The 280,982-nt window shown below is 35.6% G+C and overlaps 27 protein-coding genes and 1 long non-coding RNA gene across 37 annotated transcripts; 14 read left to right on the forward strand and 14 right to left on the reverse strand.

Moving 5' to 3' along the window:
* The first annotated feature begins 25,671 nt into the window (after positions 1-25,671).
* Positions 25,672-28,352, forward strand: LOC132196254 (lysM and putative peptidoglycan-binding domain-containing protein 1). Its single transcript, XM_059618772.1, has 4 exons — positions 25,672-25,897; positions 26,106-26,331; positions 26,829-27,163; positions 27,283-28,352. The coding sequence occupies exons 2-4, from the start codon at positions 26,155-26,157 to the stop codon at positions 27,422-27,424; spliced, it is 654 nt and encodes a 217-aa protein (XP_059474755.1). The 5' UTR covers positions 25,672-25,897; positions 26,106-26,154; the 3' UTR covers positions 27,425-28,352.
* A 30-nt stretch (positions 28,353-28,382) lies between these two features.
* LOC132196169 (TRAF3-interacting protein 1-like) lies at positions 28,383-34,148 on the reverse strand. Its single transcript, XM_059618635.1, has 7 exons — positions 29,552-34,148; positions 29,376-29,497; positions 29,158-29,319; positions 29,020-29,107; positions 28,845-28,970; positions 28,581-28,783; positions 28,383-28,527 (listed from the first exon to the last, which is right to left on the reverse strand). Exons 1-7 carry the CDS (start codon positions 29,687-29,689, stop codon positions 28,383-28,385), a joined length of 984 nt encoding a protein of 327 aa, XP_059474618.1. The 5' UTR covers positions 29,690-34,148.
* Positions 30,125-31,447, forward strand: LOC132196170 (uncharacterized). Its single transcript, XM_059618636.1, has one exon. The coding sequence runs from the start codon at positions 30,125-30,127 to the stop codon at positions 31,445-31,447; it is 1,323 nt and encodes a 440-aa protein (XP_059474619.1).
* On the forward strand, positions 32,987-33,810 carry LOC132196171 (uncharacterized). The gene is made up of 2 exons (XM_059618637.1): positions 32,987-33,025; positions 33,076-33,810. The coding sequence occupies exons 1-2, from the start codon at positions 32,987-32,989 to the stop codon at positions 33,808-33,810; spliced, it is 774 nt and encodes a 257-aa protein (XP_059474620.1).
* Positions 34,149-39,715: 5,567 nt separating the features above from the next.
* Positions 39,716-40,822, reverse strand: LOC132196255 (TRAF3-interacting protein 1). The gene is made up of 6 exons (XM_059618773.1): positions 40,683-40,822; positions 40,435-40,588; positions 40,256-40,373; positions 40,080-40,192; positions 39,923-40,006; positions 39,716-39,861 (listed from the first exon to the last, which is right to left on the reverse strand). Exons 2-6 carry the CDS (start codon positions 40,570-40,572, stop codon positions 39,736-39,738), a joined length of 579 nt encoding a protein of 192 aa, XP_059474756.1. The 5' UTR covers positions 40,573-40,588; positions 40,683-40,822; the 3' UTR covers positions 39,716-39,735.
* Positions 40,823-41,077: 255 nt separating this feature from the next.
* LOC132196193 (nuclear pore complex protein Nup154) lies at positions 41,078-46,294 on the forward strand. The gene is made up of 13 exons (XM_059618675.1): positions 41,078-41,268; positions 41,375-41,635; positions 41,690-41,839; positions 41,896-42,165; positions 42,219-42,488; positions 42,546-43,061; positions 43,245-43,555; positions 43,643-43,967; positions 44,022-44,504; positions 44,567-44,858; positions 44,990-45,249; positions 45,304-45,501; positions 45,553-46,294. The coding sequence occupies exons 2-13, from the start codon at positions 41,408-41,410 to the stop codon at positions 45,997-45,999; spliced, it is 3,750 nt and encodes a 1,249-aa protein (XP_059474658.1). The 5' UTR covers positions 41,078-41,268; positions 41,375-41,407; the 3' UTR covers positions 46,000-46,294.
* A 275-nt stretch (positions 46,295-46,569) lies between these two features.
* On the forward strand, positions 46,570-52,149 carry LOC132196198 (zinc finger protein 436). 3 transcript variants are annotated; one of them, XM_059618684.1, is made up of 10 exons: positions 46,570-46,708; positions 48,948-48,986; positions 49,046-49,209; positions 49,267-49,354; positions 49,413-50,020; positions 50,117-50,383; positions 50,459-50,780; positions 50,832-50,970; positions 51,031-51,274; positions 51,333-52,149. In XM_059618684.1, the coding sequence occupies exons 2-10, from the start codon at positions 48,980-48,982 to the stop codon at positions 51,579-51,581; spliced, it is 2,088 nt and encodes a 695-aa protein (XP_059474667.1). In that variant the 5' UTR covers positions 46,570-46,708; positions 48,948-48,979; the 3' UTR covers positions 51,582-52,149. The 3 variants fall into 3 exon arrangements, with proteins under 3 accessions (XP_059474667.1, XP_059474668.1, XP_059474666.1); XM_059618685.1 differs by having other exon boundaries at positions 49,046-49,203; XM_059618683.1 differs by having other exon boundaries at positions 49,046-49,354.
* LOC132196199 (uncharacterized) lies at positions 48,287-61,486 on the reverse strand. The gene is made up of 6 exons (XM_059618686.1): positions 61,329-61,486; positions 56,709-56,804; positions 53,117-53,267; positions 52,906-53,060; positions 52,704-52,856; positions 48,287-52,646 (listed from the first exon to the last, which is right to left on the reverse strand). The coding sequence occupies exons 1-6, from the start codon at positions 61,396-61,398 to the stop codon at positions 52,474-52,476; spliced, it is 798 nt and encodes a 265-aa protein (XP_059474669.1). The 5' UTR covers positions 61,399-61,486; the 3' UTR covers positions 48,287-52,473.
* A 944-nt stretch (positions 61,487-62,430) lies between these two features.
* Positions 62,431-67,064, forward strand: LOC132196211 (interferon-related developmental regulator 2). Of its 2 annotated transcripts, none has more exons than XM_059618710.1 (7): positions 62,431-62,740; positions 65,244-65,339; positions 65,394-65,562; positions 65,641-65,842; positions 65,960-66,295; positions 66,528-66,851; positions 66,905-67,064. In XM_059618710.1, exons 1-7 carry the CDS (start codon positions 62,692-62,694, stop codon positions 66,989-66,991), a joined length of 1,263 nt encoding a protein of 420 aa, XP_059474693.1. In that variant the 5' UTR covers positions 62,431-62,691; the 3' UTR covers positions 66,992-67,064. The 2 variants fall into 2 exon arrangements, with proteins under 2 accessions (XP_059474693.1, XP_059474694.1); XM_059618711.1 differs by lacking the exon at positions 62,431-62,740 and adding an exon at positions 63,999-64,147.
* A 70-nt stretch (positions 67,065-67,134) lies between these two features.
* On the reverse strand, positions 67,135-116,317 carry LOC132196209 (piwi-like protein Siwi). The gene is made up of 15 exons (XM_059618708.1): positions 116,202-116,317; positions 115,130-115,380; positions 114,902-115,076; positions 71,312-71,614; positions 70,892-71,106; positions 70,650-70,826; positions 70,232-70,561; positions 69,924-70,172; positions 69,564-69,726; positions 69,210-69,506; positions 68,711-69,135; positions 68,476-68,624; positions 68,253-68,403; positions 68,002-68,197; positions 67,135-67,167 (listed from the first exon to the last, which is right to left on the reverse strand). The coding sequence occupies exons 2-14, from the start codon at positions 115,352-115,354 to the stop codon at positions 68,081-68,083; spliced, it is 2,976 nt and encodes a 991-aa protein (XP_059474691.1). The 5' UTR covers positions 115,355-115,380; positions 116,202-116,317; the 3' UTR covers positions 67,135-67,167; positions 68,002-68,080.
* LOC132196210 (uncharacterized) lies at positions 79,853-82,302 on the reverse strand. The gene is made up of 10 exons (XM_059618709.1): positions 82,106-82,302; positions 81,868-82,042; positions 81,573-81,775; positions 81,264-81,450; positions 81,115-81,207; positions 80,863-81,061; positions 80,714-80,801; positions 80,432-80,651; positions 80,113-80,377; positions 79,853-80,063 (listed from the first exon to the last, which is right to left on the reverse strand). The coding sequence occupies exons 2-10, from the start codon at positions 82,031-82,033 to the stop codon at positions 80,039-80,041; spliced, it is 1,446 nt and encodes a 481-aa protein (XP_059474692.1). The 5' UTR covers positions 82,034-82,042; positions 82,106-82,302; the 3' UTR covers positions 79,853-80,038.
* On the forward strand, positions 82,815-87,559 carry LOC132196059 (uncharacterized). The gene is made up of 3 exons (XM_059618448.1): positions 82,815-82,828; positions 84,806-84,879; positions 84,993-87,559. The coding sequence occupies exon 3, from the start codon at positions 85,073-85,075 to the stop codon at positions 87,377-87,379; it is 2,307 nt and encodes a 768-aa protein (XP_059474431.1). The 5' UTR covers positions 82,815-82,828; positions 84,806-84,879; positions 84,993-85,072; the 3' UTR covers positions 87,380-87,559.
* On the forward strand, positions 91,611-94,765 carry LOC132195889 (uncharacterized). Its single transcript, XM_059618174.1, has 2 exons — positions 91,611-92,317; positions 92,431-94,765. The coding sequence occupies exon 2, from the start codon at positions 92,511-92,513 to the stop codon at positions 94,536-94,538; it is 2,028 nt and encodes a 675-aa protein (XP_059474157.1). The 5' UTR covers positions 91,611-92,317; positions 92,431-92,510; the 3' UTR covers positions 94,539-94,765.
* Positions 99,994-103,380, forward strand: LOC132196119 (uncharacterized). The gene is made up of 2 exons (XM_059618542.1): positions 99,994-100,700; positions 100,814-103,380. Exon 2 carries the CDS (start codon positions 100,894-100,896, stop codon positions 103,198-103,200), a length of 2,307 nt encoding a protein of 768 aa, XP_059474525.1. The 5' UTR covers positions 99,994-100,700; positions 100,814-100,893; the 3' UTR covers positions 103,201-103,380.
* On the forward strand, positions 106,981-110,367 carry LOC132196120 (uncharacterized). The gene is made up of 2 exons (XM_059618543.1): positions 106,981-107,687; positions 107,801-110,367. Exon 2 carries the CDS (start codon positions 107,881-107,883, stop codon positions 110,185-110,187), a length of 2,307 nt encoding a protein of 768 aa, XP_059474526.1. The 5' UTR covers positions 106,981-107,687; positions 107,801-107,880; the 3' UTR covers positions 110,188-110,367.
* A 2,254-nt stretch (positions 116,318-118,571) lies between the features above and the next one.
* LOC132195847 (sentrin-specific protease 2-like) lies at positions 118,572-121,299 on the forward strand. 2 transcript variants are annotated; one of them, XM_059618097.1, is made up of 10 exons: positions 118,572-118,778; positions 118,934-119,131; positions 119,178-119,267; positions 119,328-119,490; positions 119,550-120,119; positions 120,171-120,364; positions 120,416-120,601; positions 120,652-120,714; positions 120,765-120,996; positions 121,053-121,299. In XM_059618097.1, the coding sequence occupies exons 1-10, from the start codon at positions 118,744-118,746 to the stop codon at positions 121,212-121,214; spliced, it is 1,893 nt and encodes a 630-aa protein (XP_059474080.1). In that variant the 5' UTR covers positions 118,572-118,743; the 3' UTR covers positions 121,215-121,299. The 2 variants fall into 2 exon arrangements, with proteins under 2 accessions (XP_059474080.1, XP_059474081.1); XM_059618098.1 differs by having other exon boundaries at positions 120,768-120,996.
* A 104-nt stretch (positions 121,300-121,403) lies between these two features.
* On the reverse strand, positions 121,404-127,010 carry LOC132195845 (sentrin-specific protease 6-like). Of its 2 annotated transcripts, none has more exons than XM_059618094.1 (18): positions 126,862-127,010; positions 126,283-126,484; positions 125,994-126,231; positions 125,610-125,911; positions 125,447-125,560; positions 125,042-125,303; positions 124,665-124,994; positions 124,441-124,525; positions 124,193-124,384; positions 123,928-124,095; positions 123,538-123,878; positions 123,418-123,479; positions 123,248-123,364; positions 122,964-123,185; positions 122,672-122,912; positions 122,442-122,620; positions 122,171-122,390; positions 121,404-122,112 (listed from the first exon to the last, which is right to left on the reverse strand). In XM_059618094.1, exons 2-18 carry the CDS (start codon positions 126,477-126,479, stop codon positions 121,528-121,530), a joined length of 3,855 nt encoding a protein of 1,284 aa, XP_059474077.1. In that variant the 5' UTR covers positions 126,480-126,484; positions 126,862-127,010; the 3' UTR covers positions 121,404-121,527. The 2 variants fall into 2 exon arrangements, with proteins under 2 accessions (XP_059474077.1, XP_059474078.1); XM_059618095.1 differs by having other exon boundaries at positions 126,283-126,503; positions 126,862-126,969.
* Positions 127,011-127,083: 73 nt separating this feature from the next.
* On the forward strand, positions 127,084-144,966 carry LOC132195849 (G-protein-signaling modulator 2). The gene is made up of 13 exons (XM_059618099.1): positions 127,084-127,300; positions 141,695-141,741; positions 141,812-142,177; positions 142,366-142,508; positions 142,570-142,693; positions 142,825-142,940; positions 142,991-143,157; positions 143,210-143,307; positions 143,365-143,508; positions 143,563-143,628; positions 143,678-143,879; positions 143,936-144,117; positions 144,176-144,966. Exons 2-13 carry the CDS (start codon positions 141,715-141,717, stop codon positions 144,383-144,385), a joined length of 1,845 nt encoding a protein of 614 aa, XP_059474082.1. The 5' UTR covers positions 127,084-127,300; positions 141,695-141,714; the 3' UTR covers positions 144,386-144,966.
* Positions 144,967-145,403: 437 nt separating this feature from the next.
* LOC132195854 (surfeit locus protein 1) lies at positions 145,404-168,834 on the reverse strand. Of its 2 annotated transcripts, none has more exons than XM_059618105.1 (7): positions 146,877-147,263; positions 146,664-146,793; positions 146,463-146,600; positions 146,280-146,401; positions 146,043-146,222; positions 145,813-145,986; positions 145,404-145,759 (listed from the first exon to the last, which is right to left on the reverse strand). In XM_059618105.1, the coding sequence occupies exons 2-7, from the start codon at positions 146,718-146,720 to the stop codon at positions 145,546-145,548; spliced, it is 885 nt and encodes a 294-aa protein (XP_059474088.1). In that variant the 5' UTR covers positions 146,721-146,793; positions 146,877-147,263; the 3' UTR covers positions 145,404-145,545. The 2 variants fall into 2 exon arrangements, with proteins under 2 accessions (XP_059474088.1, XP_059474087.1); XM_059618104.1 differs by lacking the exon at positions 146,877-147,263 and adding an exon at positions 168,673-168,834 and having other exon boundaries at positions 145,405-145,759.
* LOC132195851 (uncharacterized) lies at positions 158,422-161,625 on the reverse strand. Its single transcript, XM_059618102.1, has 2 exons — positions 161,253-161,625; positions 158,422-161,120 (listed from the first exon to the last, which is right to left on the reverse strand). Exon 2 carries the CDS (start codon positions 160,222-160,224, stop codon positions 158,422-158,424), a length of 1,803 nt encoding a protein of 600 aa, XP_059474085.1. The 5' UTR covers positions 160,225-161,120; positions 161,253-161,625.
* Positions 168,835-169,640: 806 nt separating the features above from the next.
* On the reverse strand, positions 169,641-171,707 carry LOC132195857 (uncharacterized). 2 transcript variants are annotated; one of them, XR_009441697.1, is made up of 3 exons: positions 171,551-171,707; positions 170,992-171,481; positions 169,641-170,205 (listed from the first exon to the last, which is right to left on the reverse strand). It is a non-coding gene; the product is annotated as an uncharacterized LOC132195857 (long non-coding RNA). The 2 variants fall into 2 exon arrangements; XR_009441696.1 differs by having other exon boundaries at positions 170,992-171,468; positions 171,551-171,706.
* A 222-nt stretch (positions 171,708-171,929) lies between these two features.
* Positions 171,930-174,628, forward strand: LOC132195850 (RNA polymerase II subunit A C-terminal domain phosphatase). Its single transcript, XM_059618100.1, has 8 exons — positions 171,930-172,252; positions 172,306-172,453; positions 172,525-172,650; positions 172,722-172,966; positions 173,031-173,212; positions 173,283-173,797; positions 173,848-174,028; positions 174,101-174,628. The coding sequence occupies exons 2-8, from the start codon at positions 172,316-172,318 to the stop codon at positions 174,544-174,546; spliced, it is 1,833 nt and encodes a 610-aa protein (XP_059474083.1). The 5' UTR covers positions 171,930-172,252; positions 172,306-172,315; the 3' UTR covers positions 174,547-174,628.
* LOC132195846 (translation factor GUF1 homolog, mitochondrial) lies at positions 174,154-177,497 on the reverse strand. Its single transcript, XM_059618096.1, has 12 exons — positions 177,338-177,497; positions 176,874-177,108; positions 176,568-176,804; positions 176,347-176,507; positions 176,023-176,291; positions 175,861-175,967; positions 175,539-175,799; positions 175,349-175,486; positions 175,080-175,294; positions 174,897-175,025; positions 174,755-174,838; positions 174,154-174,693 (listed from the first exon to the last, which is right to left on the reverse strand). Exons 2-12 carry the CDS (start codon positions 177,070-177,072, stop codon positions 174,568-174,570), a joined length of 1,926 nt encoding a protein of 641 aa, XP_059474079.1. The 5' UTR covers positions 177,073-177,108; positions 177,338-177,497; the 3' UTR covers positions 174,154-174,567.
* A 217-nt stretch (positions 177,498-177,714) lies between these two features.
* On the forward strand, positions 177,715-178,432 carry LOC132195856 (uncharacterized). The gene is made up of 3 exons (XM_059618107.1): positions 177,715-177,894; positions 178,043-178,200; positions 178,262-178,432. The coding sequence occupies exons 1-3, from the start codon at positions 177,852-177,854 to the stop codon at positions 178,316-178,318; spliced, it is 258 nt and encodes an 85-aa protein (XP_059474090.1). The 5' UTR covers positions 177,715-177,851; the 3' UTR covers positions 178,319-178,432.
* Positions 178,433-178,659: 227 nt separating this feature from the next.
* LOC132195853 (actin-binding protein IPP) lies at positions 178,660-182,144 on the reverse strand. The gene is made up of 8 exons (XM_059618103.1): positions 181,651-182,144; positions 181,455-181,599; positions 181,089-181,393; positions 180,757-181,032; positions 180,012-180,233; positions 179,696-179,888; positions 179,424-179,644; positions 178,660-179,236 (listed from the first exon to the last, which is right to left on the reverse strand). The coding sequence occupies exons 1-8, from the start codon at positions 181,825-181,827 to the stop codon at positions 179,006-179,008; spliced, it is 1,770 nt and encodes a 589-aa protein (XP_059474086.1). The 5' UTR covers positions 181,828-182,144; the 3' UTR covers positions 178,660-179,005.
* A 150-nt stretch (positions 182,145-182,294) lies between these two features.
* On the reverse strand, positions 182,295-183,733 carry LOC132195855 (NADH-quinone oxidoreductase subunit B 2-like). The gene is made up of 6 exons (XM_059618106.1): positions 183,593-183,733; positions 183,240-183,344; positions 183,074-183,183; positions 182,801-182,992; positions 182,512-182,635; positions 182,295-182,452 (listed from the first exon to the last, which is right to left on the reverse strand). The coding sequence occupies exons 1-6, from the start codon at positions 183,603-183,605 to the stop codon at positions 182,355-182,357; spliced, it is 642 nt and encodes a 213-aa protein (XP_059474089.1). The 5' UTR covers positions 183,606-183,733; the 3' UTR covers positions 182,295-182,354.
* Positions 183,734-184,140: 407 nt separating this feature from the next.
* On the reverse strand, positions 184,141-226,972 carry LOC132195869 (insulin gene enhancer protein isl-1). Of its 3 annotated transcripts, none has more exons than XM_059618139.1 (8): positions 226,545-226,972; positions 202,412-202,601; positions 202,071-202,124; positions 198,921-199,216; positions 192,437-192,759; positions 189,351-189,557; positions 186,028-186,313; positions 184,141-185,534 (listed from the first exon to the last, which is right to left on the reverse strand). In XM_059618139.1, exons 1-7 carry the CDS (start codon positions 226,618-226,620, stop codon positions 186,155-186,157), a joined length of 1,305 nt encoding a protein of 434 aa, XP_059474122.1. In that variant the 5' UTR covers positions 226,621-226,972; the 3' UTR covers positions 184,141-185,534; positions 186,028-186,154. The 3 variants fall into 3 exon arrangements, with proteins under 3 accessions (XP_059474122.1, XP_059474123.1, XP_059474124.1); XM_059618140.1 differs by having other exon boundaries at positions 189,351-189,545; positions 226,545-226,970; XM_059618141.1 differs by lacking the exon at positions 202,071-202,124 and having other exon boundaries at positions 226,545-226,960.
* Positions 226,973-248,358: 21,386 nt separating this feature from the next.
* Positions 248,359-250,197, reverse strand: LOC132196172 (uncharacterized protein F54H12.2-like). Its single transcript, XM_059618638.1, has 2 exons — positions 248,953-250,197; positions 248,359-248,799 (listed from the first exon to the last, which is right to left on the reverse strand). Exons 1-2 carry the CDS (start codon positions 250,195-250,197, stop codon positions 248,359-248,361), a joined length of 1,686 nt encoding a protein of 561 aa, XP_059474621.1.
* Positions 250,198-280,982: the final 30,785 nt, after the last annotated feature.

The following is a 280,982-nucleotide window of genomic DNA, read 5'->3' on the forward strand; positions in this document are numbered from 1 at the left end:
CTTTAACGTAAAAATGTGCCAGCCATTGATGGCCGCGACTTTGTTTTTTTATTTGAAAAATAATAAGTTGAAAAAATTTTCAAAGATAATGCTAAAAGTGGAATTGCTCGAATACTGTGCATTGGAAGTTAATGAAATTTTAATCAGAGGTAACCTTAATCATCTTAAACATAAAAAAGGGCCAGCCATTGATGGCCGCGACTTTGTTTTTTTATTTGAAAAATAATAAGTTGGGAAAAATTAAAAAAAAATTAAAAAATAATACTAAAAGTGGAATTGCTCGAATACTATGCATTGGAAGTTAATGAAATTTTAATCAAAGGTAACTTGAATCATCTTGAACGTAAAAATGTGCCAGCCATTGATGGCCGCGACTTAGTTTTTTTATTTGAAAAATATTAAGTTGAAAAAATTTTAAAAAATAATGCTAAAAGTGGAATTGCTCGAATACTATGCATTGGAAGTTAATGAAATTTTAATCAGAGGTAACTTTAATCATCTTAAACGTAAAAAAGTGCCAGCCATTGATGGCCGCGACTTAGTTTTTTTATTTGAAAAATAATAAGTTGTAACAAATTAAAAAATTTTCAAAAATAATGCTAAAAGTGGAATTGCTCGAATACTATGCATTGGAAGTTGATGAAATTTTAATCAGAGGTAACTTGAATCATCGTAAACGTAAAAAAGTGCCAGCCATTGATGGCCGCGACTTTGTTTTTTTATTTGAAAAATAATAAGTTGAAAAAATTTTCAAAAATAATGCTAAAAGTGGAATTATTCGAATACTATGCATTGGAAGTTAATGAAATTTTAATCTGAGGTAACTTGAATCATCTTAAACGTAAAAATGTGCCAGCCATTGATGGCCGCGACTTTGTTTTTTTATTTGAAAAATAATAAGTTGGGAAAAATTAAAAAAAAATTCAAAAATAATACTAAAAGTGGAATTGCTCGAATACTATGCATTGGAAGTTAATGAAATTTTAATCAGAGGTAACTTGAATCATCTTAAACGTAAAAATGTGCCAGCCATTGATGGCCGCGACTTGGTTTTTTTTTTATTTGAAAAATAATAAGTTGGGAAAAATTAAAAAAAAAAATCAAAAATAATACTAAAAGTGGAATTGCTCGAATACTATGCATTGGAAGTTAATGAAATTTTAATCAGAGGTAACTTGAATCATCTTGAACGTAAAAATGTGTCAGCCATTGATGGCCGCGACTTTGTTTTTTTATTTGAAAAATAATAAGTTGGGAAAAATTAAAAAAAAATTCAAAAATAATACTAAAAGTGGAATTGCTCGAATACTATGCGTTGGAAGTTAATGAAATTTTAATCAGAGGTAACTTGAATCATCTTGAACGTAAAAATGTGTCAGCCATTGATGGCCGCGACTTTGTTTTTTTATTTGAAAAATAATAAGTTGGGAAAAATTAAAAAAAAATTCAAAAATAATACTAAAAGTGGAATTGCTCGAATACTATGCATTGGAAGTTAATGAAATTTTAATCAGAGGTAACTTTAATCATCTTGAACGTAAAAATGTGTCAGCCATTGATGGCCGCGACTTTGTTTTTTAATTTGAAAAATAATAAGTTGGGAAAAATTAAAAAAAAATTCAAAAATAATACTAAAAGTGGAATTGCTCGAATACTATGCATTGGAAGTTAATGAAATTTTAATCAGAGGTAACTTGAATCATTTTGAACGTAAAAATGTGCCAGCCATTGATGGCCGCGACTTAGTTTTTTTATTTGAAAAATAATAAGTTGAAAAAATTGTCAAAAATAATGCTAAAAGTGGAATTGCTCGAATACTATGCATTGGAAGTTAATGAAATTTTAATCAGAGGTAACTTGAATCATTTTAAACGTAAAAATGTGCCAGCCATTGATGGCCGCGACTTAGTTTTTTTATTTGAAAAATAATAAGTTGAAAAAATTGTCAAAAATAATGCTAAAAGTGGAATTGCTCGAATACTATGCATTGGAAGTTAATGAAATTTTAATCAGAGGTAACTTGAATCATCTTGAACGTAAAAAAGTGCCAGTAATTGATGGCCGCGACTTTGTTTTTTTTATTTGAAAAAAAAATAAGTTGAAAAAAATTTTCAAAAATAATGCTAAAAGTGGAATTACTCGAATAGTATGCATTGGAAGTTAATGAAATTTTAATCAGAGGTAACTTGAATCATCTTGAACGTAAAAAATGGCCAGTCATAGTTGGCCGCATTACAGAGTAGGAATAAATTAAAAAAAATTTATTATAACAAATTTTTATTTAAATTGCATTAATTTCTGTTTGTGTAACCACACGAGTTAATAAGCAAATTCCATCTGAGCGCATCAGAGTTAGCTTTAATCTGAAACTAATCTGAGATTATTCAGGCTTTCATTTAAGATCTTAATTTCACTACGTGGGGACACGTGTTGACCAAAGTTTATCTAATTTTATCTATAATCTCTCTTAATTAAGTCAAGTTAATTCTCTTATTTTAATTTACTTTATTTCTTAATTCAAGGTTGGTTATCTTCAATTACTACACAAGGGTTTAAATTTAATAATAAGTGATAAGGTTTTATTTTCTTAAATCTTACAATTAAAAGTTTATAATTAATTATATTTAAATATCTTCTAATAAATAGGCGAGGATAATTAAAATTACATATTAAGTGAGAGAATCTTCAAAAGGATGATTTGAAGCTGCACGAGAATTAACCGGAGTTGTGATGCTAGTGTGGTAAAACGTTTATTTTTTTCAATTTCATTTGAGCGTAAAAGTGATGATTTGTCAATTTTAAACGTCTGAACGGTTTGAGGCGCCACGAGTAAAATTTATTGCTTTCTTTTAAATTTTATTCACACTTTTAATTTTTTTATAAAAAAACTGATGCGGCCATCGATGGTTGTTTTTTACAATCAGGATGATAAGGGCTAACTTTGATTAAAATGTCATTATCTTCCAATAAATAGTTTTTGTGCAATGGCACCCCGAGTAAAAAATATTGCCTTTTTTTCAATTTTTTCACACCTTATAATTTTTTTATTAAAAAAACAATGATGCGGCCATCGATGGCTGGCAGTTTTTTACATTCAGGATGATAAGGGCTAACTTTGATTAACATTTCATTAACTTCCAATGCATAGTAATCGAGCAATTCCACTTCTAGCATAAGTTTTGAAAATTTTTTAATATTTTTCAACTTATTATTTTTCAAATAAAAAAACAAAGTCGCAGCCATCAATTACTGGCACTTTTTTACGTTCAAAATGATTTAAGTTACCTCTGATTAAAATTTCATTAACTTCCAATGCATAGTATTCGAGCAATTCCACTTTTAGTATTATTTTTGAATTTTTTTTTAATTTTTCCCAACTTATTATTTTTCAAATAAAAAAACAATGTCGCGACCATCAATGGCTGAAAAATTTTTACGTTCAAGATGATTCAAGTTACCTCTGATTAAAATTTCATTAACTTCCAATGCATAGTATTCGAGCAATTCCACTTTTAGCATTATTTTTGAACTTTTTTTAATTTTTTACAACTTATTATTTTTCAAATAAAAAAACTAAGTCGCGGCCATCAATTACTGGCACTTTTTTACGTTCAAGATGATTCAAGTTACCTCTGATTAAAATTTCATTAACTTCCAATGCATAGTATTCGAGCAATTCCACTTTTATTATTATTTTTGAATTTTTTTTTTAATTTTTCCCAACTTATTATTTTTCAAATTAAAAAACAAAGTCGCGGCCATCAATGGCTGACACATTTTTACGTTCAAGATGATTCAAGTTACCTCTGATTAAAATTTCATTATTTTCCAATGCATAGTATTCGAGCAATTCCACTTTTAGTATTATTTTTGAATTTTTTTTTAATTTTTCCCAACTTATTATTTTTCAAATAAAAAAACAAAGTCGCGGCCATCAATGGCTGACACATTTTTACGTTCAAGATGATTCAAGTTACCTCTGATTAAAATTTCATTAACTTCCAACGCATAGTATTCGAGCAATTCCACTTTTAGTATTATTTTTGAATTTTTTTTTAATTTTTCCCAACTTATTATTTTTCAAATAAAAAAACAAAGTCGCGGCCATCAATGGCTGACACATTTTTACGTTCAAGATGATTCAAGTTACCTCTGATTAAAATTTCATTAACTTCCAATGCATAGTATTCGAGCAATTCCACTTTTAGCATTATTTTTGAAAATTTTTTAATTTTTTACAATTTATTATTTTTCAAATAAAAAAACTAAGTCGCGGCCATCAATGGCTGGCACTTTTTTACGTTTAAGATGATTCAAGTTACCACAGATTAAAATTTCATTAACTTCCAATGCATAGTATTCGAGCAATTCCACTTTTAGTATTATTTTTGAATTTTTTTTTAATTTTTCCCAACTTATTATTTTTCAAATAAAAAAACAAAGTCGCGGCCATCAATGGCTGACACATTTTTACGTTCAAGATGATTCAAGTTACCTCTGATTAAAATTTCATTAACTTCCAATGCATAGTATTCGAGCAATTCCACTTTTATTATTATTTTTGAATTTTTTTTTTAATTTTTCCCAACTTATTATTTTTCAAATTAAAAAACAAAGTCGCGGCCATCAATGGCTGACACATTTTTACGTTCAAGATGATTCAAGTTACCTCTGATTAAAATTTCATTAACTTCCAATGCATAGTATTCGAGCAATTCCACTTTTAGTATTATTTTTGAATTTTTTTTTAATTTTTCCCAACTTATTATTTTTCAAATAAAAAAACAAAGTCGCGGCCATCAATGGCTGACACATTTTTACGTTCAAGATGATTCAAGTTACCTCTGATTAAAATTTCATTAACTTCCAATGCATAGTATTCGAGCAATTCCACTTTTAGCATTATTTTTGAAAATTTTTTAATTTTTTACAATTTATTATTTTTCAAATTAAAAAACAAAGTCGCGGCCATCAATGGCTGACACATTTTTACGTTCAAGATGATTCAAGTTACCTCTGATTAAAATTTCATTAACTTCCAATGCATAGTATTCGAGCAATTCCACTTTTAGTATTATTTTTGAATTTTTTTTTAATTTTTCCCAACTTATTATTTTTCAAATAAAAAAACAAAGTCGCGGCCATCAATGGCTGGCACATTTTTACGTTCAAAATGATTCAAGTTACCTCTGATTAAAATTTCATTAACTTCCAATGCATAGTATTCGAGCAATTCCACTTTTAGTATTATTTTTGAATTTTTTTTTAATTTTTCCCAACTTATTATTTTTCAAATTAAAAAACAAAGTCGCGGCCATCAATGGCTGACACATTTTTATGTTCAAGATGATTCAAGTTACCTCTGATTAAAATTTCATTAACTTCCAATGCATAGTATTCGAGCAATTCCACTTTTAGTATTATTTTTGATTTTTTTTTTTTAATTTTTCCCAACTTATTATTTTTCAAATAAAAAAAAAACCAAGTCGCGGCCATCAATTACTGGCACTTTTTTATGTTTAAGATGATTCAAGTTACCTCTGATTAAAATTTCATTAACTTCCAATGCATAGTATTCGAGCAATTCCACTTTTAGTATTATTTTTGATTTTTTTTTTTTAATTTTTCCCAACTTATTATTTTTCAAATAAAAAAAAAACCAAGTCGCGGCCATCAATTACTGGCACTTTTTTATGTTTAAGATGATTCAAGTTACCTCTGATTAAAATTTCATTAACTTCCAATGCATAGTATTCGAGCAATTCCACTTTTAGTATTATTTTTGAATTTTTTTTTAATTTTTCCCAACTTATTATTTTTCAAATAAAAAAACAAAGTCGCGGCCATCAATGGCTGACACATTTTTACGTTCAAGATGATTCAAGTTACCTCTGATTAAAATTTCATTAACTTCCAATGCATAGTATTCGAGCAATTCCACTTTTAGCATTATTTTTGACAATTTTTTCAACTTATTATTTTTCAAATAAAAAACCTAAGTCGCGGCCATCAATGGCTGGCACATTTTTACGTTCAAAATGATTCAAGTTACCTCTGATTAAAATTTCATTAACTTCCAATGCATAGTATTCGAGCAATTCCACTTTTAGTATTATTTTTGAATTTTTTTTTAATTTTTCCCAACTTATTATTTTTCAAATTAAAAAACAAAGTCGCGGCCATCAATGGCTGACACATTTTTACGTTCAAGATGATTCAAGTTACCTCTGATTAAAATTTCATTAACTTCCAATGCATAGTATTCGAGCAATTCCACTTTTAGTATTATTTTTGAATTTTTTTTTAATTTTTCCCAACTTATTATTTTTCAAATAAAAAAACAAAGTCGCGGCCATCAATGGCTGACACATTTTTACGTTCAAGATGATTCAAGTTACCTCTGATTAAAATTTCATTAACTTCCAACGCATAGTATTCGAGCAATTCCACTTTTAGTATTATTTTTGAATTTTTTTTTAATTTTTCCCAACTTATTATTTTTCAAATAAAAAAACAAAGTCGCGGCCATCAATGGCTGACACATTTTTACGTTCAAGATGATTCAAGTTACCTCTGATTAAAATTTCATTAACTTCCAATGCATAGTATTCGAGCAATTCCACTTTTAGTATTATTTTTGATTTTTTTTTTTTAATTTTTCCCAACTTATTATTTTTCAAATAAAAAAAAAACCAAGTCGCGGCCATCAATTACTGGCACTTTTTTACGTTTAAGATGATTCAAGTTACCTCTGATTAAAATTTCATTAACTTCCAATGCATAGTATTCGAGCAATTCCACTTTTAGCATTATTTTTGAAAATTTTTTAATTTGTTACAACTTATTATTTTTCAAATAAAAAAACTAAGTCGCGGCCATCAATGGCTGGCACTTTTTTACGTTTAAGATGATTAAAGTTACCTCAGATTAAAATTTCATTAACTTCCAATGCATAGTATTCGAATAATTCCACTTTTAGCATTATTTTTGAAAATTTTTTCAACTTATTATTTTTCAAATAAAAAAACAAAGTCGCGGCCATCAATGGCTGACACATTTTTACGTTCAAGATGATTCAAGTTACCTCTGATTAAAATTTCATTAACTTCCAATGCATAGTATTCGAGCAATTCCACTTTTAGCATTATTTTTGAAAATTTTTTAATTTTTTACAATTTATTATTTTTCAAATAAAAAAACTAAGTCGCGGCCATCAATGGCTGACACATTTTTACGTTCAAGATGATTCAAGTTACCTCTGATTAAAATTTCATTAACTTCCAATGCATAGTATTCGAGCAATTCCACTTTTAGTATTATTTTTGATTTTTTTTTTTTAATTTTTCCCAACTTATTATTTTTCAAATAAAAAAAAAACCAAGTCGCGGCCATCAATTACTGGCACTTTTTTATGTTTAAGATGATTCAAGTTACCTCTGATTAAAATTTCATTAACTTCCAATGCATAGTATTCGAGCAATTCCACTTTTAGTATTATTTTTGAATTTTTTTTTAATTTTTCCCAACTTATTATTTTTCAAATAAAAAAACAAAGTCGCGGCCATCAATGGCTGACACATTTTTACGTTCAAGATGATTCAAGTTACCTCTGATTAAAATTTCATTAACTTCCAATGCATAGTATTCGAGCAATTCCACTTTTAGCATTATTTTTGACAATTTTTTCAACTTATTATTTTTCAAATAAAAAACCTAAGTCGCGGCCATCAATGGCTGGCACATTTTTACGTTCAAAATGATTCAAGTTACCTCTGATTAAAATTTCATTAACTTCCAATGCATAGTATTCGAGCAATTCCACTTTTAGTATTATTTTTGAATTTTTTTTTAATTTTTCCCAACTTTTTATTTTTCAAATTAAAAAACAAAGTCGCGGCCATCAATGGCTGACACATTTTTACGTTCAAGATGATTCAAGTTACCTCTGATTAAAATTTCATTAACTTCCAATGCATAGTATTCGAGCAATTCCACTTTTAGTATTATTTTTGAATTTTTTTTTAATTTTTCCCAACTTATTATTTTTCAAATAAAAAAACAAAGTCGCGGCCATCAATGGCTGACACATTTTTACGTTCAAGATGATTCAAGTTACCTCTGATTAAAATTTCATTAACTTCCAACGCATAGTATTCGAGCAATTCCACTTTTAGTATTATTTTTGAATTTTTTTTTAATTTTTCCCAACTTATTATTTTTCAAATAAAAAAACAAAGTCGCGGCCATCAATGGCTGACACATTTTTACGTTCAAGATGATTCAAGTTACCTCTGATTAAAATTTCATTAACTTCCAATGCATAGTATTCGAGCAATTCCACTTTTAGTATTATTTTTGATTTTTTTTTTTTAATTTTTCCCAACTTATTATTTTTCAAATAAAAAAACAAAGTCGCGGCCATCAATGGCTGACACATTTTTACGTTCAAGATGATTCAAGTTACCTCTGATTAAAATTTCATTAACTTCCAACGCATAGTATTCGAGCAATTCCACTTTTAGTATTATTTTTGAATTTTTTTTTAATTTTTCCCAACTTATTATTTTTCAAATAAAAAAACAAAGTCGCGGCCATCAATTACTGGGACTTTTTTACGTTTAAGATGATTCAAGTTACCTCTGATTAAAATTTCATTAACTTCCAATGCATAGTATTCGAGCAATTCCACTTTTAGCATTATTTTTGAAAATTTTTTAATTTGTTACAACTTATTATTTTTCAAATAAAAAAACTAAGTCGCGGCCATCAATGGCTGGCACTTTTTTACGTTTAAGATGATTAAAGTTACCTCAGATTAAAATTTCATTAACTTCCAATGCATAGTATTCGAATAATTCCACTTTTAGCATTATTTTTGAAAATTTTTTCAACTTATTATTTTTCAAATAAAAAAACAAAGTCGCGGCCATCAATGGCTGACACATTTTTACGTTCAAGATGATTCAAGTTACCTCTGATTAAAATTTCATTAACTTCCAATGCATAGTATTCGAGCAATTCCACTTTTAGCATTATTTTTGAAAATTTTTTAATTTTTTACAATTTATTATTTTTCAAATAAAAAAACTAAGTCGCGGCCATCAATGGCTGGCACTTTTTTACGTTTAAGATGATTCAAGTTACCACAGATTAAAATTTCATTAACTTCCAATGCATAGTATTCGAATAATTCCACTTTTAGCATTATTTTTGAAAATTTTTTCAACTTATTATTTTTCAAATAAAAAAACTAAGTCGCGGCCATCAATGGCTGGCACATTTTTACGTTCAAAATGATTTAAGTTACCTCTGATTAAAATTTCATTAACTTCCAATGCATAGTATTCGAGCAATTCCACTTTTAGTATTATTTTTGAAATTTTTTTTAATTTTTCCCAACTTATTATTTTTCAAATTAAAAAACAAAGTCGCGGCCATCAATGGCTGACACATTTTTACGTTCAAGATGATTCAAGTTACCTCTGATTAAAATTTCATTAACTTCCAATGCATAGTATTCGAGCAATTCCACTTTTAGTATTATTTTTGAATTTTTTTTTAATTTTTCCCAACTTATTATTTTTCAAATAAAAAAACAAAGTCGCGGCCATCAATGGCTGACACATTTTTAGGTTCAAGATGATTCAAGTTACCTCTGATTAAAATTTCATTATCTTCCAACGCATAGTATTCGAGCAATTCCACTTTTAGTATTATTTTTGAATTTTTTTTTAATTTTTCCCAACTTATTATTTTTCAATTAAAAAAACAAAGTCGCGGCCATCAATGGCTGACACATTTTTACGTTCAAGATGATTCAAGTTACCTCTGATTAAAATTTCATTATCTTCCAACGCATAGTATTCGAGCAATTCCACTTTTAGTATTATTTTTGAATTTTTTTTTAATTTTTCCCAACTTATTATTTTTCAAATAAAAAAACAAAGTCGCGGCCATCAATGGCTGACACATTTTTACGTTCAAGATGATTCAAGTTACCTCTGATTAAAATTTCATTAACTTCCAATGCATAGTATTCGAGCAATTCCACTTTTAGCATTATTTTTGAAAATTTTTTAATTTTTTACAATTTATTATATTTCAAATAAAAAAACTAAGTCGCGGCCATCAATGGCTGGCACTTTTTTACGTTTAAGATGATTCAAGTTACCACAGATTAAAATTTCATTAACTTCCAATGCATAGTATTCGAATGATTCCACTTTTAGCATTATTTTTGAAAATTTTTTCAACTTATTATTTTTCAAATAAAAAAACTAAGTCGCGGCCATCAATGGCTGGCACATTTTTACGTTCAAAATGATTTAAGTTACCTCTGATTAAAATTTCATTAACTTCCAATGCATAGTATTCGAGCAATTCCACTTTTAGTATTATTTTTGAATTTTTTTTTAATTTTTCCCAACTTATTATTTTTCAAATAAAAAAACAAAGTCGCGGCCATCAATGGCTGGCACTTTTTTATGTTTAAGATGATTAAGGTTACCTCTGTTTAAAATGTCATTAACTTCCAATGCACAGTATTCGAGCAATTCCACTTTTAGCATTATTTTTGAAAATTTTTTCAATTTATTATTTTTCAAATAAAAAAACAAAGTCGCGGCCATCAATGGCTGGCACATTTTTACGTTTAAGATGATTCAAGTTACCTCTGATTAAAATTTCATTAACTTCCAATGCATAGTATTCGAGCAATTCCACTTTTAGTATTATTTTTGAATTTTTTTTTAATTTTTCCCAACTTATTATTTTTCAAATAAAAAAACAAAGTCGCGGCCATCAATGGCTGACACATTTTTACGTTCAAGATGATATAAGTTACCTCTGATTAAAATTTCATTAACTTCCAATGCATAGTATTCGAGCAATTCCACTTTTATTATTATTTTTGAATTTTTTTTTTAATTTTTCCCAACTTATTATTTTTCAAATTAAAAAACAAAGTCGCGGCCATCAATGGCTGACACATTTTTACGTTCAAGATGATTCAAGTTACCTCTGATTAAAATTTCATTAACTTCCAATGCATAGTATTCGAGCAATTCCACTTTTAGTATTATTTTTGAATTTTTTTTTAATTTTTCCCAACTTATTATTTTTCAAATAAAAAAACAAAGTCGCGGCCATCAATGGCTGACACATTTTTACGTTCAAGATGATTCAAGTTACCTCTGATTAAAATTTCATTATCTTCCAACGCATAGTATTCGAGCAATTCCACTTTTAGTATTATTTTTGAATTTTTTTTTAATTTTTCCCAACTTATTATTTTTCAAATAAAAAAACAAAGTCGCGGCCATCAATGGCTGACACATTTTTACGTTCAAGATGATTCAAGTTACCTCTGATTAAAATTTCATTAACTTCCAATGCATAGTATTCGAGCAATTCCACTTTTAGTATTATTTTTGATTTTTTTTTTTTAATTTTTCCCAACTTATTATTTTTCAAATAAAAAAAAACCAAGTCGCGGCCATCAATTACTGGCACTTTTTTATGTTTAAGATGATTCAAGTTACCTCTGATTAAAATTTCATTAACTTCCAATGCATAGTATTCGAGCAATTCCACTTTTAGTATTATTTTTGAATTTTTTTTTAATTTTTCCCAACTTATTATTTTTCAAATAAAAAAACAAAGTCGCGGCCATCAATGGCTGACACATTTTTACGTTCAAGATGATTCAAGTTACCTCTGATTAAAATTTCATTAACTTCCAATGCATAGTATTCGAGCAATTCCACTTTTAGCATTATTTTTGACAATTTTTTCAACTTATTATTTTTCAAATAAAAAACCTAAGTCGCGGCCATCAATGGCTGGCACATTTTTACGTTCAAAATGATTCAAGTTACCTCTGATTAAAATTTCATTAACTTCCAATGCATAGTATTCGAGCAATTCCACTTTTAGTATTATTTTTGAATTTTTTTTTTAATTTTTCCCAACTTATTATTTTTCAAATTAAAAAACAAAGTCGCGGCCATCAATGGCTGACACATTTTTACGTTCAAGATGATTCAAGTTACCTCTGATTAAAATTTCATTAACTTCCAATGCATAGTATTCGAGCAATTCCACTTTTAGTATTATTTTTGAATTTTTTTTTAATTTTTCCCAACTTATTATTTTTCAAATAAAAAAACAAAGTCGCGGCCATCAATGGCTGACACATTTTTACGTTCAAGATGATTCAAGTTACCTCTGATTAAAATTTCATTAACTTCCAATGCATAGTATTCGAGCAATTCCACTTTTAGTATTATTTTTGATTTTTTTTTTTAATTTTTCCCAACTTATTATTTTTCAAAAAAAAAAAAAACCAAGTCGCGGCCATCAATTACTGGCACTTTTTTATGTTTAAGATGATTCAAGTTACCTCTGATTAAAATTTCATTAACTTCCAATGCATAGTATTCGAGCAATTCCACTTTTAGCATTATTTTTGAAAATTTTTTAATTTGTTACAACTTATTATTTTTCAAATAAAAAAACTAAGTCGCGGCCATCAATGGCTGGCACTTTTTTACGTTTAAGATGATTGAAGTTACCTCAGATTAAAATTTCATTAACTTCCAATGCATAGTATTCGAATAATTCCACTTTTAGCATTATTTTTGAAAATTTTTTCAATTTATTATTTTTCAAATAAAAAAACAAAGTCGCGGCCATCAATGGCTGACACATTTTTACGTTCAAGATGATTCAAGTTACCTCTGATTAAAATTTCATTAACTTCCAATGCATAGTATTCGAGCAATTCCACTTTTAGCATTATTTTTGAAAATTTTTTAATTTTTTACAATTTATTATTTTTCAAATAAAAAAACTAAGTCGCGGCCATCAATGGCTGGCACTTTTTTACGTTTAAGATGATTCAAGTTACCACAGATTAAAATTTCATTAACTTCCAATGCATAGTATTCGAATAATTCCACTTTTAGCATTATTTTTGAAAATTTTTTCAACTTATTATTTTTCAAATAAAAAAACTAAGTCGCGGCCATCAATGGCTGGCACATTTTTACGTTCAAAATGATTTAAGTTACCTCTGATTAAAATTTCATTAACTTCCAATGCATAGTATTCGAGCAATTCCACTTTTAGTATTATTTTTGAAATTTTTTTTAATTTTTCCCAACTTATTATTTTTCAAATAAAAAAACAAAGTCGCGGCCATCAATGGCTGGCACTTTTTTATGTTTAAGATGATTAAGGTTACCTCTGTTTAAAATGTCATTAACTTCCAATGCACAGTATTCGAGCAATTCCACTTTTAGCATTATTTTTGAAAATTTTTTCAATTTATTATTTTTCAAATAAAAAAACAAAGTCGCGGCCATCAATGGCTGGCTCATTTTTACGTTTAAGATGATTCAAGTTACCTCTGATTAAAATTTCATTAACTTCCAATGCATAGTATTCGAGCAATTCCACTTTTAGTATTATTTTTGAATTTTTTTTTAATTTTTCCCAACTTATTATTTTTCAAATAAAAAAACAAAGTCGCGGCCATCAATGGCTGACACATTTTTACGTTCAAGATGATTCAAGTTACCTCTGATTAAAATTTCATTAACTTCCAATGCATAGTATTCGAGCAATTCCACTTTTATTATTATTTTTGAATTTTTTTTTTAATTTTTCCCAACTTATTATTTTTCAAATTAAAAAACAAAGTCGCGGCCATCAATGGCTGACACATTTTTACGTTCAAGATGATTCAAGTTACCTCTGATTAAAATTTCATTAACTTCCAATGCATAGTATTCGAGCAATTCCACTTTTAGTATTATTTTTGAATTTTTTTTTAATTTTTCCCAACTTATTATTTTTCAAATAAAAAAACAAAGTCGCGGCCATCAATGGCTGACACATTTTTACGTTCAAGATGATTCAAGTTACCTCTGATTAAAATTTCATTATCTTCCAACGCATAGTATTCGAGCAATTCCACTTTTAGTATTATTTTTGAATTTTTTTTTAATTTTTCCCAACTTATTATTTTTCAAATAAAAAAACAAAGTCGCGGCCATCAATGGCTGACACAATTTTATGTTTAAGATGATTCAAGTTACCTCTGATTAAAATTTCATTAACTTCCAATGCATAGTATTCGAGCAATTCCACTTTTAGTATTATTTTTGAATTTTTTTTTAATTTTTCCCAACTTATTATTTTTCAAATAAAAAAACAAAGTCGCGGCCATCAATGGCTGACACATTTTTACGTTCAAGATGATTCAAGTTACCTCTGATTAAAATTTCATTAACTTCCAATGCATAGTATTCGAGCAATTCCACTTTTAGCATTATTTTTGACAATTTTTTCAACTTATTATTTTTCAAATAAAAAAACTAAGTCGCGGCCATCAATGGCTGGCACATTTTTACGTTCAAAATGATTCAAGTTACCTCTGATTAAAATTTCATTAACTTCCAATGCATAGTATTCGAGCAATTCCACTTTTAGTATTATTTTTGAATTTTTTTTTAATTTTTTCCAACTTATTATTTTTCAAATTAAAAAACAAAGTCGCGGCCATCAATGGCTGACACATTTTTACGTTCAAGATGATTCAAGTTACCTTTGATTAAAATTTCATTAACTTCCAATGCATAGTATTCGAGCAATTCCACTTTTAGTATTATTTTTGAATTTTTTTTTAATTTTTCCCAACTTATTATTTTTCAAATTAAAAAACAAAGTCGCGGCCATCAATGGCTGACACATTTTTACGTTCAAGATGATTCAAGTTACCTCTGATTAAAATTTCATTAACTTCCAATGCATAGTATTCGAGCAATTCCACTTTTAGTATTATTTTTGAATTTTTTTTTAATTTTTCCCAACTTATTATTTTTCAAATAAAAAAACAAAGTCGCGGCCATCAATGGCTGACACATTTTTACGTTCAAGATGATTCAAGTTACCTCTGATTAAAATTTCATTAACTTCCAACGCATAGTATTCGAGCAATTCCACTTTTAGTATTATTTTTGAATTTTTTTTTAATTTTTCCCAACTTATTATTTTTCAAATAAAAAAACAAAGTCGCGGCCATCAATGGCTGACACATTTTTACGTTCAAGATGATTCAAGTTACCTCTGATTAAAATTTCATTAACTTCCAATGCATAGTATTCGAGCAATTCCACTTTTAGTATTATTTTTGATTTTTTTTTTTCATTTTTCCCAACTTATTATTTTTCAAATAAAAAAAAAACCAAGTCGCGGCCATCAATTACTGGCACTTTTTTATGTTTAAGATGATTCAAGATACCTCTGATTAAAATTTCATTAACTTCCAATGCATAGTATTCGAGCAATTCCACTTTTAGCATTATTTTTGAAAATTTTTTAATTTGTTACAACTTATTATTTTTCAAATAAAAAAACTAAGTCGCGGCCATCAATGGCTGGCACTTTTTTACGTTTAAGATGATTAAAGTTACCTCAGATTAAAATTTCATTAACTTCCAATGCATAGTATTCGAATAATTCCACTTTTAGCATTATTTTTGAAAATTTTTTCAACTTATTATTTTTCAAATAAAAAAACAAAGTCGCGGCCATCAATGGCTGACACATTTTTACGTTCAAGATGATTCAAGTTACCTCTGATTAAAATTTCATTAACTTCCAATGCATAGTATTCGAGCAATTCCACTTTTAGTATTATTTTTGAATTTTTTTTTAATTTTTCCCAACTTATTATTTTTCAAATAAAAAAACAAAGTCGCGGCCATCAATGGCTGACACATTTTTACGTTCAAGATGATTCAAGTTACCTCTGATTAAAATTTCATTAACTTCCAATGCATAGTATTCGAGCAATTCCACTTTTAGTATTATTTTTGAATTTTTTTTTAATTTTTCCCAACTTATTATTTTTCAAATAAAAAAACAAAGTCGCGGCCATCAATGGCTGACACATTTTTACGTTCAAGATGATTCAAGTTACCTCTGATTAAAATTTCATTAACTTCCAATGCATAGTATTCGAGCAATTCCACTTTTAGTATTATTTTTGATTTTTTTTTTTAATTTTTCCCAACTTATTATTTTTCAAATAAAAAAAAAACCAAGTCGCGGCCATCAATTACTGGCACTTTTTTATGTTTAAGATGATTCAAGTTACCTCTGATTAAAATTTCATTAACTTCCAATGCATAGTATTCGAGCAATTCCACTTTTAGCATTATTTTTGAAAATTTTTTAATTTGTTACAACTTATTATTTTTCAAATAAAAAAACTAAGTCGCGGCCATCAATGGCTGGCACTTTTTTACGTTTAAGATGATTGAAGTTACCTCAGATTAAAATTTCATTAACTTCCAATGCATAGTATTCGAATAATTCCACTTTTAGCATTATTTTTGAAAATTTTTTCAACTTATTATTTTTCAAATAAAAAAACAAAGTCGCGGCCATCAATGGCTGACACATTTTTACGTTCAAGATGATTCAAGTTACCTCTGATTAAAATTTCATTAACTTCCAATGCATAGTATTCGAGCAATTCCACTTTTAGCATTATTTTTGAAAATTTTTTAATTTTTTACAATTTATTATTTTTCAAATAAAAAAACTAAGTCGCGGCCATCAATGGCTGGCACTTTTTTACGTTTAAGATGATTCAAGTTACCACAGATTAAAATTTCATTAACTTCCAATGCATAGTATTCGAATAATTCCACTTTTAGCATTATTTTTGAAAATTTTTTCAACTTATTATTTTTCAAATAAAAAAACTAAGTCGCGGCCATCAATGGCTGGCACATTTTTACGTTCAAAATGATTTAAGTTACCTCTGATTAAAATTTCATTAACTTCCAATGCATAGTATTCGAGCAATTCCACTTTTAGTATTATTTTTGAAATTTTTTTTAATTTTTCCCAACTTATTATTTTTCAAATAAAAAAACAAAGTCGCGGCCATCAATGGCTGGCACTTTTTTATGTTTAAGATGATTAAGGTTACCTCTGTTTAAAATGTCATTAACTTCCAATGCACAGTATTCGAGCAATTCCACTTTTAGCATTATTTTTGAAAATTTTTTCAATTTATTATTTTTCAAATAAAAAAACAAAGTCGCGGCCATCAATGGCTGGCTCATTTTTACGTTTAAGATGATTCAAGTTACCTCTGATTAAAATTTCATTAACTTCCAATGCATAGTATTCGAGCAATTCCACTTTTAGTATTATTTTTGAATTTTTTTTTAATTTTTCCCAACTTATTATTTTTCAAATAAAAAAACAAAGTCGCGGCCATCAATGGCTGACACATTTTTACGTTCAAGATGATTCAAGTTACCTCTGATTAAAATTTCATTAACTTCCAATGCATAGTATTCGAGCAATTCCACTTTTATTATTATTTTTGAATTTTTTTTTTAATTTTTCCCAACTTATTATTTTTCAAATTAAAAAACAAAGTCGCGGCCATCAATGGCTGACACATTTTTACGTTCAAGATGATTCAAGTTACCTCTGATTAAAATTTCATTAACTTCCAATGCATAGTATTCGAGCAATTCCACTTTTAGTATTATTTTTGAATTTTTTTTTAATTTTTCCCAACTTATTATTTTTCAAATAAAAAAACAAAGTCGCGGCCATCAATGGCTGACACATTTTTACGTTCAAGATGATTCAAGTTACCTCTGATTAAAATTTCATTATCTTCCAACGCATAGTATTCGAGCAATTCCACTTTTAGTATTATTTTTGAATTTTTTTTTAATTTTTCCCAACTTATTATTTTTCAAATAAAAAAACAAAGTCGCGGCCATCAATGGCTGACACAATTTTATGTTTAAGATGATTCAAGTTACCTCTGATTAAAATTTCATTAACTTCCAATGCATAGTATTTGAGCAATTCCACTTTTAGTATTATTTTTGAATTTTTTTTTAATTTTTCCCAACTTATTATTTTTCAAATAAAAAAACAAAGTCGCGGCCATCAATGGCTGACACATTTTTACGTTCAAGATGATTCAAGTTACCTCTGATTAAAATTTCATTAACTTCCAATGCATAGTATTCGAGCAATTCCACTTTTAGCATTATTTTTGACAATTTTTTCAACTTATTATTTTTCAAATAAAAAAACTAAGTCGCGGCCATCAATGGCTGGCACATTTTTACGTTCAAAATGATTCAAGTTACCTCTGATTAAAATTTCATTAACTTCCAATGCATAGTATTCGAGCAATTCCACTTTTAGTATTATTTTTGAATTTTTTTTTAATTTTTCCCAACTTATTATTTTTCAAATTAAAAAACAAAGTCGCGGCCATCAATGGCTGACACATTTTTACGTTCAAGATGATTCAAGTTACCTTTGATTAAAATTTCATTAACTTCCAATGCATAGTATTCGAGCAATTCCACTTTTAGTATTATTTTTGAATTTTTTTTTAATTTTTCCCAACTTATTATTTTTCAAATTAAAAAACAAAGTCGCGGCCATCAATGGCTGACACATTTTTACGTTCAAGATGATTCAAGTTACCTCTGATTAAAATTTCATTAACTTCCAATGCATAGTATTCGAGCAATTCCACTTTTAGTATTATTTTTGAATTTTTTTTTAATTTTTCCCAACTTATTATTTTTCAAATAAAAAAACAAAGTCGCGGCCATCAATGGCTGACACATTTTTACGTTCAAGATGATTCAAGTTACCTCTGATTAAAATTTCATTAACTTCCAACTTATAGTATTCGAGCAATTCCACTTTTAGTATTATTTTTGAATTTTTTTTTAATTTTTCCCAACTTATTATTTTTCAAATAAAAAAACAAAGTCGCGGCCATCAATGGCTGACACATTTTTACGTTCAAGATGATTCAAGTTACCTCTGATTAAAATTTCATTAACTTCCAATGCATAGTATTCGAGCAATTCCACTTTTAGTATTATTTTTGATTTTTTTTTTTAATTTTTCCCAACTTATTATTTTTCAAATAAAAAAAAAACCAAGTCGCGGCCATCAATTACTGGCACTTTTTTATGTTTAAGATGATTCAAGTTACCTCTGATTAAAATTTCATTAACTTCCAATGCATAGTATTCGAGCAATTCCACTTTTAGCATTATTTTTGAAAATTTTTTAATTTGTTACAACTTATTATTTTTCAAATAAAAAAACTAAGTCGCGGCCATCAATGGCTGGCACTTTTTTACGTTTAAGATGATTAAAGTTACCTCAGATTAAAATTTCATTAACTTCCAATGCATAGTATTCGAATAATTCCACTTTTAGCATTATTTTTGAAAATTTTTTCAACTTATTATTTTTCAAATAAAAAAACAAAGTCGCGGCCATCAATGGCTGACACATTTTTACGTTCAAGATGATTCAAGTTACCTCTGATTAAAATTTCATTAACTTCCAATGCATAGTATTCGAGCAACTCCACTTTTAGCATTATTTTTGAAAATTTTTTAATTTTTTACAATTTATTATTTTTCAAATAAAAAAACTAAGTCGCGGCCATCAATGGCTGGCACTTTTTTACGTTTAAGATGATTCAAGTTACCACAGATTAAAATTTCATTAACTTCCAATGCATAGTATTCGAATAATTCCACTTTTAGCATTATTTTTGAAAATTTTTTCAACTTATTATTTTTCAAATAAAAAAACTAAGTCGCGGCCATCAATGGCTGGCACATTTTTACGTTCAAAATGATTTAAGTTACCTCTGATTTAAATTTCATTAACTTCCAATGCATAGTATTCGAGCAATTCCACTTTTAGTATTATTTTTGAAATTTTTTTTAATTTTTCCCAACTTATTATTTTTCAAATTAAAAAACAAAGTCGCGGCCATCAATGGCTGACACATTTTTACGTTCAAGATGATTCAAGTTACCTCTGATTAAAATTTCATTAACTTCCAATGCATAGTATTCGAGCAATTCCACTTTTAGTATTATTTTTGAATTTTTTTTTAATTTTTCCCAACTTATTATTTTTCAAATAAAAAAACAAAGTCGCGGCCATCAATGGCTGACACATTTTTACGTTCAAGATGATTCAAGTTACCTCTGATTAAAATTTCATTAACTTCCAACTTATAGTATTCGAGCAATTCCACTTTTAGTATTATTTTTGAATTTTTTTTTAATTTTTCCCAACTTATTATTTTTCAAATAAAAAAACAAAGTCGCGGCCATCAATGGCTGACACATTTTTACGTTCAAGATGATTCAAGTTACCTCTGATTAAAATTTCATTAACTTCCAATGCATAGTATTCGAGCAATTCCACTTTTAGTATTATTTTTGATTTTTTTTTTTAATTTTTCCCAACTTATTATTTTTCAAATAAAAAAAAAACCAAGTCGCGGCCATCAATTACTGGCACTTTTTTATGTTTAAGATGATTCAAGTTACCTCTGATTAAAATTTCATTAACTTCCAATGCATAGTATTCGAGCAATTCCACTTTTAGCATTATTTTTGAAAATTTTTTAATTTGTTACAACTTATTATTTTTCAAATAAAAAAACTAAGTCGCGGCCATCAATGGCTGGCACTTTTTTACGTTTAAGATGATTAAAGTTACCTCAGATTAAAATTTCATTAACTTCCAATGCATAGTATTCGAATAATTCCACTTTTAGCATTATTTTTGAAAATTTTTTCAACTTATTATTTTTCAAATAAAAAAACAAAGTCGCGGCCATCAATGGCTGACACATTTTTACGTTCAAGATGATTCAAGTTACCTCTGATTAAAATTTCATTAACTTCCAATGCATAGTATTCGAGCAACTCCACTTTTAGCATTATTTTTGAAAATTTTTTAATTTTTTACAATTTATTATTTTTCAAATAAAAAAACTAAGTCGCGGCCATCAATGGCTGGCACTTTTTTACGTTTAAGATGATTCAAGTTACCACAGATTAAAATTTCATTAACTTCCAATGCATAGTATTCGAATAATTCCACTTTTAGCATTATTTTTGAAAATTTTTTCAACTTATTATTTTTCAAATAAAAAAACTAAGTCGCGGCCATCAATGGCTGGCACATTTTTACGTTCAAAATGATTTAAGTTACCTCTGATTTAAATTTCATTAACTTCCAATGCATAGTATTCGAGCAATTCCACTTTTAGTATTATTTTTGAAATTTTTTTTAATTTTTCCCAATTTATTATTTTTCAAATAAAAAAACAAAGTCGCGGCCATCAATGGCTGGCACATTTTTACGTTTAAGATGATTCAAGTTACCTCTGATTAAAATTTCATTAACTTCCAATGCATAGTATTCGAGCAATTCCACTTTTAGTATTATTTTTGAATTTTTTTTTAATTTTTCCCAACTTATTATTTTTCAAATAAAAAAACAAAGTCGCGGCCATCAATGGCTGACACATTTTTACGTTCAAGATGATTCAAGTTACCTCTGATTAAAATTTCATTAACTTCCAATGCATAGTATTCGAGCAATTCCACTTTTATTATTATTTTTGAATTTTTTTTTTAATTTTTCCCAACTTATTATTTTTCAAATTAAAAAACAAAGTCGCGGCCATCAATGGCTGACACATTTTTACGTTCAAGATGATTCAAGTTACCTCTGATTAAAATTTCATTAACTTCCAATGCATAGTATTCGAGCAATTCCACTTTTAGTATTATTTTTGAATTTTTTTTTAATTTTTCCCAACTTATTATTTTTCAAATAAAAAAACAAAGTCGCGGCCATCAATGGCTGACACATTTTTACGTTCAAGATGATTCAAGTTACCTCTGATTAAAATTTCATTATCTTCCAACGCATAGTATTCGAGCAATTCCACTTTTAGTATTATTTTTGAATTTTTTTTTAATTTTTCCCAACTTATTATTTTTCAAATAAAAAAACAAAGTCGCGGCCATCAATGGCTGACACATTTTTACGTTCAAGATGATTCAAGTTACCTCTGATTAAAATTTCATTAACTTCCAATGCATAGTATTCGAGCAATTCCACTTTTAGTATTATTTTTGATTTTTTTTTTTAATTTTTCCCAACTTATTATTTTTCAAATAAAAAAAAAACCAAGTCGCGGCCATCAATTACTGGCACTTTTTTATGTTTAAGATGATTCAAGTTACCTCTGATTAAAATTTCATTAACTTCCAATGCATAGTATTCGAGCAATTCCACTTTTAGCATTATTTTTGAAAATTTTTTAATTTGTTACAACTTATTATTTTTCAAATAAAAAAACTAAGTCGCGGCCATCAATGGCTGGCACTTTTTTACGTTTAAGATGATTAAAGTTACCTCAGATTAAAATTTCATTAACTTCCAATGCATAGTATTCGAATAATTCCACTTTTAGCATTATTTTTGAAAATTTTTTCAACTTATTATTTTTCAAATAAAAAAACAAAGTCGCGGCCATCAATGGCTGACACATTTTTACGTTCAAGATGATTCAAGTTACCTCTGATTAAAATTTCATTAACTTCCAATGCATAGTATTCGAGCAATTCCACTTTTAGCATTATTTTTGAAAATTTTTTAATTTTTTACAATTTATTATTTTTCAAATAAAAAAACTAAGTCGCGGCCATCAATGGCTGGCACTTTTTTACGTTTAAGATGATTCAAGTTACCACAGATTAAAATTTCATTAACTTCCAATGCATAGTATTCGAATAATTCCACTTTTAGCATTATTTTTGAAAATTTTTTCAACTTATTATTTTTCAAATAAAAAAACTAAGTCGCGGCCATCAATGGCTGGCACATTTTTACGTTCAAAATGATTTAAGTTACCTCTGATTTAAATTTCATTAACTTCCAATGCATAGTATTCGAGCAATTCCACTTTTAGTATTATTTTTGAAATTTTTTTTAATTTTTCCCAACTTATTATTTTTCAAATAAAAAAACAAAGTCGCGGCCATCAATGGCTGGCACTTTTTTATGTTTAAGATGATTAAGGTTACCTCTGTTTTAAATGTCATTAACTTCCAATGCACAGTATTCGAGCAATTCCACTTTTAGCATTATTTTTGAAAATTTTTTCAATTTATTATTTTTCAAATAAAAAAACAAAGTCGCGGCCATCAATGGCTGGCACATTTTTACGTTTAAGATGATTTAAGTTACCTCTGATTAAAATTTCATTAACTTCCAATGCATAGTATTCGAGCAATTCCACTTTTAGTATTATTTTTGAATTTTTTTTAATTTTTCCCAACTTATTATTTTTCAAATTAAAAAACAAAGTCGCGGCCATCAATGGCTGACACATTTTTACGTTCAAGATGATTCAAGTTACCTCTGATTAAAATTTCATTAACTTCCAATGCATAGTATTCGAGCAATTCCACTTTTATTATTATTTTTGAATTTTTTTTTTAATTTTTCCCAACTTATTATTTTTCAAATTAAAAAACAAAGTCGCGGCCATCAATGGCTGACACATTTTTACGTTCAAGATGATTCAAGTTACCTCTGATTAAAATTTCATTAACTTCCAATGCATAGTATTCGAGCAATTCCACTTTTAGTATTATTTTTGAATTTTTTTTTAATTTTTCCCAACTTATTATTTTTCAAATAAAAAAACAAAGTCGCGGCCATCAATGGCTGACACATTTTTACGTTCAAGATGATTCAAGTTACCTCTGATTAAAATTTCATTATCTTCCAACGCATAGTATTCGAGCAATTCCACTTTTAGTATTATTTTTGAATTTTTTTTTAATTTTTCCCAACTTATTATTTTTCAAATAAAAAAACAAAGTCGCGGCCATCAATGGCTGACACATTTTTATGTTTAAGATGATTCAAGTTACCTCTGATTAAAATTTCATTAACTTCCAATGCATAGTATTCGAGCAATTCCACTTTTAGTATTATTTTTGAATTTTTTTTTAATTTTTCCCAACTTATTATTTTTCAAATAAAAAAACAAAGTCGCGGCCATCAATGGCTGACACATTTTTACGTTCAAGATGATTCAAGTTACCTCTGATTAAAATTTCATTAACTTCCAATGCATAGTATTCGAGCAATTCCACTTTTAGCATTATTTTTGACAATTTTTTCAACTTATTATTTTTCAAATAAAAAAACTAAGTCGCGGCCATCAATGGCTGGCACATTTTTACGTTCAAAATGATTCAAGTTACCTCTGATTAAAATTTCATTAACTTCCAATGCATAGTATTCGAGCAATTCCACTTTTAGTATTATTTTTGAATTTTTTTTTAATTTTTCCCAACTTATTATTTTTCAAATAAAAAAACAAAGTCGCGGCCATCAATGGCTGGCACATTTTTACGTTTAAGATGATTCAAGTTACCTCTGATTAAAATTTCATTAACTTCCAATGCATACTATTCGAGCAATTCCACTTTTAGTATTATTTTTGATTTTTTTTTTTTAATTTTTCCCAACTTATTATTTTTCAAATAAAAAAACAAAGTCGCGGCCATCAATGGCTGACACATTTTTACGTTCAAGATGATTCAAGTTACCTCTGATTAAAATTTCATTAACTTCCAATGCATAGTATTCGAGCAATTCCACTTTTAGCATTATTTTTGAAAATTTTTTAATTTTTTTTTAACTTATTATTTTGCAAATAAAAAAACTAAGTCGCGGCCATCAATGGCTGGCCTTTTTTTATGTTCAGGGTGATGAAGGTTAACTTTGATTAAAATTACATTTGCTGCCAATCCTTTGTTTTTGTGCAACGCCACCCTGAGTAAAATTTATTGCCTTTTTACCATTTTTTCAAACTTTTAATTATTTTTTTCTTAAAAAACTGTGATGCGGCCATCGATGGCGGGCAGATTTTTACATTCAGGCATTCAGGATGATAAGGGCTAACTTTTATTAAAATTACATTAACAGCATTAACTTCCAATGCATAGTTTTTGTGCAATGCCGCTCCGAGTAAAATTTATTGCCTTTTTTCCAAATTTTCAAACTTTCAATTATTTTTTCGTTATAAACTATGATGCGGCCATCGATGGCTGGCAGTTTTTCTTGTTCAGGGTGATGAAGGTTAACTTTGATTAAAATTTCTCTAAGTTCCAATGCATGGTTTTAGCGCATTTGTTTTTAAGTTTTATTGTTTTAATTTTCAATATTTTTAATTTCGTGTAAATAAAGTTGCAGCCATCGATTGTTGCCTATTTTACATATTTAAAATTTCCATTAATTTTTAATTGATATTTTTTCAAAATTCGCAAAACAAAAATTTGCAATTGTTGATTAGGCTTAGGGATTTTGCATTATTTTTAGTTTTACCCATGCGTCCCTCGGCTTGATTAATTTTCGTTGTATTTTCTTTTAAATATAATTTTCGTTGTATTTACTTTTAAATATAATTTTTTTAAGACCATTGGAACTGTTTTTCAAATTAGCTTCTGAAATTCCTTCCTCCGTGCACTTTTAGAACACTGCGATTTATTGCTGCGACTTGGTGTATGAGAAGAATATTAGAAGGTCAACTGTAAAAAGTTGCGATAAATACTCACCTCCCCTATGATCCCCACTTTAAAAAATCGGGAATCGATATTCGATACATCCGCCCAAATGACGCGAGTGGCCAATTTCCAGCCAACTGGCTAACTTCCGGCGACTGGCTAGGATTTCTGGCTAACTTCACGATGCTGACCGCGCCCACGCCCACCTCATTTATCATCAGCAGAGGCAGAATTTTGATGATCTGAATTTAGAATGCAAATCGTTGTCGCGTTACAAATTTCGCAATCTTGTCCAAAATAGTATATTATTTGGCCATATGTTTCAACGATTAGTATGATGGCTTTGTGAGAAAATCGCCTTGGGTCGTCGTGAGAGAGCTGGGATCTGATCAGGACTGCAAAATCTTAAAAACGTGAGGCTTGCGCATTACCACAAACAACAACAAAATCTTGGAATTTCCTTCTGTTCATCCGCAATAAACTTTCATCGTTGTTTTCTGTATCTTATTACGCAACACTCTTATCTTCCCGTCAAATAAATCAAAATCTATTTTTCCCCAACTCGGGCATTCTCTATTTCCGTCAATGAAATTGTTATTATGAGTATTTTCTGCCCTCCAGGTTTGTCTCGATTTGAGTGACAGAGCCCTAGGATGCAGTAGGCGCAGAAATGGCAGAGGGAGGCCTAGACGAACGCCAGAGTAATGGCAGCATTAACAGGGCCCTGAAGCGCTACGGCAGTACCAGCAACCATGTGATGCGCTCTCCTGAAAATATGAACACAATTCAGCATGAAATTGAGGAAGGGGACACCCTGCAGGGCCTGGCCCTCAAGTATGGCACAACGGTTGGTACCTCGGTGGTGAAACTTTAATTTTATCCCCACATAAAATGATTTTTAAAATTAACAATTTGTCTGCAGTAATAAGAGAAGCAAAAAAAACTATGTATAATTTTCAAATTTCTCTTACCACTCCCCTCACACATGGGACACTTTTTCCATTGTTCTACTTTTAACAGCATTGTTCACTCGACTGATATTCACTTAAAGCAACTCGCAGGTGGGCAAAGAACCCCACTGGTTTTTATCTACCTTTCCCAACCAATGTAGTTAAGTGCGTCTTATCTCATTTGACCAGGAGGCTTAGCTTCTCACTTCTTTCCAGTTGCAAATCCAATTGACATTAACATGCAGGTTTTTAGTCCTTTTTTGAAATTAATACAAAAAAAGAAAATTTTTTCAAAGAGGACTAAAATTATTATTTTAAGGGTCTAATTTTAAATTTGCCGTAGATGAATTTTCTCCCGACCTATTTCATTGAAAACTTATTTTGTTTTCCACAGATGGAGCAGATCAGACGAGCCAACCGTCTGTGGACGGGGGACAGTCTGTTTGTCCGTGAAACGTTGCTCATTCCTGTGCCATGTGAAGAAGCGGCCAAGGGCTCCACCCCAGGAAGCACTGGAGCTTTCTCGTCGGCCGACAGTGGAAATTCGAGCGACAGCAGCAGTCCCGAGGAAAACTCTAGCGCCATCCTGAGGGAAAGTCGGCCGCACACCACTAGTGTCCCGACGCCCTGTGATCGGTCAGAGACAAGTCCGTCAGAGTTTTTGTGCAAAATTGATACAGCCATTGCTCACACTAAGCATCAAGTGAACAAGTTCCAGTCCAAGAGCCAGTAAGTTTCAAATTTTCGAAAATTAGAAGAAAAAAAATACTAAATAAAATTTTATAAACATTTTTATTCAGGGAAAATGTAAAGGCTAGGGAGTAAAAATTCCACATTCTCAATTGCAGATTTTCCTTCGAAGAGGAGGACTCGCAACCTCGGCGCCGCGCTTGTGTCTCTCGGCTCAGATTGCAGCCTACTGCCGAGGCCACTGATTCGCGACTAAAGCAAAAGCTGGAGCAAAGCCAGGATGCCATCTTCGAATTGTGATTTCCTCGTCAGACTGAAGAAAGTAATCTAAATTTTCAATAATACTTGTAGCCGTCAAACCTCAATTCAAGTAAGGTCTTGCCTATCAGTTGCTCCTTGCGTCTCATGATTTTAGTCTGTCGAACACCCAAGTGCCCCTACTTCATTGTCCTAAATGCATTTGTGTACTTAAAATCCTGTTGAAGAAATCATTGGCAGCTTATAATATTATTTATTTGCTTTTCTCTGAAATTGGACGGAAGTACGGTACAATATAACGAAGGGCTAGGGCAAGACCGTAATTTTAAATTGCACTAAACATATCGCCGTACGTTTGAGTGATCAAATCATCGATAAACGAACATTATCAATTAAATTTATAATATTTGTTGAAAAAGATGGTGGTCGTTAAATGAACGTCCACTCTTACCTGCAAGTTGGCCAGATATAAAATTGCATGGGTCAATTTGCATGCTGTGTAAGTCTGCATGTCATTTATGGGGTATGTGTGAAATCAGTAGGGAAATGATTGAAAAATCTCAAGGTTTTGTTGGGGCAAACAAAGTTTTTAGCCCTTGTAAGAGGCTATAATACTTTGCAGAGCTATTTTCTAATAATATAAATAATAATAGGGCCTATTGAGACTAGATTTTAAGTAAATAGGAACTTGCCTAAGATTTTTCCCGAGTTAAAAAAAAAATTTATTTTGGTTCATATCAAAATTAAAAAAGGTTCCTGTCTACTTAATGCCAAAAACTGCACCACCAACATCGGCCTGCTTTTTTCCATCTCTAGTCTGGTACAGTCATGCAAGCCCTGTTGAGGGAGCAAAAAATTGCACCATACGCCTTTAATTTAGATTCTGAGAGTATAGATGAATCATATATTTAACAAATAATAATACAAATTAATCTCTGTTGGCCGACAATAAAAGTGATATTCTGTGTAATTCTTGAATTTATTTCACCTTAAATATTAATCAATTACTGTTGTGATAATATTGTTTGTTGTTGTTCATCAAAATATTGGTCCTGATTGCTGTGTTCAGGTGCTCTTGTCTCTCCAATGCTTTATCTAGCTCGGACAACTGTGCCCTCATTGACGTCAAGGTTTCTTCCGTTACGCTGAAGGAGAATTTTTTAAGTTGCACTTTTTGTTTAAATTAAAAATTACTCACTTTCTCTCTGCCCTAAGGTTGGCTTTGGTGCGTACTAGACTCGCGCGCCATTGCTCCAACTCCGACTGCATTGATTCAATGTCTTCCTGCAGAAAGTCCAAAAGCCGAGCCAGTGGATTCACAGCGCGTACCGTCGTTTGGAGTCCATCTCTCAATCGATTCGTTTCCTGCCTCACTGCCTCGTTGCCTTTCCATTGAACCTCCTTTGATTAGAGTGAGTTTTGTTTTGATTGATCCAATTTTTATTTTATTAATATAAATCACTTGATCTGCATCTTGCGTTGGTTCAAGTTCCCTCTTGGTGCCAAGTATTTTTGAAACTAGAATTCCGTGGTCGCTTTTTGACGCTTCCTCTTCTAAAGCGCCTGCAGCATCTACAGTCTTATCCAACTTTTCAAAATTTGATTTTTATTTTTTTTTATCATGTATTAAAAAATACTTTTGCCTCTGCTACAGCCTCTTCAACAACAAATTCACTATCATCTTCATCTTTGTTGCTAAACACAGCCTCAGGACTTTTTGTCGGCCTTTAAAAATATATTTTTTTAAATATCTAATTTCGTTGGAAAAATCTTACTCTTTATTCTGGATAACTTCCTCTGCAGCAGGCTGCACTAATCTTTCTTTGAGCCGAGGAGCCGCAGGTCGAGCTGTCAAAGGTCGAGGCTTGGCAGAACCAGGCCTAGTTGACGCTGGCCTCGGAGGCATTGCCACTTTTCCCACACTTGTTTCAGGAATACTAAAATTTATGAAAATGTATTTAATGCGTTACAGCAAAACTATTAAAAATATTACTTAGATGCTTTTTGTGGACCATCATTTTCTCCTAAAACTAACGCAGCTTCCTCGGCAATTTCAACATTATTATTTAAACTATTTAGTGTCGCGCTGCCATTATCAAGTTTTGGATCGTTGGTCTAATAAATTTCATTGAATATTTTAACTGACAAATATAAAACATAAAAAAATACCTCTTCAGCTTTGCTTTTGACTGGAGTCGTAACTGGACTCAAAACAGGCGCTGAGGGTTTAAAGTCTGGTGCCAGTTCCACTTTTTCTTCAACTTCGTTTTGAACTACAGGTTCTTCCTCTTTCACCTGACTTTGCATTTGTTCACTTCTTGGTTTTTTGTGCTTTCTGTAGATATTGGTTGAAAAATGTCATGTTGGTAATGAATTTTGTGCGGTTGGCACTTTGGGTTTGGACGCAATAAATTTCAATTTGGTATCAGCACTCAAATCGAGCGTGTGTACTTTTTCAAGTCCCAAAATAAAAGGGCCAAAGTGGGACCCTGAGGTGTCGGCAGTCGAAGGGCGACCTTGCCGAACGTGACAAAGTGAAAACTGCTGACTCGGGGAGTCGCAGACGTGACAAAGTGGCGACGAGAACTGTGGAAAACAGAGTGAAGTGAACCTCGTGTGCGCGGCTGACGCAACAAAACGCGGAGACCAGAGACGAGTGCTTTTTATCCGGATTTATCAGAGTCATCCGGCCTTTGTGTTAAGAAAGTGGATGTTCTAAGGTGTGATAAGTAACTATTAATAATGAAGAAAGCAATTGAACCGTTTCAAGTGAATGGACCATTGACATATGATGCATATTTGCGCAGGTGGGACATCCACTTTGCGGTGAAAGAACTGACAGATGACAGCGACGATACCAAGAGGAGGAACATGTTTCTTGACAACCAAGACCCTGAATCGTTCGCAGTGGCCGAAAAGGTCTGCCCTGAAGGTGTCCTTTCGATGACCTACGGAGACCTGACGAAGCGGCTGCGTGAGTACTACCAGGGTGAGGCGCCCAAGAAAATTGTGTACAAGCATGAGTTCAACACAAGAAGTCAGAAAACTGAGGAGTCTGCGGCTGTTTACATCGCGGAATTGACAAATTTGGCTACAAAGAGTGGATACCGTGATAAGGATGAAGTCTTAGTGGCCAGATTAATTTCAGGTTTGAAAAATGATAAGCTGAGAGAGAAACTGTTGGCTGAAGATGATGAAACACTAACTTTGAAATTTGTGAAAGCTAAAATTATGGCTCATGAGTCGGCAGAGAGAACTGCCCAGTCACTTGCATCTAGAGGAAATGCTGACGTAAATCAAGTGTCGCAGCAGAGAAGTTTCAAGCCAAAATTCGGGGGAGGAAGAGTGTCTGCAAATCAAAGTCAGCAGCAGCAAGTTTTCCAGTCTCCGAAGAGTGGCAAGTGTTTTGCTTGTGGCCAGGTGGGCCACATGAAAAAGGACTGTAGATTCAAAAACTCAAAATGTTTGACCTGTCAAAAAGTGGGTCATCTTTCTAAAGTGTGTAACAACAAGAAGAGCAAGACCAATTTAGTTGAAGGTCAAGGAGAGGAGGACGATGAAGATGATCAAGAAAGGGGGCAGTATGAGGCTGTCACTAATTACCTCCTCCAGGTGGAAGCATCTTCTCCAGTGATCTCGTCAACTAACAAGGTGTTGATGTGTGTCCCTGTGAATGGGAAAAGTCTCCAGATGGAGGTCGACACAGGGGCCACTTTCAGTCTGATTGGTCGGTCGACATTCAACGAGTACTTCAAGGACAAATCAGTGGTGCAGCCATCCAAAGTAAAGATGAAAGCGTGGGGCCAAGAAGGAGAAATCTTGGCTCTTGGAAAAGTTCCAGTGGTGCTGCAACCTAAGGGGAGGCCAGAGGTGAAACTTGACCTGCTGGTCATGGAGAGAAATGGGCCGTCGCTCTTGGGCAGAAATTGGTTTGAGCCATTGGGCATCACTGTGGGCCTTCCTGTGTTGAAAGGACTTGGACCAGATATGCACCTAGTGCAGCCAGAGTTGCCAAGTATCTACAAGATGATGTCGGTGCCGGCGGAGTTTGAAGCAAGTGTTTGAGCCGACTCTGGGCAAGTGGAAAGGAGGAAAAATTCATATTCCACTTAAACCAGGAGTGAAACCAGTACAGCTGCCGTCAAGACAAGTGCCATTTGGATTACGAGAAAAAGCAGACAAAGTGTTGGAAGAACTTGAGAAGAAAAAGGTGATTGAGAAAGTGTTATTTAGTGAGTGGGCCACGCCAGTGGTGTACGTTGAGAAGGGAGAGGGAGTCAGGCTGTGTGCCGACTACAGTGCTACAGTGAATCCTGCCTGTTCGTCGGCTGAATTTCCGATTCCTTCTATTGACAAGCTGCTAGGGTCCGTCAAGACAGGAAGTTATTTCACAAAAATCGACCTGGCGGACGCATACTTGCAGTTCGAGGTGGACGAGGAGTCGTCCATGGTGTTGGTGATTACAACTCACAAGGGTAGGTTTCGATTTCTTCGCCTACCTCCGGGCCTTTCTATTTGCCCGCCAGTATTTCAAGAAAAAGTGTATATCATGGTGGCACACCTGCCAGGTGTATTTGTGTATTTTGATGACCTGTTAGTGTTTGCTGAAACTAGAGTTGAGCTAACAAGCCGCACACGAAATGTGCTGGAAACCCTTTTGAAGAATGGATTGAGAGTCAAAATCTCAAAATGTGCATTTAATGTTCCAGAGTTGACCTACCTCGGATACAAATTTACGCAGGATGGAGTTCTGCCAACTGAAGAAAAGTTGCAGGCATTGAAGGAGATGCCTTCACCCACCAACGTCGAGGAACTGCGTTCGTGGCTGGGGTATGAGCGGTTTGTGAGTGGAAAAGCTGCAATTCTGGCTCCTGTTTACAGATTGCTGAGAAAAGGAGTCAAGTTCGAGTGGACTGCGGAATGTGAGAGCGCCATTCGAAGCGTGAACAAGAAGCTACAGGAGTGCATTGCCTTAACCTATTTTGACCCAAGAAGGCCTATTAGGCTTGCATGTGACGCCAGTCGTCGAGGCTTAGGGGCTGTGCTGAGTCACCTGGATGAAAAGGGTCAAGAGGTACCTGTAATATTTATTTCAAGGTCATTGAAGAGCAGTGAAAATAATTATTCACAGATTGAGTTGGAAGCCCTGGCTATTGTTTGGAGTGTAAAGAAGCTGAAACAGTACTTGTGGGGATACAAGTTTGAGCTGTTGACTGATCATAAGCCCCTCGTAGGAATTTTTGGAAAAGGAAAGCCAATTAGAGAAGACTTGCCCTCAAAACTGAAAAGGTATTGTCTGATCCTGAGGGATTATAATTTTGAAATTCGACACTGCCCTGGAAAGAAAAATGCCAATGCTGACTGTTTATCTAGAATGCCACTGCCCAACTTGGAGAACGAGGAGGAGGAGGAGGAAGAAGAGGAAGGGAAGATTGCATTTTTGCAAGTCTTGGAACAAACCTCCTGTAATCAGTTGCCAAAGTTGACTGAGCTGACGAGAGAAACACAGTCTGATGTCACCCTGTCAACAGTGAAGAACAAATTACTCCAAGGTAGCCCTCCGAATTGTTTGTCAAGGAGTGTGTGACGTCATTGCATGTGACAATGGACCTGGACTCAGAGCCAAGAAGTTTGAGGATTTTTGTGAGCGCAATGGAGTTGAGTTAGTTTTCTCTCCACCATATAGTCCTCAGACAAATGGCCAAGCAGAGAAAGCGGTCCAGACAATCAAGAACTTCCTGAAGAAAGTCCCTGAGCCAGAATGGGAAGATAGACTGGATAGTTTCCTGCTCGGTCACAACTCCACGCCCAGTGAGAAGTATGGAGTGTCCCCTGCTGAGTTCAATCTGGGCCGAAAACCTCTCACTCTCCTGGACAAACTCCGTCCTGATGCTGCTGCCCTGAAACGAGAGTCCAACAGAGATAGAAAGATGATCGAGGCTTTGCAGGCAAAACCTCTCAAACCACTCCAGCAGGAGCAACCAGTTGTAATTAGGAGCTACAGAAACCCAAAACAGAAATGGGAGCCTGGCATTGTCCGTCAAGAGTTAGGGCCAAGACGAGTTTTGGTTGACACGCCCATGGGCTTGGCTGAAAGACATACTGATCAGGTGAAAAGGATTGTCAACAACAACCCTCCTGGCTCACTTGTTCTAAACCCAGGACCAGATCCACCTGATGAGATCCCAGAGGACCAGCCACCAGCAGAGGAACCTCCTGTGGTGCTTGAACCAGAACCACCGCAGCCCTTGCCTCCGGAGTCACCTCTGAAGCCGCCTCCGAGCCCTTTGAGGTCGCCTCTGAGGCCCCTGCCAGTCTTGAAGGCAAAGTCTCCAGATCCACCAGTGTCGGTGACACCAAGTCGTCCAAGACGAGAACAAAAATTGCCAGCTTATCTGAAGGACTTTGTCATGACCAAGAAGAAGTGAATTTTCAGTTTAGATTTGTCTAAAGATTAATTTGTTTAAGGATAGGAACAATTTTTAATTGAATTGAGAAATATTTAATTTCAAAAATCATTTTTTTTTTAGTGGTGAGTTAATTACTTGAGGCGGAGGTGTCATGTTGGTAATGAATTTTGTGCGGTTGGCACTTTGGGTTTGGACGCAATAAATTTCAATTTGGTATCAGCACTCAAATCGAGCGTGTGTACTTTTTCAAGTCCCAAAATAAAAGGGCCAAAGTGGGACCCTGAGGTGTCGGCAGTCGAAGGGCGACCTTGCCGAACGTGACAAAGTGAAAACTGCTGACTCGGGGAGTCGCAGACGTGACAAAAAAATTTAGCGTTAAGTTCTTAGGCAGCACTGCTTCGGTAAGGAAAACACTGGTTTAGGAGGGTCGTGTGTCTAATTTCGCCTTTTTTCCCTGAGTTGAAGGCCATGGCATCTGCACATGTGCCGTGGAGGTCACCACAAGGGTACGCTGCCCAGCCACCCATAAATTGTGGCCCTTCTTACGGACATACAGAAAATAGAGCAAAATTCCATCATCCAGCATGGCCCGAAGGAACTCCACCCACCCCCGGACAGGAGATGGCGCCAAACCCTCTGCAAAATGGAAACAATGGACCAGTTCTCAACTCAGGAGGTTTTGGACAGACTTACGCAGGAGGTCCGGCTCCTCCGGGAGCTGTAGTAACGTTGGAGGAAATCATTCAGCGTGTTTTCCAGCATGTCACGCTGCAATTCTCAAATCAGCTCAAAATTCAGAATGACCAACTTGGCGAAATGTTCAGTAAAACAGTATCTTTGATGCAGGAGGAATTCGAAAAGGAACGTTTGTCCTGGAAGGAGAGAGATGAGAAGCACGAGGCTAAGCTGAGGGAGCTTGAGCGGAAGGTCCTTTTCTACGAGAAGAATGCAGAAAATGAGTCGAGCGGTACAGATAACAGACGGAGGCAATTTCACGGCAGGTATCAGAGAGGTTATTATCCACCAATTGCTCCTCTGACAAAGGCTGATGACACACCCTGCGTGAACCAATACATCGATCGCTCTGCCCAACTCGATGAGGCCCTGAAGAATGATGAGTCGCTCGCAGTGGAGGGAGCCAAGGTCAAGTTTGTTGAACATCAAGGGGTCAGTCTACTGGATGCCAAGCAAGAGATAAAGGCACACGCCATAGCCTCTGATCTCTGGACCAGCATGGGGGCTGCACAAGAGGTTACGGCGGCGGTGGGCAAACCGAAAGCTGAGCCGGGAAAGACTGAAATAGGCGGAATCATCAGAGAGAAGACTGAAAAGTACGGTACTGTGTTTCACGTGGTAACTAAAATGAGGTCCCCCCACAAGTTGCACAAAGCACCTGAGCCTTTCCTAAAGGGAGTGAAGACTGCATTTGCTAAGCTGGCCCAAGTCATTCGAGAGGAAGAGATTGATGAGATTGCAATGACCTACATGTGCAGTGGCATGGACAGGCTGCATCGCCTCTGGGTCTTGGACACTCTGTACGAAGAACTTCGAGATGTCCCTGTCACTGTTCATCTGTACAACAAGTATGTCTCCAAACGCTGGGGAAACTGTGGGAATTTGTTCAACCCAAAGGAGGCCGGAGAGGAAGAAGAAGAGACTGGAGGGAAGCCGGATGACGGAGAGCAGCTAAATGATGCCCCTAATTCAGCTCACAACTTAGACTTAAATTTCTTGAGAATAGTAGATGGAGTAACAGTATCAAAACTTATTACACAATCAAATGGGGTAAGACAGGGGGGATGCACGTCCCCATTTCTGTTCAATTACTCTTTAGCTGATATAAATAATATTCTACGAGATTTGCCAAACGTGAAAGCCATTTATTATGCAGATGATATTGTTTTAACCTCAGAAAAATTAAGTGACTTGAAAATTGCTTTAGCCAGAATGAAAGAATTTTTGTTAAAACGCAGTTTGAAACTTAACTTGGAAAAGTGCAAATTCATGAAATTCAGAAATAAGGGTCTAGGAAAATATGCATTAAGTGACCGCCTAGATTTAGGTGGAATTGAAATAGAGAGAGTTGCTGAGTTTACATATTTAGGAGTTACTTTTCAACCATCAGGAATCTCTTTTGGAAAGCACATTGAAAAAAGAACAAGAGCTGCATTGCTGGCCACTTATAATATACGAGAACTAAAACAATTATCCATTGAAACAGCACACAAGCTATTTGATCTAAAAATTTCCCCAATTGCGTCATACGGCATTGAAGAAATATGGCCTTTCCTAACAAAGACTGATTTTGAAAATCTTGAAAAAGTCAAAACAAGATATTTAAAAAGAGTTTTAGGACTGTCCAAGTATATTAGATCTAGATTTGTGTATGAATTAGTTGACACTGATCTCTTTGTATCGGACTTACAGGTAAAATATTCTCTAACTGAAACTGAAGCATTCCAGAAATTTTGTATGTCTAAATATTTAAACAAACTTGAGATATGTGATGAGTTCTACGAGACAGAAACTATGAAGAATAAAAATTGGCAATGTGCAATGTTCAGTGATCGCCAAGTGTTTACGAGATTTGCCTGTCACGGGTACCACTATTTATTTTGTAAGAATAAAAATTTTCATTCTCAAGCGACAATAGATTGTGAATGCAAGCACTGCGGTAAGAAATGTTCACAATATCATATTCTTGAATGTAATGAACGTAAACTAAGCCTAAGAGAGGCTGCAAAAATCAAAATTAACTAATTTTGTACTTTGTTATAATTATCGAAACAAGCTTAATTGTAAAATTAATTTTAGGAAGACAAATTAGCTTTAGACACCTGTTGTACACCTAGTTGTGTTCAATAAATACTCTATCTAATTCGCAGACTGTTGCACCCAGGGAGAGAAGCAAGCGCAACTGTGGTGCTCGTGAGAAACTTTCTTTATAGATTTCCCTTGTCGAAACAGCGACGTGAGTAACTTAAAATTAGGGCTTTGGAATTGTGAAGGTCTTACGAAAGCATATGAATCTCCGATTGCAACAGAACTGCAAAATTATGATATTCTTCTTTTCACGGAAACATTTTTAAAGAAACCACTTCACATTCCTGGTTTTTATTCAAGGCAAGTTTTAGCTTCACAAAAGGAGGCAGGGCGACCGATGAGGGGAATTTCCGTGTATTTTAATTCTAGGTTAGGAAATTTACTAAATGTGAAATATTTGGAAAACTTCATAATTCTAAATTTTGATGACATTACAGTAGTAACATGCTATTTAAATCCGAAGATACGTTCTACAACAGTGACTAATGAACTTCTCTCAATCCTTAAATATGTTGAAAATTTTGAAAATTTCATTTTGGCTGGAGACTTTAATTGCCGACTGGATACTAAAAACAGAAAAATTGACTCGCTGCTTGATTTTGCTGAGGAAAACAGTCTGACAATAGTAAATGAATATCCATATAAAAGTACCTACGACTGTAGTAATGGTCATAGTGTGGTTGATTTAATCTTCAAAGGGTCAAAAATTTACACCGAAAATTTTAAAATTTGCCCAACCATAAGAAAACATAATTTTATTTCAATAGAATTTAATTTCACAAAACAAAAGAACAGAAATGGGGACATGTCTTTGAATAAGAAAAATTTTAAATTAGATGAAAACATACTTAAAGAGCTTATTGAGACTAAATATAAAAATATTCTAAAAACAAATCTGGAAAAGGGGGACGTTGAAGAGTTTTATAAAAATATGATAAATATTATGAAAGAGGCCGACATTCCTCGTAGGCAAACTGAACGGATTAGTCAACCGTGGTTTGATTCTGAATGCTACGAATTAAAACAGAAATTGAACGAATGGAGAGAGTGCTTGGAAGTGGCTGAAAGTTTAAATGTAACTAGTATAATCAAGATTCTATTACCGCACTATACCGCAATAAAAAGAAATTACAAAAATATGTGTGAAATGAAGAAGAACGCTTTTGTGCAAATGAAGGAGTTGGACATTTTAAAAGAGGCGGAGCAGAACAAGTGCTATAAAATTCTCAAGTTGAGCAAAAGTTTTTACAATACAAACAATATAATGATGGATGAATGGGAGTGCAATTTTGAAAAAATTTTCAACGAGAAAAAATTGAGTGAAAATGAATCGTTAAATCTGAAAGAGATGATAGTAGATTACAGAAATGATATAAATTTTTCACCTATTATGGAAGAAGAAGTTTTGTTAGCATTAAAGAAAATGAAAAACGGGAAATCCCCTGGACCTGACAAAGTGAAGAATGAAAATATTAAACTACTTGTTGAATCCTTACTCCCCGAAATAACGCAATTTTTCACCAAATGCTTGGAGCTAGGAACATGTCCAGAGGAATGGAGGCAGTCAAATCTAAAACTCTTGTATAAGGGAAAAGGGGACGCGGAAAATACAAATTCATATAGAGGAATGTGTATTAGTTCGGCTTTTTACAATCTGTTAGATCGTGTACTGCATGCACGTATCTACTCATCTTTGATTCACGAGATTCCAGGCAATCAATATGGTTTTGTGAAAGGAAAATCCACTTTACAGGCAATTAAGTCCTTAGTTAATAACATTCAAGAGACAGTTTATAAGAAGAAATCACCCTTATATGCCTTATTTTTGGATGTAAGTAAAGCTTTTGACTCAATAGATAGGGCGTTTATTTTTAAGAAGTTAATAGAAAGCAAGAAGCTAACGTTCACGGAGTTAAATTATTTAGCTCACAACTTAGACTTAAATTTCTTGAGAATAGTAGATGGAGTAACAGTATCAAAACTTATTACACAATCAAATGGGGTAAGACAGGGGGGATGCACGTCCCCATTTCTGTTCAATTACTCTTTAGCTGATATAAATAATATTCTACGAGATTTGCCAAACGTGAAAGCCATTTATTATGCAGATGATATTGTTTTAACCTCAGAAAAATTAAGTGACTTGAAAATTGCTTTAGCCAGAATGAAAGAATTTTTGTTAAAACGCAGTTTGAAACTTAACTTGGAAAAGTGCAAATTCATGAAATTTAGAAATAAGGGTCTAGGAAAATATGCATTAAGTGACCGCCTAGATTTAGGTGGAATTGAAATAGAGAGAGTTGCTGAGTTTACATATTTAGGAGTTACTTTTCAACCATCAGGAATCTCTTTTGGAAAGCACATTGAAAAAAGAACAAGAGCTGCATTGCTGGCCACTTATAATATACGAGAACTAAAACAATTATCCATTGAAACAGCACACAAGCTATTTGATCTAAAAATTTCCCCAATTGCGTCCTACGGCATTGAAGAAATATGGCCTTTCCTAACAAAGACTGATTTTGAAAATCTTGAAAAAGTCAAAACAAGATATTTAAAAAGAGTTTTAGGACTGTCCAAGTATATTAGATCTAGATTTGTGTATGAATTAGTTGACACTGATCTCTTTGTATCGGACTTACAGGTAAAATATTCTCTAACTGAAACTGAAGCATTCCAGAAATTTTGTGTGTCTAAATATTTAAACAAACTTGAGATATGTGATGAGTTCTACGAGACAGAAACTATGAAGAATAAAAATTGGCAATGTGCAATGTTCAGTGATCGCCAAGTGTTTACGAGATTTGCCTGTCACGGGTACCACTATTTATTTTGTAAGAATAAAAATTTTCATTCTCAAGCGACAATAGATTGTGAATGCAAGCACTGCGGTATGAAATGTTCACAATATCATATTCTTGAATGTAATGAACGAAAACTAAGCCTAAGAGAGGCTGCAAAAATCAAAATTAACTAATTTTGTACTTTGTAATAATTATCGAAACAAGCTTAATTGTAAAATTAATTTTAGGAAGACAAATTAGCTTTAGACACCTGTTGTACACCTAGTTGTGTTCAATAAATACTCTATCTCTATCTATCTGTTAAGTTCTTTCAAAATTATACATTTTCATACTCTTTTGGTCTGTCTGGGCTATCTTGTGAATCTTTTGAGTCGCTTCTTCTAGGTCTTGTTCTGGTTAGTTTTTCATCTTTTTTACTCGAGTGTCCATTTACAGCTTGCATCTAAAATTTATTGATGATATTTTACTAAATTTTGGTGGAATTTATAACAAATAGAACTTACAGTAGCTTTGCTCTTTTTTCCATTAGAACCTCGATCATGAGTATTGTTTCCAAGAACTTCTTGAACCGCAGACGTACTGTCAAGCTGTAAGCAGAATAATATTAAATATTTCATTCTCCGTTAGGCAAAAAAGTTTGCCGAGTTTTCAAGATGATACCTTTCTCTCCAAGGCCTTGGCAATAGCTTGCAAAAGTTCATTCGTCTTTTCGGGTTCCTGTCCGGCAACAATTTTTGACGGCTTGACAGATAAATTTTCTTTACTGATCAAAACTGAAATTAAATGTTATTAATTTATTTCCATAAAAAAATTATTCTTAGTGTTTTCGACATTACTCATTGTGTCAACGACTTTCTGCAGAAATATGATTTTGGCGTCTTTCTCCTTAACATTGTCAGAAACCATTTCGGCGGGGGTGAACAAACCCTGCATCAGTCCATATTGCTTTATCACCTGTCAAATTTTTTTAGGTGAAATTGGAAATTCTCAAATTTGCTTCAAAATATAAACCTACAGAAGTTATAATATCATGAAGAAATCTAAATGGAGGCTTCTTGAGAAGCTTTTCTGTCAAGGGTGGCTTTTTCAAATACTTCCCTAGAGCATCTTGGGTTTTTTTAACACAGGCGTCAAGTTTTTTATCCTCTCCCATTTCTTTCTAGCGTAATCTGCAAAGTGGGTAGTTATTTAATATAATTATTTAATACTCTTCAACCGATTTTTATGAATGCTTTTTTAATTTCTGCACAGCTGAAAACTCACCAAATGCGATAAAATATTTCCACGGTGCATTAAAAAGGATTCAAGATCTATATCATTAAGGAGAGTGGCTGTTGCAACTTCGGCGCATGCAGCTTTCAAATTCGCGGGCTAATTTTCGCAGTGGAATTCAGGCCAGCGAGGACCAACCAAAGATCACCATGGCAACGGGAGAGCTATGATACCAACAAAATAACAAGAGTGGCAACTGGCAAATTGGAATCTTCGCAGTTTTTATATAAATATATTTTTTTAATTTCTCCATGCCTTTTAAGGAATACTTGATTTATCTAAAAATAATTAAATGTTATTGAAAATCAGAGACATTTCTTTAATAGAATAAATTATGTTGGTACCCCCTGATGTCGCGCGCAAACGGAAAACACTGCAAGAAAAGCTCTTTGGAATTTTAGTCTCCTTCACGCCTGTTGTTGATTTTTTGTGTATTGCGGCGTGCGTTTTTGGATTTAACCGGTCGGCGGAAGACCCCGTCGAACCGGAAAAGTTAAGTGAATTTACAAAAGTGCAGGATACAAGATATATTTTCATTGGAAATCCTCAAAGGTTCGCACACAGCTTAACAAGAACCGTACGTTAAAAGTTCCGTGGGTGTTGTGTTAATTTTCAATCTCAACAAATCAAACACACTCGACCCCAACAATGTGTTTAGTGTTAATAAATTTCCCTTATTATAGATCCTCTGGACTAAATAACGCGTCTGGACAGTCATGTTCACCCCGAGGAACCAAACGACTGTGATGTCTGCACCGCTGGTGGTCGACTTGCTGTCCTCCGCCGGCAATGGCGTGGAGAGAGCCCTAGCCGCAGACAGCTCTTTTCCAACTTTGCTGGAGACCACAAAGGTGTCCCAGCACTGTCTTCACACGGCCAGTGGCCTCGGTGATATGGACTATGTGGCTCTAGACTCAATTCTTCACGGAGTCAATGTTAAACAGGTTATTTTGAAAATCCACAAGAAAAAATATTTTAATACGTAATAAAATTTGTAGATTCAAAACGTCGGCCAAGTTCCTCTGCCTAGAGAAATTAGCCAGCACATTAGGGCTTCTCACTACCACAGCAAGCAAGGCCTCTTCCCAGACATCCACAGAGCTTGGATGACAATTGACAGTGACCTCTACCTTTGGTCATATGACCAGGTAAAAAATTGATATTTTATCGAAGAATGTTATAAATTTATAAAAATTTTCTACAGGGCGTAGACACGGCTTATTACGATCGTCTGGCTGAAACCATTGTCGGAGTTGCTCTGGTGAAGCCTCGCCAGGGTGTCTTTCAACCTTTTGTGCGACGTTTGCTAGTTGTGGTCACTTGTGTTGAAGTTGTCATCCTCGGAGTCACCTTTAGCCCTGGTCCTGCAGGCACAGACCTGCTCAACCTCATTCCAGATGCTGTTTACCATCTCTCCTTGGACAACAGTGGTGTCACAACAACTGTTGGAACTGACGATGGACGTATCTTCCAAGTAAACAATACATAAAATTTAATCCTACATTTATTAACAGAAAGTTTCTTTAGGGTGGTGACGACGGTTGTCTGTTTGAGATTTTGTACAAAGGCAACGATGGCTGGTTCGGCAAAAGCTGCAAAAGGATAAACCACTCTCAGGGAATGCTGTCCCTGCTGGTTCCTGCATTCCTAACCTTCTCTGAAAAAGACAGTATTGTTCAACTTGTGGTTGATAACTCAAGAGGCCTCCTATACGCTTTGTCTTCTAAAGGCACAATCAGTGCCTATCTCCTTGGACAGGACCCGGGCACAGTAACACAGCTTGCATCAATATCAGAGGTGTTTAATAAAAACACTGCAATTATTTATATATTACTAACAAATTTTGCTTTTTAGTCGCAAATTGTTCAGCAGGCAGTGAGCGTTGTTCGCACTCTAGATGGTAGCACCTTCAAGCCGATAGTGCACATCCAGGCCTTGGAGACATCCGAGTCGTCATCTCTTCACCTGGTCGCAGTAACCTCATCAGGAGCTCGTCTCTACATGACCACACACTCTCTGGCCTCACTGGTCATCAACAATGCTCAGTGGGTTGGTGGAAATCGACCCCAGGGTCTGCACCTGGTGCATGTGCGGATGCCGCCAGGGTACACAGCAGGAGCTAGCCAAGCCTCTCCTCAGCATGTCTACCAAGCGCTGCACCACAGAGGCACTCTGTTGATGGTCCAGCAGAGAGGTGAGCAGTCGACCATTGCTTGCCTCAGCAGAGACTTGCTCCCCTCGGCCACCCACCTTGCCGAGACCGAGTCTCGACTCCAACTAGATGACCGCGTTATGCAAATTGCTGAAGAGCCTAACCTTGCTTCCAACTCTAAAGAACCGCTGCTTGTCACTCAACACATGGAGACGCAGGTATGGAAAATTCAGGGACCAATTGAAACAAATTAGAGAAATAGATTTGCTTCAATTTAACATGTTGCTATATTTTCAGTTGCAAATTGCGTTATTTTCACTTAAAGCTTACTTTTCACATGATCTAGCCTGTTTATTAAAATGTTTCAAATATTTAACCTTATTTTCATTATTTATTTACAGGCTAAATACGCAGTTTTGAGCTCCAATGGAGTAAATCTGCTTGCTAAACAACGACCATCAGATATCATGAAGGCAACTCTTCTTGCCAGTGGACCAGAGGGCCAAGCAACCAGAGCTCTCTTTTCTTTCCTTGGCGAAGACCAGGCTTGCGCCACTGCTTTGATTCTGGCCTGTTTTGAATCAAGTCCTAATGTTGTTGACGCTGCCACCAGAGCTTTCCTCTTGCTTGGTTCTGAGCGCAGACAACTGGCTCCCAGTGCACAGAATACTCCTGTAATGTTCAACCCCAGCAGCGTTTCAACTCCAATCAGGTTAATTTTATAATTTTAATTAAAGTTTTTTAACCAGTTCCACAAAGCAACATAAAATGATGAATTTAAACAAAATCCTAAACTCAGGGTGCCAAATCAACTTTCCAATGCGGTCAGTGGTGTTTCCGGCAGACACGAGGGCATGTACCTTTTGGTCTCAAGAATCCTCCGCCCTCTGTGGAGTGTGACCACCTGTCGTCAGATGCCCACGGACAACAAGAAAGTGGTGCTGACCAGCAATTGCGATGCCGATCTTCTCGCCGCTGCCTGCACCTATTTGGAAGCAGTCTCAGCATTCCTGAAACGTAATTTGCATTTGCTGGTTCGTAGCAACCAAAATGACACCATCACGGACGCCGAGGAGAAAAAGTCTCTAGAGGCTTTGAAACACTTTGTCTGCCATGCTCTTGAGGTCATATTTCAATGGTTTTGTCCAACAAAAAAATAATATCATTTTAAAATTTAGGTTTTGGGTTTGTGGCACATTGTGTGTGAGCACCAGCTGCATGTTTTGGCTCCGCAGCTGCCCGCCGATCTCCAGCTGGCGCTAACCAACACCACTTTCAAAGAGCTGCTCCTCTCTGGCCAGGAGATATGTGGCGCCCTCTTGGGTGCCCTGATTGGACTCTACCTTTCTGACAATGCGTCCATAGATGCCATCAGTGCAAAGCTGCGCAGCACCTGTCCTTCCCTGTTTAGGTCAGAGGACGCTGCCTCGGCCAAGGCTAAGCAGCTGCTTCAACAAGCCCAGCACGAGAACAACAGCCCTGAGAAGAATTTGCTCCTGACCAACGCCCTTAAGTTGCTGCAAGAAGCTGCTCCGCATGTTGACCTACCCTCGGTCTGCCAGCAGCTTTTGAACCTCCAGTGCTATGACGGCATTGTGCGAGTTTGCACCGCCTGTGCCAAAGCAGAAGACCCTTATGACATGGGCCTGAAGCACTACTTGGTACAAATTTCAATCAAAACTTTCTGCCTGGAAAACTAAATTCATTTTTTTTTTAAATACAGAATGAGCTGCCAGCTGAGGAGACGGTTGGAGCAGATTGTCTCAGAAGAAGAATGGACACTTATAAAGAGGCAGTGAACAGCCTAGACAAACTGTACAACCAACCTGAAGGCCACTTGGGAGGACGAATGCTTTTGCAAAGTTGTTTGAAGCAGTCCGACGCTTTGTTGAGAGAATCTGTGTTTGAGTGGCTGCTGCGGAAAGGACTGATGCAGTCGGAACTGTTGCAGAGAGCAGAACCCACGCCGGAAGGACTTGAGGCCTTCCTGCAGCGACTTCAATTGAAATCCAGAAGTAAGACATTTTATCCTTTTCCAAAAACAAAAAACAAAATTTTCCAACGAATTTTTCAATTAATTTTCTTATCTTTAAAAGAATAAATGTTATGTTATCTAACCACTTCTTATTTTACGTTCATTCAATAGCTGATGGTCGGGATGATCGAAATGTCTCGGAGCTTCTTTGGACATTGTATGAAAAAACTGGCCGGCATGCTATGGCAGCCAGTGTGCTTCACAAAGCTGCTACCGCACCAGAGCCACACATGCAACTTCAGGAGCGCATCTACTGCCTGTCGAGGGCTCTCCTTTGCCTTCGATCGTCAAGCGCTGGCTACAGTCAATCAACTGGCCTCTTCAGCAAAGAACTCGAAGACCAGCTTGACGTTGCTAAGCTTCAAATCAAAGTGAGATTTTGCAGAAATAGAAGGAATTTTAAACTGATCCAATTTTAATAAAAGGTTTTGGAAGAAGTGCAGAAGCTGGACCACGACCTCAGCCCTGCCCAGCTTGAGAGACTGGAACAAACTTTATTGACGATAACAGACTTATTCCAGCACTATGCAGTTCCTCTCCAGCTCTGGGAATGCCAACTAGCCATATTGCAGTGTTCCAACCATGAGGACCCCAATTTAGTTAATGATATTTGGCATCAAATGGTACATTAATTGTATTACCTTGCTCATTTTTTTCTAAATATTCTTTTCCAGATTGCTTCAACGCGCCCTTTGAACTCTTTGCTCTCCAGAGTTGAGGCAGTCGGCAAACATCTGCAGAGCCACTTGTTCCCCATTGAAGTTCTGGCCAAGGAAATTGAAGCTGTCGCTTGCCGGGACGGTACTGCCCCTGGCACTGTTGCCCTGTCTTTGGTGAAGGTTTCAGGACTAGAAAGTGTGATGGCTGCTTATGAAAAGCTCCTGCGGCAACCGGACTGGTCGTGGGGGGCTGCCGGAGATGAGCACTACTTGATGAAGTCAGCTGCCTTCCTCTTGGGTCAGCTGGCCGAGGTGCAGGCTGCGCAGAGACGGAATGACGTGGTTGTTCTGGCGCTGGACATGGCCACCTCATGTCTGAACCAACTGTACACCAAAACGTGTGTCGAAGAACTCATTGGACAATTCCGTCGTCTCCAATCTCTTTTTAAGACCATGCTTTGAAATGATTTTTTTAAGTGTCGCGCTCAGTTTAAAAATTTTTGTCATCAAATTTTAACTTCATCGTCTCAGTTACTAAGTTTATTCTGTAGCAGTTTCTTATGATAAGGTTTCTTATGCATTCATTAATTATTACTCCCTTTACTGCCGAAAACAAGCAATTGAGTACAAGCACAGCAGACATGTGGTTCAATGTTTTCAAATTGATACAAAAAAGCATCAAATGTTCTGTTGGAAATATTTTTGTTTTATTATACTTGATTGCTTCAAAGAACTAAATTAAACAACAATTTTATGGAAAGAAGTGTGCTGTTTTATTTCAGTTTAAACTATTTTAAAATTTAAAACGTAATCAATTTACTACTTGATAATTTAGAAGAACAATAAAATGAGTAAAATATAGCACCTGCTGAAGCAGAAAAAATAGAAGTACGATTGCATAAAAAGTATTATTTTACCTTCACTTTAATTCGCGCTAATATTCTGCGCTTCACGGAGAACCAGATTCGCATTTCAGCGCCACAAGCTGAGTCTCCAGTTCTAAACCAATGAGAAGGCAGGACCGTAGTTGTGACGCATGCGCAGTGGGCGTCGCCTTCCATGGTTGGGACGCTGCACGAAGCCGACTTCCAGGGGCGTCGCTTTTCGCTTCTGCAGGACGAATTTCGGCGAATTCGGCGTGCCGCCGCGGCCCACTGGGCCCTAATTGTAGGTAAGAGACTGCGTTGGCCGACCCAAACGTCTGGCGGCCGAATGTGGTCCCGTTCGAGCGCTAGACGCCGCAAAAGGTTGGCGTGTGTTGCGTGGGGCCTACATTTCTTCGTAATGGTGGTTGCATATGCATACGCTGGCACTTCCGGGCCAGACTTTGTACGATCCCGTCGCGGGGACTCGGGCTCCGGACGGGGGCTTTCAAAAAAACGTTCGCTGGTCAGGTTTTGGCGGGAATTCGCGAATGAGCACCATTTTTGGCACCCGGCGAATCTTAAATATGCAAAGTGTAAAGTAGGCCAGCGGCCGAGCAACAGGTCACGCACGGCCCTCTAACTTACAGGATGTGTTGGCTACATCGTAACGGGCTGCATAGCGTCTAGGCGTCGCTCGATCTAATCCACTCGCGATTTATTTTCGATGCGACTATAAAAAACAAAATTGAATTCAAATTCTTTTTGATCCTCATTTTGACGGAAATATATGGAAAATATTTCAGGGTTCATCTCCGATTTTAACCACATCATCTCAAACTTGATTTTTAAAAATATTTAGTTTTACCCCCACATAAAAAAAATTATGGATTTTTATCAGCACATTCAAAACTGGCTTTCCGTGATAGAGAATAAAAAAATTGGTTACGACTGAATTTGTCTCGTTGCCCTCCATAAATCCGCTATTAAATTAAAATTTGTTGGGCTCTACTGTAATAAAAAATTTCTTCAATTAAAAATATAATTTTTTGAGAATTTAAAACCCAAAGAAACCACTCAAAACGGGTCTCAGAACGTAATTCCACGTCAAGGCGATTAGTCGCAGTACTAATTAAAAATATTATTGTTTTTGTTTTTTAAATTTAAATTGTTAAATTCTATATTTGACTAATTTACAAAATTAGACGTCATATTTTTAATTGTTGTCCTCTAGCTTATCAATTTTGGCCCCATAAATTTGGCGGTTCAATGAGACAAGTGGCACTTTTCTCCAAAAAAAAATGAGTACTTCATTTTATCCCTAAACTAAATGTGCAATTAATGGGCTTCTTTGTAAAAATTTCCTAAGAAATGATTGATGATTGTGAAAATTTTAAATTTGTATCATCTGCACACATCATTTGTTCAGAATTATCTTTATAGCCCCTCCAATATACCTGATTCGAATAGTGTATGTCCTCACGCGTTGATTTCTTTGTTGTATCAGAAAAAATATGAAAAATATAAAAAACATTCTAAGCTTGGCCAAAATTTCATAATATTTAAAAGATCAATGATATTAACTTTGCTCATAGTTAACAAATTCTTATTTATTACAACTTTAATTCAAAACAAACATAGCTGAAAATTTTAGTCTCGAAAAATGACGAAAGCTGTAAATGTGTTGAAGAATTGGGTAGCTTGGATATAGCGGCGCTTGTGGGGGAGAAGAGGCTGATGCTGCTCCTTATAGCTTTTGGAAATTTGGAAGAAATTATTATTTGCTTTCAAAATTAAATTATACATTAGAGAAAACTTACTTATCCAGGTGATAGAATTGGCCAGGATCACCAAAAGCCCAGACAAGTGAATCATGTTTTGTTTAAAAAAAAAACGGACTGAAAAAGTAGTTTCAATTAAGTTTCAAATTGCCTCGACTGTTCAAGTCAAGAAAGAAAATTCCTTACCAAGCTCATGCTTTCACCATTGTAATATTTCCCCAGCAGGCCCAAGCACACAATGCTGGCAATCATGATCAGAGGGGGTTGATGGGCACCGTTGAGGAGGCGTTCATGTAGAATAGAACCGTACCCCACGGAAGCAAAATCCTATTATCTACTATTATGTAAAATCTTGTCCATTTGACACTTCCTTTGGCATTAATTTTTTTTATTTTTTATTACTTTGCTTTTTATATGAAAACTTAAAAGGACAAATTAAATTTCGGCTCCCCAGGTTTTCTGTTCTTCAATGAGATGGAAAGCCAAGATGGAGTCTTTTGAAATTTTCCAAAACCTTGTGTCGCATGTCCTGTAAAACTTGTGAATTTTGAGAAATTTTGGTAAAATTATATGTTTGAAAACTCTTGGCATGGATTGGATGACCCCTTCCTACAAATTGTACAGTTGAAATATTTTTTCTTCATTATTTATTAGAAATGGTTTCTAATTAAAATATATTTAAAATTTTATTATATTCAATTTTGAAAATTATTGCTAGTGCCTGATTTTTATTTCTTTGTTTTAATTTTAATTTTCGTTGTTTCAGTTTTTTATTAGTTCTGAATTACAAGGTGCGATATGGCAGGTACAATTGATAATGTAAAATTTTCCTCAGCAGCATCTGAAGTTTTCTTCAAATTGCAGACACTGCAGTTGCCCCTCGGCAAACAAGGCGTTCGACCCGCAATAAAGAGGAACTGACCAATGGAGTTGCAGGCAGTCCAGAGGCGCCCGCTGCCAAGAAAGGCAAAAAGAATGCAGCTAAAAAAGAGACAAAGGCTGCGAAACAACCCAAGTCACCGGTAAAAGTAGACAAGACCAAACAAAATCTTATGTGGAAATATCTTTCTCCAACAAATTCACAGAAAAAGAAAGGAAAAGAAGTCAACAATGAAAATGCAAGTGAGAAGACCGGAGGCCAGAACAAGTCCCCGAAGACTCCAGGCCTTTCAAGTAAGCATTTCATTCTAACTGTGGTAAGCGTTTTAAATTAATTTGCATTTTATTCCAGCTTTTGGAAAGAAGCTCAAAGAGCTGATGGATAATGAGCCTCAGCCGGGATCCTCGACTGAGCAGAATCACTCACCTGTGGATGTTTACGAGTTCAACCAGCTCCCAGGAGAGGAGCCACCCTCGAAGAAAACCAAAAAGAAAATCAACCAGCGCGCTCGGAACAACTTCGTCGAGCTGGAGGACGGCGAAATCACCCTGAGCGAGCAGATGAAGGGTGTCATGTTGGCCAAGGTCAACAACCTGATTGACGAAACGGCCGCTCCGGCCGCACTTGGCAAGTGCCACTGCTGCTTCGAAGACCTCGAGACCGCCCACTCAGGAGGGGACTACGAGTGTGTCGACTGCCAGAAAAAGTTCAAGCTCAAGTCGAGTCTGGAGAGACACAGGCGGGTCATCCACTTTGAGGGCGAGACCTACAGTTGTCCCGAGTGCGATGCTCGGTGTCCAGACAAGGGCACTCTGGCGCGCCACATGTACACTCACACGGGCCTCAAGCCCTACACATGCAACCGCTGCGACAAGATGTTCAGCAGAAAGTACCACTTGGAGCGGCATGTCATCCAGACAGGGTGCGATGGAAAACCAAAACCCTCCCACCCTTGTCAGGTATTTTTTTTTCATATAAATAATATTATTAAACATTTTCTGGAAAAAATCTATCAATAATTGGAACGAATGTGATTTTTTCCCTTAATATATCAGGTGTGTGGTCGGATGTTCAGCCGAAAGGACAACTTGCGTGAGCACCTTCGGGCCCATGCCGGTCAGGTGAAGCGCAAGAAGAAGTACAACTGTGAATTCTGCAACAAGGAGTTCCACGGCACCAGTCTGCTGCAGATACACACCCGCATCCACACTGGCGAGCGGCCCTACCCTTGCGATTTCTGCGAGAAGACATTCCCGTCGAGCGGCGCCATGAAAAAACATCGCCGTATGCACACTGGTGAAAGGCCTTACGAGTGCAAAGAGGTAAGTGCAATTTTTTAAATAAAACAAAAATTATTTGTTAGAAATTTGTTTATTAATTGATAAATTTGATTCCAGTGCTTTGCCAAATTCGCTGCCAAAGAGACACTGAACCGGCACGTGAAGACGCACACGGGGGTCAAGCCTCACACTTGTGGCTACTGCGGAAAGAGCTTCATCCAGGCTAGCCAGCTGCGAAGCCACATCTTCCACCACACAGGCGAATATGGATTCACATGCGACATTTGCAACAAATCGTTCAACCGCCGCGTCCGCCTCTCCATGCACATAAAGTATGTGCACGAAGGCGCCAAGCCTTACGAGTGTGACCAGTGCACCAAGACCTTTGTCCGCAAGGAGGACCTCGCCAGGCACACCATCCTCCACTCTGGCGTCAAATGTAAGACATTTAAAACAACCTCAACTATGACTAAATTTTGAATATTTTTAGCTCACAAGTGCCCAATCTGCGAGAAGCAGTTTGCTATGAAGTCTTCCTTGAAAATCCACTTGCTCACACACACCAAGGAGCCACCGAGGTCCTGCGACGAATGCGGAAGAGCTTTCATCCGACAGGACTGTCTGCTTAGGTAGGATAAGTTTTGTTTATTATTATTTAATGCAATTTAATTCTTAAAATTGTATTTCAGACACATGAGATCCAAGCATAGGGACATGCTTGAGGAAATTCTGGCTGAGGCTGAGAAGAAGAAACTGCAGCAACAGTTGCTGGCCACCCAGGCAGCCCAAGCGGCCGCTTCCACCGGTCTCTCAATGGGTGCCGCCCTGGCCACCACAACTCAGCTGGCAGGTCTCATGGGCGCCCCACAGTCAGGTGGATCGATGTCCGAAAAAGCTCTCTCGGACTCTATTCGAGAACTCCTCTCTCTTCTGGTAAACAATCTATAATTCAAAACCCATTTCTGTGATTAAATTTGAATAATTTCAATAGGTGGATGAAGCCACTCTGGCTGCTTTTGGATGGCCTGACGAAACTGTGGACAAACTGCTGGAGGCGGTGATCCGGCGGTGCGGCCACGCTCCAGCCCTTGCCGAGGACTACTCTCCGATTGACAGACTCCGTGAAAATGCAAAACTGCTCTTCACGGTGGTCATAGACGACTCGGCAGTCAAGACGCTGCTGAACAACCAGACGGTCGATGAGGTCATCCTGCACGTCCTGCGTCTGGCCAAGGGCTAAGTACATTTTTTGTTTGCAAATGAAGCAAAAGCATCAGTAGGTTTAAGTTCGATAGCAGACAAATCAGTTTTATAAAATGTGACAGAAAAAGATTCTGTCTCTCGAATCATGAGAAATTTATGAAAAATTGTGGAATGCTGGGAATCGGTATTTTATCATTTTTATTTTAATCATGTCAATAACAGCACCAATGGTCAGCAATAAATGTTATATCAAGCGCTGTTTAATAGCAAGGAAAATGATTTACCTCTTTTTGAAGACTTTGATAGTTTGAAAGCAAACAGCGCCAAGAAATGAAATTCCCCCAAAACGAGCCAGCGGCTCAATTTTGATTTCACGACAGGGGTACTTTCAGACTAATGGAAATCCCAGCAAAAGGGGTGGTTATAATTTTAGTCGTTGATTTAACCTGGGACAACCATACTGGTGCCCCATCTCTATTTTCTCCTTGTTTAATTTTAAATTTGGATGAATCTGAATTAATCGAAGCACGTTGGATAATTTTAAGTTGCAAATGGCAAAATACGACTATAGCATTTTCAGTTGGATGTGGGATAAGGAAAAGTGTTCACCATGTATGTGCCTTTATTGTTGTCAAATCTGCAGAGCTAGCAATAATTGGACTATTGTGAATGCAATTTTTTGCTACAATAACCTTGTAAACCTAGGTTAATTCAGTAACAAGACTCCGCAACATAGCAGATGAAATTTGTACGCTCCACAGCATGAACTTTTGGGCAATGTGGTCGAAAATGACGAAATATTTTTCCACCAAAAACCAAGAAGTGTTAACACTTTATGTACTCTCGAGTTAAATAAAACGCATTTTAGATACAGGAAATTAAAATATATTTCTTGAAAAAAAAAATCTTAAAATAAACAAAAACTGGGTTTAGTTGCTAGAGGGGGGCTCCTGCCAGGGCTTGAAGACCTTGGACAAGGGCAGGTTGGCAGTGGACTGTTGGGCGACGTCCAAGAAGAGCTTGGAGAACTCTTGGTTCAAGAATGCGAAGATCAACTGGAAAATCTGGTCGCTGCTTGCCGACAGAATGGCGTTGAACATTTCTAGCAAATTAAAAAAAAAAAAATAAATACTCAATTAAAAATGTTGCAAAATTTTACCTTTGGCGACTTCGTTGTCATTGCCGAGGCTGTCGACGTTGATGTTTGACTTGCCGGCGCCAACCTGGACGCGTGACGAGTGCACCTGAGCAAAGCGCTCACCGTCCCTTTCAATCACGCCGTACTTGACGCGAATTTTCATCAACACGTCGGCTGAAAAAAAATTTGATTATTTTTTATTTTACAAATTATTTAAATTTACTGAAGGTGAAGGTCAGGTGACCTTGTCCAGTGGCCCTGTAGAGGATGAAGCGGCCCTCATTGGAATAGGGAGTCTTGATTCTCAGCTTGGACAAACCAAGGGTCAGTTCGAGAGGACTGAATTCGTCGGGGCGCTCGTCGTCGTACTTTCCAATCCTGAAATTTTATAAAAGATATTTTTATTCCATTTAAATTTTTTTCCAACTGCGCACTTGAGCGAGGAAACTTTGCTGTTGCTGAGGCCGGTGAAGGTCATTCTGTGCAGACTCATGGTGAAGCTTTGGTCATCGGTGACCTTGACGGTGACGTTCAAAGGGCCGGCGACAAAAGGCTCCAATCGAGGAATGCCCAAAGCGGGAACACCTGAAAGAGCAGCAAAAGATAACATTTTTTTTCAAGTCATTAATTGTTACGTCTGGAGGTGGCCTGTTTTTGAGGTGTTACAAGGGCGGCCACTTGCCGGCCCTGGCGGCCTCTGGCCGCTTGTAGAGTGCGGAGAACGGAATAACACGTCCGGTCGGTTCGGGTTCCAAGATAATTCTAACCTTTATTACAGTGTTACCAACGGTACAATATATACAGTAGTCACCAACATAACATCTCCCGCCTAAGATAAAAACTCAATTATTTTATTTTAAGACAATTAAGAAGATGTCATGCCATCAATCAATCAATCAATAATTCAATTTTGTGAAAATTAATGCACAAGATTTTGGTTTCAAAAATGCAAATTGTGAACCACTTTAAATTCACTCTTGAATTGGAACTACAAATTTTACACTTTTGAAATTTACTTGAAATTTTGAATTTACTTTCAACTTTTGAATTTTCAAATTTGCTCTAAACTTTCTCAACTCTGAACTCTTAAAATCCTTCTCAATCTCAAATATTCACTGAACTTAATTTCACCGAAAAATGTTCACGCAATCTGGATACGGCCTGAAATTCCAGTTGCTGCTTTTCTTCTTTTTCTCTCCTCCTCGTCTCAGGAATTTTCACCTCAGGCTCTTGTTCGCCTGGCACTTCTTAAACGACCCCTGAGGAGATCCCCTCAACTCAGGTCGAAGGCTCGAGGATGCGGTTGCACCCTCCGAGTCACTCACACGTTGGCCAGAGAAGGCGGCTGCCTCCTCCTGGCGTCTCTCGTACGAACAACAGCGCCACACGTCCTCTGTCTGGTGGCCGCTGGTTTTCCCTGGACTCAATCTCGCCCTTCTCTTTCCTCTTTCTTGCTTTCTTTGCGCTCAGCAGACTCTGCACTTGAAGACAAGACTTGGCTCGTGGTCTCTCTCCACTCGAACTCACGATGACGAGCCCAAGTCCTCCTCCTTCCTCTTTTCCCTTCTGGCCCTTTTTCTTGAAGGTGACGAACACGGTGAGCTTCCCACCCTGGGAGAGCTCTTCACTGGGTCGCACTCCGACCCTTTTCGGCGACGCCCTTCCCTGACGCCCCGACACACACCGTCCTCTTCCCTTGTCCGAGGAACGGCTGTCACGCTTCGTACTCTGCGGCAGGTGACTCTGCTCACCCTTCTCTTGCCGCTGCGACTTTGCTCGCAAAAACACTCTGGGCCGCGGGTCTCTTGATCTCTGGCCAAACCGACTTTCACACTTGGCCGGCTGGCCGCCTCGACTTGAAAATGTCTGCTGACGCTCACCTCGTTTTTGGCTGATGTAACGCCCGGCTTTTCGCAGCCTCACGCGGAGAATTTCTTCTTGCCCGACTTTCCTCCCGCCGGAAACTCTTCGTTGGCTCCTTCGAGGTCTCTTTTGGTGCCGGACAGGTCCGCCTCCGGACACCAACCCAAGCCAAATTTTGGGGAATCACCACACGCTGCACGTGGTCGCCGTTCTCGCACTTTTCTCGCTCCGCTCACCTCTTCCTCCTTCACCGAAATTAGTTTTTCCTCGTCGCCATTTGTTACGTCTGGAGGTGGCCTGTTTTTGAGGTGTTACAAGGGCGGCCACTTGCCGGCCCTGGCGGCCTCTGGCCGCTCGTAGAGTGCGGAGAACGGAATAACACGTCCGGTCGGTTCGGGTTCCAAGATAATTCTAACCTTTATTACAGTGTTACCAACGGTACAATCTATACAGTAGTCGCCAACATAACATCTCCCGCCTAAGATAAAAACTCAATTATTTTATTTTAAGACAATTAAGAAGATGCCATGCTATCAATCAATCAATCAATAATTCAATTTTGTGAAAATTAATGCACAAGATTTTGGTTTCAAAAATGCAAATTGTGAACCACTTTAAATTCACTCTTGAATTGGAACTACAAATTTTACACTTTTGAAATATACTTGAAATTTTGAATTTACTTTCAACTTTTGAATTTTCAAATTTGCTCTAAACTTTCTCAACTCTGAACTCTTAAAATCCTTCTCAATCTCAAATATTCACTGAACTTAATTTCACCGAAAAATGTTCACGCAATCTGGATACGGCCTGAAATTCCAGTTGCTGATTTTCTTCTTTTCTCTCCTCCTCGTCTCAGGAATTTTCACCTCAGGCTCTTGTTCGCCTGGCACTTCTCAAACGACCCCTGAGGAGATCCCCTCAACTCAGGTCGAAGGCTCGAGGATACGGTTGCACCCTCAGAGTCACTCACACGTTGGCCAGAGAAGGCGGCTGCCTCCTCCTGGCGTCTCTCTCGTACGAACGACAGCGCCACACGTCCTCTGTCTGGTGGCCGCTGGTTTTCCCTGGACTCAATCTCGCCCTTCTCTTTCCTCTTTCTTGCTTTCTTTGCGCTCAGCAGACTCTGCACTTGAAGACAAGACTTGGCTCGTGGTCTCTCTCCACTCGAACTCACGATGACGAGCCCAAGTCCTCCTCCTTCCTCCTTTCCCTTCTGGCCCCTTTTCTTGAAGGTGACGAACACGGTGAGCTTCCCACCCTGGGAGAGCTCTTCACTGGGTCGCACTCTGACCCTTTTCGGCGACGCCCTTCTCTGACGCCCCGACACACACCGTCCTCTTCCCTTGTCCGAGGAACGGCTGTCACGCTTCGTACTTTGCGGCAGGTGACTCTGCTCACCCTTCTCTTGCCGCTGCGACTTTGCTCGCAAAAACACTCTGGGCCGCGGGTCTCTTGATCTCTGGCCAAACCGACTTTCACACTTGGCCGGCTGGCCGCCTCGACTTGAAAATGTCTGCTGACTCTCACCTCGTTTTTGGCTGATGTAACGCCCGGCTTTTCGCAGCCTCACGCGGAGAATTTCTTCTTGCCCGACTTTCCTCCCGCCGGAAACTCTTCGTTGGCTCCTTCGAGGTCTCTTTTGGTGCCGGACAGGTCCGCCTCCGGACACCAACCCAAGCCAATTTTGGGGAATCACCACACGCTGCACGTGGTCGCCGTTCTCGCACTTTTCTCGCTCCACTCACCTCTTCCTCCTTCACCGAAGTTAGTTTTTCCTCGTCGCCATTTGTTACGTCTGGAGGTGGCCTGTTTTTGAGGTGTTACAAGGGCGGCCACTTGCCGGCCCTGGCGGCCTCTGGCCGCTTGTAGAGTGCGGAGAACGGAATAACACGTCCGGTCGGTTCGGGTTCCAAGATAATTCTAACCTTTATTACAGTGTTACCAACGGTACAATATATACAGTAGTCACCAACATAACATTAATATTCAATTACCTTCCTCAGCGAGAACCAAAAAAAGTGTTATGCAATAAAATAATTAACGAAAATTGCTAACGGGATTAAGAAATGAGCATTTTGGTTTTGACCGCCGAGATTTTTCTAAGCATTATTATTTTATGGAGTGGAAAAATGAAAGCTGGTGGGAATCGAGCTAATTTACCTTGAGCGACTCCTCCGATGATGTCATTCAGCTGGTTTTTGTAGCACTCGGCAGAGATTTGGCCCCATTCAGGGCATTGACTGTGAAGTAGGGAACCTGCCAGCAGAATTTCAATAATTACACAAAACTAGATTCGGCTCGGCTCCTTAATTGGAGCGCAATGTATTTCATTAAATTAATTTCAATTGTGACAAAATTAACTGAAATTTTAAACAACACGTTTCGCAAATTTGGCAGCACTGCTTCGGTAAGGAAAACACTGGTTTAGGAGGGTCGTGTGTCTAATTTCGCCTTTTTTCCCTGAGTTGAAGGCCATGGCATCTGCACATGTGCCGTGGAGGTCACCACAAGGGTACGCTGCCCAGCCACCCATAAATTGTGGCCCTTCTTACGGACATACAGAAAATAGAGCAAAATTCCATCATCCAGCATGGCCCGAAGGAACTCCACCCACCCCCGGACAGGAGATGGCGCCAAACCCTCTGCAAAATGGAAGCAATGGACCAGTTCTCAACTCAGGAGGTTTTGGACAGACTTACGCAGGAGGTCCGGCTCCTCCGGGAGCTGTAGTAACGTTGGAGGAAATCATTCAGCGTGTTTTCCAGCATGTCACGCTGCAATTCTCAAATCAGCTCAAAATTCAGAATGACCAACTTGGCGAAATGTTCAGTAAAACAGTATCTTTGATGCAGGAGGAATTCGAAAAGGAACGTTTGTCCTGGAAGGAGAGAGATGAGAAGCACGAGGCTAAGCTGAGGGAGCTTGAGCGGAAGGTCCTTTTCTACGAGAAGAATGCAGAAAATGAGTCGAGCGGTACAGATAACAGACGGAGGCAATTTCACGGCAGGTATCAGAGAGGTTATTATCCACCAATTGCTCCTCTGACAAAGGCTGATGACACACCCTGCGTGAACCAATACATCGATCGCTCTGCCCAACTCGATGAGGCCCTGAAGAATGATGAGTCGCTCGCAGTGGAGGGAGCCAAGGTCAAGTTTGTTGAACATCAAGGGGTCAGTCTACTGGATGCCAAGCAAGAGATAAAGGCACACGCCATAGCCTCTGATCTCTGGACCAGCATGGGGGCTGCACAAGAGGTTACGGCGGCGGTGGGCAAACCGAAAGCTGAGCCGGGAAAGACTGAAATAGGCGGAATCATCAGAGAGAAGACTGAAAAGTACGGTACTGTGTTTCACGTGGTAACTAAAATGAGGTCCCCCCACAAGTTGCACAAAGCACCTGAGCCTTTCCTAAAGGGAGTGAAGACTGCATTTGCTAAGCTGGCCCAAGTCATTCGAGAGGAAGAGATTGATGAGATTGCAATGACCTACATGTGCAGTGGCATGGACAGGCTGCATCGCCTCTGGGTCTTGGACACTCTGTACGAAGAACTTCGAGATGTCCCAGTCACTGTTCATCTGTACAACAAGTATATCTCCAAACGCTGGGGAAACTGTGGGAATTTGTTCAACCCAAAGGAGGCCGGGGAGGAAGAAGAAGAGACTGGAGGGAAGCCGGATGACGAAGAGCAGCTAAATGATGCCCCTAATTCGCAGACTGTTGCACCCAGGGAGAGAAGCAAGCGCAACTGTGGTGCTCGTGAGAAACTTTCTTTATAGATTTCCCTTGTCGAAACAGCGACGTGAGTAACTTAAAATTAGGGCTTTGGAATTGTGAAGGGCTTACGAAAGCATATGAATCTCCGATTGCAACAGAACTGCAAAATTATGATATTCTTCTTTTCACGGAAACATTTTTAAAGAAACCACTTCACATTCCTGGTTTTTATTCAAGGCAAGTTTTAGCTTCACAAAAGGAGGCAGGGCGACCGATGAGGGGAATTTCCGTGTATTTTAATTCTAGGTTAGGAAATTTACTAAATGTGAAATATTTGGAAAACTTCATAATTCTAAATAAATATTATGAAAGAGGCCGACATTCCTCGTAGGCAAACTGAACGGATTAGTCAACCGTGGTTTGATTCTGAATGCTACGAATTAAAACAGAAATTGAACGAATGGAGAGAGTGCTTGGAAGTGGCTGAAAGTTTAAATGTAACTAGTATAATCAAGATTCTATTACCGCACTATACCGCAATAAAAAGAAATTACAAAAATATGTGTGAAATGAAGAAGAACGCTTTTGTGCAAATGAAGGAGTTGGACATTTTAAAAGAGGCGGAGCAGAACAAGTGCTATAAAATTCTCAAGTTGAGCAAAAGTTTTTACAATACAAACAATATAATGATGGATGAATGGGAGTGCAATTTTGAAAAAATTTTCAACGAGAAAAAATTGAGTGAAAATGAATCGTTAAATCTGAAAGAGATGATAGTAGATTACAGAAATGATATAAATTTTTCACCTATTATGGAAGAAGAAGTTTTGTTAGCATTAAAGAAAATGAAAAACGGGAAATCCCCTGGACCTGACAAAGTGAAGAATGAAAATATTAAACTACTTGTTGAATCCTTTCTCCCCGAAATAACGCAATTTTTCACCAAATGCTTGGAGCTAGGAACATGTCCAGAGGAATGGAGGCAGTCAAATCTAAAACTCTTGTATAAGGGAAAAGGGGACGCGGAAAATACAAATTCATATAGAGGAATATGTATTAGTTCGGCTTTTTACAATCTGTTAGATCGTGTACTGCATGCACGTATCTACTCATCTTTGATTCACGAGATTCCAGGCAATCAATATGGTTTTGTGAAAGGAAAATCTACTTTACAGGCAATTAAGTCCTTAGTTAATAACATTCAAGAGACAGTTTATAAGAAGAAATCACCCTTATATGCCTTATTTTTGGATGTAAGTAAAGCTTTTGACTCAATAGATAGGGCGTTTATTTTTAAGAAGTTAATAGAAAGCAAGAAGCTAACGTTCACGGAGTTAAATTATTTAGCTCACAACTTAGACTTAAATTTCTTGAGAATAGTAGATGGAGTAACAGTATCAAAACTTATTACACAATCAAATGGGGTAAGACAGGGGGGATGCACGTCCCCATTTCTGTTCAATTACTCTTTAGCTGATATAAATAATATTCTACGAGATTTGCCAAACGTGAAAGCCATTTATTATGCAGATGATATTGTTTTAACCTCAGTAAAATTAAGTGACTTGAAAATTGCTTTAGCCAGAATGAAAGAATTTTTGTTAAAACGCAGTTTGAAACTTAACTTGGAAAAGTGCAAATTCATGAAATTTAGAAATAAGGGTCTAGGAAAATATGCATTAAGTGACCGCCTAGATTTAGGTGGAATTGAAATAGAGAGAGTTGCTGAGTTTACATATTTAGGAGTTACTTTTCAACCATCAGGAATCTCTTTTGGAAAGCACATTGAAAAAAGAACAAGAGCTGCATTGCTGGCCACTTATAATATACGAGAACTAAAACAATTATCCATTGAAACAGCACACAAGCTATTTGATCTAAAAATTTCCCCAATTGCGTCCTACGGCATTGAAGAAATATGGCCTTTCCTAACAAAGACTGATTTTGAAAATCTTGAAAAAGTCAAAACAAGATATTTAAAAAGAGTTTTAGGACTGTCCAAGTATATTAGATCTAGATTTGTGTATGAATTAGTTGACACTGATCTCTTTGTATCGGACTTACAGGTAAAATATTCTCTAACTGAAACTGAAGCATTCCAGAAATTTTGTGTGTCTAAATATTTAAACAAACTTGAGATATGTGTTGAGTTCTACGAGACAGAAACGATGAAGAATAAAAATTGGCAATGTGCAATGTTCAGTGATCGCCAAGTGTTTACGAGATTTGCCTGTCACGGGTACCACTATTTATTTTGTAAGAATAAAAATTTTCATTCTCAAGCGACAATAGATTGTGAATGCAAGCACTGCGGTAAGAAATGTTCACAATATCATATTCTTGAATGTAATGAACGAAAACTAAGCCTAAGAGAGGCTGCAAAAATCAAAATTAACTAATTTTGTACTTTGTAATAATTATCGAAACAAGCTTAATTGTAAAATTAATTTTAGGAAGACAAATTAGCTTTAGACACCCGTTGTACACCTAGTTGTGTTCAATAAATACTCTATTCTATTCTATTCGCAAATTTCACGCTTTCTCCATTTATGATTATTGGTATTTTTGCTACTTTTTCTTTGAGACGCATTGTTATTGTAAGTACAGTGTACGTCTCTAATATTATTATTCTAGTTCATTGTTTGGAGCATTTCTTACGCACGTGATTTAAATTCTTATATGTGCTCATTCTTGAGTGAGTGCAAAGTAAACAAGGCTGGGCGATTAGTATGGAGTTCTCCACTCAAGCATAGCGGTATTTTTTCGTGCCAATTATAGATCCAGCCTGGCCAAGTAAAGAGAGGCCTTCTTAGTGATTTTTGCGGTCCTTTTTTTATTCACCTTAAAATAACCTTGAAATTGAGAAAATCACTCTTATATAATCAAAGTAAATGACCGGTTTAATTGTTCAATTTTTCAAGAAAAATTACGAATAAAAATATTAGAGAGCATCGCACAATTAATACAAAAAACTGTTTCAAATATTTGTGCCAATTTGTAGTAAAATTGCATGCTTTAGATATAAAAAAAGTTCTAAATTTGTAATTAAAAATTGCAAATTACCCAAGTCCTTGGCGGCCAGGGTTTGCTGGGCGGCCAGCAGGAGCAAAGCCACAGAGAGTGCTGTTGTCATGTCGAGTTCGCTGCGCGTCTTCTCACCGACAACCTGAGTTTTTTAGGTCGCATATATCTGCTCTAGAGGTTTCTCTCTCTCCGGGGCAGGTTTCTCAGGTCTCTCTCGATCCCCACCTTCGAGATCGGCGGCGGCGCTCAGTCTTTTTCGCAAACCTAGCACCATAGCAACAGACTCTGTGTGAGGAAACCAAAAAATGAAAGCAAAATATGCATAATCATGAGAAGCATCCAGCAAAGCGGAGAAAACAACTTCATCTTCCTACCGAAATTTGACCTCCGGCCACAATTTTACTTTGTAGCATTTCAAAAGTTTTAAAATTTAAACAGCAACTTTTTCAGAAACATCGCTTTTTTTATGACATAAATATTATTTTCCTCATTTTCCTGATAACTGATTGCGTGGCTTATTCAAAGACAATTGGATACAACAAATTAATGTATATCAATTTTAGATATATCCGATTATAACCAAATTAAATTATTTTGAAAATACAAAAAACCGTTGTTTACCTAGTTTTTCTAAATAGCAAAAGAATGAAATTAAATAAATTTTTCTTGTATACACTTTGAATAAAAAAAAACTACAATTACTGCGTATGTGATTATGATTACTTGAGTTTTTTTGGTTATTATTTCCATTAATAAATCTAAGTTTAGTAAATTAAGTGGTGTGAAGTAAACCATTATGAACTAGCATATCCATCTATTTATTATATTTTTTATTTTGCTATTTTTTTGGAATTTTTGTCCGTGTCCGTGCAAATAAGCCCAGGACCGGATGATGGATAATTCATTACGTTTAATAAAATTTCTTTTAAATTAAAGAGTTGTCAAATAAGACCCTGACCGATAATCCTGACGGAGAGGCAAAAAAATCCGTGCTTAATTTTATAATTTTTGCCTCGGGCTCGTCAGACGTAAATTTCCCCGCCACAACTTTCGCGGTTGTTCCAAGCCTAGTGGCGTGGTCGTCAGGTGGCTCTGCCGAACGTGCTGGTTTGTCGAAGGACACATGGCCAGCACATGGCCGCCCCCTCCGCCGTGTGAGAAGAAAATACTCGAAGTGTCGTGGACGTCTCTTCAGACCTCTGCTCTTCAGATTCAGACCTGCTGGAAATCCCGACCGCACTTGAACCAAAACATGTGCTGTTTCACGAGTTTGAACAGGAAATCAGCGAGAAATAATCTAGTGGAAAAGAACATTTCGACGTGTCGCGACGAGCTGACCAAGTGTTCGTCTTGATCGTTGGCCGAACTCGCCCTAGCAGCTGCAGCCGTTCGTCGCACCACCATGCCCAAGGGCGGACGGAAGAAGGCCAACGGCCACCAACGCACTTCAGGTAACCACCCTAGCACGTCGATCTCCTCCCCCGCCAATTTCAAATTTTCCTTTGAAGGTCAAATTGGGGTTGAAATGATTGGTTTTTGAGGGAGATTTGCCAAGAATTTTTGGCAGTCACGTGGGTGCCTCTCTCGCAAAAAAAAATTGAGCAACGAGCGCAAAGTTGCAGAAAGTCGCTCAATGTCGCACCTCGTCATCTCTTCGGTGCCCTTTTCGAACAGATAAGATTATTCCTTGAATTATAGATAGAGTATTTATTGAACACAACTAGGTGTACAACGGGTGTCTAAAGCTAATTTGTCTTCCTAAAATTAATTTTACAATTAAGCTTGTTTCGATAATTATTACAAAGTACAAAATTAGTTAATTTTGATTTTTGCAGCCTCTCTTAGGCTTAGTTTTCGTTCATTACATTCAAGAATATGATATTGTGAACATTTCTTACCGCAGTGCTTGCATTCACAATCTATTGTCGCTTGAGAATGAAAATTTTTATTCTTACAAAATAAATAGTGGTACCCGTGACAGGCAAATCTCGTAAACACTTGGCGATCACTGAACATTGCACATTGCCAATTTTTATTCTTCATAGTTTCTGTCTCGTAGAACTCATCACATATCTCAAGTTTGTTTAAATATTTAGACACACAAAATTTCTGGAATGCTTCAGTTTCAGTTAGAGAATATTTTACCTGTAAGTCCGATACAAAGAGATCAGTGTCAACTAATTCATACACAAATCTAGATCTAATATACTTGGACAGTCCTAAAACTCTTTTTAAATATCTTGTTTTGACTTTTTCAAGATTTTCAAAATCAGTCTTTGTTAGGAAAGGCCATATTTCTTCAATGCCGTAGGACGCAATTGGGGAAATTTTTAGATCAAATAGCTTGTGTGCTGTTTCAATGGATAATTGTTTTAGTTCTCGTATATTATAAGTGGCCAGCAATGCAGCTCTTGTTCTTTTTTCAATGTGCTTTCCAAAAGAGAATATTCCTTGAATTCAATTCATTTTATTTTTCTCCAAACAAGTCAAACAATCAATTGTGAAAAATTGGTTGGGAGAAAAATAGGCACACAGTGCTAGTGAACAACTCACTGAAACTCGTAGCCGAGTATTTACCAAGAGGCGATAAATACCCGACTACTCGCCGCACTGCAGCCTAAACTACGGGGAAAAAAAATTAAATTTGTTTTACATGCTCTTTGCACAATTTAGGGAAATTATTTGACGCACACGATTTTAACACAGAAGGGAGGGAGTTCCAATTCTCCATATAACTCCGGTTGAAAAGTGAAACATAATCAATCGAACAGTTGGCGTTGACACGGCCAGACACAAAACCGCGAAAGCAAGCTGTCAATTATATATTTGGAAAGTTATTTTACCCATGGAGCCTGCAGGTGAGAATGGTTAATTGTCTCATGGGAGGGGCCATTTCACGCTTATTTATTATTATTTTAGTAATTTTAGGCAAGCGTGAACAGTTTCATAATTTATTCCAAATAATCTGAAATAGTAGAAATTATTTTTAATTTATTTTCCAACCAAGCATAAATTAATGCCAGAGCATGAATCATGAATCCATAGTGACATCACTGTTTATTTTGAACTGCCGCGTATTTATGTGGAAATATCAGTAACGTAATTATAATAATAAAATAAATCAATATTATTCCTGCCTAAAAGTTAGCCCATTTTCTGTTTTAAATATTAAAAAGATAAAAAAAATTGAAATGCAACAAAAATTGAAATATATTATTATGCTTATTTTTTTTTTTTAGAATTATTTTTCGGATAATAGCTGCTATACAAATTTTGAAATTCATTTTAATTTCATTTTAACTATTGGTTTTAATTCATTTTGTAAGAGGAGCCAATTTTTTTTTATTCCATCAAAATTTAGTATTCATCTTTATTAAAATAAAATGTTGTTTTTAACATTTTTTACCTACCTCAAAGGCTAGAAGAAACAGGGAAGCTCTTGTTTAGATAGACGACTCGTTTATCATTCATTTCCTGTCGGTTTGCTTTTTACGAAGGACACTAAACCGAGAAGAAAACATTGCTTTGTCCCCAGAGAATTTTGAGAGGAAATCGTCAGATTAGAAATAAATTCTTCTTCAGTTAAATATATTAATTTTATTGATTTTGATTTCGTCGAGAGGCTTAAAAAATTGACCTATTTTCTGCAGCGAAAGGCGTAGTGCGGAACTGAAGCGAGTTAAGTCACCTGCGTTGAACTTGTTTGTCATCACTGAAACGTGTTTCGCGCTCCGAGCCATCAAATTGGCAGCGAAGGTCGCTGGAAAACCAACAGGAATGGCTCGCTGACGTTTTTCCTTACGTTTTTATAAATTTTCCTGCGTCAGAGAATTGCCGGAATATTAATAAAAAAAAATAACAATAATAATTATAATAATATTAAAGCAAAATTTAAAAAAGTTTTATCAAGAAAATCGTATAAATCTAAATTTTGGTTTAACTTTCTGATTACAGGAAGAAGTCGCGTAGAAAATTATTCCGACGAGGAGTCGGTGCTTAACGACAATGCCAGCGTAGTGAGCATAGCCTCGTCCTCGATTCCCGATGAAGGTTTGAAATTCTTTGGTTGATAAAGGGCGGTTTTATTAATTTTAGATTTTGTAGGGGTAGAAGGTGAAATCGACGAGCAGTCTCAGGAAGAAGTGTTTGAGGAAAAGCTTCTGGAGTGTGTGGAAAGGTTGAGCGAAAAGTCAGCGCAGGTGCGCACACAGGCCCTGCAGGCCATGGCCGCCGCTCTCTCCAAGAAGTACCTCCCCGATTTCATTTTTGACAGGTCAGATCACCGTCTTTTTCTGCTCGATTTTTATATTTTCTTTTTTCACTTGTCATTTAATCAAAATATTATTTGCAGATATGTTACATTAATTGAAGCAATACGGTCCAGTCTAAGGAGAGGCCGTGGGCCGGAACAGGCGGCCGCAGCGCTGCTGGCCCCTCTTTTGTGTGTCAGCCTTGGACCTTGTGAGCAGTCAGAAGAAGTGGCCGCAACCCTTTCCACCGTTCTTCACCAAGTGGCCGGCGACAACTCTGCTAGCCCTCAAGCCAGAGCAAAGGTTAGGCTCGATTCTAAAATATCTTTTTTTTAACCAACGGTTTAAATAAAATTATTATATATTTAATTAATTATGAATATAAACTTTTTTCCATTTTTCATTCTTTTGTATTTCCAGTGCTGTTGGGCGCTTGCGGTGTTGTCGTTTTTGACGGAAATGGAGCCAGCAGCAGCATATGCCAGTGAGCGCCTTCTGATCGACATATTCAGTGGCTCGTACCTCAAGGGCGACGGCCACACGCCCAACATAGCTCCGGAGGTGGCCGCTCTTCATGCTGCCGCCCTTTCCGGCTGGACCCTGCTGGCCACAGTTGACGGTTGCCAAGGACTGGAAATGGTTGGACAGGACCATCTTGCCGACATGCTAGGCTCCGGACACTTGGATGTCCGAGTTGCTGCAGGCGAAGCTCTTGCTGTCCTCCATGAAATCAAGCCATTGGAATCACCAGAGCAGGTTCGTTTGCAGAGATGACTTATTTATTTAAAAAGTTAAAAGTGAATGCATTGAATCTAGTTTCCATTTTTTCTTTTCTTTGTTTATTGTTAAGAAAAGTACTTCATTCCTTTTTTTTTTAAATTGTCAAACTTAATTGAAATTTATGCTCCAAGATAGAGAATTAGTATAAAATGAATTATTTTCTTCAAAGTTTGTTATTGATTATTCCATTATTTTTATATTTTTTCAGGTGTGTGAACTTTTGGCTGCTTTGGCGACTGACTCGAGTCATTTCCGCGCAAAGAAGGAGCGCAAGGCCCAACGCAGCTCCTTCCGAGAGATACTGGCATTCATTGAAGAAGGACGGGCGCCCGAGTTGAAGATTCGTTTTGGCACAGAAGCGCTCGAGTTGGACACGTGGGCATCCAGGAAGCACTACGAGGCCTTCTGCCAAGTTCTCGGCTCTGGCCTGAACCTCCACCTTGCTCAAAACGAACTACTGAGACAAGTTTTTGCACTGGGTGCTCCTCTGACTGCAGCTGATCCCACACAGAAGGCTACTAAACTTGAAAGGGTATGTTTTTAAAGAAACAAAAAGTTAAAAGAATCATTAAAAATTGTTTCCAGCACTTGGTGAATGCTGCCGCCTTCAAAGCAAGGACCATTTCAAGGGCTAAACACCGCGACAAGAGGTCCGTTGCCATTGCTTGTTGAAGTTACTCTGTCTGCTGTTCTCACAATGCAAATGTACATTTTAACCATTGAACTAAAAATCTGTTTAAGACAACTAATGCTTATTTTATTTACTTAGAACACATCTTTTTCTCTAAGTGAGATATAAATAATTATGTCACAAGTTGTAGATCAATTTGTAAAACTTTATTTGAGAGGTTATTAAATTTGTAATGCATTTCAATGTAAATTTACCTCTTGTGTGACACTTGTGATGCTTCAGGGAAAACTTCAAATTCCCCCCTCCCCCCCTTGCTATTAATAACCCGTAAATACACCACCACCTTAAAAATTAGTTTTTAAATCCAGGTTTTACTTACTCACCGTATTTAAATTAAATTTAAGTTTAATTTAAAGTAAAATAAACAATTATTTTTATTTATGTTTCATTTAAAATACTGGTTGAATTTATTACTGAGCTAATCTAAAAAAAGTAAAAATTCAGGTAGGCAAGACTCCCCCCTTTCGAAAAAAAAATAATTTTTTTGAATCAAAATTACACATGAATAAAGCGCTTAAAAAATTAATACAAATTAATAGTTTGTATAGTTTTTTTATTTTAAAATTTTATTTTACCTCCAAAAATTAATTTTTTTTTACAAAAACCGCAAATTAAATTAGTTTAGTATTTAATTATATTTATAAAAGACTCTTACTTAATTAATAATTAAATAATATACTAATTTTTAAAAGTGTTTTAATAAGTTTTTACACACGACAATTGATTACCTTTAAGTAATCGTTTTTCACGAAAAAAATTTTTTTTAAAAAAAATTAATTTTTTTTAAATTAAAATTTCCCAGACGTTAAAAATAGTTTAAATTATGTAAATTTATACTAGTTATCTATAATTTTTAAAAAAGCATAGAAAATTTTAACTAATTTTAAAGGTTAAAAACGCGGTAATTAGGCTGTACAAAATAAATAAAATTTTTACAGGTATATAATTTGTGTGTAATAATTTATAAACATGTTATTTTGAATCAACTGAGGTTATTAAATTTGTAATGCATTTCAATGTAAATTTACCTCTTGTGTGACACTTGTGATGCTTCAGGGAAAACTTCAAATTCAAAGGAAGTGTAGCAGATGTCCAAGTCGGGGGTGCGGCGTCTGGTGAAGTGTGTTGCTCACAATGTACACAAGACGAGTGGCGTACCTTAGTGGGGCAGGCACACGAACGGTTCCCTGATTTGATATATTAAGATAATCATTTTTTCCTTTCACATATTCTTAAAATTACTTTGATGTTAAAATAGAGATGGGTCATCTTGTAGGTGAGTCTCTGCAGGCGGTCGGGTGAGAGGCACGTGTTGTCGAAGAGTACATTGTAGTAAGTGAACGAAGAAACTTTGCGAGTGTGGTTTAGTCCACTTAGGAGGAAAAAGTCGTACCTATTGGTAAAAAGATGAAAACAAAAATCAAAACGTAGAGCGAAGTTCATTAAAAAAGATCGATTTTCCTACCTTTCAGGTTGAGTAATGCATGAATCGACTACAGTGCCCGTCTGCAAATGAGTGTTCTTCTTGCCAAAGACTTTGGCGTTGCAGTGTTTGTTGACCACAATGTAACTCAGGTGCCATTGATCATTTTTGTAGATTTCATTAAGCCACTTCTAAAATAAAATTAAAATTAAATTGGAAAAAGAAAAAGGAACAAAGAAAAAGAATTAGATGAATTACTATAAATAATAAAAATTACCTTCATCAACGGAACTTCTCTTGTGAAGACGTGGGGCAGCAATTTGTTTGGAACACCATCTCGGTAGACAATGACAACAGACGGCAGTTTTTTATGGTGCATCTTAAAGTAATGGACGGCTTTGGCGATGTGCTCACAGACAAGGCGGCTCAGTTCCTCCCAATCTTTGCTGGCAACTGTGAAAGTGCTTGAGAAGTATTTTGAGAAGTCGCAGTTGTAAGAGGCAACGACGCTCCCAAAAGTCACATTTTTATTGTGACAATCAACACCAATGTCGATTCCAACAATCATGGCCATCCGCAGTGGCACCTGCACACTCCAAGGGGTGCCTCCCACCTTGCAGTTCATCTGCACGACCAGACGTTTAGTGATGGGCAAGTCATACTTCACGTCCATACTTTTCTTGGTCACAATTTGACTCGGCACTTAAAATAAAAGTTAAAATAAATTTTAATTCAGATTTAAAATATTAAAAAAATAATGAGAATAAAATATGTACCCCCATGATCAACAGAGCAGAGTTTCTTGATGGCCCGGTACTTGTCCTCTCGGTTTTTAATAAGAATACAAAGGACAAGTTGTGGTTTTTCTTTAGCAAAGAGTTTCTTCAGCTCCCGCAAGAAGCAATTGGATTCATCAGATTCAATTTGAATCACAAACGGCTTGGCCACTTCTATGCCCAGGTTGGTGCTTGTGGACTGCAAAAGGCTGATAAACCGTTCAAGCGGCTTCACCACAGAAGACGGCACCACCACAACCCACTTCTTGATGGGCACACAGCTCAGCATCTTGTAGGCTTTAAAAAAAAATTGAAATAATATACATTGATTCGACTATTTTTTGTAATACTCACTGCGCCAATCCTCGGTCCAATCGAACAAGTTTTTCACAGTATTCAAATTTTTATTGACGCTGCTGTGACCCACCCTGGCAACTTCTAGTGGCAGGTGGCGTCCCTCGAGGCTGGCCATTTCGCTGCTTAAATTTAGTTTCCACTCGGACATGATGTGCTTTGCCTGAAAAAAATGTATGCAAAAATGCATTAATAAATATTAGTATTAGATTATACAAAATGCTATAAAAGTTTTAAATCTTTTCACTAGAATTTAACATTTTTTTAAAGTAAAAACAGCATAATATATTTTTAAATGCAACTATTAATATTCGGTTTGGCGCCATGATAAAAATATTTTGTTTTAAATTAATTATGTACCTTTTCATTTTTGGTTTCAATGAGAGACTTGATGAAGTCATCGATTTTGTGCTTGAGCACTTGAGGATAGCTAGTGACTTCATCCTGAAGTCCTCTGACCAAGAAGAAATCTCGCCTTTGCTCAGTGGTGATGCCAGTCAGACGGCACAGCTCTGGTACTAGATATACTTCGGATGTGGGGAAATCTGCTGATCGGATGTTTGAAACCAACAGAGGCTGCTTTGTATTCTTGATTTGAATTCCAAATTCCTATAGTATAAATTGTAACAAAAATGAAAAAAAAATCAATATTAAGATAAGATATAAACCATTTCATAATATCTGATGAAAGTTATTTTGCTGTCCTTGTAGAGAAACTCCGTCAGCGGACTGTATTTTGAGTTGACGCCAGTAATTTTATAAACGCGTCCGTTGTATGCGGTGACCACATGCTGTCCAACAATGACATCCTTAAAAACAGCATTCCAATTTTTGCGATTGGTTTGAAAGTGCTGCAGCAAGTCGAGAGCAGTATCTGGTTTGATGGCCATGTGCACCAAATCCACATTGAAAAAGGTGCCGCCGTCACAGGAAAGCACCTTCGGCAGGTAACCGGGCTTGGTCGACCAACCATCAAGACGGTCAGACTTTTGTTTCAGCTGCAAAATAGAAGACCACACAGGGCATTTAAAAACAAAATACATTTTTTGAGATGTTTGATTAGTGCAAAAATTTCAGGATAATAACCGAGTTTATATCCTTTTTAAAAAAGGCCCTGCCAGCTTGGAAGAAGCCAAACGCACGTAGGATCTTCTTCATCAAATGGTTCAACAAGTCAACTCGTTCCTGTTCACCAACTTCGTCGACGCGCACCAGGTTCACAAAGTAAGATTTGTCTTTGTGCACACTGAACATTTTACAAGCCTGGAATTGAAAATAGAAAAACAAATTAAAGAGCATATTTTGTATTCTAAATAAATCAAACTAACATTTCCAGAGAGCTTTTTAGTGCAGTAAAGGACGTTGCCCTCTAAAACAAAATTTCCAAGAACATCGGCACATCCCTGAAGCACAGCTTTGAATGTGTTGTCTCCTGCATCAAAGTGAGGAGTGGTTTTGGCAACGTACTTGAAGATTGGCAAGGAAGCCACTTCCAGCAACAGGTAGAAATTGGCGTGCAGCTTCAAAATCTCACCTATGTTTCCTAAATTTTAAGTAAATTTTTTGAAATTTTACAATTTCAAATTAAATAATAAATTTAATCATAGTTTCAAATAAAGTTACTGGTGTACCACAAGAGGCAATCTCTGCCTATAATAGATACATCATCCAAATTCTTAATAATCATAAATGAAAACTAAAAAATTTAAGAAATATTAATGTATGTAATTTTACATAATAAAAATTACCTCTCTTATCAGTGATTCTAGCAGGTCGAGTAATATGAAATTTCGGAAGAGCAGAAACTTCATCAGAAACAATTTCAGCTGTTGCAGGCTGCACAACAGGCTCTGGAGCAATCTTACTTTCGTCCTCTTCCTCTTTCAGAATTGGTTCCAAGCAGCACCTGGCTATCAGGGTGCAATCCTCATCGATTGGATACGTGAACACACTTTTGGACAAATCATTTTTCCAATTTGCACCGGTGACGCTGTTGCTGCCGCTGGAGTTTTCTGGAGACAAGGACAAATCCTGCTGTTCATCCACTACCCCTAGAATTAAATACATAAAATTCAAAATTTAATTAATTTTAGCTTATTCTCTTGTAAAAATTGCAAAAATTGATTTAATTAATAGTTAAAAAGATCAGTGATCGCCAAGTGTTTACGAGATTTGCCTGTCACGGGTACCACTATTTATTTTGTAAGAATAACAATGAACAACAATGAAAAAAGGCAGCACTGCTTCGGTAAGGAAAACACTGGTTTAGGAGGGTCGTGTGTCTAATTTCGCCTTTTTTCCCTGAGTTGAAGGCCATGGCATCTGCACATGTGCCGTGGAGGTCACCACAAGGGTACGCTGCCCAGCCACCCATAAATTGTGGCCCTTCTTACGGACATACAGAAAATAGAGCAAAATTCCATCATCCAGCATGGCCCGAAGGAACTCCACCCACCCCCGGACAGGAGATGGCGCCAAACCCTCTGCAAAATGGAAACAATGGACCAGTTCTCAACTCAGGAGGTTTTGGACAGACTTACGCAGGAGGTCCGGCTCCTCCGGGAGCTGTAGTAACGTTGGAGGAAATCATTCAGCGTGTTTTCCAGCATGTCACGCTGCAATTCTCAAATCAGCTCAAAATTCAGAATGACCAACTTGGCGAAATGTTCAGTAAAACAGTATCTTTGATGCAGGAGGAATTCGAAAAGGAACGTTTGTCCTGGAAGGAGAGAGATGAGAAGCACGAGGCTAAGCTGAGGGAGCTTGAGCAGAAGGTCCTTTTCTACGAGAAGAATGCAGAAAATGAGTCGAGCGGTACAGATAACAGACGGAGGCAATTTCACGGCAGGTATCAGAGAGGTTATTATCCACCAATTGCTCCTCTGACAAAGGCTGATGACACACCCTGCGTGAACCAATACATCGATCGCTCTGCCCAACTCGATGAGGCCCTGAAGAATGATGAGTCGCTCGCAGTGGAGGGAGCCAAGGTCAAGTTTGTTGAACATCAAGGGGTCAGTCTACTGGATGCCAAGCAAGAGATAAAGGCACACGCCATAGCCTCTGATCTCTGGACCAGCATGGGGGCTGCACAAGAGGTTACGGCGGCGGTGGGCAAACCGAAAGCTGAGCCGGGAAAGACTGAAATAGGCGGAATCATCAGAGAGAAGACTGAAAAGTACGGTACTGTGTTTCACGTGGTAACTAAAATGAGGTCCCCCCACAAGTTGCACAAAGCACCTGAGCCTTTCCTAAAGGGAGTGAAGACTGCATTTGCTAAGCTGGCCCAAGTCATTCGAGAGGAAGAGATTGATGAGATTGCAATGACCTACATGTGCAGTGGCATGGACAGGCTGCATCGCCTCTGGGTCTTGGACACTCTGTACGAAGAACTTCGAGATGTCCCAGTCACTGTTCATCTGTACAACAAGTATATCTCCAAACGCTGGGGAAACTGTGGAAATTTGTTCAACCCAAAGGAGGCCGGAGAGGAAGAAGAAGAGACTGGAGGGAAGCCGGATGACGAAGAGCAGCTAAATGATGCCCCTAATTCGCAGACTGTTGCACCCAGGGAGAGAAGCAAGCGCAACTGTGGTGCTCGTGAGAAACTTTCTTTATAGATTTCCCTTGTCGAAACAGCGACGTGAGTAACTTAAAATTAGGGCTTTGGAATTGTGAAGGGCTTACGAAAGCATATGAATCTCCGATTGCAACAGAACTGCAAAATTATGATATTCTTCTTTTCACGGAAACATTTTTAAAGAAACCACTTCACATTCCTGGTTTTTATTCAAGGCAAGTTTTAGCTTCACAAAAGGAGGCAGGGCGACCGATGAGGGGAATTTCCGTGTATTTTAATTCCAGGTTAGGAAATTTACTAAATGTGAAATATTTGGAAAACTTCATAATTCTAAATTTTGATGACATTACAGTAACATGCTATTTAAATCCGAAGATACGTTCTCAGGTGAAAAATCTTATATTTTACAAGGACTTTTAAGTCCTTTTCCCTTAGTCCTTAAAAGTCGTCAAAAATGACTAACAGGATAAGGACTTCTTAGTCATTATTCTTGGTAAAAGTACTACTAAATAAGGGCTAATATTAGGCATTTCCTGTACATTATTTAAGGACTTTTATGTCATTATCTTTTATGATTATTTATAGTTAAAAATTTTGATCATAAAAATATAGAATAGAGTATTTATTGAACACAACTAGGTGTACAACGGGTGTCTAAAGCTAATTTGTCTTCCTAAAATTAATTTTACAATTAAGCTTGTTTCGATAATTATTACAAAGTACAAAATTAGTTAATTTTGATTTTTGCAGCCTCTCTTAGGCTTAGTTTTCGTTCATTACATTCAAGAATATGATATTGTGAACATTTCTTACCGCAGTGCTTGCATTCACAATCTATTGTCGCTTGAGAATGAAAATTTTTATTCTTACAAAATAAATAGTGGTACCCGTGACAGGCAAATCTCGTAAACACTTGGCGATCACTGAACATTGCACATTGCCAATTTTTATTCTTCAAAGTTTCTGTCTCGTAGAACTCATCACATATCTCAAGTTTTTGTTTAAATATTTAGACACACAAAATTTCTGGAATGCTTCAGTTTCAGTTAGAGAATATTTTACCTGTAAGTCCGATACAAAGAGATCAGTGTCAACTAATTCATACACAAATCTAGATCTAATATACTTGGACAGTCCTAAAACTCTTTTTAAATATCTTGTTTTGACTTTTTCAAGATTTTCAAAATCAGTCTTTGTTAGGAAAGGCCATATTTCTTCAATGCCGTAGGACGCAATTGGGGAAATTTTTAGATCAAATAGCTTGTGTGCTGTTTCAATGGATAATTGTTTTAGTTCTCGTATATTATAAGTGGCCAGCAATGCAGCTCTTGTTCTTTTTTCAATGTGCTTTCCAAAAGAGATTCCTGATGGTTGAAAAGTAACTCCTAAATATGTAAACTCAGCAACTCTCTCTATTTCAATTCCACCTAAATCTAGGCGGTCACTTAATGCATATTTTCCTAGACCCTTATTTCTAAATTTCATGAATTTGCACTTTTCCAAGTTAAGTTTCAAACTGCGTTTTAACAAAAATTCTTTCATTCTGGCTAAAGCAATTTTCAAGTCACTTAATTTTTCTGAGGTTAAAACAATATCATCTGCATAATAAATGGCTTTCACGTTTGGCAAATCTCGTTGAATATTATTTATATCAGCTAAAGAGTAATTGAACAGAAATGGGGACGTGCATCCCCCCTGTCTTACCCCATTTGATTGTGTAATAAGTTTTGATACTGTTACTCCATCTACTATTCTCAAGAAATTTAAGTCTAAGTTGTGAGCTAAATAATTTAACTCCGTGAACGTTAGCTTCTTGCTTTCTATTAACTTCTTAAAAATAAACGCCCTATCTATTGAGTCGAAAGCTTTACTTACATCCAAAAATAAGGCATATAAGGGTGATTTCTTCTTATAAACTGTCTCTTTAATGTTATTAACTAAGGACTTAATTGCCTGTAAAGTGGATTTTCCTTTCACAAAACCATATTGATTGCCTGGAATCTCGTGAATCAAAGATGAGTAGATACGTGCATGCAGTACACGATCTAACAGATTGTAAAAAGCCGAACTAATACATATTCCTCTATATGAATTTGTATTTTCCGCGTCCCCTTTTCCCTTATACAAGAGTTTTAGATTTGACTGCCTCCATTCCTCTGGACATGTTCCTAGCTCCAAGCATTTGGTGAAAAATTGCGTTATTTCGGGGAGTAAGGATTCAACAAGTAGTTTAATATTTTCATTCTTCACTTTGTCAGGTCCAGGGGATTTCCCGTTTTTCATTTTCTTTAATGCTAACAAAACTTCTTCTTCCATAATAGGTGAAAAATTTATATCATTTCTGTAATCTACTATCATCTCTTTCAGATTTAACGATTCATTTTCACTCAATTTTTTCTCGTTGAAAATTTTTTCAAAATTGCACTCCCATTCATCCATCATTATATTGTTTGTATTGTAAAAACTTTTGCTCAACTTGAGAATTTTATAGCACTTGTTCTGCTCCGCCTCTTTTAAAATGTCCAACTCCTTCATTTGCACAAAAGCGTTCTTCTTCATTTCACACATATTTTTGTAATTTCTTTTTATTGCGGTATAGTGCGGTAATAGAATCTTGATTATACTAGTTACATTTAAACTTTCAGCCACTTCCAAGCACTCTCTCCATTCGTTCAATTTCTGTTTTAATTCGTAGCATTCAGAATCAAACCACGGTTGACTAATCCGTTCAGTTTGCCTACGAGGAATGTCGGCCTCTTTCATAATATTTATCATATTTTTATAAAACTCTTCAACGTCCCCCTTTTCCAGATTTGTTTTTAGAATATTTTTATATTTAGTCTCAATAAGCTCTTTATATATTCTTTTATTTGAAACTCATTTGAGTACAACTTCAACTTAACTTAAAAAATTTTACAAAACAATTTTCAATGTGGTGCGCGACAAAATAAATTCAAAGTCTTTCACTTCATTTTTGAATAGTCATTAATACTAAGGATGCGATTTTTGCACTCGGCCAAGTGGTACTGGGTGCATTTCTCACCGCATAGCAAACACACGCAGGAATCACTTTCATCGAAGCACTGCTGTCGCTCGGAACTATTGCTACAGATTTGGTTGTGAAAACCGTGCATGGCATATCGACAAAAAACATGGCGTTTATCAAATAAGGGTTGTTTCCATACATCATTTCTCATTGCCGGTGTGACATTAAAGTTAACATTAAATCTAATGTCATGTTCAGAATTATAACTCTCAAGGAACTTTAAATAATTTTCAGTCTCCGGGAGATCGTATTTTTCTTTTAAGTCATTTACAAATAATTTCTCGTCAACTAGTTTGTACACATAGGTGTTCTTGTTATATTTCGAAACTCCCATAACTTTCTTAAAATAGCGAGATTTCACTTTTTCTAATTTTTCAAAATCACTCTCACTTAAATATTGCCAGATCACTTCAATGCCGTAAGAGGCCATCGGAGCAAATTTCAAATCAAACAATTTTTTCGCACAATCAATAGACAATTTTCGCAAATCTCCGTACATATTCATTGCAGTAAGTGCTTTTTCATTTCTCTGTTCTATATGTTCAGTGAAATCTCTACCTGACCTCTGGAAATAAATTCCTAAATATGGGAAACTTTTAACATATTCAATTTCATGGCCATCGATAACAATTTTGTCGTTTTCCGCATATTTTCCCTTGCCTCCTGTTGTGAATTTCATTATTTTAGTTTTAGAATAGTTAGGTTTTAAGCTATTTTCTGTGGCGTACTCAACAAATTTTTGCATAACTTTCTTAATTTTATTTACATCTTTACTTATAAAAACCATATCATCTGCATAAAAATAGAAATCAACTCCTTCGATGGATTCAAAGATCCTCACAATGTCGGAAATATAAATATTAAACAAGAGGGGACTGGAATTCATGCCCTGTTTAAATCCATTAGACTCAACAAATGGCTCAGACTGAGAAATGCCATCATTAATACTTATAAAATCTAAATCTAAAAATTCAGCCAATAAATTTAATTCTAGTTTTGACATTTTATTTTTCCCAATTATTTTTTGGAGCAAAATTTTTCTGTTTGAAAGGTCAAAAGCCTTGGTCAGATCAATAAAAATAGCATACATTTTAGTGCCTTTTTCATTCACAGTTTCAATAATTTTTGATTGCAATTTTTGAGCAGCCTCGAGAGTTGACCGACCTGGCATAAAGCCGTATTGCTCCTCTGGAATTATGGTTTTGAAATTTTCCATTATTCTTCTACCTAAAATTTTATCTAGCAATTTACACAATGTGTTACTAAGGCAAATGCCTCTGTATGAGTTGCAATCATTTGTTTTGCCTTTATTTTTGTACAACAATTTCATTGTTGAGAATTTCCATTGTTTCGGAATTTTGCCCAAATTCAAACATTTGTTAAAAAATTTATTGAAAAGTGGAAGCATGAATTGAGTTAGAGATTTAATATTCTCATTTGTTACCAGGTCGGGGCCTGGGGCTTTTTTATTTTTCAAGTTTTTAACAGCCCAGATAATTTCGGCATCAGATATTGGCTCGCAAATTATATTGTCATTGTAATTATTTAAAAGTGATTTTAACTCTAAGCTATCTTCTGCTTCAAAATTTTCACAGTTTAATATTTTATTCATATGTTTTATCCAATCTTCAAGGTCAATGGGGTTTTGAACTTTTTCAATCATTTCAATTGGCTGTTTTAAAAACTTGTGCGCTTCTTGCTCTGCCTCGAGAATTATTTTCTCCTCAATAAGCTCTTTAAGTATGTTTTCATCTAATTTAAAATTTTTCTTATTCAAAGACATGTCCCCATTTCTGTTCTTTTGTTTTGTGAAATTAAATTCTATTGAAATAAAATTATGTTTTCTTATGGTTGGGCAAATTTTAAAATTTTCGGTGTAAATTTTTGGCCCTTTGAAGATTAAATCAACCACACCATGACCATTACTACAGTCGTAGGTACTTTTATATGGATATTCATTTACTATTGTCAGACTGTTTTCCTCAGCAAAATCAAGCAGCGAGTCAATTTTTCTGTTTTTAGTATCCAGTCGGCAATTAAAGTCTCCAGCCAAAATGAAATTTTCAAAATTTTCAACATATTTAAGGATTGAGAGAAGTTCATTAGTCACTGTTGTAGAACGTATCTTCGGATTTAAATAGCATGTTACTACTGTAATGTCATCAAAATTTAGAATTATGAAGTTTTCCAAATATTTCACATTTAGTAAATTTCCTAACCTGGAATTAAAATACACGGAAATTCCCCTCATCGGTCGCCCTGCCTCCTTTTGTGAAGCTAAAACTTGCCTTGAATAAAAACCAGGAATGTGAAGTGGTTTCTTTAAAAATGTTTCCGTGAAAAGAAGAATATCATAATTTTGCAGTTCTGTTGCAATCGGAGATTCATATGCTTTCGTAAGCCCTTCACAATTCCAAAGCCCTAATTTTAAGTTACTCACGTCGCTGTTTCGACAAGGGAAATCTATAAAGAAAGTTTCTCACGAGCACCACAGTTGCGCTTGCTTCTCTCCCTGGGTGCAACAGTCTGCGAATTAGGGGCATCATTTAGCTGCTCTTCGTCATCCGGCTTCCCTCCAGTCTCTTCTTCTTCCTCTCCGGCCTCCTTTGGGTTGAACAAATTTCCACAGTTTCCCCAGCGTTTGGAGATATACTTGTTGTACAGATGAACAGTGACTGGGACATCTCGAAGTTCTTCGTACAGAGTGTCCAAGACCCAGAGGCGATGCAGCCTGTCCATGCCACTGCACATGTAGGTCATTGCAATCTCATCAATCTCTTCCTCTCGAATGACTTGGGCCAGCTTAGCAAATGCAGTCTTCACTCCCTTTAGGAAAGGCTCAGGTGCTTTGTGCAACTTGTGGGGGGACCTCATTTTAGTTACCACGTGAAACACAGTACCGTACTTTTCAGTCTTCTCTCTGATGATTCCGCCTATTTCAGTCTTTCCCGGCTCAGCTTTCGGTTTGCCCACCGCCGCCGTAACCTCTTGTGCAGCCCCCATGCTGGTCCAGAGATCAGAGGCTATGGCGTGTGCCTTTATCTCTTGCTTGGCATCCAGTAGACTGACCCCTTGATGTTCAACAAACTTGACCTTGGCTCCCTCCACTGCGAGCGACTCATCATTCTTCAGGGCCTCATCGAGTTGGGCAGAGCGATCGATGTATTGGTTCACGCAGGGTGTGTCATCAGCCTTTGTCAGAGGAGCAATTGGTGGATAATAACCTCTCTGATACCTGCCGTGAAATTGCCTCCGTCTGTTATCTGTACCGCTCGACTCATTTTCTGCATTCTTCTCGTAGAAAAGGACCTTCCGCTCAAGCTCCCTCAGCTTAGCCTCGTGCTTCTCATCTCTCTCCTTCCAGGACAAACGTTCCTTTTCGAATTCCTCCTGCATCAAAGATACTGTTTTACTGAACATTTCGCCAAGTTGGTCATTCTGAATTTTGAGCTGATTTGAGAATTGCAGCGTGACATGCTGGAAAACACGCTGAATGATTTCCTCCAACGTTACTACAGCTCCCGGAGGAGCCGGACCTCCTGCGTAAGTCTGTCCAAAACCTCCTGAGTTGAGAACTGGTCCATTGTTTCCATTTTGCAGAGGGTTTGGCGCCATCTCCTGTCCGGGGGTGGGTGGAGTTCCTTCGGGCCATGCTGGATGATGGAATTTTGCTCTATTTTCTGTATGTCCGTAAGAAGGGCCACAATTTATGGGTGGCTGGGCAGCGTACCCTTGTGGTGACCTCCACGGCACATGTGCAGATGCCATGGCCTTCAACTCAGGGAAAAAAGGCGAAATTAGACACACGACCCTCCTAAACCAGTGTTTTCCTTACCGAAGCAGTGCTGATTATAAAAGAAACACAATTTTCTTTCTGGAAATAATGAAGTTTGTTTATTTCCAAATGGTAACATTTACGTTACAATGGGTTGCTGCTTGTCTTCCTTTTTGGAGTGTTTCTGATGTTGCTCAGGATCTTCACAACCATTTTGCGAAGATTTTTCTCTTCGATGAACTCATCCTTCCAGACATCAGCATACTTCAGAACAACAACCAAGTCCATCATCTTGCTCCAGGACTTTTTCTTCCGTCCTCTTGGTGACTTGGCAGTGGCAGATTGATCCTCTTCTTTCCGGTAAATCTTTTTCTTGGATTCCTGAACATCAGTTGCAACTGATCGAACAATTTCTGTGACACATTTCAGTTATTTATTTACATTTTGCATTGAAGAATTTAGCTTACTAAATATTGCATTTAAAGCTGGCTTGTGAAGGCATGGCCTTCTTCCTTTTCCGCCCCTTGCTGAACCATCAAGTGTGCATTTCCGCAATGCATCTCGCTTGTAACCGAGCTTCACGAGGCTAGAGAGCAGCTCAAAAGGCGTTCCACTTGATTTCTTTGCTTTCCTGACGCCATTTTTTTGGAGCCACACCTCTTTTGATCCTTCCTTATAAACGTAAAACTGAAATATAAATTTTAAAATTATTTTTTGTTCAAATATTTTATGATTAATAATATACTTACATCTTTTTTTTGATCTTCAGGGAGAAGGGTCCACTTCAATTGGAATTCACTGTTGTCTCGATATGCTTTTAAAATCTCGTCCTCGTCTCTAAATTATTTCAGATGAAAAAAATTAAACTTTATCAATTCCCTACAATAAAATAACATACCTTGAGCGTATTGGACGAATTTCTTCCTCCTCCTCTTCCCCCTGTTGATCGTGGGTAGACTTTTCTTCATCGTGGTGAGATTCTTCCTGCTCTTGTTCATCATCGCAATTTTCCAGCATCATGTTCTGTTCAGGAGCACTTTGCTTAACTGGTGATATAGTTGGGGCACCAGATTCACTTTCTGAATCAGATACGACTCCTTGAAAAAGAATTCAATACATAAATATCCTTTAACAGACAAAATATTTATACCTTCTGACTCAGTTTCATACACTATATCAGTGTTTGTAGGCTTGGCAGTCTTAACGGGCATCCCCTGTGAAGAATCCTTTGCAGGCGTTTTTTCTAAAATAACGAGTTATAAATCTGAAGAAATTAAAAAATCACATTATTTAACTTACCGCCTAGTTGTCCAGCAGCATGAAACTTCTCATAAAAGCTCTTGTATTTCTCAAATTCGGTCATCATGGAAGAAGCTGATTCTCTTTGCTTGCTGCATTCAGTTGGTCTTTCATTGGCCGAGTTAGTGACGAATGTTTGAAGGTGCAAATTATCATGATCAATTTGATTCACCACGTGTTTCTTCACCTAAGTATAATTAAATAAATTTCTAGTTAATATTACAGATATTCACATTTCAAACCAGTAATATAATACTCTTTAAATTACAGATCTCCAAAATTTTAATTCTCTCTTGTCATAAAAAATACCTGTTTTTTATTTTGTAATTGGATGCTTTTGTTTTTCCTCTTTTGTTGGCTGGTCCTCTTTGCATTTTTCTCAGACGCTGGAGAAAGGAATTCTTCCAAGAGAAGATTCTTTTTTGGCTGCCTTTTAGGGTTTTTTGGAGGAAAATAAAGCAATTTTTTGGGGCCAAGGCTGCCAAAATCTCGTACAAGTTGTTCTTGTGACTCTAAAATTAAGAAAAATAAACTTCACTTATTTTAACTAAGAAGTTAAATAAAACAAAGGAATTACAAGCCACTGAAAACAAAAGATAAGTACCTGCAAAAGCAATGATGTGGCCTTGGTAGTTGTCGACACGCACAGCCATGCCTTTGAGCGAAAATCCAATTTTCTTTCCTGAGAGTTCCTTCAAATCATCAGAAGAGTAGTCCTCTTCGTAACCTTTAAACTTCACTCTAACCCAATAAGCCTTTGGATTTTCCATCGTTTTGGGCTGCTCAATTGAATAAAAGATGAAATACACGGATTTCAATGTGATCTGCGGTGTGGAACTTGCCCAAACTAAAGCGCTTCACTTTTAGGCGATCACGCTGCTTTTTCCGCGTCCTTGAGCTGCCCAAATATTTGGGCTCTTGACTACCGATTTTCAGACACATCGAACTCTTCAGGGTGACCCTTTTCACCACAAAATAATCGATTTCAGGTGGAAAATTATTGTTTTGACGATTGTGACAAATTGGTTTGCACCGGAAGAGGAGGTGCACAACAAATTTTTTGTTGAGCATGGTCATGGCGTCGATAGTTGCCAACATAACAAAATTACCAGCTTAATTTGCGATTCAGCATAAAGCAACATGGTTGATGTTAAATAACTTAATTTTTTTTCAAAATTTAAACTTGTTTATTTTATACTAAGCAGCATTTTAAATTATATTTGAAAACATATTTTATTGTTGTTATCATTTAATGCATCACGTTGGTATTTTTTTCCCTTGGAGGAAGTAACAAATCGGTATAAAAATGAACCGTAACCGCGATTTTTTACAGTTTTTGAAGTGTTATTTTGTGCCGTTTAAAACCCTAGATAACATTTAAGATGAATATAAACGTTGTTCTTTCATTTTTATCACAATTGGCTCACATTATTTTGAAGTTATTAGTAAGATTTACCAAAATTTCAAGGCCCCTGCTGGAAAACCGGTTATCAAAAGCCAACAACGTCAAACCGCAAAAGGGGGCGTGGTATGTTATTTTGTTATGGAAAAACGAAAAAAAGCACGTAAATCTCGATCTCTACTGATATTTTTAAATTAAGTATATTAATTTTGTCTACTTTGCGTGTGAATATCGGTATTGACCACACATTCTTTATTTACAATGCCACCTCCAGAGAAAAGACCGCGTTCGAGTGGTCTCTGCATAGCAAAGGTACATATGTAAAAAATTGAAGCACAATTCAATATGAATTTGTTTCCCCACGCCCTTAACTTTGAATACTATATATTTACAAATGTCTTTAATTGATTTCAGAATATACGAACAAACATCAGATTATTGGATTTGCAAATAAATTCCCCTGGACCTGACAAAGTGAAGAATGAAAATATTAAACTACTTGTTGAATCCTTACTCCCCGAAATAACGCAATTTTTCACCAAATGCTTGGAGCTAGGAACATGTCCAGAGGAATGGAGGCAGTCAAATCTAAAACTCTTGTATAAGGGAAAAGGGGACGCGGAAAATACAAATTCATATAGAGGAATATGTATTAGTTCGGCTTTTTACAATCTGTTAGATCGTGTACTGCATGCACGTATCTACTCATCTTTGATTCACGAGATTCCAGGCAATCAATATGGTTTTGTGAAAGGAAAATCCACTTTACAGGCAATTAAGTCCTTAGTTAATAACATTCAAGAGACAGTTTATAAGAAGAAATCACCCTTATATGCCTTATTTTTGGATGTAATTAGTAAAGCTTTTGACTCAATAGATAGGGCGTTTATTTTTAAGAAGTTAATAGAAAGCAAGAAGCTAACGTTCACGGAGTTAAATTATTTAGCTCACAACTTAGACTTAAATTTCTTGAGAATAGTAGATGGAGTAACAGTATCAAAACTTATTACACAATCAAATGGGGTAAGACAGGGGGGATGCACGTCCCCATTTCTGTTCAATTACTCTTTAGCTGATATAAATAATATTCTACGAGATTTGCCAAACGTGAAAGCCATTTATTATGCAGATGATATTGTTTTAACCTCAGAAAAATTAAGTGACTTGAAAATTGCTTTAGCCAGAATGAAAGAATTTTTGTTAAAACGCAGTTTGAAACTTAACTTGGAAAAGGGCAAATTCATGAAATTCAGAAATAAGGGTCTAGGAAAATATGCATTAAGTGACCGCCTAGATTTAGGTGGAATTGAAATAGAGAGAGTTGCTGAGTTTACATATTTAGGAGTTACTTTTCAACCATCAGGAATCTCTTTTGGAAAGCACATTGAAAAAAGAACAAGAGCTGCATTGCTGGCCACTTATAATATACGAGAACTAAAACAATTATCCATTGAAACAGCACACAAGCTATTTGATCTAAAAATTTCCCCAATTGCGTCCTACGGCATTGAAGAAATATGGCCTTTCCTAACAAAGACTGATTTTGAAAATCTTGAAAAAGTCAAAACAAGATATTTAAAAAGAGTTTTAGGACTGTCCAAGTATATTAGATCTAGATTTGTGTATGAATTAGTTGACACTGATCTCTTTGTATCGGACTTACAGGTAAAATATTCTCTAACTGAAACTGAAGCATTCCAGAAATTTTGTATGTCTAAATATTTAAACAAACTTGAGATATGTGATGAGTTCTACGAGACAGAAACTATGAAGAATAAAAATTGGCAATGTGCAATGTTCAGTGATCGCCAAGTGTTTACGAGATTTGCCTGTCACGGGTACCACTATTTATTTTGTAAGAATAAAAATTTTCATTCTCAAGCGACAATAGATTGTGAATGCAAGCACTGCGGTAAGAAATGTTCACAATATCATATTCTTGAATGTAATGAACGTAAACTAAGCCTAAGAGAGGCTGCAAAAATCAAAATTAACTAATTTTGTACTTTGTAATAATTATCGAAACAAGCTTAATTGTAAAATTAATTTTAGGAAGACAAATTAGCTTTAGACACCCGTTGTACACCTAGTTGTGTTCAATAAATACTCTATCTATCTAAATAAATTCCGACGATTCTAGCTCAGACAGTTTCTGCGGGACTTCTGCTAGTGACACAAGATTGGAAGTGGAAGACCATGAAGCATCTCATATTTGTAAGTTTATTTATTCCAATTTAAAACCTAGTACTGTTTTTTGTTTGTTAATTATTTGAATTAGAATTTGGAGCTCATGAAAATTTATTGATTATTTTTATTTTGATATCTAGCTGCAGAGCCATTTGACGTCGACGTCGACACCTCATTGGCATCAAATTTGGAATGTGAAGAAGATTTCTTGGACTACATCATGAGTGAGGATGAACCCCTTGAGAGCGACGATGAAGAGGCTAACTACGCGAATCGTGAGAATATTAGTGGGCAGAATACTTTACATGATTTTGATGAGTTGCAAAGGTTAGCAGAGGAATTGCTATTGAAAGATCCCTTATATGCTGGCTGTGACTTGACTTTAATCGAAACTTTGATACGGCTTGTGACTATATACAAAAAGCATTCGCTTCCAAAATCCGCCTTGGGGGAGATTATTTCACTTTTCTTTGATGCATTGCCTAAACCGTGTATATTTCCCTCTTCAAAGCACAATTTTTTCAAAATAATTAATCAACTAACTCCGGGAAATGAGACTCCTGTAGTTTCATATTCCTGTTCAAGGTGCTATGAACCTTTTACAAGCAAGCAAACTACAATATGTCCAAAATGTGAATCTTCACAATCACCTGCAGTTTGTGTCACAAATGACATTAAAACTATAATCAGACATATGTTTGAATGTAGAGGTCTGGCCACATTATTTGAAAAAAATGACAATAATTTAAACTCGAATTTAAATTCTTCAATCACTGACGTGATGGATGGTATTGTAAGCAAGAGGATAGAGAAATCAAGCAAATATGATCTCTATTTAATTCACAACACAGATGGTTTTCCATTTGCAAAAAGCAACAAAAAACAATTTTGGCCAAATTTTTTAGCTATTGGAAATATCCCACCCAAATTAAGATCAAAATTTATTGTTCTTGTCAGCATTTGTTTCACTCCAAATAAGCCAAATCTACTAAGATACATGATTCCGTTCGCAGAAAATATGCTTACATTAGGTACCGAAGGGTTCACCTGGAGACACCCTCTTACTAAGACTGATATAAAATCAAGGCTCTTCATTGTATCTAGCACTGTTGATGCTCAAGCAAGAGCACCTTTAATGAACATGAATTTTTATAATGCAGAATATGGGTGCTCATTTTGTGAAATTGAATGTACAAGTCGAGGAGAGGGACAAGGCCCAGGTAAACTCTATCCTTATGAAAAGTATGGCGGACTGCGAAAACCACTGACACGATCAAGGGAAAGATCTATTCAGCAAGCAAATTTACTATTTGGTGCTGCTCGAGAGGAAAGGGTTAAACAAGGAAAAGCGCATCCTGAACATGAAAAAGGTGTGAAAGGGCATTGCCCGTTTGTAATGCTACCACACTTTGATGTTATAAATAGCTTCTCTCCAGATTATTTACATTCTTGCCTCATTGGAGTGACAAAGAGATGGACAAAGCATATTTTGAACTCTCAAAATCACTCAAAACCCTTTTACATTGGCCTTATGTCTCATCTTGTAGATGAAAGAATAAAAAAAATTAGAGTTCCATCGTTTGTAACTCGGCTGCCAAGAGGATTGGATGATATATCATTTTGGAAAGCAAGTGAATATAGAAATTGGCTTCTCTTTTATTCGTTGCCGTGTTTAAAAGGAATTTTAAATGACAAATTTTTGTTACACCACGCCTTGCTAGTGGAAGCTATTTATACATTGGACAAATCAGTTGTATCACAAGCTGATTTACAATTGTCAAATAAACTATTAAATGACTATTGCTCTCAGTATGGTTCACTTTATGGCAGATTAGAAGAGACATTCAATTTACACATGCTTCTGCATTACACAAATTCTGTGGAGCATATTGGACCTTTATGGGCGTCTAGCACTTTTATTTTTGAAAATGCAAATGGCACAATGAGAACCTCAGTGCAGGGGAAAAATAATATTGCTTTGGAATTAGTGAATACAAGCCAAATCCATTCAGCTTTATATACGCTTAATCATATATATGCATTAGAAGATTTACAGCCAGAAAAGTATTCATTTTTAGGAGCGAAAATCCCCTTTGAGGTAATAGCCAAAGAAGACCAAGTCTGCTTGCAAATTATAAAACTGTGTAATGCCTTGCAAACAGATGTCTTTAATATTGAGCTATATTTGCGAGCCAAAATTAAAGGCATTATGTATACCTCGGAATCATATTTGCGGGCAACAAAAACGTGCTCATACTATGTTTGTTACTTAGAGAATGATGTAAAAAAATTCTCAAAAGTGTTGTATTATGTAAAACTTTTTAACCAAAAATATTTCATCGGAAAGGAAGTTAAATTAGTTGATGAATGCTTTAAATTACCATCAGGTGGTGCAGTGAGGCACTTAAAAAATTGTGTCACCACTAGCAAATTTGTCACTGCAAACTTGTCCTCATTGCAGTATCCTCTTTATAAAATTTTCAACCTTATTGCTGAGCCACCAAATTTGCACGAATTTAATTTATAGTAGTATAATATTAGACTACTATAGCATATATGCTCTATAATAATTTTCTGTATGATAAAAATTGTAATTATTTAAGGAATGGTCTTCTTAATTTATTAAATAATCCAAATGTATATTTTTGAAATGTATTTTGTGAAATTAAAAAGAAAAATAAAGAAAATTTTGAGTATTTCATATGGAACTAAATTAAATAATTTAATTTTTTCATCACCTTTGCGAAAAACAAGCCAAACGAAAATATTTCTTTTACCCAGGAAATGGAAAATTATACCATAAAAATTTGCAGAGTTCTGAAAAAGGACTAATGATTTTTTTGAAGTTGTGGAAAAGGACTAAAAGAGTTTATCAGAATCCTTTTAAATTACTTTTTAGTCCTTAAACCGAGAATAAGGACAAAAGTAAGTCCTTAAAATTATTAAAAGGACTTCTAAGTTTTATACGATTGTCCTTACTTTTTGAAAAAAGGACTATTATAGTACTTTTTCTTTGGAAAAAGACTAAAAAGTCCTTATATAAGTCCTTAAACATAGGGAAAAGGACATATTAGTCATTAACGTTTTCACCTGACAACAGTGACTAATGAACTTCTCTCAATCCTTAAATATGTTGAAAATTTTGAAAATTTCATTTTGGCTGGAGACTTTAATTGCCGACTGGATACTAAAAACAGAAAAATTGACTCGCTGCTTGATTTTGCTGAGGAAAACAGTCTGACAATAGTAAATGAATATCCATATAAAAGTACCTACGACTGTAGTAATGGTCATAGTGTGTTTGATTTAATCTTCAAAGGGCCAAAAATTTACACCGAAAATTTTAAAATTTGCCCAACCATAAGAAAACATAATTTTATTTCAATAGAATTTAATTTCACAAAACAAAAGAACAGAAATGGGGACATGTCTTTGAATAAGAAAAATTTTAAATTAGATGAAAACATACTTAAAGAGCTTATTGAGACTAAATATAAAAATATTCTAAGAACAAATCTGGAAAAGGGGGACGTTGAAGAGTTTTATAAAAATATGATAAATATTATGAAAGAGGCCGACATTCCTCGTAGGCAAACTGAACGGATTAGTCAACCGTGGTTTGATTCTGAATGCTACGAATTAAAACAGAAATTGAACGAATGGAGAGAGTGCTTGGAAGTGGCTGAAAGTTTAAATGTAACTAGTATAATCAAGATTCTATTACCGCACTATACCGCATTAAAAAGAAATTACAAAAATGTGTGTGAAATGAAGAAGAACGCTTTTGTGCAAATGAAGGAGTTGGACATTTTAAAAGAGGCGGAGCAGAATAAGTGCTATAAAATTCTCAAGTTGAGCAAAAGTTTTTACAATACAAACAATATATAATGATGGATGAATGGGAGTGCAATTTTGAAAAAATTTTCAACGAGAAAAAATTGAGTGAAAATGAATCGTTAAATCTGAAAGAGATGATAGTAGATTACAGAAATGATATAAATTTTTCACCTATTATGGAAGAAGAAGTTTTGTTAGCATTAAAGAAAATGAAAAACGGGAAATCCCCTGGACCTGACAAAGTGAAGAATGAAAATATTAAACTACTTGTTGAATCCTTACTCCCCGAAATAACGCAATTTTTCACCAAATGCTTGGAGCTAGGAACATGTCCAGAGGAATGGAGGCAGTCAAATCTAAAACTCTTGTATAAGGGAAAAGGGGACGCGGAAAATACAAATTCATATAGAGGAATATGTATTAGTTCGGCTTTTTACAATCTGTTAGATCGTGTACTGCATGCACGTATCTACTCATCTTTGATTCACGAGATTCCAGGCAATCAATATGGTTTTGTGAAAGGAAAATCCACTTTACAGGCAATTAAGTCCTTAGTTAATAACATTCAAGAGACAGTTTATAAGAAGAAATCACCCTTATATGCCTTATTTTTGGATGTAAGTAAAGCTTTTGACTCAATAGATAGGGCGTTTATTTTTAAGAAGTTAATAGAAAACGATCTCCCGGAGACTGAAAATTATTTAAAGTTCCTTGAGAGTTATAATTCTGAACATGACATTAGATTTAATGTTAACTTTAATGTCACACCGGCAATGAGAAATGATGTATGGAAACAACCCTTATTTGATAAACGCCATGTTTTTTGTCGATATGCCATGCACGGTTTTCACAACCAAATCTGTAGCAATAGTTCCGAGCGACAGCAGTGCTTCGATGAAAGTGATTCCTGCGTGTGTTTGCTATGCGGTGAGAAATGCACCCAGTACCACCTGGCCGAGTGCAAAAATCGCATCCTTAGTATTAATGACTATTCAAAAATGAAGTGAAAGACTTTGAATTTATTTTGTCGCGCACCACATTGAAAATTGTTTTGTAAAATTTTTTAAGTTAAGTTGAAGTTGTACTCAAATGAGTTTCAAATAAAAGAATATATATATAATAGAAAGCAAGAAGCTAACGTTCACGGAGTTAAATTATTTAGCTCACAACTTAGACTTAAATTTCTTGAGAATAGTAGATGGAGTAACAGTATCAAAACTTATTACACAATCAAATGGGGTAAGACAGGGGGGATGCACGTCCCCATTTCTGTTCAATTACTCTTTAGCTGATATAAATAATATTCTACGAGATTTGCCAAACGTGAAAGCCATTTATTATGCAGATGATATTGTTTTAACCTCAGAAAAATTAAGTGACTTGAAAATTGCTTTAGCCAGAATGAAAGAATTTTTGTTAAAACGCAGTTTGAAACTTAACTTGGAAAAGTGCAAATTCATGAAATTTAGAAATAAGGGTCTAGGAAAATATGCATTAAGTGACCGCCTAGATTTAGGTGGAATTGAAATAAAGAGAGTTGCTGAGTTTACATATTTAGGAGTTACTTTTCAACCATCAGGAATCTCTTTTGGAAAGCACATTGAAAAAAGAACAAGAGCTGCATTGCTGGCCACTTATAATATCGTTCATACAGCGGCTAAATGGACAAAATGAAATTTACAATTGAGACGTTTGGTTAGTTTGAAATTTTCAATATCAACGATTGGTCATTTCACGATTTACAGGCACGGGTGTTCTAATCGAGAAAAACAGCGTTATTTGTGTGTCAACGGGAAAGTGATTTTTGAGAGCGTCTAAAAAATGGAAATTTTGAGATTTCAAGGGTGGTCAGTCATGAAATCAGTTGATTTAATTATATTTATGCGCTAAAAGTGTAGGAAAAATCCGGATTTCCCGGAAAAGTGAGTTATAAGGAGGTTTGACAAAAAATTCATATCTCAGCTTCTAATTGAGATAAATTCAAAAACTTAAAGCGAAAATGCAGCTCAAGACATGCCCTTTCTCGGGGATGGGTAGGGATAATTTTCAAGGCCGTGTTTCTTAATGAGGGTGGGGTGATAAAAATTGAGGGGTTGTAAAACAAATGTTATGCAACTTGCAGAACGTTGGAAAAAATTACAAAGAAACCTCATCATATGAGACAACAACCCCTCATAGGGCGAATATTTCCTGCAACCCCTTAGTATTGTAATTAATTCTTGAATATGTGTCTCATATGGCCAAAATGGACCTATTTTGGGGATTTATTTTCAATACCAGGAGGTTGCAGGAAATATTCGCCCTATGAGGGGTTGTTGTCTCATATGATGAGGTTTCTTTGTAATTTTTTCCAACGTTCTGCAAGTTGCATAACATTTGTTTTACAACCCCTCAATTTTTATCACCCCACCCTCATTAAGAAACACGGCCTTGAAAATTATCCCTACCCATCCCCGAGAAAGGGCATGTCTTGAGCTGCATTTTCGCTTTAAATTTTTGAATTTATCTCAATTAGAAGCTGAGATATGAATTTTTTGTCAAACCTCCTTATAACTCACTTTTCCGGGAAATCCGGATTTTTCCTACACTTTTAGCGCATAAATATAATTAAATCAACTGATTTCATGACTGACCACCCTTGAAATCTCAAAATTTCCATTTTTTAGACGCTCTCAAAAATCACTTTCCCGTTGACACACAAATAACGCTGTTTTTCTCGATTAGAACACCCGTGCCTGTAAATCGTGAAATGACCAATCGTTGATATTGAAAATTTCAAACTAACCAAACGTCTCAATTGTAAATTTCATTTTGTCCATTTAGCCGCTGTATGAGCGATATACGAGAACTAAAACAATTATCCATTGAAACAGCACACAAGCTATTTGATCTAAAAATTTCCCCAATTGCGTTCTACGGCATTGAAGAAATATGGCCTTTCCTAACAAAGACTGATTTTGAAAATCTTGAAAAAGTCAAAACAAGATATTTAAAAAGAGTTTTAGGACTGTCCAAGTATATTAGATCTAGATTTGTGTATGAATTAGTTGACACTGATCTCTTTGTATCGGACTTACAGGTAAAATATTCTCTAACTGAAACTGAAGCATTCCAGAAATTTTGTGTGTCTAAATATTTAAACAAACTTGAGATATGTGATGAGTTCTACGAGACAGAAACTATGAAGAATAAAAATTGGCAATGTGCAATGTTCAGTGATCGCCAAGTGTTTACGAGATTTGCCTGTCACGGGTACCACTATTTATTTTGTAAGAATAAAAATTTTCATTCTCAAGCGACAATAGATTGTGAATGCAAGCACTGCGGTAAGAAATGTTCACAATATCATATTCTTGAATGTAATGAACGAAAACTAAGCCTAAGAGAGGCTGCAAAAATCAAAATTAACTAATTTTGTACTTTGTAATAATTATCGAAACAAGCTTAATTGTAAAATTAATTTTAGGAAGACAAATTAGCTTTAGACACCCGTTGTACACCTAGTTGTGTTCAATAAATACTCTATCTATCTAAATAAATTCCGACGATTCTAGCTCAGACAGTTTCTGCGGGACTTCTGCTAGTGACACAAGATTGGAAGTGGAAGACCATGAAGCATCTCATATTTGTAAGTTTATTTATTCCAATTTAAAACCTAGTACTGTTTTTTGTTTGTTAATTATTTGAATTAGAATTTGGAGCTCATGAAAATTTATTGATTATTTTTATTTTGATATCTAGCTGCAGAGCCATTTGACGTCGACGTCGACACCTCATTGGCATCAAATTTGGAATGTGAAGAAGATTTCTTGGACTACATCATGAGTGAGGATGAACCCCTTGAGAGCGACGATGAAGAGGCTAACTACGCGAATCGTGAGAATATTAGTGGGCAGAATACTTTACATGATTTTGATGAGTTGCAAAGGTTAGCAGAGGAATTGCTATTGAAAGATCCCTTATATGCTGGCTGTGACTTGACTTTAATCGAAACTTTGATACGGCTTGTGACTATATACAAAAAGCATTCGCTTCCAAAATCCGCCTTGGGGGAGATTATTTCACTTTTCTTTGATGCATTGCCTAAACCGTGTATATTTCCCTCTTCAAAGCACAATTTTTTCAAAATAATTAATCAACTAACTCCGGGAAATGAGACTCCTGTAGTTTCATATTCCTGTTCAAGGTGCTATGAACCTTTTACAAGCAAGCAAACTACAATATGTCCAAAATGTGAATCTTCACAATCACCTGCAGTTTGTGTCACAAATGACATTAAAACTATAATCAGACATATGTTTGAATGTAGAGGTCTGGCCACATTATTTGAAAAAAATGACAATAATTTAAACTCGAATTTAAATTCTTCAATCACTGACGTGATGGATGGTATTGTAAGCAAGAGGATAGAGAAATCAAGCAAATATGATCTCTATTTAATTCACAACACAGATGGTTTTCCATTTGCAAAAAGCAACAAAAAACAATTTTGGCCAAATTTTTTAGCTATTGGAAATATCCCACCCAAATTAAGATCAAAATTTATTGTTCTTGTCAGCATTTGTTTCACTCCAAATAAGCCAAATCTACTAAGATACATGATTCCGTTCGCAGAAAATATGCTTACATTAGGTACCGAAGGGTTCACCTGGAGACACCCTCTTACTAAGACTGATATAAAATCAAGGCTCTTCATTGTATCTAGCACTGTTGATGCTCAAGCAAGAGCACCTTTAATGAACATGAATTTTTATAATGCAGAATATGGGTGCTCATTTTGTGAAATTGAATGTACAAGTCGAGGAGAGGGACAAGGCCCAGGTAAACTCTATCCTTATGAAAAGTATGGCGGACTGCGAAAACCACTGACACGATCAAGGGAAAGATCTATTCAGCAAGCAAATTTACTATTTGGTGCTGCTCGAGAGGAAAGGGTTAAACAAGGAAAAGCGCATCCTGAACATGAAAAAGGTGTGAAAGGGCATTGCCCGTTTGTAATGCTACCACACTTTGATGTTATAAATAGCTTCTCTCCAGATTATTTACATTCTTGCCTCATTGGAGTGACAAAGAGATGGACAAAGCATATTTTGAACTCTCAAAATCACTCAAAACCCTTTTACATTGGCCTTATGTCTCATCTTGTAGATGAAAGAATAAAAAAAATTAGAGTTCCATCGTTTGTAACTCGGCTGCCAAGAGGATTGGATGATATATCATTTTGGAAAGCAAGTGAATATAGAAATTGGCTTCTCTTTTATTCGTTGCCGTGTTTAAAAGGAATTTTAAATGACAAATTTTTGTTACACCACGCCTTGCTAGTGGAAGCTATTTATACATTGGACAAATCAGTTGTATCACAAGCTGATTTACAATTGTCAAATAAACTATTAAATGACTATTGCTCTCAGTATGGTTCACTTTATGGCAGATTAGAAGAGACATTCAATTTACACATGCTTCTGCATTACACAAATTCTGTGGAGCATATTGGACCTTTATGGGCGTCTAGCACTTTTATTTTTGAAAATGCAAATGGCACAATGAGAACCTCAGTGCAGGGGAAAAATAATATTGCTTTGGAATTAGTGAATACAAGCCAAATCCATTCAGCTTTATATACGCTTAATCATATATATGCATTAGAAGATTTACAGCCAGAAAAGTATTCATTTTTAGGAGCGAAAATCCCCTTTGAGGTAATAGCCAAAGAAGACCAAGTCTGCTTGCAAATTATAAAACTGTGTAATGCCTTGCAAACAGATGTCTTTAATATTGAGCTGGCATTATTTTTTTTAACGGGACCCACTTTTGGCATGGGGTCGGCGGATCTTGTTGAAAATTGGTAGTTTGGTTGCCCTTAGGGTGCAGACAAATAGTTTAGAAGGATTTTTGAAAATTCTCAAAATTGCCTATTTTACAGGGGCTCAAAGTTGGGGATTTTTAAAAAAGGTGTTTTCGAAAATCAAAAATATCTCAGCTCCTGCTGCAGATAGCGCATGTGTGTATATAAACAAAGTTGTAGGAAATTAGACGCCCTACAACTTTGCCATAGTGACCAAGGTCATAGGTCAAAGTTCAGGGTCAAATTTTTAAGCTTGAATTTTTTGATGCGCCACCAAAGTACCTAGTACATAAAAATTTTTGATTCCATTATAGCCAAAAGTTGCTCTAGTTGGTAGTCAACAACATATTAAAATTTGGCGAGACTTTTTTTTTCCGTTTTCGAGATATTTTAGGTCAAAAGCAGAAAAACGTGGTTTTCCGAGCATTTTCCTACACAAATCAACATTTAACCGCCCGTAACTTTTTTCCTGCTAAAGTTACGCAAAAATGTGTAATGACAAAAAATGATTGCCTTGACCTTTTCTTTTAAACCATGTATCGCACATAGTGACCAGGTCACAAAAGGTCATTGACCTCGGTGACCTGTGACCTTTCCAAAAATATTTGCTGGAAATGTTTCACCTCAATGAAAAGAAACATTAGAGTATCTGAAATTCAGTTTTGCACTTGCAAGGTCACAGGTCACCGAGGTCAATGAACTTTTGTGACCTGGTCACTATGTGCGATACATGGTTAGAAAGAACAGGTCAAGGCAATCATTTTTTGTCATTATACATTTTTGCGTAACTTTAGCAGGAAAAAAGTTACGGGCGGTTAAATGTTGATTTGTGTAGGAAAATGCTCGGAAAACCACGTTTTTCTGCTTTTGACCTAAAATATCTTGAAAACGGAAAAAAACAGTCTCGCCAAATTTTAATATGTTGTTGACTACCAACTAGAGCAACTTTTGGCTATAATGGAATCAAAAATTTTTATGTACTAGGTACTTTGGTGGCGCATCAAAAAACTCAAGCTTAAAAAGTTGACCCTGAACTTTGACCTATGACCTTGGTTACTATGGCAAAGTTGTAGGGCGTCTAATTTCCTACAACTTTTTTTTTATACACACATGCGCTATCTGCAGCAGGAGCTGAGATATTTTTGATTTTCGAAAACACCTTTTTTAAAAATCCCCAACTTTGAGCCCCTGTAAAATAGGCAATTTTGAGAATTTTCAAAAATCCTTCTAAGCTATTTGTCTACACCCTAAGGGCAACCAAACTACCAATTTTCAACAAGATCCGCCGACCCCATGCCAAAAGTGGGTCCCGTTAAAAAAAATAATGCCAGCTATATTTGCGAGCCAAAATTAAAGGCATTATGTATACCTCGGAATCATATTTGCGGGCAACAAAAACGTGCTCATACTATGTTTGTTACTTAGAGAATGATGTAAAAAAATTCTCAAAAGTGTTGTATTATGTAAAACTTTTTAACCAAAAATATTTCATCGGAAAGGAAGTTAAATTAGTTGATGAATGCTTTAAATTACCATCAGGTGGTGCAGTGAGGCACTTAAAAAATTGTGTCACCACTAGCAAATTTGTCACTGCAAACTTGTCCTCATTGCAGTATCCTCTTTATAAAATTTTCAACCTTATTGCTGAGCCACCAAATTTGCACGAATTTAATTTATAGTAGTATAATATTAGACTACTATAGCATATATGCTCTATAATAATTTTCTGTATGATAAAAATTGTAATTATTTAAGGAATGGTCTTCTTAATTTATTAAATAATCCAAATGTATATTTTTGAAATGTATTTTGTGAAATTAAAAAGAAAAATAAAGAAAATTTTGAGTATTTCATATGGAACTAAATTAAATAATTTAATTTTTTCATCACCTTTGCGAAAAACAAGCCAAACGAAAATATTTCTTTTACCCAGGAAATGGAAAATTATACCATAAAAATTTGCAGAGTTCTGAAAAAGGACTAATGATTTTTTTGAAGTTGTGGAAAAGGACTAAAAGAGTTTATCAGAATCCTTTTAAATTACTTTTTAGTCCTTAAACCGAGAATAAGGACAAAAGTAAGTCCTTAAAATTATTAAAAGGACTTCTAAGTTTTATACGATTGTCCTTACTTTTTGAAAAAAGGACTATTATAGTACTTTTTCTTTGGAAAAAGACTAAAAAGTCCTTATATAAGTCCTTAAACATAGGGAAAAGGACATATTAGTCATTAACGTTTTCACCTGACAACAGTGACTAATGAACTTCTCTCAATCCTTAAATATGTTGAAAATTTTGAAAATTTCATTTTGGCTGGAGACTTTAATTGCCGACTGGATACTAAAAACAGAAAAATTGACTCGCTGCTTGATTTTGCTGAGGAAAACAGTCTGACAATAGTAAATGAATATCCATATAAAAGTACCTACGACTGTAGTAATGGTCATAGTGTGTTTGATTTAATCTTCAAAGGGCCAAAAATTTACACCGAAAATTTTAAAATTTGCCCAACCATAAGAAAACATAATTTTATTTCAATAGAATTTAATTTCACAAAACAAAAGAACAGAAATGGGGACATGTCTTTGAATAAGAAAAATTTTAAATTAGATGAAAACATACTTAAAGAGCTTATTGAGACTAAATATAAAAATATTCTAAGAACAAATCTGGAAAAGGGGGACGTTGAAGAGTTTTATAAAAATATGATAAATATTATGAAAGAGGCCGACATTCCTCGTAGGCAAACTGAACGGATTAGTCAACCGTGGTTTGATTCTGAATGCTACGAATTAAAACAGAAATTGAACGAATGGAGAGAGTGCTTGGAAGTGGCTGAAAGTTTAAATGTAACTAGTATAATCAAGATTCTATTACCGCACTATACCGCATTAAAAAGAAATTACAAAAATGTGTGTGAAATGAAGAAGAACGCTTTTGTGCAAATGAAGGAGTTGGACATTTTAAAAGAGGCGGAGCAGAATAAGTGCTATAAAATTCTCAAGTTGAGCAAAAGTTTTTACAATACAAACAATATATAATGATGGATGAATGGGAGTGCAATTTTGAAAAAATTTTCAACGAGAAAAAATTGAGTGAAAATGAATCGTTAAATCTGAAAGAGATGATAGTAGATTACAGAAATGATATAAATTTTTCACCTATTATGGAAGAAGAAGTTTTGTTAGCATTAAAGAAAATGAAAAACGGGAAATCCCCTGGACCTGACAAAGTGAAGAATGAAAATATTAAACTACTTGTTGAATCCTTACTCCCCGAAATAACGCAATTTTTCACCAAATGCTTGGAGCTAGGAACATGTCCAGAGGAATGGAGGCAGTCAAATCTAAAACTCTTGTATAAGGGAAAAGGGGACGCGGAAAATACAAATTCATATAGAGGAATATGTATTAGTTCGGCTTTTTACAATCTGTTAGATCGTGTACTGCATGCACGTATCTACTCATCTTTGATTCACGAGATTCCAGGCAATCAATATGGTTTTGTGAAAGGAAAATCCACTTTACAGGCAATTAAGTCCTTAGTTAATAACATTCAAGAGACAGTTTATAAGAAGAAATCACCCTTATATGCCTTATTTTTGGATGTAAGTAAAGCTTTTGACTCAATAGATAGGGCGTTTATTTTTAAGAAGTTAATAGAAAGCAAGAAGCTAACGTTCACGGAGTTAAATTATTTAGCTCACAACTTAGACTTAAATTTCTTGAGAATAGTAGATGGAGTAACAGTATCAAAACTTATTACACAATCAAATGGGGTAAGACAGGGGGGATGCACGTCCCCATTTCTGTTCAATTACTCTTTAGCTGATATAAATAATATTCTACGAGATTTGCCAAACGTGAAAGCCATTTATTATGCAGATGATATTGTTTTAACCTCAGAAAAATTAAGTGACTTGAAAATTGCTTTAGCCAGAATGAAAGAATTTTTGTTAAAACGCAGTTTGAAACTTAACTTGGAAAAGTGCAAATTCATGAAATTTAGAAATAAGGGTCTAGGAAAATATGCATTAAGTGACCGCCTAGATTTAGGTGGAATTGAAATAAAGAGAGTTGCTGAGTTTACATATTTAGGAGTTACTTTTCAACCATCAGGAATCTCTTTTGGAAAGCACATTGAAAAAAGAACAAGAGCTGCATTGCTGGCCACTTATAATATCGTTCATACAGCGGCTAAATGGACAAAATGAAATTTACAATTGAGACGTTTGGTTAGTTTGAAATTTTCAATATCAACGATTGGTCATTTCACGATTTACAGGCACGGGTGTTCTAATCGAGAAAAACAGCGTTATTTGTGTGTCAACGGGAAAGTGATTTTTGAGAGCGTCTAAAAAATGGAAATTTTGAGATTTCAAGGGTGGTCAGTCATGAAATCAGTTGATTTAATTATATTTATGCGCTAAAAGTGTAGGAAAAATCCGGATTTCCCGGAAAAGTGAGTTATAAGGAGGTTTGACAAAAAATTCATATCTCAGCTTCTAATTGAGATAAATTCAAAAACTTAAAGCGAAAATGCAGCTCAAGACATGCCCTTTCTCGGGGATGGGTAGGGATAATTTTCAAGGCCGTGTTTCTTAATGAGGGTGGGGTGATAAAAATTGAGGGGTTGTAAAACAAATGTTATGCAACTTGCAGAACGTTGGAAAAAATTACAAAGAAACCTCATCATATGAGACAACAACCCCTCATAGGGCGAATATTTCCTGCAACCCCTTAGTATTGTAATTAATTCTTGAATATGTGTCTCATATGGCCAAAATGGACCTATTTTGGGGATTTATTTTCAATACCAGGAGGTTGCAGGAAATATTCGCCCTATGAGGGGTTGTTGTCTCATATGATGAGGTTTCTTTGTAATTTTTTCCAACGTTCTGCAAGTTGCATAACATTTGTTTTACAACCCCTCAATTTTTATCACCCCACCCTCATTAAGAAACACGGCCTTGAAAATTATCCCTACCCATCCCCGAGAAAGGGCATGTCTTGAGCTGCATTTTCGCTTTAAATTTTTGAATTTATCTCAATTAGAAGCTGAGATATGAATTTTTTGTCAAACCTCCTTATAACTCACTTTTCCGGGAAATCCGGATTTTTCCTACACTTTTAGCGCATAAATATAATTAAATCAACTGATTTCATGACTGACCACCCTTGAAATCTCAAAATTTCCATTTTTTAGACGCTCTCAAAAATCACTTTCCCGTTGACACACAAATAACGCTGTTTTTCTCGATTAGAACACCCGTGCCTGTAAATCGTGAAATGACCAATCGTTGATATTGAAAATTTCAAACTAACCAAACGTCTCAATTGTAAATTTCATTTTGTCCATTTAGCCGCTGTATGAGCGATATACGAGAACTAAAACAATTATCCATTGAAACAGCACACAAGCTATTTGATCTAAAAATTTCCCCAATTGCGTTCTACGGCATTGAAGAAATATGGCCTTTCCTAACAAAGACTGATTTTGAAAATCTTGAAAAAGTCAAAACAAGATATTTAAAAAGAGTTTTAGGACTGTCCAAGTATATTAGATCTAGATTTGTGTATGAATTAGTTGACACTGATCTCTTTGTATCGGACTTACAGGTAAAATATTCTCTAACTGAAACTGAAGCATTCCAGAAATTTTGTGTGTCTAAATATTTAAACAAACTTGAGATATGTGATGAGTTCTACGAGACAGAAACTATGAAGAATAAAAATTGGCAATGTGCAATGTTCAGTGATCGCCAAGTGTTTACGAGATTTGCCTGTCACGGGTACCACTATTTATTTTGTAAGAATAAAAATTTTCATTCTCAAGCGACAATAGATTGTGAATGCAAGCACTGCGGTAAGAAATGTTCACAATATCATATTCTTGAATGTAATGAACGAAAACTAAGCCTAAGAGAGGCTGCAAAAATCAAAATTAACTAATTTTGTACTTTGTAATAATTATCGAAACAAGCTTAATTGTAAAATTAATTTTAGGAAGACAAATTAGCTTTAGACACCCGTTGTACACCTAGTTGTGTTCAATAAATACTCTATCTATCTAAATAAATTCCGACGATTCTAGCTCAGACAGTTTCTGCGGGACTTCTGCTAGTGACACAAGATTGGAAGTGGAAGACCATGAAGCATCTCATATTTGTAAGTTTATTTATTCCAATTTAAAACCTAGTACTGTTTTTTGTTTGTTAATTATTTGAATTAGAATTTGGAGCTCATGAAAATTTATTGATTATTTTTATTTTGATATCTAGCTGCAGAGCCATTTGACGTCGACGTCGACACCTCATTGGCATCAAATTTGGAATGTGAAGAAGATTTCTTGGACTACATCATGAGTGAGGATGAACCCCTTGAGAGCGACGATGAAGAGGCTAACTACGCGAATCGTGAGAATATTAGTGGGCAGAATACTTTACATGATTTTGATGAGTTGCAAAGGTTAGCAGAGGAATTGCTATTGAAAGATCCCTTATATGCTGGCTGTGACTTGACTTTAATCGAAACTTTGATACGGCTTGTGACTATATACAAAAAGCATTCGCTTCCAAAATCCGCCTTGGGGGAGATTATTTCACTTTTCTTTGATGCATTGCCTAAACCGTGTATATTTCCCTCTTCAAAGCACAATTTTTTCAAAATAATTAATCAACTAACTCCGGGAAATGAGACTCCTGTAGTTTCATATTCCTGTTCAAGGTGCTATGAACCTTTTACAAGCAAGCAAACTACAATATGTCCAAAATGTGAATCTTCACAATCACCTGCAGTTTGTGTCACAAATGACATTAAAACTATAATCAGACATATGTTTGAATGTAGAGGTCTGGCCACATTATTTGAAAAAAATGACAATAATTTAAACTCGAATTTAAATTCTTCAATCACTGACGTGATGGATGGTATTGTAAGCAAGAGGATAGAGAAATCAAGCAAATATGATCTCTATTTAATTCACAACACAGATGGTTTTCCATTTGCAAAAAGCAACAAAAAACAATTTTGGCCAAATTTTTTAGCTATTGGAAATATCCCACCCAAATTAAGATCAAAATTTATTGTTCTTGTCAGCATTTGTTTCACTCCAAATAAGCCAAATCTACTAAGATACATGATTCCGTTCGCAGAAAATATGCTTACATTAGGTACCGAAGGGTTCACCTGGAGACACCCTCTTACTAAGACTGATATAAAATCAAGGCTCTTCATTGTATCTAGCACTGTTGATGCTCAAGCAAGAGCACCTTTAATGAACATGAATTTTTATAATGCAGAATATGGGTGCTCATTTTGTGAAATTGAATGTACAAGTCGAGGAGAGGGACAAGGCCCAGGTAAACTCTATCCTTATGAAAAGTATGGCGGACTGCGAAAACCACTGACACGATCAAGGGAAAGATCTATTCAGCAAGCAAATTTACTATTTGGTGCTGCTCGAGAGGAAAGGGTTAAACAAGGAAAAGCGCATCCTGAACATGAAAAAGGTGTGAAAGGGCATTGCCCGTTTGTAATGCTACCACACTTTGATGTTATAAATAGCTTCTCTCCAGATTATTTACATTCTTGCCTCATTGGAGTGACAAAGAGATGGACAAAGCATATTTTGAACTCTCAAAATCACTCAAAACCCTTTTACATTGGCCTTATGTCTCATCTTGTAGATGAAAGAATAAAAAAAATTAGAGTTCCATCGTTTGTAACTCGGCTGCCAAGAGGATTGGATGATATATCATTTTGGAAAGCAAGTGAATATAGAAATTGGCTTCTCTTTTATTCGTTGCCGTGTTTAAAAGGAATTTTAAATGACAAATTTTTGTTACACCACGCCTTGCTAGTGGAAGCTATTTATACATTGGACAAATCAGTTGTATCACAAGCTGATTTACAATTGTCAAATAAACTATTAAATGACTATTGCTCTCAGTATGGTTCACTTTATGGCAGATTAGAAGAGACATTCAATTTACACATGCTTCTGCATTACACAAATTCTGTGGAGCATATTGGACCTTTATGGGCGTCTAGCACTTTTATTTTTGAAAATGCAAATGGCACAATGAGAACCTCAGTGCAGGGGAAAAATAATATTGCTTTGGAATTAGTGAATACAAGCCAAATCCATTCAGCTTTATATACGCTTAATCATATATATGCATTAGAAGATTTACAGCCAGAAAAGTATTCATTTTTAGGAGCGAAAATCCCCTTTGAGGTAATAGCCAAAGAAGACCAAGTCTGCTTGCAAATTATAAAACTGTGTAATGCCTTGCAAACAGATGTCTTTAATATTGAGCTATATTTGCGAGCCAAAATTAAAGGCATTATGTATACCTCGGAATCATATTTGCGGGCAACAAAAACGTGCTCATACTATGTTTGTTACTTAGAGAATGATGTAAAAAAATTCTCAAAAGTGTTGTATTATGTAAAACTTTTTAACCAAAAATATTTCATCGGAAAGGAAGTTAAATTAGTTGATGAATGCTTTAAATTACCATCAGGTGGTGCAGTGAGGCACTTAAAAAATTGTGTCACCACTAGCAAATTTGTCACTGCAAACTTGTCCTCATTGCAGTATCCTCTTTATAAAATTTTCAACCTTATTGCTGAGCCACCAAATTTGCACGAATTTAATTTATAGTAGTATAATATTAGACTACTATAGCATATATGCTCTATAATAATTTTCTGTATGATAAAAATTGTAATTATTTAAGGAATGGTCTTCTTAATTTATTAAATAATCCAAATGTATATTTTTGAAATGTATTTTGTGAAATTAAAAAGAAAAATAAAGAAAATTTTGAGTATTTCATATGGAACTAAATTAAATAATTTAATTTTTTCATCACCTTTGCGAAAAACAAGCCAAACGAAAATATTTCTTTTACCCAGGAAATGGAAAATTATACCATAAAAATTTGCAGAGTTCTGAAAAAGGACTAATGATTTTTTTGAAGTTGTGGAAAAGGACTAAAAGAGTTTATCAGAATCCTTTTAAATTACTTTTTAGTCCTTAAACCGAGAATAAGGACAAAAGTAAGTCCTTAAAATTATTAAAAGGACTTCTAAGTTTTATACGATTGTCCTTACTTTTTGAAAAAAGGACTATTATAGTACTTTTTCTTTGGAAAAAGACTAAAAAGTCCTTATATAAGTCCTTAAACATAGGGAAAAGGACATATTAGTCATTAACGTTTTCACCTGACAACAGTGACTAATGAACTTCTCTCAATCCTTAAATATGTTGAAAATTTTGAAAATTTCATTTTGGCTGGAGACTTTAATTGCCGACTGGATACTAAAAACAGAAAAATTGACTCGCTGCTTGATTTTGCTGAGGAAAACAGTCTGACAATAGTAAATGAATATCCATATAAAAGTACCTACGACTGTAGTAATGGTCATAGTGTGTTTGATTTAATCTTCAAAGGGCCAAAAATTTACACCGAAAATTTTAAAATTTGCCCAACCATAAGAAAACATAATTTTATTTCAATAGAATTTAATTTCACAAAACAAAAGAACAGAAATGGGGACATGTCTTTGAATAAGAAAAATTTTAAATTAGATGAAAACATACTTAAAGAGCTTATTGAGACTAAATATAAAAATATTCTAAGAACAAATCTGGAAAAGGGGGACGTTGAAGAGTTTTATAAAAATATGATAAATATTATGAAAGAGGCCGACATTCCTCGTAGGCAAACTGAACGGATTAGTCAACCGTGGTTTGATTCTGAATGCTACGAATTAAAACAGAAATTGAACGAATGGAGAGAGTGCTTGGAAGTGGCTGAAAGTTTAAATGTAACTAGTATAATCAAGATTCTATTACCGCACTATACCGCATTAAAAAGAAATTACAAAAATGTGTGTGAAATGAAGAAGAACGCTTTTGTGCAAATGAAGGAGTTGGACATTTTAAAAGAGGCGGAGCAGAATAAGTGCTATAAAATTCTCAAGTTGAGCAAAAGTTTTTACAATACAAACAATATATAATGATGGATGAATGGGAGTGCAATTTTGAAAAAATTTTCAACGAGAAAAAATTGAGTGAAAATGAATCGTTAAATCTGAAAGAGATGATAGTAGATTACAGAAATGATATAAATTTTTCACCTATTATGGAAGAAGAAGTTTTGTTAGCATTAAAGAAAATGAAAAACGGGAAATCCCCTGGACCTGACAAAGTGAAGAATGAAAATATTAAACTACTTGTTGAATCCTTACTCCCCGAAATAACGCAATTTTTCACCAAATGCTTGGAGCTAGGAACATGTCCAGAGGAATGGAGGCAGTCAAATCTAAAACTCTTGTATAAGGGAAAAGGGGACGCGGAAAATACAAATTCATATAGAGGAATATGTATTAGTTCGGCTTTTTACAATCTGTTAGATCGTGTACTGCATGCACGTATCTACTCATCTTTGATTCACGAGATTCCAGGCAATCAATATGGTTTTGTGAAAGGAAAATCCACTTTACAGGCAATTAAGTCCTTAGTTAATAACATTCAAGAGACAGTTTATAAGAAGAAATCACCCTTATATGCCTTATTTTTGGATGTAAGTAAAGCTTTTGACTCAATAGATAGGGCGTTTATTTTTAAGAAGTTAATAGAAAGCAAGAAGCTAACGTTCACGGAGTTAAATTATTTAGCTCACAACGTAGACTTAAATTTCTTGAGAATAGTAGATGGAGTAACAGTATCAAAACTTATTACACAATCAAATGGGGTAAGACAGGGGGGATGCACGTCCCCATTTCTGTTCAATTACTCTTTAGCTGATATAAATAATATTCTACGAGATTTGCCAAACGTGAAAGCCATTTATTATGCAGATGATATTGTTTTAACCTCAGAAAAATTAAGTGACTTGAAAATTGCTTTAGCCAGAATGAAAGAATTTTTGTTAAAACGCAGTTTGAAACTTAACTTGGAAAAGTGCAAATTCATGAAATTTAGAAATAAGGGTCTAGGAAAATATGCATTAAGTGACCGCCTAGATTTAGGTGGAATTGAAATAAAGAGAGTTGCTGAGTTTACATATTTAGGAGTTACTTTTCAACCATCAGGAATCTCTTTTGGAAAGCACATTGAAAAAAGAACAAGAGCTGCATTGCTGGCCACTTATAATATCGTTCATACAGCGGCTAAATGGACAAAATGAAATTTACAATTGAGACGTTTGGTTAGTTTGAAATTTTCAATATCAACGATTGGTCATTTCACGATTTACAGGCACGGGTGTTCTAATCGAGAAAAACAGCGTTATTTGTGTGTCAACGGGAAAGTGATTTTTGAGAGCGTCTAAAAAATGGAAATTTTGAGATTTCAAGGGTGGTCAGTCATGAAATCAGTTGATTTAATTATATTTATGCGCTAAAAGTGTAGGAAAAATCCGGATTTCCCGGAAAAGTGAGTTATAAGGAGGTTTGACAAAAAATTCATATCTCAGCTTCTAATTGAGATAAATTCAAAAACTTAAAGCGAAAATGCAGCTCAAGACATGCCCTTTCTCGGGGATGGGTAGGGATAATTTTCAAGGCCGTGTTTCTTAATGAGGGTGGGGTGATAAAAATTGAGGGGTTGTAAAACAAATGTTATGCAACTTGCAGAACGTTGGAAAAAATTACAAAGAAACCTCATCATATGAGACAACAACCCCTCATAGGGCGAATATTTCCTGCAACCCCTTAGTATTGTAATTAATTCTTGAATATGTGTCTCATATGGCCAAAATGGACCTATTTTGGGGATTTATTTTCAATACCAGGAGGTTGCAGGAAATATTCGCCCTATGAGGGGTTGTTGTCTCATATGATGAGGTTTCTTTGTAATTTTTTCCAACGTTCTGCAAGTTGCATAACATTTGTTTTACAACCCCTCAATTTTTATCACCCCACCCTCATTAAGAAACACGGCCTTGAAAATTATCCCTACCCATCCCCGAGAAAGGGCATGTCTTGAGCTGCATTTTCGCTTTAAATTTTTGAATTTATCTCAATTAGAAGCTGAGATATGAATTTTTTGTCAAACCTCCTTATAACTCACTTTTCCGGGAAATCCGGATTTTTCCTACACTTTTAGCGCATAAATATAATTAAATCAACTGATTTCATGACTGACCACCCTTGAAATCTCAAAATTTCCATTTTTTAGACGCTCTCAAAAATCACTTTCCCGTTGACACACAAATAACGCTGTTTTTCTCGATTAGAACACCCGTGCCTGTAAATCGTGAAATGACCAATCGTTGATATTGAAAATTTCAAACTAACCAAACGTCTCAATTGTAAATTTCATTTTGTCCATTTAGCCGCTGTATGAGCGATATACGAGAACTAAAACAATTATCCATTGAAACAGCACACAAGCTATTTGATCTAAAAATTTCCCCAATTGCGTTCTACGGCATTGAAGAAATATGGCCTTTCCTAACAAAGACTGATTTTGAAAATCTTGAAAAAGTCAAAACAAGATATTTAAAAAGAGTTTTAGGACTGTCCAAGTATATTAGATCTAGATTTGTGTATGAATTAGTTGACACTGATCTCTTTGTATCGGACTTACAGGTAAAATATTCTCTAACTGAAACTGAAGCATTCCAGAAATTTTGTGTGTCTAAATATTTAAACAAACTTGAGATATGTGATGAGTTCTACGAGACAGAAACTATGAAGAATAAAAATTGGCAATGTGCAATGTTCAGTGATCGCCAAGTGTTTACGAGATTTGCCTGTCACGGGTACCACTATTTATTTTGTAAGAATAAAAATTTTCATTCTCAAGCGACAATAGATTGTGAATGCAAGCACTGCGGTAAGAAATGTTCACAATATCATATTCTTGAATGTAATGAACGAAAACTAAGCCTAAGAGAGGCTGCAAAAATCAAAATTAACTAATTTTGTACTTTGTAATAATTATCGAAACAAGCTTAATTGTAAAATTAATTTTAGGAAGACAAATTAGCTTTAGACACCCGTTGTACACCTAGTTGTGTTCAATAAATACTCTATCTATCTAAATAAATTCCGACGATTCTAGCTCAGACAGTTTCTGCGGGACTTCTGCTAGTGACACAAGATTGGAAGTGGAAGACCATGAAGCATCTCATATTTGTAAGTTTATTTATTCCAATTTAAAACCTAGTACTGTTTTTTGTTTGTTAATTATTTGAATTAGAATTTGGAGCTCATGAAAATTTATTGATTATTTTTATTTTGATATCTAGCTGCAGAGCCATTTGACGTCGACGTCGACACCTCATTGGCATCAAATTTGGAATGTGAAGAAGATTTCTTGGACTACATCATGAGTGAGGATGAACCCCTTGAGAGCGACGATGAAGAGGCTAACTACGCGAATCGTGAGAATATTAGTGGGCAGAATACTTTACATGATTTTGATGAGTTGCAAAGGTTAGCAGAGGAATTGCTATTGAAAGATCCCTTATATGCTGGCTGTGACTTGACTTTAATCGAAACTTTGATACGGCTTGTGACTATATACAAAAAGCATTCGCTTCCAAAATCCGCCTTGGGGGAGATTATTTCACTTTTCTTTGATGCATTGCCTAAACCGTGTATATTTCCCTCTTCAAAGCACAATTTTTTCAAAATAATTAATCAACTAACTCCGGGAAATGAGACTCCTGTAGTTTCATATTCCTGTTCAAGGTGCTATGAACCTTTTACAAGCAAGCAAACTACAATATGTCCAAAATGTGAATCTTCACAATCACCTGCAGTTTGTGTCACAAATGACATTAAAACTATAATCAGACATATGTTTGAATGTAGAGGTCTGGCCACATTATTTGAAAAAAATGACAATAATTTAAACTCGAATTTAAATTCTTCAATCACTGACGTGATGGATGGTATTGTAAGCAAGAGGATAGAGAAATCAAGCAAATATGATCTCTATTTAATTCACAACACAGATGGTTTTCCATTTGCAAAAAGCAACAAAAAACAATTTTGGCCAAATTTTTTAGCTATTGGAAATATCCCACCCAAATTAAGATCAAAATTTATTGTTCTTGTCAGCATTTGTTTCACTCCAAATAAGCCAAATCTACTAAGATACATGATTCCGTTCGCAGAAAATATGCTTACATTAGGTACCGAAGGGTTCACCTGGAGACACCCTCTTACTAAGACTGATATAAAATCAAGGCTCTTCATTGTATCTAGCACTGTTGATGCTCAAGCAAGAGCACCTTTAATGAACATGAATTTTTATAATGCAGAATATGGGTGCTCATTTTGTGAAATTGAATGTACAAGTCGAGGAGAGGGACAAGGCCCAGGTAAACTCTATCCTTATGAAAAGTATGGCGGACTGCGAAAACCACTGACACGATCAAGGGAAAGATCTATTCAGCAAGCAAATTTACTATTTGGTGCTGCTCGAGAGGAAAGGGTTAAACAAGGAAAAGCGCATCCTGAACATGAAAAAGGTGTGAAAGGGCATTGCCCGTTTGTAATGCTACCACACTTTGATGTTATAAATAGCTTCTCTCCAGATTATTTACATTCTTGCCTCATTGGAGTGACAAAGAGATGGACAAAGCATATTTTGAACTCTCAAAATCACTCAAAACCCTTTTACATTGGCCTTATGTCTCATCTTGTAGATGAAAGAATAAAAAAAATTAGAGTTCCATCGTTTGTAACTCGGCTGCCAAGAGGATTGGATGATATATCATTTTGGAAAGCAAGTGAATATAGAAATTGGCTTCTCTTTTATTCGTTGCCGTGTTTAAAAGGAATTTTAAATGACAAATTTTTGTTACACCACGCCTTGCTAGTGGAAGCTATTTATACATTGGACAAATCAGTTGTATCACAAGCTGATTTACAATTGTCAAATAAACTATTAAATGACTATTGCTCTCAGTATGGTTCACTTTATGGCAGATTAGAAGAGACATTCAATTTACACATGCTTCTGCATTACACAAATTCTGTGGAGCATATTGGACCTTTATGGGCGTCTAGCACTTTTATTTTTGAAAATGCAAATGGCACAATGAGAACCTCAGTGCAGGGGAAAAATAATATTGCTTTGGAATTAGTGAATACAAGCCAAATCCATTCAGCTTTATATACGCTTAATCATATATATGCATTAGAAGATTTACAGCCAGAAAAGTATTCATTTTTAGGAGCGAAAATCCCCTTTGAGGTAATAGCCAAAGAAGACCAAGTCTGCTTGCAAATTATAAAACTGTGTAATGCCTTGCAAACAGATGTCTTTAATATTGAGCTATATTTGCGAGCCAAAATTAAAGGCATTATGTATACCTCGGAATCATATTTGCGGGCAACAAAAACGTGCTCATACTATGTTTGTTACTTAGAGAATGATGTAAAAAAATTCTCAAAAGTGTTGTATTATGTAAAACTTTTTAACCAAAAATATTTCATCGGAAAGGAAGTTAAATTAGTTGATGAATGCTTTAAATTACCATCAGGTGGTGCAGTGAGGCACTTAAAAAATTGTGTCACCACTAGCAAATTTGTCACTGCAAACTTGTCCTCATTGCAGTATCCTCTTTATAAAATTTTCAACCTTATTGCTGAGCCACCAAATTTGCACGAATTTAATTTATAGTAGTATAATATTAGACTACTATAGCATATATGCTCTATAATAATTTTCTGTATGATAAAAATTGTAATTATTTAAGGAATGGTCTTCTTAATTTATTAAATAATCCAAATGTATATTTTTGAAATGTATTTTGTGAAATTAAAAAGAAAAATAAAGAAAATTTTGAGTATTTCATATGGAACTAAATTAAATAATTTAATTTTTTCATCACCTTTGCGAAAAACAAGCCAAACGAAAATATTTCTTTTACCCAGGAAATGGAAAATTATACCATAAAAATTTGCAGAGTTCTGAAAAAGGACTAATGATTTTTTTGAAGTTGTGGAAAAGGACTAAAAGAGTTTATCAGAATCCTTTTAAATTACTTTTTAGTCCTTAAACCGAGAATAAGGACAAAAGTAAGTCCTTAAAATTATTAAAAGGACTTCTAAGTTTTATACGATTGTCCTTACTTTTTGAAAAAAGGACTATTATAGTACTTTTTCTTTGGAAAAAGACTAAAAAGTCCTTATATAAGTCCTTAAACATAGGGAAAAGGACATATTAGTCATTAACGTTTTCACCTGACAACAGTGACTAATGAACTTCTCTCAATCCTTAAATATGTTGAAAATTTTGAAAATTTCATTTTGGCTGGAGACTTTAATTGCCGACTGGATACTAAAAACAGAAAAATTGACTCGCTGCTTGATTTTGCTGAGGAAAACAGTCTGACAATAGTAAATGAATATCCATATAAAAGTACCTACGACTGTAGTAATGGTCATAGTGTGTTTGATTTAATCTTCAAAGGGCCAAAAATTTACACCGAAAATTTTAAAATTTGCCCAACCATAAGAAAACATAATTTTATTTCAATAGAATTTAATTTCACAAAACAAAAGAACAGAAATGGGGACATGTCTTTGAATAAGAAAAATTTTAAATTAGATGAAAACATACTTAAAGAGCTTATTGAGACTAAATATAAAAATATTCTAAGAACAAATCTGGAAAAGGGGGACGTTGAAGAGTTTTATAAAAATATGATAAATATTATGAAAGAGGCCGACATTCCTCGTAGGCAAACTGAACGGATTAGTCAACCGTGGTTTGATTCTGAATGCTACGAATTAAAACAGAAATTGAACGAATGGAGAGAGTGCTTGGAAGTGGCTGAAAGTTTAAATGTAACTAGTATAATCAAGATTCTATTACCGCACTATACCGCATTAAAAAGAAATTACAAAAATGTGTGTGAAATGAAGAAGAACGCTTTTGTGCAAATGAAGGAGTTGGACATTTTAAAAGAGGCGGAGCAGAATAAGTGCTATAAAATTCTCAAGTTGAGCAAAAGTTTTTACAATACAAACAATATATAATGATGGATGAATGGGAGTGCAATTTTGAAAAAATTTTCAACGAGAAAAAATTGAGTGAAAATGAATCGTTAAATCTGAAAGAGATGATAGTAGATTACAGAAATGATATAAATTTTTCACCTATTATGGAAGAAGAAGTTTTGTTAGCATTAAAGAAAATGAAAAACGGGAAATCCCCTGGACCTGACAAAGTGAAGAATGAAAATATTAAACTACTTGTTGAATCCTTACTCCCCGAAATAACGCAATTTTTCACCAAATGCTTGGAGCTAGGAACATGTCCAGAGGAATGGAGGCAGTCAAATCTAAAACTCTTGTATAAGGGAAAAGGGGACGCGGAAAATACAAATTCATATAGAGGAATATGTATTAGTTCGGCTTTTTACAATCTGTTAGATCGTGTACTGCATGCACGTATCTACTCATCTTTGATTCACGAGATTCCAGGCAATCAATATGGTTTTGTGAAAGGAAAATCCACTTTACAGGCAATTAAGTCCTTAGTTAATAACATTCAAGAGACAGTTTATAAGAAGAAATCACCCTTATATGCCTTATTTTTGGATGTAAGTAAAGCTTTTGACTCAATAGATAGGGCGTTTATTTTTAAGAAGTTAATAGAAAGCAAGAAGCTAACGTTCACGGAGTTAAATTATTTAGCTCACAACGTAGACTTAAATTTCTTGAGAATAGTAGATGGAGTAACAGTATCAAAACTTATTACACAATCAAATGGGGTAAGACAGGGGGGATGCACGTCCCCATTTCTGTTCAATTACTCTTTAGCTGATATAAATAATATTCTACGAGATTTGCCAAACGTGAAAGCCATTTATTATGCAGATGATATTGTTTTAACCTCAGAAAAATTAAGTGACTTGAAAATTGCTTTAGCCAGAATGAAAGAATTTTTGTTAAAACGCAGTTTGAAACTTAACTTGGAAAAGTGCAAATTCATGAAATTTAGAAATAAGGGTCTAGGAAAATATGCATTAAGTGACCGCCTAGATTTAGGTGGAATTGAAATAAAGAGAGTTGCTGAGTTTACATATTTAGGAGTTACTTTTCAACCATCAGGAATCTCTTTTGGAAAGCACATTGAAAAAAGAACAAGAGCTGCATTGCTGGCCACTTATAATATCGTTCATACAGCGGCTAAATGGACAAAATGAAATTTACAATTGAGACGTTTGGTTAGTTTGAAATTTTCAATATCAACGATTGGTCATTTCACGATTTACAGGCACGGGTGTTCTAATCGAGAAAAACAGCGTTATTTGTGTGTCAACGGGAAAGTGATTTTTGAGAGCGTCTAAAAAATGGAAATTTTGAGATTTCAAGGGTGGTCAGTCATGAAATCAGTTGATTTAATTATATTTATGCGCTAAAAGTGTAGGAAAAATCCGGATTTCCCGGAAAAGTGAGTTATAAGGAGGTTTGACAAAAAATTCATATCTCAGCTTCTAATTGAGATAAATTCAAAAACTTAAAGCGAAAATGCAGCTCAAGACATGCCCTTTCTCGGGGATGGGTAGGGATAATTTTCAAGGCCGTGTTTCTTAATGAGGGTGGGGTGATAAAAATTGAGGGGTTGTAAAACAAATGTTATGCAACTTGCAGAACGTTGGAAAAAATTACAAAGAAACCTCATCATATGAGACAACAACCCCTCATAGGGCGAATATTTCCTGCAACCCCTTAGTATTGTAATTAATTCTTGAATATGTGTCTCATATGGCCAAAATGGACCTATTTTGGGGATTTATTTTCAATACCAGGAGGTTGCAGGAAATATTCGCCCTATGAGGGGTTGTTGTCTCATATGATGAGGTTTCTTTGTAATTTTTTCCAACGTTCTGCAAGTTGCATAACATTTGTTTTACAACCCCTCAATTTTTATCACCCCACCCTCATTAAGAAACACGGCCTTGAAAATTATCCCTACCCATCCCCGAGAAAGGGCATGTCTTGAGCTGCATTTTCGCTTTAAATTTTTGAATTTATCTCAATTAGAAGCTGAGATATGAATTTTTTGTCAAACCTCCTTATAACTCACTTTTCCGGGAAATCCGGATTTTTCCTACACTTTTAGCGCATAAATATAATTAAATCAACTGATTTCATGACTGACCACCCTTGAAATCTCAAAATTTCCATTTTTTAGACGCTCTCAAAAATCACTTTCCCGTTGACACACAAATAACGCTGTTTTTCTCGATTAGAACACCCGTGCCTGTAAATCGTGAAATGACCAATCGTTGATATTGAAAATTTCAAACTAACCAAACGTCTCAATTGTAAATTTCATTTTGTCCATTTAGCCGCTGTATGAGCGATATACGAGAACTAAAACAATTATCCATTGAAACAGCACACAAGCTATTTGATCTAAAAATTTCCCCAATTGCGTTCTACGGCATTGAAGAAATATGGCCTTTCCTAACAAAGACTGATTTTGAAAATCTTGAAAAAGTCAAAACAAGATATTTAAAAAGAGTTTTAGGACTGTCCAAGTATATTAGATCTAGATTTGTGTATGAATTAGTTGACACTGATCTCTTTGTATCGGACTTACAGGTAAAATATTCTCTAACTGAAACTGAAGCATTCCAGAAATTTTGTGTGTCTAAATATTTAAACAAACTTGAGATATGTGATGAGTTCTACGAGACAGAAACTATGAAGAATAAAAATTGGCAATGTGCAATGTTCAGTGATCGCCAAGTGTTTACGAGATTTGCCTGTCACGGGTACCACTATTTATTTTGTAAGAATAAAAATTTTCATTCTCAAGCGACAATAGATTGTGAATGCAAGCACTGCGGTAAGAAATGTTCACAATATCATATTCTTGAATGTAATGAACGAAAACTAAGCCTAAGAGAGGCTGCAAAAATCAAAATTAACTAATTTTGTACTTTGTAATAATTATCGAAACAAGCTTAATTGTAAAATTAATTTTAGGAAGACAAATTAGCTTTAGACACCCGTTGCACACCTAGTTGTGTTCAATAAATACTCTATCTATCTATAACAATTTCCATTCTCAAGCGACAATAGATTGTGAATGCAAGCACTGCGGTAATAAATGCTCACAATATCATTTTCTTGAATGTAATGAACGAAAACTAAGCCTAAGAGAGGCTGCAAAAATCAGAATTAACTAACTTTGTACTTTGAAATGATTATCGAAACAAACTTAATTGTAAAACTAATTTTAGAGGAAGACAAATTAGCTTTAGACACCCGTTGTACACCTAGTTGTGTTCAATAAATACTCTATCTATCTATCTATAAAAAGAAAATACTTTCAACGCATTCAACGTGTCAAAAAATAAAAAGATGGATTATACCATTGGAAACTAGCGCTTCATGGACCAAAGGAGGTCTGATCATTGGTGGCGGATTGTTTGGTTGCTGAGGCATGCAGATCATTGTGTTGTTGCCCCATCCAATAGAGATCGAGGCTGGCGGCAAGACATTTGATGTTCGGATGTGCTGAACGCTCATCAGGGGTGGAATCCCATTCTGTAACAAATTAATATCAAATAAATTTGTCGCTTCCTAGTTTGTAAACAAACATGCGGTTGCTGATGGAAGTAAGGGTGCGTTTGGTGATGGAATCCGATGCCTGGTGCCCCTGGCAGCCAGGGCAGGTAGGCTGTTGTTTGCAGAAGGTTGTTGGTCACGACAGGTGCTGGGCGAGCAGGAATTTGATCGCAGGTGCTGCTTATTGTGTTGGCGATTCCCCATGTGGCGTTGGTCGTCCGACAGTCGTACGGGAAACGTCCTTGCCCGTGCAACATTTTTTTTAACCATAAAATTATATCTTCTGAAATTAGAAAAACGACACCGATTTTGTTAACTTTGTAAGATTTGGATCGAAAAGTATGTGGCCACATAGGCTCGATCCGCTGTGTTGTTATATTCGCCGCGAAGGTGGGCGTCGTAGCCGAGTGGGCTAGGCGGGGAGCCGCTGGTTGATTGAATGAGTTGGGTTGTTATTCTGAGTTTGTATGTTGCGTCATCGGCAGAGTCGCTACATCAAGTCCCCCCCAAGAAGCGGAGCGCAGAGGGCGTCGTCGGCAACTTCTTGCGTGGGTGAGCGTGTCGTGGCGGAGGCACCCCCAAACCTGCTGCGCCGTGGTTGACAGAGGCCGAGGAGTTGATGCGGTGTTGCCGGTAGATGTCGTGTTGATTGTTAGATGAACGGTCGCCGGTTCCTGCAGGAGGCGTGTCTTGGACTGCAGTGCACGGGTTCTGGGCACCAATGTAAGATTTGGATCGAAAAGTATGTGGCCACATAGGCTCGATCCGCTGTGTTGTTATATTCGCCGCGAAGGTGGGCGTCGTAGCCGAGTGGGCTAGGCGGGGAGCCGCTGGTTGATTGAATGAGTTGGGTTGTTATTCTGAGTTTGTATGTTGCGTCATCGGCAGAGTCGCTACAACTTGTTAAAAAATTATTGGCAAAATAAAAATTAACTCAACAAATATATGTTTGTATGTATTTCAATCAAATTTTTTAAAAACACATAGCCGAAAGGAAAACGGCTGCATCTTTTAAAATCTAATTTCCATCTTTTTTCGTGCTTTTATTTTCATAATTATAATTGATAAAAAGATATTAAATCTCACTGTAACAGTACCATATACCATAATTAATGAGTAGAAATCACCGCTCTTTTCTCTGATCAAATGCAGAATTTCCCCAGTTTAAATTCAAGCACGTTTTCTGTCGTCCGCCTCACTCCTGCATTTCGCTCAAAATGATGCAAGATGCAAGTCGAATCGAAATGGAGCCTCGTGTGTGCTACTGTGCTTCAGCCTCCCACCTTTTTATCGCTCAGATTGCAAAAATATGCCGAAAAAGAAAAATATGTTAGTGTCGCTTCGCTTGATTTGCAGAGAGATGCGGAGAGCGGAGACGAAGGAGCGACGAGCGAAAAGGATGGAATAGGAACGAACACGGAACACCGGACTATATACATTCGTTTCATTCCGCAGCCAACGCCAGCAAAGCCGGCCCTCCTTCAGTTGTCTCAAGTCTCAACTTGTTTGCACTCGTTCTCTTACTCATTTTACTGTTCTTGCGCCGTTTCTTGCTGCAACGAGCAACACGCAGCCCACGAAAGGAGAGGATAATGCCTGGTCTACACTGCACGGACTTGAGCTTCAAAAATCCAAAAAATATCGATTAATCGAAAAATATCGAGTCCGCCAGCTCCAGCTCAAAGTCCATTTAAAGAGTTTTCTTTGATTTTCTCGATTTTCTTTTCTTGAAGTCTATAAATGCACTATTTATCTAATGTAAAATTACTAAAATTTACCACCGAAAGGCCTGGTGACATTTATTATTCGTTTTGGTCGGCCGCCGACTCGAAATTGGCCGAAACGTCATTCGCCGCTGCGCAAGTTTCATTTGGTGGCACCCCCGGCGGCGACACCGTCGGGCGAGAGACACTCGTTTTAATAGACTTTTGCGCCAATGTAATATTTTATTAGAAATTAGAACGCTTCAATTTAAAGTATTCAAGATTTCAGCGTTGATAGATAATTAAATCAAGTAATTTTTTATATGCTAGTTTTTGATTAATTTTGACTAGGAGCGAAGTTATTAACGTTTCCGCGAGAATTTTGTTTTTTGAATTTTAAAAATAGAAAGCATTTTTTAATAATAAAAACCCAAATTTAAAAATGTAGCCAATTAAATTTCCTACAAATTCTTTCATAGGCCTGATGACGTCAAAATTTTATTTATTTATGTACGGAAGGCTGAAAGTAAAAATATAATTTTTTTACATAGAATTAAATTTTTTAGAATTTTTCGGAGATAGCCAATCGACAGTAAATTTAATTTTGATCTCATGATTCAAATTTCATCAGAAAATATTCAGCCGTTTTTAAGCTGCAGCTTGCTTTCTCATGAGCGCTCTGATGCCGCCCTCGTCTTCAAAAGCAATTTTAGGTGGCATCACATATAACTTTCTCATTATTAAACGGCTGAATATTTTTTTATGAAATTTAAATCAAAATATCAAAACTAAATTTCTAATCGACTGGCTATCTAAAATAAATTCTAAAAAATTTGATTCTATGTTAAAAAATTATATTTTGACTTTGAGCCTTCCAAACATAAGTAAATAAAATTTTGACGTCAACAGGCCTATGAAAGAATTTGTAGAAAATTTAATTGGCAACATTATTCAATTAGGGTTTTTAATGTTAAAAAATGCTTTCTATCTTTAAAATTAAAAAAACAAAATTCTCGCGGAAACGTTAATAACTTCGCTCCTAGACAAAATTAATTGAAAACTAGAATATAGAAAAATACATGATTTAATTATCTATCAACGCTGAAATTTTAAATACTTTAAATTAACGCGTTATAAAAAAATATTGCATTCGTGCAAAAGAATATCAAAAACGAAATAAATTTAAAAAATATTTAAACGAACCCCATCTGCTCTTGAAAATTTTCAAAACAATCCTCTATTGTGTCTTTGCTAAAATTAAAAACTTTAATTCAAAATCAGCAGTCCCAAAAAGAAACCGCGTGAAAACAACAATCTCAAGTCCAAAAACCATCTCAGGTGCTCCCCCGGCAGGGTACTTGGGACGCAAGAACAGACTTGAGAAAAAAATCGGGCGATATTTTAACTTGCAAAACTCAAGCCAGGTTGCGCCCACTTTGGCCCAACTCAAGTTCAAGTCCGTGCAGTGTAGACCAGGCATAATGCGCCAAATGCAATGCAGTGCTAAGAAAGGAGCAGCAACAAGAGAGCGCACTATTTAATATTGATCAAATTTCTTTTGCTAATGCAAAAATTTAATGCAATTAATGCAAGACTTAAATTTGGAAGCATCAAGATCAAGCATCCTATTACTATTAACCAGTTTCTATACAATTTCAAAATATTACACTGTATTACGCAAGATTAACTCAAGTTTAAATTTCGCGGAGTTCTTTTATGATTGGTTCTTGGATTTCAATCGGACGAATTGGACCTGTTGTTTTGAATTTGCATCAACCACGCCCATTTTCAACCATGCTTCGCTTCTCGCTCGATGCGAAAGTAATTTAGCAACTCGTAGACATATAATTTCTTGTTGCAGAATTCTAATTTTAATCGCAAACATGCATTTCGCATAGTTAGCGTCGTAGGGCACTTGCGATAAATTCTGACGTGGGATCAACATGAAATTTGATGCTGAGGTTATGTTGAAAACCAAGTATGTACATAGTGTTTAGCATTAATTTTCTGCTTTCTCTTTATCTCTGTAATCAAATCGATTGAATTAATGGTTTTTTTTTGCAATGACTGAAGTATATGGAGATATGTATTTATTGGTATTTATTGTGTACATAATAATTGATCATTTTTCAGTGGTTTTATTGAGTCAAACCTTACGCAACTGGCCAGACAGAAGATATGCTTCTTAGAACCTGCTTTTTGGAACATAATCAAACAGCACGAGAGACTCATGACTGTTGACGCTCTTCTAAAAAAACTAACTAAATTCATCAGAACCAAGCAGATTGCAAACAAGGACTTTTTATTCATCTTTATTGTGGACAATGAAGGGTAAGCTTGTTAACTTAAATATTTGTTTATCTAAATAGTTTTGCAGGAAATGCTGGTCATTTTTGGTTATTTGCTTGATGACAAAATTGAGACTGGGACTGAAACTGAAAAATGATGACGTTGTTAGAAGCTCCAGGTAAAAAGCCTTTAGATTTTGGTATTTTTGCACTGATGTTAAAATATGTAATACATCTAGCCTCGTCTCGGAAGTCGTGCCACTGGAATTAAAAAATAAAGTAGACTTGCTGGGCACATTGTTGAAGAAGAATTTGGTTCTAAACAGCAACTTTCTTTTGTTTGAAAACCTCACATCTAAAGTTTTGAGAAGTGTATTCGAACAAGTAAACAAAATTTTCCAGGTTCGTTCTTCACAGGAAAAAAAATCATCAACAGCTCACATTTTTTTTTACGATGGCAGGTGTACTACAAATTGCTAAGACAGCCAGAAGAACCGCGAGTGAAACACCAGCTGATGGAAAAGAATAACAAGCCACTGGAAGAGATGAAGAAAATTGGTGAAAATGAAACAACCAAGGAACAACAAAGGACACTCGTCTACAAAAGACCTCCTATTTTCAAACATCGAATTTCTCTCCTAAACAACAATTCCAAAGAGAAGCAAGAACAGAAAGTTTTGGAGGAAATGGAAACTGTCCCAGTGCAAGAAGAAGGGTCCAAAAAAGACGACAAAGATTCACAAGTGGAAGAGAAAACTGCAGTGAATGAAAAAAGTTCTGCGCCCAAAATAGATGCTGAGAGTTCACAAGTCCAAGAGGAAACTGCAATGGATGAAGAATGTTCTGCAAACAAAGAGCTGGCCATAGATCAACCTGTTGAAAAAGGAGAGATGGACCAAAATGACTCTGGCAATGCGTCAGATGACTTAAATACAGAAACACAGAGCAGCGTTTCGTGTGGAAAAATTGGAGAAACCGAAAATCAAGTGCTAGCAGCTCCTGCGCCAACACAAGAGTGTCAAAGATACAATGTAATAATTCAAATGTTTTGTGTGTTTTTTTATAATAATTTTTTATTCCAGTTGAGAAGAAAGAGGAATGACTTTGATAAATCAACCCCGCTGGAATTACCTTCAGACGACGATGATGAAACTGATGAAAACGAGATCTTCTATCAAAGCAAGAAAGGAGAGAAATTTCCTTTTACCAAAATGGATCTTGACTGCCTTGATCCTCATGCATGGCTCAATGACAGCATCATCAACTTTTACCTCCAGTAAGATTGATTAAAGGGGTACTTTTAATTTGATGATTAATTTTCATCTAGATACCTCCTTGATCAATGTCCGAAAACAATCTGTGACCAAGTTTACCTCTTCAGCACTTATTTTTATGCGCGACTAAACACTGACATTGAAAAAAGTAAGTCCCTTAAAGGCAACTTCATTCGCCCTTGGAAACCAGAAGACAGAATTTTCGACTTCAAATATCTGATCTTCCCTGTTCATGACTGGTAAAAGGTAATTTATTTTCTATCTTAAAATTATTCAATTTTAATTTTAGTGATCACTGGATCTTGGTTATTGTGGACACAGAGCTATCTGAGGAGGAAAAGAAGGATGCTGAGTATGATTAGTCTGACAATTTTTTTCTATTGAATAATTATTATGTGTTAGTAGGTTCATTTTCCTGATTTTGAATTCGATGATAGATGATGACAGTGAGGCTGAAATGGAGCTGGTGGCCAAAAAACTAAACCACTACTTAGACTGTGAAAGTCGCAGAGTTTTGGGTCGCAAAATCAGAGGCCCTAACTGTCGCAAGTTGATTGTGCCATTAGTTCCTCAGCAAAAGAACGGTTCAGATTGCGGCCTTTTTGTCCTTGAATACTTTGAACAGTTCCTGAAGGTTGCTGATAAACAAAATATTTATATCTTTAATTAAAAAATCTCTTCTTACAATAGTTGCTGAAAGCTGGTCAATCGATTCGAGAAATAGATTTTGAAAACTGGTTTGATTCAAAGGATGTTCGAAAGAAGAGGAAATTCTTGGCAAATTTGATCAGATCATTTGCTGAAAAGTCTGCAGTTCCTTCAAAGCAAAGGAAGAGAAGTGTGCCAAATTGAAGAAATTCTTAAAAGTGATGAAAAATTGTCACATTTTATTTTTACAATCAAATTAAAAAGTGAAGAGGAGTAAATTTTAATTTTATTACTAGGCTTGTTCCATTTATAGAAAAGTCAAAGAAAAGAAAATCAGGCCCGCAACATATTCAACCCCCCACAGGGTCTCTTTTGAAATAAAAATTGTTTTTATAAAGTGGTAATCAATTAAGCATACAAATTTATTCAACATAAGTCAAAAAGTTTGCATGGCATACTTAATATAATTGATCCTGTGGAAAATAGATCTTCAGAAACAATTAAGGTTCGGTGTCAATCAGCAAACCCGCTTAGGACTGATAGTCTCCGAATCACACTCGGCTTTCCGCTTAGCACTACTGCTGTCTGCACAGTCCTCAGTGGCAAAGTCTGTTGGATCATCGTTTGGGAAATGTTGATCCACCAACTGAATGCAATGTTCCATGTCCTCAGGGTCATTGCTGCCTCCTGTGTCATTTAACTCACACTTGCTGAAGTCCTCACTGACCAAAATTTCACTCTCAATGTTTGCCTCGACTGGCGGCAGCACATGTTCTTCTGGAACAATCACCGACAGGGACACAACTCTTGGAGTCTCAACTTCACCCGGTACTTCTTCGGCTGGACAAATTGACTGCAGCTCTGGTTTTAACTCGTTTGGTTCAGGTGGTATGACTACTTTGATAGATTTCCCAACAACTTCAAGCGTCCCTGAGGTCAGGGGTTTGGCGAAGGTCAGTTCCGGCAACTTGACCTTAACACCCTGTTCAGCCATCATCTTCTGTATCAGTTTGGCGATGTATTCTCGCTTTGTCCGGATTGTGTTCTCTTCGAACCATTGTAGCAAACTCTTTAAAGGTAGGCAAAAATCTCTGATAGGGTGCTGTAAGAGACAGGCTGTTGTTTAAATATGCAAAAGCGTTGAAATAGTATCAGCTGACCTCAAAAAAGCTCTCGGCATACTGCAACATAAACAATCCACAGTCTGTGAAGTTGTTTTGATGAGGAATTTTGGGCAACGAGCCACGAATGTTGTCCTTGTTGAAGTCGCGCTCCTTTCCCTTTTTTACTTTGTACTCAATACGCAGGTATTCCCTAAGAGTAGCCACCACCCTGCCCCTTCGATTTGTTGGAAGCGAATCAAAGATCAAAATGCAGGGCCTAAACAAACTCATGAAAGAAAATTAACAATAACTAAATACGGAAACTAACTGCTTGACAGCATCTGGTGGGTAAATATAGTCACATTCGATTTTGACAGGAGCTTCTTTTTCCACAGCACTTTGCTCCTGATTCTGTTCAGCCTCAGTTTCTTCTTCCGTCTCAAACTCGTCCTCATCCCCTTCAGCCTCATCCCTCTCAGAGCCTTCACTATCCTCAAGTGCAATGATCTGTAGCAGATAATTAGTTTGGCTGGGAAAAAAAGCAAAGAAGTCCCTTACTGTTTCAGAGTTCTTTGCTTGGAGAATTTTGAGGCTGTTGGGCGACACGTTTGAGGCAAGAGTGACAGTTGTGGCTCCGATGGTGAATTGTTTGAGGACACCGGATCCACCCTCGATGGTCACTTTTGCTGTGGCCTGTTTTGGTTTATTCAACAATTCGGCTGGCACTGGCTGGCCATCACAGAAACGCACAGGACCTTCTAGTCCAGGGAAGCAGATAACCGCCAAGAACCAATGGGCGCTGCAAGCAATTAGTTTAAGAAAAAATTTCAAGAAATAAAATAGATCTTACTGTTCATTAATGGGAATAAAAATAAAATCCTTCTCAAAGATGTCTATGTTTTTTGTCCAGCTCTTGACTCTAGCATGACGTTGCTCAGAAGCACTCAACTTTTCAGTATTTGCATCGGACTTTCTTGTAAGTTGCTTTGTTGTAAGTCGCCTGTAGAAGAAGCTGCTGAAGATGTGTGTCCGAGCCTGGTCAAACTCTGTGAGTTTTGTCAGTGTCAAGTACCTGCAAATTATTGTTGCACATAGAAACAAGATAGTTAATTTTATTTGGATTTGATTGCTCACTTTAAGTAGAAGTCGACAATGGCATCATTTAAAAACTGCTCCTCACCAAGACAAAGGTAATCAAATGTGGTAATAGGAATACCTCCTTTGAGAGGTGGTTTTGGGTAGACAAAGAGTCTGAAGAATAAAAAATGTATATAAAAAGACATGAAAGCAAATAAATCACTCACTCTTTGCTCTCTTCTACAATTGGCTTTACTTCCTTTGCTCTTGACTTTGTGCCAGAAACACTCTAAAAAAATTAGCATTTTAGAGTAAGTTTATTAAGTTAATTAATAAGGTAATTGTACCTCGTTGCTCATGGGAGAGGCCTTGACCAAAAGAGCATTGGCTTCTTTATATTCCAACATTGTCATGATGTCCCTGCCATATGCTTTACCGAAAATATTCTTGAGAAGAATTTTAGTTTCGTCACTTAACTTTTCCGGGAGAATAGTAATCCTTTTCCTTGTTTCGTTCTTGGATAAAGGGTCAAAATAAGGTTCTTTGCTAGCATCAGTCATGCTGAGCATAACTCTTATTTTATCAGCAGTGGAGCACCTGACGTAAAAGAATAAGACTGGAACTGATCTTCCCATATGAGCCAGCACCGTCACAATCGATGACCGAGGGACCTCAATAACTAGTGGAACTACCAAAGAAACATTAAATTAATTTCAATTTGAAAATTAGCAAGGCACCTTTGGTTTCTGGGTGTGGCAAACTGATCCGCACACCTTCAGGACAGATCAGTACATTCTCCAATGGGGCAACTTTGTAAGATCCAACACGCACTGTCCGACATTTCATTGTGACTCCCCCTCCAACATGGCCCTTTTGATAGTTTTCAATCAAATTGTTCCCTATGCCTGCAGAAAGTTGCAAATATTAAATTGCTGACATTAAATTAAACATCATGCAATTCAGAAATACTACAAAATAAATTAAAAACGTATGCATTCTTACCTAATGATAATTTCATATCATGTTCTGTGATTTGCAGTTCCTCAATAGAAGGTTCCTTATCTGTGATCGTGGAACTAAGTTCAGCTTCTTTGCTAATTACAATGCACTTCTCCACACTGAGCACTGGGGTTGGTGCAGGTTTCAGTCTACTTGCTGCACTATCATCCTCATCATCAGAAATGGTAAGACAGACTAATAACAATTTTATATTTTAGACTAAAAATACAAATTATGTAAAAAAAAAATACCAGGTTCTTCTGCTACAGTGGGCTTCTTCACAGGCACTGCTCTTTTGTTCTTAATTATTATAGGTGGTTGGCGCGCAGGGCTTTGCTATTAAACAAGGAAGTGGTTTCATATTAATTGGAAAAAAAATAAGTAACCGACATCTAATATCATTCAGTGAATACTTTCTTATTTTTAAATCTCCGTTTACTATAAAGTTAAAATTTAAAAAAATTCAAAGCATTACCTGTAAAGCTGGCTTCAGTTTTGAAGTTAATCCAACAGGTTTAGCTGCCGTAGTTGAAACAGCAGTTTTCAGCTTTGAAGTTGAAGGAATTGGAGGTGCAGGAGAATGCTTGTTAAGTGGTGCAACATTTTTAAGATATGATTTGCCAGTGCTATTATTTGGTTGTTTCCGAGCCTTCACCAGGCTTGGATCATCAACTATCCTCACATCGGGAGGGAAAACTCTGTTACACCTCTGACACCTGCTCAAATCTATGCTGCATAAGCCACAGTTTTTGCAAATGGCCACCTTCCCTGGCATCATCTTCATAATGGTATCTTTTTCTTCGGCCTAACCACAATTTTAAGTATTGCCCTCTGAAATTCATAAAAAATTACCTTGGCTTGAGTTAGTTGCGTTGTGGGTGAACTTTGAGGAGGTATGTTGCTCTTCATTGGAGACGTTGGAAATTTTGGAGAGCTTGAGCTCAACAACACGCTGTTTTTCACCAGGCTTGATGACACTTTAGGTGTACTACAATTTGTGTTCAGTGGCAAACGAGCTTCGTTGACTTGAGGTAAGGGTGGTGGCGGTGGCGGAGGTGGTGTCTTGGGAAGTTCGGTAGGTAGTGGAGGCGGAGGTTGCTCTGTCTCCATTTCTCTAAAATTTTGGACAAAGGAAACAAAATTAATAATCTCTTAAATATTTATTAAAACTTGAAAAATGGCGCTTTTCTTTTTTTAATAAGCTTATCTATCATAACATTATCAAAAAAGCAACTAAAACGAGGAAGAAAAACTTACTCATTTTCATTGCTATTGTCAAAACTTGAGATAGGAACAGCCTTGCATGATGTGGATGAGATGATGTTGTAGTTCTGGTTTCCATGTTTAAGGATTTGAGGAGGTTTCTTTATTCTAAACACACATGTAAGTATTAAAATTTTAAATGAAAATATTTATTTACATGGGAGGAGTGGTTTGAGTGCGCTGTGGGCTCATCACAGGTTGGTGCTTGTTGCCAAATGGGATGAGTTGGGGGACTGCAGGAGTGACAGGGCGCAGGGGTGTCAACAGAAGTTGGCAGGGACGAGGAGCAGGAGGCGTAGATTGATTAGGTTGAGGAGGCCGAGGAGGAGACAATTGGTTGGGTTGTGGAGGTCGAGGAGGCGATGCTTGAATTTTCATGGGGGTAGGCTGCTTCGCAAATTCAATTCCCAATTTTTCCTGAAACTGCTGCACATTTCTAACAGCGTATTGTTGAGCATTCTGTGGAAAGACAATTAAAATTAATTAGAAGAAAGCCAATTGAAATTCATAATCTGAGAAATTTATAATTTTGCAGTTTTACCGGAGACACCATGATGATGTTGCTGGCACTAGGCATGACTTTAAAGACTTGAGGGTGGTAGACAGTATACTTTTGGGAAGAGCCGTCTAATACAATCCTTTGCTGAGACTGACTACCTTGTTGATTTGGATTTTGTAAGATGAAATTGGGATTCATCTGTAAATGCTGATTTTGAAAGTTTCCTGCCATCTGTTGGATGATCTGCCCTGATGTTTTAGCAGGTGTTGTTTGTAGTTGCCTAGTTTAATTTACAAATGATAAGACGAATTTAAATCAAATCAAGTCTTACTGCCCGCAAACACCATAGGGAATGCCATTAGTTGTTACGATCCTGTAGATACCCTCGCTGGCATCTACGAGTTCAACGTTAGCCGCGGTCGGAGTGTCCTGTATGGAAATTGCAGTGGGCACGCCAGGCAAGTGCTGACCCTCGTCCATAATTCCGGAATAACCAAATAAACGCAAATCCTGATGGCCTTGATACATTCAATCTGTTTGGAAAAACACAAACTTACAAAAATAAATTATCTAAAAATCTATTTGATGGTCCTATTTAAAGGTACATAATGGATTTTATAAATGCAACATGGGTGGAAGATTTTAAAACCTTATGCCAAAATATCACCTTTCAGTGCTTGAGAGGCTCAATGTACATAAATCAACCAAAGTGTCGGTTAGATGATGAATTGGCCCCTGATACTGAATGTTTAGGAAAAAAAGGGATAGATTTTAAATACATAAAAATATTTCAGTGTTGGTTGCCTCCCGAGCACAAACCTTGCCAATAATTTAGCGTTCACGCCAAAACAGTATATTCCCTACTTATAAATAGCATTTTAAAAACAAGATGGATTAGTTAAAACCTTACCTAGGGGCCGAATCGGCAAAAATAATGCATGTTTTCGTTAAAAATTGGCGAATTCAAAACACATCACAAATCTCAGCAAAACGAGAAAGAACAACAACTTGTGTACTTCCCCTCTCCTCCCTCTCGTTGCCCTCGCTTCTTTTTCCCCCCGTTTCCCGTTGCTTCAAGGAGGTTATTTCGGTAGTGCCAATTTTTGCAATTTTGTTGGTTGGCAGCTCCGAGTGTCTCCGTCTCCCCCACAAAACGTTGTCGAGCTCAACTGAGGCTGCGGTCCGAAAAGCCCGAAAACAAAACAAATCCACCCAACTTTTCAACCTGTTAACTTTTTATCAACCAAGAATCAAGAAGTTGTGGATGATTGACAGGAAGATTTCTCAAAATTGAGAGACTGACCGAATTTACAAACCTTTGCCTCAGAAAAAAACTGCATATCAACAAGGTTTGAACATTTGCATTGTTTTTATGTATTGTCTCGATCATACGTTAAAGGCCAACGGGAAATGTCAGTTTGCTAAGGATAATGTGCTGTTGACAGAGTTTGTGAAAAGATTTGAATGTATTTAAATCTCTGCTCAAAATTATTCTTTGTGCAGAATTTATTGAGGTGTTCTCAATTTTTAAAACTATGTATGAATGCTTGCCGTATACTTAAACTCGAAAAAGTTTGTGAAGTTCCTATTTTATCAAAACTAACTTTTTCATGTGTGTGAAGTTAGCCTAGAAAAAGGCTGGCCTAGAAAATCGCCAAGGAAGTTGGCCTCGGTGAGCCAACCAACAGCGAACGAAGATGGTCGCGCTACGCGCACAAAAAAGTGGTGGGGGAATGAAGTGTATACAAAGGAGCAGAGGAGAATATATTCAGAACAATTGCTGTGTTCAGATAGAAGGATGGAAGGTTGTTAAAATTATTGCTGTTTTTGACTAATTTGAACATGCCGAATCGAATGGTGAAGGTCCCATTGACCGACCTATCATAGTTTTCGAGATAGAAAATAAAAAAGTGCAAAAATTTCAATTTTTATTTTTTTGCTCAAAAAGTAAGACGGAATGTTGTTTATATTATTGCTGTTTTTGACTAATTTGAGCATGCCGAATCAAATGGTGAAGGTCCCATTGACCGACCTATCATAGTTTTCGAGATAAAAAAATTAAAAGTGTTAAAAAAGTGCAAAAATTTCAATTTTTATTTTTTTGCTCAAAACGTAAAACGGAATGTTGTTTATATTATTGCTATTTTTGACTAATTTGAGCATGCCGAATCGAATGGTGAAGGTCCCATTGACCGACCTATCATAGTTTTCGAGATAAAAAAATTAAAAGTGTTAAAAAAGTGCAAAAAAATAAGTTTTTATTTTTTTGCTCAAAAAGTAAGACGGAATGTTATTAATATTATTGCTTTTTTTGACTAATTTGAGCATGCTGAATCGAATGGTGAAGGTCCCATTGACCGACATATTATAGTTTTTGAGATATAAAATTAAAAGTGTTAAAAAAGTGCAAAAATTTCAAGTTTTATTTTTTTGCTCAAAAAGTAAGACGGAATGTCGTTTATATTATTGCTGTTTTTGACTAATTTGAGCATGCCGAATCAAATGGTGAAGGTCGCATTGACCGACCTATCATAGTTTTCGAGATAAAAAAATTAAAAGTGTTAAAAAAGTGCAAAAATATCAATTTTTATTTTTTTGCTCAAAAAGTAAGACGGAATGTTGTTTATATTATTGCTGTTTTTGACTAATTTGAGCATGCCGAATCAAATGGTGAAGGTCCCATTGACCGACCTATCATAGTTTTCGAGATAAAAAAATTAAAAGTGTTAAAAAAGTGCAAAAAAATAAGTTTTTATTTTTTTGCTCAAAAAGTAAGACGGAATGTTATTAATATTATTGCTTTTTTTGACTAATTTGAGAATGCTGAATCGAATGGTGAAGGTCCCATTGACCGACCTATCATAGTTTTTGAGATAAAAAAATTAAAAGTGTTAAAAAAGTGCAAAAATTTCAATTTTTATTTTTTTGCTCAAAACGTAAGACGGAATGTTGTTTATATTATTGCTGTTTTTGACTAATTTGAGCATGCCGAATCAAATGGTGAAGGTCCCATTGACCGACCTATCATAGTTTTCGAGATAAAAAAATTAAAAGTGTTAAAAAAGTGCAAAAATTTCAATTTTTATTTTTTTGCTCAAAAAGTAAGACGGAATGTTGTTTATATTATTGCTGTTTTTGACTAATTTGAGCATGCCGAATCAAATGGTGAAGGTCCCATTGACCGACCTATCATAGTTTTCGAGATAAAAAAATTAAAAGTGTTAAAAAAGTGCAAAAAAATAAGTTTTTATTTTTTTGCTCAAAAAGTAAGACGGAATGTTGTTTATATTATTGCTGTTTTTGACTAATTTGAGCATGCCGAATCAAATGGTGAAGGTCCCATTGACCGACCTATCAAAGTTTTCGAGATAAAAAAATTAAAATGTTAAAAAAGTGCAAAAAAATAAGTTTTTATTTTTTTGCTCAAAAAGTAAGACGGAATGTTATTAATATTATTGCTTTTTTTGACTAATTTGAGCATGCTGAATCGAATGGTGAAGGTCCCATTGACCGACCTATCATAGTTTTTGAGATAAAAAAATTAAAAGTGTTAAAAAAGTGCAAAAATTTCAATTTTTATTTTTTTACTCAAAAAGTAAGACGGAATAATGTTTATATTATTGCTGTTTTTGACTAATTTGAGCATGCCGAATCGAATGGTGAAGGTCCCATTGACCGACCTATCATAGTTTTTGAGATATAAAATTAAAAGTGTTAAAAAAGTGCAAATAAATAAGTTTTTATTTTTTTGCTCAAAAAGTAAGACGGAATGTTGTTTATATTATTGCTGTTTTTGACTAATTTGAGCATGCCGAATCAAATGGTGAGGGTCCCATTGACCGACCTATCATAGTTTTCGAGATAAAAAAATTAAAAGTGTTAAAAAAGTGCAAAAATTTCAATTTTTATTTTTTTTTTCAAAAAGTAAGACGGAATGTTGTTTATATTATTGCTGTTTTTGACTAATTTGAGCATGCCGAATCGAATGGTGAAGGTCCCATTGACCGACCTATCATAGTTTTTGAGATATAAAATTAAAAGTGTTAAAAAAGTGCAAATAAATAAGTTTTTATTTTTTTGCTCAAAAAGTAAGACAGAATGTTGTTTATATTATTGCTGTTTTTGACTAATTTGAGCATGCCGAATCAAATGGTGAAGGTCCCATTGACCGACCTATCATAGTTTTCGAGATAAAAAAATTAAAAGTGTTAAAAAAGTGCAAAAAAATAAGTTTTTATTTTTTTGCTCAAAAAGTAAGACGGAATGTTATTAATATTATTGCTTTTTTTTTACTAATTTGAGCATGCTGAATCGAATGGTGAAGGTCCCATTGACCGACCTATCATAGTTTTCGAGATAAAAAAATTAAAAGTGTTAAAAAAGTGCAAAAATATCAATTTTTATTTTTTTGCTCAAAAAGTAAGACGGAATGTTGTTTATATTATTGCTGTTTTTGACTAATTTGAGCATGCCGAATCAAATGGTGAAGGTCCCATTGACCGACCTATCATAGTTTTCGAGATAAAAAAATTAAAAGTGTTAAAAAAGTGCAAAAAAATAAGTTTTTATTTTTTTGCTCAAAAAGTAAGACGGAATGTTATTAATATTATTGCTTTTTTTGACTAATTTGAGAATGCTGAATCGAATGGTGAAGGTCCCATTGACCGACCTATCATAGTTTTTGAGATAAAAAAATTAAAAGTGTTAAAAAAGTGCAAAAATTTCAATTTTTATTTTTTTGCTCAAAACGTAAGACGGAATGTTGTTTATATTATTGCTGTTTTTGACTAATTTGAGCATGCCGAATCAAATGGTGAAGGTCCCATTGACCGACCTATCATAGTTTTCGAGATAAAAAAATTAAAAGTGTTAAAAAAGTGCAAAAATTTCAATTTTTATTTTTTTGCTCAAAAAGTAAGACGGAATGTTGTTTATATTATTGCTGTTTTTGACTAATTTGAGCATGCCGAATCAAATGGTGAAGGTCCCATTGACCGACCTATCATAGTTTTCGAGATAAAAAAATTAAAAGTGTTAAAAAAGTGCAAAAAAATAAGTTTTTATTTTTTTGCTCAAAAAGTAAGACGGAATGTTGTTTATATTATTGCTGTTTTTGACTAATTTGAGCATGCCGAATCAAATGGTGAAGGTCCCATTGACCGACCTATCAAAGTTTTCGAGATAAAAAAATTAAAATGTTAAAAAAGTGCAAAAAAATAAGTTTTTATTTTTTTGCTCAAAAAGTAAGACGGAATGTTATTAATATTATTGCTTTTTTTGACTAATTTGAGCATGCTGAATCGAATGGTGAAGGTCCCATTGACCGACCTATCATAGTTTTTGAGATAAAAAAATTAAAAGTGTTAAAAAAGTGCAAAAATTTCAATTTTTATTTTTTTACTCAAAAAGTAAGACGGAATAATGTTTATATTATTGCTGTTTTTGACTAATTTGAGCATGCCGAATCGAATGGTGAAGGTCCCATTGACCGACCTATCATAGTTTTTGAGATATAAAATTAAAAGTGTTAAAAAAGTGCAAATAAATAAGTTTTTATTTTTTTGCTCAAAAAGTAAGACGGAATGTTGTTTATATTATTGCTGTTTTTGACTAATTTGAGCATGCCGAATCAAATGGTGAGGGTCCCATTGACCGACCTATCATAGTTTTCGAGATAAAAAAATTAAAAGTGTTAAAAAAGTGCAAAAATTTCAATTTTTATTTTTTTTTTCAAAAAGTAAGACGGAATGTTGTTTATATTATTGCTGTTTTTGACTAATTTGAGCATGCCGAATCGAATGGTGAAGGTCCCATTGACCGACCTATCATAGTTTTTGAGATATAAAATTAAAAGTGTTAAAAAAGTGCAAATAAATAAGTTTTTATTTTTTTGCTCAAAAAGTAAGACAGAATGTTGTTTATATTATTGCTGTTTTTGACTAATTTGAGCATGCCGAATCAAATGGTGAAGGTCCCATTGACCGACCTATCATAGTTTTCGAGATAAAAAAATTAAAAGTGTTAAAAAAGTGCAAAAAAATAAGTTTTTATTTTTTTGCTCAAAAAGTAAGACGGAATGTTATTAATATTATTGCTTTTTTTTTACTAATTTGAGCATGCCGAATCAAATGGTGAAGGTCCCATTGACCGACCTATCATAGTTTTCGAGATAAAAAAATTAAAAGTGTTAAAAAAGTGCAAAAAAATAAGTTTTTATTTTTTTGCTCAAAAAGTAAGACGGAATGTTATTAATATTATTGCTTTTTTTTTACTAATTTGAGCATGCTGAATCGAATGGTGAAGGTCCCATTGACCGACCTATCATAGTTTTCGAGATAAAAAAATTAAAAGTGTTAAAAAAGTGCAAAAATATCAATTTTTATTTTTTTGCTCAAAAAGTAAGACGGAATGTTGTTTATATTATTGCTGTTTTTGACTAATTTGAGCATGCCGAATCAAATGGTGAAGGTCCCATTGACCGACCTATCATAGTTTTCGAGATAAAAAAATTAAAAGTGTTAAAAAAGTGCAAAAAAATAAGTTTTTATTTTTTTGCTCAAAAAGTAAGACGGAATGTTATTAATATTATTGCTTTTTTTGACTAATTTGAGAATGCTGAATCGAATGGTGAAGGTCCCATTGACCGACCTATCATAGTTTTTGAGATAAAAAAATTAAAAGTGTTAAAAAAGTGCAAAAATTTCAATTTTTATTTTTTTGCTCAAAACGTAAGACGGAATGTTGTTTATATTATTGCTGTTTTTGACTAATTTGAGCATGCCGAATCAAATGGTGAAGGTCCCATTGACCGACCTATCATAGTTTTCGAGATAAAAAAATTAAAAGTGTTAAAAAAGTGCAAAAATTTCAATTTTTATTTTTTTGCTCAAAAAGTAAGACGGAATGTTGTTTATATTATTGCTGTTTTTGACTAATTTGAGCATGCCGAATCAAATGGTGAAGGTCCCATTGACCGACCTATCATAGTTTTCGAGATAAAAAAATTAAAAGTGTTAAAAAAGTGCAAAAAAATAAGTTTTTATTTTTTTGCTCAAAAAGTAAGACGGAATGTTGTTTATATTATTGCTGTTTTTGACTAATTTGAGCATGCCGAATCAAATGGTGAAGGTCCCATTGACCGACCTATCAAAGTTTTCGAGATAAAAAAATTAAAATGTTAAAAAAGTGCAAAAAAATAAGTTTTTATTTTTTTGCTCAAAAAGTAAGACGGAATGTTATTAATATTATTGCTTTTTTTGACTAATTTGAGCATGCTGAATCGAATGGTGAAGGTCCCATTGACCGACCTATCATAGTTTTTGAGATAAAAAAATTAAAAGTGTTAAAAAAGTGCAAAAATTTCAATTTTTATTTTTTTACTCAAAAAGTAAGACGGAATAATGTTTATATTATTGCTGTTTTTGACTAATTTGAGCATGCCGAATCGAATGGTGAAGGTCCCATTGACCGACCTATCATAGTTTTTGAGATATAAAATTAAAAGTGTTAAAAAAGTGCAAATAAATAAGTTTTTATTTTTTTGCTCAAAAAGTAAGACGGAATGTTGTTTATATTATTGCTGTTTTTGACTAATTTGAGCATGCCGAATCAAATGGTGAGGGTCCCATTGACCGACCTATCATAGTTTTCGAGATAAAAAAATTAAAAGTGTTAAAAAAGTGCAAAAATTTCAATTTTTATTTTTTTTTTCAAAAAGTAAGACGGAATGTTGTTTATATTATTGCTGTTTTTGACTAATTTGAGCATGCCGAATCGAATGGTGAAGGTCCCATTGACCGACCTATCATAGTTTTTGAGATATAAAATTAAAAGTGTTAAAAAAGTGCAAATAAATAAGTTTTTATTTTTTTGCTCAAAAAGTAAGACAGAATGTTGTTTATATTATTGCTGTTTTTGACTAATTTGAGCATGCCGAATCAAATGGTGAAGGTCCCATTGACCGACCTATCATAGTTTTCGAGATAAAAAAATTAAAAGTGTTAAAAAAGTGCAAAAAAATAAGTTTTTATTTTTTTGCTCAAAAAGTAAGACGGAATGTTATTAATATTATTGCTTTTTTTTTACTAATTTGAGCATGCTGAATCGAATGGTGAAGGTCCCATTGACCGACCTATCATAGTTTTCGAGATAAAAAAATTAAAAGTGTTAAAAAAGTGCAAAAATATCAATTTTTATTTTTTTGCTCAAAAAGTAAGACGGAATGTTGTTTATATTATTGCTGTTTTTGACTAATTTGAGCATGCCGAATCAAATGGTGAAGGTCCCATTGACCGACCTATCATAGTTTTCGAGATAAAAAAATTAAAAGTGTTAAAAAAGTGCAAAAAAATAAGTTTTTATTTTTTTGCTCAAAAAGTAAGACGGAATGTTATTAATATTATTGCTTTTTTTGACTAATTTGAGAATGCTGAATCGAATGGTGAAGGTCCCATTGACCGACCTATCATAGTTTTTGAGATAAAAAAATTAAAAGTGTTAAAAAAGTGCAAAAATTTCAATTTTTATTTTTTTGCTCAAAACGTAAGACGGAATGTTGTTTATATTATTGCTGTTTTTGACTAATTTGAGCATGCCGAATCAAATGGTGAAGGTCCCATTGACCGACCTATCATAGTTTTCGAGATAAAAAAATTAAAAGTGTTAAAAAAGTGCAAAAATTTCAATTTTTATTTTTTTGCTCAAAAAGTAAGACGGAATGTTGTTTATATTATTGCTGTTTTTGACTAATTTGAGCATGCCGAATCAAATGGTGAAGGTCCCATTGACCGACCTATCATAGTTTTCGAGATAAAAAAATTAAAAGTGTTAAAAAAGTGCAAAAAAATAAGTTTTTATTTTTTTGCTCAAAAAGTAAGACGGAATGTTGTTTATATTATTGCTGTTTTTGACTAATTTGAGCATGCCGAATCAAATGGTGAAGGTCCCATTGACCGACCTATCAAAGTTTTCGAGATAAAAAAATTAAAATGTTAAAAAAGTGCAAAAAAATAAGTTTTTATTTTTTTGCTCAAAAAGTAAGACGGAATGTTATTAATATTATTGCTTTTTTTGACTAATTTGAGCATGCTGAATCGAATGGTGAAGGTCCCATTGACCGACCTATCATAGTTTTTGAGATAAAAAAATTAAAAGTGTTAAAAAAGTGCAAAAATTTCAATTTTTATTTTTTTACTCAAAAAGTAAGACGGAATAATGTTTATATTATTGCTGTTTTTGACTAATTTGAGCATGCCGAATCGAATGGTGAAGGTCCCATTGACCGACCTATCATAGTTTTTGAGATATAAAATTAAAAGTGTTAAAAAAGTGCAAATAAATAAGTTTTTATTTTTTTGCTCAAAAAGTAAGACGGAATGTTGTTTATATTATTGCTGTTTTTGACTAATTTGAGCATGCCGAATCAAATGGTGAGGGTCCCATTGACCGACCTATCATAGTTTTCGAGATAAAAAAATTAAAAGTGTTAAAAAAGTGCAAAAATTTCAATTTTTATTTTTTTTTTCAAAAAGTAAGACGGAATGTTGTTTATATTATTGCTGTTTTTGACTAATTTGAGCATGCCGAATCGAATGGTGAAGGTCCCATTGACCGACCTATCATAGTTTTTGAGATATAAAATTAAAAGTGTTAAAAAAGTGCAAATAAATAAGTTTTTATTTTTTTGCTCAAAAAGTAAGACAGAATGTTGTTTATATTATTGCTGTTTTTGACTAATTTGAGCATGCCGAATCAAATGGTGAAGGTCCCATTGACCGACCTATCATAGTTTTCGAGATAAAAAAATTAAAAGTGTTAAAAAAGTGCAAAAAAATAAGTTTTTATTTTTTTGCTCAAAAAGTAAGACGGAATGTTATTAATATTATTGCTTTTTTTTTACTAATTTGAGCATGCTGAATCGAATGGTGAAGGTCCCATTGACCGACCTATCATAGTTTTTGAGATAAAAAAATTAAAAGTGTTAAAAAAGTGCAAAAAAATAAGTTTTTATTTTTTTGCTCAAAAAGTAAGACGGAATGTTATTAATATTATTGCTTTTTTTGACTAATTTGAGCATGCTGAATCGAATGGTGAAGGTCCCATTGACCGACCTATCATAGTTTTTGAGATAAAAAAATTAAAAGTGTTAAAAAAGTGCAAAAATTTCAATTTTTATTTTTTTGCTCAAAACGTAAGACGGAATGTTGTTTATATTATTGCTATTTTTGACTAATTTGAGCATGCCGAATCGAATGGTGAAGGTCCCATTGACCGACCTATCATAGTTTTTGAGATATAAAATTAAAAGTGTTAAAAAAGTGCAAATAAATAAGTTTTTATTTTTTTGCTCAAAAAGTAAGACGGAATGTTATTAATATTATTGCTGTTCTTGACTAATTTGAGCATGCTGAATCAAATGGTGAAGGTCCCATTGACCGACCTATCATAGTTTTTGAGATAAAAAAATTAAAAGTGTTAAAAAAGTGCAAAAATTTCAATTTTTATTTTTTTGCTCAAAAAGTAAGACGGAATGTTGTTTATATTATTGCTTTTTTTGACTAATTTGAGCATGCCGAATCAAATGGTGAAGGTCCCATTGACCGACCTATCATAGTTTTTGAGATATAAAATTAAAAATGTTAAAAAAGTCCAAAACATTCAATTGGGTCTCACAAGGCTGCTGGCCGTTCTGGCTGGCGCCTGACGGCGCTGCTCATTTGCCGCTAATGGGTAGATTTATTAATTTGGACGTTTTATTTCCATATTTTTCTATTGTGAGACCCACCAACTGATATAAAGGTGCCAGGAGTGAACATAAAATATAAAGTGCAATCCAAAGTGTAATGTATTGTGCTATGGGGTTATGATATCGACTTAATAAAGTACATTATGATTAAGCACAGTTTTGTTTTAAGCAAAGAACACCTAAAAAGAAATTAAAAAAAGCTATAAATAGATATATATATATATTTAAAAAAAATTGTTGTTTCAAAATGAGGAAGTTGAATTTGTTAACGAGTTTACTTATAAGGAGTAATTTTTCAGCCCTCAGGGTTGACTTTTAAAAAACATATCGAAAAGCGAGTGAGAGCGGCTTTACTCTCAATGTATAGTGTAAAAGAATTGCTTTTGATTGACTCCGCATTGAAATTATTTGAGCTGAAATTGGCTCCTATAACCTCGTATGGTATTGAAGCGATTTGGAAGTATTTAAAAAAGGAAGATTTTGTGAAACTGGAATGTGAAAAGAGTAGGTACTTGAAAAAAAGTACTAGGTTTGTGAAAATACACGAGATCTCGCTATGTGAGCTTGTCGATACTGATTTATTTATTTCTGATTTAAAAGTAAAATTTGACCTTCCAGTGAACAATGCATTTGAAACTTTTTGTTATGAACCATTGCTGAAGAAATTCAATATCTGTGATGAATTTTATAAAACGGAGACGATGATTAAAGAAAACTAGCTGGAAGGCGGAGCAATTTAAGGATAGACATGTTTTCACCAGATACGCGTATCGTGGTTTTCACTTTTTGTTTTGTACAAACAGTACATATCACTGTAAAGCACTGAAAAATTGTATCTGCAAATTTTGTGGTGGATTTTGAACACAGTATCATATAATATAATTAATATATTTTTAAAAAAGAAAATGAGTCTGCGCGAAGCAGCAAACTGTAGGTGTGAAGCCAAGTGAATTGGGAGGTTATATTGTTAGAGTAAATTTGTGGCACGCCTACGGCGTTCATTTAATTAATTACATATTTAAAAAAGTAATGCAAAAATAAATATCAAAGAAAAAGCGATCGAAACGGCCAGTGAGCAAAAACTTAACGTCTTGTCAAATAACAAATGACTAAAAATTAGATTTTTTACACTTTTTTGACACTTTTAATTTCATATCTCAAAAACTATGATATGTCGGTAAATGGGCCCTTCACCATTCGATTCGGCATGCTAAAATTAGTCAAAAACAGCAATAAAATAAACAACATTCCGTCTTACTTTTTGAGCAAAAAAATAAAAATTGAAATTTTTGCACTTTTTTAACACTTTAAATTTTTTTATCTCGAAAACTATGATAGGTCGGTCAATGGGACCTTCACCATTTGATTCGGCATGCTCAAATTAGTCAAAAACAGCAATAAAATAAACAACATTCCGTCTTACTTTTTGAGCAAAAAAATAAAAATTGAAATTTTTGCACTTTTTTAACACTTTAAATTTTTTTATCTCGAAAACTATGATAGGTCGGTCAATGGGACCTTCACCATTTGATTCGGCATGCTCAAATTAGTCAAAAACAGCAATAATATAAACAACATTCCGTCTTACTTTTTGAGCAAAAAAATAAAAATTGAAATTTTTGCACTTTTTTATCACTTTTAATTTTATATCTCAAAAACTATGATATGTCGGTCAATGGGACCTTCACCATTCGATTGAGCATGCTCAAATTAGTCAAAAAAAGCAATAATATTAATAACATTCCGTCTTACTTTTAGAGCAAAAAAATAAAAACTTATTTTTTTGCACTTTTTTAACACTTTTAATTTTTTTATCTCGAAAACTATGATAGGTCGGTCAATGGGACCTTCACCATTTGATTCGGCATGCTCAAATTAGTCAAAAACAGCAATAATATAAACAACATTCCGTCTTACGTTTTGAGCAAAAAAATAAAAATTGAAATTTTTGCACTTTTTTAACACTTTTAATTTTTTTATCTCAAAAACTATGATAGGTCGGTCAATGGGACCTTCACCATTCGATTCAGCATGCTCAAATTAGTCAAAAAAAGCAATAATATTAATAACATTCCGTCTTACTTTTTGAGCAAAAAAATAAAAACTTATTTTTTTGCACTTTTTTAACACTTTTAATTTTTTTATCTCAAAAACTATGATAGGTCGGTCAATGGGACCTTCACCATTTGATTCGGCATGCTCAAATTAGTCAAAAACAGCAATAATATAAACAACATTCCGTCTTACGTTTTGAGCAAAAAAATAAAAATTGAAATTTTTGCACTTTTTTAACACTTTTAATTTTTTTATCTCAAAAACTATGATAGGTCGGTCAATGGGACCTTCACCATTCGATTCAGCATGCTCAAATTAGTCAAAAAAAGCAATAATATTAATAACATTCCGTCTTACTTTTTGAGCAAAAAAATAAAAACTTATTTTTTTGCACTTTTTTAACACTTTTAATTTTTTTATCTCGAAAACTATGATAGGTCGGTCAATGGGACCTTCACCATTTGATTCGGCATGCTCAAATTAGTCAAAAACAGCAATAATATAAACAACATTCCGTCTTACTTTTTGAGCAAAAAAATAAAAACTTATTTTTTTGCACTTTTTTAACACTTTTAATTTTTTTATCTCGAAAACTATGATAGGTCGGTCAATGGGACCTTCACCATTTGATTCGGCATGCTCAAATTAGTCAAAAACAGCAATAATATAAACAACATTCCGTCTTACTTTTTGAGCAAAAAAATAAAAATTGATATTTTTGCACTTTTTTAACACTTTTAATTTTTTTATCTCGAAAACTATGATAGGTCGGTCAATGCGACCTTCACCATTTGATTCGGCATGCTCAAATTAGTCAAAAACAGCAATAATATAAACAACATTCCGTCTTACTTTTTGAGCAAAAAAATAAAAATTGAAATTTTTGCACTTTTTTAACACTTTTAATTTTATATCGCAAAAACTATGATATGTCGGTCAATGGGACCTTCACCATTCGATTCAGCATGCTCAAATTAGTCAAAAAAAGCAATAATATTAATAACATTCCGTCTTACTTTTTGAGCAAAAAAATAAAAACTTATTTTTTTGCACTTTTTTAACATTTTTTGAGAATTAAAAACCCAAAGAAACCACTCAGAACGGGAAATAATTTAAATTAGTACTTTTGACTAAACACCTTTTACGTGGAATTACGTTCCGAGACGCGAGATACTGAGACAAAAACCAGTGTAAAAAAGTTAGAAAATTCCTGTTGTGATAATAAACAATTTTAATTGAGGGCGAAAATTTCCCAAAATTAAAACTCTTTAAAACCACCCCAATCTGTCCGTATTGTTTTGTGCTGGACAGCTGTTTCGGCTATTGAAGCCTCATCAGCAGCACTTTGCCTAGCAAATCAAATTCCACCCGCAGCGAGCTGCGAGAAGATGTTGCTTTGCTCGGCGCACAAATACGACTGCTGGCTGCTTCTTAGCAACCTGCAGAGAACGAAAAAGAGAGAGCTCGCGGCCTTCACCAGCGAACCACCCCCTCGTCCGACTCTTTCTTCCTTTTTTTTCACAAAGTAAATGTCTCATCTCAGGGAAGAGCGGCGGTCGCCACCCGAGCCACGCAAAACCGGAGTGATATTTTGCGCCCCAATTGCTGATCGCGGTCTGCGATTTTATACAGCACGGGCAAAGCGACAGCGCAATGAAGGGGCTGCCACTTTGTTGTCCACCACGAATGGAAATAGTTTTTTGAGAATTAAAAACCCAAAGAAACCACTCAGAACGGGAAATAATTTAAATTAACGTAATTCCACGTAAAAGGTGTTTAGTCAAAAGTACTAATTTAAACTTTTTTAACACTTTTAATTTTTTTATCTCGAAAACTATGATAGGTCGGTCAATGGGACCTTCACCATTTGATTCGGCATGCTCAAATTAGTCAAAAACAGCAATAATATAAACAACATTCCGTCTTACTTTTTGAGCAAAAAAATAAAAATTGAAATTTTTGCACTTTTTTAACACTTTCAATTTTTTTATCTCAAAAACTATGATAGGTCGGTCAATGGGACCTTCACCATTCGATTCAGCATGCTCAAATTAGTCAAAAAAAGCAATAATATTAATGACATTCCGTCTTACTTTTTGAGCAAAAAAATAAAAACTAATTTTTTTGCACTTTTTTAACACTTTTAATTTTTTTATCTCGAAAACTATGATAGGTCGGTCAATGGGACCTTCACCATTTGATTCGGCATGCTCAAATTAGTCAAAAACAGTAATAATATAAACAACATTCCGTCTTACTTTTTGAGCAAAAAAATAAAAATTGAAATTTTTGCACTTTTTTAACACTTTTAATTTTTTTATCTCAAAAACTATGATAGGTCGGTCAATGGGACCTTCACCATTCGATTCAGCATGCTCAAATTAGTCAAAAAAAGCAATAATATTAATAACATTCCGTCTTACTTTTTGAGCAAAAAAATAAAAACTAATTTTTTTGCACTTTTTTAACACTTTTAATTTTTTTATCTCGAAAACTATGATAGGTCGGTCAATGGGACCTTCACCATTTGATTCGGCATGCTCAAATTAGTCAAAAACAGCAATAATATAAACAACATTCCGTCTTACTTTTTGAGCAAAAAAATAAAAATTGAAATTTTTGCACTTTTTTATTTTCTATCTCGAAAACTATGATAGGTCGGTCAATGGGACCTTCACCATTCGATTCGGCATGTTCAAATTAGTCAAAAACAGCAATAATTTTAACAACCTTCCATCCTTCTATCTGAACACAGCAATTGTTCTGAATATATTCTCCTCTGCTCCTTTGTATACACTTCATTCCCCCACCACTTTTTTGTGCGCGTAGCGCGACCATCTTCGTTCGCTGTTGGTTGGCTCACCGAGGCCAACTTCCTTGGCGATTTTCTAGGCCAGCCTTTTTCTAGGCTAACTTCACACACATAACTTTTTCCTGTTATCAGGTGCACTTCTTCAGCACAAGATGGAACACCAAAATTCCAACCCTGAGGTAATGAACCTGCATAATCATAAATAGGATTTTCAAATTGGTAGGAAATATTAATTTATTTGTCTGATAGAGTGCGGCAGACTCAAACACCTGCTTGGAGTTGGCACTGGAAGGCGAGCGTCTCTGCAAGGCAGGTGACTGCAGAGCCGGGGTAACGTTTTTCGAAGCGGCCATCCAGGCCGGCACAGATGATCTTCGCACCCTGAGCGCCATTTATAGTCAACTGGGCAACGCTTACTTCTACCTGGGCGATTATGTCAAGGCCATGACTTACCACAAGCACGACCTGACCCTTGCCAGGACAATGGGTGACAAGTTAGGGGAGGCCAAAGCTAGTGGCAACCTGGGCAACACCCTGAAGGTCATGGGCAAATTCGACGAGGCCACAATTTGTTGCAAACGCCACTTGGAAATATCAAGAGAACTCAATGACAAGGTACAAGGTCTTACGTCAGTAAATCTAAATCTCCCGAGAAAATATGAAAAAAAAATTATTTGTCAGGAGCAGAAAATATATATAAAATTGTTGTCTAACAGACGCATTTTTTTTTTAATTTTGGTAGCTTCATAATTTTCCCGATGAAAGTATAAAATTGTGATGATCAAAAGTACGGTCTTGTTTAGGTCGGTGAGGGTCGAGCTCTGTACAATTTGGGCAACGTCTTCCATGCCAAGGGCAAGCACATTGGCCGTCTTGGTCAGCAAGACCCCGGGGAGTTTCCTGAAGAAGTCAAGCATTGTTTACTAGAGGCTGTGTCTTACTACGAGTAGGTTTTCATAATGAAAAGTTAAGAATACAAAAAAAAAATGTGAATTTATAATTTTTAGGGGTAATTTGCAGCTGATGAAAGAGTTGAACGACACTGCAGCACAAGGTCGTGCGTGTGGTAACCTTGGAAACACCCACTACCTGCTGGGAAATTTCCACCAGTCGATAAGCTATCATGAAGAGGTACAATAAAATTAATTTAAAATTCTAGCAGATCTTATGCAAATTTTCATATGTTAATGCAAACATTAATTGTTGTAAACTTGAATTTTGGAGAGCTGAATGAAAAAATCTAAATGCTCATTTCTTTGCAGAGGCTGAAAATTGCAAAAGAATTTGGAGACAAAGCTGCAGAACGAAGAGCACACAGTAACCTGGGGAATGCTCGCATTTTCCTGTCCGAGTTCATCGTTGCTGCAGAACATTACAAGTAATTATTAACTTCATTTGGAACTTCTTGTATTAATTTTAATTTCTCAGGCAAACTTTAGCGTTGGCTCATGACTTGGGAGACAGGGCCATAGAGGCACAAGCATGCTACAGTTTGGGGAACACTTACACTTTGCTGAGAGACTACCCTACCGCCATTGATTATCACCAACGACATCTGAGCATAGCGCAAGAACTGATGGACAAAATGGGAGAGGGTATTCTTTACTTTTTTTTATTCAAAGGCAATTTCAACTTGATGCTTTCTAGGCCGTGCATACTGGAGTTTGGGAAATGCTCACTCAGCCCTCGGAAACCATGAGAAGGCGCTTCATTATGCCAGCAAGCACTTGGAAATATCAAGACAGGTGCAGTTATAAATTTGTATTGCACTCCTTTACTTATTATTATTATTTTTTCATTAGACTGGAGATGAAATGGGCCAGGCTACTGCTCAGATGAACGTCTCTGATCTGAGAAAGGTGCTAGGCTTGCCAAATGTGCAGGACGAAGCTCAGAATAGCCAGCGTGTCAGACGACAGAGCATGGAACAGTTGGATCTTATCAAGGTTTTTAATTGCAGTCCAAGATTATTGCAGTTCTGATTGTAAAAAAAATTGCAGATGACTCCAGATGCACGACAGCTTCAAAGGGGTCTGAGTTTACCAACAGCTATCGAGGATGCACAGGTTTGCAAAACTTACGTTTTTATTGTTAAATTTAAACACATATTTATAGGGCCCCTCTAAGGGACAAGGTGCTGAGGAGGATGATAGCTTCTTTGACCTGCTGTCTCAATTCCAATCCAAGAGAATGGACGACCAACGGTGCACTCTGGGTGGCGCTGAAAACAAGGAAAATATCAAAAGAACCAAAATTCCAAGCAGTACAAATTTTGCCTCGAAAACTCCTGCACCAAACACTCCAAATCCCAAGTCTAGTAAAATTATAATTCATTCCGCGTTAGTTATATTTTCTAATAAATTTTAATTGCAGAAGAAAAGGGCACAGATGAGCTTATTGACTTGATTGCCGGGATGCAGAGCAAACGAATGGATGAACAACGGGTAGAGCTTCCTCATTTACCTGGTCTTGTTCCTCCCCCGGGTCAATCACTACCAGTTGCTGTCAGTTCCGAAGGTTCTGAAGATTTCTTTGAGATGTTGATGAGATGCCAGGTAAAATAAAAGAAAACAATTCATATGAAGGTTTATTGAAAAATATATAAATTTTTAGGGAGCAAGACTGGAAGATCAGCGTAGTATTCTCCCGAAGGAGAACATTTCGACTTCCAACTTGACCGGGGACGAGGAACAGGAGCCTCAGCCGAGCCGTCAGCGTACAACGACTACTGTTCCTGATGAAGACTTCTTCTCATTAATCATGCGTCTGCAGTCCTCTGGCCGCATGGATGATCAGCGGGCGTCAGTGCCAAAGAAAAAATAGCATTCTTCCGCGTTGTAACACAAATCAATACCACACTGGACGAATTTTTTTGGCCTACACTCACTTCCAGGTTGATGAAGTACACCTGTGCCAAATTATGTGCATTGTTGTCTTGATGTTATAGAAAAATCATAATAATCTAAATTTATCTTATACCTATCAATGAATGTGATGTGAAAGTGGTGCTTTTGTCAAAACTTGAAAGAAGATACTTATGATAAGCATCAATCAGCCGTACTGTCCCTTTGCTGTAAAATTAAGAAACTATATCTCACTTCAGGGAAAATTTTTCATTCCTAATCTGGCTATTTGAAGATCTGAATTGTCTATTAATATAAAACGATGAAAGACATAAAAGGCACTGATAAATTTTAAAGATCTTTGTGTATGATTAAATTTACAAGGCAACATGAGCAAATTAATTTCTTTTGAACAGTATTTTTTTTTTAGCCAAGGTATGAGGCAATAACGACTTTTATGTGAAATACAAAAAATATTTCCCGTCTATTTGGTGCATTGCAGATCATTGCAGATGTCATCCATTTTTCAAAAAAAGTTTTACTTTTATAAAAAAAACCTAATCATTCCATTTTTATCAAACATTAACATTGAACAGCCTCGCGCTGTTAATGTAAATTTTGTAATTAGTTAATTTTTATATATCCAGCAGTGTTTCTCGATAAACTGTACATAGAAAAGTTGTATTTTGTTTAATTTTCACCGCTCACAAATTTTACTATAATCAAATGCAAACATTCTGTCCATGCTGCACAGCAATTGAAATTGTACAACTCATTCTTCTAAGGTGGCATTAATTGAGTTTGTGCTACCAATAGATTTTTATTAGCATTATAAGACATGGTTGATTAAATTGAGGCATTTTTAATAATCTCTTTCTTGCCATGTTGATAGATACCTGGATTGCAATTTTTTATGTGCAGTGGAAACCACAATTTCTTTGTAATAGGGAATTCTGCCATCAACCTCAGTATGAATCATTTGCTTTATCACAAATTTTCTGTTTTACTCATTTATATAAAATAAATAGGTCTGCCAAATTTAATTGTAGAAGATAGCAAAATAAAACATGCTGTATAGTTCTTTTACATAAATTTGCTTTTTTTTTTAATTCAAACAATAAACTTTATTAAAATTAATATTTATAATAATGGTACTTTTTTCAACACATTCCTGTACCACATGTAGCCTGTGAAAGCACTCAGGGAGTACCAAGTCAAAATATAGGAAAAGTGCTCGTTTCGCAGGGACACCCTAGTCTGGCCACCAATCGGCCCTCCTGGCACTGTGCTGCTAGCCAGGGCATCAAGGAAAATAGGGTCTGTTCCTAATTCTCTAGCCATTGTTTCCATATCCCTAATGCAATTATAATATTTCAAAGGCTTCTTAAAATATATAACAAAAATCACCTGAAGTAGAACATTTTGGCAGTAGGTTGGCTCTTCGGAATAAAAGCACCCCTCTGTTCATTCAATCTGACAACTCCGGTGAGGGTCACTTCACCCTCAACTTGACCTTGCAAACGCTTGGTGGAATTCTTCAAGTTTGACGGAATCCATCCTCTTTGAACTAATATTGTTTCGCTGTGAAAAAAATTAAGCATTAATTTTCAAGAGCAATTAAAAATAAGATCATTTACTCTCGGTCGGCTAATTTAAAGGGTGTCACAACCAAAACTCCTGATTTGCCAGGCATTAGGGCACTACTTGTTTCCTCCGTGGTCAGGAGTGACCGTGGCCCAATAAATACTTCTTTCGAGTGGTCAAAAGTTCCTCTTACCGTCACAGGACAGTATTCCAATTCCTCGATTTTGTCCATACTGTTATTATTTAATTTTAACAAATTATCTCATTATTGTTTAAAAGATTCAGTTTACCTTTGAGGCAATTCTACTGGCTTGCTCATTGTCCGTTTAGACAAGTCTTCGATTAGCTGAAGCTTCCACGCCCTTCTCTTCACCTGCCATGACCCAAGTCCAAAGGCTGTGACTGGCATGAGCTATACGCAGTGGCAATTTCAATTATTTAATATTATCAATAAAGCATAAAATTATTTTTACCAGCAAAAACCAACCGAGTGGAGTGACCTTTTCACCTTCTTTGTTTGCGGGAATGGTCCTTGTGGATACAAATCTTTTTAATGTCACGTTGGAGCATCGACATGCCAAGCTGAGGGTGAGGACTGTTTGCCTGGCAGACTGAAAATTAATAAAAAAAAAATTTTTGTTTAATATCAATATGATATTATTGAATAAAAAAACCTGAGTCTTTGCGTTATTTTTTATTATTGCTTCACTGAATAAGCGTAATGAGTTCATCCTTGCGACTTCTTGTGTCAAGTCAAGTAGTCCCTAGAGCTGCAGGTCTGGTTTCTGGCTCTCTGATCAAAGCCTACAAAAATAATTAATATGTATCTTTAAGAAACAAAGAAACTTAAAAAAAAAAATCATAAAGTAGTTGGAAAACTATCAAACCAAATTCATGTGTACGATCTGGCGTATTTAGGTTAAGAAAAAGTTTAAAATATGATTTTATTCAATTCAAATGTGAATTTTAACACGACCGTGAAGTTGGCCACTTTTTTCAGCCACTCGCCTGAACTTGGCCACTTTTCCGAGCCACTCGTAAACCTTCGAAAGAACAATGTTGCCAACATAACACCGGCATAAACGTAGAGTCAAAACAAAAAACACGGGCTTTTAAGATTTGAAAACGATTTCATCCGTCAGAAAGGTAATAAAATAATCAAATAATATACATTGAACATTGAACGCATTGAAGTTTGGTTTTACTAATCTATAATGTGAAACTCCTCAATGTTATACACATAAATATTTTATTAAACCCTTGTTGATCGACTACACTATGCTTTTAATTTTTTTTAAATTAATTTCAATGGTTGAATTTTGCTCACTTTTTGCAAAAAGGTGTCCCAAGTACTTGTTTACAAAGGGACAATAGCCTCATTGATGATCGCAGATCAGGAGCCGCCCCCGGGGGCAGCCACTTTTTTAAAACGACGATTTTCACTCAAAAAAAAGTTTTTTTTAATTTAAATTATTTTCTATGGTTGAATTTTTCTAATTTTTTGCACAAAGGTGGCCCAAGTACTTTTCTACAAAGTGACAATAGCCTCATTGATGATCGCAGAACAGGAGCCGCCCCCGGGGGCAGCCACTTTTTTAAAACGACGATTTTCACTCAAAAAAATAGTTTTTTTTAATTTAAATTATTTTCTATGGTTGAATTTTTCTAAATTTTTGCACAAAGGTGGCCCAAGTACTTTTCTACAAAGTGACAATAGCCTCATTGATGATCGCAGATCAGGAGCCGCCCCCGGGGGCAGCCACTTTTTTAAAACGACGATTTTCACTCAAAAAAATAGTTTTTTTTAATTTAAATTATTTTCTATGGTTGAATTTTTCTAAATTTTTGCACAAAGGTGGCCCAAGTACTTGTCTACAAAGTGGCAATAGCCTCATTGATGATCGCAGCACAGGAGCCGCCCCCGGGGGCAGCCACTTTTTTAAAACGACTATTTTCACTTAAAAATTTAGTTTTTTTTAATTTAAATTAATTTCTATGGTTGAATTTTGCTGATTCTGTGCACAAAGGTGGCCCAAGTACTTGATTGCAAAGGGACAATAGCCTCATTGATGATCGCAGAACAGGAGCCGCCCCCGGGGGCAGCCACTTTTTTAAAACGACGATTTTCACTCCAAAAAATATTTTTTTTTTATTTAAATTATTTTCTATGGTTGAATTTTTCTAATTTTTTGCACAAAGGTGGCTCAAGTACTCGTCTACAAAGTGGCAATAGCCTCTTTGATGATCGCAGCTCAGGAGCCGCCCCCGGGGGCAGCCACTTTTTTAAAACGACTATTTTCACTTAAAAATTTAGTTTTTTTTAATTTAAATTAATTTCTATGGTTGAATTTTTCAAAATTTTTGCACAAAGGTGGCCCAAGTACTTTTCTACAAAGTGACAAAAGCCTCATTGATGATCGCAGATCAGGAGCCGCCCCCGGGGGCAGCCACTTTTTTAAAACGACGATTTTCACTCAAAAAAATAGTTTTTTTTAATTTAAATTATTTTCTATGGTTGAATTTTTCTAAATTTTTGCACAAAGGTGGCCCAAGTACTTGTCTACAAAGTGGCAATAGCCTCATTGATGATCGCAGCACAGGAGCCGCCCCCGGGGGCAGCCACTTTTTTAAAACGACTATTTTCACTTAAAAATTTAGTTTTTTTTAATTTAAATTATTTTCTATGGTTGAATTTTTCTAAATTTTTGCACAAAGGTGGCCCAAGTACTTGTCTACAAAGTGGCAATAGCCTCATTGATGATCGCAGCACAGGAGCCGCCCCCGGGGGCAGCCACTTTTTTAAAACGACTATTTTCACTTAAAAATTTAGTTTTTTTTAATTTAAATTATTTTCTATGGTTGAATTTTTCTAAATTTTTGCACAAAGGTGGCCCAAGTACTTTTCTACAAAGTGACAATAGCCTCATTGATGATCGCAGCTCAGGAGCCGCCCCCGGGGGCAGCCACTTTTTTAAAACGACTATTTTCACTTAAAAATTTAGTTTTTTTTAATTTAAATTAATTTCTATGGTTGAATTTTTCAAAATTTTTGCACAAAGGTGGCCCAAGTACTTTTCTACAAAGTGACAAAAGCCTCATTGATGATCGCAGATCAGGAGCCGCCCCCGGGGGCAGCCACTTTTTTAAAACGACGATTTTCACTCAAAAAAATAGTTTTTTTTAATTTAAATTATTTTCTATGGTTGAATTTTTCAAAATTTTTGCACAAAGGTGGCCCAAGTACTTTTCTACAAAGTGACAAAAGCCTCATTGATGATCGCAGATCAGGAGCCGCCCCCGGGGGCAGCCACTTTTTTAAAACGACTATTTTCACTTAAAAATTTAGTTTTTTTTAATTTAAATTAATTTCTATGGTTGAATTTTGCTGATTCTGTGCACAAAGGTGGCCCAAGTACTTGATTGCAAAGGGACAATAGCCTCATTGATGATCGCAGCTCAGGAGCCGCCCCCGGGGGCAGCCACTTTTTTAAAACGACTATTTTCACTTAAAAATTTAGTTTTTTTTAATTTAAATTAATTTCTATGGTTGAATTTTTCAAAATTTTTGCACAAAGGTGGCCCAAGTACTTTTCTACAAAGTGACAAAAGCCTCATTGATGATCGCAGATCAGGAGCCGCCCCCGGGGGCAGCCACTTTTTTAAAACGACGATTTTCACTCAAAAAAATAGTTTTTTTTAATTTAAATTATTTTCTATGGTTGAATTTTTCAAAATTTTTGCACAAAGGTGGCCCAAGTACTTTTCTACAAAGTGACAAAAGCCTCATTGATGATCGCAGATCAGGAGCCGCCCCCGGGGGCAGCCACTTTTTTAAAACGACTATTTTCACTTAAAAATTTAGTTTTTTTTAATTTAAATTAATTTCTATGGTTGAATTTTGCTGATTCTGTGCACAAAGGTGGCCCAAGTACTTGATTGCAAAGGGACAATAGCCTCATTGATGATCGCAGAACAGGAGCCGCCCCCGGGGGCAGCCACTTTTTTAAAACGACGATTTTCACTCCAAAAAATATTTTTTTTTTATTTAAATTATTTTCTATGGTTGAATTTTTCTAATTTTTTGCACAAAGGTGGCTCAAGTACTCGTCTACAAAGTGGCAATAGCCTCATTGATGATCGCAGCTCAGGAGCCGCCCCCGGGGGCAGCCACTTTTTTAAAACGAATATTTTCACTTAAAAATTTAGTTTTTTTTAATTTAAATTAATTTCTATGGTTGAATTTTGCTGATTCTGTGCACAAAGGTGGCCCAAGTACTTGATTACAAAGGGACAATAGCCTCATTGATGATCGCAGAACAGGAGCCGCCCCCGGGGGCAGCCACTTTTTTACAACGACGATTTTCACTCAAAAAAATAGTTTTTTTTATTTAAATTATTTTCTATGGTTGAATTTTTCTAAATTTTTGCACAAAGGTGGCCCAAGTACTTGTTTACAAAGGGACAATAGCCTCATTGATGATCGCAGATCAGGAGCCGCCCCCGGGGGCAGCCACTTTTTTAAAACGACGATTTTCACTCAAAAAAAAGTTTTTTTTTAATTTAAATTATTTTCTATGGTTGAATTTTTCTAATTTTTTGCACAAAGGTGGCCCAAGTACTTTTCTACAAAGTGACAATAGCCTCATTGATGATCGCAGAACAGGAGCCGCCCCCGGGGGCAGCCACTTTTTTACAACGACGATTTTCACTTAAAAATTTAGTTTTTTTTTAATTTAAATTAATTTCTATGGTTGAATTTTGCTGATTCTGTGCACAAAGGTTGCCCAAGTACTTGATTACAAAGGGACAATAGCCTCATTGATGATCGCAGATCAGGAGCCGCCCCCGGGGGCAGCCACTTTTTTACAACGACGATTTTCACTCAAAAAAATAGTTTTTTTTTATTTAAATTATTTTCTATGGTTGAATTTTTGTAAATTTTTGAACAAAGGTGGCCCAAGTACTTGTTTACAAAGGGACAATAGCCTCATTGATGATCGCAGATCAGGAGCCGCCCCCGGGGGCAGCCACTTTTTTAAAAAGACGATTTTCACTCAAAAAAATAGTTTTTTTTTTTAATTTAAATTATTTTCTATGGTTGAATTTTGCTGATTCTGTGCACAAAGGTGGCCCAAGTACTTGATTACAAAGGGACAATAGCCTCATTGATGATCGCAGATCAGGAGCCGCCCCCGGGGGCAGCCACTTTTTTAAAACGAATATTTTCACTTAAAAATTTAGTTTTTTTTAATTTAAATTAATTTCTATGGTTGAATTTTGCTGATTCTGTGCACAAAGGTGGCCCAAGTACTTGATTACAAAGGGACAATAGCCTCATTGATGATCGCAGAACAGGAGCCGCCCCCGGGGGCAGCCACTTTTTTACAACGACGATTTTCACTCAAAAAAATAGTTTTTTTTATTTAAATTATTTTCTATGGTTGAATTTTTCTAAATTTTTGCACAAAGGTGGCCCAAGTACTTGTTTACAAAGGGACAATAGCCTCATTGATGATCGCAGATCAGGAGCCGCCCCCGGGGGCAGCCACTTTTTTAAAACGACGATTTTCACTCAAAAAAAAGTTTTTTTTTAATTTAAATTATTTTCTATGGTTGAATTTTTCTAATTTTTTGCACAAAGGTGGCCCAAGTACTTTTCTACAAAGTGACAATAGCCTCATTGATGATCGCAGAACAGGAGCCGCCCCCGGGGGCAGCCACTTTTTTACAACGACGATTTTCACTTAAAAATTTAGTTTTTTTTTAATTTAAATTAATTTCTATGGTTGAATTTTGCTGATTCTGTGCACAAAGGTGGCCCAAGTACTTGATTACAAAGGGACAATAGCCTCATTGATGATCGCAGATCAGGAGCCGCCCCCGGGGGCAGCCACTTTTTTACAACGACGATTTTCACTCAAAAAAATAGTTTTTTTTTATTTAAATTATTTTCTATGGTTGAATTTTTGTAAATTTTTGAACAAAGGTGGCCCAAGTACTTGTTTACAAAGGGACAATAGCCTCATTGATGATCGCAGATCAGGAGCCGCCCCCGGGGGCAGCCACTTTTTTAAAAAGACGATTTTCACTCAAAAAAATAGTTTTTTTTTTAATTTAAATTATTTTCTATGGTTGAATTTTGCTGATTCTGTGCACAAAGGTGGCCCAAGTACTTGATTACAAAGGGACAATAGCCTCATTGATGATCGCAGATCAGGAGCCGCCCCCGGGGGCAGCCACTTTTTTACAACGACGATTTTCACTCAAAAAAATAGTTTTTTTTTATTTAAATTATTTTCTATGGTTGAATTTTTCTAAATTTTTGCACAAAGGTGGCCCAAGTACTTGTTTACAAAGGGACAATAGCCTCATTGATGATCGCAGATCAGGAGCCGCCCCCGGGGGCAGCCACTTTTTTAAAAAGACGATTTTCACTCAAAAAAATAGTTTTTTTTTTTTAATTTAAATTATTTTCTATGGTTGAATTTTTCTAAATTTTTGCACAAAGGTGGCCCAAATACTTGATTGCAAAGGGACAATAGCCTCATTGATGATCGCAGAACAGGAGCCGCCCCCGGGGGCAGCCACTTTTTTAAAACGACGATTTTCACTCCAAAAAATATTTTTTTTTATTTTAATTATTTTCTATGGTTGAATTTTTCTAATTTTTTGCACAAAGGTGGCTCAAGTACTTGTTTACAAAGTGGCAATAGCCTCATTGATGATCGCAGCTCAGGAGCCGCCCCCGGGGGCAGCCACTTTTTTAAAACGACGATTTTCACTCAAAAAAATAGTTTTTTTTTAATTTAAATTTTTTTCTATGGTTGAATTTTTCTAAATTTTTGCACAAAGGTGGCCCAAGTACTTGTCTACAAAGTGGCAATAGCCTCATTGATGATCGCAGCACAGGAGCCGCCCCCGGGGGCAGCCACTTTTTTAAAACGACTATTTTCACTTAAAAATTTAGTTTTTTTTAATTTAAATTATTTTCTATGGTTGAATTTTTCTAAATTTTTGCACAAAGGTGGCCCAAGTACTTGTTTACAAAGTGGCTATAGCCTCATCGATGATCGCAGCTCAGGAGCCGCCCCCGAGGGCAGCCACTTTTTGAAAACGGCGACTTTCACTTAAAAAAATAGTTTTTTTTTAAATTTAAATTAATTTCTATGGTTCAATATTGCTGATTTTTTGCACAAAGGTGGCCCAAGAACTTGTTTACAAAGTGGCAATAGCCTCATTGATAATCGCAGTAAAATTTGAGATGATTTTTTACCAAGTGGAAAAATAACAGAATTATTTGATTTAAAAATCATTAAAATTTTTTTGATACTCTCCGATACTCTATAAAAATTTCTAAAATACATAGTTAAATATCTTATTTTTTTTTTAATTTTCTTTTTTTAATATATGTAGCAGATTTTTAGATATAATTTTTGACAGATTTCTAACTTTAACAGTTTAAATTAAATTTTATAGTTTTAAATCAATTTATTTATCAGGTTCATTCGACGTGATATTATCGTAAGTTTGCGCAAAAATTATAATTCAATCGTCGAAGCTTCAAGCGAACACAAAAATGTTTGCGCGACAGTTTCTTGTTTGCTCAGCGAATTTCGTTTGCCCGAATTTCAATCGTGTACTATACCTATAAAGATTGCGCTAATTTTTTTTAGTTGTGGCGGCTTGCGGCTGGCTAATTAATCGGCTGGGCAATTTTTGCATGAATAAAAATTCAAAAAGGTGACGCAACAATTTTTAATAACAAAATTATAAATAAAAAAGGGTAAATATGGTAGCGAAATGATGCTATTATTTTTCGCTTGCATTAAAAAATATTAAGTAACTGAAGAAAAATTAAATATTGTAACAATATTTCATTTTTCTTCATTTGGTTTTCAGCTTCTCCTCATTGAGTTGGCTTGGCCCGACCGGTTCGAAAATTTGAAAACATAGGTGAAGGCCGCAAAATGCCGGCTTGCTCAGAACCTCTATATTGAAACTAAAATATTTCTTATATATAAGTTATAAAAGTTCGCAAGTATTGTCAAATTTTGACACACAAAATACATACGGAATATAAAAAATTAAAAAAAAAACTTTCATGCTTTCATAATATACATACCCTGAAAAGGGTATAACGATTAAAAAAGTTAACTTTAATCCGTTATTTATTTTAACCTCGGCTTCTTATCTCAAGGTGCAGGTAGACCTTTTTTAAACTTGTGAGAGGGTTGAAAGCACACAAAATAAAATGCAGATAATTTAATTCAGGAAAACTCAAATTGAAACTTATTATTTTTTGATTAAATTTTAATGAAAGTTTTGGTTATTTTGAAAATAGAAAAAATGTGATATTCAAATGAGGTAATATGGATTAGGTAAGGAAAATGTGTTTCACATGATTAATATACAAATATTTTGAAATAGGCCTTTTACGCGTTTCGTATTTTATCACTGAAGTTGCACTCGCAAATTGTACTTATCGAGTTCGTTGTCTTGATGGTGCAGTGATCGGAGGTGATGGTCGCGGCGAGTCGTTGCTCGAGTCGATCGAATTGGCACGATTGCTGCCGGTCTGGGTGGCTGGATGGTGAAGCCACGCGGTCAGGTCGAAGGTGACGTGGGACCTGTCCGCCTGTCCCTTACGACGCCAGGGACACGGCTCTGGTGGCGGCCATGGACTCAGGAAGCAAGTCCGTCCAGGGGTGACCGCCCACCAGGGCAAACCTAGGGTGCGCAATCAAACCAGTCTTTAATTTAAGAATAAAACCCTGCCCGAAGAAATTTGATTTGAGCAATCAGAAGGTTGCTCTTGATTATTAATCGCCCGATTAAACCAAGAATTTTAGAGTAACTTACTCTGTCGGTCCAAAGACCAGATGCAAATTAAATCCACCCCCAAAAGGGTGAAAGTTTGAGCTCTCGCCTCGCCGGTACCACGGCGCGAGGCGGCCCCGTTGAATTTGGCTGGGCGACTGATTTGATTCGCATAAGAGCGCCGTGCTCTTCCCCGGTTTACCTGTATGGTGGCAAGCGTTGCACTTTGACCGGCTGCAGCGAAGGAGGGAGTCAATGACCTTCATTGTTCTTATCACTCGCTGCCTGCTGCTCGCTCGCTCTCTCTCTTCTTTAACTTGCTCGCCGCACACGCGTTAATTATTATTTGTGTAAAAGGAAAAGGAAGGGATTATTGGAAATAATATCACATGAGAATTTAATATTAATTTTGGAAATTAATTAAAATTCGTTATACTCCCCGCCCCAAAAGAATAATTTTTACGGAGGAAAAATTATTATGGCGGCTTAACTTTTTTCAAATCTTTGACATGAAATTCTCCAATAATCTTTGAATGATCTGAGGGATCAACTAACAAAAAAATATTATCTGCGACTTCTCTTTGAAGCAGAAATGGACCAACAAAAAATGGTAATAATTTGGCGGAGATTCCAGCGCCTTTGTTTGACAAAGCGAAATTGCGCTTCATTGCCATATCTCCTATTTTCAACTCATTAGGTCTCCTGCGCAAATCATAGTAAGATTTATTCTTTTTGGCTGACTCAAGCATTTTTATTTTTACGAGCTCGTAAATTTTTTTCAATTTTGGAAAACGCGCAACGTATTTTTCTACTTGATCTGGCGTTGAAAAATCATTTTCTTTAATTGAATCAGAGCCATCAAATGTGGGTTGTCTGCCCAAGAAAAGAAAAAATGGAGAATAGCGTGTTGTCTCGTGGACTGCGGAGTTCATTGCAAAAGCGATTTGAGGCAAATTACAACTCCACTCTTTTTGATTGTCCGTAATAAAACATCGCATTACTGTTTCAAAAACTCTATTAACTCTTTCTGTTGGATTAGCTTGGGCATGATAACGAGGTGTGTATTGCAACCCTACATTGTATTTTCTTGCCATATTTTTGAATAAATTACTGTGGTAGATTTTTGCATTATCTTGAACTAAAAGTTCAGGAGCACCGTATTGCTGAATTGCTGACTCAATTGATTTGCAAACTGATTTTGCGTCAGCGTCTTTTAATGGAAACAGCATTACAAACTTTGAAAAAAAATCAACAAGAGCTAAAACATATTTAAAACCTTGAGTACTCCTGGGAAACTCACCAACAATGTCCGTACAAACGACTTGCCAAGGATGATCTACGACTCGCGAATTCATCAATCCTGCCGTAGCAGCTTGACTAGGCTTTTGCTCTAAACATTGCCGGCAATTTCCTACAAACTTTGATATGTCAGCCCGCATTTTCGGCCAATAATATTGCTCTGAAATGCGATTAAATGTCTTAAAAAATCCAACGTGTCCGGCTTCGGGTGTGCTGTGCATTTTATGCATAATCATTTGGCGTGAATCTTTTGGCACTACCAGTATATAACATGAGTCTTCAAGTGGATTCCAAGACTTAACAATTTTGTACAATTTATTTTGAACCACTTTAAATAAAGGAAATTTATCTGGACTCTGCTTAACTTTTGCCATCAAATTAATATACCATGTGTCTCGAATTGGTGCTTTTATATTAATTTGCGCCACTTTTACATTTTCTGCAAATGATCTAGACAAAACGTCCGGAACTACATTTAATCGACCTGGTTTATGCACGATGTCAAAATCGTATTGCTGCAGTTTAAACTTCCAATTGGCCAGTCGACCTTTAGGTTTTTTGAGATCTTGAATAAATTTTAAGGGTTTGTTATCTGTTACGAGCACAAATTTACTATACGACAAATACCCTTCCAACTTTTCAATGGACCAAATAACTGCTAGAGCTTCTTTCTGCATAGTTGGATAATTCTTTTCTGGCTCAGTTAATAAGCGGCTGACGTAAAATATTGGTCGCTCGCCATCTTCAAATATTTGGGACAAAACTCCTGAAATCCCATAATCAGATGCGTCTGTTGACAAAATAAATGTTTTTGAGAAATCTGGGAGCCGCACAACGAGATCAGAGGCAAGAATATTTTTAGATTTAATCCACGCGTCTTCTTGCTCCTCACTCCAAATGAATTTGTTTTTCTTTCTGGTTAATTTTATTATGGGCTCCAAAATTGTGCTCAAGTTTGGGAAAAGTCTGCGGTAATATGAAAGAACTCCGACGTAACTTTTGACGTCCTTTTCATTCTGAGGTCGTGCTAAATTCAGAATGGCAGACACTTTTTCTGGGTCTGTGCGCAGTCCGTTCTCATCCAAAACATAGCCGAGAATTTTAATCGACTGTCGCAAAAATTTACATTTTTCCCAATTTGGGGTTAAATTGGCCTCTTTTAAAAGTCGAAAAAATTCGGTGAGAACTCTAATATGCAATTCAAGTGTAGGCGTGCCAATGAAACAATCATCAATGTAGACATGAACATATTTTCTTATCCAAGAGTTAAAAATAATTCGGTCGATGACTCGTATAAAACCTGGACCTGAATTTTTCGCGCCGAAAGGAATAACTTTAAATTGCAATTGACCCCTTCCTGGTACAAAAAATGCAGTCTTTGGCTTACTTTCGTCGTCTAAACCAACTTGCCAATAACTCTTTTTCAAATCTATTGTGGAGATAAATTTAACATCGCCTAAACTGTCAATAATATTTGCCATCAACGGAACTGCGTAGGCGTCACTTTCGGTCACTTTATTTACTTCTCTCATATCAATTACAAAACGCGGATCTTTCTTTCCATTAGGATCACGCACTAAAAATACTGGAGAAGACCAAGGGCTTATGCACGGTTCAATAACGCCAAGCGCTAACATTTTGTCTACCTCTTTATGCATAATTTCTAATTGTTTTGGGGGAATGTAATACTGTTTGGTTTTGACAGGCTGTGCATTTCCCGTCGCTATGTGGTGGCATAAAAAATTGCACCTACCAAGTTCATCAGGGAAATCATTTTTCACCCCTTTTATGAACTGGTCGAACGACGCTCGCTGCGTGTCCGTCACTAACACTTTAATCTCGCTCACCACGGGATTTTTCGAAAATGAATTAGAGGTCTTCGTGCCAAAATAATATTCGCCCTTTGACACATCAGGTATGAATTTTGTATCATGCCAAAAATTTAGACCGAGAATTAGACTTGTTTTAATAGCTGGCACTACGAGAGTTTTTACAACAAAATTTTCTTTTCCTATAGTAATTGTCAAATCTAACTCTCCAAGAACGGGTTGGGAAGAATGATCTGCGAGCTCGACGTTTTTCACTTTGCAAGGCTGAATTTTTAAATTTAAGTCTTTAATCAGATCATTTCGCCTAAAACACAAACAGATGCGCCTGAGTCCAGCAAAGCAATGATTGGAACATCCAAAATTTTAACTTTCAAAAACAAACGATCGTCATCGCTAATTTGTTCGCAATCATCATTTCGCTCCTCATTCTGCTCCTGTTTACATTTTAGTAAAATGCCGCCAAGTCTTTTCCGCACGATATCAAGTCTTAATTTGTTGACGTGCCGCTTCCAGCACTTTGCGGAACGGTTTGATTTGTTTTGGGCGTGCCACGCGACGCTCCAGACGCAGCGGCCCCGCGCGAGTTTTTTGCTCGCCGGCATGATTCTTTGCTGCAATTGGCGCGCGCCACCCCATCTTTGCCGCAACCCCAACAGAACAAACCCCTCTTAGGCTGCGAACATTGCCTGAAACTGTGCCCTTGTTGGAAACAATTCCAGCACATTTTCGCCGCCGATGCGTTATTTGTCTGTGAAGGCGCGCTTGTATTTTGATTATTCGTGTGAGCACCGTGAGCTTGTCGCCCGCCACGGGAATAATTTCTCCAATTACCTTTTCCACGGTTTGAATTTTGTTGCGGCGGCACAGTATTCGTCGCCTGCGAATTGCCCGACGCGCTCTGCACACCAGCAGCACGCGCCGCACAACAAAACGACCCAGTACTCGCCGCGCCACAACAAATTCCTGCTACACACGTTTTTGAAGGGCCGCCAGCACCCTTTTTTCCATCATTAATTGATATGTACACCAAGTCTTTTTCAACTGGATTGGATGGAGCAGTGGGATCTGTATACTCGTCAACTAAACATTTTACTGCCTCGAGTCTAAGACCTTCGGCGACGAGTGAATCAATGGAATAAATTCTGTCCAGAGGCAAATTTAATAGCCAGAAGGGCGCAAGCCGGGCTTTAATGAAAGACAATCTTTCCTGCTCAGAAGGAGGATTCCCGAGCAGTGCAAAGGAATTTTCCATTTCCGAACAATAAATGTTTAATCTTTCATCACGACCCTGCCGTCTTTGCCTGAGCTGCTCCCATAACCTTTCCTCGTAATTGGGAGGTCTAAAATTGCAAATGAAATGTGGCACAAATTCCGCCCAGGAGTTCCACTTGTGTCTATTATTCAAAAACCATGTTTTTGCCTGGCCATCAAACAAGTTGTGCGCTGAGGCCCAAAACTCTGTTCCTGACAAATTGCTCTCCTGTCTTTTTAGTCCAACGTCACGCAAAAATACTGCAAGTGACAATTTACTGGAAGGCTCTCCAGTAAATTGCAATTTCCAGTCTTTTGTGTAGATCACTCGGACATTTGAACGTACAGGCTGAGAAAATGGCATGAACTGTGCACTATTTTGCGCATCAACTGGGGTAAAATTACGCGTTGTTTGGTTAAATGACATGGGCACGTAACAAAATGGAAACATTGACTGATTTGATGGAAAATCAACATTTGGCGATTTTTGTGTGTTTGCGTTTCCGGCCGGCTGAACTTGGTCCAAATTGTCCTCCAACAGAGGGTCGTTGGACAATTGGTCCAGCAAGGAAAATGATTGGTCCAATTTTTCTTTTTCTAACACTACTTTAGGTTCAGGTTCGTCCGGAACGCCTTTTTTTAGCCAATCAACACACTGCTCAAAATATGTCACTAAAGAATCATGTCGTTTGGCAGTGGCTTCGTCGTAAATCGTGACTCTCTTTAGACGAAGTCCCAACCAAGCAATAAGCGTCTTTATTTTTCGCGCCTCCGTCGCGTTTTTATTTGAGCAACATAGCTTAATCGCTTCTCTGAGCTCCACGGCGCGGTCAACAATTACTTTTAATTCCGCGTCAATTTGTTCTGGATCAGTCAATAGCGGAGGTGGCTCGGCCTCCTTTTGTGCCTCCAGCTCGAGGGCATCTTTCAAATTCTTTCTGATGGCCGAGAGGTTCTCGCCCGTGATATTCCTCACGGCGGCCTCTGCCTCGCAATCCTCTTTGGACAGACGGTCCCATTCTATCTTTAATGACTCCATTTGGAATTTACTTTTAACACACTAAAATGTAACTCACAAAAACAAACGTAACTTGAAAAAATAAAGAGAACAACAAAATTCAACAAAAAAATTTGCTTCTCTGATCGCACTACTCTCAATAGAGTGTGGAAATTCGTTCTCGCATTGGCAGACGAGAAAATATGCAGAGCACGCTGCAAAAATGCACACCAGGAGTGTATTCAAAGAATTCTAAAAATTGATCGACGAGCACAGGACGCACGCTTAAAATTTTGCACCAAAATTTTCCTCTCTCACAGTTTTATATTTAGTTGGGCGCCATTTATAACGATTAAAAAAGTTAACTTTAATCCGTTATTTATTTTAACCTCGGCTTCTTATCTCAAGGTGCAGGTAGACCTTTTTTAAACTTGTGAGAGGGTTGAAAGCACACAAAATAAAATGCAGATAATTTAATTCAGGAAAACTCAAATTGAAACTTATTATTTTTTGATTAAATTTTAATGAAAGTTTTGGTTATTTTGAAAATAGAAAAAATGTGATATTCAAATGAGGTAATATGGATTAGGTAAGGAAAATGTGTTTCACATGATTAATATACAAATATTTTGAAATAGGCCTTTTACGCGTTTCGTATTTTATCACTGAAGTTGCACTCGCAAATTGTACTTATCGAGTTCGTTGTCTTGATGGTGCAGTGATCGGAGGTGATGGTCGCGGCGAGTCGTTGCTCGAGTCGATCGAATTGGCACGATTGCTGCCGGTCTGGGTGGCTGGATGGTGAAGCCACGCGGTCAGGTCGAAGGTGACGTGGGACCTGTCCGCCTGTCCCTTACGACGCCAGGGACACGGCTCTGGTGGCGGCCATGGACTCAGGAAGCAAGTCCGTCCAGGGGTGACCGCCCACCAGGGCAAACCTAGGGTGCGCAATCAAACCAGTCTTTAATTTAAGAATAAAACCCTGCCCGAAGAAATTTGATTTGAGCAATCAGAAGGTTGCTCTTGATTATTAATCGCCCGATTAAACCAAGAATTTTAGAGTAACTTACTCTGTCGGTCCAAAGACCAGATGCAAATTAAATCCACCCCCAAAAGGGTGAAAGTTTGAGCTCTCGCCTCGCCGGTACCACGGCGCGAGGCGGCCCCGTTGAATTTGGCTGGGCGACTGATTTGATTCGCATAAGAGCGCCGTGCTCTTCCCCGGTTTACCTGTATGGTGGCAAGCGTTGCACTTTGACCGGCTGCAGCGAAGGAGGGAGTCAATGACCTTCATTGTTCTTATCACTCGCTGCCTGCTGCTCGCTCGCTCTCTCTCTTCTTTAACTTGCTCGCCGCACACGCGTTAATTATTATTTGTGTAAAAGGAAAAGGAAGGGATTATTGGAAATAATATCACATGAGAATTTAATATTAATTTTGGAAATTAATTAAAATTCGTTATAAGGGAACATCGAGATGTGAAATTGAGATTGTTCTCTGTCATAGAGTCACGGAATATCAATAAATGCTGAATGAGGAAGACCGAACCAAAATTTTCGAGGAGGGCATCCAATGTTGAAGTGGAGTAGGAATGTGGTGAGGCTAAAATCTCCTCTTATTGGTATTGCGATAGGCTGACAAGTACACGAAAATGGGAAGGGAAGGGGAGTCTAGAAGAGCAACAAGATTCACTTGCATTTCCTATCCCGCTATCCCGCGTAAAATTATACAACATGATTCAACATGAAAACACAATTTGGCTCACGCTCATCGCTCATTTCAATTCTAACTAAAAAATTCATATTCGATGAAATAAGTAAAAAAAGAAAACCACGATATTAAAAAAAATATTCTGGTTACCATTCTCATTAAACCCTTTGTTATGCCAAAAAAAAAAAAAATATTATACTTTTATCTCTTGAAATAAAAGTCAACCGACAGCAAACCTGAGACATAAATTGCGGAGTAAGGTTGATCAAAAGTAGCGCGTCGCGTCAGGCACGAGATGAAAATTTTGGTAGGGGCAATGAATGTTATATATAAATGCCCGCGCTCTTTAGTTATCTACCTAAGTTAACTAAATACTTAACTAATCATATCCATCCCCCCTATTTACTATATTTTCAAAAATGCCCCACGTTTTAATTTTAAATGTAACAAATTAATTCAAAACGAATATTATAGACTGAGCGGGAGGAAATTAAATTTGAGTATCAGGGGCCAAATTAAATTTATATATTCGATTTGTAATCTCAAACAAAGGTTTTGGAATTTTTTTGCACTTGAAAAGTGCATTTCCAGCGCAAATTGTGTGACTTTATTGCTGGCACTCACTTATATATATTATATTTGTAAATAATAACAAAAAAAGTCTATCATTTATCTTTCATGCCATTTTATGAGGTAATTCAGTTTTTTTACTTTATCCTGTAAAACAATTGGGCAATTTTTTACATGACGAAAATGGAAACGGGAAAATTGCGCGCATGAGCAACGAAATGGTTTTTCTATAAAAAAAGATAATAATTATAATTCCAATGTCTTTGCTTCCTCTCCATCAACCATAACTTTTTATGCTCAACAACTGTTGCAAACTGAGTGGTAAATTTTGAAGAAAAGCGCACCTCTTTTTTTTTCAAAGTACAGGCTTCCTCTGTGCAAACCATCAGAAATCTCTTTTGGAAAGCACATTGAAAAAAGAACAAGAGCTGCATTGCTGGCCACTTATAATATAAGAGAACTAAAACAATTATCCATTGCAACAGCACACAAGCTATTTGATCTAAAAATCTCCCCAATTGCGTCCTACGGCATTGAAGAAATTTGGCCTTTCCTAACAAAGACTGATTTTGAAAATCTTGAAAAAGTCAAAACAAGATATTTAAAAAGAGTTTTAGGACTGTCCAAGTATATTAGATCTAGATTTGTGTATGAATTAGTTGACACTGATCTCTTTGTATCGGACATACAGGTAAAATAATTATCTAACTGAAACTGAAGCATTCCAGAAATTTTGTGTGTCTAAGTATTTAAACAAACTTGATATATATGATGAGTTCTACGAGACAGAAACTTTGAAGAATAAAAATTGACAATGTGCAATGTCAAGTGATCGCCAAGTGTTTACGAGATTTGCCTGTCACGGTACCACTATTTATTTTGTATTTTGTAAGGATAACAATTTCCATTCTCAAGCGACAATAGATTGTGAATGCAAGCACTGCGGTAATAAATGCTCACAATATCATATTCTTGAATATTATGAACGAAAACTAAGCCTAAGAGAGGCTGCAAAAATCAGAATTAACTAACTTTGTACTTTGTTATAATTATCGAAACAAGCTTAATTATAAAACTAACTTTAGGAAGACAAATTAGACAACCGTTGTACACCTATTTGTGTTCAAAAAATACTCAATCTAAAAAATATTTTTTTGTAAGTGAAAATCATCATTTTCAAAAAGTGGCTGCCCCCAGGGGCGGCTCCTGAGCTGCGAATTTCAATGAGGCTATTGCCACTTTGTAAACAAGTACTTGGGCCACCTTTGAGCAAAAAATCAGCAATATTCAACCATAGAAATTAATTTAAATCTAAAAAAACTATTTCTTTAAGTGAAAATAGTCGTTTTCAAAAAGTGGCTGCCCCCGGGGGGCCCGGGGGCGGCTCCTGTGCTGCGATCATCAATGAGGCTATTGCCACTTTGTAAACAAGTACTCGGGCCACCTTTGTGCAAAAAATCAGCAATATTCAACCATGGAAATTAATTTAAATTTAAAAAAACTATTTTTTTAAGTGAAAATTGTCGTTTTCAAAAAGTGGCTGCACTCGGGGGCGGCTTCTGGGCTGCGATCATCAATGAGGCTATTGTCACTTTGTAGAAAAGTACTTGGGCCACCTTTGTGCATAAATTTAGAAAAATTCAACCATCGAAAATAATTTAAATTAAAAAAAACAATTTTTTTGAGTGAAAATCGTCGTTTTAAAAAAGTGGCTGCCCCCGGGGGCGGCTCCTGATCTGCGATCATCAATGAGGCTATAGCCACTTTGTAGACAAGTACTTGGGCCACCTTTGTGCAAAAATTTAGAAAAATTCAACCATAGAAATTAATTTAAATTAAAAAAAAAACTAAATTTTTAAGTGAAAATCGTCGTTTTAAAAAAGTGACTGCCCCCGGGGGCGGCTCCTGATCTGCGATCATCAATGAGGCTATTGTCCCTTTGTAAACAAGTACTTGGGCCACCTTTGTGCAAAAATTTAGAAAAATTCAACCATAGAAAATAATTTAAATAAAAAAAAACTATTTTTTTGAGTGAAAATCGTCGTTGTAAAAAAGTGGCTGCCCCCGGGGGCGGCTCCTGTTCTGCGATCATCAATGAGGCTATTGTCCCTTTGTAATCAAGTACTTGGGCCACCTTTGTGCACAGAATCAGCAAAATTCAACCATAGAAATTAATTTAAATTAAAAAAAACTAAATTTTTAAGTGAAAATAGTCGTTTTAAAAAAGTGGCTGCCCCCAGGGGCGGCTCCTGAGCTGCGAATTTCAATGAGGCTATTGCCACTTTGTAAACAAGTACTTGGGCCACCTTTGAGCAAAAAATCAGCAATATTCAACCATAGAAATTAATTTAAATCTAAAAAAACTATTTCTTTAAGTGAAAATAGTCGTTTTCAAAAAGTGGCTGCCCCCGGGGGGCCCGGGGGCGGCTCCTGTGCTGCGATCATCAATGAGGCTATTGTCACTTTGTAGACAAGTACTTGGGCCACCTTTGTTCAAAAATTTACAAAAATTCAACCATTGAAAATAATTTAAATTAAAAAAAACTATTTTTTTGAGTGAAAATCGTCGTATTAAAAAAGTGGCTGCTCCCGGGGGCGGCTCCTGTGCTGCGATCATCAATGAGGCTATTGTCACTTTGTAGAAAAGTACTTGGGCCACCTTTGTGCAAAAATTTAGAAAAATTCAACCATAGAAAAAAATTTAAATTAAAAAAAACTATTTTTTTGAGTGAAAATCGTCGTTTTAAAAAAGTGGCTGCCCCCGGGGGCGGCTCCTGTGCTGCGATCATCAATGAGGCTATTGTCACTTTGTAGAAAAGTACTTGGGCCACCTTTGTGCAAAAATTTAGAAAAATTCAACCATAGAAAATAATTTAAATTAAAAAAAAAACTATATTTTTGAGTGAAAATCGTCGTTTTAAAAAAGTGGCTGCCCCCGGGGGCGGCTCCTGTGCTGCGATCATCAATGAGGCTATTGCCACTTTGTAGACAAGTACTTGGGCCACCTTTGTGCAAAAATTTAGAAAAATTCAACCATAGAAAATAATTTAAATTAAAAAAAACTATTTTTTTGAGTGAAAATCGTCATTTTAAAAAAGTGGCTGCCCCCGGGGGCGGCTCCTGATCTGCGATCATCAATGAGGCTATTGTCACTTTGTAGAAAAGTACTTGGGCCACCTTTGTGCAAAAATTTAGAAAAATTCAACCGTAGAAAATAATTTAAATTAAAAAAAAACTATTTTTTTGAGTGAAAATCGTCGTTTTAAAAAAGTGGCTGCCCCCGGGGGCGGCTCCTGATCTGCGATCATCAATGATTCTATTGCCACTTTGTAGAAAAGTACTTGGGCCACCTTTGTGCAAAAAATCAGCAATTTTCAACCATAGAAAATAATTTAAATTAAAAATAAACTATTTTTTTGAGACAAAATCGTCGTTTTAAAAAAGTGGCTGCCCCCGGGGGCGGCTCCTGTGCTGCGATCATCAATGAGGCTATTGCCACTTTGTAGACAAGTACTTGGGCCACCTTTGTGCAAAAATTTAGAAAAATTCAACCATAGAAAATAATTTAAATTAAAAAAAACTATTTTTTTGAGTGAAAATCGTCATTTTAAAAAAGTGGCTGCCCCCGGGGGCGGCTCCTGATCTGCGATCATCAATGAGGCTATTGTCACTTTGTAGAAAAGTACTTGGGCCACCTTTGTGCATAAATTTAGAAAAATTCAACCATCGAAAATAATTTAAATTAAAAAAAACAATTTTTTTGAGTGAAAATCGTCGTTTTAAAAAAGTGGCTGCCCCCGGGGGCGGCTCCTGATCTGCGATCATCAATGAGGCTATAGCCACTTTGTAGACAAGTACTTGGGCCACCTTTGTGCAAAAATTTAGAAAAATTCAACCATAGAAATTAATTTAAATTAAAAAAAAAACTAAATTTTTAAGTGAAAATCGTCGTTTTAAAAAAGTGACTGCCCCCGGGGGCGGCTCCTGATCTGCGATCATCAATGAGGCTATTGTCCCTTTGTAAACAAGTACTTGGGCCACCTTTGTGCAAAAATTTAGAAAAATTCAACCATAGAAAATAATTTAAATAAAAAAAAACTATTTTTTTGAGTGAAAATCGTCGTTGTAAAAAAGTGGCTGCCCCCGGGGGCGGCTCCTGTTCTGCGATCATCAATGAGGCTATTGTCCCTTTGTAATCAAGTACTTGGGCCACCTTTGTGCACAGAATCAGCAAAATTCAACCATAGAAATTAATTTAAATTAAAAAAAACTAAATTTTTAAGTGAAAATAGTCGTTTTAAAAAAGTGGCTGCCCCCAGGGGCGGCTCCTGAGCTGCGAATTTCAATGAGGCTATTGCCACTTTGTAAACAAGTACTTGGGCCACCTTTGAGCAAAAAATCAGCAATATTCAACCATAGAAATTAATTTAAATCTAAAAAAACTATTTCTTTAAGTGAAAATAGTCGTTTTCAAAAAGTGGCTGCCCCCGGGGGGCCCGGGGGCGGCTCCTGTGCTGCGATCATCAATGAGGCTATTGTCACTTTGTAGACAAGTACTTGGGCCACCTTTGTTCAAAAATTTACAAAAATTCAACCATCGAAAATAATTTAAATTAAAAAAAACTATTTTTTTGAGTGAAAATCGTCGTATTAAAAAAGTGGCTGCTCCCGGGGGCGGCTCCTGTGCTGCGATCATCAATGAGGCTATTGTCACTTTGTAGAAAAGTACTTGGGCCACCTTTGTACAAAAATTTAGAAAAATTCAACCATAGAAAAAAATTTAAATTAAAAAAAACTATTTTTTTGAGTGAAAATCGTCGTTTTAAAAAAGTGGCTGCCCCCGGGGGCGGCTCCTGTGCTGCGATCATCAATGAGGCTATTGTCACTTTGTAGAAAAGTACTTGGGCCACCTTTGTGCAAAAATTTAGAAAAATTCAACCATAGAAAATAATTTAAATTAAAAAAAAAACTATATTTTTGAGTGAAAATCGTCGTTTTAAAAAAGTGGCTGCCCCCGGGGGCGGCTCCTGTGCTGCGATCATCAATGAGGCTATTGCCACTTTGTAGACAAGTACTTGGGCCACCTTTGTGCAAAAATTTAGAAAAATTCAACCATAGAAAATAATTTAAATTAAAAAAAACTATTTTTTTGAGTGAAAATCGTCATTTTAAAAAAGTGGCTGCCCCCGGGGGCGGCTCCTGATCTGCGATCATCAATGAGGCTATTGTCACTTTGTAGAAAAGTACTTGGGCCACCTTTGTGCAAAAATTTAGAAAAATTCAACCATAGAAAATAATTTAAATTAAAAAAAAACTATTTTTTTGAGTGAAAATCGTCGTTTTAAAAAAGTGGCTGCCCCCGGGGGCGGCTCCTGATCTGCGATCATCAATGATTCTATTGCCACTTTGTAGAAAAGTACTTGGGCCACCTTTGTGCAAAAAATCAGCAATTTTCAACCATAGAAAATAATTTAAATTAAAAAAAAACTATTTTTTTGAGACAAAATCGTCGTTTTAAAAAAGTGGCTGCCCCCGGGGGCGGCTCCTGATCTGCGATCATCAATGATTCTATTGTCCCTTTGTAAACAAGTACTTGGGACACCTTTTTGCAAAAAGTGAGCAAAATTCAACCATACAAATTAATTTTAAAAAAATTAAAAGCATTGCGTAGTCGATCAACAAGGGTTTAATAAAATATTTATGTCGTATAACATTGAGGAGTTTCACTTTATAGATTAGTAAAACCAAACTTCAATGCGTTCAATGTTCAATGTATATTATTTGATTATTTTATTACCTTTCTGACGGATGAAATCGTTTTCAAATCTTAAAAGCCCGTGTTTTTTGTTTTGACTCTACGTTTATGCCGGTGTTATGTTGGCAACATTGTTCTTTCGAAGAAATATGAGTGGCTCGGAAAAGTGGCCAAGTTCTGGCGAGTGGCTGAAAAAAGTGGCCAACTTCACGATCGTATTTTAACACATAGTGACACAAAATAAAGTTTTATTTGTGTTGATTATTCTCATTCAAAAAAGAAAAAAAATGCGCCTATATGTAACACAATATGAAACAGAGGATTTTACTGTATAAACATGAACTACATAATATTAATTATTAAAATTGAAAAAAAAATCATGTTTTGCAGTCGATTTCGTAGATCATGTTAAAAATAAAAATCCTATTAAGTTGTAAATCTGGTTATAAACTTGCCTTTTTATTTTTGCAGCGCTTTTCTGCTTTGGCTATGTTTGGCTACAAGAAAGCCACGCCCCCTAGCGGCTGGAGCGAGCAACACCGCCCATCAAGGCCGCCCATGGTGCATGGTGCCATGGCTAAAAGATCTTTGGTGCTGGCTCTACATAAAACGCTCACTTACGATAGTGCTGAGCAATTGCTGTCTTCAGCTGTCTTAGGGCATGCTAAGCCAAAATTACTGTATTTTACACTGCACTTAAATCGATCGAAGCGCCAATTATTTTTGCGGTCGGACCAGCCAATCACTCGGGCAGAAAACTTTATTAATTAAAAACATAAAATTTTTATGTTTCGCAATATTTACTATAAATTTTTTGTAAAAACTTAAATTAATATAATTATAATTTACTAACGAATAGATTAATTTTTTTAAACGCAAAACAGTTATTATTTCTGCTCTGTCATCATTCATTTTAAAATATTATTTTCCAATTAAAATTTGCTATTGCATATTTGATGAAAAAATCTTGAAAATTAAAAACAGTATATTCAATTTATATAATAGCAATAATTTCACTTCACCATACATGTAAGTTAAATTATAAAATCTAATAATAAAATTATTTCAGGATCACGATCTTTATTATATACTTATTTTAATGATCCACATCACTTATCGAAGAGTTTTATTGTAAATTTTAATTTTTTAAGAGATAGATATCTTAAGTTTTAAATGAAAGGAATTGAATAAATTGAAAAAATATAAATTTTAAAAGCCAAAATGATTTTAGGGGGAAAATTCCGGAAAATTCATATTCTATTTTTAGTTTCAAATCATATATTATATTGTTTGTTCAAATATTTTTGACCTCTTCTACACTGCACTTAAGATAGCTATCTTAAGACAAAAATTGGCTTGAGACACCGGTGGAGAGTGACTTAAAGCGTTTAAGGTTTATATTTAAAAAATAAAAAATAATAACAAGAAAGCTGTTTGTAGTATATTTAAAAACAACGCAGAAATTTTGGACTAAAGATCAGTCAGTCCGTGTCACTGCTGGAGCTTCCAGAGTCCGAGTCCTCAGGCCTAGAGATTGTCAACACAGTCGATTCTTCCACGTAGCCAGCCTGTCGTGGTTTTGTTTTGCCAAACCGTATCTTCACTGCTCCCTGGTCGCGCATGAGTATTTTAACGACCGTGTGTCTGTGTTGACAACAGCCAACTTGATAACGGCCTTCTTCATGGACTTCATCTGCTTCTCCGAATAGTCCCCGCCGTGAAGTGTTGCGATGTCAAGGACTCTGATCGGGGATGGCCATTTCACAACGTCCACCTCTTTTCCGGTCTTCAGGGAGAGGTGTTTGGCCATCCAACTGGTAATCTTCATGGAGCCGCGACAAACGCGTCTAGAAGGTTGTAAGCGTGCCATGAGTTTTGTGTTTATGTTGGTCCACGAAGTTCCACTGTCGGGAAACGTCTGTGTCTCCCGCCGGCGTGGTGGGCCGGAATCAGATCGTCGAAGTCCTGCTCATTGACCTTTACAATAGCTGAAAGATAAAAAGATTGTTGGTCGATCATCGCGTTCACTTTTCAAATTGGTCGATCATTGCGTTCACTTTTCAAAAATTCTTTGGAAGAGAAAAGTGAACGCGATCGACCAAAAGAATTTTTAAGACGTTGACCCAAAGAATTTTTGAAAAGTGAATTCTTTTGGTCGATCGCGTTCACTTTTCAAATATTCGGCCACGTTAACGTCTTAAAAATTCTTTTGGTCGATTGCGTTCACTTTTCAAAATTTCTTCCAAAGACTTTTAGAAAAGTGAACACGATCGACCAAAAGAATTTAAAAAAAAAGTGAAAAAGGGTGCCGGTCACTTTTCAAAAATTCTTTGGAAGAATATTTTGAAAAGTGAACGCGATCGACCAAAAGAATTTGCCGCAATATTCTTCCTATTTACCATTTTTAAAAATTCTTTTGGTTGAATGCTTTTCAAAATTTCTTCAAAAGAATTTTTGAAAAGTGACCGGCACCCTTTTAAAGAATTTTTAAAAAAGGTGAACCCTTGTTCAAAAATTTTTTGGCCAATCATCGCGTTCACTTTGCTAAAATTCTTTGGTTTTAAAAAGTGAAAGCAAAGTGCAAGCAAAAGAATGTTAAGACGTTAAGTTAAAGAATTTTTTTACAAAAGTGAACGCCATCGACCAAAAGAATTTTTGAAAAAGAAGGAAGAATTTCAAAAATTCTTTTGGTGAAAATTTTAAAAAGTGAACGCGAATATGTGAAAAGTGAACGCGATTTTTAAAACGCTCGCATGTTAACTTAAATTACATACCTGCTTTCGCAGCCGTCAGGACTCTCTTGCTAACGATGGCGCAAGGAGCTGCATTGGTCTTGTTTCGGTCGGCTCATGTTGGACGAATGATGAAATAAACCAAACTCTATGATATTTATACTTTTGCAACAATAGATTCCTAGACCTTCCTCAGCAAGGCGCCCAGTGCCAAAAGAAAAAGTAATTGTTGCTTCAACAGAAAAATATATTTAGAGATGATTATAAATTAACTATTTAAAAAATTATGATATATTATTTTTAATAAATAAAAGTTAAATTTGAATTTTTTATGGTTTAGTAAATAGAATTTAATATTTTCTTTCAGTGTTGCATTGATTTTAATTTTGAGCATGCCCGCAAAAGAGAAAAAAATTCCAGCAGTTGCAAATCAAAAATGACAGGCAGGAGGCAGGTCGACGAAGAGGGCAGTGGGCAGCTCAAAGTCGGAGATTTGAAAATCAGCAAACAGCAGCAAATCTGCAGAATATAACTTTTACACAATTTCGAATCAGAATAAATATCCTGAAATGTTAATATAATCATTAAGTTTTATAATTACCACACCAACAAGGGAAAAGGACGCACTGCCCGCACTGGGACGGCCGCCGGCAGTCTCAGACGGCCCGCCGACCAAAAGTCGGCCGGTTGGTCGGCCGTCGGCCGCTTTTCTCTGGACACGTTTTCTTGTAGGCGTGGCCCACCTATGGAGTATGGGTTATGGACACATGGACATGTAAAAAGGATCAATAAATATTTCAGCTCTTGAAAAAAATATATAATTTTATAATAAATACAGAATAATAATTTATTTGTTTATATAATTTCATAATAATTATATTTAATTTTTCAGCACATTTTAGTTTTTTATAAATTGTTAAGTATCTTGAGTTTATGCAAACTCCTCTATATGCTCTCCTTATGGCTCTCTAGCGCTCCCAGCCAGCGCGGCCAGCTGCTCAATTTGGAGCTCACTGCTCGGAGCCTTGATGGGGGCGCAGAAATATTTGGAAACATAAACAAAAACAGAAATGGTGACACAAAAAGTGACTTTTGCCGGTACAAAATCGAAGGAAAGCTACAAGCTGATTCAGTGGAAGGTGAAGCCTGGAGATTAGGTCTCCAGTGGCAAAATCATCCTGCATTATTCTAAGGCTTCAGAGGAGCAGGAGGCGTCTGGAGACGATGTTGAAAAACTCAAAGCCACCAAAGTCGGCACTGTGGTCAAAATTCTCATCAAAGAGGGAGACCTCTTTAAGCTTGGGTATTTCGGCAGTTTTAATTCTACGTAAAGATAATTTACTTCACAAATTTCAGAGATGAAATCATGGAAATGGAAATGTGTTCTCACCCTACGGTGATGCGCGACCTGTGTGCCGAGTGTGGAGCAGACTTAAGCAACGAACAACAGACAGCTTCCGTGCCGATGGTCCATTCAGTTCCTGATCTCAAAGTCAGCGTTGAGGTAAGAAATTGATTTTTTTTTCAATTACCCAGAAAATTAATGTATTAATTTCCACATAAAAAATAATCCAGCGAGCACAGCAACTTGGAAAGGTGGATGAGAAGAGGCTGCTCAAAGACAGAAAGCTGGTATTACTGGTCGATTTGGACCAAACTTTGATTCACACAACTAACGACAATGTACCTCCAAATTTAAAGGTATCTCATTTGAACACTTTTTTTTTAACTGAAATTGAATTTTGTGTTATATTTTTAATTCAAACTTTTAGGATGTGCATCACTTTCAACTGTACGGGCCACACTCTCCGTGGTACCACACTCGACTGAGGCCTCTGACAGCCAAATTCCTGGAGAGCATGTTCAGCCTCTTTGAACTGCACATTTGCACCTTTGGCGCAAGACTTTACGCACACACAATTGCTAAAATGCTTGATACTGATGAACGGCTTTTCTCTCACCGCATATTGTCTCGAGACGAGTGTTTTGACCCTCACTCGAAAACAGCAAATCTCTCGTGAGATTTATAGTTACAAATTGATTATGGTCCTTATCATTTTGTTTTTTATGATTACGAAAAGGGCACTTTTTCCCTGTGGTGATCACATGGTGTGCATCATTGATGACCGAGAGGATGTTTGGAATTTTGCGTCTAATGTGGTAGCCGTCAAGCCATACCACTTCTTCCAACACACTGGAGACATTAATGCTCCTCCTGGTTTAGATAAACACGAGCAAGACGGATCTGGTTGTGTCCCTGAAGGTAAAAAAAAAAATTGATAAATTTTAGTATTGAGAAGGTCAAAATTTAATTATTGGTTTTTAATTTTAAGTACTGGTTGATAAAAACACAAAGTCTACAGAAGATCCCAAGCTATCTGAGAAATCGGAAGAGAAAACTTCTGAAATCAAAGAGCTTAAATCTTCTGAAGACGTTAAAGATGAAGAGAAAGGCGTTGGAGAAATTGAAAAAGAAGAGAAGGAAAAAGAAGAGAAGGAAAAAGAAGAATGTAAGATTGAAGATGAGAAAAGTAAGGGAGACGGCTCAGAGACCAAACTGGACAGGGTGGCAAATGAGGAGAAAGTCGAAAAAATTGAAATTGACGACCCTGATGACTACCTTATTTATTTAGAGGAGATTTTAAAATCAGTCCACGCAGCTTTCTACAAGGAGTACGATGAGACTGGTCAAGTACCTGTCATGCGAGACGTGATCCCAAAAATCAGAAGCAAAGTGCTGGAAGGTCAGCGAATTGTGTTCAGTGGTGTGGTGCCTACCCACGTATCAGTCAACAACAGCCGCTACGCACAAATGGCCCGAAAATTAGGAGCCACTGTTGCTGAACAGGTGAGGAAGCATCAAATTTAGCAAGAAAGCGATTCATGGTGGGATTTTAGGTTGTTGCAGGAGAGACAACTCATTTGGTAGCGGCAAGACACGGAACAGCCAAGGTCAACGAGGCGCGTAGAGCAGGATCAGGCATTCAAGTGGTGTCACCAGAGTGGCTTGTGTGTTGTTCAGAGAGATGGGAGAGAGTTGACGAGAGACTTTTTCCTATACCAAAGTCACCAAAAAGAGGTGGGTTTTATTTTTAGTAAATTAAAGCCTTTTAATCCATGTACCTTCTTGTTGTAATTTTTTTTTTTTTAGTTTTGCCTGAAAGACACTTGAGACTGAGCAGCAGTATGGCTGAGTCTTACAACCCTCTTCTGGTCCTTTCGTCCGACGACCTGAAGTCCATGGACCAGGAGGTGGACGACATTTGCAACGAAACAGACGATGAGTCGGCTATGGATCGTGACTCGGACACCGACGACCAAGACGAAGAGACGCTGGGTGAGGACTCGTTGAAAAATGACTTCAATTCGTTTGTGGACGACTTCAAGACGGACGACGAGGAGAGTCAAGACGATGTTTCTAGAAGTCGGAAGAGGTCAAGTCAAGCAGGCGAAGAGGAAGAGCCGAAGCTGAAGTTACCAAAAGACTCTAATGACTCGCTTAACGGCACTTACGACACAGACTCTGAAAGTAGTGAAGTGGAAGGGGACCTGAGTGAAATGGGACTGGCACTTGAAAGGGAGTTTCTCTCTGACTAGGAAATAAATTTTAAGTCTGTTTCAAAACTTCAAAGCTTTTATAAATGTGTCTCTTGGCACGTCTAAATTTCCAGCTAGCCTCAACTTCTTCTTGCCTTCTGCTTGTCTCGCCAAAAGTTTATTCCTCCTCGTCACATCTCCTCCATACTGAAATATTTTTTATGAAAAATAAATTTTAAGTTGGAAAATTTGAAAATTCACTGCTTACCAGTTTGGCTGTGACGTCTTTTCTGTACGGCTTCAAATCTTCTCTAGCAAGAACTTTACTTCCAACAGATGCTTGGATTGCGACCTAATCAATAACAAGCTTATAAATATTTTCACTGATTCCTATTATACTTGATTTTTACCAAAAATTGTTGCCTTGGAATGATATCCAAAAGTTTTCTGCACAAGTCTTTACCAAACTGTTGGGCCCTCTTGTAATGTGCTACATTGCTTAATTCGTCTATTACTATGCCATTCAGCAAAATATCAATCTGGAAAAAAGTTGATACTAAATATTTGCACTAGAAGAGTATCATAAAATATACCTTTACAAGACTAGCAGCTTCATAACCGTGGTCCTCATAGTCAAAACTGGCAAATCCTGATGTAACTGACTTAAGCCGGTCGTGGAAATCAATCACAATTTCACTCAAAGGCAATATGAACTGGAGCACCACTCGAGACTGGTCCAAATTTTTTGAGTTTAATTGTCGGCCTCTTTTATCCACACACAGAGAAATCACCTGACCCAAATAAGCATCTGAAGAAAATGACATTTTAATATATTTAAAAGAGTTGAGAAATAATTTATCACCAGGGGTAATAATGGTGCCCAATACCATTGGCTCATAGTACTCCTCAACAATTGTTGAGTGCGGAAAGAGCGCAGGGTTATTAAATTCAATTTCTTTGCCATATTGTTTTATGAGCTTAGCAATAGGTTTGATTTTGGCTGCAAAAGAGTTTGAAAGTAAATTATTATAGAAAATGAAATAAAATCATACCTTTAAAGGTAACTGAGGGTGCAGAGAGAACGGCCAGTGCGCCGTACTCTTGCTCGAGTCGCTGGGAGAAAACATCCAAGTGAAGGAGCCCCAGGAAACCCAGTCGCCATCCTTGACCCAAGGCTGGGCTCGAGCAGATGGCAACCGAAACGCTGGGATCGGTTAAGGTCAGTTTTTCAATGGCACCCTTCAGGTTTTGGTGCTGGGCTTGGTCCATTGGATACACACCAGCATATACCATGGGTTTAATTGGCTTAAAGCCTAATTAAAAAAATATATTTTTTACAGGAGAATGTGGGTTTAAAAAAAAAATGCTACTGACCTTTTAGCGGTTCAACGTTTGAACCTTTGAGTTTAAGAGTATCCCCAGAATGGGCATCTTTGATGCTTTTCATATTGCACATAATGAACCCTACATTTCCAGCCTTTCTGCAAAATAATGCTTCTATCTTTAAATCTTTCATTCGACTCTTTAAACTCTTACAAAGCTGAAACCGGTTGTTCTCCAGGCCGTAGAATTCCTAAATGCCTAACTTCGTAGCTGATGTTTGTATGGACGGAGGTAATAGTCTGTCCGGGCTTGATGCTCCCGTCAGCCACGTAGACAAGTACAATCACTCCCTTGTACCTGTCGTACCAACTGTCAAAAATCAGCCCTCGGAACTCAGCATTAATAACGGCAGGAGGCGGTGGAATTCTATCAACAATTGCGTCCATCAGTTCAGATACTCCGTGACCAGTCTTGGCTGATATCTTAATACAAATAATTTAAAAGAGAATTTAATTTATTTATAAATTTTAGCGTTACTCTAAGAATATCTGTTTTAGGGATGTTGAAGATCACATTCATTTGGTCGGAAATTGCCTCCGGATCTGCATTTTTCAGATCGATTTTGTTAAGGACAGGAATTATTTTCAATCCTTGACTGACTGCCAGATCGTAATTGGCCACCGTTTGTGCCTGGACCTCTGCAATTATTTTAAAATTTATAGCAGTAAAAAATTTAAGTTCAAATAATTTCAGTCAACCTTGATTGGCATCGACAAGCAGAACAACACCTTGGCAAGCACTCAGTGAGCGCGAAACCTCGTAAGAAAAATCAACATGACCAGGAGTGTCGATTAAATTCAACATTAATCGTTTGCCAGGGGACTTTTTTGAAATATACTCCAAGGTGGCTGTTTGTGCTTTTACTGTGATCCCGCGCTCTCTTTCAACCTGCAACTTATCCAGAACCTGGGCCCCAGAGTTTGGCAGAATAGCTCCTGTAATATTGAGGATGGGGAATTAAAAAAAAAAATAAAAATCTTGTGCGAGATTGGAAGAATTCGAACCGGTCATTTCGAGGATTCGGTCTGCAAGAGTAGATTTTCCGTGGTCCACGTGAGCAACTATGCTGAAGTTACGAATATCTTCTGGCGGGATGTTGAGGAACGCGCTGTCATCAAATTTTTTGCTAAAAACTCTGCATAATAATGTGATGTTGGCCTTTGGAGAACACAGCACAAGTTTCTTCAGCTCACGGACAAACATTTTGATATTTATTTATTATCAAATAAACAAATTTTTCTGTAACAAATGCAAAATAACATTAATGACATTATAGTATGTTTAATAGTCTACACAATTCGGAGATATATATATTAAAAAAAAATTATCTATGGTAATACAGTAAATATATGCACCGATATGTATGTGACACCCGGTCTTAAATATGTTTTGCTCTATCATATTGTATAATAGTAAGTGTGTATGTAACAAATTTGGAAATATAACAATAATCAAATTGAATACGAACATTTTTGATCGATCAAGACAAACAAAATATCACTGTCCATTCTTCTTTCAGTTCTTTCTGATTCCTGAACAAAAGCAAAGAGGAGGGTTGAAAATTTAATCATTAAATGTAAACATTGTAAACAAATAAAGTTCAAATTCGAGGATCATCGTCATCATCGAAAAGGGTCGATTTTCAACTGTTTTCTTCCGCACCAACATGAGGAAAAATATATTTTAATCGTGTATCGCTATAATCACGTTTTAATTTTTTTTAAATAATTTTAAATTTTTTAACTATTTTTTAATAGCACTGAAATTTATAAAGTACTTATTTTATCGATGCATTCACAAAATAAGCTGAAACTAATTATAGGTTGATTTTTGTTAAGTTTTACAAACTGCCTTCTGGCCATTCTCTTCTCATTCAGCAGCTGCTTCCGGCTAGTTGCAAAAAATCGAATTTTCTGCTTCTCTGTCCTTGTCCTCTACAATTTCGAGGCTGTAACATCAAGTGCACGACCAATTTTTGCAAAATGCTGTCCCGCATCGTCCGACCTGCAGCCAGGAATGTTTTGGGTACGTCCTTATTGCTCTCGAGTCGTTTTTCAGCCTAATAAGGAGCTATGAAAATTTACCTTCGCTGGAAAAACATGACTGCTCCATAATGATTTGACTGAACACCGTGATGGGTTTTGCATTAAAATTTGTCCTAATTTGCTTGCAGCGAGGCAGTATCACTCTCCCTCGAACCAGAAGCTTCCCACCATGAACGACCTGCCTGTCCCTCAGGGTTCTTGGCAGCAACATCACGCCAGCCTCCAGAGGAGGTACAACACCCACTTGGCTGTTGGAGTTACCTTCTGCCTGTTCTCCTTCTTTGTTGTAATTGATAAATTTTAAAATTTGCTTCAATTTACGTGCTAAATAAAAATTTTTCTTACAGGCCAAGCAATCAGGCCTGTTCTTCTTCAACTGGGGACCTGAGCTGAAAAACAAGTAGAGGTATTCACCCTTAAAAATGTATAGAATGAATTTATGTTTTGAGACGTCCACAAAAGAGAGGATGTCTTGAATACTTGTAATTAATACGCAATAAATCCATTAATCAAGTCCACACATTAGCTATTAATTTGTTGCAGACCCATAGATCTAATTAAAAAGTAGTTTTTAGAAATACAAGACACATTACAAGCTATTTTATTACAAAGCAAAGCAAGTTGTGTTATATATACACAATTTTAAAAATGCATGATAATTAAAATTTCTTGATAATTTAACAGCAGATTGAATACCAATTATTACTCAAGGAAAGTTCCATTTTTTTTCAACACAGATAACAAATTTTATGAACTACAATTTCGAGTAATAACAATGACTTTTGTAAAATTAAAACCTTTAGTGACTAAAACCAATGGTCATGAGCTTTAAAAGCTTGCGAGATTTCTCTACTTCACAGCGATGTAATTATTACACTTACCTCTTCTCTTTAATTCCTTATGCCACTTTCAAAACCAAAGAAAATTAAATTGCTTGTGGATTTAAGACTAAAAGTGGAAAATCAAGTCTAATTTTCTGAATACGTCTGCGTGATATGAGTTGTTTCATTCCCGTCCCACAGATTTGATAGTCAAGTAATCAACGAAGATAATTGGCGTTTTGTTCCGTCTTTTGGGATTAAATGTTAAAACTATACAACAACCGCGCCTGCCTCACTTCGGCTCTCGGGAAGGGGTGGTCGGTCAGACCAAGTGTTAGTCAAGGGGTTGAAGCACTCGACGCTGGTCATGGTGATGCGGGCGCGATAGAAGTTGACTTCGTGCGAGTGGTCACCACCCATGACATAAAGCAGGCCATCGGCAGCCGCCACAGCAGGACTGGCACGACCTCGTTTCAGAGAAGGAACTTCAATCCATTTGTCCTGAAAATTTTAAGAAGAATCTTTTAATATCTACAAGTTAACAATTTGGTCAATTCAATGAAAAATTTAAAATCATTTATAATTACAATATTTAAAACATAGAATCTGACAACTTAACTTTTTTGATAATATACATATATTTTTGATTTATAGGAATATTTTAGAGGGTAAAACGTTAGATTCTTACCTCTAGGAAATTGTATCTTTCAACCGACTGCAACACTTCGTGCTGTCGGTTGATGCCTCCAACCACATAAAGAAAATTGTCCATCACAGCAACACCCATCTGGCTGCGCGGAACAAGCATCGGCGCCAACGTGACCCACTCGTTTGCCACAGGGTTGTAACTGATGAGGTCTGTCAAATGGCGCTTGTTGTGCAGACATCCGCCGACTATGTAAATTAGTCCTTGGGAAACAAAAATTAATTTCAAGAAATTTTGCGGTTGAAATTGCAAACCTTGATACGCAACAACACCCATGCTGAATCTAGGCGCTGGAAGCGAGCCGTCCAATGTCCATATGTTTTCCAGAGGGTCGTACCGTTCTATGCTACCTCCGATGTCTTCACCTACCCAGCCACCAATTGCGTACAGGTAACCGTGCAGTGCACAAAGGCCAAACTCGCATCTTGGGACAACCATGCTGGCAACCTGGGAGAATTTTAATTTTGAATATTGTGTTTTTCACGGCAAGATTTTTATTCAATCAATTTATATTTTAAAAAACTTAAAGAAAAGTTTCATATTGGGGAAAAAAAGTTAAAAAAGACTCACACTTGCCCAGGTGTCATCTCTAGGGTTGTAAACCTCCCCATTGGCCAAAATTTGCGAGTCTTGCTCGCCACCAACAACATAGATGAGGCCGTCAAGAGCAACAACTCCTGGCTGAATCCAACCGATTGCCATGCTGGATTTCCGAGGACACCAATGTTGTCTGAAAGTGTCAAAGCACTCTATTGAAGTATAAGTGCACTCTGACCTTGTCCATGTGCTGATCTGTAAAAAAGTTGCAGACTGATTTTGAGAATCAGGTGAGTCACAAATTAAGGATAATAAAGATAGAGTATTTATTGAACACAACTAGGTGTACAACGGGTGTCTAAAGCTAATTTGTCTTCCTAAAATTAATTTTACAATTAAGCTTGTTTCGATAATTATTACAAAGTACAAAATTAGTTAATTTTGATTTTTGCAGCCTCTCTTAGGCTTAGTTTTCGTTCATTACATTCAAGAATATGATATTGTGAACATTTCTTACCGCAGTGCTTGCATTCACAATCTATTGTCGCTTGAGAATGAAAATTCATTAAGGATAATGGAAGTGCAAAAAAAAAGGCAAATTGGCAGTGTAATTGAATCGATTAAGTTTCAAAAAGAACATATAGAGGACAAGTAAGGTATTTTAACTAAAATAAAATTTTAAATTCACCTGCCACATAATTTTAAAACTTAATTTACGTAAAAGAAGTGGAAAACCAATTTTCAGCCAGCAAAGATTGTATAAAATTATAAAATTTACTATTTCTCTCTTGGAGCCGCCTATGACATAGATGTCCTTTTTGGCAGCAATGCGCGGTGAAACGCTGAGCGGAACCAGACTGCCCCGTTTTGAGACCAGGTCGTTCCGGACGCTCTTCAAGGCCACTTTTAAACTGACGTCTACACACTCTGCAATTGCCCTCTCAAGCAACGACGACGGCAACAGTGGCAGGCGGATAGGCTTCAGGATTTCAAAGACATAGCGCCGCCTTTGTATCACGTCATGGCTAAACCACCGCATTGCAGCTTCAAACACCTATTTCAGAACAACTCTTAAGATTTAGAAAAACTCAATAGATTATTAGATTTTACTTGGAATTCGCTGTCTACTTTGAGAAATTCACTAGAAAGGAAAAAGCAGAGCTGCTCTTTTGGAAGCTCAAGAAATTCTTCCTCGCAACAGACGAGCGGGAAGTGGTCCTGGACATATTTGGTCGATGCTGCAATCAGTTCTCTGCAGTTGTGCACTTCTGAAAATCTGTAAATGCCGACGGCGTTCGTGGGATCAAGTTCCGACTTCATGAACTGTGTGCACACAGTGACTACGTCCTTCAGCTGGATCATGTCGGCCGCAGCCATCACGTCCTGAACGTTGTCTCTGGTAATTCGAACATCACCTTTTGATTCAAAATATGTCATTTTAACTCAATTCGAAACTATTAAAAAATAATAATAAACCAGTGTAAATAAAGTCGATGAGGATTTTCAAGATGTATCCGTTGATTGAATGGAGAACAATATGAGGTTGGCGTTCTTCGATAAGGCCTCTGCTGAACATGGCTTCAAAGTAAGGCGTGCTGGCTGACAGGACGACCCTGTGGGCCTGAAGATTTAAACTTTTAAATTGTGATTGTTAAAATGAACAGTGCCACACCTTGATTGTGATTCCATCTCCGGCGGAAACCTCGACGTCGCAGAATGCAGAGTTCTGCCGCAGCTTGTTCAGGTTCTGCAGAATTCTCGCTTGGTGCTCGTGGGTGGTGGTTCTGCAATTTCTGCACGGGACCGCTGCTGCCTGCTGCTGGTCAGAGGCCTCCCTCATCGGGGGCATCTTGTGGGTACGGGACACTAACGGCGGTGGGGCTGAGATCAAGCCTCTTTAAGTCTCACATCAGAAACAGCATGCCTTCTACAATAGCCCAAAATCGGATTCAAACTTGATATCTGCAGTCCTCCGAGGTCTGCAGAAGGTTTGTCAGGGTTCAAAGTTTGTTCTGTTAGCTCTCAGCTGAAAGTGACAGGAGAGAGCTACAGGATCATACAGGATGGTCCGCCCCTTTTGCTCTTGACTTCCTCCCTAGATGGCACTGAATACAGACTTAATATATATGCAGCAGGTCGAATTCAGTCTTTAAATTTTTTTTAAATACATAATAAAATTAAAAAACCAAATTGGACAAATTAAAATTTCGGTGAGAAAAATACTAAAATGAAAATATATTTTGAATACGAAAATTTGCACAAAGTAAAAGAATTAAACATTATTTTACCAAAGGATTTGGAAGCTAAAATTTCAAATTGAGTTCATTGTTTTATTTACATTAAGAGCCAACAAATAGTATCTAACAGTATTTTAGTTTACTTTCTGTACCACATTTGTAGAGTTTTCATACGCTTCACCTTCTTCTGAAGCTGCAAGACTCCGTACAAAAGTGCCTCTGCAGTTGGAGGGCAGCCTAAGATGTAAAAATTAGTAACTCGATACATGTATGCTGCATTTGAATTATTTTCATACCTGGCACATAAATATCCACTGGGATAATTCTGTCACATCCTCTCACAACTGAGTAGGAGTAGTGGTAATATCCACCTCCGTTGGCACAGCTGCCCATAGAAATGACCCAGCGAGGGTCAGGCATCTGTAAGTTATTGATAACTTTATCTAATTTTCCTTGAAAAACACAACATTTATTGTGAACGCACTTAAAAAAACTTTCAAAATAAGCCTTTTTATATTCAACATCTGATATAATTAAATAATTTAGTTCTAGCTAATACGATTTTTTTTGTAGATTAGTTTGTACCTGATCGTAAACCTTGCGGAGTGCTGGGGCCATTTTATTGGTCAAAGTTCCGGCCACAATGATGACATCAGCCTGGCGAGGAGATGCTCTGAAGACAACTCCGAAACGATCCATGTCGTATCTGGGGGCAGCGATGTGCATCATTTCCACAGCACAGCATGCCAGGCCAAAGGTGAGAGGCCACAAAGAGCCCTGAAAGAAATTATAAAATAAAAATAAAATAATTTTCAAATACTTTTGATATAATAAAACTTCAGAAATAATGGTTTTTACCTTTCTGCCCCAGTTGAGGAGGTCGTCAAGTCGAGCAAGTGCATACTCAGCCCAGTTGTTGGTGTTTTGGAATGGGGAGTACGGGTGTTTCTCCTGTGGCTTCACTGGTGCTGAAATTTAGAATAAGTTAAAGAAGAATGCCAAAAGTGCATGAAATATAATTTACCAGGCTGCGAGGAGGACTGGAGAGTCTGCTGAACGGCTGGCAGGTAGGAGCCCTTGAGGACTGGCGCCAAGCCCGGCGACTTCAGGGCGAGAACCGACCGCCTCACTTAAATTTGAAAGAGTTTTACATGCCAGGGCCAAATGCGTAGTTTGAGCGATGTTTACAATTTTGGGGGTTACATAATGGAAACAAATTTTGAAGGGGTGGATTAAAATGATAGAATTTGAGCAAAATATTGGCAAAATTCTTTAGTTTGCCTGAAGATTTGAACTGAAAATACCATCTCGTGGTTATGTTTTGCTGTTTTGCAAATTTCAGACGGGCGATAAATTGGAAAATCTTGAAATACTTACAGGCGAGACTCATTTTTCTGAAGATGAAAATAATCGACTGGGCTAACGAAGGAGGCGTGGCACATTCTTGAGAGGTGGGAGGGAGGAATAATCCGCGCGAAATTTGAATTTACGTACTTTTTCCGTGTAAATTCAAATTTCGCGGATGAATCTTTCCAGCGATTTAATGGTGGATTTTGCGCACCCTAATAGTTTATTTTTGGCAAAAATAACGTGCAAGATCGAATCACAAGAGGGCGACAAACGAAAAGGTTCCACTAAAACAGTGGCGCCTGTTTGAAAATATAAGTGAAGAAGGCAGCACCTGAAATTTTTACGCATAATAATATAGACTGATAGGATGCTATATTAATTAAAATTATAGCTTACAAATTTTGTAATAATTTTGAAGATTCCTATATTACATATTAAATTTTTCACTCTTAATTTATTAGGAATGTTTTAATATACCATTGCATCCCATTGCGATGTGTCCTTTTTTCCTTTCCAATTATTTGTATTAAAAGCGATTATTGGGTAAAATTTAATTAAAAAAAGCCAGGTTTATTTTACTCTCATTCTTTGGTATTCAACTACAGATTTTTTTTTTATTAAACTTCCAAGACATATTTCTTTCAAATGAAAGAAGTGACACAACAATTATGCAGCGCGGTTACTTGTTAGTATTTTCGCAGTAACATGTGCACAACATCTTCCTCTCGCCTCATTTAATTAATATCGTCCCAAAATCATATTGGAGAAAATAAGTGCCCATCGAGAGTGGTGTAAAATTTATACAACAAAAAATGTACAGCTTCAGAAATTACACAAATTTGAAAGCAGGTACCCCAATTGAAGAAATATAAGTTTGTTTAAGTTAAAAATAAATAATAATCACGATTACTCTTTTTTAACAGACGAGAACTAATAATTATTATACAAACATGTGATTCCATATTATTTTACATCATGTTTTTGCAGTTAAAAATAATAACGACAGTATTATTAATTTCCAGTTGGTTATAATTTCATCCGTCATTGGAAAATTGCATCATGAAAAACACTAGTCGCCTATGAATACGATTTGAAAAGTTGTGATAGCGATTTTTCAAAATTAATTAACAGAGTGGCTTCAATTTTTTAATAATAACATGTCCGACTTTTGAATTAAAAAGTTACTCTTTTAACGGTAAAACTTTTCATCACAAAAGATAGTGCCACTTTGTTTTTTTACATTGACAATGAATTCCAATCGTGTAGTAATTAAAATCATTCACTTTTGTCTTAATTTTGAGACATTTAAGGAGTTTATGTTGTGTAAGTGTTTTTTTTCTTCACAATTCAACGATCCACAATGTGAGTCGTCTAAAAACGTTTCTAGTTCTCATCAATGCAATGCATAAATCTCGCATGGTCCTTAGCTGTAGGTCGCTTAATACACAAGGTTTTAAAACCTAAACGGGAATTGTACAATAAAAGAGTTTTCAAATAATGCGCGAGCGCTTTTCTCGGTTTAAACATCCGACACGTGTAATTTTTCTTATCATTTTTTGAACAATGAATTAATTCTTGTCTGCTCGCGATTATTTTTCTGCACGGAGAGTAATTTAATATATAATTATTAGTAATTAATTATGCATAGGGTTTTATCACAAATCACAATTCTCAATGCACCGTCCACTTGCGAAGAACAATCATCGTCAACTAGAACACGCGCAAAGTGCCAAAGTTCATTTTAATGCAAAAGTATTTAGGTGTGTGAAGGTGGTGGGGTGAGTGCCCTCTTGTTAAATATGTGCACCGAGTTTTTCTTCTTCAGGGGAAGGGATGGACAGGGTTGGTTATAACGCAGGGCGCCCTTTCTTCTGCACTTTTTCAGCCTCACTCGATTGACAATCAAAGTTTCCGATCTGAATAGGGTTGGAAAGAAGGAGCTGCTTGTTTCAGGAAAAAATCCAGTACTCTGGAAACAAAATTAAAAAGAGATTGATTAGTGCGAGGGAGAAATTTTAATTTACAAAATTTATCAAAATGACCACAATTAATTTGAGAATTAGACAGCAAACAAGGATAAATTTAAACTTATTAATAACTTATATTACAATTAAATTAATTTCCTATAGGTGGTTTGAATATAAGTCAACTTTTCTTTATTATTTAGATAAAAAAAATGAATCAGTTGAATAACCGCAGCTTTAAAGATTTGATTACGCAACATCTGAATTAAAAGAAGGAAAAAAACTTTGGAAATGGCAAGGTTAATTCACACATAAGGCAAAATTTAGCAAAGAATCAGTTTAGAGTAAAATTTAAACATCTTCTCAATATTTGTATTACCCAAATTAATTTAATTATTAGATTTCAAAAATTATTAAACTCATTAAAATTACTTTCAACATCACATTAATTCTTGATTGCATTTCTCCTTATCAGTTTCAAGATAAAATTGCACTTACATTTGTGAACGTGGTAGCGCAAGTCGATGGGGAAGTCAGGGTCGATCAGAATAAGAGGGTCCTGCCCGGTGGGGTTGGGTGCGAAGCGGGCTCGGCTGACTGGCAAGGACGATGGCACTGTGAGTTATCAGGGACTGGGCGCGTCGTGGTGCAGACTTTCATCACTCTCAAGGTACGTCACGTAAGAATCCGTCGAGTCCGGGTGGCCCAGGTCGGCAGGGCCGGCGCCCATATCATGGCTAGGCGGCGGCGGGGCCGGCGGACCGTGCAAGTCGTACCCGTGCATCTGCAAGCGCAACAACAAATGCTAGTAAATATTAATTCAACATTTGAACTGGAAGAAAGAACTGAAAGAAAAAAATTTATTAAAAACAATAGGATTTTGTGACTCTATCCAAGAAGAAATTAAAATTTTATTTGAATTTATAAACCTTAAAAACATTATCTTGAAATGGGTATTTCTGTCTACTGAGCTTTGTCCACATGTATCAGGCTTTCAAAATTCTATAGATTTTTAATTATTTGTCCAATTTATTAGCATTGTTAATTGAAAAAAAAAAATAATAAAATAAATACAAATTCATATTTCAAGTTTTAATTTCCTAATCTGCTCTTCAAATCAGTAAGTCGAGATTTGACTGTTTCTAGATGCAAATATATTTGCTGCGGGCCACGCGTCTGGCGTCCTCAGCCTCAGTGGGTGGTGAGAGGACACTCGTGCGGCATGGCATGCCAATAATACCGCGCCGCCAAACCCAACCGGCATTTCTCTCTCAATAATTTACGATGAAATATCACAATAAAACGGCCGCGCGCATAAAAGTGTGTGTCCGTCTCCGATGGATAATATTCTTTATTTTCTTCTCGGTCCTTTCGGCGCGGCGGCGAGAGAAAAGGCATAAAAAACAACTTGGTTATTTCTTCTTTTCCAGCAGCACCAGCATCGCGCAGAGAGATGAAAAATAGCGAGAGGCGTTTGATGTGGACCGCTCACTCAGGTAAAAGTGTCACGTCCCGCGCGACTGCTGCCGCCTGATTATACACTCTTGCGTATGCATAAATAAAATAGGGGAGTTATTTAGCCGCGAGACCTTTGCGTATGTATTGGGACAGGTTTTATTTAGGTGTCTCGCGCATATAGTGAGAGCAGGCAATGATATTTTTGTTTGAAATCTCCGGCAATAAACCACGGCATTTTCTCCAATCAGGTTTCGCGTCGTCTTGAGAAATAATTACACAATCCTGTTTTAATTAACATTTAAATCACTTTAATTAAGGAGTTAATTTAAATTTAAGTGAACCTCTTGAGATATAAAAATAAAAATAAATTTAAATATTTTATTAACAGGAACATAACATTAAAAATAATTAAGAAGGTTTTTTTTTTATAAAAAATTTAACCAGTTCCCAAATTTAGTTTAAAGACTATTTTTTTTTAAATACAAATAAATTGATTTTAAATGTACTTCCTCATTTACTTAAAGAATGGTTTGTTATAAATCCAAATAATTTATTTGGACCAAATGAAACAGTTTTAATGTTTGAGCACTGAGGCTTTTAAATTTTATCAAGTTACAAAATCTAACTGAGGTGTCTCCGTTTCTCTCAATAAAGCAAAGTTTAGTCTCAGGAGACGGGGCAAAATTGCCAGGGTTTGAATAGATCACGTGAAACAAGTTTAAGCAATTTCTCTTGATAGAGTTGTGTAGATCAAATTGTACCAAACTTTGGCTACTTTAAATTCAAAACACTCAAGTAGTTGTATTCATGAACGGATAAATTTAAATTCTAACAAATTATTAATTTATGAATCGCACTGATTGTGAGCAGAATTGAACATATTTATCAGTGGCTTTGAGCGGTGTATTTTTAAAACAAATTAAAGAACAGACCGTGAAGAATTTGCCGAAATTTGAAACTTGGTTTGAGAATAAAAAAGAATTAAGGATGGAGCGCTTTGATTTACAGAGACGGGCAGCAAAGGGCAAATTCTAGCAAACACATGCAGCAGCCCGGCGACTTGCGTTGAGTCTCGTGACAGCAAAAAGATTCCACTCGGCACTTAAATAAAACAGCACGGTGGCGCAGCAGCAGCCAATATCCACACACGACGTTGAAAAAGCGTCAGCCCGCGTTAAAAGTTAAAAGGGTTGCCGTGCTCTCGTATAATTTTCTGACACCGTGTACTACACAAGCGTTGAAATGATTTAAATGGTCGCGCGCCCGCTCTCGTTCCATATAAAAAAACGAATTGTTTACGTTCGCTGCTGAGCCCCGCGTCAAACCGCGTTCCAAGTGACGGACGGGCGCCGAAAAATGGGGGGAATCCGCCAACAACCGGGCCAAACCAGAATTTTCTAGCAACAAGTTAATGAAAATATCGGAAGAAATAAAAAGTTTAAAAAGATACTAAAGCGCAGTAAGAAAAAAAAGGTAAAAAAGTACAAATTTGACAATAGCTTTTCGATATTAAATTTATTTATAAGTTAAGTTGTTTAAATAAATGTATTTAATAAAATTATATATTTCTCATTTAGCTTATTTTTAAAAACACATTAAATATTATTTAATTATTTGTTCTAAAAATTTAAAAATCAATTAAATTGACTCTCAAGAAGTAAAAATTATTTAGCAAACTTCTTGAGTAAATAAATAATTTTTCTTTTCGTTTTTGGCCGCAGTTGTGGTTTTCCCTGGGCCATCAAGCAGCAGCTCTTTGGAGCGCATCTGTCTCATCCCTCAGCATGTGGATGGAGAGCGGTCGTTTGACTGCGTGGGTGGATGTGTTTATAGGACGAGCATCTGCATTTGGGCCCTCGTTGTGTGTGTACATTCGCTTTTATGTGTTTTCTTATGCACTAGGCGTGCTGAGTGAGCCGCTAATGAGCGCGTCCTGATTGATCGCCTGTGTATTTTCGTGGCAATCACCGGTGATGGCCCCCGGTAAACAGTTTGGTCAACCGCAAAATGAAACATCAACATTGCACTCGGGCGGCCGGCCCCGAAAAATAATAATTTTTACTCTGACGTTGCTGTTTGGTTTACTTTTCGCGCGGCAAAATAAACAACAAATCAACAGTGACAGGTGTTTAAAAAAAAAATCATGTTATGTTTGAAAGCCAGACAGATTCAAAATGGAAAAAGTCAGATTTGAAAGTTTCTAATTTTGGGTGTGCAATAAAAATAACCAGTTCTTAAAATAGTTTATATGGTTTTAATAATATCTTTTTTTAATTTTATCATTTGAATATTTCTCCAAGGCTTGATTGAGATCAAATAGGATTGAAAATATGAAAACGTATAAAAAGGTTAAGTGAACTGACCTGGTTGACGAGCTGTTGGAAGGGCGGCGCCGTCGGGTCGAGCCTGTCGAGGTCGGTGTGCAGGGCAAAGTCGGACAGGGCTTTCCACGGCGGTTGATATGACTGCACCTCGATCGGGTTCATGCCGAGCGGACTCTCGTGCCGCACTGGACTCGAGGCCACCATTGGAATTCCTTGCATGCCGCCGTACCCCAACTTTCGGCCATCCTGAAAGTGTAAGAAATTTAAAGTCTTAAAAGGAAACGCATCGTTTGAGCAGAAATTATGCCCAATGCAAACTACTTTCCAAAAATTGTAAAACTGTTTCAAAATCTCCAACCGTAAACAGAAAAATTGTAATTGTGTCAAAATAAATATTAATATTATACTTCGAAAAAATTGGCTCAATTTCTAGTGTAAAGCATTGCAAAGAAAATAATAATTTGAAGAGATCAGGCTTTTTAAACAAATCATAAGGACCATGGAAGGAAGATGTTATTTCTGACCTAACAATAAGAGTCACACTATTTTAGTAAATAATAAAAAATAAATAATTAGAATATATTAATATTTATTATTAGTTAATTATTATGACTTGGACTTGGACACAATCAAACACCTGTTTTATCAAAATGATTTAAGTAGGGAGATATTTTTGAACTATTAAAAATGTTTTCACGCGCAAGAGTCATCCATGGAAAAATCGAAGCAGATGCGCTGAGCTTTTATGTCATAATAATAATCATTGACTGCAGCAGCCGCTCCGTAAATAATGGTAATGATAATAAAAGAAAGCACGCGGTGCAACACAGCAAGTTGATCATGTAGTTGTGCGTGTGTGTGCGGTTCACCCCCTCATTATTTGGGGGCTCGCCGAGTCCCCCGGGAGCCCGTAGCTCACTCTCACGTGGTGGCTGCTGTAAAATTCACCGCACACTGCGCCTTATGGGATTTGAATTATTATTTAGAAAAGGGGCGAGCGAGAGCGCATCTTGGAAAATAAATAATCGCACGCTGCGGCAAGAGGAGCCGCCGGTCGGTGGTTTCGGTCTGACAAAACATCAAAGTGTTTGCTTTTGTCGACGAGAATTCAAACAAATCCCGACAGCGAAAGCGGCTTCAAAGTGAAATTTCCACCGGCGGATATTTAATAATTCATTCAATCTGCCCAGAAGGCTGACGTGCGGAGAAGTGGGCTTGATTCAAATTCACGCAGCACTCATTTAATCAAAGTAGGAATCATACGGACAAGGGCCAAAATTTAAAAAGTAAAATAAAAATATGTAACCTTTCTGTAAAATATTGCAAAAATATTTTAATAAAATTAATCAATTAATTTTCATGGCAGCCTCATTTTCTGAATTTACCTTAAATTTTTCTTTCATGTGCAAGAATGGGAAGTTTTAAGCAAAATTTCAGTAAACCCTCATAAAATTTCTTCTTAATTTGTTATTCAATTTGATAGTTTTTAAAGATTTTGATCGAGAAATTACCAAGTTTAATAAGATTCTTCAATGCAAAGAAAATTTCTTTCATATACTATTGCCTTTTGCTTCCAATTTGCTGCTCTTTTGTTCCCTTTCGTGGAAGTCAATTTAATTAATTTGGAGCGAACGTCGAACGTTCGCTTCAATCTGCACGCGCTGCAAGCCTTTCTTTTGAGCCCTCCTTCATCAACGCGAGGAGCAATTTTCCAATTTGCCTTTCTCTTTCTTCAACGGCGCATCCCCGCCGTTTGGTGCAGTTAGTTAGCGAGTCGCCGGCGGCAGGCAAAACATGACACCCCCACATTAATCTCAACTTAAAAAGTCAAGCGCGCGTGTTGCGATTCTCAATCATCATTATATGTGCCCGCCGCCGAATTTTATCTTTTTTGACGCGCTCGCGTGACTCACGCGCGAGGCTCAACCCTCTGCATAATACGAGACTCACCCTCGCACTGACACACAATAAAAAAATAAATAATAACAACGCAAACTCACACACACCGCTGAGGCGCGGCTGCATTAGAGTAATTAAAAATATCGATTGTCGCGGCAGCGACTCGGGAACGTGATTGTTAAATACGTTCGATTCCAGGGGTTGCTCGCGCCCTGGACAATGACGGGTAGGCAATCCGCTCGGTGGCAATGCTCTGCTTGTTGCATAACTTTTAATTTTCCATAATATATCAAAAAGAAAAAGTCAAACATAAATGGCAAAATTAAATGAAAAATGTTAAAATATAAAAATTAAAATTAAGCTGTTAAGCAAAATTTTTTCTAATAATTGAAAATTATTTTTCTGAATAGAATACTTAAAAATCATTAAGGATAAGCCATGCCTCTTTGTTTAAATTTCAGTTTTGAAATTTCAAAACAAAACAAATCAAAAGTTTTTACTACATATAATCAGAAACATCACTTTGGTTGAATTCATTTAGCTTTTCAGAAAGGCCTTTTCTCAAAAAACAAATGATAATTGAGAAATGATTTTGGTGGTTTTGCGGTCATTATACGAAATGTTGTGTGGTGCCAGAAAAAAATGCTGAAAAATGGCACTGGCCGTGCGAGCCATAAATTTGGCTGGGCTTTTTCTTTCACGGCGGCGGAAAAGTCAAGATGGCGATGGCCCGCGATGGGCGCCGTCCATTGTGCTGCGCCGTTTGGCACGGAGTGGCGCCTCGGTCTGGCAAATGCCTTTTTCGTCCCATAATCTGCACCAAATGACCCTATCCCTGCTGCTGGGGGAGCGAGTGGAAAAAACCGAGCGAGAGAGAGAGAGAGAGAGAGGGTGAGTTGGCGCGGGGGCGCCGGCGCGTGCTGGAAAAACACCGACCAGAACTGGCTGCGCTTTCGAGCCAACTGGGAAAAGCTACGTGCGTGTGTTTGCTCAGCCGCCCCGATTTCTCTTAACTGACATGAAATGCACCCTAATTTCAAAAAATCTCCACCCTACAAAGGAAAAATTTCAAAATCGATCCAAAGGAAATAAATTTTATTTAGAAAATTAAATAATTCAAATTTGACAAAATTACATTTTTTTCCAATTTAACCACAAATAATTCACTAATTTTTGAGATTTTTTTTCCTGAAAAATAAAATATTCAAATGTTACATTACGCCTACCTTTTCTTGCTGCATCTGCTGCTTCATGAGGATGGACTTTTTCTTGTCCTTGCAGCGCTTGTTCTGGAACCAGACCCTGATGACCCGCGGGCTGAGGCTCGTCATCTCGACCAGCTGTTCCTTCATCAGGGCGTCAGGTCGCGGGTTGGCGGCGTAACACGTGCGCAACGTGTGCAGCTGCTTCTCGTTCAGGACGGTGCGCACCCGCGTCGGCTTGCCATCCGACGAGCCCTTGGCACGGCCCCCGCCACCCCCGTGCCCGCGGCCCTCGCCACCCCCGCTGCCTCCTTCTCTTCCTTTCGTCGAACCTGAATCAGACGAATCTGCAACATGAAAGATGCCAAATTGAAGACAATAATCATATATTTTAAAAGCTAATGTTAAATTGATATTTAAATTAAAAAATAAGTTTAGTAATATTTTGATAATAATAAAATTTACAACAAAATTTATGTTTAAAAAATATTTTTTATATTATTATTATTTAAATATTTTATTTTCTTTTTGTAATTTCTTTTATTTTTAATAAAATTATATAATTTAATTTTAGAAGCAGAATTTTGTTTAAATTTTGTGATATATACAAAAGTTACCCTAATTTGATATCTCATTTAGAAAATAACTAGTCGTGTCATCAGAGTAGGATTGATTTTTCTTATTTTTAAAACGTCAAATTTTAATTCAGGAAATTTAGCAATAAAATGAGAAGTTACAACTTGCTTGGCATGAGCTTGAATCGGACTGATTGGAATGAATTTTGCGCGTCACTGCGAAAAAGCGGCTTGACCTCCTTTGATCTTAATTATCGCCCCTCGCCTATAAAAAGTCACAAGAAGCGCGGCACAATAAAATTTATTTCGCCCAGCTCCTGTGCTGAGCACGACCACCGATCAATAAAATAAAAGCGGCGCGCGGAAAATTCGCGGAATGTCGCAACGTTTTCGCTCTCGATTCTCCCAAGATTGAAAATTTCCGAGGCAAAAAGCCGACGAATAAATTTGGCAAAAAATCAATTAACGCGCGAGCGAGAGAGGGACGAAAGGAAGGCCTGCACACATAAAACGACGTCGTCGCCAGGCGGCGTATTTTATCTCGCGGCGGCGGCGCCATCGAGATGGCTGCGGTCGACGATTCAAAGGAGAGAAAAAAATTCCCCTCTCGTTGCCCATAAATTATTTCTACAGAAATACCGCGCGGCCCGATGTAATGGTCCTCGCGCCGCCGCAGCTATTGGAAAATTCCGTTTTATTGCTTTGAAATTGGCTCTCTTTATAAAATGAGGGAGATAAAGGACTGTGCAGAGAAAAGTGGTGCCAACAATTTGCAACTTTGTTTGCGGCTTACCAGAATGTGTGTGTTTTTAGAGCGAAAGTACGTGTTTTATGTTTCATAAAGTTTTTTAGGAATCGCGTAAAGGGAGCCGCGGAGAGGAATTTATGGGTGGAAAATATAGCGGTTTAATGACTAAAAATCACATTGGCCAAAGGACGTTTTGGGAGACATACAGAGTTGATAATGGTAAGGTTGATTTTGGTACAATTTTCTCTAACAAAATGTTTACAAAAATTATTGTAAACAATGTGATGCATCAATTGGAAAAATTAACAACAGTGAAAAAAAATATGATTAAAAAATTAAAATATAATTTTTTTTTACATAAATTATGGTATGATATTCAATAGAAAAGTATTAAAAGGTAGATTTAATCAATTTAATGTAAACTTAATACTTAATGTAGAGAGAGAATTATCCAGTTAAATTTATTGTTTAAACTTGTGTAAAACAATTAATAGTAATTTATATAATAAAACGCCATAATAGAGGAACAAATTTACATGACCGTTTTCCAAAAATGGCTCAAACCTGTTGAATAAATTAAATTTAAAGTTCTGACTAAATTCCCTTCCATGCAGATCCAAATAAATGTATTTTTGAACTTACTGAAAACCTCCAATTAAGGAAAGTGGCGTTTATCCAATAAAAACACGCGTCCAAAAAACTCTATGCGCGTGAATTGGCACGCGGCTCGATAGTCTCGCTCTGCTTGGACCGTAAAAATATCAAAAGGCAAATTACGGGTTCAAAGAGCAAGTGTACTCTTCTCATCAAAACACTAAACCAGCTAGTTCATAATCGGGTGGACACTTTGGCAAATTGCTGAAAAACGTCTGTGCCGAACGCATTATGTTTATTGCCGGCGTGTCGTTGGGGCTAATCGTAGTTTATGCCGGGGGATTAGGCCCGACTTTCATGTAGCTAATCCTTTGAAGCCGAGTGACCTCCCTGATCCAACAAACACACAACGGTCATCACTTGATAGCATGCAGGCAAAATGGCCGCGGTACAACAGCACGCAAGCAGCCCGCCCGCCGACCGGCCGAGAGCGTAACCCTTTCTCATGCATTAATAAGCGGCGTCTCGCAAAATGAGCGAAAGAGAACAAGAATGAGCTCGGTTTTCAGCAAAATGGGATGGCAGACGCAGCTGCAATTATTGGCAGCTGATTCCAGAAGTGGCCAAAGTATGAATTCAATTTAAGGATTAAAATTCAATTCGTGCCAAATTTTGCAAAATTAAACAAACTTTTTTTAAGACTTGTCATTGAGGACTTAATGATTCACATAATCCTACACAATATAACTAAAATTAAATTAAACAACAATAATAATTATTATTATTTCTATTTTTAATGAAAAATGCAAAACTTTTTAAATTCTGTTTTGTTTAAATTCTCTCTATTTATCAACGTCTCTTAATGTTCTATTATATAATAGCATAATGCTTTCATGCATCCTAAACTAAAACGTATTGCAAGAAAGCATACATAATTATTTTTCGCACAAACACGACCCACAGCCCATGTATTTTCATTTTGAAATTTCTATTTTAATTTAAAAGAAAAAAAATAGCATGGATATTTTCCGAATAGTTTCAAATCAAAGTCATTCAGAATTCAAAATGTAAAAAACTTTAGCATTGCGAGAATTTCACATCTTAAATTAACACATTATAAGATTTTTTTTTACAAATTTGGCTTCAGAGCTAAATCTTAAGCAAAGATTTGAAAAATGTCTGCAGATAAATTACTGCAAATGTTTGGAAAGTAAATAAATTGCCCTCTGTGGAACCCAATAAAACATTCATTTGAAACTAAACCGACCCTTGAAATTCTAGAATGTAGATACATAATTTTTTAGGGGTCCATTACAAGTTTTAATACTATAAATATTAAATACAAATACTTATAAAATCTTCATGTATATTATGCAATACTTATTTAATTCAGCTATATTAAATTTAAAAAACTCTGCAGTGAAGGGACATCTATATAGAATTAATTGAGGTAAAACAATAAGAAAATTTAAGTTTCAAGAAGATGGAAATTTATGTTATTTGGTGTGGTCCAGATGCTACAGGTGCAATGAAAATGATAAATAACCATCAATATTGCTTTTCAACATAAATTTCGATCATACAAAGGGGACGAAACAATGATGCTCTAAAGTGCACCAGGGTGTGAATATTCTGCTCATTATTAAACCGTGCGAAAAGGGGGCGCAGACCGATGAACTGCGCCAATAATTCTCTCAGATTTGAAAAGTTCGTTTGCTGATGCGTGAATAAAATGAAAAGAGTGCATCGAAAAGCGTTTTGAAAGTGCAGCAGCGTCGGCGTCCGGTCGCTTGCACGAGTAAAATAAAGATAATGAACGATCGGATTTAATGGAGCGTGATTGTACAGCATTGCACGCTATTAAAGCGGATCTAGATCGGTAGCAGGGAATCGATTTGATTATGTCCAGTCCTCCCTCAAAGTTAAATACAAAACTCGCAGCTGATCCACAGTTTTGATATAAGCGTGGCTAAAATAAAGTGAAAATTTAATAATAATTTGAAGTTAAGAAGATGAAAAATTCAATTAAATCAATATTTGCTTTATCATCCTATTTAATTTCTTATTCTAAATTTAATGGCAAAAGTTTAAAAAAAAAATGTGTGTTAATATTTTCATAAATTACACAAATAATTTACTATTTAATATTAAGATTTTATAAACATCATTTTATTTAATATTTGAATTTTATTCCCAGCTGCTTCACTTAAAAAAACTCACACCATTCTCTTTATTGAAATTTGAAACCGCGCGGATGGAAGGAAGGAGAAGTGGTGAAATTTCCACCTTTTCTCACGCAACAGCCTATCAGAATCGGCGCGGACACAAAAGGCCGCGATTTTATCGTGTCTTGCGTAAGCAGCCGGCGGGGTGAAAGAATTCGCCAGCTTTATAGGTGTAAGGGAGGGTGAAAAGCGGCGGCGCGGGTTGCCGACCGACATGCGATACACCCCAGTAAGGGTGTGTACTTCGTCTTTAGGCAGATGCAACGAGCCAGCGAGCGAGAGCGGCTTCCCTTTAATCAAGTCGATGTAGTGCCCCGGCTTATACTTTTCCACACGCTAGTTTGTACAAAGGGAGTTGCTTCTTTTGTTATCAGACTGATGCGTAAATATTATTGTTGAGCGCGAGTGTGCAACGAGGAAAGAGAAGCAGACAGTGAGAGACTGCTTTATGACAGGGTTTCAGTGACAATTTCAAAATATTAAAAATTATAGTTTTAAATTAAACAATTCTTCCTTTTGTATAATTTTTTTTAAATAATAAATAAATTTTATTAAAAAATTTCTATAATTCGGCCATCATTTGTCTACTAATGATAAAAATTTACTAATATCAATTATGAATAAGCTGTGAAATCGATATTTGGTAAAAAAAAAAAATGCAATCAATTGTCGCCGTCGGCAAACATAATAAGGAGGCAGAGGCGACAGTGACCTTTGGAGAACTTGATAATAAAATTGGGAGCTTGACCCCTTTTTGCGATCCGACCCCACTAATTTCCACTGTCTCTCTTTTGGTCCGCTAATTTGAATGGAATTATTATAATGAAATTACTTGCTTAATTACTGCGGTCTAAGCAAACACTATCGGAAAATCACGGCGGCGGCGAACTTCAAACGGAGACGAGCGGCATCTTATCAAACGATATCCGAATATGAAAAGGAGCCGCAAGGGCTCTCACCCAGCTTTTATCAATAATCAGTGAGAGAGAACACGACGATTAAGAAAATAATTATATTTCGAGAGAGCGTCTCTCGCTGTGACAAGCGCGTCACTCTGTTCGCGACACAATTAATCACGGTTCTTAATTTTTACATTAGAAAAGAATTTACGATTCTTCTTCTCAATAATATTCGAAGATCAATATTTTGGCACCGCCAGATAAGCACAAGAGTAGAAAAAGTATACACAATATGTGAGTCTGTGTATTTGATATCGCGGCGGCGGCGGCGGGACATTAGTATGTGTTTAGAGTGCTTGAGCAAATATTGGGTCATGCGTCGGCCGCGCTATTCATTCATTTTCGCTGCTTTTCCCCTCAAAAAGAGTTCAGATATATTTATCAGAGAAAAGCGGCTTTTAATAAAAAGAAAAAACTTAAGTAAGTTATTGATTATAGTTACAATAAGTTTTTATGTTTTAAATGTGTAATTATTATTTTATTTTAATAATTTTTTTTTTAATTTTATTTTGATTTAATTGTTTTTGATAGTTTTATAAAAAAATTATAAATTTAAAATAATATTTAAATTGAGGTAATTTTTTGCTTCTTTGATTAATATTATTAATTAGAGAACAAAATAATTAAATTTCTCTGACCACAATTTATTATGTTGGTTCTAGTTATTGTTAACATTGGTGATGTGACATCCACAACTTGGATTTGATTATTCTATTATATCATACTTAGGGAATTCTATAAAAATTTGAATAAATATCGCTAGTCTCATTTAGTTTGGAAGAATCTATGTAATAATCAGTGATGCAGTTTTGTCCAATAATATTTATCTTCCAAAAGTTGAGTCTTTTAACTGTAAAACATTTTTTAATTATTGTAAAAAAAGTCACGAATTTCACAAATCTTCTTACAATTTATAAATAAAATGTGATAGTGGGGAAAACAGAAATAGAGTAGTTTTTTATAGTAGAACAAGAGAATTAACAAAATAACAGCACAATTCTTGAAAATTTTGGCAATTTATTTTGTCTTTTCCAAAAATTTTCTACGCGTTCTTAACCGTTAAAACGATCATTTGGGCAGTTTTCTAACTGGTTAGAACTTTGTTAAATTTCCTTATTAATCAAGCCAATTTTTGTTGTTGTAATATTTGAATTTATGGCATTTGGGCAGAAATAACGATAGTAAAATTATTGGAAGCTTCAAGTATTTATAATGTCTTGAGAGCAACTTTTGAACAGTTTAACCTTCAACTATACTTCCGCAGTAAAAACAACTTGTACAATTATCATTTCAAAATCACTCGTTCTCACAATTACTTTATGACTCGCAATTTTCCAGCAAACAATTTTCCCTCTCTCTTTCTTAAAAGCTTATAAAAATTGAATAAAAAAAATGGCAAGTAATTACCCGAGTTGGAGCCTTCATGGTTGCTGGGCGCCCTGCTGTTGTTGTTGTTGACACTGGAGGTATTGTTGTTGTTGCTCTCGGCGGATCCGAGGATGCACGCCTTCTCGAGCACCTCGTGGTCCTCCTTGCAGAAGAGGCCGTCGTCGCGCAGCGCGAACTCGTCCCCGGGGATGAGCTGCCGTTCGCACGCCGTGCACCGGAAGCAATCGATGTGGTAGATCTTGGTCTTGGCGCGCATCACGAAGTCGTTCTTGCTGAAACTCTGTCCACACTTATCGCACTTGGTCCCGAACAATCTGAAAACCGACCACAGTCCCCTTTTTATTATTGCACACTTCCATTAGCAAGAGGGAAACGAGAGGGATTTTGGCCAAAGTGCGACGCGGCACGCACCATTGTCTCCCCCTGTAAGCTTGGAAATTCCTTTCTCCCCAAGACTTTCCGCGAAAACAAATAATTGCCAGAAAAAATTCAGCAGTGCGTGCCCGGCAGATGAAAATTTATATATTATACTTTTTATGGCCTCGTTGTGCGTGGATTCCATTAAATTTATAATTGCTGTTCGCACGAAAAGTTGGTGATTTGGAATTATTAGTCTCAATTTGTTTCCAAGGAAGGAAAATGCGTGCCAATTAAAAATATTAGTAACGGCGAAGAGAAAATTACGCTGAACTTTAATTCAAAGAAAACTGTTTGAAGATTGCAAAGTCCATAACCAAGAAAATTTTAGTGTAACACAGTGTTTTGAATTAAAATATTTTCATCTTTAAAAAAAATTATTTAAAAAAAGTCATAAATGACAAGACTTGCAGATTCCGCTTATCAAAAATTTTATTCCACAGAATACTAAAAATATGTACCAAAATATTAAACTCTTCACCAATTTTTTAACGTGATTCAAAAGCATCTATTATATTCTGCGGTGTGAGCAAAACCGATCGCGGTTGGCAAACTTGGCAATCTTTTCGCCCGAATTATATTCCACGAGATTTAGTTGGCGAAAGTTTTGATCGAATTATACCCAAGCCCTGGGGGCGCCGCCACAATGAAACTCTCGGGGCGTCTCTTTCTCTCTCTCAGCTGAAAATTTCATTACGCTGCGTGTGTGTGTGTGTGCGGTTCTCTGGTGTAAGGAAAAAGAGAGAGAATCTGATCAAGCAGCTCTCCGGATGAAAAAGTAGCCGAGATTACTTTGATGTTTGTTCTCGTGCGTGCAACCGAGAGCCATCAATTCTGTCGGACCAATAGGGCAAAATGCGTGTGCGTGTCCCTTTGAAGTGGAAAGAAACAACTAACCAGCGTGAGGAACAAATGGACCAAAATTTTATTTGTCAAAACATCTCCAAAAACGGAAGACGTAAAGGAAAATTTTTTATAACAATTTCTTTCAGTCATAAATTTTTTTCGGTTTAATAAATTATTTCACGTTAAACTTTTTTCAGAGTTTGGATCTTGTCAAAAGGAAGGATAGGAAGTTGCTTTCCCTTCAAGGTTGATCAGACAGACAGATCGTGTGGGCCGAGGAAGGGGTGCAAAAGTTGTGCCGGCTTGAAATAAAGCTGGGTCGCGTCTCTCCGACTCGCTCTGGAGCTGTCAAGGTACAGCCGTGATCGAGTTTCTCTGTTTGCCCTCGCCACCCACCCGTCCGAGGGACCACCCTCGCAGCAGCTGACTCAAACTCGCAGGGGTATTTATTTCTCTCCAACAGAGAACCAACCGATATGCTGCAGACTCAAATTTTGCGAAAAAATAGACCAGCCGGATTTCTTTTTCGCATGGGAATCGACATTTGTGCCAATAACAGAACAAAGGCTACAAAAAAGCACAAGAAAAATTCACAACAAAAATATTTAGTTTACCTATGTAAAAAAACGTTTTGCAGTTGTTTCAAAATATCACAAAATATGATATTTTACTTAATTTTGTTCAAAGATTTATTTTAGTTTCTACAGAAATTTATGATGCTCGGGGATATAAATGATGAATAAAACTTTTGAAAGTTCCTCTGAAAAATAAACCTCAAGATAAGAGGACCTGATATAGAAATTATGCAACCAATGAGGCCCTCCTGAAATGCAGGTTGCATACTTTGTAATGTGAACAGGGGAACAAAAATTAAAGATAATTTTTCGGTTAATAGATTTTTGAATTTGCTTTTTTGTAAGAATTGAATATGCTTTTCTCTTCTAAAATTTTATTTCAATCATAATAATTTGGAAAATGGAAGGTTGCGACTTGATTATTAGTTTTCTGTTGTTGGTCATCCCACAGTTATTGACCGCAGTGCGGCGCTCACATTATTAAGTTATTATTTGCTATTGCATCACGGGACGGATATTATAATAATTCCAGAGGACGAAACGCGGCACCGCAGTCGGAGGCGGTAGATGAGCAAAGAAAATATAACCGAGGGAGCAGCGTGTTTGCTCTCTCTCGGAGCTGCTGTTTGTTTGCTTTGGCGCGGTCATCTCTGTTTGCAGCCGCCCCGATGCCGCCTCCAAAGACCCCCTTTCCTTCTCTCTCTCTTCTGTTTTATTATTTTTACGCGCACGGTGCGGAGTCAATCAAAATCGCACTTTTTATAAACGCCAGGCCGCAGCATGTGGCCAAAAAATGAAAACAAAATATAGATATCCGAACACATGTGACGAAACAACCGAGCCATGGCAACTGCAATATAATATGTCTATCAGGCCATCTCTCTGTTCTCAGTTTTTCGAGTTGAGAATATTATTTTTAATACATCCGCTGTGGTACAATAATTTATTCTTAATGGCAGTGAAAATAATTTATATTCAAATTTTTCAATCCAATTTGCAATCGAAGAGAATATTTTTTAATTAAAAGAATTCATTGTGAGGTGTCAGGTTGCAGATATGAAAAATTCACGTTTTTTAATTACTATTGCTAACTGGTTGACGGCGGTGGGGCAACCGAGGAACACTTCCTGTCACTTGCTGATTTTGGCAACGATAACGAACATTTAAAAAAAAATATACATTTCATTTCGGAACGAAAAGCAGCTTTTATGCCTTTTCATGAGATGGGAAAAGCAAAATTTTTAAATATTAAAAAACGAGAGTGATCCAATTTCTTACAATTAAGCTAGCATGATATTCATGCTAATTCCTCTTTTGGGTTTGAACTCACTTTTTCTTGTTGTGAATTTGGTCTAGCTTCAAATTTCCTCCTGTCTTAACAGTTCTATACAAAAGCAATATTTCAATAAAAGGGATCAATTATAAGGAAATTTTTTTCAACAACTTTTGTTCGTCTACAGACTGGTAAAATTCATCAATAATGGAATGAAAATTTGCATAATTCAAAATTGAATTTTTACTTAGCATTCAAAATTGATATACAAGTTAAATCTTTTGATTTTTTATTGTTCTTTAAAGAAATTGATATTATGTAACGTTTTTAAAGGAATTTCCAATCAAAATTTTCATTGTTTTTGTGACAATTTTTTTAAAATAAATTTTGACACTCACCTCACATAATCTCTCTTGCAATAGGTTTTGCCATCTCTGACAAAGCAGGTACAGTTCTCGTCGAGGAATTGGTGGCACTCGGCGCACTTGAGACACGCGGCGTGCCACTCGAGGTCCGGCGCCACTCTCAGGATGTACTGGTCGTGGATTTGGGCGCCGCACCCCACGCACAAACTCAGTCTCCGCTTTTCTGCAACACAAGCACACCCGGAATTAGATCTCGTCATAATAATCATAATTTTCGCCGTTAAGGATGTAAATTTAAAGCATTGCGTATATATAAAAATATTGTGCAGAAAGCTGCATCTGATTCTAAATCATCGCAGTGTTTACAAATTTCTGGGATTAAAGGAGGAGGAAAGTAAAATCGAGGAGTCGGGAGATTTATTTACGAGGAGGGCCAGGCTGTTCAAAGGCCTATTAATTAATAGGCGCGCGAGTTCAAAGGACATTCCCAGGGCAATAAAAAGCCGCAGAAGCTTTTTTCGGCGGTATTTGCCAAAAAGTGCGCGCCGACAGAGTGCAAAAGTAAACACTCTGCTTTGATTCGCGGGTAAACACTTTACTAGATGATTAACGCCGAGCCGCACCTGCGCCCGTCCGTCCCTTAATCGTCTCGCGACACACCAGAGACACGTCTTTCCTCTCGCGGACCCCGTCAACTTCATCCCGTGTCATTCAAAGGTTGATCAATAAAAAGAAAAAAAATTCGTGTATAAAAAAACAAAGTTTTTCAATGAAGATTTGCGATGTTGATTTATTTTTTAGTCAATGACAACAATAATTTTTCTTAAAAAAAAATAAAGGGTGCGTAGTCTCAATTTCAAGTTTGACCTGCTTATTAATTTGGGGTGCATCCCCGGTGACATCATAGATTTATAACTAAAAATTTTAAATCAAAATCTAAAAGTTGCAAAATTTAGATCTGCATAACTTACTATTAAATTATTATTGTAATTTCTTGTAAATTGTGAGCAAAAAGTGGGTTACGAATAGAAGTTCACAACTTCCTTTATGTGGGGAAGTCGGCCAATGCATGGGCAGACAGGAAGTGAGCACGCCTGCCTGCTCACAAACGTATTTATGGCGGCGCTTCCAACGCACTTTTTGTAATCTTTTTAATTCATGGCGTTTCTCACCGTGACACGAGAGCAACAAATTTTTCAACTATACACGTTGGATATTATATAAACTCAACACTTGTATACTTGAATTTTCAGTTAATCTTTCAATTCTCAAAGTTATATACTCCATGAAGAAAGTTGGGTGTTTATAAAAGGTTGTTTTGATCAATTTAATAAAAATATAATGTATTTATGGTTATGCATTGCGAATTCCAACATGGGCAGTATATAAATATATATTTATTAAATTACCCATCTTTTATTGATACATATTTATATATTATATAAGTTAATGCAAAATTATAATTTTATTTATAAAAATCAATTGAAACCATAAAAATATTTATTTATTTTGTAATATATACATTAGGGTAATAAAATATTTTTAATAAATATATTATTAAATAAAATTAAATTATAGTAAAATATTTAAACGTTTGTAAAGAAAAAACTATATTAAAAATATATATTTTAAATTGTCTTATTGTTAGTATATTATGTATTTGTATAATAAATAATTATAGTAGTTTTAAATTTGAATTAGAAATTTTGATAGGACACACTTGGTGACACTATTCTGTCATTTTTGCAAAAGTGATGAGTGGCACCGGCGTGGGATTGGAGCAAAAATTCGCCTGCGACAAACAACGCAGCGAGAGACAAACGTGAATTAATCGGCCGCTAAATTGGCGACCAAACACTTGGCGTGTTCTTCTTCCCTCTGCTTCTTTTTTCTTTTGCTCTTCTTGTGACCAACCGAGAGGTTTTGCGAGCGGCAGCCAATTTGAAGCGCAGAGACCGCTCGGCCTCTCCGCGAGCAATAATTATTTCAACCCAAGAGCTAGACACGATTTTACACCAAGGAATTTTTGCGCTGCTCTGCTTTTGGCACGACTCAAGTGTTCAGTCTGCTGCTTCTCGACTTGTTCATTGTGATAGTGAAGATTTGCTGCTCGACATACGGCTCAATTGTGGCGCATTTCACCCTAAATTGGCCGCTCAATTACTAAGCGAGCGGTCTCTCTGCTTTTGCAAGTGCGCAGGCAAAATAGAAAGCTAGGAAGAAAGAAAATCTCTAGTATTAACTTTTTTTAAATCACGGTAGGAATTTTTTATAACATGTTTTTATTTTTATATTTATTTTCTCTTTATAGAATGTCCAAAAGAGTTCAATATAAAATTTAAAAAAAAAAATGCCATGAAAAAAGATGAAACATATGCTTCAAAATATAAACACTTGAAAAATTACATTTTCATTTTTATAAAGTCGTACGTACATAGATAATCTATTAAAAATCGGATAATAAATCATTTTTTTTTCCAATAGAGGAGATCATATGATGAAAGATTTTTATTTTTATTAAAGATTTTTTGTTGTTGTCTAAAAATGAAATAAAATTACTTATAGCAAAATGAGACTTGATAATTTATAAAATGAAGTCTAATTATTTCTTAAAATTTATGATACAGCTAAATTAAGTGAAATAGTTTAGAGTAGAAGAAGGATTTTTAATTAAAATAATTGATTTTGGGAACTGAAAAAAATATGATAAAATTGATATTGTTTATTCTCTCCACCTTCTCTAAATTTATGTGATAATTTAATGACTTTGGTTTCCACTTATTTTAACATTCATACATAGTTAAGTTGTGATCTGTTCCGGCTCCTAAGGTTTTGCAAAAATTCATGGCAACTTAAAGAAAGAATGAATTTCTCAAAAACATAAATATTATTTTCTTTTGCTCATTTATCTATCGATAAAAAAAATTTCAAAATTAATTGAATTTATCAACTGAAATTTTCATTTAATTTTGTTTAGAGTTAGGGTGATACTTTTGCAACTCATAATTATAAAGACGGTGCAGTAATTCATATTATGATCAAAAATCTTTGCGAGTTTGCAGCTGCTCGGGTGTGTAGCTGAAGCGGCACCAAGTTTGAGCGCCGCTCGGAGGGAGAAACATCGATTCTGGTGCGCGCCGCGGCTGGTCATTTGCATTTCCATATTTGGTTTTGCCTGCCGGGTTGATATTGCCATGGTAAATTATTTTATTATTCCCTCAGTACGGGCGCTCGTAGCGACTGCGATTGGTTCTCCGGGATGTGCGTCCCGCCTCCCGCCGACCGACCCAGCCAGCGCCTCCGCGTCTTTCTCGCTCTGCACGTTCGCCCTTGGAAGGCGAAAATAAATGTACAGCAGCCACCCCTCCGTGCTTCTACCCCTAGAGAGAAGCACCCTTCACATAATTGGCGAGAGTGCGCGCGTTCATAAAGGAGCCGAGCGAGAGCTAAAAGCGGTTCACTTTCGGAGAAAAAATATACATTTGTGTAAAAAAGCGCAGGGGTTTCCTCACGCCTCACCAAATTCCTCTGTTTAAAAGGGAGAGCAGCGTTTTTATTTGAGTTAAATTCCAAATTTTAATCTACTTGGTTTAAATTCATTTTTTAGCCAGTGAATTATAATTTGTGGAATTTATTGATATAAATAATGAAAAAATTCATGCTCTATGTGAACATATTTAATAAGCTAGAGTTTTTTTACTGATTTTAAATTATTTGAAATTCAAAATTTTTAAATTCAAACAAACCCGTTCAGCATTTTATTTGAATGAAAATCATTGGATTTAAAAAAAAAATAAGCCGCATCAAACATTAAAACATCATGTTTTTATAGCAAAGAATGTCAATCAAAATTCAAACCATTTCCAATTACACCTACAATTTTTATTTTTAAATTAGTGATTAGGCTAATGATTCTATGCAGGCCTTAGCAGATGAAAGATTTTCACTTCAAAATATTGAATCTTTTTCTTTTTATATTGGATCAGTTTTTATAATAAAAATTAAAGCTCATTTTTTCAATGCTCAAAAATTTAACCATTCTTTGTCTTCGTCTTTTGATGAAACGCAAAGAGCGGCCGCTTTGTTGTTGTTGTTTGCTTGTTGCGCGGCCGGCCGTTGGAGCGGCGGCCAATTACTCAGCCAGAAAGGGAGACAAAGTCGAAGATGAGCGACTCGGATGCTGGCGGGCCGTGTTGGCTCCACGCTTATCTAAGGCGCGGCGCGCGGTCTTGTCCACAAACAGACTGGCTGCTCAGGTCGAACAAGCAGTTTAGGAACCTTTTTACTGACATCCTCCTTCTGATGACATGCCGCGAGGTGACGTCACTATGCGAGCCGCCGCCGCTAAATCTTTGATATTCGCCCGCTTCAACACGTATTCATTGGGACCAAAAATTTAATAAATTTTCAAATTTGTTTCTTAGAAACTAAAAACAAAGGTCTTGGAATGTAAAATACATGATTCTAAGTTGGAAAATTCCAAAAATTTATATATTTTAAAAATTGATTACCGTTTTTGGATTAATTAATATTTATTGCAATTCAAAACACATCAACATGCATACAAAATTAAAATAAAATGCAGAATTTACGAGAAAATTTTTTATTTTTTATTTCTTTATTAAAAACTAAAAAAAAAACGTTTTGTGTTAATGTCCACGCTGCAATCTAGGATGTTACGAATAAATTTTAGAGCTTTGACGGCGCCAACGACCCGCGAGATTCGGCGGTCAAGTTGAGGCCCTTGTGTAGAAGAGGTTTTTATATCAGGCGCGAGGAATTCCTTTGTCGGCGGCGCACCAGAGTTGTTATAAATCGGCCTTCGAGGTGCGACATCGAGCAGAGAGCGGCACCGATTTTGACAAATGGCACCTAATTTTTGGTCGAAACGCGTCTGCCAATAAAAGCATCAACGCGGCAGCTGCGATTTATTTTATTTCTCAACTCTTAAAATAAAATTTAATCCGCTTTTTAATATTTTACGAGAGATGATTTTTACGACGGCGACGCTCATTTTTCATGCAAATCGCCACAGACAAATTGGTGCACAAATCGAGACTTAAGAAGGCATTGCACCGAGTCGTAAAATTTATTTTTATTAAAAAAACTGACCGACGTCATTGCAGAGAGTTTCTGGCGTGATAATGATAACCAAGCAAGGAAAGCGTTGTATAAAATTAGCAGATGCCAACGAGACTTCAGACTTCATGTGAGATTGAAAAATGGTAATTTAATATTCATTTAGCACGACACTTGCATTCCCATAAAAAGTGAAATTAAATTTGGCTAATGGCCTTTTTAAAAAGAAATTGGGATTATAATTATTTCAAATAATCCCAACAATTTATTTTTAAATTAGCAAACATTGCTTGATATTTATTGTATTAACAAAAAATGTATTGCGCAGCGCTCTGTACTTAAGTAAATTAAGGAATTAAGGTAACAATAACAATTATAAATTTGTACCAAATTATAAATAAAATAAGTAATTAAAAAAATTTTAAATAATTAATTTTTATTAAAAAAAATGTATTCAGCAGTTTTAAATGAAAATAATAAATAATATAATATGTTAAATTTTTTTATAGACCTACAAAAAAATATTAGTTTGTTTCCCCTTGTTGGTGTAGTGAAGGGTTGAGTTAGGAAATAGGTTATGTGACACGACCCTGCAGCCTCCGAATTCCGGCGAGGGGTGAAAAATGTTATTGGCCGTGGGGACAAGTCGGCGCAGACCGGCGGGTCCGCCAAGTTGGCGCCTTGTGTACAAGCAGCTTAGGCAACTCGTCGGGCCTATGATCACACCAGATGATGTTTTCTTTTTCTTCTTAATTCCGTCGCAGGTGACCCAAAGTCTTAAAAACCTGCACCGTGTGCACGACGAGACGGGGAAAATTCCTCGTTTCTCTGCTTTTTTTTATTATTTTTATCATCAGCTGGACGTTTTTTATTCTTCGCAGCGCCGAGAGAAAATATAATACAGGAGGCAAATACAACTCGGCTTAATTTGGGATTATGTCATATTTGTCTTGATCTTGATATGTCAATGATTTATTTAGCCTCCTCGCACGTTTATGTATTTTATTATCTCGGCGGCCAGAGAGCAGGGGGGCTCTGCTTTGTGTGATGTGAAAGAGAATCTTCTTAATTCCTTGCTCGCGCAGCAGCACCTCCAGATATAAATATATATTTAATATTATAAGAAGTATAAAATAGCCACTCGCCGTGTGAATTTATCAGTTTTATGCTCTCACTCAGCTTGATGTCTTCAAAGAGGACCTCTGCGAAGCGTTACAATTCGCCAAAGATTTTTGAATAAGGAATATTCAAAGATTAAAGATCTCATGAAGGAAAAAGTGGTTCACTAAACAACCGTTAAATTAAGTAAAATTTATTATGAACATTTTTTAATGAAATTATTATCAGAATATTTAAAACTATTTAAATTTCTGAAATGAATTGAAAAATATATTGTGTAAAAATTTATGTGATTAAATGATCTAATTTTTAATGTTTCATTTTAATGCCCGTTTTTTTAATTTAATATTAACTTATCTGTTTTTCATAACATCAAATCATTATATTTTCCTTTAAATTTGTAAATCTTGTAAATAGTTATTTACGGTTAATTCCACCGTCTTAAAAATTCAGGCTGGCAAAGTCGGTCGGAGCTTTTTGAAGATGAAAATAATTTCCGAGTCGATTTTATTTGAGCATGTTTTATGTGATCAGGGAGTGCTAGGTGGCTGCGCGAGTTTTGTGCTCATTGTTTTGCGCCGCGTTATTGATTTGGCCGGTCGGCGGCGGCGACGGCACACCTGATCCGAAAAAGAGCAAAACCTACACGGGCCCACGCCTTACTTATTTATTATGCCGGCTTGCTTTCCGCCTGATTAATTGGTTGCCTAATTAAATTTTCAGCCTCGCGCACATTTCCTGTTCTCAAAAATCTTTCTTTATGGCCAGCGTGGCCGCTCCTCTCTTTTGAAAGAGAAACAAAGACCAGTAGTTGGTCCCCCACTGGCATCCTCGCAGCAGGTGCCCTTTTCCATACAGATAGAGAGCCCCCGGTATATGATTTACTGCCCAACTCGCACCATGTGATGAGTGTATTAAGTTACATTCTTGCGCTGAAAAGGAAAAACAGCCACCCAGTCGAGCTAGGAGTTTTTATTGTTGGAAATTAAGTGAGAGAGAAAGAGCAGCTTCGTGGTTCGGAATGATTTCCTCACCTTTTTAGGCGCGCGCCTCTCTATTTCGTCACTCTTGTTTTTGTGCAGTGAAAGATGAGGTGTTTGGAGGGAAGCAAGGAATCCTGGATGACTAATTTGTTGGCAGCAAAGAAAATTTAGTTGAGGGAGAAAAGAATGTAAATTCTTTAGAAATGATGAATAAATAATTATCACGTTTTTAATTGTTGCTTAAAAAAATTTCATTTTAGCCGCGCTCTTCTTTTATCTTCAGACTAATTATATGAATTATTGATATTATGAAAATCTTAATTAATTAATTTCACGTTTACAAACTTCATGCGTCGCCGAAAACTAGTACTTATTCAATATGAGAATCTCCTAACGTTATAATATATATAAATTTTCTTTTTAAATGACATTTAATAAATGTACATATGTTCAAAAATATTATATAAAACGGGTTATTTATATAATAAAAATATATTTTAAAAATTAAAAAAATTATATTTTGATTTTAAATAATAATTTTGTAAAAAATAATTTGTGTATCTATAATGTAATAAAAACTGTTTATTTAGTTTAATAACACTAATTAAACAAGGTTTTGCAATTTTTTTTTTTAAATTATTTATGCAACCCTACAACACGTGTTGAGATTAATTTTTCTCAGTGATGCTAAATTGTGGATCAAGTAATAAATTTGCTTTTTTATTGGTCGCGCGGCCGTGCGCCTTTTTCACGCAGAGAAGGATTATCTCCATAACTAAATATTATACACAAAAACACTTAAACGCGACTTATAGAGGGAAAAACTATTCTTTTCTTTTGTACAAATCCGATAAATATGCGTGAGTAATATAATTTCTCCATAAATAATGCGCGCGCTGCATTCAAAATATAAAAAACGCGCCGAGAGACCGGCCGGAGCAATAAAATTTACGGATTATGTGTTTTGGTCTCCCGCGCCGTAAAAGTCTGTCGGGTCGTGCCAAAGGATTTTCCACACATATCCAGTCATGTGCTCACCAAATGTAATAAAACGTCTGAATTCCAAATTCATGCAGATATAAAAATATTAAAAGAAAAACGGCGCAAAATCAGAATTTTATTGTCTTCTTTGGATAAATTTAATAAGTAATTTAAAAGAGAATACAATAAATGAGAAAAACATTAAGGAAAGTCAGAAATATAAATGTTTTTGAGAAGTTATGCAACCAATGCGTCCTGTGAGTACAAAATTGGCCTATTTTACAATATTTTGTTGAATATTATAATTGTGAAAAAAATCTATAATCAAATTATAGAGAGAAAGAAAATACTGGTTAAAATTTTTGATTAAATTTTGATGCCACTGTTATTCAAAACATTTCTAAATGTTTTTTTTTTCAATATCATGTCCACGACTTGCAGTCTTGATGCTGGAGTTATTGCTTGAACAAATTAAGCAACAAGAAACGAGTGCTAATAAATTAACCCGAGTTATTCAACCTGCATTTCTTGCATCGACGAGGAGAGAAAGAAATAAAATGCACACATATATACAGCGTGCAACGTTACGTGGCTGTAATTACACAAAGAGAGACACGCCGGCTGCAGAGGATAAAATTTTATTCGTGGTCGCCGCTTTGAATAAAAATGAAAATCCGAGGAGCGAAAGCCTTGCCCAATAATTTATCGGTCCAGACCAACTTGTGAATGAAAAGTTTCGAGAGAAGAAAGAAAATAATAAAAAAAGAACCGGCTGGCGGTGCGCGGCGGCGCAAGTCCATATTGAAAAATGTTCAGCCGCAGAGTTGCATTGTGCTGGAATGCGAGAGATAGGCCAATATGAGAGCGCGCGGCTTTTTTGTCCCGAACAATGACTTGCTCTCCGTGCAGCGTACATACATGTTTAAATATATGTACGATCGGTTAGGGCAATAAAGTACATATATAATTATGTACCACACACAGGCAGGCACTCTCGCGAGCGCACCACACGTACAAATCCGAGAACCGTGCATGATATAAAAAAGGAGGAGAGAAAATTCTTCAAGTGAGGGTTGGAAAAATTGCATTTTTTTCGGAAGACGCAATGACAATTTTTAGTTACATTCAAAGAAAAAGAGTGCCGCCGCGCCTATTGCAAGTGCACAAAAGAGCAATAAACCCATCCGCACCCACAGGTATCAGCTTAGGCCGCGCACAAAATAAAGAAATATGCAGACAGCAGTGGCGACGAGTGAATACAATGCAATCCCAAAACATATCTTTTACCCGAAAAACCAACCGAAAAATAATTTAGTCTTCTCTCGACCACCGCCGAGAAAGGTACGCTCAAAACACACGTTTAAATATTCTGACCAAAATTACTATAAAAAATTCATGTTTTAAAAAATATTTTTAATTAAATGTCAAATTTTATGTTAAAAATTATTTTGTGAAGAAATGTTAATTTAAATAATTTTTCATGAAAATTGTCAATTTGAAAGAAAAATAATTTTTGAAAAGATTTAATTTTGTACTAATTTTTGTCAAAATGTTTTCGCAGCTCATGAATTATGGCTGCAGCCCGCAGCCGAAACATGTAGAGCAGGATATTGTTTTTTCTTAAACAATAAACAACTCACAAAAACCCATCGAGGAAAAGCCGATTTTAAATTCAAATCACCATGAATCAACCCTCGATTGTGAAATTCTACCACAGAAATAATGCTTGTTTAAAATTAAATTAAATTTCCAAGAAAAACAAGAGCCTCTAAATTTTTCAAAAATTAACAAGCATAGGAGGAAAAAAAAGATGAAGAAAAATAAATATTATGTACTTGAGCTTTGAATAAGGTGACCCAAAAATTGAGCTTAGAATTTTAGTCTAGTGATGGGACCTGTGAAATAACATGTAATAATTATAATGCTCATTATTTTCCTCATTAATTTATTTGGTTTCAGTTTTAATTAATGGAATTTGTATGTGACATTAATTAGGCCTTTAGTGAGAGGGAAATTAATTAAATAAATTATTTTCTTATGTTTTTTTAACATTATTATCAAAGTGATGATTAATATTGTTTATCAATATTAGAAAAAATGAGCAGAAAGTGTTATTTCATTTAAATAAAAATAATTTGGCGTGTATCAGAGGAAATCATATTTTTTTCTCTAATGGCCTGTTTCACATTTCTCGTCACACCGGTCAATATGCTTATAAGTAATATACAAGAAACTATAGGGTGTGAGCGGGTAAATTTTAGCACTGAATTTATTTAACTGTATATGAATTATCATACTATTTATATCAAATTAGCACAAAATAGAGAAGAATTGCAACAAATGTTTGTCAAATGTTGCAGAAATTTTAATATGAAAACTTATTTTCGCTCGCAGGACGAATAAACTTTTTCATTTAATAAAATTTAGATAAAAGAGATTAATTTTTAAAAGTTTGATTCACAATATCATGTTGTGAAAGTTTCGGTTTGAACGAGAATTTATCTAAAAATTAACACCTAAGTGCTCTCTGCCGTTTCAAATAAAATCCATTTGAAGGTAAAACAGAATAAAAAAGCGCACCAACATAGTCGCGGGTTTGATGGTGAAATTAGGCCCTGCGTGCATGTTGGAAGGAAATCAATCAAGTGCTTGGCTGACGTGCTGAAATAAAAAATCTCTCACTCTCTCGATTCGCTGCTTTAATTTTTCTAATTGGGTTAAAGAGCGCGCTACCTTAACCTCTCGGCGCTGTAAAGTGACCGCAGCTTATTGTGTAATAGAGAGGAATATTATTATAGTTGTATGTGCGCGCGGCATATAACACTCTTTCTTCCTCTCTTTCGTCGTCTCTCGCGCCGCGCGCACCAAAAGGAATAAAATATATGTATAAAAAGAAAATAAAAATTTAACACAGTGGTGTTGGCGTTGTCGTTCATTCCTCCGCCTGCTGCACATATAAATGTGTTGGTATCGGGAGAGAGAGATACGTGGCAGCAGCAGATGCGGCGCGGATCAAAAGAACATGTGAGAGATCGAGTGGTAATTAACATAGCCGCCTTCTCTGCGCCGCGCGGCTCAATACACACACACACATCGAGAGCTGCTGCCGCTATTTCATTTAGTTATGGCCATTTCGGAAAGAACGACGGCAGCCGTGGAGACACGTTTTTGCTAATTAATGCTCTGCAATAAAATGAAAAAAAAAGCGCGGACGCTTCTAAAATCACTCCAGCACTTTCTGCTCACAAAAATAATTATGAAAATTTCATCAAAAGCAATTTTTAGTTTGAAATTTTTCAAAAATTATTTTTATTTATTATCAAGTTGCACAACAAACTGCGTAAAGGAATTAATATTAAAAGTACACATGCATGTTTAAGCCACAATTTTCTAAAAGTTTTGACTTTAAAAAAAGGCAAATTTATAAAAATTAACCTCCGGCCCTTGCAAATATCAAAATTTATTTTTGCCCATAATTAAGCATTTTCGTTACCAAGCTTCAAAATAATAGCAAGAAGGATTGCAACAATTTTTTTTTTTTAAATAATAATCATTATTTATATTTAACCTCTTCATCAATAAAAAAATAATTAATCCTTCACAGGAAAAGCCCATAATTATTCGCTGTAAAGCTGCACTTTGTTGCATGCGGTTTGGCCAAGGTATTTATAAATATTCTTAATTAGCCTAATTATTAGTTTTAAATGATACACATAATTTAGAAAATATGACTGATAATAACTTAAAACATAATTTTTTTTTTTAAATGTCATTCAAGGATCAAAATATTTAAAAGAAAGAATAATATGCATCATGCATCAAAATAAATGTTTCATTTTTATTTAAATTAGAGGTCATGGTCAAGGGTCTGGCCACTTTTTGCAAGGAGAATGGAGTGACCCGCTTGGCCATGACCAACATGTGCTGCGGGCTTGATGGCATGCCTGCGAAATGGATGGAGCAGCTCCTCTTCAAAGAGTTCCACGACCTGGACATTGAGATCAACATCTACCACATCAAGAGCTGGTGGCGCCGGCAGCAGCGCCTCACCGACCGCCCGCCTGCCCGAACAACCCACTACCCCCAACAGCATCCTCATGAGCAGCTACCTCAGCAGCCTCCTCCTCCCGGAGCTGAGGATTTTATCTCGGCCCCGTAGTCCACCCAGCACAGGATGAGAAAACTGAATTTTCAATAATGCTCTGGAATGTTGAGGGACTTTATAACACATTAGAAGCAATTCATTTTAAAGACTCTGATTTTTTCAATGGTTTTGATTTGCTTTGTTTTACCGAAACTTTTTCACAAAAACCACTTAATATTCCGGGATATCATTCTAATAATCTTTTTGCATATAAAGAGAAAAGGCAGGGAAGACCACTAAGGGGTATTTCACTTTTTTATAACGACCGTTTTGGGGATATAATTAAAACAATCAAAATTAAAGACTGTACATTAATAACATTTTTTAAAAATATCATCATAATTCTTTGTTATTTTAATCCGAACATGAATGAATTTGAATTTTTAGAAGAAATTTTGACTGCTTTCGGGAAGATTGATAACTTTTATGAACAAAACATTATTTTCTTGGGCGATTTTAATGCACGACTGGACAAAAACAGCGAAAAGGCCAAAGAATTAATTAACCAGACACAACAACATGGCTTAAAATTAGTTAATGATAGTCTAACAAAAACATTTGGAAATGATAATCATGGTAGCACAATAGACCTGATTTTTTATAGTAGAAACTTTTCATAAAGCCCAAAACAGCGGCTAGTTTTTCTTAAATATCTATTTTCCTAAATATGAATTTAGTTATATTTCTATATCACCAACGCAGCGGCTCTCGCTTGTATCTAAATAGAAATATACGAACGAACCAATGGGAAGCGCGGAAATAAAAATATATGCTTTCCACCAATGAGCTCGCCAATAAATATAATATAAATATAATTATACCAGCGTAATAACAAGTCTCATTTCGTTCTTAATTGATTTATGGAACTTTGCGTATTTAAACAATCGTTTGTTGTCTGCTCGCAACTCCTGGTAGGCATGAGCAAAATGTCCTAAAATGCAATGTGACAATTAAGGACTCCTTATTGACATAGTCAAATCAAGTCTTTACAACAATATAAATAATTTTTGGCAATTATTGGGAATTTAACAAACCATTGTTGTAAAGACTTGATTTGACTACGTCAATAAGGAGTCCTTAAATATTACATTTCATTAAATTAATACGACGCTCTGCCTTGTTGTTCTCTTTTTTGGTGTTTATTCATAGCGTGCACGCCATGTCCGATTTTTTTTACCAGATTTTCTTTTTCGCTTCAAACAGTGTTGAATTTCAAAATACACTGATGCTACCACTGATATAGCTACGAGACCTGCTAAAGTTATGAGATCTCTCCGAATTTCAGAAACAGCGTTAAAGTTTGCCATAATTATTAAATGTCCGTCTGCGCGTTTGCGGAAAGCAAAGTTGTTTTCACTCCGTCCAGCCTCACTCAGCTGCTTTAAAGTTTCAAGAGTTGCCGCGCTAGGCGCTCGAGCCTAAATTTTTATTTCTGCCTCTCCCATTGGTCTGTTCTTATATTTCTATTTAGCTAATTTGGAATCTCCAAATAATTTGGACGGAGAGGCCTTTTCTTAAAATTTTATCCAAGAGCCAATCAGAGACCAGCTTCCTTATATTTGTATTTAACTAAATAGATATATAGAGCCGCTGTTTTGGGCTTTAGAATATAAAAAGATTAATCAAGAAACATTTATTAAGAGCCACCATCCAGTTGAATGTAAATTAAGCACAAAGAGCCAAGGTTTTCATAAGCGAGTACCAAGGAATAAAAATAAACCGGTTTATAAAATTGACCTAGAAAAACTTAATTACTTGGTCGAAAATAATTATGTAAATATGAATACCCTATTAGACAATGAGAACATTGAAGCTTTTTACTTGCATATAGTTGACATCATTCAGAATAGCAGGCAGACTCCTCGAAAAAATAATAGAAAAAGTAAACCTTGGTTTGATGAGGAATGCTTCCTATTCCGAAAAGAATTAATTAATATTTATCACAGATTAATAATGGGAAATTTCAGAAATGATAACCTTGTTCAGGAATTTAGAGATAAAAGAAGAGAATATAAGAAACTTATTAAATCTAAGAAAATAGACTTTCAAGGGCGCAGGGAGCAAGAATTAATCAAAGCAGCCGAAGCAGAGGCTTATATGTTCCTACGGCAGCCAGTGGACATACGGAAAAAAGTTCAGAATCAATTTCCAATCTCTGAATGGGTAGAGTTTTTGAGTAATGTATTAAACACTGAAAACCTGAACTTCACGGACAGTCTTGAGTTTGACTCTCTACTTGCTGATTATGACGAAGATATAATTTGCGAACCAATTTCAGATGCAGAAATTCAATATGCCGTACAAGGTTTAAAAAATAATAAATCTCCTGGCCCAGACTTAATTACTAATGAAAATATAAAAGTCCTATTGCCACTTATGATGCCACTGTTCAATAAATTTTTAAATAAATGTTTAACACTTGGGAAAATTCCTACGCAATGGAAACAATCAAATTTGAAACTTCTTTACAAAAATAAAGGGGATATAACGGATTTAAATTCATACCGGGGAATCTGCCTCAGTAATACCTTGTGTAAATTATTAGACAAAATTATTGCAAGAAGACTTTTAGAAAAGTTCAATGATTTTATACCAGAGGAGCAGTTCGGATTTATGCCGAAAAAGTCCACAATAGATGCAATTAAACTTTTTCAAGAAAAAATTTATAAAAATATAGGTCAAAAAGGATATAAGAAATATGCATTGTTTATAGATTTAAAAAAGGCCTTCGACTCCACTTCGAGAAAAATTTTTATTAAAAAAGTTGCAGAAAAAAGTAAATTCTCAAAAAGTGAACTCCTTTTGCTTTCGGAACTTCTTGCGATAGATTCAATTCGAGTCGACGAAGGTGTGTCTTTATCAGAATTCTTCCCACAATCAAATGGTTTTAAACAAGGTATGAATTCTAGCCCAACCTGTTTTAATATTTATATACATGATGTAATTAAAATTTTTGAAAATGTAGAAGGGGTAGAATTCCTATTTTATGCCGATGACATGGTTTTTATTAGCGACTGTTGCAAAAAACTTGAGCTTGCTATGCGTAATTTTTTGGAATATTGCAAAGAAAACAATCTGCAACCTAATTTCGAAAAAACAAAAATCCTGAAATTTACAAATAAAGGCAAGGGTGCCAAAGGGAAAAATAATGAATTAATATGTGCAGGGAATAACATTGAATTTGTAAATAGTTTTTCGTACTTAGGAGTTGTGTTTCAACCCTCAGGAACTTCTTTTTCAAAGCATATTAGCGACAGATGCAAAAAGGCAGTCACGGCAATGTATGGCTCGGGAGATTTAAGGAATTTATCAATCGATTGTGCTCGCCGTCTATTTGCATTAAAATTTGCCCCGATAGCAACGTATGGCATTGAAGCCATTTGGCCACACCTAAAGTCTTGCGACTTTTTTATTTTGGAGAAATTAATGACAACTTTTTATAAAAAAGTACTAGGAACAGGAAAATACTGCAGAAACACGTTAATCTACCATTTAATTGCCGCCGAAGAATTTTTTGTCACAACCACCATGAACAAATTCAACTTAACCCCCACTCCGGCATACGAAGAGTTTTTAATTAATATTGAAATTAGAGCTGAAAGGGAATTTGATTTAAACTTCTTTGAAACGCCAGCTATGATAAATGACTGCTGGAAGCAACCCCTTTTCAAAAATAGACATGCTTTTACTCGATATGCAATGACTGGGTTTCATTATCTAATTTGTAAAGACAAAAGTTTTCACTCTACTGCTGGCGAGGACTGCGTGTGCGAGCTATGTGACGAAAAGTGCACCCAATACCACCTTGAGTTCTGCAAGAAGAGACTTCACTCAATAAACTTTTACGCCACGATGAAGAAGAAATAGTGCAATTTAATTACTTGAAACTTATATCTGTATGAGTGTATCAAAAGTTGTACCCAGATGGGTTTAATAAATAAATAAATTAAAAAAATTAATATTTATATTTTTTAAAACAAAGCGTTGTTTTTCATTGTGCTTGTAATTTTTTTTTTGTACACCAAGAACTTGTGAATATTATTTTATTCATGTATGGATCTCAACCACTGCCGAGAAAGCTCATTATGGCTGCAGGCCGCAGCCGAAAAATGTAGAGCAGGATACTTTGTTTTTTCTTTAACAAAAAACAACTCGCAAAACTTAAAATATGAATAAAAAAAACTTTAGTTCCAATAGTTGCCGCTTACTTTAAATTTTATTATTAATCTTTTTAATAAAATATTTTAAAGTTATTTCATCATTTAATTATTTTTTACTTTTAATATTTAAATAAAATATGAATTAAAACAACTTTAGTTCCAATAATTGCCGCTTACTTTATGCCAGCCCTAATAAATTTTATTATTAATCTATTAAATAAAACATTTTTAAGTTATTTCATCATTTTTTTACTTTTTAATTTTAATATTTAAGTAAAATATGAATCAAAACAACTTTAGTTCCAGTAGTTGCCGCGTTATTTATGCCAGCCCAAATAAATTTTATTATTTATCTTTTAAATAAAATATTTTAAAGTTATTTCATCATTTAACTACTTTTTAATTTTATTATTAAAATAAAATATGAATTAAAACAACTTTAGTTCCAATAGTTGCCGCATACTTTACACCAGCCTTTATAAATTTTATTATTTATCATTAAAATAAAATATTTTAAAGATATTTCATCATTTAATTATTTTTTAATTTTAATATTTAAATAAAATATGAATTAAAACAACTTTAGTTCCAATAATTGCCGCTTACTTTATGCCAGCCCTAATACATTTTATTATTTATCTTTTAAATAAAATATTTTAGAGTTATTTTATTATTTAATTACTTATTAATATTTAAACAAAACAACAAAACCCATCGAGGAAAAGCCGTCTTTAAATTCAAATCAGCATGAAAAGAAAACTGTTTTTGTTTCAAGAATATGTAGAAAAGAAAAGGAAGATTATTATGCAAGCATATATCGTTCAGAGGTCCATGAATGAATTTCACAAATTTAATTAACAAAAGAAAGAAAACAGGCGCACGTGTGTTGCGCGCAGCAATAAATAACGAGACCAGATAATTGTGCGTCTGGCTGGTGTGGGAGAGAGCAATAAAAATTACTCTCTCTCATTTGAACCAATATGGTTTCCTATCCAGTTAATATTGATTTTTCATTCCAAATTTTTAAACCTAAGGTGCTTCTTACAAAACAGGATGCTGCCGTAAATTTTTATTGAGGTGCCTCTCATCCTCTCTTGTTTGATTTTCCCATTCGGGTTTCTTTCTCAATGAAGCCGCCGCCGGAGCAGTAAAAAATATTTCAGGGCTCTTGTTTTTTCTGTAAAACAAAGTTAGGCGCCAGGACTCCTATTTAGTTTTTTTAAAGGGAGAGAAAATTCTGTGTTTTTTTTTCGTCCCTCGGCTGAGGGTCAACGCCTGGCCCGAATGAATCACCCTCCCCATAACATATACCTGCGCGCTGCTGCCAATTATCCGGTATTTTCTCAGAAAGATACACAGATGAATGGAAAGGGATCCCTCGTCAATGACTTTCGGAGATTTGTGTGCCGCAGACGTTGCTCGCGTTTGTGCCGATTTGAATTTATAACCCAGCGGTGTGTCGCTTGTGGGCGGACCAGTGGGATTTCTCAAAGACAAATTGTTGCTCGCTTTGAATTGATTAAATTTCATGGAACGTCAAATAAGAATATAGCTCTGATTTATTAAATTGACGTTAAAATTTTTTATCCAAAATATTTCATCAAGAAACGATTAATTGCAAATTCGAGATAATTTTTTTTTCATCTTTTATGCATTAAATAATAATATATTTTCTTGATAGAACATCAGGCTACAGTTCTGAGAAGGCAAATTTATTAAAGACATTAGCAGTGTATGGAACAAAGAATTTTATATATAAATTTAAATAATAATAATAATAAGATTTTGAACTTGCTATTCTTGATTATTAGTATTTTCATAAAAAATTATCATTCAATCCTTTCAATAGTACCTTTTAATAAAAAAAATATGTTAAATATATTTATAAAAAAAAATATTGAAACATATTAAAATTAATAAAGTTGAAGTAAAAAATAAATAAATTTATTATTTAATGTTTTTAAATCTAAATGCATTTAAATTGCAGTGTTTAATTTGCCACGCAAGGTCTACAATTCACGCGTGGATTTCTCTCAACATTTTTGCCCTTGGAACTAATTAGATTAGGTCCTTTCTGAAGCTGATAAAAATGAACCTTTTTTTATTAATATTCAGAAGGCTATTTAATATGAAACGAAAATGTAATTAGCTCATTTCCATAATGATATTTTCCAACGGAATTATTTTATATATAATTATAAAATTTGCCGTTTCCTCATTTCTTATGGTCACATGTGTATATCAAAGTTATAGTTTTTTGGCCTTTTACGAGGATGACTCTTCACTTTTCGATTCAGGAGTAATGTGTGGTTGGTTTTGGTGTGTGAAAGAGATTAAAATTGGCCCGCGTTTCGAGGCCAGCCAAGCAGTAAGACAATGGCATAGCCCAGTAGAGAGGAAGTGGCCCTTTACTTTGTTAGATCCAGAGAGGGCCCCACATAAAGTATAATTGAGCGATGCTCCGCGCATCTCTCCTTCATTATTCATGTGCGCAAAAGTGCACCAAATTTGCTCTTCTTTCCTCCCTTCTGAGCGGAGAATAAAAAATGAATGCAACGTCAAATTATTGCGCATACAGGGAGAGAGAGAGAGCTGCGGAAATTTCAGTTTTTGATGCTGCTGGCAAAACCGGCGGCACTTCATTCAAAGAGGAGAGAGATGACTTGGGAGAAAAACGCTCTTGAATGAAGAGTACATAAAAAGAGAGAGAAATTTAAATGGTCAGGTTTCAAATTGCTCTCACATCCTGTCAAGCAAGGCACCTTTACTCTTCATCGCACAAAAAACAAAAACGCCATTTTTCGCAATCTTCTCCTAATTGATGCGCAAAAAAGTAACACGATTTTCTCTTAAGGCCACATCAAAATTAAATTTCACGTAAATTGCAAGAAAAAATTATGCCAAAATGTAATGATTATACAAAATAAAATGCGACTGTGCACTTAAAAAGTTTGTGTTTAAAGGGTTCTTTTGAAAAAATAATTCCAATATTCTATACTAATGGATCATTATAAAACAAACAAACCAAATCGCTGCTACTTAGAACCTTTTAGAGGCATAATATTTTGATTTTCCTGCTGCTGGGAAAGAGCTTTTCTGCGAAGTTTGCTAGAGTCGAACAGGAAATTGGCACTGCAAAAGGGCGATATTTTTCACGCTTGTCCTAAAACAGGACGCAGGCCTCGTTTCCAGCGCACAAAGCTTTTATTTTCCCGCAGATTTTCAGCGCACGTGTTGCACAAAAATCAAAAAACCATAAATTCATCTGTGACCGGAATTTCCATGTGACGTTCGTTTTATATGACGGGGAAAGAGTCGTTTAGAAAAAAATAGGGTCACTTTGCTTTGCAAGTTCATGGAATTTTTCAATTTTGCGTTTTTGCCCATTTGTTTTCTGTGAAAGCACTTTTACAATCTGACAAAAGTATGTCCGCATTAACCAACTTCATACAATTGAAAATACTAGAACAAAAAAAATCATATTTTTATTTATTTAATTAATATCTTTAAATTTTGGTATGCATATCAGATTTGTTAATTGGTTTCTTCGATTCCCCGAAATCTGTCCATTAGTGTGAATTGGGAAAAAAACAGACAATTTTATATTCTTCAACAATCTGTAATTGTTCTAAAAATTTAATTTGATTTTAATTACTTGAGAACATCACGAATCTATATTTAATTGCTCACTTTTGGCTCAATTCTTACTTTTGTCGGCCATGATATTCCTTAGATTATAAAAGACACTCTTTAAAAAAATTGTATACGTTGCGTGCGTATTTTTCTCTTTCTAGGGTTTTAAAGGCACATCCCAGCAGCAGTGTGTTTCTCAATAAATATATAATTACAGGAGCGCGGCTGCATGATTGGCCACTTGGAATCACGCGAGGGCACAATAAAATGAAAACACAAACTCCATTCCAAGCTTATTATTTAACAAATGAAAACTTCGTCATGTTATTCCTCTCCATTTTCTGCCAAGAGAAAGAAGTTTCTTCCGTGTTGTTTTATATAAATAAATTTTCCGTGGAATCGAGAGAGCTGATAATTTTATTGCCTCTGGGAATTGATTAATAGGCCCTGTGTCCCAAGGAAATCAGCATTTTCATGGAAAACACGGTGCACGATCAAAACAATCGAAAGATGTTTTCATCAATATTTTTCTCTCTAGCCTTGATGGAATATATAATTTTGTGTTTTATTGATCAATATCAATTTCCAAGTAGCAGATTGTAAAATTCAAATTATATATGCCCTGGCAACTCCTTCTTTTTCTCTAGGATTTACAACTTTGCATTTTAATTATGAGAATTTCTTCGCTTTCCTATTGGCAGCTTTGGTTAATTTATTCATCAAGAACATGTGAAGAGGCTGTCAAAAATTTCACAATTTCACGGCAGAGCATATGCTAAAGCGCAGCTAACTGTAAATTATCGCTTTCGGTTCGTTATTTTCAATTAGCAAGTTGCTTCTTTAAACAAAACATCTCTCCCGTGTGCGGACCGGTGTTTGTTTGAAAAATATCCTCACAGAATCTTCCTCCTTGATATTTTGCTCATCAAAAATTTCCATGTCTTATAAAACTTACAAATCCAATTTCTCCGAGGACAAACAGAAGCCGCGAAAAATGGCGTGGTCTCATTGCTCTTCATTAGGCAGCGATGGTCATTTTAGGGCTTCATTAACATGACATTTATTTAAGCATAAAAACGGGGAATTTATTTTTCTTCTCTGTTTTTATAACTCGGCCCGACCTAATCCATAAAGCAGAGTCCCTCTCTTGCGCCGCGCGTGTTTATTCAGAGACGAAGTAGATTTTTATATTATTTTTACCTGCGCACCCGCAGCAGCAGCTCCTCAAACCAACATTTCCATCCTTTGCTTCGGCATGACTTGGCACAACTCGCTCTAATGACCGCACTAATCACCTCGTGCGGCTAATTTCTCATGCTCTATTGAGCTAATTCCTGACTTGGCCAGGACGATATGCCCAGCAAGAGAGGCAATTCAGACCCTCCAACTTGTATGAAAATTATCATCAGCTAATGCAAAATATTCCAGTTTTACTTTTATTTATAAAGTAATTTTTACATATATTTGCTGCAATTTGTTTCAATTATCTCTAAAAAAAACATTTGGCGTTGTTTTACTACCTTTTCATCTGCTAAATTTTGGAATTTTAGTACATACTGAAAGCTTAAATTATTTCCATGAATTTTGGATTCAATAGCAATTCAAAATCGTTTATTAATTTTGCAGAAATTTAATTTCAATAACTGTAAATTTTTCATTTGACATGGTTCAAATTTTAAGTAAAGTCAGTGCTAAAACATTTATCAGTTTGCATAAATTCTTTTTAATGAAAATTTTGTAGAAAATTTCATATTCCATTTGGGAATTTTGTTAATATATTACTTCTTATATTTTCAAATTTGAGAGCGTTTTTCCAAACTTTTGCCAATGCCAAATTTGATAAGTTTAAAGTGTAACCGCAACAAAGAGGTAATTTTATAGTTATTCCTTTTCTGATAAAAATAATTAATCTCTGATTGAACGCCTCTTAGCTTTAGTTTGGTTCAATGCTCATTAAATACACACTTTATTTGTCTATTAGCATAATTAATATTCCACGTGGACTAGAATTTTTGCAAGGAGAGAAAATTTAATTCTGCAAGATAAAACTTTAATTTTCTTCTATTTTATTAAGACAAGCTAAATATGGGAGAATTTTAAAATCAGATAATCGCAAATGGTTACATAATTGATTTTAATTTTCAAGAATATAAACAACAATTAATGTTGCATTTATTTTGCATTTTTTTAAATCAGGGTTTCCCCTTTTCATGAAAGTTATCTAGCCAAAAAGGAAGCATAGAGAGAGACACTCTCCAGGGGTTGGCAAATCCAGCTGTGACAAAGTTAACTCCTTTTTTTACTATATATTTGAAAGCCATATATGATTTTTGTTTCGACCGGCAGCTCATGCCCAGCAGTTTGCACGACCCTGATGATAAAACTCATCTCTCCCCGTTGGTTAATGGATGCAGGCTGGAGGTTATCGAGTTAAAGTAAGAGTCCTGCCGCGCGACGCGGTGCACCCCGGCCGCGAGCGGCCGAGCGGCGCCCGCTCGGACGCAACAGGTTGCGCGGCCGCGAGAGGAAATGCGGGCAAACGACTCTTTGCTTGAAAAAATTATCCTACAACATCCGAACCTGGTGGTTTTGTCTCCGAGTGACACTCGCCACCTGCAAGTTTCCTCTCTTTTACTGCGCGCCAGTGAGAACTTTTATCGCGCGTTCACATCGCACCGCGGCTCATGAGTATATAAATGAAAAAGTAAAAAGAGTTTTGGCAAAAACGTCCTCCAGCCAAAGTGCATAGTTTCTCACGCTTTGCATGTTAAATGTGTATGGGAAATCGCCGGCAGGTGTCAACTTAATGGGTGATTAATTTTCCCAATTGTGTGTCCAACACCTTTGGTTAATTAGACGGAGGAATGCGAGTGTAATTTGATTTGATTCCTTCTGAATCATTTCCGACCTCGGGCTAGAGACCCAGAAAATTTGTGACTAATTCAAAGAATATAATAAAACTTCTCAAAGTCAGCAAAATTAAGGGGGGGAGGGGGGGGGGGAAACGTGGATTTAACTTTAAAAGGCGACGAGCCATTTTTTGAGGTGTCTTTTAATATCTCAATAAATTAACAAAGCATAAATTATTTTTTCTATTAAGTTCAATTTGCATAAACCTGAAATTTATTTTATGCTACAATTATCAGAAAGTTTTAAAATCTTAAACAATATTCAGGTACAATTTTGAATTCAATAATTCACATAAATAATGAAGAGGAGTAATTTTCGCGATCACAAATTTACGTATTTGAATAAAATATTTTATCTAGATAATCTGCTCAAAACTGGGCAATCGAGATGAATTTATAGGAAATCCATGACTGCGATGTTTAAAAATTACTGTTATAAAACAAATTTTATAAAATATTGAAATAGAAATTAAATTAATTATTTTAAAATTTAAAATAAAAATATTAAAATAAAATATTAATATTCTTTAATACAATCATTAGGAAAATTTATTTATAATTTTAAAGATTTTAAAAATAAATATAAATGACATGTAACTTAATATAAATTTGTAATTTAAGTTAAAATTATTATATTAACACTTATTATAAGACCAGAGAAGGGCATACGAGTGTTTTAAAAATTGCATTATGCATATAATATTATAAACATCACGCAATTATAGGTCTGTGTGGGTTAAGTTATATTATTATTAAGGGAATGATTTGAAGAATTAAACTTTAAATAGCCATTTTTTTTTGTCAAAATTTTAATGCGATATATTCAATTTCTTATGTATACCTTCAAAATTGAAAACCTCCTGAGGTCAGTAAATTTATGAGAATTAAAAAAATTACAAATTTAATGCTATATATAATTCCTATTGTTGTATACGACTAACAAACCGGAAGTACTAGATATATATTTTGCTACTTCAGAGCAGCTTCTGCGTTATTTGCTTCACATCATATAGATTCATTCACTTTCTGGAGCTTCAACCCTATTTGTATTATATCACTATAATATAATATTCTATGTATCCGCCTGGACTAGCAGAATTAACCCCAGTTCAGAGGATGAATAATTAATTAATTTTATATATCAAGTGCGTGACTTACTGTGCGGGGTGTCGAGGTCCATCTCCTGCTTGGTGGGCGAAATCTTGAGGCCCTTGTTGGGCCCGACGGTGAGCATGGAGGAGAAGACGCGGAAGGCGGTGCTGACCGCGGCGGCGGCGCCGCCAGGGTGCAGGGTCTCCAGGGCGTCGGCGGGGGGCGCGCACGAGGGGGACGACGAGTGCACGACGGCCGCGGCCGCCGTCGGACGACACTGGTGCAACACCTGCTCGCACGGGGGCGACCACCACCCGAGGGGCTCCACAGTGTCAGGAAACTAAGCCGGGTTCGATCGAGAGCGAGAGCAAGACTCGGAGGCGCGCACCAGGGGCAACCGCGGCAGCGAACTGACTGAGCCGCGAGCCCGCGAGGCCGCGACACCGCCGAGCTGCGCGCGCTGGCCCCGCCTCGGCGCCCGCAACATTGGCGAGCGCATGAGCGCCGGGGCGGGCGGCCAAAAGAAAATGGTTCTCGATGGATGCCCACCGTCGTCGGTCCTTCCCGCATTCTTGGTCTGTCCGTACACCCGGCCTCACCAGCTCTCACCCCAGCCACACAAACCCCTTTCGGCGCCTCCGCTTAATATATTTAACTCCTGTCCTGTCTTTCGCCCTTTTTCAGAAAAGGATATTCTCGGGCTCGTTTTCGGGCCCTTTTTCCGATGACAAGTTGAAGAATCTGGCTGACTTTGGCTCTGAGCCATATAGTCTCTCAGGGGAAATAGTCCCGAGTATATTTTTGGATCACAGATATATTGATGGCTGTCGATAAAAACGCAGAGAGTCTCGTGCAACGTTGAAAAGAAACCCAAAAACCAAACGCTGCGTTTATATATGCGGCATAGAGCTATTCTGCTCTCAGAATTGTTCATTGTGAATGCTGCTGGACCCAAACAAAGTGTCTTAGCACAGAATCAGAATATTTTATGTTTGGAATTAATTTGCTGTCCATCTCTATAAGTTGAAAAAATTGTAATTTGGATGTTAAACTATTAATTTGAATTTTAAGAAAGTGTAGAAAGAATTTAAAATGCCCAAACAAGAATTTTTAAATCCCAAGAATTTCCGAAACAAATTGCATGTTGATACAGTTAAATTTATGTAAATATATCAATATAGCCAAACTGCGGACCATCCTTTGGTTTTAGTTTTTTAACTCTTGATCTGGCTGTGGTAACCCATCGAAAGCCAGAAACCACATCAACAACAAAAAAAGTTTTCCTCTCCTTTTCAATATTCATTTTTTTTTCTTATATTTAAAAAAAATCATACATTGTGCAGGTTTATCGCGGCAGGCAAGTCTCTTTTTGATGTCGGGTGTTTTAGCAGACATCTGCTAGTTTTGAACCCTTTCTTCTCTTTTTCCAATTTAAAAATTTTTGTATTGACCGAGAAGAATAAATAATAATAAAATATGTATACAATCACCCAATAAAATTGTATAGCAGCGCAAAAATTCAAATAAGATCAACCAATGTGGGCGATCATTCCATAGGAGATGAGCAGAAACTCCGACTCTGATACTCATAAATAATATGAATTAACTTTTCTATCAGCAAATCATTGAATTTTTAATATTAAACCATGCATGATTTAAAATTATCTTTGATTTGAAACTAGAATCTAAGAAAAGAAAAAAATTCAAGTTTAAGTTATTTAGTGAAAGCCATAGAAATTGCTTAGTCAGCCAAATTCCTCCCTTAATTTTGCTTCAGACAGCTCCAAGTTGAAAATTTATAAGAATTTAATGAATTCATGCCAAAATTAAAATAAAATTTTAATAGTTCTATATGGATTTACAAGATAAATTTTAATTTTTTGTTTATAGTCCATGATATGTGCTGAGAGCTTCTTATGAAAGCGGTTTATATTTGCTAATGGAAATTTTTAAAATTATTAAAAGTGCTCCTGATAAAATAAATTATCTCTCTCAGTGATTGATTTTTGTGTGCCCTGCTCAAGCTAAAATTGTGACGCGCAACTTTGAAAAGAGCATCAACCACCGCATTCCGTGCTGATACAAAAAAGTAGCGCACCTTTTCCTTTGCAGCTCGATTTTTTCCGACACACAGAACACGGGCGCTGCTCACGCTCTGCTGGATTTGATCGAGGGCGAATCAAGCGATCGGCTCCGCAGGAAGATAGCGCAGAGGCAGGGAATTACGCGAGCAGGCATTTGACACGGGATGAATATTAGTTGCGCGAGGAGAGAGATTAGCGGGCAGGGTGACGGGATGAGCGAGTCGCGGTGTGACAGTGCGACCAAGCGTGATGCGCCGCTGACGCTCTCGTCGTCATCGCTCTGCGGATTAGCCTCGGCCCCCTGCAGCTCGACCTGTGCCTCGGCACAATCCACCAGTGCGGCTGGGTATTAAGGCACGCACGTGAGGTCTGCTGCCCTGATATATACGTTTTTCTGATGAGAGAGGGAATTAAATCTTTTTCTCTTCCAGCGATGCTGGCAAAAATTGAATAGACACCTCTCAACACAATAAAAAAAGCCCAACTGCCGCCGTGCTACGCATCAAAATTTAGTTGCTGCAACAGTAAAAATCTTCAACTAAATGAAACAACCCAATTTATACTTTTTTTGTAATGCTCTTCATTAAAAATTATCACTTGCTGAAGGGATTTTGCAGCAATAAAAAAAAAAAAATGCATCAAGATGAAATGATAATCCAAAAACTATACATAATTTTACAGAATTTTATCAAAACATCCTGAAGATTAGAATATTCAATATAGATTGATACGATAATTATTAATGTATAGTGATATAATAGCATCTTTAGACTGATAATCGAAACGCTCCGCAACGCTTTTAGTTTTATGTTTAGAATAATTTATAAATTTTCACATTCCCTATGAATGAATATTTATACACATATATAATAATTTTTTTATCAATTAAACTTAACAAAAAGCGTAATTACTTATCACTAATAATAATTATGTAAACAATATTTTGTCAAAAATTATAAATATTCATAATATGTTTTTAAATATTTAAACATTTTAAAAATAAAATTAGGTGACGTAAAGTAATTTTATAATAAAATAAATTGTAATAATAAATTTAAAAGGTAGTTTTAGTTTTTATGTTTTTTTAATTTATATATTTGTTTGAATATATAAACTGTTAATGATTGGAAAAAAATAATTTTTGTTTTGATTAAGTACTTATGACTATAAACGCCTTTTTTGTTTTATTCTCTGCATGGGTTATATGAGTTGTATGGCACATTTGGTTAATACTTAATATATTAATGACAACCTATACTCAAAGATTTGCTGTTGAATGTATGGCCGGCGCCGAATATGTTTTTTTTTTTTGAAATTGGCTCAGCATTTTTAGAACTAATTGCTTATTTAAGGTGTTTTCTTAATAAAATTTACAAATAAATTAAATATTCATATGCATGATATGTTTTTGCCAGGCCAGAGAAACAGGAAGTATCAAATTCAGTACTCCAGAGAAAAATGCAAAACTTCTGACACGGTAATTACGATATATTTATGAAATTCGATCTTGGTGCGCCTGCAGCAAATATTACAAATAATACAGAGTTTTGTGCGCAGCGCAGCGAGTCGAAATATGACCTGATCTCTCTTTATCGCCCTCGCCGATATCACCTCATCATTTGTGCACGCGCGTAAATAGATAATGAGACCATAAGGGCACGTGTGCTGCTGTGTTTGTTGCTCATATCCCACTAATGCGAGTCGGTTTCGGCTCTGGCATATGAAACGATAGATCCACTTCAACTCGTCAGTATAGACCTGCGCAACCACTTACTTTTGTCTGCCTCGCGTGTGCATCCCCATCACATTATTGAGAGCACCTTTGAAAAAATTGACCAAGTGCAGCGTGAACCCACTTTTTTATCAATTCAATGCATGTCATCTATTGTGAAATTCAGCTGAATAATTATCGGTGTGGGAATTTTTTGGACAATTGAGCGCTTATATTAATTTGTCATTATTATTAAGTTAAAAGTTGCTGTCGAGAAAATAATATTCTTACAAATCAAATTGAATTGTATTTTTGAACCATATTTCCATAATGGTTATATTTTAAATCTGAATATTTTTTTACATATCGTCCGGTTGGCACAATTCTAATTTTTCTATATATAACTGGCATAATCTTGTCCTCTATATTGGAAATACTATTATATTATCAAATATCATTAAAATTTATTAAAAAGTTCTTAAAAAATAATTGTTTGTTTGATAAATTTCCTCTTATTTACAAAAATAACTTTTTGAATATGCAAGCAAGTCTCCCTGGTTTATTTCAAAAAGCGCCTTTAAAACTCTCCGGGAGGTAATTCGAGCCACTTGAACGACCTGCGGCGGCTCTGAGAGTCTCTGAAAGCGATGAGAGGGATGAAACAGAGACGAGAGAGGATCAGAAACGCATCCCCCGACAAAGCACATGCACACAGGGGTTGAACTGCAAGCGGGGCTATACATATAATTTTATTATATTCCGCCAGCAGCCAAGCGCTAATTTAAGAGAGCAAAATTCACAAAAGGTGAAGAGCATCATCGGCGCACGCACCAGTTTTCGGCAATTCATATTCAATATAGGACTCTTGACAGGCGAAAATGGTACAAAAGGGATATTATTTGAAGGGTCAAAGGGGGTTTGAAATTCATACGCCGGCGGGAAGAGAGAGCCGTGGGAAAGGTGTAATGAAATGATGCTTTTAACCCTTTAACTTAATTGGAGCATCAAATAATTATTTTTGTTATTGCTGAGATATTTTATTAATTTATTGTTTGGTTCTGAAAATTATTGCAACTTATTTCCAACTCGCAATTTTATATGATTATTTAGAAGTAAAATAAACTTTTTAATATTATCCAATATTGTTTTAAAATTTAAAAAAAGGAGTCAAAATAAAGTGATAAAAATTAAAGTAGAAAATAAGGCGGATTTAATTTAAAGATTCGAAATCTGCGTAAAACTGCGCCAAAACTATATAAACGAAAAATTAATTTCAAATAATAAATTAAAATTACTTTAACTTATATCAATTCCATTTATTCCATGTTTGAAACTGAAAAGAAATCCTGTCAGCATTTTTACATTTGATTTGGTGGATATAATCAAAATTTTATTTAATTTTCTATATAAAATTCAAGATTTTTTTTTTGCTTCTAAAGAAAAACCAGCACAAATCGGACCAGTTTGACGAGCGGCGCCAAGATATATTTTTGGATAAAAATGCTACCGCGTTTTTCGTCTCCTTAATTCTCTCTCTTAATTTTGTAGCGCAGATGCGAGTGTTGACTCTTATTATTTAGCGATTAGTGCTCAAGGCATCATCTATCTATCTCACACCGCCCCAAAATACTCAATCACCTCGATAATTTTATAAATTCGATGGAGAGAGGAGGAAATTTTTGAGGAGAATTAAGACCAAGAGCATGAGCGGTCCGTCAGATCAAAACCGCCGAAAGCCGGCTTGTGGAGTCTGCAGGAGAGAAAAGAGACGCCTAATCCGCCTTGGAGACTAAATATTTGGGTGACGAATCTGCCAGATTATTTCTCAACTCGGGAGCCAAGTAAGGGAACTTGTGATCCATCAATTTCAGAAGCTGTTGCTGACGTGCAAAGAAAGACAAAAAAAGAAGGGAAATAAATTACAAAATTTATTTAATAAAAAAATTATGGAAAAATTTTGACTGCTTCCTTAAGATAAAATGTTGGTCCATCAAAATGATTTTGATAAGGAATTTATAATATTATAATTTTTGGTTTTAAATTACAAAAATTATTTAGGAATTCCAAGTTTGTCAAATTTTGAAGGGTCATGAATATTTTTGAAGCAAATCAGCATTCCGAGACGTCAAGGAAGAATAAAAGGTGCGATAAGGTGACGGCACTTTTCAAAAGACTCGCGAGGAAAATGCTTTTCTCTCTTTCCTCTCGTTTTGCGGCATCTTCTCTATTTGTGCGGGCCCGCGTGTCGCTCGCGCGTTTATTATTGCCAAATTTATTTTATCCATTTGTACGATTTCGTAGCCGCCACGCTGCTATGTCATTTGCTTGGCGGCTCCACCAAAGGGAAAAAGCCGAAAGAGAAAAAGAAAAATAATAATACGCGCTTATCCTTTGGTCTCTCTGTCGCTCCTTTCGGCGTGAAGAGCAATAATGAGGGATTTTACCTCTCGCCGCTGCGGAAAGAAAAAGCTGCGACATTTGAGCCCGGCTATCTGCATAAATTATTCGCACTCAACCGCACTCAAAATTGTATTAGAAAATAGCTTGTGTTATAGGAATTGTGCTGTTGCAAGTGGAAAAAATTTTGAAGTTCCAATTATTATTTTTATCATTTATTGGTAAGAGTTAAATTTTAGTGTTTATATGGATTTTCTTTAAATGAGCAGGAGATTTGCTCTCGATGACTTACTTTTATATATTTTTGATGTAAGTTTTGCTTTTTGCAAAAGATTTTATGCATGTTTTATATAGATAAAATTGTAATATTATGGAAAATCGTTGCAAACAAGGTAGTTTTTTATTTTTAAATAGAAGCAAGTTTTCTGGTGCAGCCAAGAGCAGGCATAGGATTTAGTGCCAACGCCATAAAGCGCGTTCGGAGGCAGTGAAGCGAGAGCCGCGCACAATATTTATATCGGAACGGCCGAACGAACCATCTGCCACCGCACGGGGAAGGACGTGGAAATGCACAGCGACTATGCTTTTTTAAGCAGAAGGGCCTATTATTTAATACCTTCCAGCTCAGTGCACTGTCGCAGAGTGTTGCGTCGACTCACGCACACCCTTCAGCGGAGGGCTCTTGGGGCCTCCGTTCATTGCGGCCGGCAGTAAAAAAAGGAAAATAACAATGATTTTGGTAAAATTATTTATATTTAATATACATTAGAAGAGTTTTCGTTTTATTTTATTTCATTATATTTACTCAAATTTACTTAGACTTATTTTATTTTATTTTTTTTATTTTTTATTTTTTTATTCTATTTTATTTCATTTTATTTTAATTTATTTTATTATATTTTTTTTATATTATTTTATTTAATTTTATTTTAATTTATTTTATTATATTTTTTTATATTATTTTATTTAATTTTATTTTATTTTATTTTATTTTATTTTATTTTATTTTATTTTATTTTATTTTATTTTATTTTATTTTATTTTATTTTATTTTATTTTATTTTATTTTATTTTATTTTATTTTATTTTATTTTATTTTATTTTATTTTATTTTATTTTATTTTATTTTATTTCATTTTATTTTATTTTATTTCATTTCATTTTATTTTATTTTATTTTATTTTATTTTATTTTATTTTATTTTATTTTATTTTATTTTATTTTATTTTATTTTTATTTTATTTTATTTTTATTTTTATTTTTATTTTTATTTTTATTTTATTTTATATTATATTTTTATTTTATGTTTTTTTATTTAATTTAAAATTAAATTGTTATTATATAACTGTTTTCAAATATTTTGCTAAATATACTTACTTTTGCAAACACACAGTTTTTTATATCATAGAAACATTCAAATGATTTTATGAGTGATTTTTTTGAATGAAAATAAAAATGAACACAAATATTCATAAAATTTGCATCATGTGCATGAAAACTTGGATTAAAGTTACCTTATAATTATGTGCAATTCTACTTTTATTGAGGCCCATCTAATTTAGAGGTGGTTCTGCTTCAACATACAAGAACTCTGCTCTCTCAGATTAGAGGTATGGCTGGTCCATTGTGGCTCTAATTTGGGCTAATCAAGAGAGGGCACTTCGCGTTTGATCGTCATGCATATGTCCATTCTATTAGTTTGTATACCAAACACCCCCAGCTTTTTTAATCTGCCGGTGGTGCAATAAAAAATTATAATGCGCGAGTCCCGCGTGTGGCCAAATGAGCCGTGCAGGCAGACGCGCGCGGCGAAAAGGGGCAGCTGCAGCTCCTGATCTGCGCGCCGATTGTGTTTTGTTGATTGTTTGCAGCGCACATTCTGTCGTGTGTTTTATGGGAATTGATTTTGTAGCGCATTTGTCAAGCCAATAAAAGTGGATAAATTCCACCTGACTGCGCCACAAAGCTCCAAAACGACACCCGATGTTGATAGTTTGTAAACAAAAAATGATTTAACATTTTGAGTTTAAAATATAAGTTTTAGTTTAAAATATTATGTTTTAAGTATTATTTTTTGATTTAAATGCAAAATTATTTTATATTAATTTTTAATTAAATAATTTTTAGTTTTAAATTTATTTTACATTATTTTAATTGCTTTTGATTTTAACATTTATTTTACTATCATAAATGACATTGCAAAACTTAGTATTATCACAATATTTATGAAATAAATATTCTGTGAAATCCAACCAATTATACAATCATTTTTATAAAAATAACGTTAGTCACCATGCATTTTGACTACAAAGTCAAATGATAATTATAAAGCTTAATTTATATCTGATGAAGAATATGAAGATTGTATGTATGTAATGTCTAATGTAAGCAATACCACTAATTATATTATGATAAGCTTAAAAATATCAAGAATTATCGATAAAAAAACTAATGTAATTTATTACAGATCTCTCTACAGCATATCAGGCCCACAGGTGGTCAAGGAATTTTTTTTTGCAAAATTCTCTATTGTGGTGCTGCCATTTCACCCCAGCAACAATTTAAATTCCCTCTTCCACACTATTGACAATATTTTTTATTGTTTTAAAACAATTAAAGCTTTGTCTCATTTTGATGAAATAAACAACAAATGCATGCAATAATGTTCACCAAACGTTTTAGTTATTTCAAAAGTTTTGTTGTTGACTGTATATTCTATTGTATTGTTTTTTAATTCTTAGCTAATTATAATTATGGTCCTCTGCTTTTATTATTGAGGCTCAATAAAGTAATTTAATTTTCTGAGAAAAAAACACGGTTAAATTATTTGGTTCATTGATAATTAATTGTAATATCTGGTGAAATAAGAAATAAATTAAAGTTTAAGTATTGAAATTAAAAACAATCCTTTTTCTTCTTACTCACACAATTTCATTAAATCCACAATTGACGCTTATTTTCCATAAAATATATTTACATATTTTTCAGTAAGGGATTAATAACTTTAGTCAATTAAATCACCCCTATTTTTCCAGTCCTTTATCATGCATGGTCCATATGCAAGAAAAAACTCTAGATAGCAGACTACGTAGTGGTGTGCGCGAGAGTGTACAAAAATAAATAAATATTTAGTGTGTGGCTGTTTTAAGTGGCCTGGTTTCCATGGTCCTTATCTGCTGCTCTCTCAGCAGACAGCAGCAGCCCCGCTCCGGAGAAGATCAAGGCTTTGATATTGTTTCGTTATTTTACACCAAAGACTTGCATGAACGATACACACATGCAAGCCTCGCGTAAGAAGGAAAAAAATTGAAAAAGAAAAGGCGCCGGTGCGACCTCTCGTCAAACGATTGACCTGCAGAGGTCACACCGCAGCCTTCAAGATGACAGACAACTTGCAGAAGAAGAAAATCGTTCCCTCCGAGAGTGAAAAAAAGCATCAATTGGAGGGAGAGAGAAGAAGGAGAAGAGTCGACTAATTTTTATTGCGATGCGCATCTGGCTCTGTCTCTTTTTAACTTTGGGATTGTTTCCAAAAGGGAACCCCAGCAGCAGCATAAAAAATAATCGCAGGAATTAACAAATTTAATAGTGAGAAATTGATTATAAAATCAATAAAAAAAGGGGTTCTTTGCAATTTTGTAAAATATTTTGAACAGGATAATTTGTCTCATATTCTCAAATTTGTTGTATTTTATGATTAATTATTTTTTTCTATTTTTAATTTAATATTTAATTATAAAATTTTAATCGATTTCAAATAAAATATCAAATCGCCAAATTTTTAACTAGATGATTATTCGCTGGCGGCAAAATTTGATTATCTTTTGCTGGTGTCCCCTCTGAAGCTACTCGGACGTCAGATGTGAATGACACGATCTGCTGGTGAAACAGAGACCATGCTGGGCGCAGATAAATACATAAAACCGTTGGTTTGGTGCGGCTACCGTGTTACAGCAGAAGTCGCTCCAGCTCTCTCGTCTCAATTTACATTTCTCTCAAACTTCATTACCGGCAGCCAAGCGTTTGTCCAAATGACTCCGCAAAAACAATCAACGAGTGTGCGTGTGTGTGGGTTTATTGGTGGAGAGAGCGCAGTCAAGTTGGTTTTGGGTGTGCAGGGGGCATATGGAATTACTGGGCAAATATTATCGCATCTCCTTGCGACGGCGGCATCGCTTTCTGATGCTGTCATCTCGAATCCGTCGAGGACCTTGGGAAATTCAAGAAGAAGTAGCCGCTGCAGACCAAGCTTTGTTTGCCATTTAATTAATTTTGTATTAATTTTCTTACAATCAAAAACAAAGAAAAGGTTTCTTCTTCTTCATAACATTTTGTAAGGTAATCTTTTATTGTTTTTGGTTTTTTGTTGTTGATAATTTTGTCTTGTGTAAAGACTCACTTGTGTTATTTTCAATTTATCTGATTGGAGAGAACAAAATAATTAATTTTACATTTTACTATCGGAGATGGTCTCACTACATTGTGGACTTATTATAGGCATTGCCAAGTAAAGAAGTCTTTATTAATATTATTATTTATTATTATCGGTCAATCCAAAAATTTTGCAGCAATGGTGATTAAAGGTTCCATTTTTTTTTATAATTTCCAAATATGGCTCCGCATATCGTTGTTGAGACTTATTAGAAGCTATAGGCGAGAATACTTAGCCAATTGCCAAATGTTAAGGGGTTTGAGTAATATAGAAGTATTTACATATTTAATATAATTATATGATAATTATCTTCTTGTTAGAAATATATATTGTTGTCAGAATACGCATCTTATTAAAACTTCGCATTTTTCTATACGCTTAAAAAAAATTTTCCTGTATAAAAAAGAAACTGAGAAAGAGAAATAAAAAAATTAATTTATCTTCAAAATTCTTAATCTTAGATGTGCAAATTAATTTAAGCCAAAACTAATTTAAAATTTAAGATGCAAATTCGTTTTCTCTTTTGCAATAAAAAAATTATTTTTAAACTTGTTAAAGTATAAAATTTCCCATTATGTATAAAAGACAAAAGAGCTGCTCTCTTAATTTGGGTTAAAAAAACGTTGGGTATATTAAATGAGGCGAAAAACAAACATCTAAATTAGGCAGAGACGAATTCCTCCGTCTGGGGGTTGCACCAGACTGTAGCTGTATTTTCTGGTTGATTAGCACTCGCGCAGGCACATGTGAAATCAAAAGCTCACATAGCCAAATTCCTCATGGGAGCGACAAAAAATTAACCCAAGTGGCTGCAAAGCTGTGCGCGTTGCGGCGTGCACTGCGCGCTGTGTGTATCCTATTTCAACAATAAAAAAAGCGTTTCTTTTTCTGCTGCATCTCCTTTCCAGCATCAGATAAGAAGAGTTCAACAAGGACATTATATCAGGCGCGGCGGCTCCTTTGAAATGCGCGGCTGCTGTGTGTCATGCAGACGCCCTCGCGCAAGTCTGGCGCCTCCACTTCACACCGTGGGACTGTCAAAATAAAAAATGCACGCGCCCCTAGCTTTTTTTCACTCTCTAGCTCGCCGGCAGGGTTTGATGCGCCGCGCAATAAAGTGATTGAAGGCTCTGCTGCACGTGACGTTTTGAGCCCAAAACGATGATGGAGCGCAAATCCACCCAGCAGCGTTCCCACAGGTGCAGAACAAAGGGGCCGCTCTCACAAGTGGGGCTGCATGACCCAAAATCTGCGACTTTTTTATCAGTCTTAAGCTCGAATTGGTCCAATAAATTACATTGATTATTTTATGACTGCAGTGGCAGATTTATTACTATACAGAGGTTGACAGGGGCATAATAAAATAAAAATCATTGATTGTAAGGATTAAAAATTGAGGGTAAAATTTTTTTGGCTCAAGTTGTAAAGCTGAGGTTCAATATCAATAAATTTATAAAATAAATTTACAATATATTATGATATTTATGTAAATTGATCTTTTAATTGAAATCAGATTTATTTATTAACATTTTGACAATGCAGTTGAGAGGTAATAATGATATTCCTTTCAAATTTTCCCTTTCCCATTGATCTTTTTTTGTCATTTTGTGGCTGATTATTGGCATATTCTTCATGACACATTTTAGAGTGAAAGCTGCGTGTAAAAAACCTAAAAAGACTGAGAGTGCTCTCGTGCCTGATGCAGTGTTTTGATAGAGGGTCCGAATTTTGGCGTCGTTCACTCTGCTCGCGCGCACTTTATTATTATTCATCACCACTTTTCCCATCATTAGCCCCTCCAATAAAGAAGAAAAAGTCGTGTGTGCGCGGCAAAAGGAAAATCCATCATGCGGAACAACAATTAATCAGCACATTTTCCGTCGCTGCATGCGAAAGAAAGAAAGGGTGGGTTGTGGCTGGGGCACGCGGCCGGAACCGCACCCCGACCCATCCTGCACGCGCGTCGCTCTGCGCTCGCCTTTGGAAATGCAGCTCAGCTTTTTCGGCACGCAGGAAACAACCACTTGGATGCAACTTTTTCCCCAGCCGGATCCATTAGGTTTGATTTTCTGCGTTCTTTTCAGACGCGACGCGCAACAATGCGCCAAATAAATGTTGTCTCGTCTCTCTATGTATTTTATGTGTAAAGAAGAATTCGAGTGAAGAGAGGGTGCGACAGACGCCGCGGGAGAGCTCTTTTTTCCTTTCTCTCGCCACCCCATCGGCATAAGTTTGCCGTGGAAAAGGAAGTAAATGCCTCGAACGCATTTTTTTTTTTTAATTTTTCTATGTGCTTTTAAAAAAGAAGTACATTTTTTGTGCTAAATATCTCTGAAATTTGGAATACAAATAATGCTAAATCATTATTTACAGAAATATAGATAATGCTTATTAAAGTTTATTTTTTAATTTTAACATTTAATTTTATAAAAATTTAATTCAAGTCTATATTTTTCAATTATATTGTTTTAACAGAAATTAAAACATTTTAAATTTTTTATATGTATTTATAATATTTTTTTAATATTATTAAAAATAAATTTATCATGTAACTTGGCATCTGATAATTACGTAATTAAAAATATATATAATAAAACTGTCTTAGCCCAAAATAATTAAATAATAGTTAAAATTAACTTTTATCGCGCCTTCACCGACATTGTCTGTTGAGCTTAGAATGTTCATAACTTCATACAATTTTTCAATCAACACTATATATAAGAATAATTAGAATAATAAAATTTTAATCAGTACTGTAAGATGAATGTGTTCAAAACCGTATTGATGATCTATAAATATTATATGTTTCTTATTCCAAGTTTAATTATTTATAAATATGTAAATTAGAATTATATGGTAAATATCGCTGCAATTCCTTTCAATCTGGCTAAAAACCTTGTTGGTCACCGCGCAAATTGGCTAAATACATCAAACTCAATTTTACAGGAGAGGGTAAAATGCACAGCGATTTCCTTGGTCTTAATTTTGAGTGTCTGGCGCTTGCCTATTGAAAAAATGTTGATGGAAAATTAAAATTACTAATGGACATTAAAATTAAACTTAATTATGTTGAATCCAACACTGATGCGTGAAGAGAATGCAAGTATCTTGATTTTTTGTAGACGAAGCGAAAAACATTTTGAAGAAAAACTAATATTTTTTGGGGAAAAAAAATTATCGAAATTTAAAATAATTAAAAAAAAATTACCTTTGTTAATTTTTAGGATGAAAAAATTTGATTTTGAACTTCTAAAAAGATATAAATTTAATTTTCAAGGCCAAAATTGTTGTTTTTTTTTTTGCCGTAAGTTGATGTTGAGTAAAGTATTGCAAAAAGGTCTGTATCTCGGTAACTAATAGTCCGAATTTGAAAAATAGATAATGAAAATGACCGCAAAAATATGTTTTTTCTAATAAATGTTTTGTTTGAAATTTTAGAATTTTATTGGTTTCCAAAATACCATCTTTAAAAAAAATATTTTCAAAAAAATTAAAAAATGTGAGCGAAACGCTGTATTAATTGATTTTTAATCCAAGAAAACAAAAATTGACTTTATTTTGAGCAATTTCATTGTATTTTTTTTTTTTTTTTTTAATTTGGTCCAGCGTCCAGCCGTTGCTGAGATACAGGCCTTGATAGAAACCCTTGTATTCAACTTCATATACATGATTTAAAATATTTTTGACCTTAAAAATGCATGTTAAATGAAAAAAAATTGTCTCTTGTGAACAGAATTTCAAACATTTTAAATTAGTTTCATCATAATTCTGATTATTTCTAAATATATCCACATACAGTGCTAATTGATACCTTGGCTTGAAGAGCTGCATTAAATTAAAGTCAAAATTAATTATTTTTTTCACAGGAATATATTTATGTCTTATTTTTGGGTTGAAATAGCTCATCAGGGAGTGCCGGAATAGGGCCGAAAAGAACAAGGCCGAAAATGGCTGAGCAGAACAGGGCCGAAAAGGAATAGGGCCGAAAAGGAACAAGGCCGAAATACCGGTGCAGACGAAATAGGAAGAACCGGTTTTTTAGGAAATCACCGCGATTACCGTGTTATGTCAACCCACCATCCCTACAAGAAACGGGACGTTTCGGGACACAAAAACTTTTATCGTCGTACTTTTAAGTCAAAGTAAGAATTATCTCAAATATTTAATTTATGGTAGGGAGGAATTTTTTTATATTCAATGCAGTTTCATCCTATGGGAATTTTCTAAAATGTATTTTTTCATAAAACTGGCCCGACCAAAATTGATAAAAGTTTCACCAAATCACGTTCATATCACCCCCAATTAAATAAATTAAATGGAAAAATAAAACCAATAGGTCAGCCGACATAAAAAATTTACATATTGATCTTATGGGAAAAGGTTGAGCAGTATTATATACAGAGTAATTATTATCATATGCTTCTCATTTATAGGAAAATTTTAAGTGAAAAATAGAAAAAACAATGATACCTCGCCATATTTGCCATACATATGAGTGATAAGTTTCCACGACAAATAATTTCTTATAAGCTCATGGTTTCCGAGTTCCGATGCAGAATGTTTTTTTTAAAGAGATCAATATATCTTTATCTTGCGTTGTGTTGTCCCCCAAATTTCTGTGACTTTGTGATTATGTGTCTCGCCTAAAATGAAGATTTTTTGCCATATTGTCAAATCAATCAGTTTTTAAATTTTCAACTATTTTCCAATGCGAAACGGCCGCATGAAGGATTTTGGATAATGATTCTCGCTGAGACGCGCTCGCGGTTATCGGTTATTTTTCAGCTTTCGGCCTTGTTCCTTTTCGGCCCTATTCCTTTTCGGCCTTGTTCCGCTCAGCCGTTTTCGGCCTTGTTCTTTTCGGCCCTATTGCGGGACTCCCTCATCAGGAGTCCATTTTTACGGCGGGATTGAGTTTGGTCAAAAAAGTATTTAGCCAGATTGAAAGGACTTGCAGCGATATGGGTAATACGTAGTTAGATAAAATATTATTACTATTTTTCATTCAAATTGGGTATTCATACATGCAAAATTGGACTTGCTGTTAATAACTTAACATTGAACATCTCCCCCGCCCCCTTTCCCAATATTTTTATCAATTGCTGTTGAAAGTCAAATATTCAATCAACATGCATTGTATTTCTCGAGCATCAAATAAATTTATACCACCCAGATGAAAAGGGGTGAATCGGTCGGTCAAAAAGAAATTGCAGCCACTAATAGTTTTTCCGAGCGTCACATGCATCTCGTTGCGGCGGCACTTGAGCGTCGGCGGCGGCGGCGGCGGCGAGGGTCTGATGCGCGCGTGTGGTTTTATATTTAGGACCGAGTTCTGCTGCTGCTGGCGCCGGCCCATCCATAACATCAAGTGTGAGAGACTGGACGAGCCACATTGTCCCACGCCCTCAAATTACTAATTAATCACCGCGCGCCAGTGACGTAATGTTTTCCATAGATTTATCGCGCAGCCAAGTCCATTCGCGGACACATCGTCAAGCGACGTAAAACCCGAGCACAATAAGTCAATCTTGGACCGCTGCAACAGAGCTCGGTGGGAAAAACGCCAGTCACGTGACATAAATAAAAGAAAATGAACAAAAATCATAAAATCAAATGTTTTTTTCTTTTGTTTAATTTTGCATAAATAATAATGCAATTTGAAATCTATAACATTGAAATTATATGATTTCGTAATGTTTTCAGCAATTAAATTATATAATTTAATTTAATTTGATACATTTTTAAATCAAGTTTCCAAAAATTAATTTCTAATGAAATTTAATTAAATTTCATTGAAACCCCATTGAGTAGTATGTAAGGGAAGTAAAACAACAACTATACCGGAGAATAACCACCACGCTTTTTGGAGAGGGATGCGGGCGGCCGGCTGGCCGGCCGCGCGGGGGTGGAGCCTAATTATTTCAAGCGTTGTCGAAAGGGTTGGAGCGCGACCGACTGACCACGGCGATTTTACCTGGCGCGGGTATAGGGCGCGGGTGTGTTCGGCAGACGGCGTGCGTTCGGCGGCCGACTTTGGTTGCCAGCCTATTTACGCGTTTCCGATCAACGGTGCGCGGGTCTACTCGGCGGCTGATCTCGTTGCGGGAGAGAATAATTATGCGTTTCTAGTCACGGCTCGGCGGGCGATCTCTGTTGTCGCGCGGGGATGATTTCACCTGAGTTTGCGAGCGACGGAGAGAAGATTTTCGGTGGAGAGCGATCTCGGCGGCCGTGTGTAATCACGAGCGAACCCGGCACGGCTCTAAACGACATAACGAGTTAACATTTGAATTATGTGTACAACAGAATTAAATTTTCAAGAGAAATTTTTGAGAGATATTATGTCAATACAATATTTAATTTTGGTTAATTAAGAAATTAGAAAAAATTGATTCAAATAAATTTCACGACAATAATAATTAAAAAGAATAAAATATTGTGATTTAAGACATGTATATTGGAGCAAATGATTTAAAAAAATTTGTTATACGCTGGAATTATAAAATTATGTGAGAAAAAATTTATTTATTTTTGGTCTGGTTTTGGTAGTATTTGAGAAAATTACAAATTTAGTGAAATTTATTTTCAGAGCAAATACGCCTCGTCAAAAAGAATTGATAGGTATTATTTCTGAATAAGGTGTTTTATCCCGCGGCCCGCCAAATCTGGAACCTTCGAGAACATTTCACAAGATGTGTAAAACGTGAATCACCGCCACCTGATGGGGATGGCCGTGGCGTGTCTCGGCGGGCTGTGTGGGGGGCGCCGGGTTAAATCGCGAGCGGACTACTAAAAATACAAAATAAAATTGTTCAAGCGAGATTCAATAACATTGTATTGAATTTGGTGCTGATGCAGATTTTAGGAATTTAACTACAAAAATAGGACTGATAAAATAAATCAATTAAAAAACTGGTCATATAACATTAAATGATAAATATTTTGTTTTGATTAAGAATATTTGAGAAAACTTACGATTACAATTACAGTGAAATTTTCTTGTGCGGGGTTGAAATCTGGGTGAGGTGCGCGCGGAGTGAAAGTATGGAGTTTTCTTCTATAATCGGGCGTTCTGCTGTGCGGCGTGTTTCTCTTATTTTTCCAGCAAGGCATGGGGATAGAGTGCGCTGTACCGGCCGCTTTAACCTGCCTATTATCGGGGGAAAAACGTCCTGCCGTTGTTTTTGACACTTTTTAATAGAGCTAATGCATTATTTCAACTTTATTTATTTATTTATTCTCCATTCAGATACAATATGAAAAACACAACATCTTAATTAAATCAAGTCAATACACAATATTAAATTACGCCAGTTAATTTTTAAGAGCAACACACATATTTAAACAACGAAACTAAAATATTTTAATGATATAATATTTAAAAATTCATGATTAAAATGAGTTTTGAAGTATTTTACGCATGAAAAACGCTGCAAATCAATGTTTATACAAAATTATAAATATTTTTACACACAAATTCTGCTTCCTTGGTGCGTCTCAATCTGATTTGGACGACTGCAAATGCCTGAATTTGGCAACTTGATCGAAAGCGCGAGTAGCGATTTAATTTTCTTCTGAAAAGTTTAATCATTTTCAAACGAGTTTTATTTCTTGAGAGTATTATTGTTGTTTATTTGTCCACACTGTTACAAATACATGATTTATACATTCATGTAAGCATTCCATTGTTGAAAACAATTCATTTAAAAAAAAAGAATTGTTGCACAAAACGGTACCACCAGTGGAAAAAGTTTTGCTAAAACCTACGATATCGAAAAGACCTCATCCGCTGTATTGACTTCCAGGCTTAAAAACATAACATCGATTAGATTCAGTCTTCGATTCACTTTCGTCATTAAATCAATCGGATAATTAATTTTCATTTGAAAGTAGATTTTTTTTACCAATTTTTTTGCACAAATGTGTCTCATTCAAGCTGCGGAACTCCATCTAATAACTATCACGGATGCGTCAATTTTTTATTTTCTCCTTAAACAAAATAAGTAACACATTTTTTGAAATAAAAACTAATGAAATTTTTATCCAGATTTTTAAAAATATTTATCAAATATTTCTTGCTTTTTTGGAAATATTTTTTTCTTTTTTCAATGTTATTCTTATGTAAATTGTTGATTTTTGTTTTTATTTTCTAAAAGAAAATTTATATTTTTTACACGAAAAGAGAACAAAAAATTCATTTTTATAAGCATGGGAAAAAGAGAAAGCAATAACATTTGTTAGTTGCGCAATTTCACGTTCAAATTTATTTAATTTTGATATAAGCTAAATTATACATTTACAGTATAAAGCTTATGCAAAAAAGGTCAATAAAAGAGAATTGGTAATTATTGAGAGCGAAAAATTTGGCCCATGTAATAAAACTGGTTTTCCAACAAATATTTTTTCACCTTCATTACACCCATGACGAGAGTGACAAGCCCACAACGTAAAATACTATGAAGATGAGCCGAGTCTTTGGTCTTTTGTGAGCTGGAACCTTAAGCATGCTGAAGAATTTTTCGTCAATATCGGTCCAAAATCCTTCACTCGGAGAACACGGTGAAATGCGAAAATTCAAAATGTCACCCTGAACTGGAGCAAACGTGCCCTGACCAATATCAAGATCATGAAGAGTCTCTGGTTTACGGCGAGCTTGACTGTGTCATCAAAATAGAGCTCCACAAAAGCAAAGAACGCAAAGAACGTTGAGCACCAACTTATTCACTAATGCCTCCTTGGTATTGATAACTGCAATTCAAGACTTACGTTACTAAAAATAAAAAGTATTGAATTTCCCTGCAAAAAAAAATTGGCCTTATTGCTAAATGGTATGATTATTCAATTTAAAAAGCGTTATTTTTACGTTTTAAACAACTTTTCATTTATTGAATATTCAATGGAGCATACAGTTTGTGCAATATCAATGATTATTTTATAGTATTTTATGTTACCATCAATGTCTTAGGCACTATTTAATTGATTTTGAATCAAACAAATTGAATCATACAAAAATTAAGCAATCCTACATAGAATTACCTATATAAATCAGGCATATAATCTTCATTTCCATGAAAGCTCTATTTACATATCCATTGTGCAGTCTGAACGAGATACAAATCTCATAGAAAGTAAACTTTTAAATTGCTTAAAATTTACATAGAATCAACTAAACGATTAAGGAAAAAAAGTTTCATCTCCATGAAAGCTCTGTTTACGTCCATCGAACAGTCTGAACGAGGTGTGTAGTCCAACTCTTGTAGGTGCAGTGTATTCATATACTTTTCAAGGTAAATCAGGTCTGCTGGGTCTTCATTGGAAAAACGTGTCTTGCAGTGCTCAAGCAACGCCTCATACAAAAGCTGGGCTTCTTCGGCCCATGCTTCGCGCTGGTTACACAGGTTCATCAGTAACCCCATCATGTTGTAGACACAAGACCAAATATGACCATTTATGGTTACTTTGCGTTTATATGTCGAGTCTTCTTCTTCTTCATATAGAAAGGTTATTACACGGTAGCCGTCCAACGTGTGAAGCTCTGCAGACGTATCAGGCCCCAAATTAATGTATTGCCCTCCTTCATTTTCCCCATTGAAGTAGGAATCAATGTACAACATGTAGTCACACAAATATTTAAACGCATGGTGAGGCAGTTTTACACCCTGCTCTCCTCTGGGTGCCAAAAGCACCGTGGGAAAGAATTCAAAGTCAGAGTCCATTGCAACTGTAACATGATGCGTAGCAAAGTTGCCTATAACGTAGTTACAACGCAGAATAGCAGGGCTCTCTGCATGGTATATCCTTTGCTTCTTTTTCTTAGGTGGGGTTCTTTCAAGGTCAGCCAGGTCGGAGGCTCGTTTTTCTTGCTTTTTAACTTTTGCCTGCCTCATGACCCTGAACAAGCTCTTTGGCGTATCAACCACTATGTTTGGTCTTTTAGTAGCTACACGTACATGATGATTTTTTGGTTTAACAATCTGACCTCTGGCATCCATGATGCTTGAAGTACAATAATCAAATGAAAAGAGCTATCAAGAAACACATTATATGTCTGATAACAATCCCCCTCTACTTGTGGACTCCTCCTACGACCCCCTTGTATTTAAATTTACTATGTTAATATATTGCAAAGTGCCAAGAAAAACTAAATAGAAATATATTTCGAGGTTCAGTTGCAAATTTTACATTTGAAAGTGCATTTTCATGAAAAGTTTTATTGGTACAATAATATTTTACAACGACCCAGCAAGATCAAATTGGCAAAATTTTTTCATCTCCATGAACGCTCTGTTCACATCCATCGTGCAGTCTGCACTAGGAGTAAAGTACAAATCATGAAGATTTACAGTTTTCAAAAACTTTTCAAGTTGAGACATGTCTGTTAGGTTCTCTACATTTTTATTATACGCCCTGCAATGCTCAAGCAGCACCTCGTACAAACGTTTAGCCTCATAGGTCCAACCTTCACGCTCGCTAAACACATGGTCCAATAGGTCTAGCATATCGGTGATAAAGGTCCAAGTTTGCTCCTGAATAGTTACGTTGCGAGTATCGTTAGTGTTTATGGCAGCTGCAAGCGTCATTACTCGTTTCTTATACTGAGTTCCAAACTCCAAGGTGATATCATTGTCCAAACTGATAACTTGGCTGCCATCGTTTCGCCCATTGAAATAATCTTCAATGTAAAACCTTGCATCGCAAAGAACCTTAAAAGAGTAGTATGGCATCTTGATTCCAGGTTTTCCTGTTTTAGCCAGTGTTACTGTAGGATGAAACTTCAAAGTGGGATCCATTGCAACCACAATCTGTTTGCTGGCAGAGCGATTGGCAGGATAAACGCAACGCATAATATCTCGGGTCTTGTCGAAAACCTCGTAGTCTGGCTTCGATTTCTTTCTTTCAGCGTCGGAGGCCTGCTTGAATGTTTTGTAGTCCATATTGGGTGGAACTTTTGGCTGGTCCTTCCGGAAGCGCTTGATAAATTTCATAGGAGTGGTTGGCTCAGTTCGGTTGTACCTTGTTGTAGCATACCCTTGGGGAGGCCAGCTATCAGGGATATCCCCTACGTCACACATAGTGTTGTGGCCGTTGGTGTACATGATGTTTGCACCACAAACTTCAAAGGAAAAGTGAATTTCTTTCTGTGTTTCCTTCCATTATACAAGTTCCCCCCCCCCCCTACTGTTTAGGCTCAACCCACTTTCCAATAAAATATTTAAAAACTGTCTCTGCGAAATGCTTTACCTTCAAGCTGTTTTATTACTCATTTAAGTTCTCTGCTATCCATTTGGCCAGAAACTGGGCATCTGTTTCGGCACAATGGGCAGTCGTCTTGGAGTGGAGACTACAAGCAGGTCCTAGATTTCGGCGCATGTTAGGACATCCAAGACGTGTCAAGTCTTCCACAGGTTTGCCAATTATCTCGGTAAAGTAAAGTGCTTTCTCGTGGCCCATGGTGTATATTTTTTCATAAGACAACGTTTTGCAGTACAGTAGATAGTGGAGATCAGAAATATCCACATCACCAGCATACCAATCAAGATTGTGATAGTTTCTAGTCGCCCAGCCAATAAGAATTCTTTCTTTGCGATGAAGGTCACTCAAGGGTTTGGAAGGTTTCACATAGTATTTTGAGACCGTCTTTGGAGTTATGACCACAACCTCTTTTGGAATCAGTTTCCTCTTCAAATTTTGGAAACTCTGAAGTTCAAGAACGCAAAACATTTTTAGACGAAATACACTCGAAGAGAGTGTTGATTCTAAAGCTGTACGTTTGATAGAGATGTATAGGTGGCTGGTGGCTGTTTGAATCTAGTTTTTATACTGAATGTGTATGTTACGGGAGCGATCCACTTCAATGCAGTCAGGGAACTCTGCGTAAATAATGAGATTGACCACGCATGGGAGGGGCTTAGCAAAACCTAGCTCGATACGACAGCTGCCCTGATTTTCAACAGAGAGGTGTGATTCGCAACTGCTCAAGTCTCCAGTCAAATCATAACAGTAAAGGGCGTAACCTTTGTCAAAATCTTCCCGGTCCACCTCAAAGCCATCGTCAGTCATATGAATGCCAACTCCGTAAAATGAAAACAGATATGGCCGTATGGATCTGCCTGATTCAAAATTTGGTTTGTAAGGTGCAGCCCCAACCGTTTGCCCATTGACACTCAGTGCAATATAATTCATGTCAAAGTGTTCAAAGTTGAACGGGCTCTCTGTGTAACTGCCAGAGAATGCGCTATTTTTCACCAGTCCAAAAATTAGTCTTGAGGGGATTCTGTTCAAAAACAAATTGTCCACGCATTTCTGTTGCAATCCAGAAGAAATTGTAAAATTCAACATCTCCACACGTTTGTAATTGTAACGTGCCACCGCAGATTCCAAAGTCTGGGCGTGTGCAACCAGGATTCCAGGATTGATTTTCACTTTTCTGACATACAGAGCTGCCTCTTGAATATCAATTTGAGGAACGATTTTTGAATCTTTGCCTGTGAGAAGCACCATGCTTGCTGGATTTCTAGTCAGAGTTACTCTCAAATCTACGTTATTTAATAAATATTTTCCTGCAGCAAGCATGTCACAGTGCAATTTTCCTAGAACCTCCACCTCTTTACCGTCCACCACAAAAGATTTTCGCTTCTTGTTGGGTACGGAAGTTAAATCATTAAAGGCACCTGCAGTGTCTTGATAGTACAAAGCACTGGTAAGATGAGTTTTCTTTGCTGTAGCGTTGAAATTGTACAAAAGTTCAAGGTAGCTTCTATAGTGATTCATGTGATTAGAATGTGAAACCGTGGTCTGGTTGAACTCCAGCTTGACATCAGCAAACAAGGTGTTGAGAACATTATTTTTCAGGGAAAATTCAGCATCTGCATCCAGTTTTTCACCAGTGAGAGAGTCTGTAACCTTAAATCGGACGTACAGCAGAGTTTTATTCAAATCAAAATAGCTTGAGCCTTGTCCAGGTACAGAAAACTGAATAGGGCCATCTTTTGTTATTGCTTGCACTGGTAGGTAATTTTGCCAGTCACCACCGATGACACTAGTTTGAATAAGCGATGGCTGAAATATGTCCAACTCGCCGACCATTAACTCCATGGCTGTATATTGAAAATAAAAATATCAAGCTTGCGAGATTAACTTTGATCCTGATACTTTTGGATCTTTTTGACGTCCTCCTCGAACGCTTCACAAATACAGAGTGACAGCGTGAGCGCACTTCTTTCATTTATACCCTCGTGGGTGTATATGCGAGCGCATCTTCTGGACTTCACTTGTATAGATCATTGAAAAGTCGCAACATCTCACGCATCTAACAATTGTTCTTGGTTTCTCTTTTTTCCCGTGCTTATAAAAATGAATTTTTTGTTCTCTTTTCGTGTAAAAAATATAAATTTTCTTTTAGAAAATAAAAACAAAAATCAACAATTTACATAAGAATAACATTGAAAAAAGAAAAAAATATTTCCAAAAAAGCAAGAAATATTTGATAAATATTTTTAAAAATCTGGATAAAAATTTAATTAGTTTTTATTTCAAAAAATGTGTTACTTATTTTGTTTAAGGAGAAAATAAAAAATTGACGCATCCGTGATAGTTATTAGATGGAGTTCCGCAGCTTGAATGAGACACATTTGTGCAAAAAAATTGGTAAAAAAAATCTACTTTCAAATGAAAATTAATTATCCGATTGATTTAATGACGAAAGTGAATCGAAGACTGAATCTAATCGATGTTATGTTTTTAAGCCTGGAAGTCAATACAGCGGATGAGGTCTTTTCGATATCGTAGGTTTTAGCAAAACTTTTTCCACTGGTGGTACCGTTTTGTGCAACAATTCTTTTTTTTTAAATGAATTGTTTTCAACAATGGAATGCTTACATGAATGTATAAATCATGTATTTGTAACAGTGTGGACAAATAAACAACAATAATACTCTCAAGAAATAAAACTCGTTTGAAAATGATTAAACTTTTCAGAAGAAAATTAAATCGCTACTCGCGCTTTCGATCAAGTTGCCAAATTCAGGCATTTGCAGTCGTCCAAATCAGATTGAGACGCACCAAGGAAGCAGAATTTGTGTGTAAAAATATTTATAATTTTGTATAAACATTGATTTGCAGCGTTTTTCATGCGTAAAATACTTCAAAACTCATTTTAATCATGAATTTTTAAATATTATATCATTAAAATATTTTAGTTTCGTTGTTTAAATATGTGTGTTGCTCTTAAAAATTAACTGGCGTAATTTAATATTGTGTATTGACTTGATTTAATTAAGATGTTGTGTTTTTCATATTGTATCTGAATGGAGAATAAATAAATAAATAAAGTTGAAATAATGCATTAGCTCTATTAAAAAGTGTCAAAAACAACGGCAGGACGTTTTTCCCCCGATAATAGGCAGGTTAAAGCGGCCGGTACAGCGCACTCTATCCCCATGCCTTGCTGGAAAAATAAGAGAAACACGCCGCACAGCAGAACGCCCGATTATAGAAGAAAACTCCATACTTTCACTCCGCGCGCACCTCACCCAGATTTCAACCCCGCACAAGAAAATTTCACTGTAATTGTAATCGTAAGTTTTCTCAAATATTCTTAATCAAAACAAAATATTTATCATTTAATGTTATATGACCAGTTTTTTAATTGATTTATTTTATCAGTCCTATTTTTGTAGTTAAATTCCTAAAATCTGCATCAGCACCAAATTCAATACAATGTTATTGAATCTCGCTTGAACAATTTTATTTTGTATTTTTAGTAGTCCGCTCGCGATTTAACCCGGCGCCCCCCACACAGCCCGCCGAGACACGCCACGGCCATCCCCATCAGGTGGCGGTGATTCACGTTTTACACATCTTGTGAAATGTTCTCGAAGGTTCCAGATTTGGCGGGCCGCGGGATAAAACACCTTATTCAGAAATAATACCTATCAATTCTTTTTGACGAGGCGTATTTGCTCTGAAAATAAATTTCACTAAATTTGTAATTTTCTCAAATACTACCAAAACCAGACCAAAAATAAATAAATTTTTTCTCACATAATTTTATAATTCCAGCGTATAACAAATTTTTTTAAATCATTTGCTCCAATATACATGTCTTAAATCACAATATTTTATTCTTTTTAATTATTATTGTCGTGAAATTTATTTGAATCAATTTTTTCTAATTTCTTAATTAACCAAAATTAAATATTGTATTGACATAATATCTCTCAAAAATTTCTCTTGAAAATTTAATTCTGTTGTACACATAATTCAAATGTTAACTCGTTATGTCGTTTAGAGCCGTGCCGGGTTCGCTCGTGATTACACACGGCCGCCGAGATCGCTCTCCACCGAAAATCTTCTCTCCGTCGCTCGCAAACTCAGGTGAAATCATCCCCGCGCGACAACAGAGATCGCCCGCCGAGCCGTGACTAGAAACGCATAATTATTCTCTCCCGCAACGAGATCAGCCGCCGAGTAGACCCGCGCACCGTTGATCGGAAACGCGTAAATAGGCTGGCAACCAAAGTCGGCCGCCGAACGCACGCCGTCTGCCGAACACACCCGCGCCCTATACCCGCGCCAGGTAAAATCGCCGTGGTCAGTCGGTCGCGCTCCAACCCTTTCGACAACGCTTGAAATAATTAGGCTCCACCCCCGCGCGGCCGGCCAGCCGGCCGCCCGCATCCCTCTCCAAAAAGCGTGGTGGTTATTCTCCGGTATAGTTGTTGTTTTACTTCCCTTACATACTACTCCATTGGAAAGTAAATAAGTATCTCTTTTTTAACACAATGATAGTTTTTCCTTGCAAAATAAATCATGAGCTTTTTACGATTTGAGAACAAAAGTGATTTCGAGTGGCCGCTCCAATACTTGAATGCAGCGTGTGTGTGGCACGTCGTTTGAATGCAAAAAGGCGGCCGAGGGCTTTTTTCGCCATTCAGATCACTTGCAGGTCACTTGATATGCATTTCACTCACACTCTCAAGAGACCGCCACTCAAACTGCAGCTTTTCAAAGAGCTGCCGCCTGGTTTGTAACGCAGCACATTAAGATTTTTTATTCAACAGACATCAAAATATTTTTATTGAATCAAATATTAAATTTTTTTCCGCTCATTTTTTATTTACTTCATTCCAATAAAATCTTTAAACCTGCCATTTTTTTTTTGCAAATTTGTTCAAAATCAAAAGTGTCTATTTTCGGTTGTTTCAATGCGCTCAAATTAATTGCTCTTTTGATTTTAAATTCACGTCTCGAGAACAATGTCAGGTCATTTTCTCAATGCGCCTCTGGTGCTGATTGCGAGCTGCACACACCTGTGCTTGACACCGAAGCGCCAAAAGGATATCCCGCGGCAATTTAATTGCTTTCTCTTGTCCCGGAAATGTTCTAAGATTCCGCGCGCCCGCAATAGCGCTGTGATGCCGACCTTCGGGTATACCTCTTTTTATGTCCCTTTTTGTTTTGTTTTTCTCTTTCTTTCTAAATTGAAGACGCAGCAATAATATATGTGCGGAATTTGCTAGCCCGACGCCGCCGGCTCGGAATTCATCACTTTTATTTTTGGAGTTTCCTTTTCTTATAGTTCTTGGCATTTGTATAAATAATTTCTTTGTGTTGAGCAGAGAAATGCATTTTCCGGTCTTTAATTTTTATTGCACTGCCTGTTTACACGCGCTTTTTTTTAGATACATAATCTTTTTACAAGTTAAGTAATAAAACTTCTTGCAACGGGGAAATTTTTTGACATAAAAAGTTAATTTTTCGCACCAGATATGTACTTTCAATGCGCGAAGAGGGTAAAAAATTTGTTTAAATTTCCATTCAAAATTTTTGCAACCGGATTTTAATTTGTGAAGAAGATAAAAGCAGAGTTTGTAGCTCGTTTATATTCATAAAATATAAAAGAATTGTGAAAATATATTAATTGTTTCCTTTTTCAAATATCTCTGTGACTTTTATTTAATATCATGACTATATATTAAAGTTATATTTACAAAAATAATTCTATTGCGGTTATTTTGTTAACTTAAAGGTCAAGGATGTCAAAAGTCATGTGTTTCCCTATTTATTGTTTTTCTTATTTCAGACGGAAATTCAGGTTCATTTTCTTTTACCTGAATATAAGACAGGTACATGTCTCGGTGCGTGGCACGTCAGAGGGATGAGATAAGCGGGACTAGTTATTAAGGCATCAGAGCGGCCAAATGAGGGCCGAGATATTCATCTCGAGAGTCCGAGAGGTGTCCGTCCGTTCGTCCGGGGAGTTGTCAGGTGAGAAAGAGAGACGGTAGCTGGGCCCTTTTGCAGAGATAAGCATCTTTCCATAGACGTGCGGCGCGATGTGTGACGAGGGTCGTCCGTCGCTGCTCTCGAATAATAGACCTTTGCCTTTTTCCAATCATCGCAACATCTATACCAAGAAGAGATTTTCTCTCCGACTTGTATTGATTTTTTGACGGCCAAATCTCCTTTCTTCGTCTCAATAAATTATCTTATTTTTATAATAAAATATTCAAAATATCGTAAAAAAAATTTGTCAATAAATCCATATTTTTGCAAAAAATAATTTGAACTTTGAATGCTTTGAAATGGTCTGAGGTCTGTGAAGTTTTGCTGGTTTGTGTGCTTTTGTGCCGACAGGAGCAAAATTCTATATAGCTCTGCTGATGTGATTATTCAATATTTGCCTAGCGTTTTGAGAGGATGAAGAAAGAGCTTCTCCCGGCGCTTCTAGCCGAGTTCGTGCTCTCCATCCGAGTCAGCCTTCCAAACACATACAAACGCACGCAGGACTAGCACAAATATTTTGCCCTCGTCTGCCGCGTTCTACTGTGTGCATACTCAATTTGAATGTGCTGTGTTTGATTTGGAGAATGCAGTGCTTGCGTATAAACCGCAAAAATTGAGTTTTGCCTACGATAATAAAATCTGAGCTCTTATCTATAACAGGTCATGAACTATTTTTTTGTAAGTAGTCTTATTATATGATAAAATTGGGAAAAATTTTATCTTCCATAGCCTGTACTCACATATTTTATAATGAACGAGGACAACTTCCTATTCTTCTGTTAAAAATTTATTTTACGTAAAATGCTTGGTGATACACTAGTAAAAAACATTAATAAACAATTAATTATGAAAGTTAAAAAAATTAACTACGTCGCATTAATTAAGAGCTCATACTTTGCACTAAACCAACGTAATTTTCAAAAACTAATTAATTGTTATTATTATTTAAAAGAAAAAAAAATGATAAATTTAATGTTTTGTAGGAAATATAATAATAAGTTAATTATATTAAATAATAATACTAATATAATTAATATGTTAAATTATAAAACTACCTTTCAATATTGCACATTTTACATAATTTTTAAGTTTTTCTTTGCATTTTATGTTTAATTTTGAAGATCAGCAATCCGCAATTCTGCCACTGGAGGGAGATTGAGCAATGCTGCTCTTGACCGCCGTCGGATTCATTGAGCAAACGGCCGGCGTCGCTCCACCTGATTTCGTGCTGGTCGTGTTTGAGCAGCACTCGGCAAAAAACAAAAGAGCCGCGCGACGAGAGGTGTAATTAGCCAACACAATGACGAGGCTCGAATTTCGAGCTCTCCCAGCAGGTAATGGCACCTAATAATTAGAAAGCAGCACCCTGCTCGAAACCAAAATGCATTAATGCACTTTTTACGTCTCAATATAATAATCGCACCTGGGCTGAGAGAATTAAAGAGTTCTTGGACCCGACGTATTTCACCAGAAGTTATAATTTCCTGATCTTTATCCATCTCGGCAAGAGAAAAATTGTTCAATTTTAGAACCATCATCTTTGTGGCTCTTCAGCAGTGTAATTATTTTCCAAGAGTGAAGTATAATGATACTTTTAACTGAAATCTCTTTAAGCAAAGGGTTTTTTGTGATTGAAGCAAGGAGTAATTTGAAAAGATTCTCAATATTCAGATCATTATTAAAGATTAATACAAAAGCTACAGGTTTTATATATTTAAATAATTTTTAATAAAAAAAAAATAATAAAATAAATATTTGGTAAAATTAAAATTAATATAAAATAAAAGTTTATAATTATAAATTATAATAATATAATAAAATAAAATTATATAAATAAATAAATATTAACAAATATTAATAATTAATACAAAAATTTAATATGTTTAAATTTTATAATAACTTTTATATATTATGTTTAGTAATAAATCTAATTTATGTTTTATCCTTATGTGTAGGTTTTAACTAAGTAATTTTTTTAACTGCTTTTGCGCTATTTCAGTGAGGCGTCGGGGAATGCATGTAGTCGTAGATCAGTCGTTGAAAGGCCTATTTTGAATCAGACAATAAATGCAACACATCCGTCCCTAAAGAGACGAGTGCACTTATTTTCAAATCGGAGCTCGGCTGCACAAACGCAGAAACGAATCCATTAACATAAAGAGAGGATTTAAAACGTGCCGCACTTGCGAAATTGGTGCGCGCAGCTGCTCTTCCGAAAGACTTTGTGCGCCGCCGCCTTTATTCGTTTTTTATAAATAACATTTTTAGCCGCTAAGTGCATCTTCTCATAAAAGAAAGAGAAGTCACCTGCTCGCAGGTCGTCACTCGGGGTTGCTTCTTCTTCTTTCGGGGGTGGCGGATATTGAGCGGCTGGCGCCAGACCTTTTCTGCTGTAAAATTTTCGTCCCCAATAAAGTATGAATGAACATGGGGCTGCACGAGAGCAGGCGCCGGACTGCTGCCGCGGTAAAAAAAGCGTGCGACGTCTTAATTGCCATTTCTCACGCTTGTCCTTTTCCTCCCCACAACGAAAAGTGGCCTGCTTTTGATTTTTTTCGTTCACTCTCTCCGTAAAAAAAAAATAGTCCAGAGAGATATTAAAATATTATTCAAGCAAAGTTTCGGGTGGTCTGCGCGGCTCATGACCAACAGCCCTGGTCAAAGGATTAATGTGTAATAACAACCGCAGCAGGCAGTTAGCACATCTCGCGAGAAATTTTTCACGACTACGCCCTTTTTCGTGTATTTATTTTCTAGCACCGCGGCGAGCTGCTGCTGGCATTTTTGTTTTCAAAGACAACGCCTATTGTCACTCACACGCCTCGCTGCCTTTTCTTCCCTACCGCGGTTCACTTTGCCTAAAATCTTTATTTGATTTCACTAATTAGACTAATTAGAGCTGATGTTAAGGATTTAAACGCATATTATTAATTTTCATAAATAAAAATTCAAAAATTTAAATTAATTCTTTTAAGATAAATGTAAAAAATATTTGTGTATTACAAATTTGTCAAATAAACAACAATGAAAAATGTTTAAAGTACATGATTGTGCCTCTCAAATTTTAATTTCACATGCTGTGGTAATTTATAATTGAATACTTCTGAGCAAACTGTGTTTTCCTAATTCAAATTGAAAATTGTTATGCTGTGGTCTGTGCAAAGCCTATGGTCGCAGTTAAATCTGTCGGAAATCTCTTCATCCGCCGTCTCTCTCTTCCTTTCTATTGTTGGAGACTTTTGTGTTTTTGCTTCGACTTCTCTGCACTTGATGTCAAACGAAGGAAATCTCATTTGATCCTCTCTATCTGTTCCTTCCATTCAGAAGATCTCTGCACTTGAATTCAAGCAATGACATGGAGGAGAAAAGAAGCGCATCAACAAAAGTCAAGGATCGCCGCAAGAAAAACAAATAAAAATAAAATTTCCAAATCTTGTTTAGAAAAATTGTAATATTTTTGTAAATTTTAACGCTAATTTTTACTATATTAAAAATAATATCATCAATTTGCATGCTCTTTGATTTTTTACAAAATGTCATCAATTTATATTTACTGCGATTTTTCATTTTCTTATCATTCCATGCACCCAGGCTGGCCAAATTCCTTGGGCGAGAAAGAGAGATAAGCGCTGCTGCTTGCGAGTCTAAATGGAATGTAAATCATTCGGCTCGCTTTTGGTGTTTGTTATCTGGGTGCTCCTATGGATGTGTGCCACATAATTACCTCTCGCTGTGTGTTGTCTTTTGTGTGCATGCATACAAATGATCCTCGGCGGCGCTCTTTTGATGTCACGTGATGGTGCGACAAGCACCAATGGCACCCGTGCTCCGTCGTGTTCGTGACAAATAAATCCGCGTCCCGAGTCACAACTGAGGACGCTGGTTGGTCTCCACTTGGACCCTTTACTTATCTCACGCGCCGCCGGGGTGGAGCTTCTGCTACTCACTTTTAATTCAAACTAATATATTTAATAAATTTTTTATCTCATATATTTAAATAGAAACCCAAAGACTCAGTACAGTGAATAATTTAAACTTGTAATTATTAATTGTGATATTGGCAGATTTGTAATTATTATATAAGCAATTAACTTTTTAAACATAATAAACAGCAACTTTTTTTAACAACAATTATTAAAAATTAAATTAAAATACAAAAATATACAACAAGCAATAAAGATTGTTTTTTGTATGGCTATGTAAAATATTAAAAAAAAACTATGAGTAACAATTGAAATAAAATTGATTAATAAATAACCCTTTTTTAAATATATATTTTTTTTTTGTAATATATTACATTTTATTTTAGCCAAGCACACTTCCTTGCCTTTTTAAAACGTGACAAGTTGGTCCTTTTGAATCATTCAATCCACACTACCCAGAATAAAATACGTTGGAAAATTCTTTCAATGAATGCGAACTTTCCCTTCCGGCGATCGTTGCTTATGAATGAACGGCCAGGAAGTCTATCAAGGTAAACGATTAGGTTCAAAGCATGAAATTTTTGGGAGAATTCAATAAGGCGGCGGATGCCAATCGCAGCAGGAGCTCGTCTGCAAACACACCGCGAGCCCTTCCTGTACATCAAGGCCCCATTCATGAAGAAGCGCCAACAATGTGTGCTTTGACTTGTGCGCCACTAAATTTTATTCTCTCCAAACATTGAAATTGTCCGCCCCAAGCTAAAGAAAAAAGCATATACAGGCGCCGATAATTTTCTTTGCTTCCTGTGTGATTATTCATGCAAATCAGTTGTTCATTGAAGGTTTGTAAATTTATTAGATTTTATTAACTACAACAATCAATGCAGAGATAATAAAGACACAACTTTTTATTCGGATTTTATGTAAATTAGTTATGATTCTCCATCTATAATTTGGGATGCTTATAAAATTAAATAATTATAAGCCAAAATCATTCTAATTTCAAACCTGGATTTTTATTTAAATCTAGAAATTTCCAACCCACCATAAAATAACTGAAAAAAAACTAAAGATAATCACTTTTCAAATTACAATAAAAGTTTAAAATGGAAAAGTATATTATGAACATTTGTGTAAAATAAAAAATATAAAGTTTTTTATGCTGAGTTAGTGCTCTTGATTTAAATGAGGAGAATTTAACAAAGAAAGGGAACGTTTGAATATGTGAAGAGTAACGTCTTAAGTAATTTTTAAATTTTGAAGAGGAAAGAGTTTTTTTTTATAAAAATTGAAATAAAATCAACGCAGTGTTTGGTTGATAGGGATGAAAATTAAAGTCTAATTTGGAAATTCCCACTTATTTTTACATTTACATCAGAGCTGGATGGAAATAATAAAAAGTAAAAATCTGTTTTTTACATTCACGCATGCTGACTGTGAAAATACCAATTCTAAATGTGTTCAAAACCACCACTCAGAATGCCGCGAAAGTAAAACGAGTCCATTAATGAATTTCCAGACATATCAACATTTTTTTTTTATGAATTCTTGGTGTTTAATTTGAATGAGTTTACATGTGAGGGCAAAGTTGGCCTCAATCAAATTTCCTCTCTGCAACTCAACCGTATCAGTCATCTCGTCTTAAGATTCCAACAATTACGATAAAATTAACAGGTGCAGTTTTTTTAGTGGGAATTGGCATTAAATTCTAAAATATTCAAATCTGTATGATTGATCTGTGCAACGAGCACACCTAAATAACAGTAACTTCACATTTTAATTCTTTCAAGGTGCATTCACATGGATTAAATTTATTTTTATTTTGCTGCAATAAAATTTAAAATTTCGGTTTTTTTTGTCGGTCGTTTTTTTTCCATTTAAAAATGGTCTTCTTTCTCCACTGTTCCGTCTTCTTCTTATTTTCCACATGCATTATGTAAAAAAATCAATATTTATTGCCTCCCTCTGGAAAAGCATTCGCGGCCCGTGCAAAAAAACGAGAGAGTCGCTGCAGCCTGAGCGCCGCGCGAGTCGTCGATCCCCTCTGCTTGTGTGTGTACATTTGCTGTGCGTCTGGTCGTTTTGTTGGTTTTTCAGCATTCCCAATATATGTATGTATTGGACGGCCATTACGCAAGCTGAATTATAAGAGCCTGACTACGGACGGCTGCGAGAAAACGAGAATGAGAGAGAGAGAGAGAGGAAGGGGTATGGCGCCATGCAAGAAAAGAATAAAAAATCCATCTCTCGCCGCCGCGCTCTCGCGACTTAATGTTGCACCTTACAGCCAATGAACACATGATGAGCATCATCAAAAGCCAGCCCTTTTTCCCTCATACACTCGCCGGCCCATAAGCACTTTATTGTTTTTTCTTCTCAACGCCGTTCTTTACTCTCGCTGCGCGCGATACAGAAAAAGAGATAAAAAAAGGATCGGCCCAGAGATGAGTTGCTTATCTCAAATTCCTGGGGCGCCTTTTGCTCATCGACGGCCTGCAGAGATGAGTTGAGAGAAATATCAACGAATATAAAAAATGAGAGCGGAATCACAGCATGGCTTGGCAATTAAATTAATTAAAAAATAGTTTGCGACCACACAATACGGGAGTTAGAAATAATCAGAGTTTTTCTTTTATATAATTTAGATGTATATATTGCTTATGTCTTTGATACAATTTTTGCATTGGAATTCATTTTATGTGAAAAGTTTGTGTGCCAAAAATGTTTTTTACATTAACTGTAAATTACAAATAAACGATTTCAACAAAAATTTTTCTGAAAAATTGATTAATTTTAATATTGTTATAAAAATAATCATAATTTAACTCACATTTTTTATGCATCTAAATAGAATTAAAGATTTTTTTGTTGAAGCAGAAATTTTGGTGGACATAAATTATATTTTTCTAGAATAAATAATGATTCCAAAAACTCGTAATAAGGTTTATCTAAAATTAACTATTCAAGCGATTAAAGAAAGACAGTATATTATAAATCATAAAAGCAGTGCAAGATTTTGAGGCATGCATATCCAATGTGGGCGGCTGGAGCGATAATATTCAAATCATTGGGGCGAACGAAATTTCACTGCAGAGCATTTTATTTTGGAACCAAAATTTTTATCTCTTCTCCGCCGCTTCGTGTGGAAACTTTATGGAGTCTAAACGAAAGATCGCCTCTTGCACGCCGAGAATATAATTCCAAAGTTAATATCATTACACGTTATATGGTGCGCGGTGCTAAAAATGAAGCCTCGCGTGTACCGAGATCATTATTTGAAAATTCCCTCTGCCGCGCGGCCCTTTGGGCTTTTATTGAGCAACACTCGCAATTATTATGAACCGTCGAATTTTCACGAAACACAGACAGACAGACTAACCAACTTGGCTTAAAGAGTTAAAACTTCAATTGGTGTTAAGATTAGTTCTCCTTTTATTGACCACGAAAAACGTTTGCGTGCAGTGATTTTAAAATTCAAAAAATAACGGCCGCCGTGTTAATAATGAAAGTGATTAATAACATTTTATTTACATAGTTTCAAATATGTTTTTTCTCAATATTTTGCACTTCCTATAGTCAAATAGCTTTTGAACTCTGCTGTATGAAGATCATATTTTTCAATTATTATCAGTTTCAATCATTAATATAGAGATTTTAAATGCAAGCAATAGTTTTTAGAAGCAACCCTGTGTTCAAATTCCAATGGTAATCAAAAATATTGCCAACATTACTAACATTAATTAGACCTAGATAATTATTTTACAAGTTATATTACTCGAAATTATAAAACGATAAAGAGAATTGCTTAGAAAATATTTTGCATTTTAATATAAACTCATTGAAATTAATTACAATATGCATCTTGAAATAAACTATCACCTTATTATTTTTTTAAATAAAGTTAAGTAAGATCATTTTAAAGTTCAACGTTTAAAAATTTAATAAAGCTCTTTTTATCTTGTTAATAATCTCCATTTCAACCTTCTAATGGTATATTTTAATATTAACCATTTGAAATTTCAGTAAATACGGCCAAGTTATCGATTGACAGCATCAATATGGCATTTAAAACTTTAGCGGCACAAAACACGCAGCAAGTCAATTTCAGGTGAATCACGCGCGCCATTTGGGATTGAGGAGCATCTGCGCGCCAAGCTCGTTAACTTTCCTGCGCTTCCTCCGTTTTGACGGTAAATTATTTTCCTAGCTTGCACGAGTCCATGTTTTAATGAGAATATATACCGAGCAGATGATTTCGCCGGGATGAATAATAATATAGCATAGCAGACAGCGTGTAATAATGTTCCCCAGAGAGGTGCAGGTTTCCAGCACACGCAAACACACTGCGCGATAATTTAAACTTGCGCAACTTTAATTGTTTTATGCCGTGATGTGGTAACGAACAGATCATCATTATTTCAAATCGAGAGTGGGAGAGCAGGTTGGAAGAAATAATCTTGTTATAAAATTATTAAGCTTAAAATTTAATTAACAAACTAATAAAAACAATAAAAATTTTGTTATATTTTTCGGTATAAAATACTTCACTGAAAGTTTTTAAACTTTTTAATATTATTAATATTTTATTTTTAAATTTACAATTAAAAATTTGTTTGCATAGTCATTGTATTTAAAAATTAATTATCTGTTAACTTTTTAAATCAATTATATGTATATTGTATATTTTAATGTTTTTAAAATAAATATTTAGCCTGCCTGATTGACTATAATGTACTAAAATGTGATATACATTAATGCAAATTTAACGATCGTGTTTCTATTGATGGATTGAATTTTGATTTTGATATATTGGTAAAACTAATCGATTATTAAAACCACCGAGATTGGAATCTTCAGCGTGATGTTCTGATGTTTTCAGATAAGTTAGGCGGATTATGAAGTAATAATAATTTCCATTGTGCATATATTTCTGGCCCACCTGCGGCACACGTGCGGGGCAGAAAGGGCGTGGGCGCCAACCGACGATCGCATAATATAAAAAATACATAAAAAAGAATAGGGGGTGCAGCTCTTTTCACACCCCGGCACGAAATACTGCACGTGCTATGAAAAATAATAATCTGCTGCGAGATGTTTAAAAAAAATTTGCCGTGGAGAGAAATAACCTTGGCGTTTAAATTGCTACGTGGAAAAGCCTTAAGGGATGAAGACGCACGGCTGCGCTAATGGTGCGGTTGAAACTTTAATGGATGCAGGTTTTCGCTTAAGAGGCTCTTCGATGGCAGAAAACCACCGCCGCGCAAAACAGCTCACGCACGCCAAATTATATTCGAAATAATAACAATATCACAAGAGAGAGAGGAGCTCTCTCGCGTTTTGCCAAAAAGGGGCGCGGAAAATAATGAATGTTCGTCAAATGTGCGGCCAAAATTTGTGAGATTACATTTATAATTAATTTAATAGGCTTAAAAAGAATTAGATAAGGGAAAATAAATTTGTAATTTTTCTTTTTGAATTTGTACAGAAAAATTGTTTAATTTATTAAAAGACGAGGATTGGAATTTTAATGATTGTTTTATTAAAGCAACGATATTTTCTGATTTTTGAAGTCTTTTTGAACAATATTGGAATGTTTAGAAAATATTAATAAATGAAAATCAATATGATCAATATCTGTGATGTAAAATTATAAAAAAAATAATGAAAAAGTTGTTTGCTTTTAATAAATTGCCTTGAATAAACAATATAATAACTTGATAACAATTTTTACATTGAGTAAATTACATTATGTTAAAAAGGGAAGAATATTGTGATTTTTATTAGAATTTGAAGAGGAAAAATCGATTTTTCACCCAACATGACATAAGTAAATGCGCACCAACCAGGAAAATCACATTTCCCTAACTAAACATCTCTTTGATCTTTGATCAAGTTAAAAGGAATTTTGCTAAGACTAGGGCGACCCTAGTGTTTACTACTATATGTATGAATTATTAACTCGGTCCCTCTGCTCGAAGCGCAGGCAGGAAACGCGATCTCAGAACTGACTCAGAGTCCGAATGCATTACTCATTAATGGCAGCGGCTCCGATTTGACACACAGCGAGAAGGACAGGAAGGACGAGAGCAAACAAATAATCGGATCATCCGCAAAAGCTGCTGCTTCTTTTATTCTCTCTCTTCAGAATATGGGTGGAGAGAGAGAGAGAGAAAAGAGCTTCCTGCCGCTCCCCTGGATCGTATGCAGCCTGCGGGGCGCGCGAGTAGGGCGCGCGGTATCTCGTTGCACAGGCGGCCGCAGAACAGGAAGCGGCCGAATATTGCGACGCCAGTCGGCAAAAATTATTGCCATTACGCCCGTAAATCGAGTTAGACACGCGTCGATGCCTTGCTCACTGCCACAGGATTTTATTTTGCCGACAAAAGCTACTCAGATTTATATCATCTTCAGAGAGCAAAGATTTTTTGATTCTTTTGCTTGATTTTTTTACTCACCGAAAATTTTTGCTTACAATGTGTATTTATAATTCATTGCAATTTTCTTTCATAGTAATTTTTATACATTACAATTGAAGTTAAAAGTTGACCAAGAAATTATTTTCCTGGTTGCTGAATTTTTATTTTTAGGCAACCTAAATGATAAAAACCTTTGAGCAAACAAAATTAAAAACAGGATGACAATAGAAATTAGGTTTCCAATAATTTAATAAACAATAATAATAAATTCTAATTTTCCTTTCTAATTATTTTTTTCCCACAAATATCAGTTTTTTAACAATTATTTGGTGTTTATTGTTTATCGATGAACGCCATACTCAACATATAACAATAAAACGATTTTTTTGCCACATTTCCCGCAATTACAAGGCAGCCTTTTGTCTTGGCGGTGAGGGTGTGGTGACTGCGAAAAAGCACAATGCAATATTCAAGTGCCAGTCAGTCAGTCGTCGATCGCTCACTCGTTGAGTGGAAAAAACTTTTTGCAACATCGAGACCGATTGAAAAAAAAAATCGTATGAAAGCAGAAAAAATGCCAAGAGAGAGGGCATTTCGTGTGTGTGCGAGCGGAGCGAAAAGTGCTTCTCCTTTCTTTTCTGCACTTTTGCGCTCGCTTCCTGTTGCTCTCGCGACAATTGGTTTTCGCCAAATGCTCGACACTTGAGTCCGATGGAAAACTTTTATCGCCACATGTTGAAGTAGCGCAAAACGCGAGCAGGTGCATAACGAATACGTTGTTTTCTGCGTATCAAAATTATGTAGATTTTTAAACTAATAATATCAATTTTAAACTAAATTCCTTATAATATTTTGTCAAACCCAAAGTATTTTTCAGTTCTGGGAGTTAAAAGCCTATATATTTTAATCTGGAAAGTTAAAATTAATTATTTTTGTTCTTGGTATTGAAATCTAGAATAAAAAATTTAAAAATAACAAAAAAATTTATAAAGAATAAGAAGGAAAATTAAATTTGTGAAAGTAATAATTTTTAATGGGACACTTTTTATTTGTAATAACCAATTTTTTTTTACTCTCTTGTTTTAGAACTTTAAAGTTTCTGTATAAGTTCTTGAGGTTGTTGTTGTGGAACCTTTTGGCACTCGAGGTGGTCATATTTGTTGAAATAAAATCCGGCTTCCTCGGTGGAGATGAGCAACTTTATTGTTTCTGCATGGTACAGAAAATCCCTGCTCTACTAGTTTCGGTTGCGGGTTGCAACCCTAATTAAAGTTAAAAAATATTTTACTGCAAACAAGTTGATTACAAATTTAACCTTTCTTTAATTAAAAAAATTGCACACAAAATCTGGGAAACCGACATTTTGATGAACTGATAATTAAAGCAGATTTTAACAATTATAAAGACTTATAAATATTTTATATTTTATAAAATTTATACAATTCATTTTATATATCATGAATTTCCCTTAAATTTATTAATGCCAAAAATATAAAGAGCTGAGAAATCTGAATGATAATGGTATTCCTCCAACAACGACTTTTGGTAATAATGCCGCTCGACAGATGCACTCCGCATGGGTGCTTTTTCCTATTAATACAAAGGTGCACTGGCTCTTGCTGACTTCTTTTTATATTTATCATTTTGCACAATGGCAGGAGGGAGGCGACGATTTTGCGTCGTAATCACGCGTGCCATTGTCTCCCTAATCAAAACTAAACTCGCGCACTCGTAAACAAACGCAGCGAGGAGTCGCTGGCAGAAAATTAAAGGGCTGATATGTCAACCATGCCCAGGGGGACGAATTCTTCCTTTCACATCTATTTATTTTTGTTTATATGATCCAAACATGCCGATTGCGAAATGCACTCTATAGAAAAAGAGTGATCGGCGCGGAACGAGAGAGAAGGAGGAGACAATATAATAATATCGCACGCGGTCTCATTATTTCAATTGTGCTGCCGAGATTTTAATCTGGCTGCGTCACGTGGAGAGGGTTGCAAATAAATTATGAGGAGTATGCGCTGACCAAAGTTACTTTTTTCTCCGTGCGAATTTGTTTAACTCACAATCAGAGACAAATAAGGGAAGATTCAACCAATTTTTAATGTGATTTTATATTAAAAAATTTTTAAAATCATTAAAAATAGTTAAAAAAACATAATAACACGGTAAATTGTTTAAAATAATGGTCTATTAAATTAACATTATTTTGTTTTTTAGATCTCTTAACTTCAATTTGTATAAATCGTAAAAAATTCAAAAAAATTGTTAGATAAAAAAAGTTATCCCTCTTTACTATATTGTTTGCTTACAAAGTTAGAAAAAGAGTAATACTTTTTAATTAAAAAACCAAAAAAAAAAATGTCTAAGTAACAAGCATAATGATGATTTATCTTTTAAATAAAATATTTTAAAGTTATTTCATCATTTAATTACTTTTTAATTTTAAAATTCAAATAAAAAATGAATTAAAACAACTTTAGTTCCAATAGTTGCCGCTTTCTTTATACCAGCCCTAATAAATTTTATTAATAATTTTTTAAATAAAACATTTTTAAGTTATTTCATCATTTAATTACTTTTTAAGTTCTAATATTTAAATAAAATTTGAATTAAAACAACTTTAGTTCCAATAGTTGCCGCTTTCTTTATATCAGCCGTAATAAATTTTATTATTAATCTTTTAAATAAAACATTTTCAAGTTATTTCATCATTTTTTTTTTACGTTTTTATTTTAATATTTAAATAAAATATATGAATTAAAACAACTTTAGTTCCAGTAGGTGCCGCTTACTTTATGCCAGCCCTAATAAAGTTTATTATTTATCTATGATGAAGTTATAAATCCGTTTGAAACTAAATGAAATGACATCCCTATTTCTGCATGACAAAGAGAGCGTATTAAAATGCAAACCATGACAAAATAATCATCGCATATTAATTCAATTGAGCCAGAAGGTGAGCATATATAAATAATCCATGCAGAATGAAATGCGTGTCTGGTCCGGCCGGGCGCATCTGTTGGCAATCGCACCCCTGCGCTTAAAAAAAGAAAGAAGGGGCGCGACGCATGCAGTACTTAAAATAAGGGAGGGAGGGAGGGAGGGAGGGAGGCTCTTTCACTCGAGAATTATGATTAAATTATTCATTTAGCGCGGCACAATGGGCCCTTTTTTTAGCAGAGAATATTGATGATACGCACGCGAAGCAAAGCAGGCCACTCGGGTTGTGTTTGTGTTGCACATACGATGATGATGATGTTCTTTTCGCTGGGGTGCCAATCTGGCCGAATGGGAATCGACAAAGCGCCGCGGTCATATTGCGTGTGGATAATGAAGACGTGCCCCCGCCCATCTGACATTTATTATAAATAAATAATAATTATATCTCCTGAATGTGTACTTTGGGATGAGCACAAGGGAATGGATGTGCTTTTTGTGGGGGCCAAACTCTGAGCATTTGAAAAAGAATTAACAGTGGAGTCGGCAGATGCAAAAGACAAAACAATGGATGATAAATATTTTTGCGAATTTGTATATTGTTGCAATGGACATATTGTATGAGGATGCAAAAGTGTGAATTTGAAAAGTGAGTATTTCATAATTTTATTAATCTAATGCGAAAAGTCAACGTTGTGAAATGGACATATACATGGCTACATTTTTCTAATTTAAAACATACAAAATAATTTATTAAATTTGCAAAAAAAATTATTAAAAAAAAATGTAAATTGAAATGAATATTATGAAATATTAAATAACTAAATTTACCTTTTGTAATATATTTTAATTAAAATTAAAGATCGATTATATTTTTAATATAAAATTATTAAAACTCTTTAATAACTTATATAGTTTGTTAGTAAAAAAAATATATAAGTATTTTTTAATAAAATGTATCTGTTTAATTACAATTAAGCTTTGTCCATTGGGTTGTATCTTCTGTTTTGAATATTAACACATGCATGTGACTTCTTGCAGATGGTGATATTTAAATAGCACAAAAAAGAAAAGGAAATAAAATTATAATTGTTTTCCATCAATTTTCCTTTAAAAAAATTTGTTTACAATTACTGTCATATTTTCATTGTAAATTATTTTCCGATTTACACTTTCATAGGTTTTAAAAACTACGTAATTCTCGCTTATTGATTTTATCACTCGAAAACGACCATTTAAATTTTCTGTTTAAAATGTTCCAGGACATTTCTTAATAGCACTTTTAGCGTGCAAAATCTATTTAACAGTGGACCTTGACTCAAATTGAGTGTCGCTTCGTGATGTTCAAGATTTCAGATCAAAATCAGCACGTATAATTTATCGGCAAAAGCTTTTTCTCCGTCATTAATCCGCTGCACGTGTACATAAGACACAGGCGTAAAAGCTTTGCGAATTTTCGCTCAAACATTATTCGCCGACACGGGCGTTGATTTTCTTTTTATTTTTTATTGCTGATCCTTTTTCCTCCGTATTTTATTTGTTTCGGGCGCCGTGCGGTGTGTTACGAGCGTGTCGTCTGCGCGCGATGATTAGGCCCAAGGAAAATAATAACCTGTCTGAAGGGAGGAGGATGCGCCGCGGCCGCCGCGCGACCTGACGCCGCCATCCTTATCTCCACTACTTTATTATTGAGACGAGTTGGGCAAGAGCGCGCGCACGACCTGCGATAACACGGTCATCAACATCTCTCGACTCCGCAGGTTACATCATCACCGGAGGCACCTTCTGGGGGGCTGCAGCCGCCGGCCGGTCGTCCGCCCGGTGCACCCACCCTGGGCCAATAAAACTAATGGCTTTTATTATTGAGATCGGCTCGCGATGCAGCAAATGCATTTCGGAACCACGATTTCCCCAGCAGGTGACTCATTTCGTAAAACTCCAGAACGAGGCAATCCCTTCTTCTCGGGGCAATTTTGGATCATTTTATATTTCTAAAAATAATAATAATAATAAATAGGAAGTATTAATAGATTAATCAATTAGTTAGTTAAACTATTTTGTTGTAAATTATTTGATGATCAAATTAAGCGTAAAAAAAAACTTCTTCTTCTGATTTTACAATATTACATCATGTTATTTTGTTTCTTTTCTGCTGTAATATAATTTGGCTTCAAACTGTTTTTCTTAAATCACTATTAATCAATTTTATCACCTTACAAGAATCTTGTTTGAAATACAAATATCAGGCGCAAATTTTGTATTTATAGAAAAGCAAAAAAATAACTTATCTCCTTCATCATGTTTGTTTATGCACAATTTTCGCTGATAACGTTCAAAGTATTTTTTATCTCTAATTCGCATGAATATTATTAAAACTTTAATTAAAAGATGAATGATGCAGGAAAAAAATGATTTCATCTGTAAAACTTTACAAATAATTTTACCTTTTCAATTACAGACACCACTCTTATTTTCATTCTGCTGAAGTAGTTACATGAAAATGAAATCTGTATATACCATACAAATGTAGGGATATTATTGTACTTTTTGATACTGGAGTTTATGAAGAGAACGTCGTCGCAAGTTGAGCCAAAAATTTCTATGTATATGTTTTTGAGTATGCATGTATTTACAAGCGAGCACAAAATGTGTCTCTGGAGGAGCATTATGCGCGCAAAAAGCGGCGTGCTTTTGTTATGGAGTGGATGATTGAAGCGCTTGACTGCGGACCGGTCCATTAGGAATGACTCGGATTGCTGGCAAAAGAGTCGATCTGTCTTCTTACGGCACAATAATCAGACCCTCTCTCTCTCTCTCGCCGCCCGCCCGCCCGCCAGCTCTCTCTCGAGGTAAGAGCAGCACAATTACGAAAATGGATTGCTGATGACTGTACTCGGGGCTGCCTGGCTGGCGGGTTGCCGAGCCGGCAAGGGGGATGCTGATGTGCAGCGCGCCGCGATGACAAATTAACACGAGACTTAAAGCGGAGCAACTGGAACAATGAGTAGCGCAGAACCGAAAGGAGGAAAAGACCTTCTCCTCTGGGCATACGAAATCTGCGATCAAAAATTTCTGAAGGGGCTTTGAAATCCACAAAAACGTACAGCAGACGGTGTTTTTCCACTTTCAAAACTTTGGAGCAACGTTTGCTAGCATAACTTTTTTTAACAATTTTTCCCCAATTTTGACTTAATTATAAATTCATTAGAAGTATAAAATTTACTTAACTTATCTTCATCAATTTATATATTTTTATGAAAAGAAACAGATAAAATAAATCAAATCAGAATGAAGTACAAATATAGCCTTTGAATTGTTCAAATGATTTTGTGCTCTTAATGTGTATATAGTTTTAATCGTTTTAATAATTTAAATTTATGAATTTTAGCCCATTTCCACTTAATAAGTGCTTTTTGAGTTTCCAGCAAGTAGAATTTTATGTAGTAAATTATTGAATGAAGTAATAAATAATATAATTTAAACTTTTCATTTCACCTTAATGAAAAGTATTTGAACTGAAAGTGGAATATCACATCAGAGACTTTCAAAGGTCAAAGTGACCCAGCCGGAAAACTGGCTGCTCCCGGTGCAACTAGCATGTTAATTTTTAATGCGGCAGTTTTCTGCATCAAACGTTTCACTGCCTTTCCTTTCTTCCTCGACTTTGGGTTGTTGGATCCGCTCAAAGCGAGAGAGTATTGAAAAGCACAGAGGAGCGTATTATGTATGTGTGTGTGTGTCTGTGTGTGTATGTTTTGCTCCATTAGCCGTGCACCAGCTCTTTCCTTTGTCGCGTTCGGCCCTTTGAAGTCGACAGATTGACAGAAAATCAAAGGCATCCGAGATGTCCCGCCCACCCAGAGAGAGAGAGAGAGACATTTTTTTTTTATTTTTTTACTTTTCAATCTCAGTTTTAACAATTCTACCGGTTGAACAAATAATTTTATGTTGATCTCTTCGGAGAGCGATTTTATCGATTTGCTGTTGGGGCTCATCCTTGGTAGCACATCCATTAGTCGCTCTTTTCCTCCTATACATGCATGTGTATTTCTTGCACACACACACGAGCATAAATCACTTCGCAAGAGACGTCGATACGATTATCATTCATCCAATAAATTCCTCCCCTGATGCTTTTATAATATATTATCCTTCGTGGTTGCTGCTGCATTATCCAACACGTTAGAGAGAAAGAAAGAAGAGAGCCCGGCCGAATGCCTGCGCCGCTTTTTATCTCTTTAAAAGCCAAGAGAGAAAAGAGAGTCTCTGCATGCGCGTGCACACACGTTATTTCCAGCACCAACCACCCACATAAATGTAATGCATCTTCTGCATAAAGCTACAATAAGAATTTTTTCCCTTGTATAAAGAAAGCACAGAAAAAACGAGTTAAAACTGCGAAAAAATAGAATATCTTTCAAATCGTTACGCAAGTAAAGTTTTTCAAGTTTATTAATTAATTTATTAGAATAAATTTCAATTAAAAATGCATAAAGTACTAAAATTTAAAGAAATGACGTTTTTATAACTCTAGAAAACAAAACAATTTTGTCTTGTGACTCTTGTGTGTAGCTAAAATCAATCATACGAAGTTTTTTTAAAAATATTCAAATAATTGATAGAGAATTATACCAGCACAGAGAAAATGGGGTATTTATAAAAAAAAATTACTGAAAACGGTGAAAACAATGGAATAATTCATGAATATAACTAAAATCAGGAAATTGAAACATTTTTAACTTATTGTCAGCTTTAAATGTGTACAACTTAAAATTTCTCTTTCAAAAAATTTTGATTTTGACGTATTTTTAGGGGAGCGGCAAAAAATTTGAGCGAATTACGGCCGGTTTGTCGGCGATCAAAAGTCGGGGCTGCTCTCTGCGCCTCCGCACTCTCATTATCCGCGGGGGACTCTTACGTCTCTCTAGTGGACATGCTCATTTAAAAAAGCATAAAGTGCATTCCCCACGGCAAATATGAGAGAGACGCGCACAATAACAATAATAACAACGGCTTTATTATCAGCTTTCGTTCCCTCTCTCGCGACTTACCCAAGCGAGACTTTTGAAACATATTCCGTGTTCGCGTTTATTTGCGCGCGCCTTTATGATCTCGGCTGCTTTTAATGTCTTCATAGCGCTCGGAAGGGTCCTCTATTTATGGGTTTGCGGCCATTATCATGCAAAATTGCCTCGTGCACCGCCGCCGCCGCTTATTTATTGCCCGGCACAACCACACGCCTCATTATTATTCGGCCCTTTCTCTTTAAATACATCATACGCTTTGTCTAAGCACACAATAAGTACTTTTTGGATGATGATTTGCTCTCAAACGTTAAAAGTATAGTTTGCGATTAATTTATTGTTTAATGTTACCATAAAAACTTATTTTGTTTTATAAAAATTGTTTTTCTAAATAATTTGCATTTAAAATAAGATTTATTTTTGTGTTTTAAATTTGAAATAAATCTTTTATCAATAAATTTAAAATTTGATTATTTATAATACTTATTATGCAAAAAGTTGTCAAGCTGTATTTTAAGTTTTTTAAACTTCCTATTTTTTAATAAAACATAAGTCAAAAGTACTAACTTGATATTCTCAAAATTCAAATTAATGCAAATGCATTATCGTATGGGCTTTATTACTTTTTTGACTGAAGTAACTGAATATTATAAATATTAATATGATTCAATAATAAGTTAACCTCGATAAGAACGTTTTATGATAATATTTATAATTTATTTAAACAAACTAATAGCAATAGCTCCATATGAAAGAAAGAAGTCTATATGAAAGACTCGCTCTTGATTATGTCAAATCATTTCATATATTATTTGATGATCATTGTGAAGTCAAAATTTCTCCCCATAACTTAAATTAGGCTGAAAATTGTCAAGCAAGCCCCAATTTTCGTGACATAATATTAATGCAATAACTTGTAGCTTAAATTTTGGAGCAATTTTTACAAGTCTCGGGCCATTCTTATATACAAAGAATGATACCTTAAAGAGGATATATCTGTGGAAACTGCCCTTCAACATTTTAAAAAGTTAGAATTTGAGGATAAAATTTATTGCAGTGGGGTGCGAGTCTCGAGGGTGCTGACAAGTCAGTCGTTGCTGTCGCTCGCCGGAAAAAAGACAAAGTGGGAAGGGATTTTTCTTCTAATGTCAATGTTTGCATTTCTGCAAAAGACGGGCGACGCAGCAGCCCACGCATGATCTGGAGAATGTCAAACGCGCGGCGCACATGACACGAGAAGAAAAGGGCCTGCTGCGAAGCGTTTCGGCCGGGGCTGCAGCTCTCTCAAGAGGGCGTGCGGGGGTGGGTAGGAAAATAGCCGCACTTGAAATAAATACACACACACACACTGCCGGGCAGGAAATTGTGTGTATTTTTGTACATTTCGCGGGCGTCCCTGGGGAAAACACAAGGGTCATGTGCCCTGACAACCGCACTCACAATTTATGGGCTCGCGGATGCACAGAAATCCAAGGCGAGAGGGCCAGAAATTTTTAAATGTTGGGACGCTGAGATGGACGAGGAAGAGGGATTCGGTTCGCCAATACGGAAAAAAATTTATGGCAGACGGTTTTCCTTGTGCCGGAGAGAGATGGACTTTCAAGGTTATATAAGATATTTCTATCTTTTTTACTTATGATTCAAGTTCATATGCTAAATTTCAACTGAAGATTCCAAATTGATTTGCTTAAAAAGTAAGGAAAAATTATTTTGCATTAATTTTATAATATCTAATTCTACTTCTAATATTTCTATCTTTTCCAAAAAATTTATTTGAGAAATAAGTTTTTCCCATTTAATATGGTTTCTGTTCCTCCAAACAAATCAAATTTTTGAATTTTTGAAAAAATTATTGATTATAATTCATTTTATTGATAATAAAGATACTTAAAGATACTGTAATAAAACGTTTACAATAATTTAGACGGTTTAATAAAATATTTCCAACCTTTATCTCTATTCGCTGCAAGTTAAAAAAATGTATTAGAAATAATTTGATAAAAATGTAAATTAAAGCTAACACGCAATCATTTATTGAGATATATTTGTGATTGATTTTTACCATCCACTAAAATAAATGTATATTAAAGGATGAATTTTTAAGAAAATGTAAGCAGGGAAAAATTATTTTTTAATTCCAATTTCTCTTAATCAGGATGTTTTCTGTTTGAATCAAATTACACCTCTATATATACTATACAGGTTAAGGCATCAATCTGTAAATATATGATTTTTTTGGCAAGTCATGGTCGTCGCGGTTGCGAGAATTGAAATCTTCGGTCCCATCTAAGCGTCACGATAATAGAAAATCGATCTATGGGCGCTTCTCGAATAGAACCTAAGCTTTTCTCTCTTGTCAAGAAGAGGAAAATAGGCCACGGAGAGGAAACGTCGCCTCCGTGTATGTATATTGATCGATCTGGCCGCCTTATCAGGCCAGTGCGGTCGTAATTGCATCAATCATCGCGCGCTCTTTCTTGAAGGGAAAATATTTTTCTTCCAGAGGTGCCGCTGCAGGCCAACGTCAAAACAAAACTGACCATCTGCGACGCGCGACGCCGAGATAGAAATTTATCAGCGCATCTGCGCGTCGCCGCTCTGCATCCCCCAGCGGATATGCCCTTAAAAGCGAGACACACGTTTCAAATGGCAGCACGCGAACGAAAGAAAGAACGCGAGCATTTGTCATTAAACGACGAAAACAGAGCGCCTTTTCCAGGACATTAGACGGCCAATTAGTCAGCATGCTTATTTTCGGCTCCACGCGCCCTTTTGTTATCAGTCTCTTTATTCAGGCTATTTAATATTTTTTGTTATAAGAAAATTATAAATAGATTAATTTAATTTAGATTCATTAAATATTATACACAACGAATAAGTCCCCATCAGGAGCTAGGAATTGGATCTGGATTTATCTTTGCCATAATTCAAACATATATGGTGTCAATTGAGAGCTCAAATATTTATAAAAACAAGAGGGCTTAATACATATATTAAAAATAAGAATTATCTGAATTAAATTTTATATCTTTAATTGTATCAAATCAATTTTAAATAATAATTTAAATAATATAAAAATATGTTAACTTATAAAATTATATATTGTAAAAAAAATAATATAAAACAACAAATTAAAAAAGAAAATCTAATTATTATTTCTTTTAATAATTACAACTGACCTTGTAAGCATTTTTTTCTAATAAAAAATTCTAATAAATGTAGTCAATCACAAAACTATGTAATGTGTTAAATTTGTTGTCGAATTGTGTAAAGTAAAGAAAGACTTTCGGGATTATAATTTAATTGGTAAAATTATTTCCCAGAAAATTTCTTCCCAACTAAAGGTTTAATATAGAACTTTCAACACTGAGTCAGGACATTCAAAACACGACATAAAATAGTCAAATACCAATTATCTTCAGCGACAATACACAAGGAAATATTGAATTAAAAATTTGGCAATTAAATTGTAAATTGTGATCCCAAAATAATGTGACGTTCTGTTGCAGAGCAGTTTCAGTTCAACTCACGTAAACCATTTCTTCAAATTTATTTTATATATTTATGTTTGCTAAACAAAAATAATTGATTTCCCACCTTGACCAACAAACATAATTTTTTTACTCAGTGTGCCCCTATAGCTGTTGCACGCGCACGCGAAAAGTCCATATAAAATAATTTCCCTTCCGGACGCCGTGATTGAATCGTTTTTTATGTAATAAATGCAGAAGCAGCGCGCACGTCTGTTATGTTTTGTCCACAAAACGCACTCGACCAATTGTTGTGGTGCATTTCGGGGTGAAGTGACACACGAGTTTTTTTGGGGTCATGTGAAAATGTCAAGCCATCGAGGCTCGCTTTGACGCAGCTGATTTTCGTGAGCGTGCGTTTTGGCCGCGGAGTTTCCTGTTCAGGGGGAGTCGTCGCGATGGTTTATTATATTCATCACCGCCGCCGCCGTCGAGGCACGTGCCGGTTTCAATGTCGCCTAATAACTTCAATTTGTTTCCTTCCGCTTCCAAATCCAATTTATACACTTCACACTTCTTTCCAAAGCCTTAATGAGCAGCATTTATTTTGATCGGAAGTTTTTTTATTCACGCATGCACCACTAATAGTTTTTAATATCCGGCGCCGGCGGTCGCTTTCAGCATATTATTCTTGCTCAAAACTGACGCGTATATTGTTTTTGGTTAAGGCCGGAGATGGGAAAAATTTTCTTTTTAAACTAAATTTTCTATCGAATTTATAACTTAAATACATCAAATTAATTGTAGGATCACCTATAAAATCACATATTTGATGAAAAATCAGCTATTTACAACTATAGATTTACAGGTTTAGTAAATTTTTGTTGTCATAAATAACCACTTAAAAGATTTTTAATCTTTAATCACCTATTTTGAGACATATAATTTCATCTAGTGCCACAAAATTTCTAAAAAGGCCTCATAGTTTCAAAAAAGTTCATCTACAAGAACCCAAAACTATAGAAATAATGAGTTGAAAATTTATTTCTTACCATGTTTGAATTTTCTTTTATCTCTTTGGTTTTTCTTCTAATATCAACAGTATATTAAGATGTAGCAAGGTGGTATAATATAAAATATATTAGTTTTTTATGTCAATTTTAATAATTCTTGCTATATGCTAATATTTCATTGACATCAAAAACAATTATTTTATAAATAATAACAAAAATATAAATTATAATTAATTATATTATCTTAGAAATATGCAATGTTTTACAAAAATAACAAATAAATAATAAACAAAATATTTTAATTAATATAAATAAACTTTTACTATACCAAAAAGTCTGCTGTATAAATAATGGAAATTAGAACAAACTGTCGGGGCGACGCTTTTCCGTCTGTTTTAGTTGCAGAACATAAAATTCTACGGCCAGCCTAATGGCGGCGTGTAAAAGCGTGCAATTCTCGCTAAATATTGCATCTGCAAGAGTGCGCGGCACTCTGCGATTGTTTCGTCTCCTCTCGCCGCAGGAGAGGATAAAATTTTATGAAACTTTATTCAGAGCTGAAGCTCGGAGCGCAAAATTTGAACAGATTACAGCTCAGCAGCTTTCCTCCTCCTCGCTGCCGCGTGCATATAAATTTTTATTCCCAAGCCGGCGAGGGATGAGGAGTTCTTACTTCTTCTTCTTCTCCACCCTATGTATATATAAAAGCATATTATATATAAAAAGTATAAACCTCGCGCTTCTTTTTCCTTTAGACATCATGAATAATTGATAATCAAAATGGAGAAGCTGCAAAGTCCAATTACAAAAGCAGCTTTTTGCCGGCGCCGCGTATATATTCCAACAGTAGTCATTAACGGAGCGCGGCAAGTTTTGCTCTAAAAATCAATTATTCACCGGCGCTAATCTCGTTTATGCACTGTTTGCTTGCGACGCCAATTACCGCGGCCGATCTTCCAAACTGGGCGCCACCGCTATTATTCTCGCCGGCACTGAATTATTCACGCGATCGTCGCCTCAACGCACCTGAGGCTGCAGCGGCTAACACGAGATAATTTACTTTTCAGACCAACTTCGGACCAGGCACATAATATCAGTCACACTTTTGATCTTAGATAAGTGTGCAAAAATGTTTTAAGCAAAATCACTATATTAATTAAAACCAGTTTATAATATAATAATTTATGACAATGTTTTTTTTACATATTGTTTATGCAATTATTCAAAGAATAATAAAATCATCGAACCCGGACTTTCCCTCTGGATTAAAAAAACTGCTCTACCATTTTCGATCACGGTCTGCGACTCTTTTCACGAGAAATCCAAAAGATCAGCAAAAAACCTCTTAATTAACAAAAATTGAAGACTATACAAGCAAAATTAATATATTAAGCTATTTAATAAATCATTCAGAAAATACTGTAATTGAATGAGTATATTTATTATGTTCAACGGTAAACCTTAGCTTTACTCTTTTGAAAGATTTTAATGGTATCAGGGGTATTTTTTTTCACCTGAAATAAAAAACAATTTGATTTTAACCAAATATTTATTTACTAAAATATTTTTAAATTATCAAGCTATTTACAATAATTGTTCTCTTCTGCAATTTTGTATGACATAGACAGTAGTGCCGTTTTGTCCAACAATTTCTCTTTTCCAAATAAATGTTTTCAACAATCTGTATGTAAACAATGTGATGTAACAATTTGGACGAATAAACAACAATAATAATAATATAAAATCCTATAAAGTTGTGGGTATTTTTAGGTCCCAGGTGCTGTGCGTTCGAGATAAGCGTTCGGCCAAGCGGCCGTCGATGAGAGCAGCAGCGGGCTAATTATCTATCTGTCCCCGCGGAGTGAAACAGCGAGGCCATCCATCGATTTGTTTGATGAGCACCTGAACATCTGCCGGCGGCATCTGAATAATTTATACACACACCACCTCCCTATAGCGTTTTCTGGTCAATGATCGGCGCGCAGATTAGAATTATAGGGAACTGCCACTTTTTCAGCGGCGTCACCGTGACGCGGCGAATTTTCCGCCACTGCTCTGTAATTGGCCGAAATTAATTTCGAAAGCTTTTAAGCGAGGGAAAGAAAAGAAAGAAATGGGAGGAGACGGGCACAACACCATGTAATTTTTATTCCATTTCTGACTCAATCGCCGCGCCGACAGAAAAGAAGTGAACTCGGCGTTTTTTCCTCTCTCGATCGTTTTCTACTTAAGAGTGGAGAGCAAGCGAGCGGCCTGGACTAAAACAAAAAGAGAACTGCGCGTTGAAATTCGTTCTGATTTCCGGGCGAGACCGAGATTGATGCTTAGAAATAATCCCATGAAATACAGAAATAATGATGATTGCACGAATAAAGCAATATTTACATTTTTGTAGAAATGAAAATTTTTTAATTGTACAAAATCATGAAAATTATTACGTTTTAATATGATAAATAAAAGCCACGGCATTTTTTGTTAGATTATTTTATACATATTTTCTCTTTTCATATAAAAGTATGTATAATAATAGAGAGCTAAATCGGTACATACAAGTTTTTCTTTTGCAAAATGAACTGAATTCATTTGCAAAAATTTAACACAGACTGGTGATACAAATTTATAACTTTTTAATGAAATTTCTTCATTTGTAACAGATTTTATCAATCAGAAAAACTTCATAAAAATTGATTTTGTTTTGTTTGTCATTAATTTTTTTGCAAATTATTGAATTTCCTTGATTAAATGTTGATTCTTCTGAAATAATTATTGTTTTTTTTTTCAGCCTTAAATTACTTTTCAAAATGCATTCAGCATTTTTTTGGCTCCAAAAATGGTGAATCTAAATTTATATTGATTGTTGTAATTGAGTCAAAGTGACGGCGTTAGATGCACATCTAGGAGTCAGTAGTGCCGACTGAGCCGCCGCAAAGCCAACCGTGAAAAGTTATGCAATTGCGGCGGCGTAGGTGGCGTGCCGGTTGCCTACCTCTAGCCGCGGCCGGTGGTGATTTGCATGCAGCGCTCGATGGATTTGCTGACGAAGTGAAATCGCACGCACGCAGGCAGGCAGGGTGCTTGCAAGGGCGTGTCGACGCCAAGGGTGGTGGTTCGTGCTATCGATCGCCGTCGCAGCTCCGCGCATGCATTTTGCTCCCCCTGCATGACAATATATCAGACCCACCTGATCAATCGCCGCAATTAGAAGGTGTGCGATTTCACGCTCGTCACTCACAAAGATGCTGTTTTGCTTATTTCCCCATTTTTGTGGCTGGGAACCGCGGCGACCCCTTGTTTGTGCGCATTAAAGTGTGGCGGCCCCGCGGCCGTTGTTTGGCGATGATGTGAATTTTCGATGCCATCAATCATGATTGAGTATGTAATCGCTTTTTTCACGAGCAACCCTGGGAAAATCAAAAAATGAGACTGTTATTTCAACACTACAGTAAAAAGTTTATTAGAAAGAAAACTTCAATAAACTTTCAACGTTTTTAATTCATTTTCTGTTTGTTTTTTATGATCTTTTTTATTTTGTTGCTGAAAATAATAGAATCAGAGGCCACTGTTTTCTAATTGAAAAAAAAAACAGTTTTAACAAGCATAAATAATATGCCAGTTAATTTTTTTCCAAAATATAATTTAAATAAGCAAACAAATTCAGTATTGATAAGTCTGTTTTAGAATCTAGATGGCTTGCTATTGAGAAAATTTCTTGTAAAAATTAGAAAATCAGATCATTATTCAATTATTCATTTTTATGAGAGCCAACAGGCAACGACAAACGTAATAAGCGTACATTGCTTTAAGC

Source organism: Neocloeon triangulifer, unplaced genomic scaffold, assembly GCF_031216515.1.
Source record: "Neocloeon triangulifer isolate White Clay Creek 2 clone unplaced genomic scaffold, ASM3121651v1 ptg000011l, whole genome shotgun sequence".
In the NCBI taxonomy this organism is placed as follows: Eukaryota; Metazoa; Arthropoda; class Insecta; order Ephemeroptera; family Baetidae; genus Neocloeon; species Neocloeon triangulifer.

What these genes read in the sequence shown, in the direction of transcription:
- LOC132196172 (XM_059618638.1), bottom strand. Translation starts at nt 250,197, where the DNA reads ATGGAGTTAATGGTCGGCGAGTTGGACATATTTCAGCCATCGCTTATT. An exon ending in AGTTCCCTGACTGCATTGAA is followed by an intron (nt 248,800 to 248,952) that starts GTGGATCGCTCC and finishes CTTGAACTTCAG; the next exon opens with AGTTTCCAAAATTTGAAGAG.
- LOC132195889 (XM_059618174.1), top strand. Translation starts at nt 92,511, where the DNA reads ATGAGTGAGGATGAACCCCTTGAGAGCGACGATGAAGAGGCTAACTAC.
- LOC132196209 (XM_059618708.1), bottom strand. Translation starts at nt 115,354, where the DNA reads ATGTTGCACGGGCAAGGACGTTTCCCGTACGACTGTCGGACGACCAAC. An exon ending in TGCATTACTCAACCTGAAAG is followed by an intron (nt 68,404 to 68,475) that starts GTAGGAAAATCG and finishes TTTTACCAATAG; the next exon opens with GTACGACTTTTTCCTCCTAA. An exon ending in ATCTCTATTTTAACATCAAA is followed by an intron (nt 68,198 to 68,252) that starts GTAATTTTAAGA and finishes ATATCAAATCAG; the next exon opens with GGAACCGTTCGTGTGCCTGC.
- LOC132196170 (XM_059618636.1), top strand. Translation starts at nt 30,125, where the DNA reads ATGAAGAAAGCAATTGAACCGTTTCAAGTGAATGGACCATTGACATAT.
- LOC132196169 (XM_059618635.1), bottom strand. Translation starts at nt 29,689, where the DNA reads ATGCAAAGTCAGGTGAAAGAGGAAGAACCTGTAGTTCAAAACGAAGTT. An exon ending in GGTCCACAAAAAGCATCTAA is followed by an intron (nt 29,320 to 29,375) that starts GTAATATTTTTA and finishes CATAAATTTTAG; the next exon opens with TATTCCTGAAACAAGTGTGG. An exon ending in AACCTTAGGGCAGAGAGAAA is followed by an intron (nt 28,528 to 28,580) that starts GTGAGTAATTTT and finishes ATTCTCCTTCAG; the next exon opens with CGTAACGGAAGAAACCTTGA.
- LOC132196211 (XM_059618710.1), top strand. Translation starts at nt 62,692, where the DNA reads ATGCCCAAGGGCGGACGGAAGAAGGCCAACGGCCACCAACGCACTTCA. An exon ending in CGGCCACCAACGCACTTCAG is followed by an intron (nt 62,741 to 65,243) that starts GTAACCACCCTA and finishes TTCTGATTACAG; the next exon opens with GAAGAAGTCGCGTAGAAAAT. An exon ending in CATTGGAATCACCAGAGCAG is followed by an intron (nt 66,296 to 66,527) that starts GTTCGTTTGCAG and finishes ATATTTTTTCAG; the next exon opens with GTGTGTGAACTTTTGGCTGC.
- LOC132195846 (XM_059618096.1), bottom strand. Translation starts at nt 177,072, where the DNA reads ATGTTTGTCCGTGAGCTGAAGAAACTTGTGCTGTGTTCTCCAAAGGCC. An exon ending in CCGAATCCTCGAAATGACCG is followed by an intron (nt 176,805 to 176,873) that starts GTTCGAATTCTT and finishes TCAATATTACAG; the next exon opens with GAGCTATTCTGCCAAACTCT. An exon ending in AAACGTTGAACCGCTAAAAG is followed by an intron (nt 175,800 to 175,860) that starts GTCAGTAGCATT and finishes TTTTTTAATTAG; the next exon opens with GCTTTAAGCCAATTAAACCC.
- LOC132196193 (XM_059618675.1), top strand. Translation starts at nt 41,408, where the DNA reads ATGTTCACCCCGAGGAACCAAACGACTGTGATGTCTGCACCGCTGGTG. An exon ending in CTCAACACATGGAGACGCAG is followed by an intron (nt 43,062 to 43,244) that starts GTATGGAAAATT and finishes ATTTATTTACAG; the next exon opens with GCTAAATACGCAGTTTTGAG. An exon ending in ACTTCAATTGAAATCCAGAA is followed by an intron (nt 44,859 to 44,989) that starts GTAAGACATTTT and finishes TTCATTCAATAG; the next exon opens with CTGATGGTCGGGATGATCGA.
- LOC132195855 (XM_059618106.1), bottom strand. An exon ending in CCAGTCCTCCTCGCAGCCTG is followed by an intron (nt 183,184 to 183,239) that starts GTAAATTATATT and finishes TCTAAATTTCAG; the next exon opens with CACCAGTGAAGCCACAGGAG. An exon ending in TCCTCAACTGGGGCAGAAAG is followed by an intron (nt 182,993 to 183,073) that starts GTAAAAACCATT and finishes AATTTCTTTCAG; the next exon opens with GGCTCTTTGTGGCCTCTCAC.
- LOC132195851 (XM_059618102.1), bottom strand. Translation starts at nt 160,224, where the DNA reads ATGGAGTCATTAAAGATAGAATGGGACCGTCTGTCCAAAGAGGATTGC.
- LOC132196254 (XM_059618772.1), top strand. Translation starts at nt 26,155, where the DNA reads ATGGCAGAGGGAGGCCTAGACGAACGCCAGAGTAATGGCAGCATTAAC. An exon ending in CCCTCAAGTATGGCACAACG is followed by an intron (nt 26,332 to 26,828) that starts GTTGGTACCTCG and finishes TGTTTTCCACAG; the next exon opens with ATGGAGCAGATCAGACGAGC. An exon ending in AAGTTCCAGTCCAAGAGCCA is followed by an intron (nt 27,164 to 27,282) that starts GTAAGTTTCAAA and finishes TCTCAATTGCAG; the next exon opens with ATTTTCCTTCGAAGAGGAGG.
- LOC132195854 (XM_059618105.1), bottom strand. Translation starts at nt 146,720, where the DNA reads ATGAACTCATTACGCTTATTCAGTGAAGCAATAATAAAAAATAACGCA. An exon ending in TTTAAATTAGCCGACCGAGA is followed by an intron (nt 145,987 to 146,042) that starts GTAAATGATCTT and finishes TTTTTTTCACAG; the next exon opens with CGAAACAATATTAGTTCAAA. An exon ending in GCCAAAATGTTCTACTTCAG is followed by an intron (nt 145,760 to 145,812) that starts GTGATTTTTGTT and finishes TAATTGCATTAG; the next exon opens with GGATATGGAAACAATGGCTA.
- LOC132195856 (XM_059618107.1), top strand. Translation starts at nt 177,852, where the DNA reads ATGCTGTCCCGCATCGTCCGACCTGCAGCCAGGAATGTTTTGG. An exon ending in TGCAGCCAGGAATGTTTTGG is followed by an intron (nt 177,895 to 178,042) that starts GTACGTCCTTAT and finishes ATTTGCTTGCAG; the next exon opens with CGAGGCAGTATCACTCTCCC. An exon ending in GCCTGTTCTCCTTCTTTGTT is followed by an intron (nt 178,201 to 178,261) that starts GTAATTGATAAA and finishes TTTTTCTTACAG; the next exon opens with GCCAAGCAATCAGGCCTGTT.
- LOC132195853 (XM_059618103.1), bottom strand. Translation starts at nt 181,827, where the DNA reads ATGCCCCCGATGAGGGAGGCCTCTGACCAGCAGCAGGCAGCAGCGGTC. An exon ending in AAGTAGACAGCGAATTCCAA is followed by an intron (nt 181,033 to 181,088) that starts GTAAAATCTAAT and finishes GTTCTGAAATAG; the next exon opens with GTGTTTGAAGCTGCAATGCG. An exon ending in AAAGATACAATTTCCTAGAG is followed by an intron (nt 179,237 to 179,423) that starts GTAAGAATCTAA and finishes TAAAATTTTCAG; the next exon opens with GACAAATGGATTGAAGTTCC.
- LOC132196199 (XM_059618686.1), bottom strand. Translation starts at nt 61,398, where the DNA reads ATGACAACAGCACTCTCTGTGGCTTTGCTCCTGCTGGCCGCCCAGCAA. An exon ending in CCTGGCCGCCAAGGACTTGG is followed by an intron (nt 56,805 to 61,328) that starts GTAATTTGCAAT and finishes TTCTGCTGGCAG; the next exon opens with GTTCCCTACTTCACAGTCAA. An exon ending in TCACCTGACCTTCACCTTCA is followed by an intron (nt 52,857 to 52,905) that starts GTAAATTTAAAT and finishes ATTTTTTTTCAG; the next exon opens with CCGACGTGTTGATGAAAATT.
- LOC132195849 (XM_059618099.1), top strand. Translation starts at nt 141,715, where the DNA reads ATGGAACACCAAAATTCCAACCCTGAG. An exon ending in ACTTGGAAATATCAAGACAG is followed by an intron (nt 143,308 to 143,364) that starts GTGCAGTTATAA and finishes TTTTTTCATTAG; the next exon opens with ACTGGAGATGAAATGGGCCA. An exon ending in CACTCCAAATCCCAAGTCTA is followed by an intron (nt 143,880 to 143,935) that starts GTAAAATTATAA and finishes TTTTAATTGCAG; the next exon opens with AAGAAAAGGGCACAGATGAG.
- LOC132196120 (XM_059618543.1), top strand. Translation starts at nt 107,881, where the DNA reads ATGAGTGAGGATGAACCCCTTGAGAGCGACGATGAAGAGGCTAACTAC.
- LOC132196198 (XM_059618683.1), top strand. An exon ending in GAAGACTCCAGGCCTTTCAA is followed by an intron (nt 49,355 to 49,412) that starts GTAAGCATTTCA and finishes ATTTTATTCCAG; the next exon opens with CTTTTGGAAAGAAGCTCAAA. An exon ending in GAGAACTCCTCTCTCTTCTG is followed by an intron (nt 51,275 to 51,332) that starts GTAAACAATCTA and finishes TAATTTCAATAG; the next exon opens with GTGGATGAAGCCACTCTGGC.
- LOC132196210 (XM_059618709.1), bottom strand. Translation starts at nt 82,033, where the DNA reads ATGGAAAATCCAAAGGCTTATTGGGTTAGAGTGAAGTTTAAAGGTTAC. An exon ending in AATTACAAAATAAAAAACAG is followed by an intron (nt 81,451 to 81,572) that starts GTATTTTTTATG and finishes AATTATACTTAG; the next exon opens with GTGAAGAAACACGTGGTGAA. An exon ending in TGCTGCTGGACAACTAGGCG is followed by an intron (nt 81,208 to 81,263) that starts GTAAGTTAAATA and finishes TCGTTATTTTAG; the next exon opens with AAAAAACGCCTGCAAAGGAT.
- LOC132196059 (XM_059618448.1), top strand. Translation starts at nt 85,073, where the DNA reads ATGAGTGAGGATGAACCCCTTGAGAGCGACGATGAAGAGGCTAACTAC.
- LOC132195850 (XM_059618100.1), top strand. Translation starts at nt 172,316, where the DNA reads ATGGAAATGGAAATGTGTTCTCACCCTACGGTGATGCGCGACCTGTGT. An exon ending in ATGTACCTCCAAATTTAAAG is followed by an intron (nt 172,651 to 172,721) that starts GTATCTCATTTG and finishes TCAAACTTTTAG; the next exon opens with GATGTGCATCACTTTCAACT. An exon ending in ATCTGGTTGTGTCCCTGAAG is followed by an intron (nt 173,213 to 173,282) that starts GTAAAAAAAAAA and finishes TTTAATTTTAAG; the next exon opens with TACTGGTTGATAAAAACACA.
- LOC132195869 (XM_059618139.1), bottom strand. Translation starts at nt 226,620, where the DNA reads ATGCTCACCGTCGGGCCCAACAAGGGCCTCAAGATTTCGCCCACCAAG. An exon ending in TGCAAGAGAGATTATGTGAG is followed by an intron (nt 202,125 to 202,411) that starts GTGAGTGTCAAA and finishes GCTTTTGTATAG; the next exon opens with AACTGTTAAGACAGGAGGAA. An exon ending in CAAATTCACAACAAGAAAAA is followed by an intron (nt 199,217 to 202,070) that starts GTGAGTTCAAAC and finishes GTCGGTTTTCAG; the next exon opens with ATTGTTCGGGACCAAGTGCG.
- LOC132195847 (XM_059618097.1), top strand. Translation starts at nt 118,744, where the DNA reads ATGAAATTTGATGCTGAGGTTATGTTGAAAACCAA. An exon ending in GAGGTTATGTTGAAAACCAA is followed by an intron (nt 118,779 to 118,933) that starts GTATGTACATAG and finishes ATCATTTTTCAG; the next exon opens with TGGTTTTATTGAGTCAAACC. An exon ending in AAGTAAACAAAATTTTCCAG is followed by an intron (nt 119,491 to 119,549) that starts GTTCGTTCTTCA and finishes TTACGATGGCAG; the next exon opens with GTGTACTACAAATTGCTAAG.
- LOC132196171 (XM_059618637.1), top strand. Translation starts at nt 32,987, where the DNA reads ATGGACCTGGACTCAGAGCCAAGAAGTTTGAGGATTTTT. An exon ending in CAAGAAGTTTGAGGATTTTT is followed by an intron (nt 33,026 to 33,075) that starts GTGAGCGCAATG and finishes TATAGTCCTCAG; the next exon opens with ACAAATGGCCAAGCAGAGAA.
- LOC132195845 (XM_059618094.1), bottom strand. Translation starts at nt 126,479, where the DNA reads ATGTATCAAGGCCATCAGGATTTGCGTTTATTTGGTTATTCCGGAATT. An exon ending in ACATCATCATGGTGTCTCCG is followed by an intron (nt 125,912 to 125,993) that starts GTAAAACTGCAA and finishes GTCTTTCCACAG; the next exon opens with AATGCTCAACAATACGCTGT. An exon ending in ATTGTCGACTTCTACTTAAA is followed by an intron (nt 123,186 to 123,247) that starts GTGAGCAATCAA and finishes AATAATTTGCAG; the next exon opens with GTACTTGACACTGACAAAAC.
- LOC132196119 (XM_059618542.1), top strand. Translation starts at nt 100,894, where the DNA reads ATGAGTGAGGATGAACCCCTTGAGAGCGACGATGAAGAGGCTAACTAC.
- LOC132196255 (XM_059618773.1), bottom strand. Translation starts at nt 40,572, where the DNA reads ATGGGAGAGGATAAAAAACTTGACGCCTGTGTTAAAAAAACCCAAGAT. An exon ending in TTCATGATATTATAACTTCT is followed by an intron (nt 40,374 to 40,434) that starts GTAGGTTTATAT and finishes AAAATTTGACAG; the next exon opens with GTGATAAAGCAATATGGACT. An exon ending in CCAAGGCCTTGGAGAGAAAG is followed by an intron (nt 40,007 to 40,079) that starts GTATCATCTTGA and finishes TTCTGCTTACAG; the next exon opens with CTTGACAGTACGTCTGCGGT.